The sequence below is a fragment of the Mytilus californianus genome, unplaced genomic scaffold (assembly GCF_021869535.1).
Source record: "Mytilus californianus isolate M0D057914Y unplaced genomic scaffold, xbMytCali1.0.p SCAF_6, whole genome shotgun sequence".
In the NCBI taxonomy this organism is placed as follows: Eukaryota; Metazoa; Mollusca; class Bivalvia; order Mytilida; family Mytilidae; genus Mytilus; species Mytilus californianus.
The window spans coordinates 41,766,604-42,054,961 of record NW_026262712.1 but is presented as its reverse complement, the minus strand read 5'-3'; the positions used below and the strand labels follow the sequence as shown (position 1 = coordinate 42,054,961).

The 288,358-nt window shown below is 32.1% G+C and overlaps 5 protein-coding genes and 2 long non-coding RNA genes across 7 annotated transcripts; 4 read left to right on the top strand and 3 right to left on the bottom strand.

The window, feature by feature from the left end:
- Window positions 1-2,357: 2,357 nt before the first annotated feature.
- On the bottom strand, window positions 2,358-4,827 carry LOC127704493 (uncharacterized). Its single transcript, XR_007983304.1, has 3 exons — window positions 4,718-4,827; window positions 3,061-3,363; window positions 2,358-2,415 (listed from the first exon to the last, which is right to left on the bottom strand). It is a non-coding gene; the product is annotated as an uncharacterized LOC127704493 (long non-coding RNA).
- Window positions 4,828-34,077: 29,250 nt separating this feature from the next.
- LOC127704480 (uncharacterized) lies at window positions 34,078-40,843 on the bottom strand. The gene is made up of 5 exons (XM_052208584.1): window positions 40,711-40,843; window positions 39,718-39,858; window positions 37,457-37,603; window positions 36,457-36,588; window positions 34,078-34,890 (listed from the first exon to the last, which is right to left on the bottom strand). Exons 1-5 carry the CDS (start codon window positions 40,823-40,825, stop codon window positions 34,421-34,423), a joined length of 1,005 nt encoding a protein of 334 aa, XP_052064544.1. The 5' UTR covers window positions 40,826-40,843; the 3' UTR covers window positions 34,078-34,420.
- Window positions 40,844-89,935: 49,092 nt separating this feature from the next.
- On the top strand, window positions 89,936-138,080 carry LOC127704474 (glucose dehydrogenase [FAD, quinone]-like). Its single transcript, XM_052208577.1, has 13 exons — window positions 89,936-89,963; window positions 113,157-113,218; window positions 118,504-118,644; window positions 119,724-119,929; window positions 121,140-121,329; window positions 122,185-122,313; window positions 125,031-125,152; window positions 126,338-126,505; window positions 127,576-127,726; window positions 130,113-130,267; window positions 135,209-135,383; window positions 135,626-135,854; window positions 136,427-138,080. Exons 3-13 carry the CDS (start codon window positions 118,506-118,508, stop codon window positions 136,596-136,598), a joined length of 1,836 nt encoding a protein of 611 aa, XP_052064537.1. The 5' UTR covers window positions 89,936-89,963; window positions 113,157-113,218; window positions 118,504-118,505; the 3' UTR covers window positions 136,599-138,080.
- A 17,610-nt stretch (window positions 138,081-155,690) lies between these two features.
- LOC127705659 (glucose dehydrogenase [FAD, quinone]-like) lies at window positions 155,691-191,079 on the bottom strand. The gene is made up of 10 exons (XM_052209989.1): window positions 190,941-191,079; window positions 189,185-189,390; window positions 187,017-187,206; window positions 186,200-186,328; window positions 184,728-184,849; window positions 182,658-182,825; window positions 180,706-180,856; window positions 156,859-157,050; window positions 156,399-156,627; window positions 155,691-155,844 (listed from the first exon to the last, which is right to left on the bottom strand). The coding sequence occupies exons 1-10, from the start codon at window positions 191,077-191,079 to the stop codon at window positions 155,691-155,693; spliced, it is 1,680 nt and encodes a 559-aa protein (XP_052065949.1).
- Window positions 191,080-200,293: 9,214 nt separating this feature from the next.
- LOC127704488 (uncharacterized) lies at window positions 200,294-202,171 on the top strand. The gene is made up of 2 exons (XR_007983300.1): window positions 200,294-201,867; window positions 201,910-202,171. It is a non-coding gene; the product is annotated as an uncharacterized LOC127704488 (long non-coding RNA).
- A 15,076-nt stretch (window positions 202,172-217,247) lies between these two features.
- On the top strand, window positions 217,248-225,157 carry LOC127705658 (uncharacterized). Its single transcript, XM_052209987.1, has 6 exons — window positions 217,248-217,691; window positions 223,157-223,327; window positions 223,761-223,846; window positions 224,287-224,378; window positions 224,657-224,766; window positions 225,125-225,157. The coding sequence occupies exons 1-6, from the start codon at window positions 217,248-217,250 to the stop codon at window positions 225,155-225,157; spliced, it is 936 nt and encodes a 311-aa protein (XP_052065947.1).
- An 18,918-nt stretch (window positions 225,158-244,075) lies between these two features.
- Window positions 244,076-280,679, top strand: LOC127705656 (glucose dehydrogenase [FAD, quinone]-like). The gene is made up of 14 exons (XM_052209985.1): window positions 244,076-244,109; window positions 245,281-245,342; window positions 248,128-248,142; window positions 258,958-259,098; window positions 259,922-260,025; window positions 262,621-262,810; window positions 263,660-263,788; window positions 264,545-264,666; window positions 266,307-266,474; window positions 268,958-269,108; window positions 271,667-271,821; window positions 279,190-279,364; window positions 279,622-279,850; window positions 280,469-280,679. Exons 4-14 carry the CDS (start codon window positions 258,960-258,962, stop codon window positions 280,602-280,604), a joined length of 1,698 nt encoding a protein of 565 aa, XP_052065945.1. The 5' UTR covers window positions 244,076-244,109; window positions 245,281-245,342; window positions 248,128-248,142; window positions 258,958-258,959; the 3' UTR covers window positions 280,605-280,679.
- Window positions 280,680-288,358: the final 7,679 nt, after the last annotated feature.

Here is a 288,358-nt window from a genome sequence, read left to right as displayed (position 1 = left end):
TTGACCTATTGTATGGACACCGGTGTCTCGTTGACTACTTTATGTTGCCTTCTATATTTGTTTTGATTGTGTTAGATCTATGGCTTTGCAATAATGAATCCTTTCATATGTGTAACAGTCGTTGGTAACTGATAATTATTCAAATTACCAGTCCCTAGCTCTTTCCAAAAGTTGTTCTTTTCCTTGATGGTAAAACTGTCAGTCGGTAACCTCAATGGAAATATGCATGGTTTATTGTGTAATCATAATATATCATTTCAGAACAAAAGTTATCTGAAATTCGTCATCGGCAGCAAAATTGTTGCGTTCGTATACCGAGACTTGCTACAAACAATCGACTTGTAAATGGAACGCATACGTGCTCTTTTTTGTTGACTTGTTTCTTTCTTCGCCTTAATCATATATGAGTTTTCCAAAAAGAATGAAATGAAGATAGCATTATTCTTAAACATCAGTTTCCTCTATTACATACTATAAAGTAAAATTTTATTTTTCACCCACATTGTTTGAACATGCTGGGATAGATTGTTTTGTATATAAGACAGGTAAAAACTTTTTAATAACATTTTTTCTACAAAATATTACGAAAAAAAAATGAATTCAGTTTCCAATTGTGAATTTTTCAATTCTATGAAGCAACATTTTAGCAGCGCCTGCATACGGTTTATATATCCGAGTTTATACGATGTTCCAGGGCTTGTATATTCTATCATGATTTCCTTGATAGAGGGTTGCTGCTCAAAAGGAAGCTATTAAAGCAAGAGTTCCAAGTGATGAAATAGAAATCATCCCTTCGTTATTTTACGGACGCCATCACAAGTTAATTGACTGTTATGGAATATCTGCTTCACAGCTGACGACGGATATGTTCCAATTGTCGTACTACAATCCCGTCTCCTTTTCTCCGAATTTGATCTAACGAATCAGACTTATCAACGGATGTGTATTTGCATTAGCAACACGAAGTGTGTCACATGTAGAAACAGGATCTGCTCATCCTTCCGGAGCACCTGAAATCACTCCCAGTTTTTGTGGGTTTTGTGTTTCTCTTTCTTAAGTTTTCTGTTTTATGCATAGCGTTGTCAGTTTATTTTCGAGTTGTGAATTTGAATGTCTCTTTGGTATCTTTCGCTTCTCTTTTTCTAATATAACTAATTTTGATACAGAACCAGCCATTTGAAAACTAAAAACATCCGTCGTCGCAAATATTAACCAAAACTTAAAATGAAAGAAAGTTACAACACAATTGTGTCTGCTTTTTTTTTTCGCAAGTCAGATCATGTGATTATCTTGAGCATATCTTATGATAACAAAAAAAGCATATCCATATTTTGACTATTTTATTTATAATGTCTGTTTTGTTCACGCATCGTTGTAAATATAACGGAATTTGATAAGACTGTCGTACAAGTGAGAGGTTTAGCGCTATAAAACCAGGTTCAATCCACCATTTTCTACATTTGAAAATGCCTGTACCAAGTCAGGAATATGACAGTTGTTGTCCATTCGTTTGATGTGTTTTGTCATTTGATTTTGCCATGTGATTAGGGACTTTCCGATTGAATTTTCCTCGGAGTTCAGTATTTTTGTGATTTTACTTTTTTTTTAAACGTACAATTGCGCTTCCCTAGAGTGTATCTAATAAAACAAACCGTTTTTTTTAAATGAATATGATTACACTCTTAATGTGCATTTAAATTTTGACATAAACATACCACGTTATTATTAAACGGCTGGATGTGTGCTACAATATCGCCAGTGAAAAGCGAATGTAGTATTACATGTCAAGTAAAAAGATTTTCGTTTTCACATTATGTTGTGTACAAGACTATAGGTGTAATGCCACCAAATCATAGTACGTCACATCCGGTTGCATACGAAAAAGGGTCGAAAAAAAATATTTCCTTGAATTTGACAGTTGTAGGAAATTAATCCCACATTTCATTGCAGTAAAAAATTTCTGAGTCATAAACATATGTCTTGGGTGTTTCAAAGCACCATTATCTTTTTATTTGGTGTTTCTATAGAGTATTTTGGAAACTTGAGGTCACATGGTTACTAACATTGACTAAAGCTTGTACACAAGAAAAAAAGAGGTGAAAATTTGATTGGTTAACTTCCAGTGATGGTTATTTTCTTATATGCAATGAAATGTTTTGTGAAAATTTGTCTATAGTACTGGACAGGATTAAACTTTACTCATGCCAAGTATTTCTTTATTTAAAAACAAAGATAAATTCTGCACAATTTTTTGAAAAGTGCAAATTTAACAAAGACTAATAGGGGAAAATCAATGGTGGTATTACACCTATAACAAGACAAAATGCAGTATAAAATTATACCTGTTATATACAATAATTGGACAAAAATAAGTGTTTTGTCCTGGTTTATCTTTTTCTGTTGCACAATTATAATCTGAAAACATAATATAATATTCTTTTGTTAATCAAAATGCATTCAAAGTCTTAAGTATATTTGAATTTTGATTACTTCTTCTTGCAATTTATTAATGTTTATGTTTCGGTATAAAAATATTTAAGGTGCTTCTACATCGAATTCATCAAATGAGTCGAATGTAAAAACCAGTTTTATAATTTTTATTGTCAGATTTAAAATATTTGCAAACGAGCGTATTCTTTTGAGACCTGAGTTGTTTACAATACCTTTGTGCTGTTATATATAATATGACTGATTTTTTAATTTCATCATTAAGAAATATCTTTTCATCTGGGATGCTAGCCAAATGAAACAAATTCGGAATTATAAAGTTATGTTTTAAGTTTATACACTTCTTCCATTCATGCATCCTTTGTTAAAACTGTGCTAAAACATGTTTCCATATTATTGCTGATGACTGTCAAATCATATATAAAACGTTATACCTATTAAAATTGATAAGTTGAATTCTAGTTTGTTAAAATACAGTGTTTTTCACCGAAGTTGTTTTTTTTGCCAAAAAAATGGAAAGGACTTACATGTACATAGGCAGGTGCACAAATGATTGTTTCCCCCATTATTCCATGTTATATCGTATCATATAATTAAACATAAATATCTTACCTGGTGTCAGAAGTCCTTTATGTGGACAGTACTTTTTGTAGCAATTGCAATCTTCCTCTGAAGGAATACAAAAGCATTGATTTTTCGGTTTTGTGATGAAAGCATACCCTCTTGTATAATCACATCTGCAGGACCTGTCCGTTTCAGTTGTACCATTTTTAAACAGAAACTGACCATTTTGAATACATTTAGATTTCTGAAAGATACACTGGTTGCTGACATTGGACCACAAACGGATTGGCTGGTATCGCTCAATTTCACATTGCGTAAAATCTGGCTGACCTCTCAACACATATTTGTAACCTGAAATATGTATACTTTAAGGAGATTTTTATACGATTACCAAGAAATACATTGTATATTAAAAGACTTAAAGTAAAAGTTTAAACAGAAAAGCAGTATGGGAGCACTAAATTTAATTTTAAGTTCTAGCTGCCTGTCGAAACAGATGTGTGTTGACTTCTTATTCAGTATGATGTCATCACCTCAATAGGCGGCAGCTGCTCAGTTGTCAGTGCGTTTACACTGGCTTTTGTTTTTTTTGTTTTTTTTTTAAATTTCCCCGTTAATAGACATGGAAATAGATTAATGCAGCTTTCATACCTACGTCACAAATGAAAAAAAAATCGGATTACTACTGTGGACTCATTATTATTCGTTGGATACACATTTCGTGGATTTCGTTGGTACAGGTGAACCACGAATTCAAAAGTTCAACGAATTACACATTTTCTCTAGACTGTGTATACAGAGATTCGCAAAACCACGAAATCAAATATACACGAAGATGCAAGTTTTATTCCATCCACGAAAATTGATACCCACGAAATAAATGAATCCACAGTATCCTAAATTATCTGGAAGGTTCTAATTTAGTCTTAACACAGTCGTGAATGTTTGTAACATAGTCATACGGATCGGGAATGGTCTAGCAAGTTCGGTAAACCACTTTTGACAGTTAGGTAGATCACGTAACATTCGGGAATCTCAGCCGATCTTGTCAAATCGGATTACAATCGTGGATATATGATGATAAATTCTGCTGTATCAGATACAAAAAAAATTCTGTGTTGTCTTGACGGTGTTTTGACGTTGTCCTGTGAAATGAGCATTCTTTTGAGAAATTGGTCATTGCTGTTTATTTTCGAATGAGTCGAGATTGCGTACAGATCTTGCCTAAAGTCTTTCGTATGGTCAATGTCTGATCTCTGTCGAAAATGCATTCAGGGGAATAGGGATACTGCAACATCTGATGCTTATCGTGACTGAATAAAAGTTTTACAATTTTTTTATAATTTCAAGCCACGAATGACAGGATCCTGATCAGACTTTTGACATATTTTAGTTGGGCATAGTCCTACAAGGGACGGAAGCAAAAATCCTGTATGTGTGACTGAGGTTTCAATAAAAAAAAAGATCCGCCATTGATTTGGTTATCCTTTTTTGTCTAATATCTTGTCATATTTGAGTATTTATTAGCGTTCAAGTTTCGGAGCTTGGAAAGCATTTCGGATAGGCATATGTGAAATTACAATTTCTTGAAATAGAAAGAAATAACATGGCACTGTAACGCTTTTTTTCTGTAATTTGTCTTGCTTGTTGCTGCTGAAAGGTATCCAATGGGGGTACAATATACAGACATACGCATACACCATACCTGGCGGGGCAAAATCTGTCTTTGTTATGCATGATTCCACATTGAATCCTCTATTTTCGTCAAAGAGACACGAATAGTTCAATGCTGAAGATGTATTACACAATGATGTTGCTCTAAAATTTCTCTCTGAGGAACTGGGACATTTATTCTGGAAGCCTATGCACGATGGTAAATAGAACGCTATCTGCAAGTAAACTTTCATTCATTGGCAATGTTGTAAATTCGGATACAAGTTGGTCTGATCAGCTGCTATTAGAGTACCATGATTAAACAAGCTTTAATTTATTCATGAATTTATCACTTGCTATTGAAAAGTTTTATGCGGTTGATTAAAATATTTTCAAATATTATGTGGCATAAAAATCTATTCAATTTATTTGAGGATTTATCGCTTACTACTGAAAAGTTTAAAAGACCTTTCAAATATAAGATAGCAGGACTTATATGATGATATATCAATACTTGTCATTGTTTTTCATTTCCATGTTTATTCTGTGGTATTCATCTTTATTTGTTTATCATCTGATTGTTGGTGGCAAATCGATTCAACTTAAAATGCTTACAGTGACGTGTTCCTTATGGTGAGAATATTTCTTCCACCGTGAATATAAGAGCAAAGTTCTAATTTCAGTTTCCGATGTCTTATCATTTCTATAACCATGTTAATGAGGATAGTATCTATGAGCTTTATTCTGTTGTATCAAATTAGCAGTTTGACACTTTTCATTGTTTTTATATGGAGGTTTATATACAATATGATTAACAATGCGACAACTGTCAGTACATCAAAAACAGAATAAGATTTGTTCAGATTCAAATTTCATCTAATAAATAAACCATTTATTTTACAGCATAAAACATCATTCAAGCCACCTCCTACAAATTCGATATAAATCAAGGCGTATGAGAAAAGCATGATTATTTGCAATGCAAAATATAGCTATGGTATCGACAAGATATAGGATCATACATAGAGATAATGTATAATATACATATTTATAACAGCAAAAAAAAAAAACAAAAACAAAAACAAAGAAAAACGTTAATTCCGATATAGACAAAATTTAAAATCTGTACTACCTTGCTTCCACAATAAACATTATAAGCATTAATGAACGAGTTTATTCATAAGAAGGATCATTTCTCAATTAAGAAGCTCTAAGAACAACAACAACGTTAACATTATGATAGATTATCAAGTTTAACTCAGATCGAATATCATTGCTGGTGGAAGTTTCGTCCTCGAGTGTATCAACAGCCCAGCAGAAGTATTTTTAACACATTTGATGATACATTCATTTGATTGTTAATTTGCTGTTGATTAAATTCGAAACATTAAGGTTCTGTCCAATAGGCATATTGTCGTTTGTCAATTTTCTTTAAGTATGGTTATTCTTTTACCTTTCAACTGTTTTAATTCGGAAGCAACTAATGAGTGTTAAGTAGATAAAACATGATTTTGGCTTACCAAATTATTAAATTGGTATGGTTTATGAGTATTAACAATCAAGAGGTCGGTGCCGCTGCAGGTGGATATTTCATTCTCGATAGTTTCGCTTTTATAGTAGTCAGTATATTTGTGGTGTCATCTAATGCAAAATGGTGATTTATTCATAACACGAAGATTTTCACCCACGTGTATCGAAAGCCTATCTAGAATTTGCACAATTGTTTCGAATTTTCGATTCTTGAGTAGACGAAGCACATGTTTAGCGTACATAATTATAAGCATGAGAATGACAGAGCGAAAGATTTCGAGAATGTACAACCACATAGGGCCAAAGGAACATAGCCGTATACACAAGGAAACAATAACACAAAAGGAAGTATAGGATTTCCAATGTTTAACTGGAATATCCAAGTCTAGAAAAAATGGAAAAGCATTGATGTTTCAATAAGGTGTATTTTACATTAAAAGATTGAATTTGATTTGAAGCCTAATAAATAAAAAAAATATTGACTATTTGAAGCAAAATAGCATTACGGTAACGCGTAAAAAAACTTTGTAAATTTAGTGCGCTCGAAATCTTGTCTGAATTAATCTTAATCAGGAAATATCGAACCAAAATGTTGAGAGCCAGAGGTGTATACATACCTGTAAACTTAAGGTGCTAAATGAACAACATGAAACTCAGTACATAATTCAAATTATACGTAAACTGTCCTGGAGGATGTTGGAACCTTACTTTTTCACTTCTTTCTAAGTGCACACTTTTAATAAGAACATCTAGCATATTTATATTGTTCATTACATAATAAGGGTATATATGAATTATAGTGCACTAATTTTCATTGATATTTACCAAAACAAATATTTCTGTTTGAGAAGTTTGTGTGAAAGTGTAGTATATAAAGTCTAACTGCCAAACATTTCAAAAGTAAAAACAAATAACTAATTTGACATTTATTTTCTAGAAGATCAATCCCCTATAAATTCTATTTGATAACAGAAATATTACAAAGTCCTATCAGATACATGCCTCACTAATCTGAATTTCTGCTCCTGACGAGAATATCTTGAAATATATATAGAAATATGCTTAACAAATGAAGTGAGAAGTGTACAATTTTTTTAATTCCGTCGTGATTGAAACTCCTGTCAACTTGTTTATCAAATATGAGATTTGCATTCCACATCAGCTTTCATTGTTTTTATGTTTTTAAAATTTAATTTTGATTCAGCCGTTTTAAGAATTCACCTTTTGAGAAATTACTATATGATTTTAGAAAAAGTGAAAAAGTTATGATTGGTGCAATTGATTAACTGTAACCTGATAAATTACTCCCTCTAAAGGGTATTGTTAATAACATCATCCAAAATTTAAAAACAACATATGATATGTACAGATTCAAAATAGCAGATTAGGTCAATCTTTAAGTAATATATATTCTAACAAAACTGTGCATTCAACGAGCCGTCATCGCTCAATGCAATAGGCCGAGATACGTCCAAATAGCTTGCTTAAATCGAGTAATGTCATTTCAGTGAACAAATATTTAATAAAATTAACGGATATTCATTTACTTGTATCATATTACCTAACATTGTTTCGTACGTAGTTATTATATAATCAAATATTTTTCAACCTTTACTCTCTTTGATGTGAGGAGACATGGTACATATATGTAGAACTTTGAACCGCAATGGTACGCTGAAATGCGATGGTCCGCGCTGAAGTGCGATGGTTAACACGCTGAAGTGCGATGGTGACATTGTGACGCTAACTTGTTGATGACTACGCTGAAGTGCGTTGGTGGTAATACAGAAGTGGAATGGCCTAACTGTGACGTTGCATGGATTGTTACGATGAAGTGCGATGGTGTATATTAGATAAAATGCAAAGGTTTGAAATTTAATGTGGTGGTTAGCGTACTAGCCTCGCATTTGGAAGGTAGATTTTGATTTCTGACCAGGTGATAACAAAGACTTTAAAACTTAAAATTTCTAAGTCTACGCCTAGCATGCAGCCGTATGGAGCCAGAAACTAGAGTGCATGGCTCCGATTAAGTCTAATGGATTCGAGTGGGAGGACATATCTTTATATGGAGTGTTCAAGGACGAAAACAAATTAAAGCGTGTTGGTCTATAGTATTAAGCAGGGTCAATCTCATTTATCAAATGTAACTTGTTCTCGTCATGTCATAGCTGAGAAATTACCCACAAGAATCATTCATTCATTTGTCTGATTTCGTAATAGTTTTCAAGAGAAAAAAAAAAAAAAAAAAACTGCCAAGTACATTTATGCTGTACTTATGTCAAGATGTGTAAAGTGTTCCACCATTTTTTTTTTAATTTGGTGCTTCTACGATGAGCAGAAAAAAAATTGGAAGTACACGTAGGGACCATGTCGGGTTTATTATGGCCTACTTTACGGTAGAAGATTAACACTGTAACCACAATACAACTATGTTAGTGTGCCGGTTTTTACAAAGCAGGATTTATTTCAGGAATAAAACAGCATTATATCAAATTGATATAACAAAAACATTGCTAATAATTAATTTAATTATTTGATTGTCTACATAAAATCACGTGAAGAATACCTGAAGAAAAGTCAAAATTAATAGTAATATCCGAACACTGAGTAGCCAATATGCAGACCAAATTCATCTTTCAGTCGCTTTGCTCCCCACAATTTGACTTTGTTTTACAAATTTTTGTATTGTTACACTGCTCAAAACTGTTCGGGACTTGTATCTTTCGTTACAATCTTCTTCCTTTCCTTTCCTTTCCTTTGTTAGCAAAACCTTAATTTACAAAATATTTTCCTCCAATTCCTGTTGTATTTTAAGTAACGTAGTATTTGAAAACGTAACAATATTCAAAATTCATGCAAAACCATCGCACTTCAGTGAATAGGATCATCGTACCTCGGCGCAGACCATAGTACTTCAGCATGACAATCGCACTTCAGATTCCCCATCGCACCTCCGAGTCCTACATATTTAATAAGATTAACAGATATGCATTTCATTGTATCATGTTACCTTTACTCTCATTTGATGTGAGGAGACATGGTATATATTAATATACTATAACATTTGAAAAATTAAATGGCAGGGGAATGTAACCAACAACCCGTTACTAAGCAATCTACCATCACAAATTAAAAAAAAAGCAACACAAAGAAAATTGTGTATTAACATAAACGTGTAAGATTATAAGTGTTTTTCATTCGTTATTTTGGTTTGTTTGCATAATGTTTGAATAATGTTTAGCTCTAGGGAAAAATTAATTGCGAGCTTTATTCGTTCACTTTCCATACTTTCAATTTTCCTTGACACAATTTTGAAATTTGTGTTAAAGTATTGTTTACGTACATTGTACATGTTTATTTGTATCTTTCCCTGCATTTCATTTGATAATTTACTCCATAGTTGTAACAATAAATAGTAAAAGTTTTTTTGTCATTCCAAATTGATTTTAAAAGAAGAAATTATCATACCAGAAATATTACAGACCATATTTTCACTACAAATTCAACACCTTGTCATCAAACATGTATAGCTTCTAAAATTGGTTCATCTGCAATATAAATAAGGAATAATAGTATCATGATTATCAATATGGCAGACAATTTATAAGAAAGATGGCACTGCTTGACCTAAAGCAAAACCTTCGATGAATTAAAAGAAGGGCGAAAGTTACCAAAGATATAATCAAATCTATACGTCGAAAACAAACTGACAATGACATGGCAAAATGTCGTCAGCTTGGTTGGGGTTGAAGTCTCATTGTCGTATTATTCATACGTATATAACTGTTAAAATGTCTTTGGTTGCATATTTGACATCTCAACGGTTTCAGGTATTTTCGACAATTGATATAAGAGCTTGGCACATAGGATAAATTCTTGATTTTTTTGTTTGTTTATTCGACCCCCCGAGCTACATGTTGGTATCAGGGCTATCATCAACTCAGTAGATAGCTGTGCTTCACTACAGTCAGGATGTATAACATCCACTTTGGGAATTTTCACTTGATTAATATAGAAATTATTTAGGAACTATGGATCCAACTCCCGCAGGAAAATGCGTTCTTAAATGGTTTCAGTTATTCTTTAGAGTTCACTTAAGGCCTTATAACGCCTTAAGTTTTATACATCTTTGGGTGTATAGTTTTTGTTTTGAGAGTTTCTGATGATGATTTTCCCGGCAATTCTTTGCCTACACCAAATGTATATATTTTTATATGTATTTCAGATCACATGAAAGGATATGAGCTAAAGCAAAGAGGAATATATAGTAACGAAAATGTACATTAAAATAAATTAAAAAAAAAGACCTTGTGACGATTAAAAAGTATGTATATAAACATTATTCTCGTCCTTCTGTTAGTTACAATTATTATAGAATTCATTTCTTAATGTTTGTTTAAATGAAACGTATAACTGATACCATGAGAATACAAATTATGGGAACACAAACACTAATAATGATGCATTAACAATAGATAAAGGTAAATTAATATATTTAATCAGTTAATGAAAATAATAAAAGGACAATAAATCTTAAAACACAAAATATTTACTACGTTGTTCTTATTATTGGAATTGACTTCAATCGGGATGGTGATGCGTAAAGATTTGTATCTGTTGAACCTAAAGGCAACATACAATTAATTTGCATGAAAACATATTCTAACAAGCATTTGTTGATATCAGAACACAGAAGTGCAACAAAAAACAAACAACATTCATAGAAACGAACTATTAGATAACAACTGCTATATTCCTGACTTGGTACAGGACATTTTAAGGAAAAATGGTGGGTTGAACCTGGTTGTGTGGCTAGCCAAACCTCCGCGCTTTATGGCAATGTTAAATATACCGCTAAAATGACAACATTACATGACGGTAACAGAGTACAAATAAATGCAAAAACACCAAAGACAGAGAAATACATAAATAAATAATATAATTGTACATTTCGACATGTTAACCACAGAATAACTAAAATAATTTAGGACAGTACACAAAAACAGCTTAATAGAATTACAAAGTGTGTCTGTAACACGAATTGATCAACGCCACAAAAAGTAACGTCACAGGTAAATTTCTAAAAATTGGATATAAATCAATATTGGGTTTCTAATTATGTTATTTGATGTATTCTATAACAATTACAAGAATATTAATACAAGAATATTAATATAGAATTGTGTTAGTAATAGTCCAACTAACTATGTCGGCCTTTCTTCCAATCAAACTGTGTAAAACAAATAGATCTGTGCAAATAGTTGCTTTAAACTAAAATCATACAAATGAACTGGGTGATTAATTATCTTTACTTTTACATACGAACAGAAAATAAAAGAGAGAATCACAACTACAAACGATAAGACACAAAACAATATCCGATCAGTTTACAAATAAAACTTCGTAACTAAATACATAAACGCTGGATAAACAAATACCGAGACACGTCTTATAGCAATGTGAATTGACACTCAGTAAATCAGTCATATTCTGGAATAGGTGACGTTCGGTACTTAAAAAACCAGACGACGTGAATGGTAAACCATAATCTAAGAAGTGGAAAACATGTCCTTAGTTAGTTTAGACACAGACACATCGTATGGATCAACCAATTCGTGATGGTGTCCATAAAATTTACGGAGTGTCATTATTTATCTTTCCTCCTCATAACTTTGTTTCTGCGTAAGGAGTACACTCCTGTATATGAAGTCCTTATATTGTGAACATGCACGAGCATAACGTATCAACTGAGATATGTAAACACCATACGAGGGGGCAGAGGGTACGTTACTGCTGAGAAATGGGAAATTGATAATTGGGAAGTTGAAATCGTCCCGTTTGTCATAGATTTTAGTGTGAAGTCGTCCATCTGTGTCAATATTGAGGACGACATCAAGGAATGAAGCAGTCCTTCTAGTATCAGTAATATCCTTAATTTCAAGTTCACTGGGATAATTGAGATGTAATTACTGGTTGAAATATGGGTTATTCAGTGAAAGTAAAATTAAAGGATTTCGCAAGGGGCTTTTTTCTTTTTGTCTTTTAGAAGGCTCTGAATTAATTCTGCTTCATACGAGTACAAAAACAAATCGGCCAGTAGGGGTGCACAATTAGTACCCATTGGAATACCGACTGTCTGTTGAAATATCAATCCTCCAAACTCAACAAATACATTGTCGATCACAAAGTCCATCATTTTGATAATATCATCTTCCGTATATTTTCTGGACGAATCAGTGTGGTTCTTCACAAAATAAGAATTATTATAACCCAAAACAAGAAACCCAATTTTATAGAAAAAGCTGTTTAATGAGATGGTGAAGTCGATCTTTCAATTGAGCATGGGGAATAGTAGTGTAAAGCGTAAAAAAATCAAAAGTCTTTATCATGTTAATGTTGCTGCAAAATTGTAAAGATTGTGATATAAGATTAAGCAGTAGCTCTTTAGAGTTTTTGAGAATCCACATCTGATTAACACCACTGGTAGAATATATTTCATCACAATATTTTTTAAAGTCCATCTTTTACTGTAGAAAGAATAGTAGTCAGTACTTTAGAAAGATGTTTAGTGGAACATCTTGATGATCCAACTATGTATCGTTCTTTATACGGGTTTTGTGAAGTTTTGGTGTCCAGTATAATGACGGTAAATTTTCTTCGTTTTCTTTGATGTTGATACCAAAAGATAGAAGGACAGATTTATGATTTTGTAAAATTTCATCCTTTGTAAATGATGTTAAAGAATATGTTTCATTACCAGTTGTGCTGTTTATTCAAAGCTCTTTAGTGAGACATTGCAAATAATGGTTTTTACATATGAAGACAATATTATTGGAGGCTTTATCTGCTGGAACAACGATATATTTGTCATGTGAAGAGGCTAAAGCATCCACAACCTCCAGGTTCTTGAATAAGTTAGAAACCCTTGTGCTCGTAGTACTTCGTAGTTTCTGAATGCATGATCGAATAGCTTTCATCCATTCAGACAAAGTGTCTAGTTCTGGTTCGTCTGGTTCGCCCTTTACCCATTTTCTAGCATAGTCCTCAACTGCATCCATCGGTAGCTTGAAGTTCGTTTTCCAGTTGATGGGCTGGGAAATTCTATATTTTTGTCCCTTGGCTAACAACTCTCTTAGTTGTTCATTGGTAACGATGCCAAGGTCGCCAGTAATAACATGCCCAGCTGGACTATAATCATATTGTGACGATGCACATGAGCAATCCAGAGGTTTAGTTTTTACATCTTTGAGGTAAAAGGCCTCTAAAACCCTCTTGTGGTTGAAAATTTTGATGCAATAGACTTGGTGTAAGTATAAGAAATTACAGGTGTAGTTTTAATTTTGAAGTAATCAGGTATAGTTTTTTTGCTAAGATTGCTGGTGAAAAATATTGCTAATATTGATAGCATCTAAACCATTATTGGCGAATTTTACTTCAAGAAAATTACGTTTTTCCTCATTTTTGGATGTAGTTGATACGGGTTTGAATAGTCTATGGCTAGCAATGACCATGATTATTGCAACTAATCTATACAAAACAGAATTAGAATCAATAACGGAAGTATTTTGGGCCTCTTGAAATATTAAATAAAGTTAAGGTAATGGAATGGAGTATAATTTAGTTCTGATATGGTGAATTCCTAAAGGTTTTTGACGTGAACAAACTATCAATTGTCACGATGTGCACAGCAGGTGGTGTATATTTTCTGTGACCATGACTTCTATTTCGTCGAGCAGAAGTATTAAATAGTTTTAATGTGTTGACAGTACTACACCTGGGACTAGACAAAATACCTACACCATTAATTTTGCCATTGCATCCATAGGGAATGGCTGTTCCCAACTCTCTTATCCAAAAATCTTTTCTTTGTAAACGATATGGTGTACTCAATATGGGGTCATTTGTTGAATGATATATTTTCTCTATAATTCGGACTTTCATTGAAACAATATAATGGTCAGGCTGATTGAAATGCATATAGAAAAAATCTAGGATCATTCACATTAGACCGATGGTCATTCCTTCTAAAATTGGGTCTTTGTCGAGTTTCTCCGACGTAGATCAATCCACAAAGAGTACATTCAATACTGTATACAATATTGGAAGCAGTGCGATCTAAATCCTCATGACTGTGTGTATTGTAACTTTTGGTGGTCAAGTTACTTTAAAAGCGGGTATCAGATATTAGTATAGCACAGATTTTACACTTTTTACGGTTACATTTGGAAATAGAGCAATATTGAAAGATGTCAAAGTAAAAAAGGGGCAAAAAATAACGGGCCCTTTTCAACGGATTTTTTTTTAGTTTGTTCTTATGTTGTAATGTTACACCACTCTCCCAGTTAAGGGAGTGTTTAGCGTCAACAGATAGTTTAACCCCACCACATTATGGATGTGCCTGTCCCAAGTCATGATCCTATATTTCGGTGGTTGTCGTTTGCTGCTGTTTATCATATTTGTTTTTCGTTCATTATTTTGTACATAAATCAAGCCGTTAGTTTTCTCGTTTGAATTGTTTTACATTTGTCAGTTCGGGCCTTTTATTCATAGATGACTATGCAGTATGAGTTTTACTCATTTTGAAGGCTGTACGGTGACCTATATATGTAAACTTTGATGTCATTTGGTCTTTGGTTGAAAGTTGTCTCATTGGCAATCATACCACATCTTCTTATTTTTATAACAATCGTTTTGAAATTTGTGAAAAGTTAATCAGAAATTACATTTATTAGTAAGTAATAATATCGGCCATTGTGAAGAAAGAAAATGTCAGGCGACAGATAACACAGGGACACTCAAACTCAAATGTCGAAATAGAACTGTCATTGCAAGGACAAAGAAAAACACGAAAAACGAAAAAAAAAAAAAAAAAAAAAAAAAAAAGTTTACTTTTATCAATCCGTTATTGTGTGATTACTAATGACTTCATATAACTTATCACCATATGGTATAGAAATAAGACGACGAATGTCACATGTGGACCAGGATCTGCTCACCCTTCCGAAGGACATGAAATCACCCTGGTGTTTCAAAGGGGTTCGTGTGTCTCAGTCTTTAGTTTTCTATGTTGTGTTTTGTGTACTGGTGTTTGTCTTTTGGAGTTTGTCTTTTTTTTTGCCATGACGTTGTCAGTTTATTTTCGACTAATGAGTTAGTATGTCCCTTTGGTAGTTTTCGCCTCTCTGTAACTAAACAAAACACAGAAACATAAAGACTGAGTAACACAAATGAAATTTTAATACACCAACTGTCCTTGTCGTAATTCATATAATTGTTATTATTTGTCACAACAAATTTGTATACACTTTTGTTACGATTGGTATATTTTGATACATTTAATTTTACAGTAACTTCACGGCATCTTAATATCTTTTTCGTCTGGAACACCACAGAAACACAGAGCGTTTCATCTGTTTGAAATTGATGGAACGTTAATCAGAAAATTACATATATTTGTAAATAATAATACCAGCACACGTTGAATAAATAAAAGGATACTCAAACTCATAAGTCGAAAACGAACTGACAATGCCATGACAAAAAAAAAAAAAAAACAAAATCAGAAAAAACGACCAAAACCAAATAACGTTTTCCAAAAGACAACACAGTAAACTAAAGACTGAGTTACACAAATGAAATTCCAATACATCAAAATGAAAGAATAATTTGAAAGAGAAAGATTTGTTACTGGCACTAGACATAAATTTTATTTTTGAAAAAAATTGAATGTCGCGTGTTGCTAACATATATATACAACAATACCCAATTATGTTCATACCCATAGCAATTGCTATCTGTAGATAGTATTTGAAATTGAGATTTTCAAAACATCATCATTTTGTTTCAGCACGTTAAATTTTATATAGGTTTTATTAAACAAAAATGTTTCGGGACATCGAATGTTATTTAAATTAAATTTAATCAACTGTGCATACATCATCCATATCTACTGCATTTGTATTTTTAAATCGCATTTAAAAAGAATGTCAATCTATAGTCTATTTTAAAGGATACACAAAGTTTGAATATTGATAAATACGTCACTTATTCTATATAGAATGACTAAATGAGATGGTAAAAATGATTGATTATAATTGAGATAAAAAATTGTGAAGGTTTATCTCGTTTTAGCGAATTTAGAGAAAGTCACGTCAGAATATTATTTTGTCTGACTATCTTTATTTGTATGTTGAAAGAGGACAATTATGTGCTAGTTTTATTTTGAATGCATATAAATGTTGCAAAAACGTTAATGACGGAATGCTTTTTTCGTATACCCTTGTTTATCTTTTGATAACATTTTCATTTATTGCTATGATATTGTCAGTTTATTTTCGAATTTTGTGTTCGAATTTACCCTTTGTATCTTCTCTTCTCTTTATATAATTAAGTTGATTTTTGGTATTTGTTATTCACGCTTAGTAATGTTAGACACGTTTACTGTCGGGGTATGTATTTACAATTGTGAATGCTTATTTAAGGCATCAGAAGTTTACCGACGTTCAAATCTCATATCCAAACAAAACTACAAATATACAATCAAGAAAAAAAAAACATATGCTTCTGCATAAAACGTCAATTGAAGCACATGAAATTTATTGAAGACTTGGTGAACTGTTTCATGCTTTTGTTGTATCTTCTCATTTTTTGTTATTGCTATACAGCTTGATAAGTATGCATATTCTTATTTTGTTATAATTTCCCTTCGAGTGATCACCTTTCCAAATGTCTCTCCTTTCTCCAATTCTTTTTCGGAATTATTGTTAGTTCAGCTTTGTTCTGCTACTATGATAAAACTTTTAGCTGTTTCATCAAGCTATAAGTTTTCGCGAGGTTTCAAAAACAAGGATTATTACAAGCTTGGTGGCATAAACATTTCATTGAGATAGCGTTCAGAGCAGGAAACGAACTATACTTTAGCAAAGTTGACAAAATCAATCACGGGCCAGTTTTTCTATGAAACAATTTCAAAGTTATTTAATAATAAACAATATAAAATCTTATATAAATTTTTAATACTAGAAAACACTATTTTTTTATAATAAATTTGTCATAAAAAGACACTGCAGATGTAGGTAATTTTAAAATTACTTATAAAAGTGTTGGATATCATGACTTTTCAATGCTATTTCTACCTGTCGCATTGACAACTTCATTGTGTATTATATCAGGTGTTTTAACTTATTTAAACAAAAAACGATATATGATATTAAATCAATAATATTCAGAGAGCAACTAATTCATAGGTTGCCATTTTGTAAATATAGACAATGCGATTTCCCATAGGAGCTTATTTTACGGCTAATATAATGTCAATTTTACTATTAAGGTTCTTAAAAAATTATATCTAGAATGGAAAATTGATATGCACTAATACTTTTTTCACATGTCAAAATGGGGGTGTGCAGCATATTATCATTATATATATATACCTCGACTTCTTAGAGTTTAAATTTATACTAAAATTCTGTAATACTCCTCCCTTCACTTTAAGTCTTTCTCAGAATTTAATTTGACCGCTTTCTATGTGTATGTATACCGGTAAAATTCCCAAGTTGTGTCTCTATAAGATGCATTAAAGAGATCATATCTGGGAACCAGTAGCTAAACAAAACAAAATATCTATGAATATTATATATCTCCCCAAAAGAGGCGTGGTTTGTGAAACAGCTGTATTGATAATATGCAACCTATAATAACATTTATTCAAATAGAAAAATCATGAAACACACCTTTTCACACAACAATACGTATTTATCAGAATCATAGCTGAACAAAATCACTGCATGTACTTTAACTTTTCGTTTACATTACAGTCAATATTCCCCATCCCTATTTCAATTTTTAAGGAATTTATAAAAAAGCTTTAATAAATTATGGTCCGCTTACTCTGTGTGAATGTTTTCTGAGATTAAATGCCTAGAACCTGTATGAAACTACTCTGATAACACATTGGAAGCATTTCAGAATGCTACAAATGTAAAGTGTAATAGCTAATCATTCCAACATTCAAAATTATATTAAGTATCCTATCCTGCCTCTGTCTCCAGTCCACATCTAACTAACTGTGTGACCATTTATTTATAAGATTTCACAGTTTCTGCCTCAAATTGACAGTTAGAAATCTTGCCACAATAAAATTATATCTTACGATATATCTAACATAATTTGGCTAATATATGAACAAGAAGTGTTTAAATCAGGCCATATTTGCAAAAGTTGTATGTATGAAGTTATACCTGTTTGATTTATAAATTCCTTAAAGGTTTTATAGAACTGACTGTTTAAATCTGTATTTTGCATAACTTTAAAGAAAGGCTATTGTTTTCTTCACAATCGACCTTTATAATAATAAGATTATAGCCTTTACAGGTTGAAATATATGTTTAATGACCCAGGGTTAAGATATTTTTCTCCGTTTTATTTTACTCTGGGGCCTAAAATGTGCTAAATTATTCTGCTGTTTCAGTGAAAATGAAATATTTAGTATATTTTTAGGATAGAACACACTATTGTTAGTTCAATAGAGCTTTGTTTTTGTATCTCTAGGTCATATTTTCTATGCTGTGGTCATAGGACAAAAACACCCCAACAGAAATGTCAATCAAGGACCTATAAGTTACAATGACGGCGAAGTGTAAATATAAGCACTTCTTAACAATTCAAATTACATATATGAATATGTAATTAATTTACTCTGCATACAGGGCCAAGGTAAACTATGGATACTGTAAACTGTTAATGTATGCTGAGTCATAATATTTAAGGCCCAGGAATTTCTCAATCTTCATGAACTATTTACAAAACTTTATATTTAAGTTAATTTCCTTAAAATCACAGGTGATAAACCAGATTTTGTTCTATTATACATACAGTTCTCCTTTTGTACCCAATATAGATATTTCTCAATGTACAGTTAGTGGAAAAGAATTAAAAGAAAGTGTAAGACATAAATATAGATTGAAATGACCGTATATTACATATGATAATCCCCTTCTTTTTGTCCTATTGTTTTATAATAACGATTACAAACATGCATTTTTGACAGGGTATACATTTTTTCAAACGTTTAACAAATCATAAGAGTAATTTCATTATAAGCAAACTATGATTTTATTTACATCATGCCTATATGACATAGTGTAATATATCTGAGTTTTAATATGATGATATCAATTACAAGATACAATGTGCAAATACGACAGAACATATGTTTTGTTCACATCCATAACACTCGCATCGAATGACAAATAGAGCAAAAAACATTAGAAGTTATCAAATCTTTCAAAGTGTTTCGACCCCTTGACGTTCATTTCTTCAATTGTTTGAAATATAGATGTATAACATTTAAAGAAAAATGAAAGAAAGATATGATGTACTTATCTGCCGTGTCCTCTGTCATAATAATAAGCATTTTACCAATCTGGCTAGAAACCATTGATGACAAACTTGTAATATTTTTTTTTCAAGCTACAGCTTATTACACACTAAAAACATTTTTTTTTGGAAACCAAAATATAGTCCATACTGTAATATTGAGACAAACAATCTTATCCTGTCTACATGTTTTTTATATACTTGTTGCGATGAGTAAGAATCATTTATATACGAAACGAGTAACAAGCATTTATAAATAAAATATATGCAAACCTTTGTAATTATGAATAATTTAAAATCTTACCAACATTTCTATTCTAGCAACACACACTTCGCCAATGCAAAAAAAATTGTATGCATTTATGAATGATGAATATGCATATTTACTATTGCATTAGATCTATAAATACAAAAAAGAACAACAATCAATTTATATCCGTGACAATCACCGTTACAAGTGTTTTGTTTATTACAATAGGCAGGTCATTGAAACTGAAACAAAAAATAACTTAGATTGAATGATATATCTTCCTCTTGTATAGCTCGGATTTCTTGTCCGGGTGTAGCTTTACTTTTTGTCCTTTTTATGTTGCATCATGTTGCATAAACTTTGGCCTGAGGCATTAATTGAGGGACATTAATTGTTGAATTGTCTAATAAAGTAAAATTGGAAACGTTTGTTTTTTTGCAGTCACTATTTTGTTTGTATTAACTGAAGCAACAGTAACGGTGATGGCTATTAACGATAGTGTTGGAAGAAATTTGATTTTATCCATTTGGTGATAGTAATGAATTAGGAAAACTTTAGAAGGACATATGTGGAAGTTGATATCTGAATTACGCCCACGAAACGTTATCCGAACAACAACCCATAAAAAAACCCGTTGTTCTAAAATATTTTAAAATCGGTCTGATGAAATAAATCTTCACATTTTTGAATAATGTAATAATTGATCTATACATACAGAGTTTACCTGCATACCTTCAACATGTTCAATTAGAGACGAAAGAAAAACAGTTTATCTTGTTATCAGCCTTCTATTGTACAAATCATTTTTTGCTTTATTTGTATAGTATGCAAATTATACATAAGGCCTCGCCCGCACGGTACTTGAACTATTTTTCATCACCAACTATGTTAACAAAACACCGCTTTCGTTGACTGGTACGGAACATTTTTTATAATGCAAAACTTTTTGACTCAGGAACCAGCCTAATAATGTCGTAAACAATAAATGAAGAAAACAAACATTTATTATAATTGTATTATTTATATCCCATTAAGAAAAAAACATGTGGTTGAACATTTGCATTTTGTAAACAAGAGACTCTCAAGAGCCTGAATCGCTCACCTGTATTTCAGAGGATAAGATTTTTAAATGTTAGCAAAATTGATGAACAAATTGTGTAAAATTGTCTTTAAAGGGCAATAACTCCTTAAGGGGTCAATTGACAATTATGGTCATATTAACATTTTTGTAGATCTTACTTTTACTGAACATTATTGCTGCTTACAGTTTATATATATTTATAATAATATTCAAAACAATAACAAAAAACTGCAAAATTTTGTTAAAACTACTTATTCGGTGGCAGCAACCCAACAATGGGTTGTTCGATTTGTCTGATAATTTCAGGGCCGATAGATCTTGACTAATTAAACAATTTTACCCCATGTCACATTTGCTCTAAAAGATTTAGTTTTTGAGATATAAGCCAAAAACTGCATTTGACTCTTATGTTCTATTTTTAGCCATGGCGACCATGTTTGTCGATGGATACAAACTTCGGATACAATTTATAAACAAGATACCTTAAGGAACATTTAGTTAAAGTTTGAAGGTAATTGGCCCAGTAGTTTCAGAAAAGAAGATTTTTAAATGTTAGCAAACTTGATGAACAAATTGTGTAAAATTGTCTTTAAAGGGCAATAACTCCTTAAGGGGTCAATTGACAATTATGGTCATATTAACTTCTTTGTAGATCTTACTTTGCTGAACATTATTGCTGCTTACATAATAATATTCAAAATAATAACAAAAAAAATGCAAAATTTTGTTAAATCTACCAATTCGGTGGCAGCAACCCAACAATGGGTTGTTCGATCCGTCTGAAAATTTCAGAGCTGATAGATCGTGACCAATTGAACAATTTTACCCAATGTATGATTTGCTCTAAAAGCTTTAGTTTTTGAGATATAAGCAAAAACTGCATTTGACCCCTATGTTCTATTTTTAGCCATGGTGGCCATGTTTGTCGATGGATCAAAACTTCGGATACAATTTATAAACTAGATACCCTAAGGAACATTTAGTAAAAAATTTAAGGTATTTGGCCCAGTAGTTTCAGAGGAGAAGATTTTTGAAATAGTTTACGACGACAGACGACGACAGACGACAACAGACGACGACGACAGACGACGGACGACGACGGACGCCAAGTGATGGCATAAGCTCACATGGGGTCCTTCGGGCCCCGGTGAGCTAAAGAAGGGGGTCTCATTGCTTGCTGCAAAAAATATTTCGTCTGCAATTATATTTGTCTGCTAAAACCAAACATGTCATCTGATTCTGATGAAAATAATTTGAAAATGCCTCAATTTAAACTAATTTGGTCACTTTTTGCTGAATTGACTGATGATGATTTGATGGATGCAGACCTTCAGGACACCCTTATCCAGTAAGATAGGTCAAACCAACAAGAGTTTACAGAAAATTCTAACCACACTGCAAATCAAGATCAGTTGCAAAGTCATTCTGAAAATCCAGAACATGAATAAATCCACATTTTCATCCCCAATATATGGACATGACACAACATGATATTGAACAATTTATTGAAGGCCAACAAAATAAAAACACTTTAACAAAAACAGTACTATATTGCAATTCTAAGTAAAGTTTTGAAAGTCAAAAATAAAAACAGAGAATTACCGACTATTCCACCAGTTGAATTATACCCTTTTCTGGCCACTTACCTTTCGACTCTTCGTAAGAACCTTGAGATCAATAGTCAGTAGTATTGACAGGAAACTGAAAAGACACAAATACTGCCATTCAATTGCTGGATCAGCTACACAACAATATGAGGCTTTAAGACTAACCAGGGAATCAAAGCAAAGCAGAGGATACTGAAACAGAAAGGCAAAGGCAAAAAGCCCATACGAGCACAGCCATTAACTGATGATGATATCAGCATTCTCTATGTGACTTATATTTTCCTATCTATTTTCTGTAATGTATAATGTAAATAAAAACAATCAATATATTGAATATTTGATTTAATACTTGATAAAAAAAAAATATTAACAGCAACAACACTGTGCAATAAAAACTTTCATCTGATTATTTTTCAGTGACTTTAAAAAATCTTTAAACATTCTGCATACTTTAAAGAATCCCTTGTTTATGTATTATTTCACTATAAATCATCTGATCATTATTATCTTACCTATATTTAACATTTACATGTTTATCATGTGTATAAATGTTAGCTCCCAAATGGCATATACATTTGCCCTTTGAATTTTTTCAGTATTGTTCATTGATTTTTTTCTGAATCGCTGTCCTTGCAATATATGAAATGAAAACACACAATCTATTCATCATTCAGGAAATAGATAAATAAAAAAAACCACATATTGATAATAGTGGATAAATAAATCAAGTGATTTTCCTATAATCTTCTCTTCTACACTAGAATTCCTAATCCTGCTTGTTGATCATAAAATGGTTATCTTCCTACGCATTTAGTACACTCTAAAATGTATCATCCAAGTGATATTATTTGCACTGCCATCGTCACACCAAATCCGAAAACAATGAATGTTTGTTAATAAATTGAATATGAAAAACATTATACATTGTACATTCTCCATACGCATTGTAACACAAAGCAAACAAAAGACACTTATATATAAATGATTTTAAAATTGCAAAAAAACGGAAGATATTTATATGTAATAGCAGTACATCAAGTTGTCCGAAAAAATATTATTTATTTTGTATGAGTTATAGAAACACTGAGGAAGAAATGTATGGCTTGTGGACAATTTATACTGTCATGACTGACAAAAAAAACAACATATATATATCGTTTTTTACCATGCAATAATTTAACCTCGAAGCTTCATATTTAGTACAAGAACAAATACGTGTAAGGCAAAATCATCTGTTGTTGGCTGATTGCAGGATAAAAAGTCAAGCAAAACAACTTCGCACACAAAATTCGATTACGGCTATCTCATTGTACCAAGATGCACAGTCATCCCCTAAACATTTTAACAAATAAATATAATCAGTGTTTTAATATTTTTCAGATGGGGTGATGTAACCATGAATACGTCCACATGATGATTCACAACATTTAGAGCTAAACGAGAGACAGTAAAATAAAGGACTTGAGAAAACATATTAGATGTACGAGAGATCTTATCAATGCTCAGGAGACCGTAACCCACTGCATTTCTATACTTTGCATGCCTCAAAGAGACCACTTGGGTTTAGTACACCAGAATCACCCTTTTATTTGGCCACACGCACCATTCCCCTGGAAGATCAAGACAAACGTGTAGTTAAAGAAAACTATGATTAATGATGAAAACAATGAAACAAAAGGGGGGGGGGGGGGGGGGGGGGTAGGAGTGAAGGTGTGGATCTAGACAAAAATAAACGGCTCACAAATCACAGTTCTAGAAAATATCTTATGCTCAGGTAAAAAATTATCCAGGGAACAGATATCATGCAAATTTTAGGACACAAGATTGTTGCCTCTGTTAACAATTATAGCACTATTTCTGAAAAGCAGAAAATGAATATATCAAGCATGGTGGTTGTACAATACACACCACACACTCAGTCTATGATGAGTTTATTTCTTACATGCCTAGAAGGACATAAACAGTAACTGGACCCGTGGCAACGTTAATTTTTCTCCGCTCCCGCTGTCTGTCAATCTGATAATGATAATGTGTCGACTTCGTTCTGTTCTCAGACAAATATGTCCAACCAAAATCAATCCATGTTTTACGTTGCAACGCTCCCTGTTGGCACACTAAATGTGTACACATATCCACACAATGAATAGGTGAACTGTGAGATTTTTGAAGGTTTCGATAAAAAAATGTGCTAATGTTTCAATTGTTACAAGTACGTTTATCTTACGTAAAACCCTACATTTACCGACTCATATTGAACATAAATACTTGTTCTCCATCAATTGCATTCATTTCGCACTGTATAAAAATTATTTGCAACGTAGAGCGTCATTATTGCACAGGTAAACATTTTAAAAGGAAAGATTTCTACATAAAAGAGGCCCCAATGGTGGAGCAACTATTTACAAATTTAAAAATAGTTGAATTGTTTAAAAATCCCTAAGTAAACAAAATTACAGGATAAAAACAATATAAGTATAGTGTAGAACATGATAGAAAACATTTGTATTCGGCCCGAAACAGGGGAAAATACAGCCTCATACATATATTTTCTATATTTTTCTACCCTATACTAATATTGTATATATATGCGTGTATGTTTTCCTTCGTCCTCATCCTGCTACTGATCTTGAACCATCATCGACAGATTTACGATATCTTGTCAAACTTTATTTAAAATCTTACAATTTATAACCAATAAGGAGCAGTTAAAAAATTTTCAAATCCTACGTTAAAAATATTAAAACATATAGTGTTCTATTTACTATTAATTTCCATTTGTTTGTATTGAGGAGAAATACAAGAAAATGTATAGAAAAATAAATTGTTAGAAAAGGTTCAACGATTGAAATGTGACTTTTAAATATGTATATTTAACTATTCAAATACACTGAAACGAAATACCACGGCTCATAAACATCTTTTACAACTACTATACTATAAGTTTGATTGAGCAAATTGAAATAGTATGTACAGTTACTAACATATCTTTAAAAGTTTCCCAATTATTTTATGTTTTCCTTCATTTGTTTGTAAGAGAATACCTGTCTTGCAATTGTTTTATTTGAGGTCTCGTAGACAAATGTAAAGAAAGACAGACAGAAAGATATGTATACAAGAATTTAAAACACCGTGAATACAAATATTTAATAACCCAAATAATGAAGAGAGATCTTAATTGAATATTTACAACCATTAGAAGTGATCCATCAACAGTTAAAACAAAAGTGACTGGAATGCAGTACAAACGAACGCAAGAAGCACAGATAAATACATAAATAAATAAAATAATAGTATAAGTTATCAAGTACGTTCACGTCAAGGTGTCAATCACGCCCTATATCATATCGGCCAGAAGTTGATCCGTCCCCGTAAAAAATAGTTCAAAACTACTCCGCTCCATGTTACCTGTTGATATATTGTTTAAACTCCACACTCTATCTTTAGTATGGCAGTTAAAATCGGCGAAGGTCAAATCCGCCCAATAAAAAAAGTATGATTTCAAGAATAGCAGATAAAGTGATAAAGACAAGTTAAAAAAACATACCTGTGTAAGTTATTCGACTTCCGAATATAAATAAATCATATGTATTTTTTTTTAAATAATTTGATACAACTTTCACGAAATGATAAACCAACGCAAATTTAAACGAATAGAGATGTACGTTTGACATTTACTTTCATCATATAGGAACCAAAACAACAACAAAACCAAAGATACCTATACATTTAAAGTTAAAGCTTGATACCAATTATTGTCCCATTAACTTGTTACACTACTGTAACGTCAACCAATTACATTTCCATTAAAATCCTGTTAAAATCCCATTAGCCAATTAAAAGCCCTATCAAAATTTGTAATGAATGTTTTAATGGGTTCTAAAAAAACCATTTTAATCCTACTTAATTACCATCAAATCACGCCATTCTAGTTAATGATGACATTAAATAGCCATTATTACAACTTTACCAAAACCTGTTCTTATATTATGGCCATTATTTTTTGGTATGAAAAAAAATTAATGGTAATTTAATGCCAATTAATAACTTACACATATACTTTGATGGCCGATAAAGGAATGTCCATCCTGTTGGTCTCTAGCGAAAACATTTACTGGTCATTAATTGTACATATGATTAGTTTTTAAAAAACAAAATGTATAGTTATGGCCATTACAAGTGTCCAATTCAATAAAATGTCAAACTTAAACATTTGATGGCCATTAAATAATTTCCTGTTAACACAATTATTAATTAATGATCATCATAAATATTCCAAACCATGAATTCTAATATGACGACCTATATTTCGTCAGCCAATATAATCACAGTATATCTACTTTTAGCGCAGACGCATAGGTACACAAAATTGGCTGTTCCGCGTTACCCCCATCTTATTTATACAACCAGGTAAACTTAATTTTTACGCAAGCCAAGCTTCGAATACAGTACGGTTATCTCTATTCTGATGCAAAATAAACAAATTGGTTCATTTCAGTTATTATTTCATTGTAAAATGTCATAAAACGAAAATTCCACGAAATGATGTTATCGTCTTTGGCAACTAAACAAAATGACGTCATATGTATTCTTCCGGTGTCAAATGTAAACACCGGGCGTTTTAAGGCTTCTTGTACACAACTTAATGTAATAGAATAACACAAAAAGAACAAATTTAGGTGAAGAATGAGAGTTTTTTCTTTTATTATTTAATAATATTATATCATTAATACATGTAATATTATTATATGTAGGGTAAAACAGAACAGACAAAACAGCATCGTGTGTATAGGGTTTTCACGTTTGCCAAAATTAAAGAATTTGTCCAATTATAATCGAAATAATTCGCTGTCGCTCGGGATAAAATAATTGAATATAATTGACCAACCCATGGTTAAATGAAAACAAACCTACGGCTGCCATGAATTATTTCTTAATTTTAACACAACTATATGTAGTCAGTCCTAGGTTTAACCAACAATTAGGACAGCTGACTGCTGTTTATTGCCGTTTATTGTTTGATGGTGGGGCCACTGTCTTGAATATGCCATTTTGTGCTGGTTTTATAAATTTTAGATTTTGTAGTTTTGTACTCTAGTCAATTTGGTACCAAATATTTGGACATTTTGTGCATTGGATTTTATAGTTTACTAATTGGCAATCCAACCGCATTTTTTTATTTTTAATATTTATTAGCACAGCTCTCGTGTCAGGTGTGGCATCAATTATCACAGAAGAGGCACGTACCATGCTTATATATATTTCAAACATCTACGATGCTGTTGATTAAGAATCTTTGAATCTTATGACAGAGACAAGCTTTAAATAATAATTAATTTAGGAATTTGCGATGGTATTTCCGTACGTGGTGACTTTTCGCTTTCTTTTCTCACTATTTATGACGTTAATTCTGAATATTTCTCCAAATTCGTAAATATGCCATACTTATCGTATTCCGGCATACAAGAGAACTTGAGAAAAATATCAGATAAACAAATTAATGATTGTAACGAATCAGGTGAGTGTGGGAGTTCGTATGTTCTATTTCATTGCATTGTATAATGTTTTGGAGAAGGTTACCTTTATAGTAGTTTGATCTGTCTGGGTGGGGAACTGGGTAGTCAAATGCCCTGGGTCAAATGCTCACACCAGTGACTAAACAGACTGCAAAATGTCCTTCTTTAGGCCATAACTCGTTGTGGTGTTCCCTATAAGGAGGTTAATACGCATACAAGAAGTTTTATGCTGTTGTCTGTACATCGTTGTCTAATGATCAATTATTATCAAGTTAATTGTTAGCATGTATAAATATGTGCTGATTTTAAATAAAATTTACTCTTCTATATACTTACTGCTCTAACTAATTAAATCTTACTCGTTTTTTATGTGGTACACTTGTACGCTGCAAAAAGTCTCTCTCTTCCTTTTCCCAAAGATGTACATTCTGATTTCCCCCAAGTCCACATATTTGCATTGCTTTAATTTGTCGTCCGGCATATAGAACTTTGAAAAATCTCAGATAAACGACAAATAGTCCGTCGTAAAAGTATGTAAAATATAAACAAGTCCACATGGTATTTTGTGATGGTACTAAACAGTAATAGGTATTTCCGACCCAAGGAAATACCGTTCTAGATAATGCGGCCACTAGTTCGTTCGGATGAACCCTGTGCCGATGGACACAATTTTTTTTTTTTTTTGAAAACGTTTTCAAAATTCTCCAGTTGAAAAATGTTTTATAATGCGACACCCCTGATATATTTCTTATAATACCGTTACGGGGACGGATCAACTTCGGGCCGATATGATATAGGGCGTGATTGACACCTTGACGTGAACGTACGTGATAAATTACGTCATTAAAATAAAATTACGCTGACGGAGATTCAAAAGGGAAAATCCGATGTGAAGATGTCCTCAGAGAAGTATATTTGAAATTTGATTTAGCATATAATGATTATAAAATATAATTTGTTGCGGCACTATGTTTAATTTGAGCAAATCAACATCAGAAAGCATGAGAGCATAAACTGAAAATAGATATTTATTATTATACACAACAATGAATAATTGTTCTCACATTCTTAACAGGCATAACTGATAGATATGTAAAAATAAAACTTAATGTGTGAATGATTCATTTAAAGGAATTTAATTTGTAATCAAACATGTGTGATAAAATGTATCAGAGTGAATTTTGTTTATTGAATGGCATAAATTTCAAAGAAGAAAAACAATATTACTTACACATGTATTTAGTACGATACTATAGTATATAAATTCACTATTATGGAAGTTCTGGGTCAGGTTGTATCCGACTACCACATAGTCACTACGAAACCACCCGAGAAAAGATATTTCATAATACTAACACATGATACCTTGTTCGTTCAAAACTATTCTTTTACACGATACCTATCGAAAGGCTGGTAAACTATTGTTTAAATACCGCATTTCATTTATCTTAAGTATAAAATTTGAAACCATGGAAGAGAAAATGCACAGAGTAAAAAGTACAATATGTTCTGTTAAATACAATATTAAGACATTGCAATGAAATCAAAGTTAAGAACACATAACTGTTTGACCTCTGACTATAAACAAAACATATGATATCTTTCGTTTTACAATTATTTAGTACAACTGTGTTGAAATGATAAACCAACTCAAATTAAAATGAACAGAGATGTAAGTTTGATATTTACGTCAACCAGAAAACATCCCCAAAACAATTAAAAGAACACATCAATTCATTCAAAGTTTATATCTTATACTAAATACAATGTACAAAGATCTTTTGGCAAATTACTTGATTGATTATCAGCTGTATCGGGTTAGCCTGAAATAACCTTTAAAAGAAAAATGAGAACAATATATGATAGTCGGTTCGCTTGTATTCCCATATCTCTCCACCTTTTCTGTATTCTTTAATTGATCTGACAAAAGGGTTAACATGACAGCCCAATCTAATGATTATCGACGATGAAATCAATTTTGAAATTCTGTTAAATATTTCACCCGTCTGATTTTATCTATTACGTGTTTAACACCATGAAATTAATATGTGTTATCTTTGTAAGATTACATTTTTTCGCAATTAAGGAAATACTATAAAATACGTGACAAAAAACATTATCTTCTCGATAATTGTTTTAATCGTTTGTGAAGAGGCAATGGATCATGTGGATTACAGGATACTGTGTAATACACATTGCGTATTACATACCAATACAATTGCATATGTTAATGTCCAGACAAATGTAAAGAAAAACACACATTATTGGCAACTTTGAACATGTTGAAACTAAAATACAAAAATCATAAACTTAAACATGCTGTTCTTTAAGCGTATATTAAAAAAGTAATTACTAGTTCACATGTGAATTCTAGAACTGTCAATAATTGTTTAACGGAAATAAAAAGGTTTTAATTTTTCATTTTGTTTTAACGAAACGAGTTCTGTATTCGTTTATCTTTTTTTAATGTCCTTTCCGTATTGAATTATGAGCAAACTTTAGTAATTAATTACAAAATTTAGAAATCAGTGTTAACATGTTTATTTTATCCCTGTAAAAAGTTTGTTTTAAGTTCAAGATTTGAAGGCCGTACGGTGACCTATAGTTGTTAATTTCTGTGACATTTGGTCTCTTGTGGAGAGTTGTTTCATTGGCAATCATACAACATCTTCTTATTTTGATATTGATAGATGGCCTGAATTACAGATGAAGATAAGGGTTTTTTTTCATTGTCACCTATCTTAAGGATGTTTGCTCCTTTTGTTTTTGAATTTCTGCCAGATTTTCGGAATCCTCTGGTTTTATCCTTGTATTGCCATTAAAAAATTTTGCCCACTAACCCCTACTTTTCTTTTCATAATTTTATTACATATAGTTTAAAAAGCCATAGTTTTAAATCTTATAAAATCCTTGTTATTTTTTCATAGTTTATGAAACAAAAAAGCGGCCAATATTAAAGGTATGAAAAATCTAGAGAGAATCAATTCCCGCCAAATTTTCAATGGCTTTTATCTTGAAAACAAGCACACGGACCCTTCATTTTTTTCTGCTTTTTTAGGTCCTTTATTTATATTCTATCAATTTAGAACAGTCTTTTAAAAATCTTGTTATTTTGAAACAGAGTAGCGAACATCCTTAAGCGGTAAAGTCGTTCCTTTTTATGGTATTACATAGATAAAATATTCAAACATGTGTGACAAATACATCAAAGTGAAAACATGTATTCATTAAATAAATTAATATCCAAAGAAACAACTTACTCACACACTTAACTAGTACGATACCATAGTGTATACAATTACTAATTGAAGTTGAAATACTTAGTCGGGTTTAACTAGAAAACCACATGATCACAATAAAGCGGTCTGCGAAATGATATATTTCAATATACTGACAAATTATTCCAATTTGATAAAAACTCTTTACATATACTATTAGCTCATTATTATTCATTGAATACAAATTTTTGTAAATTACGTGGGTATAGGTTTATAGCGAATTAAGTTGTCCCAAGAAGTACAAAGGAGCAGGTTCTATAAGGCCCCATTATGGCCCCTGTTTCTGTCTTAATGAGTAATGCTACGAGACCTTATTATGGCCCTGTAAATTGAACTCTGTTATATAATATGCAAAAACATATATCTATGTATTTTTGTTTAAACTTTACGTATTACTGTTCCGTTCATGACGTAACAAATAAGATACATTTGTTTTCCACAAAATTAAATGAATTCAGATAATTTTCATTTATGTTTTTGGATAGGAAACACAGAGCGCATACGTCAAGAAACAAATCTATTAACGTACAGATTGTTATAGTCTTTTAAATCGGATTTGAATATTTAGTTTGTCGAAGCCCGAGCTCTATGTTTCTTAGGCCTAAATTTGGTTGAAATCCAGACTTTTGAGCTAATTTTCCAAAAATATATACCATGGGTCTGTTGAGGTTGTAAATGTCAGTTCTTTTTAAGAATTGCTGTACAAAAATAGTTATAATTCAATAACTCACGTGTCGTTTTATCAACTGGAAGCATATTTTGACTTGAATAAATGGTCTTAATTGTAGAGGCAAAATATGACCTTAAACGAACTTACTTCTTACTAAAGGCTGATAAGTTGACTATGACAAAATCATGAAAATATATATCTATGAAATTTAAATTTCATTAACCATTGAAAATTTTCTATTCATTACATTAAAAGATACACAGTATTTTATTTATATAAAGTCGACTAAGACTTTCAAATATCTGTTCTCGACACAAACTTGTATATAAAACAAAACGTCAAGACATAGATAAGAGAATGATAATTAAAATCAAGTCATTACCAGTACTAATGATGACACATTTCATCAATCTCCTTCAAAATTGCGTAATTCCGATATTTCTTCGTTATTATACTACAAGTATTTGTACACATAAGAAATTTAGACACCTTCCGGGTTTGTACTTACACGAGCAACACGACGGGTGTCATATGTGAGCAGAACTTGCATACCCTTCCGAAGCACGTGATATCATCCCCGGTTTTTGATAAGGTTCTTGTTTTCGTATTTTGCCATGGCGCTGTCAATTTTATTTTCTATGAATTTTAATGTTCCTTTGATATCTTTTACGTCTCGGTTATGTAAATGGACATCAATGAAGTTCATAATTCAAATTCAGGTTTATCAAATTCAGACTTTGTTTTCAACAACATCATGAACATTCTAAGGTCTTGGTAACGTGCATTTCACATTTCCATTTTAATTGTATCCATCCTCCCTTGTATGCATTGGTTAGTTCTATATTTTCCGTGTTCAATACCATACCATTGTCCACACTATGTTGAATTAGTCTAATTGTCTAAAAGTGATGAAACTTTATGTTTATGCCCATTAGTACTTGCATCTTTTAGAGCCCATATTTTACAGTCATTTCTTGATGATTCCTACTCTTTTGTTTCATATAAATAATCATTATTGCCGGCCTGACTACAGATGAATGAAGCAGCTTGATAAAAAATAAACTTTCGTCAAACGTGTTCTTGCTTTGTGATAAACACGCACAGCTGTCTATTTATTATCCGACACACTATCCATATTGGAAATTTTAGTACCTTATATGATAGGTATCCTTGATGAAATAAATAATCGCTTCCGTTATTTTGTTTTCGAAATAAAAATCCTTAACAGAACGGTAAAGTCTTTGACATTTCTATAGAAAAACTTAACAAAATGGACATGAGCTCTACATAACATTTAAAATTCTAATGAGAAAAATACCGAACTCCAAGGAAATTTCCAAACGGAAAGTCCCTTATCAAATGGCATAATAAAAAGCTCATACACATCAAACATGGTATAATAAATGAGAACATTATATTATGTCCAGTTATTGTAGTAATGACTTTGTCTTTAGACATACTTGCATTTCAAAATATCAATTTTCCGCTTTCAGCCTGTTTCTTAACGAAAAAGTCACAGAACACATGCAAACTCATAAGTAGATAACTAACTGACAATGTTATAGGAAAAGGCGAAACACGATAAAAAGACACAAGTCTGCAAGACGCAACGCAGAACAAACATAAGACTGAACAACACGAACCAAATCCCTAACTCGGGTGATATTTATGTCCGCAAGGTTTGGCAGAACTGCTTACAATGAGCACACGTTGAGCAATGTCTATGAAATACGTTGTTTATATATCATATAAAATCATGAGGCGTCCAACATTAGCAGACTGGAAAGAGACTCTTATCCTAAGACACAAAATCCTAATACAATCGGTCAGGTAAATTTTCAAATCCTTAAATTTAACCGATTGTAAAATTTTGTATTTGAAACATATTTTCCGAAGCAAAGACTAGACAAAACCGTTACCGGTAGAGACCACACAGACATTGAAAATTAACAAGTACAAAACTGAAAACTAAAGCAAGAGCAACACGAACCCCTTACACAAAACTAGCAATCCGAAATTCAAGAATTATCATGTTCTTCAACAAATTACACAAATATCTGCTTCTTAAGTAATCGTTTCAAATTTCGTTACTTTGTATTTATTCATTTACCGCAACAACATCTTGCATACATTTTAACACGATTATTTCAACATTTAACAGTTAAAAAGAAACAAGAAATTTTTGTGTGTGCGAAAGAAGTAAAAGCAGAAGTTTAACATCTTGGATCATCGATATTATCAATTGATCGTAGTATTTTGATACATAATCATTAGACAATTTTCGTACGCTGGTATAACTTGATTGTTTTCACAATTATTTTGAACTTTATTTGCTACCAACTAAACTTTACGTTCATTATAAAGTCATCGACATGTACAATCGCAATCGAATAACTGTCATACTCATTTCACACAAACAAGTCGTCCAATTGTTTTTCTTGATGCATTTTCAAATTTCAGTGGACAATAGTTTAATGTGGTTACTAAAGAATAATTCACTGTTATGAAAATTCATGTTCCAGAACACACCAGGAGTAAAAGATATCAAGATTTTCGTTTTTCTCTCTTGTAACATGTATCTGAAAAGTGTGTCATTGTCTATCAAATCTTTAACTGACTGTTGTAAGGGAAATTCGCAACCACAGGCATCTTCCAAAATAAACATGTGATGCCTACATGTATCAAGTTCATAGTGTTGTACTATTTCAACAGGAGTTTGACATGGTATGATCACAAAGTGTTCATTTTTCCTTACAAATTCTAGTGCAATGTGATGTAAAATACCATTTACTTTTTCTGTGCCTACTAGTGCCACACATGATGAGTCTTGAATCTGTTTTAGAACGTCGCAAATCACAGCTTTGCTTCCAAAACTTGCGTTATGTTGTTTCCAAGCTCTGACTTGAAGTTTATGCAAATCTGTAATAGATAACTTCATATAACATTTCACAATAAACTGTATGAATATAAATACAGTTGGGTGCAGACCAAGCATTACATGTTAAAACGGGCGGCATAAGTTAATGCAACGTTCACTAACGTGCACGTGAAAAGGCAATGTCAACGCTGCATTCACTCTAAACATTTTGTAATCAGAAAAAGTAACTGGGCGTTTATTTTCACGTTCACCTTCATGTTAACGCGAAAAAGGCGCGTCTTCCGTAATTTTAAATGTAAACGCACGTTTTACAAATTACGAACCGTACATAATTAACAAAATGGATTAATAACTACCTTTTAAGATGAATAAACAATGTGCTACGAATTGAGTTAAATGATCACATGGTCCGAAAACTGATATTTCTTGAATCATAAACCAGTTTAATCCGCCGTTAAAAATGTTGATCGCATAATCCTGATGATGTATACAACATTTTGTGTTCATGTACACGTACAGTTTTGAGGTGAGGTTCGTGTTGCTCAGTCTTTAGTTTTCTATATTGTGTTTTGTATATTGTTGTTTGTCGTTTTGTCGTTTTTTTTGCCACGGTGTTGTAAGTTTGTTTTCGACTTATGAGTTTGAATGTCCCTTTGGTATCTTTCGTCTCTCTTTGGAGAACATCTTTTGAACTGTAATTGGTTAATACGCTAGTATCTAAGTTAAGTTTCACTTTAACAAAATACAGAAATTAACAAATTTAGTTAATTTATAATTTACACAAATAGTTAACTCAAAAAGTAAACATGCATTTGCTTTCAAGTGCACACAAACAAAAAAAATGCGAATTTTTTGTAGTTTACGCCTGTTAACTATTGACCTAACAGACACAAAGTAAACATGCGTAGACATTATAGATTTCCGTTTTAACCGCGTTAACCTGATACTAGAAAACACGCGTTTACTATTAAATGCAAACAAAATTCAAGTAAACAATAGAAATGTGCATTTGGTGTTAACGTCCGTTTAGTTTATCTAATGCATGGTCTGCACCCAACAGTATGTTTGATTGCATGAATATATGTATATATGCTTGATGCTATGTATGTACTGTAAAACCCACATGCCAAAGTATCAAGAGTTTTGGAGTCGGAAATAGAAATATGGTCATTATGGTATTCTTCCAACCGGCAGTAAAGCTCATGCCAAAGCTATGCGTTTGTTTGACTGTGCGGGATGTATAAGTACGAAGCCACATGTTGTCAGAAGGGTAAAGAGAGGGTGCATTTCAACAACTCTTATGGATCCGTAGGTGGCCCTTTGAAGGCAATATATGTGTCCCTACCCAATATGTTCTCATTTTTCTAATGACAATCAAATATCCCCAACTTTCCTCCCAGACACCGTCTATAACAGGACCTACCTATTGTATATCTTGTTGATTATTTGTTCTTGTCCTGAACATGCATAAAATACTTGTCTTTTGTAAACACAAGAAATAAATCGAATCCAATGCATACAAAAACTGGAAATAATCAGCAATAGCATGTAAAAAATCTACACAAATAATAATTTTTGGATTTCATTTTTAAAAATAATTTTAATACCTTGACATGCACAACTGTACTTCTGCGTTTCCATTAAGTCATCAAATTTTAGAACATTTTCCATAGTTGAAGCTAGCTTAGCATTCATGTCATCTCTCGTTTCTGATATATCGGATCGGATCTGTGATAAACCTTGTTTAAACACAAAAAAAGCGAATCTTGTTTTGTTGTCATTAAGATAATTTTGATTCCTTGATATCCTTATGTATAATTTGGAAATATCTATCATTTTGATGACAGTGTTAGCTTTAATATTTTAAAGGTATGTATGCATGACGGTATAACTGTTATAATACTCTATCTTCGTTGTTATAGACAATCATTTTTGAGGCAAAGTTATTTTAACTGATTTACAAATAACAAAATTTCATTGACATTTTTTGTGAAATATTTCAGCGTTTTAAAATACAACAAATGCATATTGCAAACACCCTTGAATAAGATTCAGTATATTTTGAATCATTATTCAGAGAAATTAATGATTTGAAGTGATTTTGGTTTTCAATGCTTGTTAGCATCGTATTTGATTGCAATTCCAGCTTTACTGGTGAGTCGTATAATGAAGAAACACGGGTCTATCGTACACATGTATACGGTAGTTGTCTTAGCCTCGTTTTAAATATCTTGATATATCAACGGGTCCTAAATAATGTTCAGATATTTTGCTTGCAGTCACTACTGAACTGTTCCCCCGCATTTCGAACACTTTGGAGCATGTACTTCAATGGTTGATATTTGAATTGTTTTACATTAAAAATTTTGTCATATCGTAGCCGTTTATAGCTTGCTATGCGGTCTGTTGTTCTTATCATTGTTAAAGGTCGTACGGTGAACAACAGTTGCTTACTTCTATATTATTTAGTCTGACCAAGAGTTGTCTCATTGGCTATCATACCACATCCAATTTGATATAAGACAGGAATATTATCAACGTATGTCTTAATATACAGTCATGTTAATGGTTTTAGATTACAGACTGTCCCCAACTTATAACGATTACTTTGATCATCTTGGCATGAAGAACTGAACAATTTTTCTTCCTTCAAATCTTCTACTTCTGGGACAGTCTCCATAATTTGATTACATTGAGTATTGGTGAAATATATCGTTTCTGAGGTTTCTTCTTTGCTCTGTAGTAATCTTTGTTCTAACAAAAGCATATCGAATAAATAATTTTTACAATATTTTGTTATTCGTTAGTCATGTTAGTGTAAAAGCGAAGTAAATTACTTTTTATATATAACACTTTGTATTACATAAATTGGGATATTCGCAAGAAGTATACCTTAACCTTTCTATAATTTGAAATTTTTATAGTTATATGATACCAATCATGCAAGGAATTATCGCTAAAGTATGTGAGTCTTTGTATTAATAACACTAAGGTAGCGGTCAACAAGTATGTAACAATCGTTTTAAATGCGGACAAGGAATTATTGAATGTTACAAAAATATTTGCTTTTTCTTAATTATAAGAAAATTAATTTACTTTGTCTATGTATGTATTAACTTATTTCAACAATGCATGAATGAGGCATTGTTTCTATGTTCGCATACAATTATATATCTCTTCATGTTTCTATTTATTCATTTCACACATTAAACTTTACAGCCACTCAACATTTGGTTAACAACATTTAAGCCTGCCTCATATCTTGACTCACATCTGGAAATTGACAATTAGGGTCGGTTTAAAAAAAAAGCTTTACAACAAAGAGATGATTTCAGCTTCCCAATTGTGAACTTTCCATTTTTATTCAGCAACATACCAGTAGCGCCTGCATATGGAGTATAAATCTCCTAGTTTATACGATTATACAAGGCTTGTATTTCCTATCATGATTTTTTTACAGAAGGTTGCTGCTCACAGGGAAGCTATTAAACAAAGAGTTCCAAATGGTGAAGTTAAAATCATCCCTTCTTAAATTTTACGGACGCTATCACAATTTCCTTGAAGGTTATGGAATATATATTTCACAGATGACGACGAATATGTTCCAATGGTCATAACCACAATCCCGTCCTCTTCTTCCCAATATGACCTAAGTGATTAGACTTATCGCAAAATTTATAATTACATGAGCAACACGACGGGTGCAACATGTTGAGCAGAATATTCTTTCGGAGCACATGGGGGTCGTGATGCTAAGTCTTTAGTTTCTTTGCTATATTTTGTGTACTGTTGTTTATATTTTTCGGCTTTGTTTTTCGTGCCATGGCGTTGCTAGTTTATTTTCGATACATTTTGTATTTTTCTACTTTGAAGAATTATATACCAATCATCACATAACTTATTCAAATAGTAAACAAATAGACTGAATGAACTTCAAAAATAAATTCTGTTGTATATTTTGTCATAATTGATTAAAACTTTTACGGAAATTGAATATCAACATTTTTGAAAATGTGAATAATTCCTATCAAAAAGTAAAATAACAAAAATACCTAACTCCGAGGAAAATTCTAAACGGAAAGTCCCTAAGAAAATGGCAAAATCAAAAGCTTAAACACATCAAACGAATGGATAACAACTGTCATATTCCTGACTTGGTACAGGCATTTTTTATGTAGAAAATGGTGGATTAAACCTGGTTTTATAGCTAGCTACTAGAGCTAAACCTCTCACTTGTATGACAGTCGCATAACATTCCATTATATTGACAACGATGTGTGAACAAAACAAACAGACATAATAGGTAAAAATGTCAAAAATAGGGGTACAGCAGTCAACATTGTGTTTTAATCTTAATGACTACAAAAACAAGCAAATATGCAAACAAAGACAAACAAAAAGACATATGGACAAAGCACATTAGCAAAAACGAAAGACAATGTCGTTTATCAGAAACACTTTCGTAAACATTAGATATGCTTAAAACCCAACAATTAAATCACATGATGTATTAGCACTTGGATATGTCAAATCTATTTGCTAAATCAACTTTGCTTGAACGAATTTGAACCGTTGTTTATTCGAAAATTCCTAAACTATTAACAAAAAAATTAAGAAAATTGAGTTATCAGTCTTGTCAGAACCGAAGCATTGTTTACTTAGCTCATGATAGCGTTTGCGACAAGCAGCAGCGGAATCATCCCGTGCTCGTTAATGAAAATAACACTTTACAAATTTGATGGATACGTAGCGCTTTTCTGGATTTACTTTCAACAGGAACACTAACAACCAAAAGTTTGAAATTCAAGTATAAATGCAAAGTCTAAATTGCTTGTTTCAAATAGGAGTGCAATTAGATGTTGCATTACCATATTCTGCCTCCTTTTCTATTCCAAGTTGCACCACGCGTAAAGTGTCCTGTACTTCTTTTTGTAGGTCACCAATCACATATTCAGTACTAAAGTTGTCTCCACATATTTTGCAGTTCCTAGCATCATCTTTGTACAAATCTGAACAATAATATGTTGATGTAATATTATGTATGTATGTATGTATGTATGTATGTATGGATGTATGGATGTATGGATGTAGGTATGTATGTATGTCATGTATGTATGGATGTATGTATGTATGTATGTATGTATGTATGTATGTATGTATGTATGTATGTATGTATAAGACGATGTGGTATGAGTGCCAATGAGACAACTCTCCATCCAAGTCAAAATTTATGTATGTATGGATGGATGGATGGATGTATGGATGTATGTATGTATGTGTATGGATGGATGGATGGATGGAATAATGTAATTGGTTTTGAACTAATTTCCAGTAACTACGAGTAATCTTATATCGATGCTTCGTGTCTATTGTTTTTATATTAGATGGTTTATTTGTTTTTCGAATCGATTTATTGAGTTAAGCCACTTGCAGCTGTAACACCACTGTTCCAGGATAGATCAAAGTTTCGAACACACAAATTATTCATATGCCAGTCCTAAGTCAGGAGCTTGTAAATCTTTGGTTGTCTTTGGTTCATGTCTGTTGTATTTGTTTTCCGAAAATTGTATTGTTAAAAATAAGCCGTTAGTTTTCTCATTTGAATTTTGTCACTTTTTCTATCCAAGAGCTTTTTACTGTTGACTATACGGTATGACTTTTTCGGAAGGGTGAAGGCCTTACGGTGACCTTTTTTTGCTTTTCTATTCGTCATTTAAATTCTAGTTGAAAATTGTCTAATTGGCAATCATACCACATCTCCTTATTCTTATATGTTATTGACTTTTCACATACACAAGTTATTTTATAGAATGTCTAATAAAATCTAGTCAATAAATACATATCTTAATAAATTCAATTACCTTCACAGGAACCACTGTACGGCTCACTTTTCATTATATCGTTCAACTCACTAACAAACTCCATATTTTGATGATTGTCAGTGTTTATACAATATCCAGTGTCTGAGAGTTCCATCTGAATCTCTGGGAATCTTTGTTCTAATAAGAAAGTGAATATGAATACGAAATTCTAATAAGAACAAAGCAAATTATATAATAAGTGTATCACTAGTATCGAGGAAAGTAAGAATCTTTTATGCATCTGTCAGGCAACGGCAAATCTATTTATTTTCCCTATGAATAATACTAATCCACCTGAGATAACATTTCATACATATAAACGCAAAAGTAAAAACAAAAGGAGATTTCTGAGGGGTGTAATACAAATGTTTATCACCAAAACAAATACTGTAGGCTACTATGGTTTTATAGTATTGTGTTTAAGCTGTATTTTATTCAAATACATTGAATTGGATTGGGCAACAGACAAGCCTATGTAAACCTGTTGTGTATTGTTTTTAATGATGCACATTTAAGAAATGACGACGAGTGTCAGTCGATCATACTCAGTTATGACAGGTTAGCTTTCAAATCTTCCTTTTCTTGGAGAATTCTAAAGTACATTACAAATTTAGCTTTTATTTTTCCATCACAAAATTTGTTTTCAAAAGTTTCTTACATATTGTTACAAGAGCCTTTTATAAAAATAAATTAATACAAAACCTCATTGTGGATTCCAAACCAATTTCAAAATGAAAACTCTGATCAATGTATGGCATGACGAGACGAACTTCAGAGAAAAATACGTCTGTTATCATATGTGATGAAAATATTTACATGAGGTCATTTTAAAAACGGGTATGAGATCATGTTTAATCTGACAAAGTTATCGTTCAAGTGTTTGCTAATTCGCATGAAACATAACCTAATAAACTATTTTTTTTTTTATTTCTCAGCTTACCATTTCCTTTATAGCAAAGTAATACTAGAAATCCTGAAAAAAAATTAAAAGTGTGTTAATACTGAATATGAAATAAACTTTTATTAATGGGCCAACGTTATGTCAAAGAAAGTCTTGTCCTCTTCTAAAAAAAACCAGTTTATTGGAATATACCAAGACCTTGTTGATAAATATTCCGTATCAACTTCACAAATAATACATGATGGTCTTGAAATATAAATTCTAGGTACTGATGTTGTTTATCATCGAAAGGTAGATTCACTGTATACCGCCATCTTGGATTGTACAATTACAGTACACAATCGGTCTAGTTCTTTGCCTAAATCTGCAAATTTTGCGACAGATTTACAATTTATTTGAAAGAATGTTTATTTGTATAAAGAACAGTAAGTGATTTAATGCATAATCCTAAATGTTTAATAAAATACCAAATATTTGTGTTTTTATAATAAATTTTTCAACTCAGCCATTTAAGGTAAGTTAACTTTGATAGACACATTTTATACTGGAATGATAGTGAAATTTTCATTTTCTTCTTGTAGCAAGAAAACAAGTTCGGTGACACTATTTTTTCTTTTTATTTTCTTAAAGCATATTATAAAACCTATCTTCTCATATTTTATTTTAAAATTTTATCTTATAGATTTATTTTTATTCACAAAAATGCGTTTTTTTCATGAAAAATCTATGCAAATTGTGGCAATTTAGCACGACTTGTAGCTTGGAAAATAGCACGGTGACCCATACTTTTTATTATATTTTTGAAAAAAAGCATTGTAAAATCTTCATTTTGGCAAAGTATAAGAAAATTCTCTCTGAGGAAATATATACCGATGATCCACCTTAATTACGTGTTGAAGTTTCTCTTTTTTGTCCATGTATATTTTTAACCTTTACTGTTTAGTCATTTTATTTTATTATACTCGTGACGTGGCTCGGTACTTATACATCCCACCATTTTGTTATTGTGCTATGGTCAATTTTGCATTCTTGTCTTTCATTTTCGCTAATGTACTTTGTCTATATACCATTTTGTGCTTCTTTGTTGAAACAGTTATTAGTTTTTATATTGATTAAGATTATATAACAATTTTGACTGCTGTACCCCTATTTTTGACGTTCTTACCTATTATGACTGTTTGTTTTGCTCACACATTGTTGTCAATATAATGGAATTCAATGCGACTGTCATACAAGTGAGTGGTTGAGCTAGTTATAAAACAAGGTTTTATCCTCCATTTTCTACATAAGGAAATGCATGTACTATGTCAGGAATATGACAGTTGTTTTTCATTCGTTAGATGTGTTTGAGCTTTTGATTTTGCCATTTTATAAAGGACTTTCCGTTTTGAATTTCCTTTGGAGTTTTTGTTATTTTACTTTTTATTCATATGTTAAACTACAATTTTCATGGTACACAGAGAAATTTTAAAATCAAACAGATATTGATTTAAAAAGAAAAAAAAATTATCAAAACTATCTTTATTATGTATATAAAACAAAAACCATAAGTTATGTTCGTAAGCAACAGCCTTGAAATACTTTTTTTTAGATTGCAAATAATTAAAACCAGCTTACAAACAATAGTCATAATAGTCATAGGTACATTTTGAATGAGGGATCTTTTGTCTTTAGTACCGTTAGAATTTGATAAAAGGTAAATTTACAACCACAAGTACAAGAAGTATTAAAATTATTCTATTAATTTAGATTGTTGACAATTCCTTTAAATACATGATCTACATTTAAACATCAATGGACTGTGATATTTGGTTTGTACATTGGACATACCTTGAACTATTAATACTGTACCTATTGCTGTCAGCACAAAAGAAATCAACCTGAACGAGTATTCCATGTATTCTAAATAAATATAGAATATATATTGTCATGACAATTGACATTACATTGACCGTTAAACATGAAACAGTTATCTTACAACAAATTCTTAAACGAACTATTCCAAAGTTACATTTACACTGATAAACTTTGCAATAGAGGTAAACATACGGTTCAAAGGTCACTCCGTTCTTACTGATCAAGTTACATGTCTGAAGACTTATTAGCATACATTTTACGATTCGGTGCGTCCGAAGCGCCATTTTGGATTTGCCTTAATAAGAATGCTATAACCTCCAAACTTAAAAATACAAATATATTATCATTTATAAAACTTGAAGAACTATATGACCAAACGGGACCACAAATTTTTAGTTACCGTGACTTGACTGTTAGTGTTGCTTTCCACCTATTGCGTTTAATTTTCTCAAAATTATGACCAAATTGCAATTGATTTTTTCAAACCAAACTGTTTTTACACACATTATACAATTCACGTAAACGTTTAGTTAATAAATATCGTATTCTAGTTTTTTGTTACAAATTATAAGTAGGAACATGTATGTATCATATATTTTGAGTCGGTTTATCAAAATTCAAAAAATAATTTAAAAAATTAAAAAATTAAAAAAACAATAGATTTACTGAATTATGTATAATAAGCATTTACAAAATGACCAAGGAATATCTTTATTTGATTTAAATTTTGGAACATTCATTTATTTTTTCTGCAACTAATTCAGTGATGTTGTCACATTTTTAGTTGTTTATATTCCGTTATTTCCTAAAGCTGACAAAATTCTTTTTTAAACATGTCAAATACATCAATTTGTTTTGTTTTCTGTTAAGAAATATAAAATAGGTTTATCCACTGTCAAAAGTAAAATATTCAGAGAATTATTAATATCATAACATTTTTGATAAAAAGAATTACTATTATTTCTACAATCCAAAATCCAAATGCTGGTACATAAAAGTAGAATATCGGCTCAAGAAAGTGGTGATTAAAATCTTCAAAATAGTATAAAACAAGATCTGCAGACTTATCTAAAAAATATCAAAATAGAAAAACCAAAAACCAAAAAAAAATGGCAAAAAAAAAAAAAATGGCAAAAAAAAAAAATAAAAAAAAAAATACAAACAATTGACAAGAACGATGATGGATAAATGCTATATATGAAAAAGCATTAATACTTTGTAAACGTGTGTTCAACATATATAATAAATATATTTCTAAAACTTACCGGTCGTCAGCTCTTTAACAATTAAGCGGTTTCCATTAATCGTAATACTTTCGGTATATAATCTAAAAGAAAAGACGCAACACTTCAATAAATAAACACGTTTGAGCATGAACGCGTGATTCGATCGTAGGGCCAGGCAAATCAAAAATATTAACGCCTAACAAAAAAGACAACTCCTGCTTGGCAGTCGTTTTTTTTTTTTGTAACTCTTTAAATGCATTGCAATTTGAATTATGTTTGAAATGGAGCACAACAGGTCATGTTATACTCTTTTCATTAGAAAGAATAAACAGAGGTTAATTTCTCACCTCTTCAGCTCTTTATCAATAGGGGGAAATTGTTATATTTGAGTGTTCATGACTAGCTAAAACTATATTTTAGCTTTACCATCTGGTGTTTAGAAGATATTCAAACAACAACTAAACTTTGGGGACTGTAATTCACGACTATATTACTGACTACAAACAAATAATACAAAACTCAATCTGCTTCACATATGGACTTACATCTAGAAATTTACAGTAAGTGACGATAGATTACTAAACTTTACGACAACAATAACAATTTCAAATTATAAACTTCCTTTCCGTGTGAAATATTCAACCAGAGTCTATATATTGAGTATATATTTACAAGTTGTGTTAGTCTCCCCTATTGTGATTTCCTTATACTCATTGGATTCTTACAAGAAAACCATTAAATAAAAATGAATCCAAATGACGTGATGTGTTCTTGGTAATTGCATCGTTTGTTTGTTCACAAATATCGCCAATTAATGATTATATATTCTATACTACAATTCATGCAATGTCTACCTGTAATGTACAATGATTGGACATGAATATACTTCTTTCCTCTTTAACTCATCTTCTGATGCACAATTATAATCTGAAAGCAACAGCTGCATATATTATAACATTTACACTATTGATGTGCTATAAAATATATCTGGCTGTGAAAATAAAACATTAAAAAAAAAGAAACGTAAATTCAAAATTCAAACCCAAACCTGAATGATTTTAATTATGCTTTGATTCGTGGTATAAGGAACCATAACACGATTTCTAGCATAAAGTATCACGGCCTCGTTTTTGTATTTGTTTGTTTGTTTCTTTAATTACTCATCAATACCTTTATTGTTATTTAACGTATTTTGTAATATGGTAGAACAAATGTTTTTCTAATTCAGGTTTTTGTCCAATGACATGTAAATTATGCGATAATCTAATGTTATAGTATTTATTTAATATATTTTAAGTTATAAATCGTATCTTTTGAATCAGGATAAAGCAAGTATTTCAAGAAAACGACAAAAATGTAGAATTAAAGTCTAAGATTTATGTATTTCAAATATTTTTGAGGCTGCTTGAATATTACAACTGACAATTATAATATCATGGTATCGTCATATGTAAAGGGCCCATCATATACTTGAAATTATATTTGAGATTATGTATCATACTAGAGGTCCAACAAATTACTAGAGACATACTGGAATTTTTACAACGTCTTACCTGGTGTCAAAATTGTATTCTTCGGACAGTATTTTTTGTAGCAACTGCATTCTTCCTCGGAAGGAATGCAAAAACATGGCTGTTTTGGTTTGGTAATGAAAGCATATCCATTGGTATAATCACATCGACAGGACCTGTCGAATTCAGTTGTATCGTTCTTATACAGAAATGCTCCTTCTCCAACACATTGTGACTTCTTAAAAATACACTGACTGCTAACATTTGACCACAAGTGGATTGGCTGGAATCGACTGGTTGAACATGCTGTATAATCCAACAGTCCTCTCAAAACAAATTTATTACCTGAAATATTTTACCAAGTAAGACGATTATAGTGCAAATACCATGCCAAGGATCAAATATACAGAAACAGGACGATACAGATTACATTCGCTCATCGACCAGTCGATGAGAGCAAAACATGCATCACCAAAACTAAGCTGCACATAATGCAGCGTCTTAAGACTATAAAGTCAACAACATATGCAAATAAAAAATCAGCCCTTCTATTGCTACGTTGAACTTATATGATAAATAGACCATTCAAAAATATCCGTCAATCAAGCAAATTTATTAAAATACGCGTTCATAGAAAAAATCATGAAAGATACCAGGCTTATCGTTTGGTTTTGCATGCGATTCGGTATATTTTGTTATAAATGAATACGAAGATAAATAATCTTTACCACTGAACACCAAATCATATGGTTGAGTTTCCATCGACAAAATAGTTTGATAAATTTGTAGGTAAGATGTTCTTGTCGGTTGTTTGTACTTCAATATAAAATCAACTTTGGTAACATGTTTGTTAGCGCCGTACACTCCTCCTCCCCAGTAGAGTGTTGAAAAGAACATAAGAACAACAAACTGTACATATCAGTTGAAAATGGCTTGATATGAGATCAATATTACGTATGGGACTTTGTATACTTAAAATCAATGCAATGTTGTTGTTAACCTTTTATTTTCGTTTAATGAGTGAGGAGGCGTTAATTAAATTCTTGGATTGTTTTAGTTTGTTCGAATTATTCCTGCAATCGGTTCTGTTTTAAAAAAAATAAAGTACACCTGTTTTTCAAGGGTAAATTGTCAGTATAACCTTCTAGACACAACTTGAAATTAATAAACAATAACTCAAAGGAACTATTAGTTTTTATATTCTAATCTTAAAAGTCAAATTTATTTTTATGATGGTCAATTGCTCTAAAAATATTATTGATTATTAATATTATATGTTGTAAGATATCAAATACAGTTTCAAAGTTTACATCTTACATTTATTTCGATATTGTTTTGTGCTTGATATTAAAGTAAACAAATCACTAACATATCAAAACTGAGGTTGTGAGTTCGAATCCCGCACATGGAAGGTGTGCTCGACTCCAATTTTAATTGACTATGAATGTAAGTTTTCTTACCGAAGGTTGGTCGTTCTCTTTAAGCACTCCGACTTCCTCCACCAAGAAAAACAGACCGCCACGAAATATCACAATTGTGCTGAAAGCGGCGTTAAACACCAACAAATCAAACAATTAAAGTAAGAAATATAGAATCCACCACTGCATCAAGTGCGTTACGATATTTATCCACTCGAGACAGTTGAATTTTAATATTTAAAGAGCTTGCCGAGCTTTTTTGATAATTAAAATTTAACTGTTGCGAGTAGAGAGATATCATTATTGACGAGTTATAGTGATGAAATCTGTTTCTCTAATGATTTCTAGACAAAATAGAAACAAAGTTTATCCATTCTTTTCAAAAATTTGCAGAAAGTTGTGTCCTTTATATGTGACGTCATCAGGCATGGTCGCCTTATTTCATGACGTCACAATAGGAAATTCAGAAGAAATCAACAAAATTTGACGTCATAATTAAATTTCGACCAATCATTTGCTGAGAAGAAAGTTTTCTCTAGAGATGAGAACTATTTTTCTCACACTGATCGAGACACTTTAACATGTAGATTATAAGCAAGGGAAACTTTATTAATAATTTTGGAACCGGCGACTACAATTACTTAGTTTCGGAAGAATACATTCCTTGGTACGTCTGGTTATTACACATATACAATGCATATCGAAATGAAAACTAACAGCTTACCGTATTTCAAAGTTTTAAAAAGGGACCAATTCATCTTTTATCATTTACTTTCTAATTCAAATATAACGCTAATTAGAAACATAAGAAATGTGAATAGGAAAAGAAGAGCCTCATACCTGGCGGGGCAATATCTGCTTTTCTCGTGCACGTTTCCACTATTTCCCGTTTATTTTCGTCATACAGACATGAATATGTTGATATTGAAGACTTATTGCAAAATGCACTTGCTCTCAGATATCTCTCTGCTGGCTCCGGACAATTTTTCTCAAAAGTTATACAAACTGGTAAATAGAGGACTATCTGCAAGTATTTTGTCATTCATCAATACTGTTAATCTTGCTATTATAAGTTAAAATAAGCAGTTTAGAATGATCCACCATCAAGCAATCAACTCAATTGGTTTTACTTTATATCCTTCATATAAACGTATGTAATATTTAATTGGTTGATTAATCATGTAAATCTAAACAAAGGCAACAGTAGTATACCGCTGTTCAAAAGTCATTTATACCTCAAAGCAGGAGAATTAAAAACATTGTTTCTCTTATCCATTATACTGCTATTTTCAAATAATATTATGCCAATGAACTGATTTATGTGGTTTGTATCATTTTTACAATGCAAAATTTGGTAAATCAAATCTGTTCAGCTGAATAATAAAAATAAGTAAAAGGTAAAATACCAATACAACATAGTTGAAGGCAATCATGTGCACTGTGATGGGTCATTACGAACGAACACACTTGTATCATAAGCTTGCTATAATTGGATTCTGATTCAATACGAATATGCCATTACAGATATACCTCATCCTTATAAATAGGGTTAATTTCACTTGGAAAATATTGTCTTTTTATTGCGTTACCGAACAATTGAATGATTGTGTTTACATCGCGAACTTCGATCTGTAACAGCATAAACAGCATTTAATTAATTCTGTGAAAAAAATATATTTGTGTTTGTTAAAAGTTGATAAAGTAAAGTTGTAATAATAACTAAAGTGTCAGTTCACTATTATAAAAAGTACATTTGTTTCTATGGGACATATTCAAAATTGTCCCTACATATATATATATTTAAAGTTGAGATTTGTTTTATGACTATTCCACAGTATACATTCAAATGTTAAGGTACAGCAATACAAAAACCCACAATTGATCTTTTAGATAAAAAAAATCAATATACCAGAAACTGCAAAGACTGCATTGTCACGTTGTTTCAATGAAATTAGTCCTAAAACTTTGCAATCTACTACAAATAGAAACTATCTTAAATGTATTTTAGGCCGATATATACTTTATAATATTATATGTATCAAACACACACTCTCGGGTATATAACTGAAATAAACCTTGTTATCCAATTGCGTGGATTTTAAAAACTATGTAATCATAACCCCAAAATAACACTTGCGTACATGAGAATGTATTAGATAAGTCAATACATATAGGTAGATGGATACACGAAACCAACCGCCCATAGTTATTGTTCTATCAGGAGAATCTATCTTAAAAAACAATCACCATATGTTTTGACAATTGTTGTGATATTTAAGATTTAAACTAAATATAAGTAAGTAGTTAGTAAACATAAATACGATTTAATAAAATCTAAGTTTGTAACGTACATGTGTTTACAAAGATTAGTGTAACTATTAGTTCAAGTATTCTTGGGTTTTGACCGAGAGAAAAAAAATAATATAGTTATATATATAAAAGAAAGGAGATAAGATATGATTGCCAATGAGACAACTATCCACCAAAGTTCAAATAAAATGGATGAAAGCAATTATAGCAAAACGTACAGCCTTCAAAAATGAGAAAAATCCATACCATATAGTAGTCAATAAGGCCCCGACATGAAACATATGAAAGAAATTAACTGAGAAAACCAGCGGCCGTATTCATAACAGAATAATTTACGAACAGCAAATATGGCAGACATGAACCAACGCAACCACTCAACTGCAGGCTCCTGTCTTGGGATAGGCACTTAAAGAATATACATAGTTTAAAATTCAGATCTGTGAATTCACATTTTTACTGCAACTGTGATATTTGCGCAGTCAAATAACATTGACCGTGTAATTCTCTTTCATATGAATGTTAAAGGAATAAGACGATCGAGTAGAGAAACGTTTTTCACGCAGAATATAAAAGCCAATATAACATGTATAATCTGTTGTTGGTGGTTGTTTTGGTTATTCACCCATTTTCGTTCATTACTTACTTAGGCGATTCGTTGGAACTTGATTTCAAAACGTGACGTCAGAACTTGAGGAACCGCCGTTGATAAGAGACCGGACTAACATACATACCTGTGTAGGATTTCTAGACCATGTAGACTCATGTGATCATCTATCAAATATTATTGTTTGTAACGTGTTTACTATTTCTAACATATACATGAAATGTGTATGATTTGATGTTGTTGCAACTATAAATAGCATTTGGTCATTTCTAACAAATCATTCTGACTGTTGTTATGAATATCTCTATGAGAACTTTATTTTTGTTATCTTTTCTCTTTGAAAATGTACACAAGACAACATATAAGTGATGACACCTTTCTTTTTATAAGCTATGAGAATGTGAAAATCATTTCTTTCGTTGTCGATATCAACTAACCACACATTGCAAACTTCGAAAAAGAAACGACAATAAACAATTGTTTAGAATAATATATTTGTATTAATATTTAATCGTACGTAATACAATAGTAAACAAGTAAAGTCTATCTAAAAATAAACCTTGAATTTTAAATTACTCAGTCGACTACAGAACAGGCGTAATATTGACCTCTTGTTGCACTACGTTTTGCATTATGTGGAAATATGTAAATATGTCTTTGTTCATTTTGAAATATTCATCTTATGGTGATATCTTGTATTCATGATGTCTGTGTGAATTTTCGGACAATTTAAATAGTTGAAAACAAGGCTAAAATTGAGAACGTTTTTCGAACTTCGATAAAAGAAGTTCTGTGGAAAATAAAATACCTTTGAAAAAGGTTACAGAGAAAATATTTGAAAATATCTGACACACATCGTAAAAGCTTAACATACAGAATATTAGCTGACTTTAGCCTATACCAAGTACAGCAGAAATATGATAGTGGTTTTCTGTTCGTTCCTTTGGTTGATATAGTCGAGCGTCTATTTTTTTTTGTCAGGTTTTGTGGACCTCTCACAGGGCTTAGTGAACATTTCTCACCATTTGTCGTCCGTCGTCGTCCGTCGTCAGTCGTCCGACGTAGTCTTCCGTCGTCCATTTAATTTTACAAAACTCTTCTCTGAAACTGCTGGGCGAAGTGTAACTAAACTAGTATCGAGTTTACAAAATGTGTCCTATAACTCGGCCTGTTTAACAACATGGCCGATACGGCTAAGAATAGAACATAAGGGGAAAACGCATGTTTTGTCCATTATCTTGGAAACAGCCATGCAAAGAGAAATCTGACTAAGTCAGAATCGTTGAGAATGTTACGATCTACTTGATATCTTTTTTAATCGAAACTGTCAGACGACTTCTTATAGGAGTTTATTACCGTGAAAAGTATGAAAAATAGATTAAAACTGTACTTAGAAAATATCATCAGCAAGACAAGTTTTACAAATAAGGAAAATACTCGAAATCATCAGACGACCATTTATTGAAGTTATTGCCCTTTAATGTTGATGTTTCGCATTTTTTTTTTTCATTTTTGTCTTTTATCATGAAAGTATGATAGATACAAATATAGCTATTTTTCTTTAAATGTAGTGTTTTAACTAGAAGTATCAACCTACAATTTAAATAGCATATCAAAGATCTTTGATTGAGTTCTAATATGTATTTTATATAGTTCCCTATCTTGTGTTAACTTCGATTTGACCAGAGTTTTTAAAAAGTACGTAAAACGAAAGACTCAAAACCAAAATAAAAGTATATCGTTGCGGGTATGAAAAAATAAATTGTTAATAGTAAATAAGTAAAAAACGAGCATATTCTAAAATAAGATTAGAATTTTAAAATATGTTAACCTTACCAATATTTCCTTTTTAAAAGAAAACATCACAAATGAAACAAAGTCCGCACGTATGAATGCTACCTAAATATCATCATTGCAATAATTTTTAAATAGACATATTACAAATCTGGATTTCCAATTTATTTGTGAGAAAATTTGAAACAATTGAAAACTAAAGTAATTTAAACATTTTAACAAGAACAGTTAAACCCAGTCAAATATATATTTAATAAAACCACTGGCGAGTTTCCTGTCTTAGGAAAGACGCGTGGTCACATGCAACGCAGAATGTTTAGATCAATATGTTCAAAGCTACAATTGATGAATTGTTTTAACTTTGTTTTAATGCATCTTACTTTATGAAACAATTTACGAGTGTTAGTTGGATACATTAAATACTGGTACCTTAATCCGGCCTCGTTGAACAGTATTTAATAAATACAACTAGTTAATACTTCTTAGTAATCTAATTTCTGAATATACCTTGCTACATTATTATATATCTTTTGTTTATATAATATCGGTAAATAAAAGATATTCTTTATTTTGGAGAAGACAAAGACGAGAGAAAACAGAATTCTGTTAAAGACGAGAATTTATTTAATAGTGATATGCCCTTAGCGGCGGCGATGTTGCGTTTGTTTTGAAATAGAAGAGGAAGATACCAAATGTCGAAGATAAACTCAAAACGCCAAAGCAAAAAATTGAAAAGTAACGGAAAGACAAACAACAGTCTACAAAACACAACATAGAAAATTAAAGAATGAGCAACACAAAATCTGACAAATACAAAGGTAACCTCTGATGAACCAAACTGTAAGATGACACTGCTCCACATGTGGCACCCGTTATGTAGCTCATGTAAGTATAATTTCGGTGATCAGTCTAATAGGATGATGTCAAATTTGAGGACGGGATTGTTGTTACGACAAAAAGAACTTATCCTTCGTTCTCTGTTGAACAGTTATTATTTAATTGCTTGAAAGGTAGAGCTGTTTTGTTTATTTTTTGTAGATTAAACCATTATTTTAGTGCCTAAGATCAAAGTTACTCGTTTTAGAATGTCAATTTTATCTCAAATAAAACATACACATACTATCTATAAAGACAGCTAAAAGTCTCAAAAGTACTCACAATATAAATAACAATGAATAACTCTAGTTGTATGACAGTTTTCTTTTTTTTAAAACCACTGGTTCGATTCTGGTGGATTTTTTCTCTTCTCGAGGGTATCACCAGCCTAGTTGTCAGCACTTCTGGCTCCAGACCACAATTAATGATACTGCTTTTCGTTGTCCACAAATATAGTTCCCTTTAATTAAAGTGTATTTTTTCTTTATTTTGTTTCTTTCCTTTTCTCATACATTTCTTAGATTTTATAAGGTTGATATGAAAGAAGAGAGCTGAAATAAATTTTTGGATGTTTTATTTTAACTGATTTGGGTATGGAAAGAGTCATTAGGCCAGGTGCAAAAAGGTAATATTTACAGTTTTCGGAACATCTCTTGACTTGTCCATAAGGGTATGAATGTGTATTGGCTAAATTTGTAAGATGTGAACGTTCAATTTTTCTGAAACTTGGATATAGTTTTGGACTTGTACTGTACATTAAACACACAAAAGATTTGACAAAAAAAAAACAGGTTAATTTTTTGTAATGCGACAAAACGTTATAAAGAACTAATAGGGGGAATTAATTGTGGTCTGTGGCCTTCTGTGTTGACATGAATTGTCATTGATATGGTCATAATTATAAATTAACTATTTACAAAACTTTCAATTTTTCGAAATACTAGGATGATCTTCCCCAGGAATAGAGTACCTTGGCTGTATTTGGCAAAACTTTAAGGAATTTTGGGTACACAATGCTCTTCAACTTCGTACTGTAGTTGTCCTTTTTAACTTTTTTGATACGAGCGTCAATGATGAGTTTTTTGTAGACGAAACACTCGTCTGGCGTACAAAATTTCAATGATGAGTTTTTTTGTAGTTTGGTAGACAAATGTAACATATTTGTTGTTGCCAAAGGTATGGTGTAAAAGACCAATTCCATTTGCTATTTTGATATTAATACCTCCACTGTCTATATGTAGTATATTTATTTCTCAACGAATAAGTCAATTTGTCATTTTTCCTTCAAAATTACTACAGTAAGTACTGTAGTTTTTGAAGAGTGTATAAGTAAGGTTTTCCTTCTATCGCTTTTAATTATAATTCATTACCCAACGGGTACCATTTGTAGAACAGGAACCTCTTACCCGTCTGGAATAAAAAAAAAACCAAAAAAAAACCTGAAACATAATTTTACACAATTCTATTTCGATTTATCAGTCTAACAATGGCTTTTTTGCTCGGCCTCCTCCGTTTTGAGGTTCATGCGAATCCCTCAATCTGTGCTTGCCACCTAGACTTGCCTCTTCCGAGATTATAATATGTCTGATCAGTGATTTAACCTATTCCCGGTAATGAACATTTGACTTAGTGTGAATTGGTATGGCGGCTGATGCATACATAGCAGGAGACTTTACCTTGTCGACGCACCTGGTTTTGCTCCTTTTGGAATCCATGAAATTTCTTGGGTTTTTGCTTGATGCCTTGATTAAGCTCTTCCTAATTGATTAACGAGATTTGATATGAAAACTACTGTAGCTTTAATTCAAATCATTGTGGTGTGTTATGTAGATTGATATTTTTCTGTTCGTCGTTTGTAGGGCTGTTGTCTGTTTTAACTGGACCTTCAAAAAAGATAAACTATTGAAGAGCAAATACAACGAGTCAGTTTAGGAGTTTGTTTTAGTGAGGAATATTAGTGTTCTCGGTAATGGCAAGCAAGAAGAAGACATAACTTGTTAGGTGTTTTGTTCCGCGTACACAAATTAACAAATTATATGAAATATTCTTTATCAACATAATTAAGCAATTTTTTGAAATGCCTTTGATGGAATGATTTACCCAAATAAAATTTCATTGAACATATATCAAAATGCGATTTACGTTCATAATCAATCGAGCAAAGGACAAACAGTAACCACTGAACGTTAATAATATATTATACTAATAGACATTTATTAAGGTGTCTCGACGTTGAATATATACTTCATTCAACTGAATAGTGGTTATCTGTAATAACCTTTAAATGACAGATGAGAACATGATGTATTATTATGTTCTCGTTATCTTCTTTATGTTTACACCATTTATTGATCTAAAATCGGGGTTAAAAATAAATCACCTATGAAAAGTGATAACATTTGAAATAATTCTGAAATAAGTTTAATATAACATTTAACCCCTATTGTATTATCGTTATCTTTGCAACATTAATGTGGGTTATCTTGTAACACGACATTTTGTTGCAATACTATGCCATGTATAGATCGTCCGTTAGGATATTCAACAAAAAGTATTATTTTTTTATAACTTTTTATCATTGAAATGATGTGGGGTGGTATGCTATAATATCTGTTCAAGGATAGAACGTATTATACTGTGCTCGTTCAATACTAATACACCTACATAGCTAAATAAGTCGTTTAAGAAAAGAAAAAGACTAAAAATGAAGACAAAGTAAACATGAATTTGTAACCGTGAAACTGAGTAACATATAAAGTAGAAAGAACGTTACTTGTTGCAGGTATTAGTTATGAACGAGTTCAATATGCTGATACAAGTGTATGTAAAAATGTAAACAGAAATAACAAATTCACTACTGCCTTAAACATTGTAATACAAGGTTTTAATAACGAAATTGAAGGATTTTATTTTTGTTTCTTACCAACAGACAAAACTGAATAACTTTTTGTTTGCTTATCGATCTTAAAAAAAAAAAATTAGTTTTACTTTATTGTCATTTGTGTAGCCAATCTATTAGATGAAGACAAAAGAGAGGCGAAAAACACTTATTTATAAGTCATACAAACTCATGAGTAGAAGACAAACTGACAACGTCATAGCAAAAAAAAAAAAAAAAAAAAACAACGAAAAGCCAATCAACAGTACCAAAACACAACTGTTAAAGAAAACTACTGTCTGACCCACCACGAAACGGGGTAATTTCAAGTATCAAGAAGATTAATCAGATCTTTTAAGGCATTGTTTGAAAAATATTATTGAATACATATATTTTTTACAGATACAATTTACAAATATCAATACTAACAGAAACAAAAACGATAATGATAATTCCGTAAATGCTGTTTACGTAATTTGATTTTTTATAAGAATTGACAATCATTTAGCGTCCGTCGCGATTCTCATGTAAGAACAAATTTTGTGATAATTCTCTTTCAGTGATGTCTCATTCAGCGACAAGCGGATATAATTGTGATAATGACAATTGAAACATTCGTCTTGGTCTGTACAACACATATCTATATACAGACAAGGTTTTTTTCTAACTTTTCACGTATCTTTAGGAATAAGATGATACATGTAAGTACAGCATAGATAACACAATAAAGAAAGTATAGAAAAATACCAAAAAGGGGAAGTCCATTATAGAACCGACAAAATCAAACGTGATCAACTATTGGAACGAGCGAAAAACCAACTTGTATGACGAAAACATTTTTAAGCATGAGCCGGTCTATTCATCTGATAATTATTTTACGGTCTCTTAGTTTTAAAAATATCAATAATAAATTAAGATGATATCAAAAACATTCTTACAAATATCATTAAAATATTAATATTATTTACAGATGCGTAGTGATATCTAACTCTTAACAGTCGCACATAACAGAGTTATTAGCACCCAAATGCTGTGTATAGCCTTCAAAAGTTTGAGTGTATATCTCAATTTAATCTTTTCATCTTCATCATCTATCTTATTTTTTTATTCTATAATTCTATAAGAAATTAATTAAAGACGTTGGTTTCAGGTATAATAAGATAAAAAGCTAAGCGTAGAAAAAAAAAATTATCTGTGTAGAATATCAAAAACAAATTGTGACCTTGTTAACATACATCTGGTAATATTTTGACATCTTATACGAAAGGCGTGGCCATGACTTATAAGTCTTTCACAATAGTTTATGTTTACATTTTCGACTTGACCATCTTGCTGTTTTAACTCATTTGACTACCTTACCACGCTTACTACACCACAGATCTGTATTTTACAAATATAAGCAGGATTTAATGAATTTTATATAAAAGTTTTTCGACAAAAAAATCTAAATGTAGCTTTCTCTCTGTAATTGAAAGCATGTTACTCTCTCCAAGGGGAATTGAACGCCCATTTCTAAACAGATGTTTTGTGCACTAGTCTAAATGTCACTGCATCGTACCGTTTTTATTGAACATCTTGTTCAAACTACCTTCGCTTTCATTTCACGCTACGATGGCCGTCAGCTTAAAGAATACAGTCGCTGAATTAAAATTACCAAAATGATCCAAGATATATTTAAGGTCCATGTGCATTAAGGTACAAGAGTATTCAGTTAAACAAGAAAATATTTTGTAAACTATAAACAAAGAAAAGATGTATATTTTTAATATCGAAGATCGATAATTGCCAATGAATATCAATTGTTCGTTACATTAAGCGCAAAGTTGCTTTTGATCACTTTATTTTTTTTAACTGACGTAATCAGTTTATCTTTGACTTATAAGTTTGAATGCCCTTTTGTATCTTTCTCAGTATTTCACCATATACTTAAATTTTGCAGACAAAAACTAAATATACATACCTTTCAATTAAATTACAAATGTTAACGTGGTTAAAGCGGAACGTAATAAAAAAAGTAAATGTTTTCGGTAATAAAATAAAAATAAGCTATGAATAGAACAAGTATACAATAATATAACTAATGGTCAAATTGCTTACTTATCTTCCCTTCCCAAATGGCTTTCTTCCTAAAAAAATTCACTCGATTTTATTGTTATCTAAAATTATTTATCTCGGAAATTGACTAACATGTATCTGACAAGTACTTATTATATATAAATAAGAAGATGTGGTATGAGTGCCTATGATACAACTCTCCATCCAAGTCACAATATGTTAAACGTAAACAGTTATAGGTCAAAGTAAGGCTTTTAATACGGAGACTTGGCTCAAACCGAACAGCAAGCTATTAAGGGCTCCAAAATGACTAGTGTAAAACAATTCAAACAGGAAAACCAACGGTCTAATCTATATAAAAAAACGAGAAACGAGAAACACTTATGAACCACAGCAACAAACGACAACCACTGAACAACAGGCTCCTGACTTACGACAGGTGCATACATGTTTACTTTTAAAATCAAGACATAGTAAATGTATCTGAAGGTGTTTTAACTAGCAAATGCGTTATGCAGTATGTATACTCGTCAGTAAGTATTTATTTTATTATTGTAGAATGCATAAAAAAAAATCATTAAAGATTCCAAGCTTATAATTTTGAACGCAAGACAACCGTTTAGTCTACGACACCCAACTCGTCATTTACGCTCGAAAAAAAAAAAGTAAAGGTAAAATAAAGTATAAGTATGAAGTTGAAGACGGTTGGGGACCATAATTTCGAAAGGTCTAGTGAAATACAGTCATTGTAATCTATTCCTCGGGTAATAGTCCTTATTATTTAGATCAATTCAAAGTTTTGTTTACAGTTAATTAAATAGTATTACCATATCGAAATAATTTATCAAACTTTTGCATTGTATGATGAAGCTTATACGCCATTACGTTCTCTTTTTTTTTAAATTATGCACATGTAAAGAAAAATTGTAAAATTGTATGTTTTTTTCAGTAAAAGTGAAGTGCAATTTTTTAGCAAGATTGCAGATATTTCAACATCTCAAGATGAATTCACAGTTTAATATTAGTACAATAGAACGCTGAAATGTGAATAGTTCGGTAAGTCTTTACTTAACAGTATATTGTTTTTGAAAAGTAATATAACAAAGACCGAACTTTTTTAAGGTAGATTTAAAAGAGTGTAAGTCCATAAAATCTGACAAAATCACACGTTATACTATACAAACAAACGGAACGAACGAAAAACAATTAAAGCGTGTCTTCCTCGTTTTCTTATTTTTGTAAAGCGTTTAAATCAATGAAATATTGTCTCGAAAAAGTCATGCAGTATTTTGTTTTTCAATTCGTTGTGTAAATCTTTATCGAGAAATTAGGTTTAGGATTGTTAAAAACAAAAACCCAACAGATTTCGAAAGTCATTTCAGATAAACGTCAAAATTGACAAAAAATCCTAAACTTTGAATTTATTTTTCCCTTCTTTTAGTTCTCCTGTCAATTTTGTAGTTTTTGTATGCAAACATTATCATGTTTTCCCGAATTGTAATGAAAGACGATAAAAAAAAGGAAAGATTGAATTCAATACAAGCTCAAACGATCTTTGTAAAAACATTTCATCATGACTTCAAATTTTGTCTTTGGTTTTTGTTGGCACCAATTAAACATGTTCTGTTTATATTTTTAGTATGGAGATACTCGTGTTACTTTTAAGAAAAAATCCAGATCCAAATGTTGACCATTTGTAGTGTTCAATTAATGACAACATTCTACCCGGTGATTTGGATTATGTGAATAGAATGTTTTCCAATGAAACAGTATTTCTTTTGATAAGACGTTCGTCCACTTTTTAACAGCTGTAATCCTATGCACCAATGTAGCGTTACGCATTGGGCAATGATAAGTGGTTTAGTGCGGGATCAGTTAGATAATAAAAAAAAAAATGAATTCTACTAATAAATAATTTAAAACACCACATATTCAGTAAGTACGTTTTTTTCTTTCTTTCTAATGATTTTCAATGACACATTATTGTGTGTTTTTTGTTTTGGTAAGAAGTGACCGTGCTTTTCATAATAATATACTAGATAATAAGTAGCTGGAACACAATACTAAAAAATTTATCATTGAATGACATTAATGTGTATTCGTACATTTTGTCGTACGACACGATAGTGCATTGATACTATCTATATTGTGTGTTTAAAACTACTTGCCTTATGTTGTTCTTGTATTTGGTTTTCATAGTATTTTGGTGCGCAATAAATTCTTAATATGCTCTCAAGATAAAATACAGTACACGATTAACAAAATAAGTCTAATTTAAGTTCAGCTGCTTGCTGGATACCAAATAACTCATAATAAAAAATGTTGATGGGTATCAGCCGATGTTCTTAAATTGATTTGCAAGTAAAACGACTGAAGACAATAAAGACTTTCCTAATCATATGTTTGCTAATATGCTAAGATTATAACACAATGTTGACTACTGTACCCCTATTTTTGACATTTTTACCTATTATGTGTGTTTGTTTTGTTCACACATTATTGGCAATATAATGGAATTTTATACGACTGTCATACAAGTGAGAGTTTTAGCTAGCTGTAAAACCAGGTTTAATTCACCATTTTAATATAAGGAAATGTCTGTACCAAGTCAGGAATATGACAGTTGTTTTCCATTCGTTTGATGTGTTTGAGCTTTTGATTTTGCCATTTGAAAATGGACTTTCCGTTTTGAATTTTCCTTTGAGTTTGGTATTTTTGTTATTTTACGTTTTGCTAGAAACGATTTCTTTTCGCAAATGTCTTTCATATTATTCCTTTGTTAATTGCTGTCAAGCAGTGTTGTATTCCTATGATATGAAATTTAATATAAAAATATTAAATATTAACCAATTTCTTTAATATGGTCTGTTGTATTCATAAAACCTTTTTTTTTCTAATTCATGTATTTACAAAAAGGAGAAAAGAGGAGGAAAACATAGGACATTACATTAAATAACCCCAATATCCACCGTTTAACATAATTCTCAGTCATTGACATTATAATTTTTCATCGTGGTCTGAAATACATGAAAATCAAATACAACAAAACCCCGTAATGCATATAGTTTTAAACACACAATATTGATAGTTAAAACATTATTTTGTCGTACGAATACACATTACATCGCTATATTGTCGCACAAGTTAATGTCATTCAATAATAAGTATTTTGCTATTGTATTCCGGCAGATTATTATATAATCATCCCTTCGAAGATTTTACGAACCCCACCACGAGTTGGTTGACCGTTATGGAATATATGTTTCACTGATGACGATGGATCTGCTCCATTTATGGTAACCACCATATCGTGCTCATTTCCTCGAACGTGACATCACCAAATGGAGTAATCACCAAATTTACATTTACATGAGAAACTCGACGGGTGTTACATATTCCTTCTGGAGCAGCTGATAATGCTGAGATCACCTTCTTTGAGTTCTTGTTACTAAGTCTTTTGTTTTCTATGTTGTGTTTTGTGGAGTTCTTGTCTTTACGTCGTTTGTTGTTTTTTGCACAGGTGTTGTTAGTTTGTGTTCAACTTGGTGTCCCTTTGGTATCTTCCTCTTTTCTTTTTTTAACTGCAACGAAGAAAGTAGTAGTCGCCATACAAAAATGGACAAAATCAGGTATAACACAAGGATCAGGCCTCGCTAAATGATATACCATACTTCCTATCTCCGATCATTGCTGAAAATAGTTGTGCTTTTCCTGTCTTTATTTAATGCTATGTTTTATTATACAAAGTCTACTTACGTAAAACATTTAGGCAGAAATCGTCAAAAACATATCCGTATAAATTAAAAGAACATTTCTTTCCATTATGAGCAAATTGGAATTATACACCTTATAAAGATAAGGAATTCTGAACTCTCCAAATCTCACATCAGGATGTCGTGCCACAGCAAGGACATTTCAAAGTGTTAATGTTGTTTTTTTTCTCTGCACAATGAATTGATATTTATAAGCAACCAAATAATTCATATTATCATTTATCTAGCCGTTATCATGTTTATTGCGTAATATAACTGGATGTTTACATGCAAAGAGAAACAAGACGGATTTCATTATTTGAGGTGATTTGCATACCTCCCATAACACATTTGTTCATTTCCGACAATATGTGGTGCTCAATAATAAGCCTTCGATACACAGTTGACTGTTGTGTATTTTGTTGTGGTTTTGATTTGTTTTTTCTGATGGTTTTGGACTTATATTTGTTTCCTTTCACCCGTGATATGTTCCTCCTGTTTTAGTACAATACTGACACCTTTTTGTATTCTATGATCATCATGGTTTTTTCGTACTTTCAATGTTTCTCAATTAATGAACCATTCAACATTTAGGCTGGCTGAATCGGATACATTGCAAATCAAAAGAAATGGAGTCACCGCCTTTAGCATTTATGCTTGTTGGTTTTCTAACAGTAGACCAGTGAGGCTGAACTATTTAGAAAAAAAAGAACATCGGCTATTCGTAGTCATTATGTATACATGGAACCGGTTTACTTTTTGCTATTCTTCTTTAATCAAGTGTGAATAGAAGCTAGAAAATCGCTTCGGACGCATTAAATTTATAACATGTTGTTTGCATTTATTCAGAAGCTGTATTCACATGAGAACCCCAAAAAGCTGTTTGAAACGGGTTTTCTTTTTTTTTTGGGGGGGGGGGGGGGGGGAATTGTATGTTGAACACTAGATCATTGTTGTTTTTTTTTTTAAGGTGTTGTTTTATAACATATTTCATTCAATATAAATTGTATCGACTAGTAACCTTATTTCTATGTACACTTACGTATCATGTTAAAATTGTTTTTTTAAGTCGAATTTATTTAGTGTAGGTTGCTAAAAATTACTCCGCAGCTTTCTATGGGAACTAACGTGACAAAGTATTACAAATTGAGTAAAGTATACATCCAATACAAACAAGGTAAGTCATCGGACGTGTTGCTCAATGGAATATTTAATGAGGTCATGTAAGACTTATGTTCTGCTAAGATTTCATCCTCATAACAAGTAAAGTTGTTGTACGTGAAATAAACCGAACGTTTGTTTCTACCTTGTTCTATGACAAGACACTCTTAGTTATAAGCTTTACAGAAAAAAAAACAATACTGTTTGAAGCTTTGTCCACAGGAACAACAACATATGTATCGTGAAGAAAGAAAAAGCATTTCACAGCGTCGTTGTAACTGAATACGAACTAAAGGCGAACATTTACACAATTTTTCAAATTTACGTTGTAATAAGTACTGACGGTGGGTTATGGTTCCATAAGGTTATATGTAGTGGCGCAATAATTTTATTCTTTTGACAATGAATTTATATGTTTTAATGCGTTTGGAGACAAGGTACAGGAACAAAATGAAGAAATTTTAAAATGGAAAGACCTCCCCACCGTTGTTATTTACCAAATTATAGAAGTGAACGAAGTAGATGGCAAGTTTAGTGAGAGTAGTATACTTACCATGAAAACTAGGGAAAAGGACACGACAAGGGTGTGGGCTTGCAGTGGTTTAAACAGAGAGAAGGTGCCTTTGTAAGAAGTAAAGAGATTACAATCCGTAAAAAGACTAAACGACAGTATTTTTCATACGACTTGGTTAGAATGTAATTAATGACTACATTAAACAACTGAGTGAATACCAGTTCATTTTTTATTCTAGGTAACACTAGATTAGATTAAAAAAATAGTGGTGAAAATTGAAAAAAAAACATCATACAGAAGTAAGTTAGTAATAGTAAATAAAGAAATGAATACAGACAACATGCCTGGTCCATCTGGATTAACATCTACAACACACATACCAAGAGAAAGTGGTTGTGCTAGATTTGTAAAAACAGATGTATATAATGAAAAGTTGCAGGTAAACATGACTATAGAGCAACTTCGACAATTGCCTAAGGATAAGGTGTTAAGTGGATACAGTGGAAAATCCAAAGATATGTTAATTAAATTCATTGAAGAAAATACAAACCATAAGTTTATTCGTGAAGAAGTGTTTACTAAAGAGGAATTATTAAAACACTTGCAAAACACCAAGGTAAAAATAAGTATTCTCGTTTAAGAAAGGATGATTTATAAGATTTAGTAAAACCCTCCTTTAAAGTATATGATAGAAAAAACAAGCATTAAAACGTACGTTTCGCACAGTTATGATTAAACCTTTAAAACCTTTTTATTTAAATATGTTTTTGAAAACAAGTTAAAGCAGAATGAACACTTAAATTACAGAGTCACTTTTAAAAATGAATGCTTTAAAAGTGCAACTAGTACTTCGAGTAGAATTTGTAAAATCTAACCCAGCCACAAATGGCAGCACTTATGTGACTCCTTATTTTAGATCAACAGTAGTGACTATTACAAAGACAACAGACCTTGATTTAGACATTGCATTTATGATGGAAAAAGCAAAATAAAGCATGGTAGGATACATGCATGAAGGTAGTGGTTGGACATTTAAACACATTGAGGAATTAGAAATGCATATAAATAAATTGATACCACTTAAGGGGAATTCATACATACCTCTTTCATCTAAACTAGTTAAAAAGAAGGCCATTATTAACATACGAAATTAAGACAACAAATGTTTTCAATGGGCAGTATTATCAGCGTTACGTTATGAAGAAGTAGATCAAAAACAAACTAATCGAGTAAGACAATACATCGAATGGGAAAACGACCTTAAATTTGACAGCATTGATTTCCCAGTATCATTAGAATCCATTTACACATTTGAAAGACAAAATACAGACCTTAACACTAATGTGTTTGTTTGTGGTGGTGCAGAAATAGATGAGTATGGAGAAGAAAAATTACAAGAGGCACAACACATGTAGATCTTTTATTGTTAACGAGTGCTACTTAAGAACATTACTGTTGTATTAAAAGTATGTAACGTCTTTTAAGTGCTCAGGTAAACAAACATTGTCATGAACTGTTTTTTTTTGTCGAAGATGTTTAAACTACGTTTTAAGACAAGACATTTTAAATGAACACATGGAGTATTGTAATTCAAAGAATGCAGTGAAAATCGAGATGCCAGATGAAGGTCAGCGTATTTATTGTCAAAACTTTAAATGTAAAATGCGTGTTCCTGCAGTTATTAATGCTGATTTCAAATGTAATTTAAACAACATAGACTCCTGTCAACCTGATGCATCAAAACATTACACCAACGCTTATAAACGACATACACCTTCTGGTTTTTATTACGGTGTTAAGTATATACATAAGAAGACTAAAAAAGGACAACCATCGAAGGGGAGGAGGTTGCTAAAAAGTTTGTGGAATGTATGGAAGAAGAAATGAAGGACATTGCAGACATGTACCAAGACAAAACAATATATGGTGATGACAAAAGAAGATGATGCATGTTTTAAAGCGAGTACACGATGTCACATTTGTGATGATGAATTGGGACAGACAAAGTGTGTGACCACGATCACTTAACAGGGAAGTATCGTGGTGCAGCACATAAGAAGTGTAATTTAGACTTTCAACTTCCCACCTTTGTTCCTATTGTGTTTCACAATTTAACAGATTATGACGCCCACTTGTCTGTTAAGGAATTGTGGTTTACCGAGGGTAAGATTGACTGCATTCCCAAAACAGTTGAGAAGTATATTGGTTTTTCCAAAAAATTAGAGGGTACTCACTTGAAAATGCGATTCATTGATTCGTGTAGGTTTATGCCTGAACGCTCGCTAGACACCTTAGCAAAGAATTTAACCAAAGACAAATTTAAAGCAGTAAAGGAGTGTTTGGTGACCATTATTAACTGATGATTAGAAAAGGAATGTATCCTTATGATTACATGGATGGTCCTACAAAAATGGAAGAAGCAGAATAACCACCCCCTCAAGCGTTTTACAACAGACTGATCGGTGAAGACATTAGTGATGATGACTATGCACATGCACAACATGTTTTTTACACATTTACCTGTAAAACTATGCAAGACTACCACAATTTATATTTGGAAGGGGATGTTACACATATTAGAGGACATTTGTGAAGATTTTACAGACATTTGTTTACAATATTACGGACTTGACCCTTTACATTATTACACATCAGTAGGATTAGCGTATGATGCAGCTTTAAAAATTAGTAAAGTTAAACTGGAATTATTTCACGATGTAAATATGTTAGTGATGTTTGAAATGGCCACTCGAGGAGGTGTGCCTCAAATAAGTCATCGACATTGGAAGGCGAACCATAGATACATGAGTCAGCACGATACTACACAACCTTCTACATACTTAACGTATGTAGATGCCAATAATTTATATGGGTGGGCTATGTCAGAACCCTTACCTACAGGTGACTTTGAATGGGGAGATCCAAAAGAAGTTGAAGACATTTTACATTAGGAAGATGATAGTGAGGTGGGGTTAATGATTGAATGTGATTTAGAGTATCCATCAAAGCTTCATGATAGGCATAACGATTACCCCGTTCGGCCTGAAAGTATAAACATAAATGGCGTTGATAATTTAATTCCCATTTAAATTCCCGTCAGAAATATGTACTTCATTATAGAAATTTGAAACAGTGTTTTCAGAATTGTATCCTTTTAACCAAAATATATCGTGTCATTACACTTAAACAATCACGTTGGCTTAAGCCTTAAATTAACAAAAATACTAAACTTAGATCGGTATCCAAAACAGAGTTCGAAAATAATTTCTTTTAATTGATGAACAATTCCGTGTTTGGAAAAACGATGAAAAACATTTGTTAACGTGTAGATGTAAAATTAGTGACGACAGAGAAATAAGCATTCAAACTAGTAGCCAAACCCAACTTTGACCGTCGAGTCGTATTTACTGAAAACATTTTAATGTATAACTTTCATTAAGGGTTTATACAAAACATGTATGTGGATAAGGCACGACCTTTGTTAACTGATACCGATAGTTTAACCTCAAATCAAACCGAAGATTTTTACAAAGACATGATATCCCACATACAAGTCATGTTTGACACATCCGAGTACGAGGCTAAGAATCCTTTTGAATTCCAACAGGTGTGAACCAAAAAAATATTGGTAAATTTAAGGATGAATGTAAAGGTAAGTGTATGGCAAAGTTTGTGGGGCTTCGAGCTAAAATGTTCTTGTATCGAATGAATGATGGTGAAGACAAAAAGACAGCCAAAGGTATGAAAAAGGCAGTCATCAAACGTAACAATACATTTGACGATTACAAAGCTTGTTTAACCACCCAACAAGCATGTTATAGAACAATAAATGTCATTCGTACTCATCTTCATAACATGTAAAGTGAAGAAATTAGCAATGAAGCCTTTCAGCGAACGATGACAAACGGTACATTTTACCCGATGGCATTAGTACCCTAGCACATGGACATTACAAAATTGAAAAAAAAAATACCTTAAAGACGTGTGTTGGTAGTAATAACAATGCCCGGATCACACAAACCTTATAAGATGTAGTAGTCAAACACTGGGTTTAGAACGAAAATAGTTTAACACATGTAGACAAAAAAGGCTCGTTAAATAAATAATACAAATACACAACATCCAACTCCACAACAAACCCCTGTCTAACAGTGAGTTGATTAAAGCAGTTAAGTCTCTTAAAATTTCGCATTTTAGAGGTGTGTTTATGCGAGTTACGTTACCCAGTCAACCTCAACATGAAGAGTGTGTTATTTTAAACCACGATACCTTAAGGGCACTGGGGACCCATTGGACATTTTGGTATAAGACGACACCTAAAAAAGTGTATTTCGACTCTTACGGACTTCCAACCCCCGACGAAATGGTAAACTACTCAAAATTTAAGATCTACTACAACACCGATGAACTTCAGATAAGAGGAACAGTGGTCTGTGGACGCTTTTGTTTGTTTGTGTTGAAATTGTTGAAAGGGGGGGGGGGGGGGGGGGGGTCAACCTTTCGATGACGTCGTGTTTTCCATTGGATGCTATAAATAAATGACGGACAAATTTGGATTTTATGGAAAGAGAGACATCAATAGGAGTCAATTGCTGGAAGACTTAAACATGAACGACAATCGTATTACTAACTTGAAACATCCGAGTCACGGTGGGGATGCTACAACTAAATGATGGGTCATGCAACAAGTAAAAGACGTGAATAATAAAACCGAAGCATTACAGTCCAAGTGTAAATGGATAGAAATAGGATATGATTCAGCAATTAAAGAACTCGAGAAAAAATGGTTAGAGTCTAATATCACTAAGCAACTAGAACTCGAGAAAAAATTGGATAAGATTAAAACCTCAACACAACAAAAAATCGATGATTTGGTGGATCGCATGTTGGCGATGGAAGAGCAAACCAAAGAAGACTTGGATGGTATAAGGATGTTCATGCAATTGAAACATCCTACTGGGAAAACTGTGAGTGGTTCGGTATCTGGTAAAGACCTAAGTTGTTTAAACCTTCACCACCATGATATAAATAAAATGACAGACAAATTTAAAATGTATGGACATGACGACATCAATAGGAATAGTTTGCTGGAAGATCTGAACATGAACGGCAATCGTATCACCAACTTTTAATCTGCGATTCTCGGTATGGATGCTGCAACGAAACAAAAGGTCATGCAGTAAGTGAAATAAAATACGAGGCAATCAGAACTACAATCCGAGTGTGAGCAAATTAAAACGGATATCAAACAAATGGAAAAAGAATATGATGTAACCATAAAAAAAACTTAAGAAGAAAGTGGATACGTTTGAAACCAGACTGCAACAAGAATTCAATGGAAAAGTAAATGAGTTTAAAAACTATCTTACAACAAAAAAACAATGCATTGAAAAAACGTTTGTTAATCGTGCACAGTATTACCCTGTCAAGAAGCGATATATTGGTGGAACGTTCGTTAGCGATGGGAGAGAAACACAAGAAAAATATAAACGATTTAAGGATATACCTGCGATTTGAGAAACATTCTTAAAGGGGAAAGTTAACCTTTTTGTTCTTGAGTCCCAAGAACAAAAAGATTACACATTCTTATTGCATGTCTGATTGTTTGATCCAAGAATTAAAGGACTTGAACAAAGACTTCTTTTACACCACCCTTGGTTCGTATTCGCAAGACCTTTAGGATGCGGTACATGTCTTGATCCGTCTTTTGAAGTTCGGGCTTGTAAAAGAAACCTTCTATTTCCTCATCATTTAATTCCTTGATACGATACGTATGAGGTTGAGTGTTTAAAACCATTAAGACTTCTTCAGTCCACCTAGGAGTGTATGCCTTTTCAAACACATATTTCTCTTTAGTGATTCAAACTGTATCCCCTATTTTAAATTTACCCTCTTTTAATGGAAAAAGGCTACCATACAAATTCCAGTACACTTTGTTTTCGTGTTCTTTTTGACTTGCAGCGATAGGAGTCATTTTAATAGATCTATGTTTAGACGTATTGTACTGATGCACAAGATCGTCCAACACATCGATGTAGGTGCGCGTAGAGTTAGCCTAAAAGTATTTAAACATTTTTTCTTTCATGGTACGGATCCAACGTTCAACGACACTTGATTGTTCTTCATTCTCGGTAGAGTACAGTTCAATGTCGTGCTTTCGAAGTAACTCCTTCGTCTTTTTGTTGTAAAATTCGGTACCTTTATCTGTCTATAGCTTTTTAGGAAGTCGTGGTAAAGATGTGAAGACCGCTTGAAAGGCATCTTTGACCGTCAACCCTTTCTTGTTTTTGAGAGGTGTGAGCCATCCGTATTTACAAAGCACATCGATGATGCTTAGTATGAATTTAAATCCTTTGTTATCTCGAGACACACCTCCACACCTCTAGCTATCACACGTCTTTTCTTGAATCTACCTTGAACGGGTTTATGTAATTTTTCTGCTAATCAATCTGTCCAAAGAACTTTTTTTATCTCCCAAACAAAATCGTGTTTTAGTACCGATGAAAGGTTTAACGATACCACGATCCATTTTCTCTCTCATGGTTGGATGGTGGATGTAGTCTAATTGTAAGAGCATATTTTTATCACACACGGAATTACGTGTCGGTGTATCTTTGTGTCGAGCATAACAGAGGTTATGACGATAGGCAGCTTCATCGACTCGATTGATAGGTTTCAACCAAGATTTAGGTGTTTCATCTGCATGCATTGAGTCGTTGATGTAACTTTGTTCCAGGTCCCGTAAACTGATGTCCCGGAAGATGCATTTCTACGGGTAGATGGTTAATGAGTTTGTTCATAAAACACTTACCGGTAGACCTTAAAAACTGGGATATCTTTGATCCACACACGGCGCAGATTCCACCTTTTCGTCGTCGTCCGTTGCTAGTCGTCTCTTCGAAGAGACTTTACGTTTCTGTAGTCCTTTTACATTTCAAACAATAGAGTGTCATTTATTTAAATAAATGGACGTTTTTGCATTGGAAATACACACATTTATTCTAAAACCAGTTGTTGGCATGATACGGGTTATGTTCTTCACATATATTTTATGATGGTATGATACTAAACCCAAAACGGGAGGGATTTTACTTGATTTTCATATGATGAAGACATAATCTTTCAATCAGTTTAATTGAGGTCTGTAGCTGGCATGTCAGTAACTGCTAGTAGTCCTTTGTTAATTTATGTATCATTGTCATTTTGCTTAGTTTCTTTTGTTACCTATTCTGACATCGGACTCGGACTTCTTTAAAACTGAGTTTTACTGTGCGTATTGCTATGTGTTCCTTTATTCTACATTGGCTAGAGGTATAGGGGGAGGATTGAGACCTCATAAAAAAGACATTTTACCCCGCCGCATTTTTGCGCCTGTCCCAAGTCAGGAGCCTCTGGCCTTTGTTAGTCTTGTTAGTTTTTTTAATTTTAGTTCATTTATATATTTTGGAGTTTAGTGTGACGTCCATTTTCACTAAACTAGTACACAATTTTATTTTGGGGCCAGCTGAGGACCACCCCCGGGTGCGGGATTTTCTCGCTGCGTTGAAGACCCATTGGTGGCCTTCGGCTGTTGTCTAATCTTTGGTTGGGTTGTTGTCTCTTTGACATATTCCCCATTTCCATTCTTAATTTTATGTTGAAGACATATCATACAATGAAAAGACTGTGAACAGAAATAATCACTTCCTTCTTACACAGCGTTCGATTTGAGTGTTGATTATTAGCAAGTCAGACTGTGGTAAGACCATATTACTCAACAATTTTCTCCTTAAAGAGGACTGGTTAGATTACGATTGCTTGTACATGTTTGGAAAATGACTTCATCAACCCATCTATCAACTGTTGCAACACGCACTGGAAAAGGGATACACCTAATAAAGACATACGATCTTTGTTATCCGTGAAAAGAAAATGCCCTCACTCTTTAATCGATGTTGTAAAAGACTTACCCCCACCTCAACATCCTAGTGGTATCGACGCCTTCTTTTATGAACAAGGATACAACGTACCAGACCCACGACAAGTGGATTCCCATCGTAAAAACGTAATGATGTTTGATGATTTGATGTTAAGTAAATAAACAAGTTTGAAGATTACTACATTCGAGGTCGCCATAACAACGTGGATTGTTTCTATCTATGTCAAAATCACTTTGAACACCACGTCAAACAATTCGTGAAAATAGTAACTTCATCTGCTTATTTTCACAAGACGCCGAAAATCATCAACACATTCATCGTGATCATTGCTTAGACCTCACATTGCAAACATTCTGTAATCAGTGTTGGAAAGAGCCTTACGGATTTGTGAACCTCGACCAAACTAGCCCTAAGGAAAATGATAAATACAGATCCAAATTAAAAGACTTCTATGTCGTTAAGTAAAATGGACTCTATTAAGGATTTTGAACCTTATTTTGAACTGTTTAGTCACAGTAGTAGTAGTAGTAGTAGTAGTAGTAGTAAAAATGATGATGTGTGTGACCATAACTTTGTATTGTTTGACGACAGGGTGAAACAATGTTTAACATATGGTGTTGAACACATCTACAATCGATTTAGTAATGATGATGACGTTGAGTGTTGGAATTTAAGTAAAACCTTCCACAAGTCAAAACAACAACAACCGTAATGCACTTCAACGACGACCAGAGTACATCAGTGCACTCGTCCATGTCAATCTAATGAAAAACTATGTCTTACACACTTAAATTTTAAGAAAAAGAATGCTCTTAACTATGCATTACCTTCGTTGTTTCTATTTAAACGCTAGAGGACGTTCGAAGTTCAACGCTTAAGAGCGTTCAACTTTCAACGCTCAAAGCTAAACAACGTTCAACGCTAAAGAGCGTTTAACTCTCAACACTTTAAATAAATGACGTTTATTAGCATTACCGATCCTAAACAACGTGAAGCTATTGCTTAGGATTTGCATGATGTCAAGCGTAACATTCAACCAAACAACTTACAACAACGACTAGACAAACAAGGACCTTAACAAGTTTTTTTAAACCCGTCGTAGAAGCACAAGAGAAAAAGGCTTCTAAAATCACCAAGACGATTGAAGATCTCCCAGCGATTCTACCACTACCTGCATTGCCTTCACCACCTCCTGAGTTTACCGATTCATTACCTATCGAACCACCTACAAACATTATTAACGTTGGTCCTCTAGCCGAATATTATTTACACCTTATGACTACTCGTAACGCTGACAAAACCTTTGGTTTGCGTTCGGAACACAAACAATTCTTCATTGGGAATTCAGAGGTTATGATCGATGGAGATGATCTCTTTGTAGATGGAGTAAGGTATAAAGGAATCCCTGGTTTATTGGAACTCATGGTGATGAAGCAACCCATGGATTATGAACCTGGTGATTTGGAGCACTATCGTGAGATCTTGAAAAACACCGCTGCCATGTACCGTGTTAACCTCTTCTACTGCAAAGACTCTAGGAAGTAAAGCCATGACTGCTGCCACCAATGCAGCATTAAAAGGTGTGGAAAAAGGAGCTACCAAATCTGTGGATCATGTGGTTCGTAGAAAACCAAAAACAAAGACTCCTCATCATTGTTTGAATAACATAATCTCATCCTCTAAAAGCAAAAAAAAAAACAACTCACCAAGCCTGTTTAAACAACATCATTTCAGGTAGTGGTATTGCAACCATTCACGACTTCGTCAAACGTTATTAATAAATGAATGATATACTTAGTATCACAGAAAGTTTGTCTTGTGATGAAAGTATTCAGTAATATCAGGTCAATGAATACGAACCTCAAACTGGAGCATCCTTAAACACTTCAGGTTCTGAAATAAGAGTCAACATTGAAACCCAAGATTTGTTTGTTCATCCAGCTGAAAGTTATCTTTTGGTGGAAGGACGACTTCTGAAATACGACGACACAGCGTATGCTGATGCAGATCTGATCCCCCTTGTCAATTATGATAATCCTTGGGGATTACAGGTATTGTTTCATGCTTAGACTCTTACTACACTGAAAAAAAAAACACTTACGACTCCCTAAGAAAAGCACAAACTAGAAACACACATTAATATTTTTTTAATCTAGTGTTTGCTAGATTAAAAATGAATTGAACTTCACTAGGAGTGTCCTTCATTAAAAACTCTTTATACGTTATAATCAAGTTAATGGTGTCGTCGTTAATAAAGTTGTCTTAGCAAGTAAAGCATGGTAATTACGAATCACTAACCAATGGTGTTGTTTTTGTTTTAAAGAACAATTAAACCGTGGTAAAATTCTAGTGTACAATACTAACATGTATTAGTAGACACAAAGTAATATGACGGGGTAATTACGTTTAAACGGGTATTGCATAAATACTTCTACCCTTTGAAAGGGGTGATGTAAAAAAAATTAAACCATCAAGCACTTGAAACACAGACTGTGGTATTGTTGTACATGGCATAGTGTAATCTACCTCATAGTTATCAAATTCATGGTGTAATATGGTTAGGTCAATTGTCCATTTTACAGACATTCTATTTCGTAAGTAAGGCATCGTAATAAAACTATTACTAACTCATTTCTTTATGATGTTTTTTTTTCAATTTTCACAACTACTTTTTTAATCAAGTGTTACCTAGATTTAAAAATGAACTGGTATTCACTTAGTTGTTTAATGTAGACACTACTTACATGATAACCAAGTCATATGAAAAATACTCTTGTTTAGTCTTTTTACTGATTTTAGTCCCTGTACTTTTTACAAAAGCACCTTCCAAGGGTTCCTTCTCTCTGTTTAACCCACTACAAGCCCATATCCTTGTAGTGTCCTTTTCCCTAGTTTTTATGGTAAGTATACTACTCTTACCAAACTTGCCATCTACTTCGTTCAATTCTATAATTTGCTAAATAACCCCGGTGGAGAGGTCTTTCCCTTTTCAAATTTCGTCATTTTGTTTCTATACCTTGTCTTCAAATTCATTGTCAGAAGAAGCCATCATAATATAATACTATATTATTCAACTCTGTATAGTTATTTTTTCAATTTTGTATTTCTACTTTCAAAATTCAACTCTTATTCCTATTCAAATTTTTACCCAACATGTTTAAAAATTTATCTCTTACTCTCATTCAAATTTTTACACAACATGTTAAAAAATATTAAACATTTTAAAATTTGGAGTTGAGGCAGAATCGGCGTTTTGACACTACTATTGAGCACAACAGTCAAGACATGTGCATTTTCAATTTTCCGTAACATGTAAAAATGTTTGTAATCATGTTATTTTGATTACGAATGATTAAACAATTTCAAGAACAAAAATAAAAACACAACCCACACCCTTTTGAACAGTACATAATATTCCTTACATGCATGAGTAATCCTTATGTTTGCTGGTTGTTATTTATTTAATAATAATACTTTGTTGTCATTTCTATAGAAAAAGAATCAATTCGTGATGCTGTCCGTAAAATTTACGAAGTGTCATTTTTAATCTATCCTCCTCATAACTCTGTTTGAGCAGTTTCTGTGTAAGGAGAACACTCCTGTATATGAAGTCTTTATAGTGTGAACATGCACGAGCATAACATATCAACTGAGATATGTAAACACCACACGATGGGGCAGAAGGTAAATTACTGCTGAGAAATGGGGTGTTGATAATTGGGAAGTTAAAATCATCCCGTATGTCATATATTTTAGTGTGGAGCCGTCCATCTGTGTCAGTATTCAGGAAAAGATCAAGGTATGAAGCAGTCCTTCTAGTATTAGTAGTATCCTTAATTTCAAGTTCACTGGGATATATGAGATGTAAGTACTGACTGACATACGGGTTATTCAGTGATAGGACATATATCTGAAAGTAAAATGAAAGAATTTCGCTAGGTGCTTTTTCTTTTTGTCTTTTAGAAGATTCTTTATGAATTCTGCTTTATACGAGTACAAAAACAAATCGACCAGCAGGGGTGTACAATTACTACCCATTGGAATACCGACTGTCTGTTGAAATATCAATCCTCCAAACACAACCAATGTATTGTCAATCAAAAAGTCCAGCATTTTGATAATATCATCTTCATTTTATTTTCTGATAGAATCAGTGTGGTTCTTCACAAAATAGAAATTTTATAACCCAAAACAAATCATTTATATCTACGATTCCCATTTTTATAGAAAAAAAAGCTCTGTTTGAGGAGATGATGAAGTCGATCTTTCAATTGAGCACGAGGAATAGTAGTGTAAAGCGTAGAACAATCAAAAGTTTTAATTTTGCTGCAAAATTGCAGAGATTGTGATCTAAGATTTAGCAGTAGATCTTTAGAATTTTTAAGAATCCACATCTGATTGACACCACTGGTTGAATATATTTCAGCACAATATTTGTGAAGGCCATTTTTTACTGTAGAAGGAATAGTAGTCAGAACTTTAGAAAGATGTTTAGTTGAACATCTTGATGATCCAGCTATGTATCGTTCTTTATAAGGAGTTTTGTGAAGTTTTAGTACCCAGTATAATGACGGTAGATTTTCTTCGTTTTCTTTGATGTTAATACCAAATTAAAAGAAAGAGGGATAGGTTTGTGATTTTGTAAAAGTTCATCCTGTGTAAATGATGTCAAAGAATATGTAGGATTATCAGTTTTGCTGTTCATTCCAAGCTCTTTTGTGAGACATTCCAAGTAATAATTGTTTACATATGAAGACAATATTATTGGAGGCTTTATCTACTGGAACAAAAACATATTCTTTATGGAAAGAGGATAAAGCATCCAGAACCTCCGGGTTCTTGTATGGGTTAGAAACCCTTGTGCTCATAGTACATCGTAGTTTCTGAAAACGTTTCTGAATGATAGCCAATGAAACAACTATTCATCAAAGACCAAAGTACAGTGATGCTGTTGGTCAACGTACGGCCTTCAGCGAGGATAAAACCCCATACCGTATTGTGCGCTGTAAAAGGCCTCGGATGCAATAAAAAAATCCTCAACATGTTATATTAAAGTTTACAAGCACTGAAGTTTTCATTTACATATGTTACGATTGTTATCCCACGAATTAAAACAACAAGTTTTACATAATCCGTTTACCTGCATATACTGGTTAATTTACTTAACCAAAATGTTAAACCAATTGCATATAAAATACATTTATCTTTTACAGGTGAACATTATATATGGCAACCTCACAACATTGTTGACTGCTAAATTGAGTTCTAAGATCAGGTAAATTCTTTTATTTGTCTTTAATTTAAACCTGTTAAAATAATTGTTTGTGCAAATATCTATTATTTGTGTCTATTGTCTGTTTCATCATGTCTAATTATTCCTCGACAGTTTAATTTATTGATTACTCCCGTATTTCAAATTCAAACGTAAATTATCGTGCATTGCTTACATTGACAAATACTATAGTATAATTACTGTGCCTGTTTGTTTGCTCTTCCGTCTTTTCACCCGTTTCACAATGGTTTCACACCAATTAATCAAATACATTTATGGAATGCAATATACTATAGATACTTATATTACGAATAAGTTATATTTCATCAAATAGTGCTTCCCTGAACTATTATGTAACTAACATGAAGGATACTAAGTTAAAAGCTGTGATCTTAATCAATCGTTACAGCAAATATGCAATAAAGTTATTGTTACGTTGAAAAAAGGGGTTTCATAATTTTGGAACTGCTTCATCAATTTGTGTTATGTTACTCATGCACTCAAAGTTGTGTATTATGTATTTCATCTCAACTACCAATAGATACCAACGACTGCAAAGTTGGTATGGTGTTCAAAAGTTACCTTTAAATTTCAAGAGGACAGGACAATAGTGGTCTATATTTGTCTCCCTCAATAAATAACTTTATTTTCATAGTATTGATAAACTTAAAACACTAATTTCAGTAACACTAGTAGCAAGATTTCAGTCTGAAACGGTCATTTTTGTCTGATCAGGTCTGAATCGACCGAATTTACCGCTAGGGAAAAACGTTAAGACTTTTTAAGACTTTCAGAAGCTGTTCCGATATGTCGTGTTCAGTCCATTCATTCATGTCAAGATAAACAAGACAGAAGGCTCTTGCTGTTAAACAAAATATATTAAGACGGTTTTAGACGAATTCAGACCAAACATAAAAAGTAATGTTCAAAATTTTCAGATTGGGTTAAGATCCGTTTAGTGTGTCAGAATGATATTAGGAGTTACGCCCCTTTATGTGGATGATACATTTTAATTACAAAAAAAATACAATATAAATGCTAGAATGAAAAACGTATTTTTTTAATAATTAAACATAAAATCATTGGTTGAATTTTTATTTCTGTTGGTCTTCTGGGGGTGGGGGGATGGGCAATCAATATAAAGAATAGAGAAAATGGATAAAAAAATAAGAATAGAGAATAATAAGGTGCTTGAATATAAAGAATTGATAATAATAGACAAAAAGTTAAAAGAATAGAGAAAAACGGCATAAAAAATTAAAGAATACAGTGAAAAAGGACCCCCTCCAGATCTTCATAGAACTTTTCGTTAAAGCAATATAACCTTATTTAAGTTCAGCATCGAGTATATTTCCTTGTAAATGCGTTAATCCTTTCTTTCATTTTAATAACAATCTTATTTAATATAAAATATGTATTTATTTGTTGCACTATAACAAATAATTCTTCTTCGTCTTCTTCTTCATCTAAGTAATACATGTATTCGCTAATTAATATTTTCTGTATATATATCTTTATTTCTCAATAAACCATTTACATTGGAATTGTACAGAGAACATAATATTAATAACAAATCAACAAATCAACATGTATGAGAGAGATGTCAGCCCGGATCACACAACCCTTTATTAACAATTTTAATAAATTTGCAGAGTTTCGAAAGTATCGATTTTCTTTTGCAGGTCATAAGATTACTAAATTTAAGTGTATTTGGACGTTTTGAAAATTTTTCTTGAATAAATAAATTTCGGATGTTGGCAAATTTCCTGCATGACATAATGTAATGAAATTCGTCACCAATTTCATTCAAGTCGCATAATGTGCAGATTCTTTTTTCACCTTGGATATTTTGCCATCTTCCTTGTTCAATAGGTACATGTAGCTTATGATTTGTTGTTCTTAACTTGCAGAGTTCTACTATTTCGTTGGTTTCTAAAATATCAAAATAACTTTCGAATTCGAGTTTTTGTTTAAATAGCCGGTAACAAAGTGATTTTGACGAGTTTTCCATTTCACTATGCAAATTTTGTTCATATTGATCTTTCATACTTTGAACAACTGTGTTTACCAACCATCCCTTGTTAATAAAGCTTGTGTGTTTCATACATATGCCAATCCACAATCATTGAGTATACTCATTATACTCGATAACCATGGAGACCCTACATTATTTACAATATTCAATTGACACACTTCTTGTTTGTATATGTATTTCGAGAGGAATCCTTCCAAATTCGCCATATACCACAAAAGATGTTGTTGACAATTTAAGTTGTAAAAGCATCTTACAAAACTTTAAGTGAACCCTTTCAATGATATCGTTGTTACCTGTTCCCCATATTTCGCAACCGTACAACATGTACAAAAGAGCGGGCACGACCATTTTATCAAATATGTCTAACTGTATTTTAATAGACAAATTGTGTAATCTTCCTAGCTTTAAAACCTCATACATGGCTTTTAGGTTTTTACGAGAGGCTTCTTCTTTTGCTTTTTTAAAGTTTCCATTACGGTTAAGTAAAACTCCCAGAAAGTTAAAATCTTTAACCGTCTCTATAATATTTCCCCTATATCGAAATTCTATTCCTCTCGGAATTCTTCCTATCGAAAATATTACTTTTTTTGTTTTGTCTACATTTACCTTTAGTTTCCATTTTTTTTGCAATAGCTTGAGAACACATTTAACTGAAATTGCAGGTCAGAGGGGGTTTCAGCCATATTAACAGTATCGTCCGCGTATAGAATAGCAAATAATTGAATATAGATTTTTAATTTTTCATTAAACTCTGCACTTATTGATGTTAGGCCGTTAACGTTACAGCTTTTTATAAAACTATCATGATCGTTTAGGTAAATAGCAATATGAAAAGGCGATAGATTTTCCCCTTGTCGTACTCCATTTAAACAGGGAAATTATTCTGATACTTCGTTGTTATAAACGATTCGGGTATTTGTATCTTTGTACATGTTTACTTTGACGTTGTACATGTTCCCATTCATGTTATTTACTAAAAGTTTGTACCATAACCCGTCTCGCCAAATAAATAAAGATTGAATTCGATGGCGCATGCCAATAATCAAAAGGTAATAAAATCAATGATCCTTAAAATACTAAAAACTTGGCAATTACAATGGCTATTTCACAATTTCATAATATGTACACCTGTCATGGTATCATAGATAGCTCCGTACATGTATGTGTAGTTTAAGGTTCTAACACATTTTATAATAGCTTCTTTCTAAACACTATTGACGACATTGTTAAAACTGCACGAATATATCACAAAACCGCAAATTTAGTGGTTAAAAAAAATATACGCGATAATGACAAAAAAATAATTAAAAACTAAAAACCAAAACAAAATTCTGTAGGAAGTAGCATATATTTAAATGTATAAATTGTATAGTACTTTTATTACAGCGGTATACTTGTTTTATACACATACCATATTCTGATCATATTCTATGCTAAGATAATGACAAGACAGAAATAAATATGTTTACAGTCGTTTTAAATCAATTCATTTCACAGCTGAGGCAAATTTTCCTTCCAATTGTTGAATGGAGGTTAAATAAATGTGAACAATGAAAAAGATGTATTTTTCTTAGGCATGGAGCCAGGCATTTCTGAAGTATCTTTGATAGCATGTTTGTTTTCTATCAAAAATGTATGCTGGTATATTTGTAACTCTAGGTGTTTACCTACAATGTATTGTATATGTAAAAGTTTTAGATTTTTGTTTTAATATTTGCCAAAAAAACATTATCCGAGAAACCATATAATGGCGTTTTGTCCTTTAATTTTTTTTTTTTGTGAATTTCTAACCTACATTCTAATTGATACGTTAATCCAAACAGTGCAAATGTGTAATGCAAACATACAAAATTCGGCATTGGTGTATCATGTTAAAAAAATAATCATAAGTTATGATAATTTTCAATAATTTTAGATAAGATTATGCAAGGAAATGTGTTTTTGTGTTCTATTTATCTAGCAAAATTGTATCTTTTTTTACACAAAGATGCCGATAAATAAATTGGATACCCTGCATTTATCATGCATTTCAATAGAAAGTCATTGTCCTAAATTATTGAATTTGTCATTCTGCATTGACAATATTCAATTTATCTTGGTGTAAGTAATGCACACTCATTCGGGCTAACGCCCTTAATGTGAATCTAATACATATTATTTTCTCCCTCGTTTCATCCCTCCGATAATAAAGTTTTTCTTAACTAGATATCGTAGAAAAAAAACAAACACAGTATAGAGTTGTGCGTTCGCCTTGAATTTAACGGGTGTTTCTAAAAGGCGGAAAAGGACGGAATATGAGGGAAAAAAATGGCGAGAACTACGAACATCAATAAAGACTGAAATAACTAGGTCACACAACAAGTATATTGAAAATAGGATAGGATATATCAAGGAAAATAGCAAACAGTTTTGGAAATCTGATTACAGTAGTTGTCGTCTGTTTATGTAGTTCATACCTGTTTCTCGTTTCTCGTTTTTATATAGATTAGACCGTTGGTTTTTCCGTTTGAATGGTTTTACACTAGTAATTTTTTGGGGCCCTTTATAGCTTGCTGTTCGGTGTGAGCCAATGCTCCGTGTTGAAGGCCGTACCTTTACCTATAATGGTTTACTTTTATAAATTGTAACTTGGATGGAGAGTTGTCTCATTGGCACTCATACCACATCTTCCTATATCTATTTGAAATACACAACAGCTTAAAAAAACCAGAGGCTATAAAGAGCATGTGTCGCTCATCTAGGCCTATGTGCATCTTCAACAATGGGAACTCTCCAAAAATGTAGACTTGAATAGATTCACGACAAAAATCACTTTTTTGTTGATCTTGAATTTCTCTCTATCTTCTTTGGTTTTTACCCAAAACACAAAAGAGGGTAAAAAAAGGTCGTCATTTAAAGGCAATCACTCCTATGAATAGTCTACTTACTATTACGGCAAAATTTATAGATCTGGTCTTGCTAATCATTTTTGTTATATAAAGTTTCTATCTATCTTTTATAGTTTTCAAGATAATAGGCAAAAACACCAAAAATTGGTAAAAATCATTAAAGAGCAAAACCTCCAATAACGAATCGACTATAACTATTTCGACCATTTTTACCCCTTTGTGGATCTTGTCTTGCTGGTAATTTTTGCTATTAAAAGTTTTCTATCTATCTATTATTATATATTTCAATATAATAGGCAAATATGAAAAAAAATATACGGTAAAATTAGTCATTTAAGGGCGATAACTCCTATAAAAATATCGTCTGACAGTTTTGACGTGAATAAACATTAGGTAGAGCTTAACATTCTGAATATTTCTGTCGTCTTATTTTCTCTATTAATAGCTGTTTTCAAATAATAAACAACACTTGCAGTTCATCCCTACAAATGTATGTTCTATTTTTAACCAAAGCTGCCATCTTTATTGGCAGGCAGGGTTATCGAACACATTTTGAAACTAGATACACCAATGATACACCAAAGACTTCTTATATGACTTGTGTTCGGTAAATCTTGGCTCAATAGTTTCTGAGAAGATTTTGGTAAAAGTTAACGACGAAGAAGACGGACGACGGACGCCAAATGATGAGAAAAGCTAACTTGGCCCGTTGGGCCAGATGAACTAAAAAAGAACTCTCAAAGTATACCACCACTAAAGACTAAGGCAGGTCTTCCAGCAGAAAACAACCTTAATGGAGCATAATCAATGAATGAACAATTCACTATAATTGTATCTACTAAGAAGTCGTCAACTGAATATTTATCACTAAAGAAACTATTATACCTAAACTAGAAAGACATAGAAATAAATTAAGAAGGGGCGAGAGAAAAAATTAGAACATGGACTCTATATATCAAAAGCATGAGGGCAAGACGAAATAAACCCAACACATTTTAAAAGTATTAAATGAATTATCACCTATCATTAGTCACGTTTTTCAACAATCCATCAATACCAGCTCAATACCTAATGAATGGACAACAGGAAACATTTGTCCACTTTTAAGAAGGCTGACCATTCGATACCGCCAAGTATCCTTAACATGCATTCTCTGCAAGATGCTCAAAGATCAACATAATGCGTCACCTAGATCATTATAATGTTATCAATGAAAAATTAAACAACATGTTTTTCGTAAATATCACAGTTGCGACTATGTACTGTCATCAATGATTGGACCAAAACATCTATAAAGGACACCAAACAGATATATTTATATTATATTTTAAAAAAACTTCAACACAGCCCCACGAGAACTACTTAGATCGAAAGAAAACAGTAACGGGGTATCAGGTAAAACACTATGTTGGATTGACTCATTCCTATACTACTGACGGGATATCAGGTAAAACACTATGTTGGATTGACTCATTCCTATACTAACGACGGGATATCAGGTAAAACACTGTGTTGGATTGACTCATTCCTATACTACTGACGGGATATCAGGTAAAACACTATGTTGGATTGACTCATTCCTATACATACTACTGACGGGATATCAGGTACAACACTATGTTGAATTGACTCATTCCTATGCTACGACGGGATATCAGGTAAAAACTATGTTGGATTGACTCATTCCTATGCTACCGACGGGATATCAGGTAAAACACTATGTTGGATTGACTCATTCCTATGCTACCGACGGGGTATCAGGTAAAACACTATGTTGGATTGACTCATTCCTATACTAACGACGGGATATCAGGTAAAACACTGTGTTGGATTGACTCATTCCTATACTACTGACGGGATATCAGGTAAAACACTATGTTGGATTGACTCATTCCTATACATACTACTGACGGGATATCAGGTACAACACTATGTTGAATTGACTCATTCCTATGCTACGACGGGATATCAGGTAAAAACTATGTTGGATTGACTCATTCCTATGCTACCGACGGGATATCAGGTAAAACACTATGTTGGATTGACTCATTCCTATGCTACCGACGGGGTATCAGGTAAAACACTATGTTGGATTGACTCATTCCTATACTAACGACGGGATATCAGGTAAAACACTGTGTTGGATTGACTCATTCCTATACTACTGACGGGATATCAGGTAAAACACTATGTTGGATTGACTCATTCCTATACTACTGACGGGATATCAGGTAAAACACTATGTTGGATTGACTCATTCCTATACTACTGACGGGATATCAGGTAAAACACTATGTTGGATTGACTCAATATACTACTGACGGGGTATCAGGTAAAACACTATGCTGGATTGACTCATTCCTATGCTACTGCAAGCAAATTGTCGTGGTAAATTGGACAAAATCAAACTGGTCCACCAGGCGCTGATTCTGGGGTACCTTAAGGCACTGTCCTAGGTCAGGTGTTATCTAGTCTATATATTAATGATATATATATCTGGGATAATCGGGTGTTTGACCAGTAGAAACATCCAAACGATCAGATGCGTAGTGTTATCTTGACATAGCACTAAAATCTTTAAAATCCTTCAATATAAACATTAGTAACTTTCAAATTTCAACATTCCTTTAGTGTGAATAAATATAAATTCATGTCTTTTATGGCACGTCAATACTAAAAAAAAATATTGATTAAAAAAATTATGTTCAAAACTTACAAATATACATGCAATATTTTTCTATTCATATTTAAAAAAATAATAATTCATGTTTAAAACTAACAAATATATATGCAATATTTTTCTATATATGTTAAACAAAATAATTTATGTTCAAAATTTACAAATATATTTGCAATATTTTCTATTTATATTCAAAACTTACAAATATATAAGCAACATTTTTCTATATATATCAAAATAAATAAAAAGTTATGTTGAAAACTTTCAAATATATTTGTAAGATTTCTAAATATTTATTCAAACAAAAAAGTGTCATTGGCTGTTGCAATTTAACGAATGCGGCACAAATCGGGCCGGAGATAAATAGAACCGAGTCAAATTGGAACGACTAATAAGTCAACTCGGACCGTCTATAAAGTCAACTCAGACAAAAAATAATCAAAAGAGGATTTGAACTATTCAAAGGATTATAAGTCATTAAATGTTATATTTTACATGACAATATCATTTGCATATTGCTGAATTTGCTAAAAATGATAAAACAAGTGAAACTGCGAGCTACTGCTCACTGATGATACCCCCAGCCCAAATATTTGACGGTAAACAGGAAGTTGTTAAGTGATTAATCTGAAAACGCATCACAGGGTATAGCTGACTTATATAAACCATGAAACCAAATTTTAGAAATCCTTGTCAAGTAGTTCCTGAGAAAAATGTGACGAAAATTTTCAACTTGGCTATCATGTGTAAAATAATACAAGTGTTCGGTAAAAAGGAAGTTGTTGAGTGATGAATCTGAAAACGCATCACACGGTGTAACTTACTTATATAAACCCTGAAACAAAATTTCAGAAATCCTTGTCAAGTAGTTCCTGAGAAAAATGCGACGAAAATATTCATGGGACGGACGGACTGACGGACTGACGGACTGACAGAAAGGACAGACAGAGGTAAAACAGTATACCCCCCTTTTTTAAAGCGGGGGTATACTAAAGAGCTGTGTCATAAGCGTATGATACGCCCGTAACGAATAAAGTTCCATAACTACTCAATGTCGTATCAGAAATTAAAAAACAAAAAAATAAAAAAAGGAGCTTATTTAAAAAATATAAACCAGCCACCAAAGTTTCAAGAAAACTGCTCAAAGTATTTTTGAGTTATTGTCCGAAAACTTGGGAATTGCCCCTTTTTCATGAATAAAATCCCATAACTTGGAAACGGAAAATCTAAAATTTATAAAAATTGAAAGGGAACTTACGTCAATAGATATAAAAACAATTCACCAAATTACATGTAAAAAGCATTTTTGAGTTATTGTTCGACATGTTTACGACAGACAGACAGACAGACAGACAGACAGACACAAACAGACAGACAGACAGACAGACAGACAGACAGACAGACAGACAGACAGACAGACAGACAGACAGACAGACAGACAGACAGACAGACAGACAGACAGACAGACGGGCGGACGGACGGACGGACGGACGACAGTAAACCATAGTACGTCCCGTAAACGGGCGTATAAAAAATATTGTATAATGTATATTCAAATTTTTACAAATCTTTATAAATCTATTAGTCCTAAGGGATGCTGTTTAACGCATGGATTGAGTATGTACTTTTGAAATTCAAATATGAACTTTATGAGATAACGTTTCTTTAGATATTTTATGTCTTAAGTAATACGCAGTGCTCTAATCATATGTATCTTATGTAATGTCTTTTATTTGTTTGTTTGATAAATGTTATATAAACATACATATCTTTATTTCATCAAAGAATAAAATAATTTCAAGTCAAAGAACAAGTATGTCATTTAAACACGTGGGGCATCAAACATATAAAAAGGATTTGTTATCTCATAAAATTCATATTTCAAAAGCACTATAAAGTTTAACAGTACAAATCATCTCATAAGCTAGAAATTGATAATCTATGAATATTTTTATTCTGTGTTGTTGGGTTGTTTCAATACTTTATGCTATAAAATCTTTTTTCTTAAATTTATTCCTGGTTTCTTTCTTGTAAAAATGTGATGATATACTGTATAAAACATGTCTATGTAAATAAATAACCAAAAAGAAAAGATGTATGTGTTTCTGATTCAGTTTTCCGTTTCCGTTCCGTGTTCTGTATTCTGTTCCGTATTCCGTTTCCGCCGTTTAGCAACACCCGAATATATACAATCAGCCATACCAAAAGGCATACTTTTTTACCATACACAAGTCAAAAAGAAACGATAATGTTACATACATGAGATGGGTAAATGGGGTGGGATCGGAATAGTATACCAAACTAACCTAGTCCCTACTATCTTGTAACGAACGTCGCATTGGTCAAACACACCTCAAATTTTCCTTATATACTGACTGCCAAAATCGCCCTTGCAGAATGAAATTCAATGGGTATTACCCTATCTCATTTAAATGTAGAAAAACCTTTATAGATAAAACATAGGACCGTAAAGAAATGTAAATATTGTATTTTCATATAACTACAAGTAATAGCGTTTCTAAAAAGCTAGCCGTCTCATAGCTGATGAAAGTGGAAAATGTTTTCTCTTTGTAGTTAATTCGTTCAGAATTGTATGTAAATTGTATACGTAGTAGATAACAAAAATTATAAAAGGCTTATACCATTTTTAATATTGACCAATTTCTTTTGAGGAAAGTATTAACACTGGAAATTAGAGGTAATGTCTTTTTATCGATAATTTTTTTTCAAACAGATATCGGAGTTGTTCGTTGACTTTTTCTTTGGTTGTTTGCTTGTTTATTTGTGTTAGAAAAGTATGGCCGCTTCCACCTGCAAGTTTTTCGTTCATAATAGGCATCGAAAAGTGTAGAGTGAAACGTAGTAAAATTTAAACATATAAGAACACGACTAATATATTTCCAACGGTATCTCACATCTTTTCAAAAATGATCCTTAAAATGTAAAGCTTCACATATTTGTATGGTTATTTTTGTTGTCGATGAAGATTTTGTCTATTCATTGTGGTTGGACTGCAATGTTGAATGCTCCACGCCTCTTTTTCTATATTTGAATAATGAGTATCCTTTACAATTACATGTTTCTTTTTTCAGATTATTTGGTTTTATTGGACTTCTTGATTTTATTTTTGGATGAAAAACACTCAGAGTCACGAGACGGGTAAATTGTTATATAAGACCTATTGTAAGAGCCTGAAAACATAGTAGTTTCGCCGCCATTCTTTTTCAAATCATAATGGACGTTGGTTATAAAGAAGGTGATAAGTTCTGCAAAGCTACTTTAAATTCACTATGAAGCCATCAACATAAGAGAATCAACAAATTTGACCAAAACTTTATCAAGCATACAGTTTGATACTGTATCTTTTGTTATTGTTTTACTTGTACATATCTTCATATTTATTTACTATACCATTTAATGTTGGATGACGAATAAGGCCTTTATCATACTTGCCGTTAAAAGCTTGAAATACTGGATTGACATAATCTTTTGTGGGAGACCGTTCGTATGTTGACATATAAATGCCTTTTTGTTTTATGATCATAGTTAATGTATGTTTATACTTGTTTTACAATTCTTGTAAAAAACATACAATTAAGAATAATCTTTTAAAATGCCAACAGTATTTTCGTCTTTTAAATTTATAATTGTCTTTTATTTCTCTTTCTCGCATATAGCATGTCTAGTATATATATTCAATAAACCTCAAAACAAACATAAGAAGTTCGTTCCTGACCCTGCTCAAAGTTTCAAGTAATATCTGAATTATTTTTTGTTATTAAGATTATTTTTTGTAACGAAATATTTTTCCGGCGTAACATTTGTTCCGCCGGAACTTATTTCATAGGAAATATGTTCCACCGGAATTTATATTACAGAAAATTTATACCCGGAATATATGTTATAAGGAAATATGTTCCAGCACTGTAAAATTTGTTCCGGGACTAATTTTTTTACTAAATGTTAAATTAGTTCCGGGTGTTATAGGTTATTCCCCATTTCCATTCTCATTTTTATTTTAACATGATGCATTAACTGGATAGCAAGCAAAACGTTCTATAGTTGTACCTTACAAATTTAATACTCAACATTCAAGTCTTATAACAACACGACAACATTCAAAATAAGGTAAATCTTTTAGAAATTCAAATTAAGTCAGCATTTATATTGTACGTAGATAATATGATTAAATAACAAATGCACAACTATGATTAACAACTGCGATAAATATTTAAAACACACTTTTCATTTTTTGTCTCGCCCTGATGGAGTCAAAAAGCGAGACATAGGTATACTGTTTCCGGTGTCGGCGGCGGCAGCGGCGTCATCAACAATGTATTAGTTTGTGATTCGGTCTAGTTTATGATGAACCACAAGTGGTAGATCAATTACATTTGGTATGCAGTTGTATCAGCATTGGCACATCTCATTGCCATCGAGATTATTTGGCCCTTCCCCCCTCAGTCATGTTCTATTGACTTTGAAACTTTTGCTTATTTTACATGTACTAGTTTGTGATTATGTCAATTTATGGGGAACCACTAGTGGTAGGTCAATGATATTTGGTATGCAGTTGTATAAGCATTGGTATATCTCATTTCCATGGAGATTATTTGGCTCCCTTAGTCATGGTCTATTGACTTTGAGAATTTTGCTAAGTTAACATGTATTAGTTTGTGATTAGGTCAGTTCAAGGGGAACCATTTAGGGTAGGCAAATGTTAATTGGTCTTCAGTTGTATAAGCATTAGCACATCTCATTACCATGGATAATATTTGGCTCCGCCCCCTCAGTCATAGTCTATCGACTTAGAAACTTTTGCTTAGTTTAAATGTATTAGTTTGTGATTAGATCAGTTTAAGATGAACTGCTAATGTTTAGTCAACGATATTTGGTATGCAAATTTATCGGCATTTGCAAATATCGTTTCCATGGATATTATATAGCCTCACTCCCTCTTCATGGTTCATTGACTTTGAAACTTTTTAATAGTTTATAAGTTAATATTTGTGTTTTTGTTTGTTTGAAGGGAACGACTTATAATAAGTCAATGGTATTTGGTATGCAGTTGTATTAGCTTTGGCACATCTCATTTACATGGAGATTGTTTAGCCATGTACCTTAGTCACGGTTCATTGACTTTGAATATTTTCATAACTTATGAAACATGTTAAAGTATTGCTATTTTAATTTCAATATTTGCATAATCAAAATTACTAAAGGGCGAGACATATTTCTGTGATAACAGTTTACCTACAAATTCTTATATGAAGTAACATATGTTGAATTGCAATGTTCATAAATAAATGATTGATCTATAAAAAAGTTCTGACGGATTTTTCTTATTCTTCGCTTATCTGCCTCATTAAATAATTGTCATTTGGATAATTTTTATGGATAATGTAATTAAACATTTTGCTATACTCCAAAGAATCCATATTGGATGCTTACAACTTTTATTTATTACATTATCAATATAACACATGTTTTTATAATGTACTTGAATTATAACTTTAAACTTACTGATAACAATGCTCAGTATAAAAGATAACTTGTATAACCAGTGGAACATATTTCACAGACAAGGAACTTATTTCACCAGGTAAGGAACAAATCTCACAGACCCGGAACTTATTTCACTAGGTAAGGAACAAATTTCACAAACCCAGAACTTTTTTCACCAGGTAAATTTTGGAACTTGTTTTATAGAGATGGAACAAATCATATAGAAATTATCTGTGAAAAAAAGTTCTCCCAGAATATATTTCCTGTGATTCCACTGGAACTTGTTTCACAGGAACACATTTTGGCTCACATATTCACAACTATTCTATATATTATAGTTAGACTTGGGAGGATAAAAAACTTTAAAATAATGTAATGACATGTCCGTTGAAGAAGACCGTAGATTGAACTTTAGAAGTAAATTGTCACGTTTTGTTTGTTGCTTAATTGGGTTGCTGTCTAAATTAATTATGTATACTTCACATCTCCTTTAAAATCATTCATAGAAATTAAACATTGCTTAAAATATGTTAGCATACATGTACAATTGCTTTAATCGTCTGAGAGTAGTTTTTTGTTCTTCTTATATTCCCTTTTAGATATATTTTAAGTCTTCTGTTCTTCAACCTCTGCTATATCTTGCTTGGAAGAGCTAGCTAGGTAGATCTAGACAACATCCAACTCAGCCCAACGATCTTGGGGTTTGTGTGGGGGCACTTATTATGTAATGAGTGGAAGGGATGAGTCGCTGGGATAGTTCACTATTTGAAGCTTCATGATATTGCATGAGGTCGAGAAATTTAGGTGAAATATAAGACAAGATTGATGATTGAAACTGAAACTAATCAGATGTCGATTTTTTTTTTACAGATGCAATAAAAATCACCAGAGAGTGTGTATATATGTTTTTACTGCACTCGTTCTATTTGAGCTGTCAAAATGCGTTGACTGTATATTTCTATGTCATATACAGTCAATGACCCGATATCACTTTTCCGCATGAATATTTAAATAGTAGAGCCGGAACTTTTTTTAAATATACATGACGACCGCTTTCACATGTAGCGTGGAACGACTCAAACTTATTTCTTTAACAATTGTTGGAAAAACATAGTTCACTTGTTAATATTTTTTGTTTAAAACCTATAAATCATCATGTTTTATGCTTATTGCTGATATTTTAGTCCATACTCAAACGAATTCTTTCACCATCGATTGTTTTCAACAGGTAATGTACATTTCATTGTGTCGTATATTTCTCCGCCATATGTGAGGCCTTTTTAAAGGGGGATTTTTCCCAATATTTAAATCAATAAATAACAATAACACAATAAACAACAATTGAAAATGTTTTTTTTTCTAGATTGCAATATACAGACAATAATAGTGTATTGACTTGACATATCAACGATATAAGGATTCTACCCGAACCGGGGAAAAAGTTCGGCAGAGCCTCGCATTTCCCCGTTTCTAAGCCTCATTCTTATATCGTTGACATGTCAAGTGAGTACACTATTATTGATTATCTCTAAAATCACTTTGATTTCGTAAATGTTTTAGATATTTGTCAAATCTATTTACTAGTATCTCCCCATGAAATAGCGTAACAATGATAAGCCATGTGCAGGTATATACATGTATGTACTTATTGTAAAAAATATATGATAGCTAGGGTAACTACATGAATGTTCTTTTATCATTCAATATATATATATATATATATATATATATAAAGGGTGGGGTATTGGATGTCTCAGCTGCTCACCCCTGCCATAGAAAGGTCGAAGTGCCGCCCCTTGCCCCCTGAGATAAAAATTCTCGTGTAAATTAATATTAATCGAACAGAAATTATTTGATATCTCCGTTTTAAAATGTTTGCGTTGCCTTTAGATTATCTTACTAAGTATATATAAATATGACATAAGAAAAAAGTATTTTCCTAAAAGTTTTCTTATGTTTTCACGTATAAAATGTATGTTACTTGAAATAATCACTTGTGTGTTTACAAATCTTCAGGAGATTCGGCTATTTATAGATAAATAAACTCATCATAGATAAGTGTTACCAGGGGCGTGTTTTTTTGTTCTTCGGTAGTGAGCCAGAAGAGGTCCATTTCTAATTTTTTGCATTGGGAAGATCTTCTGTTCCTCTCCTATCTCTTCTTTTCAAATGGGTAGTTTAGACGGCAGAGACATATAACAAACATGGCGTCGTTTAGTCTAAATGACATTAATAAATTTATGAATTCAGATATAATAGAATGTGTGCTGTGTGATTAACGTTTTTATGGTATTGCAGCCTTAGGAGAACATCCATGTAGGGACGATAACCTGGATAAATATAAAAACTACATGAACAATCAAAGTAAGGGGACAGCTTTTTGATATTCTAGGGAGTGGGAGGGAGCAGGATAATTTTTTTTTTTCAGGATTTATTATACATTTTAATATGTCCCTAAGCATGCCATGCCTATTTTCAGCTCTCACTAGGTCTCCATATTCCTTTTCAAAATCCTCATGTCCCCCACCCCTACAAAAAAAGAAAATAGCAAATGTTTTTTCTCCTTATTCAACACGAGTTTAAAATGATTGGTAGTTTGTTGCTTAATTTTAACGCCCAGGGACAGATATTTCATGCATTTTCTGGAAAAACACGAGTCTAAAAGTCAGGTATATAATATAAAAATAAGGAGATATGGTATGATTTCCAATGAGAAAACTATCCATTGGAGTTCAAATTAAGGGGATATAAGGAATTATAGGTAACGTATGGCCTTCAACCATGACAAAACTCCATACCGTATAGTCAGCTATTAAAGGCCCCGACATTAAAAATGTAAAACAATTGAATCGAAAAAAAACTAACGGCCTTATTATATATAACAAAAACAATTTACAAATATCAAATATGAGGCAACACTGAGGGCAACACATAAACCAACGACAACCACTGAACTACATGCACCTGACTTGGCACAGGCACATTAAGATGGCAGGGTTAAACATGTTTATGATCGATCAATTCTTCCCTAAACTGGGACAGTGGTGTAACTGTACAACATAAAAACAAACTGTAAAAATCAGTTGCAATAGTAAAAAATCAAAAGATAAGAGACACAAAAAAAATAAAACCCAACTAACATTATGACAATAGACACAAAACACCGAAATAAGAGTATTTTTAGTTACTAAAAGTTTGTTCAAAGCCAATCACAACTAACAAATAAATCGTGTTCCCCAAACTGAAGTATCAATCATTACACAATCAACGGATTTAGTAATAAACAGTCTGAGAAACGCCATGACCATGTATACCTTGTATACATATACAATCAAAAAGTCGTGGTCCGAAGGTTTTGACCATCGAAATTTTGCAATAGAAATAATAGTTAGGACCAGCAGATTTTCTTCAAGGGCCACCAGGGAAAAAGATTTTGAGAACTCTGCAATATCTTTTATATATGCAAAAATAATCCAGTTCTTTACTTTAAAAATCTTAATAGACAAGATGTCCAAACAAACATTGAAAAATTCTTTTACAGTTTAAGATTATTCCTTAAAATCACATGGTCGGCGCTTCAAGTCAGTTTTAGTTAGTAAAGTATAAAGAAAAAATTTCACGAACACAGCGATTTCTTCCAACCAATTTTATTTGTTTTTACACTTATTGTATAATTACACCAATGCTGAAACATAGCACACTATTACAATCATGTCTTCCGAATAAATTGAAGTATCTTCATTTTCTAATAAATCATCGTAAACTTCATTTATGTCATCCAACAAAAAAAAAAAATCTGATATATTCGACGGCAAATAGATTTTTTGTTTTATTGCTTCTCCTACAGAATATCTCCAGAAGAGGTCCAGATTCATTTTTTTGGACTCTTCACCAGAAGACGTTCTGGAGATGTACAGAAGAGACCAATGAAACACTCCCCAGGGGCGTATTTTTTTGTTCTTCGGTAGTGAGCCAGAAGAGGTCCATTTCTGTTTTTTTGAATAGGGAGGATCTTCTGGCTCTCTTCCACCTCTTCTTTTTTGATAGGTAGTTTAGACGGCAGAGGCACATAACAAACATGGCGTCGTTTAGTCTAAATGACATTAATAAATTTATGAATGCAGATATATTAGAATGTGAGCTGTGTTATAAACGTTTTTATGATATGACAGTCTTAGTAGGACATCCCTGTAGGACGATAAGCTGGATAAATATAAGAACAACACGGACAATAACAGTTAAGGGACGACTATTTGATATTCCAGGGAAGGGATTTTGATTGATTGGTGTTTAACGCTACTTTCAACACTAAGTTCGGCTATTCCGTGGTGGTCAGTTTAAATTTATAGATAAAGGATGGGGAAGGGAAGAGGGCATTATTAACTTTTTTTAATCTGTCTGCCATATATTCATATATGAAATCCTCCTGTCCCCCACCCCAATAAAAGGAAAAATATCAAATGATTTTTTTTTAACACCAAGTGACAAATATGTCATGCATGTTCAGGACTCGGTTCAGGAAAACACAAGTTTAAAAGTCAGGTATATAATATAAAAACGAAGAGATGTATGATTGCTAATGAGACAACTATCCACCGAAGTTCAAATATGAAGTGGATGTAAGCAATTATAGGCAACCGTAATTAAGGCCTTCAACAATGACAAAACCCGATACTGTATTAAAAGTCGTCTATAACAGGCCCGACGTGAAAAGTGTGAGAAACAATTCAAACGAAAAAACTAACGGCCTAATTATACATAACAAAATAAATTACAAAATATCAAATATGAGTCGAGACATGAACCAACGACAACCACTAAACTATAGGCTCCTGTCTTGGGACAGGCACACAAAGAATGTAGCAGGGTTGATATAAAAACTAAGATTACCAAATGAGACAACCCTCTACAAGAGACCAAATGACACAGCAATTAACAGCTATTGTAATAAATCACCGTACGGCCTTCAGCAATAAGCAAAGCCCATACCGCATAGTCAGATATAAAAGGTCCCGAAATCACAAATGTAAAACAATTCAAACGAGAAAACTAACGATTTAAATAATGTACAAAAAAAAACGAAAAACAATTATGTAACACAGCAACAAACGACAACCACTAAATTACAGGCTCCTGACTTGGGACAGGCACATACATACAGAATAGTAACCTAGTACTACATAATCTTTTTCTGAAAAGTTTTCTCATCCTGAATATGCATGAAATGTTTGCCACTGGACGTTAAGCAACCAACAATCAATTAATCTTTTGCTCTAAAAATTAATTAAACAATATAAGCCACAATTGTATCTATCACTTGTTGTCTGTTTAGGGGCCAGCGGAAGCACGCCTCCGGGTGCGGGATTTTCTCGCTGTGTTGGAGACCCATTGGTGACCTTCGGCTGTTTTCTGCTCTGCAGTCGGGTTGATGTCACTTTGACACATTCCCCATTTATAAACAGTTGTTTTATTCAAAAGAGACTTTGAGTTATAACTTTAAAACACAGTTCTGTTATAATTTAACGAGTTCATAAAAACTAAAAATAAAGGACTATATACTGGAATAAAACCAAAAGTTCGTTCCGACACTAGACTTGTAGGCAACGGCTCGGATGTACTTATTTATACTGGATAACCTATATGTGTGGTCATAAAAATTACAGACTAATTTCCTTTATGTAAACACAAGGAGATGTGGTATAATCATTGCTTATCAAACAAGTATCCGTAAAGTTCAAATGACGTGGACGAAAGCCACCAGAGACAAGCCTTTTAAAAACCATTCCGTTAAGTTGGCTAAAAACGGTCCGAACATGAAAAATATGAATTAATCAAACTCTGAGAAAACTAACGGATTTTACTCAGATTCATCCATCTTGACCCCTCAAACATGCGAACACTATATAATTTTAAACCTAACTGACTCGCAGTTTTATATTAAACAATAAGTATGAACTTTTTAAAATTAGTTATCCATGGGGAATACTTAGAAAATCATCTTATTCACGATGTAACAATGAATATTTAAAACTTTTCCGTTATCAGGTTGTATGTTACCTGTGAAATGGCGCCAATGTAGTTTTTATTTTTTTTGCGCAATTAAAAGATTGGGTTTTGTAAAGTTACTGAAGGACGTTAAATGTCAAATTCATATCCCCGGGCTAAAACATTATTATTTACCGGTTTGTCAAAACGTCGTTTGTACACTTACAAAAGTGTATTGATCTTTCACGCTGTATAGTCTGAGATTAAAAGTTTAGGCAATTTTTGTAGGTTTTTAAAGTGAACGGAAAAGGAGCTTTGCAACAGTTTCTCTAACGATAAAAAAAAATTATGTGGTTCGTCAATATGACATTTTACAGAGGCAGGTGTAAATATTTGTAAAATTGGTTTAAATATTTCATTTAACAGCAATTTGAAGTACTGATTATTTTGATCCCTCGAATATGTGTAAAATAATAGTATTTATATTATTTAGATTCTTTTATATAATTGTTTTTGTTTATTGTATTCACGAATTTATATAAACTCATGACGTTAAGACCGTGACATTTCGTGTAGACACCTGTTTTTTGTTGAAGACTGATTTACCCGGTACGTCTAAACACCACCTATGCCGCCTTGGTGCACTAAGCTCTGGAAACGGCACTAAGCCCATGATGGAACAGTCATATAAGCACCAAGGTCATTCAGTACGATAATGTTGTAAATAAAGAGCATTTATTTAAATTTTGGTGTAAATATATTTAGAAATGAAAGAGTTATTAACATTTTACATGGCACGCGCCAACTTTTGTGTAATGTGTCCAGTTATCATAGTGTTGATTGAATCCACTGAAGCTTGACGAATTCATATTGAGAGTCTGTAGTTTGTGGTTCTATATCTACATAAAATAATACTTTCGTGCATATCCAAGATATCGAAATATGTTTCAAAATTCAATTCTAACTTAAAAATTCTATAATTTACTGATTTTGTAGACTCTTGAAATTGTGTATTCCGCAACTGTTTGTTTTGGTCTTGTAATCGCAACTTTAGTGCATTTTTTAACCATTATCTATATATCATTACCAAAAGATTGAGAAATCCAAATATTTGAAAAACTCATTCATCCAATATATTTTTAACTTTACTCACAAAAAATGTACATACATTATTAACAGTAAATAGTGTTTTAATAGTGTATATGCGATAAAAGATAACTTAGTCTCTTTAGCAGATACTAATTTACACCAATAAGATACTATTTTTCATTTAAAGGATATCTACCAAGTTCTCCGTATACCATATAGCTAGGTGTGGAATTTTTCAGTTTCAAAAGATGTTTACAGAATTTCAGAGGGATTTTTTCTATAATTTCAACATTACCATGCCCCCAAATTTCACATCCATACAAAAGTATGGGTTTCACAACTTTATAGAAAAGATCTAAGTGACACTGAATCGAAAGATTATGTATGCGGCCTGATTTCAACACATTAAACATAGCTTTTGTGGATTTTTCTGCTAGGTGTTTCTGTGCTATTTTAGTATTACCAGTTCTAGATAATAATATGCCAAAAATAGTTAAATTCTTTAACAATTTCAATGTCAGTGCCGTCTATAGCTATATAAGAATGTAAATTTGACGGCATTCTGCCTCTAGAAAACAATCATCACTTTAGTTAACTTTAAGCTTCCAAACATTACAGTATTCACTGAAAGAATCCAGCTGTTTCTGTAAATTATCCGCAGTTTCTGCCAATAGCACTGTGTCGTCTGAATTAAGGATATGAATGGAAAGGTTAAATATGCACCAAGATCATAAATTAAGATTGATTATTATGTAAAAAATATGTTCAAAGTTGGTTCGAAAATCTTTATATTTGTAAAATTGGTTTAAATATTTCATTTAACAGCAATTTGTAGTACTGATTATTTTGATCCCTCGAATATGTGTAAAATAATAGTATTTATATTATTTAGATTCTTTTATATAATTGTTTTTGTTTATTGTATTCACGAATTTATATAAACTCATGACGTGTAGACTGTGACATTTCGTGTAGACACCTGTTTCTTGTTGAAGACTGATTTACCCGGTACGTCTAAACACCACCTATGCCGCCTTGGTGCACTAAGCTCTGGAAACGGCACTAAGCCCATGATGGAACAGTCATATAAGCACCAAGGTCATTCAGTACGATAATGTTGTAAATAAAGAGCATATATTTAAATTTTGGTGTAAATATATTTAGAAATGAAAGAGTTATTAACATTTTACATGGCACGCGCCAACTTTTGTGTAATGTGTCCAGTTATCATAGTGTTGATTGAATCCACTGAAGCTTGACGAATTCATATTGAGAGTCTGTAGTTTGTGGTTCTATATCTACATAAAATAAAACTTTCGTACATATCCAAGATATCGAAATATTTTTCAAAATTCAATTCTAACTTAAAAATTCTATAATTTACTGATTTTGTAGACTCTTGAAATCGTGTATTCCGCAACTTTTTGTATTGGTCTTGTAATCGCAACTTTAGTGCATTTTTTAGCCATATATCATTACCAAAACATTGAGAAATCCAAATATTTGAAAAACCACATTCATCCAATATATTTTTAACTTTACTCACAAAAAATGTACATACATTATTAACAGTAAATAGTGTTTTAATAGTGTATATGCGATAGAAAATAACTTAGTCTCTTTAGCAGATACTAATTTACACCAATAAGATACTATTTTTAATTTAAAGGATATCTACCAAGTTCTCCGTATACCATATAGCTAGGTGTGGAAATTTTCAGTTTCAAAAGATGTTTACAGAATTTCAGAGGGATTTTTTCTATAATTTCAACATTACCATGCCCCCAAATTTCACATCCATACAAAAGTATGGGTTTCACAACTTTATAGAAAAGATCTAAGTGACACTGAATCGAAAGATTATATATGCGGCCTGATTTCAACACATTAAACATAGCTTTTGTGGATTTTTCTGCTAGGTGTTTCTGTGCTATTTTAGTATTACCAGTTCTAGATAATAATATGCCAAAAATAGTTAAATAGAAATTGGCTTTTACTCAAAGACATATCTGATATACCTATGGCGTTTTTTGTCGTTTGGTTACTGTCAAATTGAAGTATATCCCACATCTTTTATAGTTTGAATTCCGTTTGATTACATTTAATTCGGTATATAAGAATTCATAAATGAAAGGGTTATGTGCATGAATATAGATCAATTGCTTTTCTTTCTCCCAAGCTATGCATATACTCAGAGGAAGATTAATCGTAGAGAGATGTACCTAAATTTATGGTACATAGTTAACAGAAAAAAGTTTCATTCTCAGTCTTTAATTTTATCCCTCCTCCCACAATATTTCAATTGTATTAATTTTAAAGACATATCACATCCAAACGAAGTCTACATATATGTACATGTATACGTCTTGGCTTGTCTATAGTCGGGAAATTTTCCATTCAATTTATTTCATTTGAAAACGTTAAAAATAATATAGATCTTATTCATTGCAAAAACGTGGCGTCCTTTTTGGATAAAACCCCTGTTTTATCTGCGAGGAAAGTCCTATAATATAAGTATGCATAGGTGTGGTTGAACATTGTAAATAAAAAAAAGGAAAATACATCAATAGAGCGCATAATAAATTAAAAAATAATTCCCGAAATGAATGTATACAAAATATGTGTGTGTCTATTGAAAGTGTATCCACATATTTACAAGACACTGTCACCTTTGTCACTCGTTCTTGTCCAGTAATAGATTCCTCAAACGAGTTTGAATATGGAAATAAAATCTAAAGAAGGAATTTATCATCAACATTTTAATAAGGCAATACTTGGTTTTGAATGAAGCCCGTTCTTATCTGTATTTGTTGCCGAACTTATCAAAATACGATTTTCAAATAATCAAACTCAAACAGTAAAGTTTTGTTTCTCCTTAAAATCGTTATTCTCCAGTATTACCATGATTACAAGCCTGAACGAATGTCAATGAGAAAATAAATTCTGAATAATGAATTTGACTCCTTTTTTCTGTCAGTTTTCTGTCCCGATCAAGATCGACCCCCTTTCACAAACGGGCTAAAATAATACGTACATTGACCTCCCGTCATGTATCATATTTGTTTTTTTTCCTTAACAATTTCAGGTAGTAAGATTTGTTTTAAAATCGAGCTCATGAGAAATTATGAACTTTTTGGTCTTACAGAAAACATGTTATTTCATATCAATTAAATATTGTTTTTTCAAGAACAGCGAGAACGACTATTTCGCAGACTGTTGAAAGATACTCAGTCCGTTCTTACAACGACTAAGTCCTTATGCACAGATGTTATATAAAAATAAAACAAAAAACTTGCCCAATAGCCAAACCAAAGAAAGAAACCAATGAAAGCACGTACTCTACCAAGATATTAGACTTAGCAAAACAAAACAAAAACAAAAAACCAAAAAACCACTTTGTATGTTTATATTAAATAAAATATGATATTCGTTTATTCAATTGATGTTGGAAAGGAGAAAACATTCACGAAGAAAAACAAAAACGAACTGGTAATAGACTAACTATAAAACAATATCATTTGTTATTTCTTTTACTTTAGAACTGCAGAACGTACAATAACAAAATTAATTTAGCTGACTCATTACACATAAACTGTATAAAAATACATTGAATGGGACTTTTGAGTTTTTTTTTCCATTATCGTTAAAGTCAATACACATAAAGTATTTAATTACATATATCAATTCCGAAAAAATCTTTAAAATTTCGCATTATTAAATTTTATTAAAGCACTGTTTTAATAACATGATATTCATAAGATAGATTAATAAGATATTGAATCTGAATATTCAAAAGCAATAAGGATAATCCAATCAATTTTGTTGATTGGATTATTCACGACTGAGTAGTTGTGAAATCAGTGACACGTGCCCTCATTATTTTATAAAAATATTGAATTTCTATTTAAGTAAGTTTTCAAAATCTTCCAAAAGTTACCACTGAAATATTTTGATCCCTCGAATATGTGTAAAATAATAGTATTTATATTATTTAGATTCTTTTATATAATTGTTTTTGTTTATTGTATTCACGAATTTATATAAACTCATGACGTTTAGACTGTGACATTTCGTGTAGACACCTGTTTCTTGTTGAAGACTGATTTACCCGGTACGTCTAAACACCACCTATGCCGCCTTGGTGCACTAAGCTCTGGAAACGGCACTAAGGCCATGATGGAACAGTCATTTAAGCACCAAGGTCATTCAGTACGATAATGTTGTAAATAAAGAGCATTTATTTAAATTTTGGTGTAAATATATTTAGAAATGAAAGAGTTATTAACATTTTACATGGCACGCGCCAACTTTTGTGTAATGTGTCCAGTTATCATAGTGTTGATTGAATCCACTGAAGCTTGACGAATTCATATTGAGAGTCTGTAGTTTGTGGTTCTATATCTACATAAAATAAAACTTTCGTACATATCCAAGATATCGAAATATTTTTCAAAATTCAATTCTAACTTAAAAATTCTATAATTTACTGATTTTGTAGACTCTTGAAATCGTGTATTCCGCAACTTTTTGTATTGGTCTTGTAATCGCAACTTTAGTGCATTTTTTAACCATATATCATTACCAAAACATTGAGAAATCCAAATATTTGAAAAACCACATTCATCCAATATATTTTTAACTTTACTCACAAAAAATGTACATACATTATTAACAGTAAATAGTGTTTTAATAGTGTATATGCGATAGAAAATAACTTAGTCTCTTTAGCAGATACTAATTTACACCAATAAGATACTATTTTTAATTTAAAGGATATCTACCAAGTTCTCCGTATACCATATAGCTAGGTGTGGAATTTTTCAGTTTCAAAAGATGTTTACAGAATTTCAGAGGGATTTTTTCTATAATTTCAACATTTCCATGCCCCCAAATTTCACATCCATACAAAAGTATGGGTTTCACAACTTTATAGAAAAGATCTAAGTGACACTGAATCGAAAGATTATATATGCGGCCTGATTTCAACACATTAAACATAGCTTTTGTGGATTTTTCTGCTAGGTGTTTCTGTGCTATTTTAGTATTACCAGTTCTAGATAAAAATATGCCAAAAATAGTTAAATTCTTTAACAATTTCAATTTCAGTGCCGTCTATAGCTATATAAGAATGTAAATTTGACGACATTCTGCCTCTAGAAAACAATCATCAATTTAGTTAACTTTAAGCTTCCAAACATTACAGTATTCACTGAAAGAATCCAGCTGTTTCTGTAAATTATCCGCAGTTTCTGCCAATAGCACTGTGTCGTCTGAACTAAGGATATGAATGGAAAGGTTAAATATGCACCAAGATCATAAATTAAGATTGATTATTATGATGTAAAAAATATGTTCAAAGTTGGTTTGAAAATCTTAAGAGATTTAAAAGTTATTATATTTTTAGGGGGCACGCGCTCTTCTTGTGAAATGTCTGATCACCTTGTTAATTGATCCAACCAATCTTTATCTGGTAAATTATGTTTCCTTGTTGCTAAGTAGTAATGATAAAAGGGCTGTTGATATTTTCCTTGATGCTTTGTTAGAAAAAATATATTTGGAAAAAGTGTTTGTTTGCGCTATTTGAATTAAAGACAGTGAAACAATAGAAATTGGCTTTTACTCAAAGACATATCTGATATACCTATGGCGTTTTTTGTCGTTTGGTTACTGTCAAATTGAAGTATATCCCACATCTTTTATAGTTTGAATTCCGTTTGATTACATTTAATTCGGTATATAAGAATTCATAAATGAAAGGGTTATGTGCATGAATATAGATCAATTGCTTTTCTTTCTCCCAAGCTATGCATATACTCAGAGGAAGATTAATCGTAGAGAGATGTACCTAAATTTATGGTACATAGTTAACAGAAAACAGTTTCATTCTCAGTCTTTAATTTTATCCCTCCTCCCACAATATTTCAATTGTATTAATTTTAAAGACATGTCACATCCAAACGAAGTCTACATATATGTACATGTATACGTCTTGGCTTGTCTATAGTCGGGAAATTTTCCATTCAATTTATTTCATTTGAAAACGTTAAAAATAATATAGATCTTATTCATTGCAAAAACGTGGCGTCCTTTTTGGATAAAACCACTGTTTTATCTGCGAGGAAAGTCCTATAATATAAGTATGCATAGGTGTGGTTGAACATTGTAAATAAAAAAAAGGAAAATACATCAATAGAGCGCATAATAAATTAAAAAATAATTCCCGAAATGAATGTATACAAAATATGTGTGTGTCTATTGAAAGTGTATCCACATATTTACAAGACACTGTCACCTTTGTCACTCGTTCTTGTCCAGTAATAGATTCCTCAAACGAGTTTGAATATGGAAATAAAATCTAAAGAAGGAATTTATCATCAACATTTAAATAAGGCAATACTTGGTTTTGAATGAAGCCCGTTCTTATCTGTATTTGTTGCCGTACTTATCAAAATACGATTTTCAAATAATCAAACTCAAACAGTAAAGTTTTGTTTCTCCTTAAAATCGTTATTCTCCAGTATTACCATGATTACAAGCCTGAACGAATGTCAATGAGAAAATAAATTCTGAATAATGAATTTGACTCCTTTTTTCTGTCAGTTTTCTGTCCCGATCAAGATCGACCCCCTTTCACAAACGGGCTAAAATAATGCGTACATTGACCTCCCGTCATTTATCATATTTGTTTTTTTTCCTTAACAATTTCAGGTAGTAAGATTTGTTTTAAAATCGAGCTCATGAGAAATTATGAACTTTTTGGTCTTACAGAAAACATGTTATTTCATATCAATTAAATATTGTTTTTTCAAGAACAGCGAGAACGACTATTTCGCAGACTGTTGAAAGATACTCAGTCCGTTCTTACAACGACTAAGTCCTTATGCACAGATGTTATATAAAAATAAAACAAAAACTTGCCCAATAGCCAAACCAAAGAAAGAAACCAATGAAAGCACGTACTCTACCAAGATATTAGACTTAGCAAAACAAAACAAAAACAAAAAACCACTTTGTATGTTTATATTAAATAAAATATGATATTCGTTTATTCAATTGATGTTGGAAAGGAGAAAACATTCACGAAGAAAAACAAAAACGAACTGGTAATAGACTAACTATAAAACAATATCAATTGTTATTTCTTTTACTTTAGAACTGCAGAACGTACAATAACAAAATTAATTTAGCTGACTCATTACACATAAACTGTATAAAAATACATTGAATGGGACTTTTGAGTTTTTTTTTTCCATTATCGTTAAAGTCAATACACATAAAGTATTTAATTACATATATCAATTCCGAAAAAATCTTTAAAATTTCGCATTATTAAATTTTATTAAAGCACTGTTTTAATAACATGATATTCATAAGATAGATTAATAAGATATTGAATCTGAATATTCAAAAGCAATAAGGATAATCCAATCAATTTTGTTGATTGGATTATTCACGACTGAGTAGTTGTGAAATCAGTGACACGTGCCCTCATTATTTTATAAAAATATTGAATTTCTATTTAAGTAAGTTTTCAAAATCTTCCAAAAGTTACCACTGAAATAAAAAACGTGAAAGGATATAAACATTTTTCCTGTGTGCATATACGATGACTTTAAAGAGTCTTGGATGCACTTTGTATGTCCTGAGTGCACTCAGGAGGTCCTGGACAGTGTTTAGACGTACGCGTTGATTTGCAACTGTATTTTCTCTGTTTTGGCACATACTTATATATGGACCTCAATAAATTCGATCTCAAAATAGGGACTATAAACATTATAAAGAAATATATGTTTTTTTTGGCAGAAATTACAATTATTTTTTTTTATCTGATATGACTTTGAAACACTGATTTAAGATTTATATTGTCCACATAATATCATAAAATATAAGGGATAAAACAAACGCTTTTCTATTATTTTTTTTTACAAAGTTGTTAATTGTTTTAATATGTCGTGATTTGCTAGGTCAGTGGTGGATTCAGGGGCCGACATATCGTACGCTTTCCCTTTGATTGGATAATATATCATTTTTAGCATAATTAAAATCATCAATTTTTTTTATCCTCGCTTTACGTGGCGTTATTTCTTCGTATGTATAACACAGCTAGTGAATTAGTCTTAATGTCCATCCAATGTATAGTAATATTTCTTTTTCATCACTTTTTTATTCTTAAATATAAGCGTTGTCTTTTTCTATCTGACAAGCACACACATGGACTTTTTCATTAGTATAGAAAGTCCCTGGCCAACAATAGCAACAACGTCCTTTTGATGACCAATTCATTATAAAAAAAAAACCAACTAAACTATGTGGACAGTGGGTCATCGCACACAGGTTTGTTTAACAAGACAGCTGATTGGATAAATGTGATAAATTGTGACGCCTACATTAAAGTGCTGTCCAATCAAATGCCAGCAGAAACCTGTCAATAATAAAGTTATTGCAAGCGTGGATAAGTTAGAGATTTGATTGTGTATTCGATATTTTAACAAAAAGTTAGATAGTCACTATTCGTTTAGCATTAAATTGCGAAGAACGTGTTCGTGTTACAACCCTCCCCCTTTTCCCCTTTTCGCCTTCTTATTTTTACACTTTCTTTTTTAACAGAAACGTATATTAAATATGAGCGTACTGCAAGTTTCTGAATTTTACAAGCATTCTATATAGCGACTTGTGATTTCCGGGAACGTCATTTTTTCAAGATTTCACAGACCTCTGAAAAAGTAAGAACATACAAGTTTCATCTACCATTTGCAGAAAAAAACAATACCAAATTATATTTGTAAATTGGAAGAGACTAAGAATAGTTTAATATCCGTACTAAAAATAGTCCGAAATATAACAAAACATATTTCTCTCTGCCTGAATGCAATCAAAAGCAAATTTTCATTTTATTCTTTATCTATTTTCAAAAGACGAAGAATTCTCCTGAAAACCGTAAATTATTAAACAGACAGACTAACTTTAAAGGATAAAATACAAATTTGTACTACCATCCAAGGAAATAAGTGTTCCATAAAGTAACGAATCTTTAATTCACAACCGTCAAAACTCTGGACTCATTTTTGATATTTACCTGAGAGATCATAAAGGACATACATCTATCAAGAACTTAACCAAAATGGCAAACATGAAACAATATCTTTTGTTTTGGTAGACGAGTAGCAAATTGAATAAGGAAATGTTATTGAAAGAGAATTAAGATATATGATATTTTTCTAAGCAAAGTGGCAAAAACACGCATATATAGAGTTACGTAGGTGCAAAACAAATTATATATTAATAGTCAATTTCGACTATTTAATAAAGGATTATAGGTCGAACACGACACACGATTCTTGATTTCCAATGTACATGATTTAAAACCGTGTTTTCTTCTTCTACAGATTGCATTTTGAAGAACACATGCTTGGCAATGATCGTTGAATGTTCAGCGTACAATATTACATGATATTCAGGATGATTTCAACGAAAAGCAAAAGAAAAAGATTTAATTTTTTAAATCCGATCATTCCTTAAATTCAACATTTAAAACCGTTTTGTTTTATGCAATACACATAAAATTTAGAATGACTGATGTACTTTTTATTCTCTCCAACAATTAGCATTGGTAATCCCGACAGCTTTCTTTCCACATTAGTAAGGGAGGTCCTGGGTAAGGGAGGTCCTATTCTTAACAGTAAGCGGACACTGAAAAGTCACAGGACAAAAAGTCACAGGACAGGAAGTGACAATTGTTTAAGTATGTAAGAGAAATCTCTTGAAAAATTACTTTTTATTACATATATTCATTTTACAGTTATGAAATTGTTCATTAGCCTTGGTAAACGAAGATTTATTAAACTTCAATCATGCAAATGATATAATTTTTCTAGCACCATGAAGCTGTTTAGGTACCAAGCCACTTTGATAGTTTGTTTACTAAACAATTATTTGTTCGTTTAAAACATTTGTTTACAGAGTTGGTTTATATATACAATAGTTCAAGATAAATACATATGTACAAAATATTTTTGTTTAAAATAAGACATCTTATACGTTCAGGTATTTCACATCCAATATTTTATTGTAATATTCTTTACAAAGCACAAAAATGTCGGCATTCACCTCAAAAGCTAACCAAACCTTTACACAAACTTATTCGGAAAGGATATAGTTACGATACTGTTGTCAAGTCAATAAGGATTGCATCTTTTGGTATTTTTATTGATTCACTTATAGGGTCTTTGCATCGCAAATAAACACATTTATTCTAAAACCAGTTGTTGGCATGATACGCGGGTTATGTTCTTCTCATATATTTTATGATGGTATGATACTTAACCCCTAACGGGAGGGATTGTACTTGATTTTCATATGATGAAGACATAATCTTTTAATCTGTTTAATTGAGGTCTGCAGCTGGCATATCAGTAACTGCTAGTAGTCCTTTGTTCATTTATGTTTCATTATCATTTTTGCTTAGTTTCTTTTGTTACCTATTCTGACATCGGACTCGGACTTCTTATAAACTGAGTTTTACTGTGCGTATTGCTATGTGTTTCTTTATTCTACATTGGCTAGAGGTATAGGGGGAGGGTTGAGATCTCACAAAACATGTTTAACCCGCCGCATTTTTGCGCCTGTCCCAAGTCATGAGCCTCTGGCATTTGTTAGTCTAGTATGTTTTTTGTAGTTTTAGTTCATTTATATGTTTTGGAGTTTAGTGTGACGTCCATTTGCACTGAACTAGCACACAGTTTTATTTAGGGGCCAGCTGAGGACCACCTGCGGGTGCGGGATTTCATCGCTGCATTGAAGACACATTGGTGGCATTCGGCTGTTGTCTGCTCTTTGTTCGGGTTGTTGTCTCTTTGACATATTCCCCATTTCCATACTCAATTTTATTTTCTTATTCAAAGAAAATAGTCTCAGAAATTGAATGGTGACCTTTCGTTTGTGACCTTTTGTCCACAAGCACGCATTATTTATGAGTAAAGTTGGAACAAAGGTCAATTTGGCTCTGATTCACAATAATTGTTCTCTTGTTAACATGACCCTTTTCTTTGTCGACACGAGCTCGCTGTATCAGGCTAGAACAAATCAATGCATATCAATGTCACCTGTGTCTTTTCCTCGACTGAATGTTACTAGCAGTATAAATATTGGATACAACTGTAACGTAATGAATTGCATTTGATCTAAGTCCTAAGTTTAATTTCTGTTGAATCAGTTGAACATCTTAATGATCATCGATGTGTAATATTTGACGCTGGACATTATTTTAGAAGCGATGCAATACAAATAATGTATTTTTATCAATCATTTACTTCAGTTAAAGACTTATGAATGTAACAATATGGTACATCGATTTGATTTACTGAATTGCATATTTCTTTTTATCGAAATAAAAATATTATAAACTGCTCCCTGTAAATATAAATAAGAAATTGTGGTATGTGTGCCAAATAATCAGCTCTCCATCAAAGTCACAAAGTATGAAACAATTATAGATAAAAAGTACGGCCTCAACACGGAGCTTTGGCTCACACTGAACAGCAAGCTATTAAGGTTCCTAAAATGACTATTGTAAAACAATTCAAAATGGAAAAACAAAGGTCTAATCTACAAGTAAGGTCATTTCGCTACGTTATTTTATAGCTTTTTGGTCAATTCAGAAAAAGCAAGTACGCGTCTCACTGTTTTTAAAATGAGAAATAACGCTGGTGTTATAAAAACAAATCTGATACGAAACAGAAATATAAACCGTACACTAGATTTTATCAATCGTTTCTTAACTTATGTTGTTTGATACTTGCTAAAAAAAAACTTGATGATAAAAAAAAAATCAAGAGAGGTATCGAATCGGTCTTTATAGGTACCTAATGGTAAATATAAACTGTCAACTGAATTCTTAAAATATTCTTTATTCTTGTTGCATTTTGAAAAAAAATAATGTTTTATTTGTCAATGTAATAATTTTACCCGGTAAATCTTTATATAAGATAAAACATGGAACTTTATTCATTCTACGTCCATGGATAAAACATCATAAGCGTTGCATGGGTAATTATTTAGATAGTTTATGACAACCCATTTCGGTTGACTGCTTAGATAATCCGTTTATTGAAATGTAATTAACTTTCACCAAGCAACTGTATATTATTTAGAAATATAAAATAAATTAAAAACCAATTGTTCAGAGAACAAATGAATGTCTTTCCACTTCAGTTTTCTAAATTATTGATGAGAAGCTACTTCCGGTTTACTAAAAGTTACTATAGGCTTCCAAGCTTAGGTTTCTTCATACTGATTCAATTGATATATGGTTTTTATATATTTTTGCCTGAAATAAGGGAAATAATTGCCAACTTCCGGTTTAGAAAATATCACTTCCGGTCTCATATGATAACTTCATTTACACTGATTCCAAAAATATATAGTTTATATATACTTCTGCATGTAAAAAGGGAGATAATTGGCTACTTCCGGTCTCAAATGAAAGATTAATGTATGTCCATTCAAAAAATATATGGTTTCTAGGTACTTTTCAATGAAATCAGAACAAAATTACTACTTCCGGTTCACTCAAGGTCACTTCCGGTTGACATTTTTCAAGGTCAGATGTCGCTCAATATTTTGCAAAAGGTCTTATGGATTTATCATGTACCAATTTGAAGTAATAATCAATTTACCATAAAATAAAACATTTCATCTTCATCACAATAAAGCAAACATTTTGCACTAGTTTTTTCATATATATCTTAAAAAGTGTCAGGAATATGCAAAAACAAGCAAATGTCAAAATTGAGAACATGACTTTGACCTTTGACCTTGACCTCATTTTCTTAGTAAGGATCCAATGACCTCAAATAAAAAGACTCTAGATTTATACGGCTTACGGTTTATGAGTTACAAAAACATAACGACAAATTTATTTTGTAAAGGTAGATAACTCCTTTAAAATTTCACAGGATCGCTTCAATCCAAATCAGCCAAAAATTGCTGAGGATGTAACGAGCAAATATGAAAAAGAATTTTGTCGTTATCTTTTTTGGTTACGGATAAGATACACTCACAAGAAATACAGTGTTTGGGGAGATAACTCTTACAATAGAAAAGTCTTCGGCTTAACAAGATAAGTTTTAAAAGCGCAATAACTGTTCGATATAATATCCAAAATATCTAAGTGACATCTCGCGAAACAACTTTATACCGCAAGAAAAGGGTTTGTCGGAAGAAGAAAAAAAAAATAAATATAAATCAATTGTTTTAAAAACAATTGTTAAACGGTCTTTCCCCTCCGAAACATGATTAATTGTTTTTTTTTGGTTGGTTGGTTGGTTGGTCGATTGATTGATTGATTGATTGATTGATTGATTGATTGATTGCATGGCACTTTCTCGGTGCGACGCAGCTAACTTAAATAACGCCTATATTCTGACCGAACGTGACTGCGTCCTTATACATCCCGCACAGCCAAACGGACGCCTGAGATGTCCTCATAAAAATTGATCCTAGCATCATTCGTTTTTTAAATTTTCTCTAGTTTCTATGTTACCTCGGATTTCCATTTTTCATCTATTTGTTGTGTATGCATTTTGATTTAATTTGTAGGAAAACGGAGTAAGTTTTATGTTGGAAGTTTTGTTTTCCTTATTTGGATATGGAATGTTTTATTCTAAATTTAGGTCCGCGCGCGAGATGGTGTTGTGAAGTCACGTGACCCTCGAATATATATGTCTGGTTTTTTTGCAGGGATGGATTTCTATTTCAGAAAGAAATTTGTACATAAGAAGGATTAGCATTTTACTGTATAATGTACGGGACTAAAAGCGATTATCTTTTCATAGAAATAGGATAACTTAAAAAAAACAAACAGTTCACCAGACCCATAAGGACATGGATGATATAGGTCGCCGTGCAATAATAATAAAAAAAGAAAAAACAACTGAAAAGCTATAAAAGGCATCGAAAATGATTAAATAAACCCAATATAGGTTGCAATTATGTAAATATAGACAATGCAATTTCCCATATGAACTCCTTTTACGGCTAAAACTGTACCACTTTTACTAGGAAGTTTCGTAAAAAATTACATCCTAGAATGGAAAGCTCATATGCGCTTCAATGTTTGTCAAAGGTCAAACTATAGGGCTGTACGGCATATTTTCAAAATGTATATGCCCCGAACTTCTAAGAGTTTAAACTTATACTGAAAGTCTGTACTACATTTTCCTTCACTTTGGGTCTTCCACATATTTCAATTTGGCCGCGCTATTCATGTGTATTTATACTGGTAATATGTCCAAGTTATGTCTCTACGAGATGAAACATAGAGATCATATCTGGGAACCATAAGTTACCAAAACGAAATATCTATGAATATTATATATCTCCCCAAAAGAGGCGTGTATTTACAAAGTGCAACCTATACTAACATTTATTTAAATAGAAAAAATCTTGAAAAACACTTTTTCTCACAACAATAGTTATTTATCAGAATCATAGCCTAACAGAAATCACTGCATATGCTCTAACTTTTCTTTTACAGTACATTTTATACCTCCACCCCTGTTTCAATTTTTAACGAATTTGAAAAGAAGACTTTAATTAATGTCAGCTTACCCTATGATCATGTTTTCTGACATAAAATGCCTATAACCTGTATGAAACTATTCTGATAACAAGTTGATAACATTTCAGAATACTATAAATGTAAAGTTTAGTAGTTAATCATTACAAGATTCAAGATTATATAAAGTATCCAATCCTGCCTCTGTCTCCAGCCCATATCTTACTGTATGCCTATTTATCTATAAAAGTTCACAATTTCTGCCTCAAATGGTCAGTTTAGAAATCTTGTCACAATAATACTATCTCTAACTAAATACCTAACACAATTTGGTTAATATATGACTAGAAGTGTTTAAACAAAGCAATATTTGCCAAAATTGTATATATGAATTAACCAGTCTTATATATGAATTCACTAAACGTTTTATAGAACTGAGTGATGGAATCTGTTTTTTGCATAAATTCAAAGCACAGTTATTGTTTTCTTTACAAAAAACCTTTATAATAATAAAATCATAGCCTTCAAAGGCTAAATCTGTTTTATGACCCAGGAGCTAGGGATTTTTCTCTGTTTTTTGCCCCTGGGGCCTCAAATTTGCAAAATAATTCTTCTGTTTCTGTGAATATGGAATATTTAGTACATTTTTAGGATAGAACACACTATTGTTAGTTTTATTGAGATATTTTTGTATCTCTAGCTTGTAGTTTGTTATGCCGCGGTCACAAGAAAGCACATCTCGGTGTTACCGCTTACTTTTGGGTTTTCGACAGGACAAAAACACCCTAACACTCATATTTATCAATGATCTATGAGTTTCAATGACTGCGAAGAGTAAATAAAAGCACTGCTTAACAATTTAAATTACAAATGTGCATATATAATGAATTTACTTTACATACAGGGCTTTAGGTAAACTATGCATATTGTAAACTGTGAATTTATGCTGAGTCATCATAGTAAAGGCCCAGGATTTTCTCAATCTTCATGAAATATTTATAACACTTTATATTTGAGTTAATTTTATTAAGACTTTGAAGATAAACCAGATTTGGTGAAATTCTACATGTTCTCTTTTTTCACCAAATATAGGTTGCAATTCTGTAAATATAAACAATGCAATTTCCCACAGGAACTCCTTTTACGGCTAAAATTGTACCACTTTTACTAGGAAGTTTCGTAAAAAATTACATCCTAGAATGGAAAGCTCATATGCGCTACTGTTTTTTTCAAAGGTCAAAATATAGGGCTGTGCGGCATATTTTTAACCTTTATATGCCCCGAACTTCTAAGAGTTAAAACTTATATTAAAATTCTGTACTACCCCTCCCTTCAAGTTGGGTCTTCCACAAATTTCAATTTGGCCGCTATTCATGTGTATTTATACTGGTAATATGTCCAAGTTATGTTTTTATGAGAAAAAGCATAGAGATGATATCTTGGAACCAGTAGGTTAACAAAACGAAATATCTATGAATATTATTTATCTCCCAAAAAGAGGCGTGGTTTGTGAAACAGCTGTAAGCACTGAAGTTTTATTTACATATGTTACAATTGTTATCCTATGAATAAAAAAACCCAAGTTTTACATAATCTGTTTACCTGAACTCACTGGTTCATTTGTTAAACAAATTAAATATAAAATACATTTATCTTCTACAGGTGAACGTTATGTGTGACAACTTCACAACAGTGTCGAATGCTAAATTGAGTTCTTAGATAAGGTAAATTCTTTTATCTTTGTATTTTTGTCTTAAACATGTTAAAATATTTGTTGGTGCAAATATCTATTGTCTATCTTTATTGTAAGTCAAATGTTTAATTAACGGTTAACTGCCATATTTCAAATTCAAACGTAAATTACCATGCATTGCATTTATCTTTATGAATGTGAAATTGCAATAAATGTGTCTTTTGATTTGCTCTTCCGTCTATCAAACCCTTTCTAAATGATTTCATAATTATGGAACTGATTAATTAAATTTGTTGTTCAAAAACTTTTCAAAACACAATACAAGTGCATTAAACGAGTTTGATAATTCTGTGTTTACACATTTCATTAAAAAGCATCGTTCATTTGTATTGTGTTGTTTGTCACAACAATGAAATTCATGGACACCGGAATACGTGTGTGTGTGGATAGATAAAACATGTCTGCACCCATTCATAGACCGTTCACATCATGCAGATTCACTGTATGCATTCAACACCGGCTTACGTTTGTTTAGATCAATTTAACATGTCCACACCCATGTAAACGTGTTGTATCGATTCAAACATACGTATTCCGATGTGGATTTCATTCGGTAAATTATCTGAATTCGAACATTTTTGTTTTCTCATTTCAAAGTAATCATATAAAAGCTGATAGCTACATTATTGCATTGTTTATTATGCATTCCATTCAATTCAAATGTTATTGTAATCAAAGATTAAGTTTGTTGTTGCAAAAAATACAGGGGCGGATTAAATGTGTTTTGGAGGAGGAGGCTCTCATGGTAGACAATTCGTGTTTATATTTATTATTTTTTTTATTTTGTACTGCTGTCCACTTTTTCGAGCCCCTCTTCCAAGGTCTACCTCTGTTATATATAACAAACATAAAATATTATAACTGTAAAAGCAAAGGAGGCATAATATAATATGAAAAACATTATGAATCCTCTGTATATTCGGTTCTAATGACCATGATGACCGTTTTATAAATGATCCAGTGATTTCTACTATGTCTTAACACTGCGAGGTTATGGTAATTGTAATCAGAAAAGAAAATTAGCATTAAATTGAAATGGGTTAAATCTAATCAACATAATAATATTTTTTTTGTGACTTTTTGTGATTATATCTTATAGTCCTTCACAAAATTACAGTTATAAAATCAATAAAGTCAGTTTTAAAGGCCCAGAATACGTTTTTCCTTATTTATAATTCTTTACAAAACCCGGACCGCTTTTGAAAAACCCGAACGTTTTAAATGTTGTACTCGAAAAAACCTGGACACTGTAAAAAGCTAAATTTTAAGTGAAAAACATGGTAATCATGCATCTTTTGAGTTGAAAACACGCATAGTATTAATAAGATGAAAGATCATGAATAAAACTAGTATACTTGCGAAATAACAGTTAATCGATTTGATCACATGTAATGCACTCGAAAAAACATGGCATACAGTCGAATAAACCTGGTCTTTACTCGAAAAAAACTGGAACGATCTCAACTAGAAACTATACCCACCGTGATTGCTATATTTCTAAAATCTTCCATGTATGAAGATTATTGTCTTTTCCAGAAATTAGTTTAAAATGATGTATCTCATTAATTTTATGAATAAGTAAAATCGCAATCTAATTTTGTCTTATTATAATACTTTACATAGTAGCATTGGTTCGTTTCATTATTCTTTCTACTGCAATAATAATCGGTTGTATTTTGACAAAGAATTCATGATCAGATTTATCTGTATCATACATTTGAGGAAAACCGTAAGGAATTCAGCTAGCTTATTCGTATACACTTTTACAAATTAATTTGCACTATTGTAAGTATCTATCTATCTTTTTTCTTTTAATTTAAGTCAAACGAGGAGGATATCTGATGATCAGTTGTCTAGAACTTCACGTTAATAGGACAGTTCACTCTCTTTTTCTAATCTATACTGATGATATTTTTAAAGCGTATTAATTTAATAAATACCGTGTACCTATCTTTTGTAGGGAAATGACACATGTTGAATATGTTGTAAGTGATTGCTATCTATAAAAGTATAATTTAAAAGTAAAGAGAAAATCTGTTATTAAAGTGAAGTTTTATACCATTGATCAAAAGATATCTTCTCGTTTTAAGATGATTCACTCATATTTAAATAATAGTTGTAAAGTAAATCAAAATGCAAAAAATAAATACATACAGTGTAAACAAAAAAAAATAAAATTAAAGCAGCTTTGCAACTGAACTTCGCACCTATTTCACTTTATGCTTGTTTTCATATTTACATTTACGATATTATTTATTACTTACGTCAATTTATATCACAAACTTATTACAGTAATGATAGTTCTTCGTTCCATTGGGAAACAAAGTGTTTATAACATTATCATAAGGTAAACAATATAGCGATTTATTTATGACTTGGTTATTGTTTAAGGATGTTCACCATTTAATCTCTTTTTGGATAAGTAAATAACTGACATCTGTATGCATTGAAGTTTTTGAGTATTTCGAAAGTCAATTTATTACTCGAATTATGGTAAAAAAAGGATATGTATATGTCTATGCCGAACGTCAATGCTTCTGTAATATGTCAATGATATGATACCTAAACTACATAAGTGTCCTTACAAACAACGGTTTATTGCTGGGTCTTCCAAGAGCTCCACGAAACCTCTTTCTAAATTATTAACATCTGTTTTATCAGCAATCAAAGCCGGGCTTCAAAGTTATTGTGAAACTGCCTATTCTAGAGGTGGCGTGAATCAGATGTGGATACTACAAAATTTCAAAGATCTTTTAGAGTACATACAATCTAAGACTCTCTCATCTTGCAATAGTATTAAAACATTTGACTTTTCTACACTTTACACAAGTATTCCCCATTCCAAACTAAAAGACAAATTGAAAGAGTTGGTATTACTTTGTTTCATTAAAAAGAATGACGAACGTAGATACAAGTATCTTGTCTTGGGGAGGGATAAATCCTACTTTGTAAAGAATCACTCTGATTAAAACAAAAAATTCTCTGAAACTAACATTATCAAGATGCTTGATTTCTTGATAGACAACATATTTGTTACGTTTGAAGGACGTGATTTTCACCAGACTGTCGGAATTCTAATGGGAACCAATTGTGCCCCTCTTCTTGCCGACTTGTTTCTTTATTATCATGGGGCTGACTTCATACAGGAACTTCTTAGGAAGAGAGATAAGAAGTTAGCAATATCCTTTAACTTTACGTTCCGCTATATAGATGATGTTCTCTCACTAAATAATACAAAATTTGGTGGCTGTGTTGAACGACCCCATCGAACTAGAGATAAAGGATATTACAGATACAGTTAAGTCTGCCTGATATCTTGACTTACATCTAGAAATTGACAATGACGGTCGGTTGAAAACAAAACTTTACGACAAAAGAGATGATTTCAGCTTCCCAATTGTGAACTTTCCATTTCTATGTAGCAACATTCCAGCAGCGCCTGCATACGGAGTATATATCTCCCAATTAATACGATATTCCCGGGCTTGTATTTCCTATCATGATTTCCTTGATAGAGGATTGCTGCTCACAAGGAAGCAATTAATCCAAGAGTTCCAAATGGTGAAGTTGAAATCATCCCTTCGTAAATTTTACGGACGCCATCACGAGTTGGTTGGCCGTTATGGTATAACCGTTTCACAGATGATATCGGATATGTTCCTTATATCGTAACTACAATACCCTTCCCTTTTCACAAATGTGACCTACCGAATTAGACTATTTACCGGATTTGTAATAACATAAGCAACACGACGGATACCACATGTGGAGCAAGATCTGCTTACCCTTCCGGAGCATCTGAGATCACCCCCAGTTTTTAGTGGGGTTCATGTTGCTTAAGCTTTAGTTTTCTATGTTGTGTCATCTGTTTGTCTTTTTATTTTTGGCCATGGCGTTGTCAGTTTGTTTTCGATCTATAGAACATTTAGTAAGCTCTCTTTTTAAAATCGCTAGATTTTAATCATGGGTTGATGTTTCATAAACAATATGGAGGATTGTAGTAAAAACAGATATAAAAAAAACTAACCTTAATATTAAATTAAAGAGTTTGAATAGTTTGAGATGATTGACAATTGAATCTCATTTTGGGTTTCAGTCATTGTTTTCTATTTTTACTGGCATATCTAAAACAGGCACTCTTTATTTGAAAATACGCCAGGTACATGTAATATTTAACAGTACATCTGATAAGGACTGTTAATCTCTTTTATCAAATGTTTCTTCATTTCTTGGCATTATACAGAAGACAGAGTATGTGCTTTGTAACTTCTTGAAACAAAACCAGAAATTGTCGTCTTTGGCCACTTGCAATGACCTGACGGTAGTTTACTGTTCACGTATTTACCGACCGACCAAAAACGTGCAGATGATATGTGTTCAAATGCTGTATGATACAGCCGTGAAAAAGTGGATGCATTTACATGTTCATATAAGTCATAACCAGACAATAGTCGTGAGTAGAAATATAAAAACTACATATGTAGTATACTCAAATGTCTTCAAAATGTGATTTATTGAGACGGTTAGCTCCAAGTCTCAATGGTCACACAATATTATAAAATGCTGGAATTATATTCGGTCATTTTTGAACACGCAAATAGCTATTTTTCTAAGTATTTAAAAAAAAAAAAAACGGTTTGTATGTATCTCAAAATATTATTAAATGCAAATAATATAATTGTCCCATAGGTTTTACTGGCATATAACATCTATTTCATTTCCCTCGATTTACATTGAGAGAAAATAATGAATTTTTAAATGACTTTTATAATCCGATTCAAAGTGGACAGTTTAAAGTACCATAACTTTCAAAGGGTTTTAGTCATCGCCTTAAGCAGAATAGTTGATTACCTTGCACATCTTAAACAATCATATTTTGGGGTAAATATTATAATTATGTGTATCGGATTCATAAATTTATAGCTATTGCCACAGGTTATTCGAAAAACTGGTTATAAGAATGTGTTATTGCACTATGCGTATCACCATGTAACTTGTTATACATACTGCAGCTTAACGTTTAAAAAAAAGGAAGATACTGGTGTTCGGACAGAGTTAAAATAGATTGGTAAATACTTTTGTTATAAAAACGGTTCCATCTTTATAAACTCTTTGATACTTTACTAGCATAACTACCTGTAGGCAATAAATATAACTTTTTATTACTGTGATATGACCAAAGCTATTTAGTGCATATTAAAAAGATGGAGCAACAAAACTTAAGTATACTTCCCACAAACCATATTTTATTTTAAGCAATGTTCTTGGGAACCTCCATGGTAGCACTCTTTGCCAATGCAACACTGCTTAACTTCCTATCAACACAACTGCCTGCGCAAAAAGATCCAGATGGAATCTTTGATCAGCCTTTCAAGAAGTACTACAATTACATCGTAGGTATGTGTTTTCATTATGAGTATAGTTTTAACTATATTACTGCTGAACGTACTTTCCGCTTTGTAAAACAAAATCTGAGAAGAAGTTGACGTCGAAAATAGTAAAATTATTATCGATTGGCAATGAAACAACAAAGACAAAAGCATGATAAATATGGTTTGATTTTTAAGGTCAATATAGTCGTGTCGTTATTTATTTATAATGATTTTGAACTCCATTTAATAACATTCGGACGATTTATCCCAGTAACCTTTTTTTTAGAATTTCATTAGCATACAAATAGGGTGACGTGGTTAGATTGCTTATGGGACAAGAGACAGGCGGAAGATACCAAAAGGATATTCAAACTCATAAGTCGAAAACGAACTGTCAATGCCATGGTAAAAAACGAAAAACTAGAAAAAAAAAAACAACAGACTACAAAACACAACATAGAAAACTAAAGACTGAGCAACACGAACGCAACCTAAATACGAGGTGAACTATCCGTCAACACCTAATCGGACGAAGATGTACACAACTGAAAATCACCGTATGCCCTTTTGCAATGAGGAAAACCAATACAGTTTAGTAAGCAATAAAATGCCCCGTCATGAAAAAATTCAAAAGATAAAACATATGGTCGAATTTTCGCTGAACATGATCATTGCAGACAAGAACCAACGACAACCACTTAATTACAAGCTAGATTAGGACATGCACACACACACACAATATAGCGGGATTGAACATGTTTGAGAGGGCTCAATCCTACCATTATGTCAGGACAGTAGTGAAACAGTCCAATCTAAGAACAAACTTTAAAAATCAGTTGGAAATGACTAGAATCATCAGATCAACACGAAAAACAACAAAAACTGCCATGGTGATATCCTCGGGAATCCTCGGGGACTAGTAGTCTTCAACAGAGGTACCGACCCAATATGTTGATGATTGATGTCAATAAAATATGAACATAAATGGAAAAGGCTACCCCAAAAAATCATTTGATATGTGACTGCTTCATGTACTGATGTGCAATGGTAAAAAAAAATTAATTTTCAGCTTTCTGTAAATGTTTCACTACTATTTGTTTACAGTTGGTGCTGGATCAGCGGGTAGTATTATTGCAACTAGGTTGTCCGAAGACCGAACAAATGTGTTATTACTGGAAGCTGGAGGATCTGATTTGGAAAACGAATTTACCCGAATACCATCACAATGGCTACGAACATTATGGACAAAGGAAAATTGGAGTTTTGACACAGTACCACAAAAGTATTCTTTTATGTCAGAGGCTAGCCGGGTGAGAATACCTTATAATGTTGTATTTGAAATATGATTGACTATTGTATGTTCCTAACGGGGATTGGTGTTCCGATATTTCTTAAATTTCAGAGTTGAATAGACTGTCTGATCATTAATGTTCATTACATTTACCATTAAATATCACATTTTAAACATTCACTAGATAGTAAATCTTTTTAATTAACGTATCGGCGTTCTTTTAATATTCAGACAATTCTCTTGCAGTCAATTAAGTACGGTCCAGTACGTTGTAGCTTTTCAATCATATCGGTATGTTTCAGATGTGTACAGGTAAATAACAACTACTGAACAGTCTGAACATAGACTGTACATATCTTAATTGCCTGCAAGCGAATTGTCTGAACTGTACTGAATTTACCGCAGTAGATAAATTTAAAAATTAACGAAAAGACTCAAAATGACTTAATGATTTATTGTGCAGTCTTTTAAGAGCTGTTCAGATCCGAATGACAGTTTCAGATCAAAATTGCCTTACTAGTGATAACCAGTTTACAAAAGGCCTTCGATGTATTCCTGATTTTTTTGTCTGTAAATTAGTACAAGTGTTATAAGTCCGAGTAAATATAAATAAAAGTTAACATATACTTGAAATAAGTAGGAACCACAAAGGGTAAAAAACAAAGAGATACCGAAAGGAGGACAATACATATTGTATGTATCACCTATCAATGATTGCAAACATCAAGAAAACACATTGTTTATAAAGAACCTACTAAAAATTGTTGACTATGTGGATAAAAAGCAGACAATAGTATAAACGCATCCTGCCTAACTGGTCGTTGTATCATTGACTTGTTGTCTCGTGTTGTATTTTATTCTGAAACCCACTTCGTAGCGATTGTACTGTTTAATCAAAATTTACCCAGGCTTCGCTTTGAAAACTTATTCATATTTCTTTACTCTCATGATTCACACCAGACATCTGTTTCGGATTTTAGTCTACAATTTATTTGAAGTGTTTGCTGACTGATGTTTGCCTTTCAGTCGTATTTTGGTTTTTTGTTTGCCATGGCGTTCCCTGTTTATCTTCGACGTATTAAATTTAAATGTGTCTTTGGTGTCTAACGCCTCTCAAAATTCAAGTTCAATTAGATAGATAATGTTTTACACTGACTAAATATTTAACTGTACGGTGACCTTAAAAAACATATGATCAAACAATTAAAACATCGTTGTTTTGTCATTAGAAGACCAAAGGCCATTGCGGTAAAGTCTTGGGCGGTACTGGCAGTATCAATGGAATGTATTACATTAGAGGAAGTCGTTATGATTATGACAAGTGGAAAAAAGAAGGTTGTACTGGATGGGGTTATGATGATGTTTTACCATACTTCAAAAAGTCAGAAGATATTCAAATTCCAGAGCTTATTAATTCCTGTAAGTTAAACAAAATGTAATTTGCAATATATAGATGAAGTAAAGAAAATAGTGAAAACCCTCATACTATATTGTAAACAGTGCAACAATTGGAAATTATGTAAATTATGAATTTATTTTGTGAAACTGTTCCAAAGTTGCAATGTGTGCAATACACGTACAAGATGTACACTGAAACCTTGTGGTAGCTATGTTTTTCTTGTTGTAGCCATGTTTTTACATCTATTAAGTTAGAAAAAAGAAGCAATACAAAACATTAAATGGTACATTAGCATCGTTTTTCCCTTTTCAACATACCCTCCCTTTCCCTGTGTTTTTTTACATTTCCCGTCATTTATTCGGGGTTGATCAAATGTACTGAGCCCATCTACATTCTGGTTTGTTGAAATTGTTTTCATCCCTAATATGCATGAAATATTTAGACGCGAAACAAAGAAAATCAATCAATGATTTATTTGAAACCATTATCAAAGAATTTCTGAACATTTAAACGTTCATACATATACTTGTTGAGATTTTCAACGAAAAACCTCGTCATAGAAAATAATTTAGAGGATATGACATGTCGGGGTAATCAAAGAGTGATTTAGAGGGTATCATAAGTATGATGACATATTCTTATTATGTCAGCATTGGATGTTCTAGCAGGAACACTTTCTATTACCTCAAGGGAATTGATGTGCTTTTCCTTAAAATGAAAATATTTTGACCTCATACTGTTTGCATATAAATGTTATAGGAACATTTGAGCAGAATATGTACGATTTAAACTCAATGAACATTTGTATTTGACATGTACATCTATGGTCAGAAACTATCTTTGAGTTAAATATTTATCAAATTTCTATATCGTAGCGTATCATGGACATGGAGGTCCCTTGGTTATTACAGAAGGACACACCGCTCCACTAGAGTTCCTTCATAGGTTAGCAGCTAAGGAAAAAGGCTTGCCAGTCACTGACTGTAATGGTTTTAATCAACTTGGTAATTATTTTCCAATCTACTGATATAATGATTGTTAATCTTGTTTTACTCTGAATGTATGGTGTATATTGAATATCTAAGGGAAGAAGGATATATGATAAGAGTCATTATATGTCCCCTGACATTCAAGGACAGTTAACCATTTTCATAATTTCAAAAGTATGTTGATGGCTCTATTTAGAATTGATCAAGAATATACAATAAGGGCATTATAGAACAGAAATGTCAGTTGTGAAGTCAACATGTTGAAATTGCTATTTGATAGCTGATTTTTATACGGTATGGATATTGCTTATTGTTGAGGGCCGTGTGGTGACATACAGGAGCTCACTTTTGAACTCTTGTAGATAGTTACCTTATTGTAAACAGCACACAATCTTTCTGTTTTCATGTTTGACCGAAACGGTCATTTCACTCATAGTTTTTAGCTAAATAAGATATCAGCTTAAAAAAAAAAGTATTTACCCCCATCAACATTTATAATAAGACTATTCATCGCTAAATATATAGTTGAGGAGGGGGCCTCGGTGGCCGAGTGGTCTAAGTAGTTACTACTGTAATCACTAGTCAGTCAACACTGAGGTTGTGAGATCGAACCCCGCTGGTGCGGGTGCACTTGACTCCAATCTTAAATGACTAGGATTGTCAGTTTTCCTATCGAAGGTTGATGGTTTTCTCCTGGCACTCCTGCTTCCTCCACCAATAAAAAATGTCCAGCACAAAATAGCCTAAAAAGCGGTGCTTAAACGTGGCGTTAAAACATCAAAACATCAAATCAAATCATATACTTGGGGAAGGACTTGGCTCAAACCTAAATATATTATTGTCATGATCTCAAAACTAGATTGTTTTGTGCTTTGTGCAGTGTATCATTCAATCATTTTATTATGAGGCTGACTTCATACAGGAGCTTCTTAGGAAGAGAGATAAGAAGTTAGCAATATCCTTAACTCTACGTTCCGCTATATAGATGATGTTCTCTCACTAAATAATACAAAATTTGGTGACTATGTTGAACGAATCTATCCCATCGAACTAGAGATAAAGGATACTACAGATACAGTTAGTCTGCCTCATATCTTGACTTACATCTAGAAATTGACAATGAGGGTCGGTTGAAAACAAAACTTTACGACAAAAGAGATGATTTCAGCTTCCCAATTGTGAACTTTCCATTTCTATGTAGCAACATTCCAGCAGCGCCTGCATACGGAGTATATATCTCCCAATTGATACGATATTCCCGGGCTTGTGTTTCCTATCATGATTTCCTTGATAGAGGATTGCTGCTCACAAGGAAGCTATTAAACCAAGAGTTCCAAATGGTGAAGTTGAAGTCATCCCTTCGTAAATTTTACGGACGCCATCACGAGTTGGTTGACCGTTATGGAATAACCGTTTCACAGATGATATCGGATATATTCCTTATGTCGTAACTACAATACCCTTCCCTTTTCACGAATGTGACTTACCGAATTAGACTATTTACCGGATTTGTAATAACATAAGCAACTCGGCGGGTGCCACATGTGGAGCAGGATCTGCTTACCCTTCGTGAGCACCTGAGATCACCCCCAGTTTTGGTGGGGTTCGTGTTGCTTAGTCTTTAGTTTTCTATGTTGTGTCATCTGTACTATTATTTGTCTGTTTGTCTTTTTATTTTTGGCCATGACGTTGTCAGTTTGTTTTCGATCTATGAGTTTGACTGTCCCTATGGTATCTTTCGTCCCTCTCTTTTAATGCAAAAAGTTTGTAGACCAAACGGAATTAAGAACGAAATATAATCAAAAGATAAATAAGGAAATTTGAATGAATTATTCCTTGAATAACACTACTTGTTATTTTCAAACTTATAGTATAATATGTGATTTTATCACACCGTCTCCTTTTACACCAATTCTTTGTCGAATTCTCTCGCTACTAAAAAGTCCTATAAAATCAAGACAACACCACACAAAATACCACACAGGATGCAAAATATTGATCAGAAAGAGCCAAACCAAAAACCTCAGATGTTTAAGAAAGCAATTTTTGCTCTTCAATTGTTACTCGTCGAGTTACTCATTGGAAGTAAAAACAACCGATGTTGGGTTGTTTCAAGGGTTGCATAGCAAAAGTTGCGAACTGTATTCAATGTGATCATTCCTTTGTCTTTTTATTAGTTTTTTGTTCTTCTTATTAAGTGTCGTCGTCGTTTGTTTTTTGGCTGATTTGTTCTAGCTTCTATCGTTTGAAGGATTATCCGTTTGCGCTGAAACTTAAACACAAACGGATATATATGAATGAACTTTTCAAAACACTTTATTTCAGAGCGCGTTTTTTTTTCTTTGTTTTTATTAATTGACCTGAAGGACATGTAGGAATTCCATTTGCAACATTTCAATTCTGTATTGTTAATGGTGCTGCATATTTTATGTATTCTTCTATATTTTTGTTTTTTTTCCTATCCTTTTAAAGTTTGTGTACGATCTGTTTACCATCTTATTGAATTCTAGTTCTTGAATAATTCAGGTTTGACTACGGTGCGAATGATAAAACTTCGGGTAATGACTCCAAAATTACTATCAATCTTACTAAATAGAATTAAAAGGTTGTTCAAGTTGGATTTGGACATATTCTATTAGTTTCACTTAATCTAATATTTGCATGAAACAGATACATTTTCTGTTTACCTTAATATGATAGCTGACCAGTATGTGATTTTGTTTTTCTCTAAGGATATTGTGCCATACAGGCAAACGTAAAAAACGGCGAACGTTGTTCTTCAGCAAGTTGTTTTCTAAGACCAAAATTGCACAGACGGAATTTACAGGTTGCTACCAACAGCCACGTTACAAAGGTAAATGTTTTAAATATTGATTGTATATAAAATTTTGGATCAGTAACTTTAATTTTGTGTCTTGTTTGATATGATTTTGAGAACAAAAAGCAGTATGGCATAACACATATATATCTATTTAAGTTAATTTGTCTTGAACATTTTATTACTTTTAGAATAATATACAAAACACCAGGCAGTCACTTCTCGATATTATATATGGTTGCAGCTATTATCATTCAAATATATATTATGATGTCTTTCTTTTTAACGTAATCAGGCGTTAAGTATATAATTAAAGTACCATGAGCAATTTGACGGATGTCACATATAGAGCACAATCTGTTTATTCTTCCGGGGCACCTGCAATTACCTCGGTTTTAGGTTGCGTATTTGCAGATTAGTCTTTAGTTTTATATGTAGATTTCTTTTGACTTGTTCGTCTTTTATTGTTTTTCGTTTTTCTTTTTTTTTTTGCCATGTCATTATCATTTCCTCTTCGACTGATGAGTTTGGATATTTCCTTTTGCCTCATTAATAACAAAGAGTAAAACATTCAAAAAATATTTAAAAACACAAATTCAATAACAGTTATTGTGAACAAAAACATGAAAACTTAACTTCTTTTGTTTGTGTGTATTGATTTCCCTGTGCCTGAATCACTCTGATCAGCTCATAATGAAATTGCCAATCAGGGTGTCGTGACATCAAATATTCTTAATCCGACTATCATAAGTTTGACCCCTATTTATGACCGAAGTCATATTGTTTGACTTTGATATATTGTGTTTTGTAAACTGTTGTTTTTCTTTTGACTTTTTTTGTTTTTTGCCATGACGTTGTCAGTTTAATTTCGACTTATGAGTTCGAATGTCCCTTTGGTATCTTTCGCCTCTCCTTTGACCATAACTTTTCATGTACTTTTCTGGTTATTTCCCGAATAGCAATCTCAACTTGTCACACCTTTACCCATTAATTTACTTATACAGTTTGAAGAAAAATGTTCTTATATTTCTAAAAATAATCCATGTTTATAACAACGGAAGGACTAAGTTTTAAACCGAGGAAAGTTGAATATATATATAAACATATAACTACTTGAGAAAATTATAGAGCTGCTTTTTTTTTAAACAAAATTATTTTATTTTTAGTTTGCAAACATAAATTTACGTGTATAGTAGGTTAATTCAGGTCATTACCATGTAGATTATTATACAAAATGGCGAAGCCAAAGGTGTTGTTGTGATGAAAAATGGAAAGAAGACACGAATCTATGCCAGGGAAGAAGTTATCATTTCTGCAGGAGTGTTTGGGTCACCAAAACTCCTGTTATTGTCTGGCGTAGGACCAAGACATCATCTGGAAAAGTTAAGGGTAATTATAAACTGTAATTGTCATTTTGAAATACAACATAATACAACATATTACGCCTGTAATCAAGACGATCTTGGTAAAATATAAGTCTTTGTCTTTATGGACAAGTATGCAATAATAAAAAATATCAGCCATATAATTCAGTATGCAAAACGTGCATTTCCTCTATATAAAGCCAAATCAATTAAAACATTCTTTCGATCTTTATAACCATTTACAGTAAAACAACGCCAAGTGCATATGTTAAGCTTGCAACAACGATACATTATATTTTCGAACATGCAACCAAATTATACGAATGATAAAGATGGCACAAACGTTTATTTATACAGATTCCTACATCTGTGAATATGAAAGTATTTAAAGAAAACAATTACCAGGCACATTCTAAACAAAACGATTATCAGCCACTAACGATTACAAATGCCCAGTAACCACTGCTGAAGTGCTCGCATGACCTAAATACTACATTATATGTGGAAATAATTGGTTCATTACCTACTTATACCATACATAGTTACATATTTGAAATCCAATATAGCATGAGACAAAGTGAATAAATACTCGAATACTTGATGAACTTTGTGAACAGGGACCCCAAAAGAATAACCAAATCAAATTAAGGTTAACTTTGCCTGATGATTCCAACGTTTTTTTACTATTTTTTTATTTTTATCACGAGATAATTTAAGAACAGTTTGCTATAAATCCTGTCAGCGTCGAAGCCCTGACTACTGACCTTATGATACATGTGTACTTCGGACCACCATTAGCGGTATCGACCCGGTGCTTGTATGACATTTTAATTTCATACACTTTTCTGGCTTTAACTTTAAAAGAAAATTTAAACAATGCCTTTCAATATCTAATAAGAGTATACAGTTCTACATCTGCAATATCAGTTCCAAACCAAAACAATGAATATTGTAGGTTTGCGCAAGATACAAAACATTTAGATTGGAAGTTCAGTATTTCTTTGATTATGAACTACTTTATCTTTACACTGATGCAGTTTCTATGGCAGTGTTCCCTTTAAATTCTAATTTCAATCAGATGTTTTGTAATGGCAGGTACCACTGAAAGCTGATCTTCCAGTCGGTGAAGGAATGCAATATCACATGCAATACTTTTTCCAGTACTCAATTACTACTCCTATGAATATGAACCAAGAGAAGGCTTTAGACCAGCAATCCATTATGGACTATATATTTTACAAAACAGGTATACAACTGTGTAATACAAATAATACATAAATAAAATAACATGAATAATAAAAAAAAAAACATTACACAGTACGGCAGATCACACAAAACACAAAGCCTGACTCCATGGAAAAATAGAAGGACAAACAAAGACAATCAATTACAGACAGATAGTCTGATTTGGCATATGGAAAACATTAGCTGCGTAAAAAAAATTTTTGCCTACGCAGAAACCATCCCATTTGCCTGCCTACACAATTATTCGTTGAAGGAAAAATAACCACAGTAAAAACCTTTCACATTCAAGGTACCAACTGATGACCATTAACGTACACAAGAAAGTGAAATACGGCACATAATGAAGAAAGTAGTCACAATGCAATCGCTACTATGGAAAGCTAGATACTACACCTCAAGGAAAAAACGGATACAACACCCCTAAAAGTGTTATTATAATATTGGTTGTCATTGAATACCATTTGAACAGTTTGTGTACATACTAAGTAACGTTATAGAAGGCATCAGTATTTTGCAAATTTTCAAGTTTCATGAATCCATTTTAAACATGCAAACCAAGATCAAATATGAAGGAATTGCATCAATTTCAAAAAAAGAACAACAACGGATGTGAAGACCAGATACCGGTATCCTGCAATTGATGCAACCCCGACCCCCCAACCACCAATGTATATCCAGACTCACTTCTTATGTCACGGTACGGAATGGGCCAAAATCGGTATATTTATAGATCAGACGACTTTTATGGTAGCTTCACACCTAATGCATCTCGTTAGTTAGTACATCATATGGGTCAATCAATTCATGGTGGTGACTGTGAAACTTGCGACATGTCGGTTTCAGTTATTTTTCCACATAACCCTGTTAGAATAGCTTTAAGGAGCACATCCCAGTTGATGAAGTCATTACATATAAGCCAACATGAAAAAACAAAATTCCATGAAATCCAAAACGAAGCGAGACCGGTTGTGAAGACCAGATAAGCTCATCCTGCAATGGATGGATCTACCACAAATATTCACTCCTAATGTCACAGTATTGAGTACAATATTAAATAGGACACAATAGGGAAATCTAATAGCCAGACGACTTTTCTTGTATCTTAACACCTAAGTCTGCAACCCATTTATCTTCTTACTTTAGACGCGGTCAATCAATCCATGATGATGACCTTGGAACTTGTGAAGTATCGGTTCAGTCGTTTTTTCTCATAACCCTGTTAGTGTTCTTTTGCGTTAAGAGTACATCCATGTTCATGAAGTCCTTGAAATGTGGAAATTCACGTATGTAAAAAAAGAGTGAAGACACCAAGGGAGCATTAAAAAGTATGAAATCGAATAAAGGCAGACCAGACCATACCCAGAAAGAAAAACAACGAAAAAGAAAGCAGTCGACACAATGTTGTCAATAATTTGCCTGAAAACAAACAAAGTTTGAGCAATAATAAACACCGACAAGCAACGGTTGAACTAAGATTCACCAGAAGCGTATGTTTCACTTTAGTTTGTAAACGGCATGAAATGCGACAGATTGATACTACTGCGATATGGGAAAGTTTGAATAGTCACTAGGTTTTAGATTGAAGTCGTTCATGTGTGTAAATGTAAAGAAAAATATTCAGATAAGAAGCAGATCTGATAGCTTTAATATAATCCTTTAAGAAAAAATCACTATGATATGCTCGAAAAATTGTTTATTGAAAAACTGGACATGGTCCATATAAATGACCGAGACATTACAGAACTTGGAAAATCTCGTTTTTAGTTCTTTGAGAAGATTTGAAACAACATCGAGATTGTAGGCAATATAACAAGAATAGCAAGTGTGCCTAAACTGTAAGATTCCATTGTTTAATTATTTAGTCTGTGATTATTTTGTTTTTTGCTTCATTAATTTTGCTTTTTGTAGTTTTAGAGGGTTGCTCTTCTAGGGAGAGTTTTGTCTTTTTTATTTAGCGCAGGCACTTTCGATAAAATTATGCATTATACAAGCATGTAATGAAACAGTTTGTTATAAACTATTTGTCAAAAAGTGCAAATAGAATTAATATTGAACGATGTTTTTTATGTTATAAAATACATGTAAAATCGTATTATACTGCCCGCATTTCGAAGAAATTATGTTTGTCATCTTGAATATTTCCAAACAAATTGCAAAAATCAAGTCTCTTTCTACTTCATACAAATACACAAATGTTTTTATGTCTTCCATCACAGTTAACAAATCATAAGCGCAGACACCTAATTGTATCCAAAGTAGTTAAAACTTTAGTAGACAAAGCATTTTGTATCGAAACAACCTTAACTTCAAAATTAATAGGGTTTTTGTTGGGAACGAATACGATTCAACGAACAATTTTTAAACATTTCATGTGTTATATTATACAGGTGTTCAGACACGATCTGGTATTGATGGGGCAATTTTTGCACGTCTACCAACAAATCATGATCTTGATTTTTTGCCGGACATGCAACTGACTTTTATAGCAAATGCATTTGAAGGTGAAAACATCAAATGTGCAATTCAAAGGATGAATCATATGGTATATATATTTGTTTATTTACACTTTAAAGTTTGCAAATAGCATATTACTAGTATACTATATTCCTGTATGCTGGTTCGTATTTAGGACGCCAGTTTTATCTCCTTTCAACATGTTCAATTGAAATACGAATAACAAAATGAAGCTCAGAAACGGAAAAATATTTATTAACAATCTTGTTCAAAGGGTATCTACAGGTCTCAATCTTCAAATATCTAAAAAGACTACAATTGCTAACATTTTCAACAATAGCAGTCGTAGGTACCCTTCTATCGATAAGTGTCCTGCCATAAATGATAAACATATAATCGTCTTTCCACCAACAATACGATGAGGTCCACTTTTAATGGTCAAACATTTTCCTTAAATTTTGAAACTGATATAAATTAAAAAACTAAAAATATTATCTATTTACTTACCTGAAACAGACCGTATTGTGGTATTGAGTACGTAGAATATACCGGACGGTATTTATCTAAACGCACCCAATAAGACCTTTATCGTTGTAGATGACCCTTTTAATTTCAAAGTATCATTTATCATCACCGTAAGCAGCACAATCACCATATTAAATATTTAACGGTTCAACCTTTAGAAGTAGTAAATAAGCAACATGGGGAATCTCATTCAAAACTTGTACGATCAAGAAAAAAATACAAACAGTTTATCCTCTCGGTCTTACTGATAATATATTGGGAATTGGTAATATGTCAAGAACCGATTCTTCTTATCATTAGAAAAACGCAATTATAAAAATAAATGTATAAACAAATTAGTTGTAAACGACATTGAAATTGTGTCACAAGAAAAAATTCTAAACGAAGAGAGAAATTTCTATGAAAATCTGTACTCATCAAAAGAAGACCCTGATAAATATTCAGGTGATTCTAATTTTTTTGATTTAAATTTTATTCCTAAGCTTACAGATCTGGAAAAGGATATATGCGATGCAGATATTTCAGAATCTGAGTGCGTTAAAGTTTTGAAAACATTTAAAAATAATAAAAGCCCTGGTACAGACGGGCTAACTGCTGAGTTTTACAAATTTTTCTGGATTGATATAAAAAAATATGTTTTAGAAAGCTATGAATATTCCTTCGAAACCGGAACCCTCTCAATAGACCAAAGACGGGGTATTCTGACTCTTATTCCAAAGAAAGATAAAGATAGAACACTCTTGTCGAACTGGCGTCCTCTTTCTCTCTTAAATTTTGATTACAAACTATTAGCCAAAGTTATTGCAGAAAGAATGAAATTATTTCTTCCAAAACTTATAGATCCGGACCAGACGGGATATGTGGCTGGTAGATTCATTGGTGAAAATCTACGACTCATTGCTGATATTATATTGTTTACTACTTTAAAGAATTATCCAGGGCTTATATTACTAGTCGATTTCGAAAAGGCGTTTGATACGCTAGAATGGAAATTCATTCAAAAAGCATTGGTTTGTTTTAATTTTGGTAGCAAGTTCCGGAAATGGGTCTTAACTTTATACTCAAATATATCTAGTCTTGTCGTTAATAATGGATTTAGTTCTAGTCCATTCAAAATTGAGAGAGGTGTTCGACAAGGGTGTCCTTTGTCTCCTTTTTTATTTATTTTGGCAGTTGAACTGCTGGCAATAAGTATTCGTAAGAACAATCAGATATCTGGTATAAAAATTGGGGATACCGAAATAAAAATTTCACAGTTGGCTGATGATACCACTTGTTTTTTGAAAGATGTATTTTCCGCGCAAATTTTATTAGATTCCTTTAACGATTTTGAGAAGTGTTCAGGGTTAAAAGTCAATTTTTCGAAAACCGAAGCAACATGGATTGGAAGAAATAAATTTAACAAAGAAGGTTCCCTTCCTATTAAATGGACAGATGGTTTTAAAACCTTAGGTTTAAAATTTAATGCTTTTGAAGAAATGGTTTGTTCTAATTTAGATACATGCATAGAAAAAATGGAATCAATAATTAAACTGTGGAGGATCAGAAACCTTTCCTTGATCGGTAAAATTGTAATTCTTAAATCACTTGCAATATCGAAGCTTATTTATGTCATTTCATCTACACATGTACCAAAATCTTATGTAATTAAAATACAACGTGACATTAATAGTTTTTTATGGAATGGTAGTACTCCGAAAGTTAAATCGGAAGTTATTCAAAAGTCTCTTAGCGAGGGGGGACTAAAAGCCCCAAATTTTGAAGTACATCTGTTATCCTTTCGTATTATGTGGGTAAAAAGATTTCTGTCAGAACATGACTCCAAATGGAAACATGTTTCCAAAGCATTCTTCCCCCTTTTTGATTTAGAGGATTTATTTATGAGCAGATGTGAATTTGAGTTTTTAAATTTAAAAGCACCTCTTTTTTATATAGAAGTGTTATCTGCTTGGAAACGTTTCAAGGGTATTTTCATCTCGTTAAATGCATTTCATGTTAGAAAAGAATTTATTTGGTTCAATCCGTTTATCAAAATTGACAGAACGAGTATTTTTTACAGATCTTGGTACATGAAAGGCATAAGGTTCATCAATGATATTGTAGATGATAAAGGCGAATTTTTGTCTCAAGACGCTATTAACCAAAAATATAAACTGAATGTTACTTTTGTAGACATTCTATCTATTAAACTTGCTATACCACGTGACTGGAAAAATTTGTTATTACAACAACACATGTCACCTAACAGCAACTCATTTGGATTCGTTTTTGAGAATGAGAATAAAAAAAAGCCTATCAGTAAATTATTTGCTAAGGATGTATATTCACTTTTTATCGATCGGGGAAGTATTTCTCCTATTTCACAACAAAGGTGGGAAGAAAGTTTTAATATAGAAATTAGTGACGAAAAATGGAAAAATATTTATTCACTAGCTTTTAAATGTACTATAGAAAGCAAACTACAAGCTTTCCAATATAAAATGTTACACAGAATAGTCTCACATAATTATCTTCTTGAAAAATATAAACTTTCCTTAACTAATGAATGTGCCAGTTGTAAAGAAATAGAAACTATAGAGCATAAATTTTTTGAATGTATAGTAACAAAACAGTTTTGGAGAGAATTTTCTAATTGGTGGTATTTAGTTTTTGGAGTAAAAATATTTTTGAATAAAGATAGTGTCATTTTTGGTATATTGAATTCTGATAACGTAGTTTTGAATTATTGTATTCTACAGGCAAAGTATTACATTAATTATGTAAAGAACACACAATTAGACGGACTGTTAATATCTGTGCAAGCTTTTCTTAAATTTTTGAAAAGACGTCTAGAGATATTAGAATATTTATATCTTTCTAAAGACAAACACGAGTCATTTGTCGACAGATGGGGGGGATTTATGGAAGTTATTTAATTAAATTTATTTTTAATCTGATTATATATTTAATGTATTCCAAAGTATTTTTTTAAGATGTATCATATACTGAGTATTCACATCATCAACTTGTAAATTTTTTTACTATGTCTTATTCGCATAATATCAATAGTATAACAATGCCATAAATGTCATGTCATTCACTTATGTCTTGTAAAAATGTATGTATGCACTGTAGTTTGAACACCAAAAAGATCAATAAAAAATAAAAAAAAAAAAAGATAAAAAAAAAAAAAAAAAAGAACCGATTCTGTTAACATTTTTGATATAGTTTCTAAAACTGTACGTAAAACCCGTTCACAAGGATGTAGAAACAATCGCAGTAAGAAAAAACTAACAATACAAATATTTCGGACCTAATTACTATAATTTCTAAAAACAACGGCAGACATCATCTATTAACCAAGCTCTGTTTTGGTTCATTTGTATGTTTCAAAGTTTAGTGTGGCGTCAATTTCGCTGTACTAGTATATATTATTGTCTAGGGGCCTACTGAAATCCGCCATCAGGTGCGGGATTTTCTTGCTGAGTTGAAGACCTACTAGTGGCCTTGTGCTCTTTTCTGCCATTTGGTCGGTTTTTTGTTTCTTTTACACATTCCCCGTTTCAATTCTCTATTCTATACCAATATTGTCTCCTGGTGTTCTGCTTCAATATTGATTGAACGGTAATTTTGCGATATGTGACCTTGCAATGTAGATTATTTCTTTAATCAAAAGCAATAGCAAAGTTTTAAAACAAAATTAATATTAACGCACCAATATAAGGTTGTATTCCAGAATAAAAAAAGCCAAGACGTACATTGTCGAGAAATAATTATAAAAAAACATATATAATGAGGACTTCTTTTATTACCCGCTACAATCAAATGGAACCTCAGAAACCAGGTGTTTCCTCAGCTCTCTGAATTTTGAATTTCATTTTAAGAACCTATTGGTAATATAGCTCATCAAGTATTTGAACCTTCTTGGCTTTCAAATGATAGGGTTTCAGCATTCTAAATGAGTGAAATAAAAATAAAAAAAACCGCTTCAGACGCACTAAATAATTGAAGTGTTATTTTCAGTTTCTGGCACAGAATTGATCCCTGCTGGTGGTCTACTTGTCCACGAGGGTATCATCATCTCAGTAGTCAGTGCTTTGGACATGACAATATTTGTTACATAAATTTGTAAAATTTACCGTTGATAAAATTAGAAATTATAAAGAAATAAGGGTTCCAACTCAGGCAAAGTTGACATTGTATAGATTTGCCCATTCTTTTATGTTCCTTTTTGTTAATAGCTTAAATATTTATACAAAATAGGCTTTCTATTTTTCGGGTTTGAGCGTTCATAAAGTAAGTAAATCCAGTAAAACGTTACTGACGCACCAAATTCATGAAGTATTATTTCCATTCTTACAGACATTCTATTTTGTTTTCTTACAAAGTACTATTATATTACTTTACATTGTAGTAATGTTTACTTTAATGACTTATATAGAAATGTTTCACGTCTCCATCCGTTAATTACAAACATGCATTTGGGTGAATGTGTTGAATATTTAGTGTTTTATTTTTTTCACAGAGAGTTTTTGACGAAACGTCTCGATCAGCTGATGTTGGATTTGCAGTAAATATATGTAAACTTCACCATAAAAGCAGAGGAACAGTTCGACTGAAAAGCAAGAATCCAATGAAGCCTCCTCTTATAGATCCGCAATATTTAGCTAATCAGGATGACGTTGATTCATACGTAAAAGGTATACATGGGATATCGGTATAACTTTTCGACATGTTCCAGAGTTTAAAAAAATCTTCACATCTAATCCACACAATCAAAGTTTTTTTTAATCAGAACGTTGGGATAGTCAAGGCTTATACAATAAAAGGTACAATAACTATCAGTTAACACCCTCCCTCCCCCCACCCCCCCCCCCCCCCAAAAAAAAAAGATAAATATTTTGGAAATCATTAATATCCTGCAATTTTTATATTTTTCTAGTTATAAGGTATATGCAAGAATTTGCAAACAACTCAGCATGGAACAGCATAGGAACTAAATTTATCAGGCAAGAAGAATGTACATCTTTCTGCAAAGCATTTACTTTTGACACAGATGACTATTGGAAATGTATGATTCGCCATTATGCAAGAAATTCTAATCATCAAGTTGGTACCTGTAGAATGGGAGCTCTTCATGATAAAACTGCTGTTGTTGACCCACATTTGAGGTGAGAGCAATTTATATTTTCTTATTTAATTTCAATAAAAGGTATTGCATGCAATATCCGAACGTTAATCAGCAAAGTGTGTTCCACGGGAAAGAAGGAGCTAAAAACATTAACGTACCAATTTTACTGAACCAGATGCGCAATTTGACAATACATGTCTCTTCAGTGATGCTCGAAGCCAAAAAAAAAAATGTGAAAGTCCAAAAACCAATACAGAAGTTGAAGAGCTGGGACAACCAAAACAGACCAAAAAGGAAAGCTAAACCCTGACAAGAAATCAGAGCTATACATTAGGGAGATACATTCTCTAAAATTGTTTCAAAATTTTTTAACAGAAAATTTATTTTCATCATTATTCGTATTTCAATGCCAGTACCAAAGTACCGACTATTAGGCTAGTGATTCTCATGGCGACTTAGAGGCAATCAGCAAATTAATAACGTTACCGAAAGGATAATGTGGTAGAATCTTTGTTTATATCATGTACGTGCCATTGTTATAACTACGGTTAATTTTTGAATTTCGCAATAAAAAAGAATGATTGAATGTACATTATGTTTTATTGCTTTCAGAGTGATAGGAATTAGAAATCTAAGAGTTGCAGATTCGTCAGTAATGAGAAATGTTCCATCCGGCAACACGAACGCTCCAACAATGATGATTGGAGAAAAAGCTGCTGACATGATAAAAAAGAGTAGATATAAACGACTCTTAAGTGTTGTTCTATTATTAGGAAATGATTAAATAAGAAGCAAACCATCTTTTTCATAGATATTAAATGATTACTAAATAAGAATTCAAGACATCCTTCAATATCGAGTATTTGCTTATGATTTAATTAAATGTTTGTAACCATTTGCAGCCAAACTGTTCATGCTTGTCGACTACTCATCTCCTGATCTATGATATTTGAACCTTTTGTCTGGGTATTATCAAATGAAAAAATAAAAGCTACATCATTGTATATCAGATCTTACGAAAGAAATAAAACACGGATTTCTTTGACCACTTTCCTATACCAGCACTACCGACTTTCAATAATTGTGTAATATGTGTAAAGGATGAATATTAATAATCAGAAATTGAAGTAACTGAACATTATATTATATAAGTGATCAATCGGATAGACACCAATTTTCAAATAGTAGAATAGGAACCTCTAACCATTTCGAAGCAAGTGAGTTCACCCCAGTTTTAGGTTAAATTCATATTGTCAAAACTTGTTCATACTTTTATTACCCTAGATCTGATTCTAAGAAGACAGAGCTTTTAATTTTAACTGATTGCATTTTAATTCGTCCATTGCCCCCTTGACATATTTTCCCCTTTTTTCTCAACTGGGTACATTATGTGCATTACTTTATTTGTACCTTCATTAAAAGCGTATTGATCACACTTACATTGTTTGAACCACTTGATACCTTTTTTTTTTATTTACAGTCATTTATTATGACACGACAAGTCTTAAAACCAATCTGAAAAAGACAATAGTGTTATCCCTTTGGAGGAATTATTCATTTCTTTGTGTTGAATGATACTTACATTACCAGTAACAATTAGACCTCATGGATTACAGGTATCAAGAAATCTTCAACAGTAACATGTTTTTGCGATTATTATAATCAATGTTTCTCTATGATTTTAAAGACTTCTTATCGAAGATTTGATCTCTGATAGTCTATCATATTACGGAATTACCTATAGTTCTACCAATTGTAAAACACCATTTTTCATACACATGGAAAAGATCTGAATAATTCTGTTATGAAAATTGCAAATACAATTGTTTGATTACACTCAATAATTAGCGTAAGAAGAATAATTTTATATGAATAAAATGAGATGATGAAGTGATGATATTTGCAAATATCTTTAAATTGGAAAGAGGCTTTCTCATCGTCCTTCCATCTTTTGATTTTAAGGAACATATATAATAATTTGATACCAAGATGTATTTTTAACATTTTGAATGAAACATATCTTTCTCGATAATCATCGATGCGTTCAATAACTCAAAAAACGTCCATATTTTCTTAATTTTTTAACGGTAGAGACACTTTGTTTACAAATTCTTAATATCCTCATTATATCACATTGTATATACGGAATCTTGCAGTTGACTTGTCATAAACTGTTAAATATGTAGTATATTATGTTTTAACACTCTCTCATGAACTGTATTTTTTTTTTTAGATATTGTAATATTAAATCAAACATGACATTACAGTGGATTTGTTTGTCTTCTTAATTTGTCTGTAGGTTGCACGTTGTAAATACAGCTGGTTCTCAAACCAAACCTCTTTTGGGGAGATATAGAATATTCATAGAAAATTAATTCTGTTTACGTAATGGTTCCCATACATGATCTCTATGTTTTATCTCGTAGAGACATAACTTGGGAATGTTACCAGTAAATATACATATGCATTTTGGTCAAATTGAAATCTGTGGGAACCCTTAAGTCAAGGTAAGGGTAGGACATAATTTTAGTGTAAGTTTAAACTCTTAGAAGTTCGGGGCGTATAAACGTTGAAAATATGCCACACAGCCCTATATTTTGACCTTGGAAAAAAAGTAGTGCATATGAACTTTCCATTCTAGGATATATTTTTTTTCAAAACTTCATAGTAAAAGTGGTACAGTTTTAGCCGTTAAAGGAGTAACTATGGGAAATTGCATTGTCGATATTTACAGAAATGCAACCTATATTGGGTAAAAAAAGTGAAAATACAGAAGTTCACCATTTCTGGTTTATATCAGAGATTTTAATAAAATTAACTCAAATATAAGGTTTTATAAATATTTCATGAAGATTGAGATCATCCTGGGCCTTAAGTATGATAACTCATACATAAATTCACAGTTTACAGAATGCATAGTTTACTTAAAGCAAATTAAATTCATAATATATGCGTATTTGTAATTTCAATTGTTTAGAAGTGCTTACATTTACTCTTCGCAGTCATTAAACATCATAGATCCTTCCTGAGTATTTTTGGTTGGGTGTTTTTGTCCTGTTTGCAACCCAAAATTTAGCCGTAACACCTAAATGTGCTTTTTTGTGACTGCGGCATAAAAAAATACAAGCCAGAAATACAAAAATACCTCAATAAAACTTACTATAGTGTGTTCTATCCTAAATATATTCTAAATATTCCATATGACAAGAAACAGCAGAATAATTTAGGAAATTTGATGCCCCAGGGACACAAAAAGAGAAAAATGCCCACCCTCTGGGACAAAAAAAAACAAATAATTTAACTAGTAAATGCTATGATTTTATTATTTTTAAGGTCTTTTGTATTGAAAACAGTAACTATGCTTGGAAGTTATACAAAAAACAGATGTCAGCAGTTATTTCTATAACACTTTTTGTAAATTCATGCATTAGACTGGTTTCTTCATACATAGAACTTTTGCAAATATGGCTTTGTTTAAACACTTATAGTTCATATATTAGCTTATTATGTTAGATATATGGTTAGAAATGATACTGTTGTGACAAGATTTCTAAACTGACCATTTGAGGTAGAAATTGTGAACTTTCATTGAAAAAAAGGCATACAGTATGATATGGACTGGAGACAGAGGCAGGAATGAATACTTTATATAATCTTGAATGTTGGAATTGTTAACTGCTAAACATTACATTTATAGATTTCTGAAATACTTTCAGTTTGATATCAGAATAGTTTCAAACAGGTTCTAGACATTTCATGTCAGAAAACATGCACATAGGGTCAGCTGGCAATAATTAAAGCCTTGTTTTAAAATTCTTTAAAAAAATTGAAACAGGGGTGAGGGTATAAAATGTACTGTAAAAAATATTTATAGTATATACAGTAATTTCTTTAAGGCTATAATTCTGATAAATAAGTATTAATGTGAGAAAAAGTGTTTTTAGAGAGTTGTCTATTTGAAAAAATGATCACTACATGTTTAATTCTGGTGGTTTTTGGTAGTTGGGTTGCAGATGCATTTACTTGTACCGAATTTCTTTTATCTGTACAACTGTTTTGTCTTTCATTCACCTTTTCAGTTTTAGTTTTCTAATAGAATAAATAAATACTGGACTTCAGTAAAAGACATGAATGCTGGTTATTCTATTCGAATGACTACAATAAAACGCTAGTGTAGTTATTACATTTTATACAATAAATGTAGGTTTTGTCAAAATATTTTTTTTTTTTATTTTGCAACGTTCGACTTTAACCGTTTGAATAGATTTATCCTTTTGTGTTTATTACAGAAATAGTGGACGGGTAAACACTATACTTATTTACTTAAGAGTAAAATGTTATATATTTTTGGCAGAGACATTTATTACAAAATGCTGAAAAGTCAAGGCGTGTGAGAGTAATTACTGTTAATGCACAAAGACCAAGCAATATAATTGTAATATTTTACTTTTTTAACTACAGTTATGTTCGCTACTAATCTATTTTGACCATTTGTAATAGCAGATTTTGATTTGGTTTAAAATATATAGGAAAAACATGTAACGCCAACGTAAAGTCATGCACTTATCTTTATATTCAGTCAAAGATTGTGTACATACATCATTGTTCCATTCCAGAATATTCAGAAAACTAAATCCTTCTATGACTCAACACGAATAATCATTTTTTTCTTTATTATCATTTCCATAAATCGCCGTCATTTAGCTTTCGTGCTTGTTGTCTGTCATAGCAAGATATTTTAATCTCACTGAAGTCTTGATGGGGATTACAGATTAGAGAATAATGGGCAAATATTTTGACGTTATGCACATTGCGTCAATGCGGCGAAATCATACACAACACAATGATAAGCATGTTTGGTTAGACATCACAACTGTTAAAGATAAACTTTCAATCTTTATATCTATAGACTCAGTAGGTATTACCGTTTCAAAAAATCTGTAAAGCTTGATCTAAATTCTATTGATAGGGAATAACAGGGTGTAAAAATATTAAGAATAGATAATAATGGTCAAAAATATAACATGTATAAAGAATAGAGAAAAATGGCATCAAAATTAAAGAATACAGAAATGAAGAACACCAACTAGATCCTTCTCCGTTGTATTTCGTGCTTAGTCACGGTTACGTTTGATTGAAAGCTTTTCCGATTGGAATGATCTTTTTCAAGTAGGATTGGGAAAGCAAATGATACACACTTATAGTGTTCATCACGCAAGGGTAGACCTTCAATGTCACCCATTGGTAAACCTACAATGTCACGAAAGGATGAGTCTTCGATATCTTATGTCTATGATCGAATAGTAATCAACCGAAAATTTCTGTAGGAAAATATATCAAACGCTTATTACAGGTTTTTTTTTACAGTTTAACGAAAGATTCGAACGAACGTAAAAGAAGCATGTATTACATGTCCACAATTACACTGCGATTCTATGATTTATCCGGTAAAACGGTATACTTATCTGATTGAAATATATTTTAAACAATTTAAGCATATCGCAAAGAAATCGCGCATATCTGAAAATAGAAAGAAAATAGTTTAAAATACTCTTACATCCAATACGTTGTGCATGTTAAGCACTATTACACACATTTGCTTGGGAATTGTTCAAGCATGCATGTCTTTAATTGTTTAAACTATTACAGATTATGTACCATTTCGTTGATTCAATGCTAAACATATGGAAATGTTATAGAAAATCCACAGATTTTCCACTTTTACTAAAAAAAAATGTAATTTCTGGGCTTGATATAAAGAGGAGTATTGCATGCAGTGCCAGCAATGATTTCCCTAAAATAATTGAATAGATAAAAATATTGGTTAAAAAGTCTAAATTTGGACCTTCTAAATTGGCCGTATTATTTGTGACTGTTTTGTGTATACAATAATATTTCCCAACAAAAATGTAAGTAATAGGTTTGCATCTGAAGAGAACTTTTTGTATTTAAAAGCGGAATCAAATTATGGAGTTTACATAGTCCTGTAAGTTCAATATGGGGCGTGTTTATGCAGTAAAGTTGCGGAATTCTAAAAGATTTTTTTTCGAAATGTCGTATAGACGATGGGCTATTCTGAAGTATATCATTCGGAACTAAGATCTGCAAGACGTTTTAAATTGCTATAAAAACTAAAGAAATGGAGAATAGCAATGGAAATGATAAAGAATAGAGAGTAAATAGATAAAACAACAGAGAATACATAAATGATGTGTCCATCATCAAGACCCTTCTCTGTGTGTCTTAAACATTGTTTGTAAAAATATCTACAAAATAAAAAAATATTATCTCGAAGAAAAACCACAAAGCTTATATTTGGATTAGCTGACCATAATCAGAATTGTTTCGTTAAATATTATTCAATGTTATAGACTACTTACCAAGTAAATTTCACAGTCAAAAGATTTATATGTTGTGGGTTGCAATCCCCTAACGTATTTTCCTTAGCTTATTTCACAATACACGTGGCTAAAGAGTTGGACAATAAAATACATATAACAAATTATAAAATGTTTGATAATATATCTTCAAAACTAAGGCTTGATTCTCACTTTTACAACTAGGGCCCCTCGAAAAAGAGAGACGACAGATACCAGAGTGACAGTCAAACTCATAGATCGAAAACAAACTGACAACGCCATAGCCAAAAATAAACAGACAAACAGACAAATAATAGTACAGATGACACAACATAGAAAACTAAAGACTAAGCAACACGAACCCCACCAATAACTGGGGGTGATCTCAGGTGCTCCGGAAGGGTAAGCAGATCCTGCTCCACCTGTGGCACCCGTCGTGTTGTTTATGTTATTACAAATCCGGTACATAGTCTAATTCGGTAAGTCACATTCGTGAAAAGGGAAGGGTATTGTAGTTACGACATAAGGAACATATCCGATATCTTCTGTGAAACGGTTATTCCATAACGGTCAACCAACTCGTGATGGCGTCCGTAAAATTAACGAAGGGATGATTTCAACTCTTGACTTTAACATGAACGAAAATTGACCCAAGATGTTTAGGGCAGGATTTACATGTTTATTGATTAATTACTATATCCGTTTATATAACAATGCTTCGGTACAGACATGACAGCTTGATTTATTGTGCTTTAACGCTTCTTTAAGCATAATTGGTTATGTCGTGGCGGCCAGTTTTTATTGGTGGAAGAAGACACAGTTCCCGGAGAGAACCATCGATCTCCGACAGGAAAACTAGCAATCCTGTTAATTTAGGGGTTCCGGTTGATTTACTACAAATTTTCCTAAATCTCTTCGTTGTTTGATATGCAAAATTACTAAAAACAAGGGTCATGTAGGTGTAGTTCCATCAGATAAAGTTGACCGCTATGTTTATAGGTGCATTTTTTGTCGTATAGCTACTAATGTTTCTACGTGTTTATATCTCTAGATTTCAAATATTTGCGTGTCTGATGTAAAACTAGAATAGATTTTAAAGTTTGATTTGCATTTACTTGTTCTTTTGAAATCTCATTAAGCATGATTAAGAATAACACCAGTAGATACATTACAAACATACATACCAGCTCAATTGTGCACGTCACGTGAATCTAAAGCAATACATACCAGAAACACTCGAGTAGAAAGTTTAGAAAGCCAGTTGCCACTGTGTCGGATTCATAAATCATTTAACATAAACATAATTGGATTAAACTGTATGATATTTAAAAATGTCTAGAGTCTGCTTTGTCTTGGAAAATTAAAAACCTAGTTAAAGTAATTTATAAACTGAAAATAATCCCTGAACTCCTTCGGACTGCAGTCCACCTGCTATGACTACTCCCTTATGGGAGTTATAAAACCGCATGATGTCTGTTAAATAATTGCGCATGACACATGTTAATTCAAAACACTTTGTTACGTACGGTCGAGACAAAAATAGTAGTTTACTACTGGAGTTCTTAATATTATCTTTCTGAAATGATATTGAATGTTTTACAAGTAAGATCTTTTGTTCATTACTGAATCATACATTCATTCGATCAATGCCGCATGCTAATCATTCCGAAACACCTGATACAAATATTGTATTTTAGGTTTATGCCGAGGGACCAGAAAAAAAAAATCAGAGTTTACTCTGTGATTACTTTTCAGCAAACACTTTATTCGCATTCAGCACATCTCAACAGATCTATCAATATCACCTCGTCTTGATGACGTAATCCCAAACAGCGTGGTGTAGGGTAGCGGATTCTGGCGATGTTTAATGATTGGCTGTATTCACAGAAAACTAAAAGACGACAAATTGAATAATTTTAAATTCTAATTGATATAGAAAAAAAATACAATTATAGCTAAAGAATTGGTCAATAAAATAAATATAACAAGTTAAAAAAATGTTTGATAACAAATCTTCAAACTTAGGCCGGATTTGTCCCTTTACAAGTAGAAGCTCTAAAACCCCACTCTTGAAAACTTTTTGATCCCCGCCTGTATCTTAATGCATTTCTCTGACAAAGAGAAATGATTGTATTTCAATTTGATGTTTACAGGTTGCCGTTTATGCGTCAACATTATGCTTGAAGGATTGAAACAAAATATACACATCAATCTTAAAGGATGTCGAATGGTTCAAATCCAAAACTTTATATGAAAAGACACAGTCAGATTTCAAAGAAACACAGCTAGAAATAATATATTAATAAAGCTTTGATGTCTAGAGTTCGCTTTTTTTAGTTTTTCCATTTTGTTATTATCTAAAAACGCTATTTTTAAAACATTGAACAAAAAATTTACCTAGATGTTAAAGGATGTAGTTGGGTTTAAGAATACTTAACTAGATATAAATATGTACAACACATACATTTTTTTTTATTTGATATAAAATATAAACAGAGTAATTTAACTTTACGCATCTCTGTATCAGTGGGCGTTTAATGATGACCCCTTTTTACCCCCGCATTTTTTCTGACATTTGCGACTCATCAAATGTTCTAGATGAAAAAAATGACAGGATGGTCTAAAACGCAAAAGTGAGAAAAGGGGGCAAAATAACTTACTATCAGCCAATTCGCTGGAAAGACTTACATGTAACACAGGGTAAAAAATTAAAAACGGATTTGTTCAATTGGATAGAATAATAGAGAATTCAAACTTCTTTCAACCATAAAATAAGTGATTTTTCAAAAAAATCAACGAACCTGATCAAACTATCATAACTTCTTAAACCATTTTATTATTCACAATAATGTTTCAACATTTAATTGCGCCGATACTTTTAACCAAGTAAAAGTTACAGGGTCAGCAGAACAAGAAGCAAGTGTCGTTTCCTAAGGCAATGAATAAAATGAACGCTTAATCTCAACAAAGAGTTCTGTTCTGTATGATCATTTATAGGGACGCCTTGACATTGTTGTGCAAAAATATGAATTAAGTAAACGTCATAGTTCATTATATATTGTTTTCATTTATCAAAATTTGTTATATTTAGGCGTGTTTTGTTAGATCTATCTGTACAATTCAAAATTAAACTGCATTATTTTGACATACATCGTGTTATCTTTTTCAATTAAGCTATGTTCTTTAAAAAAAATTCTGTGTACTTTTAAAAACTCATCTGTGCACTTTTAAAACCAATATGGTACATATTATATGTAACTTCCACAATCAAGTTATGTACTTTGAAAATCCATCTGTGTTTATTTCATTCACTGTTTTAAACATATCTTTTTACAACAATGGGGTTCTAAAATGTGCATCCTATTGTTTGCATTAGAGCTTTACTGCATTTGAAAGTCATTTTCAAAGCTTCTCTCAGTTTTTCACTCATGTCTATATAGATAAGAAAGTTCGCAGCACATCCAATTATCATTAAAAGTTTTAAAACTTCAATAAAAAGTTTTAAATGTTTCAATGTAAACTCAATATATCCCCATACAATGTTCATCATATAGTTCATTGGTTTGCTGTACGGTGACGATCCAAGTATTACATAAGATGCGTCTCTGTCATCTATGGTATATATACAGCTTTTAACTATGCCAAAGTAAACATTTGCCATAATGTTTTTTAAGTAATTTTCTGTTCCGTTGCAATATGTTTTTGCTACGATATCAGAAGGGTTTGTTTGACGTAATCTTTTAATTCATTTGCATAACGAATGCGTTCATCAGCAAGAACGTCAACTAGATAATCAAAATAGTTTTGTTTCAACTGACGTTTATACAACCAATCCATTCAGGTTAGAATTACAGGACTCATCTGAGATTGTAAGGTTTAGAATATCATCTAAACATCCTGCAAATAGCTGAGACAGCTCCGTTTTTGTCTTACGTAAAGCAACATTTTGCGTGTCCAGATTGGATCTATAAGTACTGAATAGAGTGGAGCTGACGTAAATTCTTGGGAATTCTGCTAAAAAAATACTATTATCACGCACACAATCAATATGCAAGATTTCTTCTCGGCTTTTGAAACCGTGGCATATCCGCGGCCAGGTTTCCGACGACATAGTGTAAAAATGATATAACATGATGATAACAGCATTATTACAACTGAACATACCAATATAATGGCGTGAATGATTGGGTAGTATGCTAGAATATACTTTTGAATTGCCTTGTGTGGTTCGGAGACTAAACATGTATGTGCCTTCGTCCCACTTCTAAAACTTATCTCAAATAATCGGGGTATATTAACGACCAGAGTTAACAAATACACGTACCGCAAAATATGAACGATTTTCTTTCATTCATTTGAGTTTTGCTCCATATTGGACATACCACAGCTAGAAGTTTCTGTAACCTAAGAAACGCTGTAAACAGTATGGAAACAAGGTGGAATGCGTCTGCTAGGTTTGTTATACCGTAATGCATCAAGCAGTATGTAAACCTCAGTCCTACTAGCCTTTACTTTCATCCGTTACTAACCGTGATGAGCGTACGGTATAATGTTCAATCTCGTCATAATGCAAGCTTAAGAAAGGTTCAAATACATAGGTACACAACGCAGGGAGTCCATTAGCAAGAGCCAACCCTTGCATTAATACTGTTGAGGGCTTCCGTATCTCTTTGTTAAATACAAATTCCAAACTGAGGTGCGTAAAAACTGACAAAATCAAATTCTATCAATCACGGAAAAAGTGCCATATTACTAACTTGGTACACGCATTTTCCGAATAAAATGGTGAATTACACCTAGTTTTATATATAGCTAAACCTCCCACTTGTATGGATCTGTGTGCCTCTTCAATAATGGTCTTTCTCCAATATTGTAGACTAGATTATAATTCATGACTAAAATCTCTACTATTTTATTGATCATGTGTTTCTGATATTTTGTCTACTTAGCTTCATTAGCTCTATATTATATATTTTTGTCAAAAATACAAAAATGAGTATAAATCATTATTTTAGGGCAATAACTACTATACGAAGTGGACTGACAATTTCGGCTTTTTTCCCTATAAGTTGGTCGGTCTTTCTGATCATTTTTCTGGCTTACAGTTTTCTCTATCTTCTATAGTGTTTGTCCAAACCCCAAAACAGCGCAAAAACGCGTTTCCATTGTCATTTCAGGGCAATAACTCTTAAACGGAGTCAAGTAACAAATTCAACTGCATTGGCCTATTTGTAGATCTTGTCTGGCTTATCATGTTTGCTATTTGAGGTTATTTTTCTATTTATTATTGTTTGAAGATGAAAGGTATTTGTAGAGCTTTTGCTTTCTGTTCACGTTTGCTTTTTAACAATTTCTGTGTAGTTTTCAAGATAATAGATACCAACAAAAACAATTTGTGAAATTCGTCATTGAACAGCAATGACTTCCATAAGAAGTTGTCTGAAAGTTGTCATGTAAACAGGCAGTAGGAAGATCTCAATATTTAGAATATTTTTGCTCCGTCAGATTTTCTCTATCTATAGCCGTTTGCAAGATAATAGATAAAACTTGTAATTTCTTTTACGGATCATCGAACACATTTCAAAACTAGATATCCCAATCATGATTGTGACCAAGTTTAATTCCAATTAGCCTTGTAGTGTCAGTAGAGAAGATGTTTGTTTGTAAAAATTTACGGACGACATACGACGACGTGAAAGACGAACGCAAAGGGTCAGGTAAGATACAGAGCGGCGTATCGTTCGTCATGTGCTCGCATTGAATGAAAGAGGCGCTGTTTGATCCCGGTCAATTAAATACAAAGACGTACAAAATCAATATGTGCTGGTTCCTTGTGCGTTCCAATAAGATCAATCGTAACCAATCGGCCATTCTCGTTATGTTTACAATGGCGTAGCGAGAATGGCCTAGTGGTTGCAACTGGCAATAAGGTATAAACGTAGAACAGAAATTACGTAAAATTGAAGTCAATTTAGTGTGACCAGGCATGGATAACAGGTCTTCTAAATGACTGTTATTTTTTGAGCTATATTAAGTATAGCTCTGTCAGCTACATTTTATCATCAAGATAAAAAAAAAATATATATATATATTTTAACATGTTTAAAGAATGTCGCTTGAAGTTAATTACTAACCTGCCCATTAATCCATGTATTTTATTTGTAGTAAATAATGAACAAAACAAAAAGGATTTTAAAGTATACCATTATACTGCAAATCGGTATAAAGAGAGACATACACAACTTAGAAGGAAACCATTCAAAAAGGTGTATTTTGCTGGTGACAATTTAGAGCCCTTAAAATATACACCTGTCTTCGGTAAGTTATAGAATTATGCATGACCTGAAGACTTCCTAAAGTTACTTTTTAAGTCATTTAATTGTTGATTCATTAACTATACCCTGCATCTGCTTTTAATTGATATATATAAGTTATAAGACTGTGCGGTCGATGTTAACCATACTTTATTCATATCTTTTATTTCTTTCATGATATAAAAAAAACCATTGAAGCTGTTATAGTATACCCCAATACTATAAATCAATTAAGAGAGATAAATATGTAACATTATTGAAAAATGGTCGCTTATTTCCTGTTAACTGAAGATGAACACATTTCAAAGTTGAAGTCATTTCGCGTTGTTCTTCAAAATTCACCATTACACACGAACAGAAGATTGTTCAGAAACAAGGTTTTCCAGAAAATCAGGTGTTCATATGGGTGATGCATGCATGGCAGAGACGCTTACCATGACGACGCTACCGATCAACCTCGTTTTGGAGTCAATGCGATTCCCTCAGTTTTTCTTTGTTACCTTGATTTGTCACCTATCAATCAATTAGATGTTTATCACGTTAGAAATGTTATCCACTATCATTGACATATCATTTTTTAGTTCCAATAGTTATCATGGGGCCCCGGTGGACGAGTGGTATGAGTATACCAACTACTGTATTCCTAGCATGTCAACAATAAGGTTGTGATCTAAAATCCCGCACGTGGCAGGTCCGCTCGATTTCAATCTTAATTGCATAGGATTGTGAGTTTTCCTTCCGAAGGTCGGTGGTTCTCTCTGGGCACTCCAGCTTCCTCCATCAAAAACACCGACCGACACGAAATAGCACAATTGTGCTGAAAATGGCGTTAAACAACAATCGATCAATCAATCGGAGGTAGTAATACATCTCAAGTATATGCCTTTCAATAATGTATTCATATAATGGGATTTATACTTAAATTTTTAATCATATAGTAAATATATTAGTAAAATCTCTAAATAGAAAAAAAACAAAAACAAATCAACAAACATTGTTGACGTTAAGGACGACGCACTGACATTGTAGACGTAAAGGACCACGCACTGACATTGTAAACGTAAAGGACCACGCACTGACATGATAGACGTAAAGGACGATGCACTGACAGTGTAGACGTAAAGGACGACACACTGACATTGTAGACGTAAAGGACGATGCACTGACATTGTAGACATAAAGGATCACGCACTGACATTGTAGACGTAAAGGACGATGTACTGACAGTGTAGTCGTAAAGGACGATGCACTGACATTGTAGACGTAAAGGACGATGCACTGACATTGTAGACGTAAAGGACGACGCTCTGACATTGAACTTGGGAAACAAAATATCATTATAGTTTTCCTAATGAAATACAAATCAAATTCATACTGTATATAATATGTCTTAATGAAAACACGTTATTCATTAGGAATGTATCTTATACTCTGATACAATGCTGTCATTGATTTGTGTGTTCTTTTTATTTAATAAACAGAACGTTGTAACATTTAACATGTACTGACTTGTATACATGACTCTATGAAAGCAGTTTGTTGTGATGCGTTTTACCTTTGGGGGCTTTAGAGTGTCTAAAACAAAAATGTCTTACAAAAAATGCATTCTTTTCAACTCTTCTTACTTTCAAAATATGTATATATATATATCCAGAAAATTTACTTGACTCAAGCAAAACTTGAAGCATTTAAAAACGAACAAATAAGCGAATTCATGTGTAATACCACCAAATCAAATTATGTCATTTCCGGTTTCTTACGAAAAAGGGTCGAAAAAAATATTCCGTTGAATTTGATAGTTGTAGGAAGTTAACCCTGCATTTCATTGCAGAATACAATGCATGAATCATAAACATTAAGCGTTGGTGCTTCAAAGTACCATTATTTTTTTATTTGGTGTTTTATAAAATATTTTGGAAACTTGAGGTTACATGGTTACTAAAGCTTGTACACAGGAAAAAAAGGGGTGAAATTTGATTGTGTAACTTCCAGTGATGGTTATTATCTTATATTCAATGAAATATTATGTGAAATTGTGTCTGTAGTACTGGACAGGATAAAACTTTACTTATGCCAAGTATTTCTTTATTTGAAATAAAGAGAAATTCTGCACAATTTTTGAATATTGCCAATTTGACAACGAGTAGTATGGGAAAAATAATGGTGGTATTATTCCTAAATATTGAAGCTGCACATGCACCAATGACCTTGTATGTACTCTCATTTTTCAAAATTGCATACTATTTCACTGGTATGTTGCAAACATGGATATTCTGAGTGAATTGAATCTCATAAACATATTTGAGGGAAAATTGCCTTGAAATAGGGCTCTTCCATGAATATTAGTAGATAGACCAAGCCACACTTAGTGTTTTTTGGAGCTTTTTCTGACTTTTTCTCCTCATTTCCTATGTTGGGCTATAAAAGAAAAATTCTTCATCAGTAATTCTTCAAGAAATATACAATAATAAGTAAATGAAATGTTTTTTAAAGCAATAACAAGAAATTATTCACCAAAAAGAAACCATTATATGTCCCTCTTTGGAACGCGGCGTAAACTCAAGTTTTATGTAAGGACTTCTTGAAACCTCAATTAAGTCAGTAAACTTTTATGTGGATAGTTCATTCAGCTTGAACACTTCAATTACTCATCTAATATCACATTTCTTACATAAATGTGTGATAATTGCTGCACGATTTCATGTATAAGCTTAAGTAGTAAAAATTTTGAAGTAATGAGAGGTATAAATGGAAAAAGAGGGACATTATAATGAAGACAAAGAGGTACATTTGTGGTGCGTATCATCTTAAAGTCATATTTTGTATCATATCCAACTGTATTTTTGCAGATGAGATGAATATTTGATCATTTATTGATGAATTTATTGGTCCACACTATATTCAACCATAATGCGCGTGATTTTGATTTTTCGAAGAAATTTTCCTTAAATTGCTGAACATGCTTAAGATGCCGTCTTACATTATACTAAATTTCTCTCAAACGTTTGAACTGATTACAACAAAACTAGACAAAAATGCTTGATATAACCAGTATTTCTCAGAAAAATAATCACAATCAGTTTATTCAATGAAAATATCTTTTTTATCATAGTATGTCACATCCGGTTTCATACGAAAAAAGGGTCGAATAGAATATTCTCTTGAATTTAACTGTTGTAGGAAGTTAACCCTGCATTTCGTTGCAGAAAGAAAAATTATGAGTCATAAACGTATAGCTTGGGTGCTACAAAGAACCATTCTTCTTTTATTTGGAGGTTTTATAAAATATTTTGGAAACTTGAGGTGACATGGTTACTAAAACTTGTACACATGAAACAAGGGGTGAAAATTTGATTGGTTAACTTCCAGTGATGGTTTTTATCTTATAAGCAATGAAATGTTATGTGACATTTTGTCTGTAGTACTGGACAGGATAAACTTTTACTAATGCCAAGTATTTCTTTATATGGAACAAAGCGAAATTTTGCACAATTTTTTGAAAAGTGCTAATTTATCAAAGACTAATAGGGGAAAATCAATGGTGGTATTACTCATCTATTTGAAGAAATGCTTAACAAAAAAAACTCATATCACATAACTTAAGGGTTGTTGCATGAATTGTGCTAAATATTGTCCCGAGTTAGACAATTTATAACAAGAGCTTCCGAGTTAAAATTTATATTCTTCGAGGAATAATTTTAGCTAATAGTCATGCAATAGTACCCTACCTACTGGATGTACCAGTACGTACTCTATACAACACTTTTTACAACAGTTTGACATGCTTACAAGAGGATCGTTCATTTAGTTTTCCGGGACTTATAAATACACAGCCACGTCCAGTAGGAATGTGGACGTTCAATCAAATCTAGTGTAGGTGCGTACATTACATTGTAGCTCTACATGGTACAGAACCAGGGATCCATATGGTGCTTGTTGCAAGACAAAAAGTATGCCCCTATGTAACATTCTCTCTTTTTCCAATAACGATTGAAAACTGTGTTGTTATCTTGGTCGACCCAGTCTACATATCTATTTGATTATTTTGTTTTACTAGTCCTGACTATGCATGCAGTTTTCGTCTCTTAATGTGCGGCAACAACAATCAATCAATCAATTAATCAAACCTAATTAAAACTAAGAATTTTGTTGCATTTGTAATTGCTGAAAACTATTTTGCGATTAAGATTTTCAATTAAACGTCCACCACTATTGGCATTGACATCTTTTAACCAAGTTGAGACTTTGACTGCCAAGCTTTCGCCTCACTAGAAATAAATTCAAAGTTACGCGACTGTCAATTGATTTGTAGTTAGTTGCTTAACGTCCGGTGGCAAATATTTTATGCTTATTTATCGTGCAGAGAGCGTGGAATTTTCTCTACAAGAGGCATCGGATTTATGCTACCACAAGACAAAAAAAGTTGTTATGAATATGGAAGATACGTTTACATGAACATGAATAATCAAACATTTGCAACAATAATTTGGGGCCTTAAGACACCGTTCCCCTTCACATGATCACATTTCCATGTTCAGTACACCACTTAATCCGGGTCAAATTCTAGTTTGTTATATAATTTATACTTTATATATTTTGAACGAATTGAAATAGCAGATTGTGCTAATTTTTAAATAGCATCTATTCCAACAAAGTATGTGTTTTCAACAAGCCGAAAATCCAATGCAATAGGCCGAGATACGGTCAGATAGGTTGGTTATGTCGAGTAATGTCATTTTATTGGAAGTTTCTAATATAATGTATAAATGTTGTCTTAACTGTTTGTTTTATACCTACAATGTATTTAAGGAAAATATCCAATCATTATATATTATATTTAATATTAACAAAGTAGTAAAAATACAGTTATATTCCAAACTTCACACTCCTTCACATATAAGCAAAAGTCTAGCATGTTTTAGTGTCTTTTTTAGGCAAGTACCTTATTTAAAGACATCCTGTTGAAACCCAAACATGGATTCGGTGGTGAAATATTTCGTTGATGAAATGTTTATTATGTAATGGGGACATCATCCATGATCTCTCTGCAAAACAATATTTAGACGTTGCTTTATTTACTATTCATTACGAGAATGACTATTATTTTGAAAATATTGAACAATTGTATTATGTTTGGAATTAAAAGGGTAACACACTTGCTCTTTTCATAAAACTTGAAATGCTATTTGCTTTTTTTTTCAAATATTTTATAAACGTCCGTCCTTAAAACATTAAAACCATAATTACGTCAAATAGTAATAATAATGTTATTAATAATAATAATAATATGAGTATTGAACTTTATATGAAAATCATACAGAAGAAACAGTAAAAAAAAAAGAAAAAACAAAAACACAAAGATACATAATCCAAAGTAAAAGTATTTTCATCAATATTTTTCAGAATTTGAAAATTAGCGTGACAAAAATCGACAAATCAGCACTTCTGCAAAGTACAAAAGTTATAAAGATTGGTACTACGCTTGGTATTTAAATAAGACAATATTTTCGACTACCAAACTTTGAGCATTCTTTGATAAAGTATTGTTTATCGGGTTATTGGGTTTTTGTTATCAATTATTACGAACGTATGTTGTCAAGTGCTTTTTTTCCGTTTACATGTGTTATAAATAACAAAGAATTCGGGAGTATATACCAATAACATTACAAATCAACGCCCCAAGGAAGGTTACAAAGAAGGCATCTAGAAGTCATGTACGATATACCTAAGACAAATGCATATACAATTTATAAAGTTCCCAATTTATTGCAGGTTCTTTTGTCTTTTTGTTGTGGTGATATAACATGTTAAAAAGGAAGATTATATATCAAAACAACACTAGTTTTGTCATCACCACATGTTGGTATGCCTGTCATGAACCTTGCAAGTAGTTTTCCGTTGTTTTCTCTAAATGCTTTGATGTCTATATGTTTGTTTAGGAAGTATTTGTTGGAGGCAGAATCTTAACTTCCCTGTTTATTAAATGTATGCACCTTATTAGACTGGATGCGATATACAGCTTTGTATATGTGTTTTATTTTAAGTTATCTGTAAAACAAAAATTTGGGATGTCGTAATCAGTGAAATATACCATACATCTCATTTTATTCATATACAGTTATTCTTCTAACGATAATTATTGATTGTAATCAAACAATTGTGTTGCAATTTTTATAACAGATCTTTTCCATGTTCAGGAAAAATGGTGTTTGACCATTGGTAGAACTACAGGTAATTCCGTAATATGATAGACTATCAGAGATCTTAAATTCGATAAGAAGTCTTTAAAATCAGAGAGAAACATGGATAACAATAATCCCAAAAACATGTAACTGTTGAAAGTTTCATGGTACCTGTAATCCATGAGGTCGAATTGTTACTGGTAATGTAAATGTGTAAGTATCATTTAACACAAAGAAATGAACAATTCCTCGATAGGGATAACAGAATCGTCTTTTTAAAATTGATTGGAAGGCTTGTCGTGTCAAAATATATGACTGTAAATAAAAAAAAGGTATCAAGTGGTTCAAACAGGGTAAGGGCGATACATACGCTTTTATTGAAGGTACAAATAAAGTAATGCACATAATGCACCCAGTTGAGAAAAAGGGGAAACTATGTCAAAGGGGGGGAATGGACAAATTAAGATGCAAACACTTAAAATCAAAAGCTCTGTCTTCTTAGAATCAGAATTAGGATAATAAAAGTATGAACAAGTTTTGACGATATGAATTTAACCTAAAACCGATGTGAACTCAGTTGCTTCGAAATGGTTAGAGGTTCCTATTCTACTATTTGGAAAAAAGTGTCTATCCGTTTGATCACTTATATAAAATAATGTCCAGTTACTTCAATTTATGACTAATAATATTCATCCTTTACATGGACATATTACAAAATTATTGAAAGTCTTTAGTGCTGGTACAAGGAAAGTGGTAAAAAAAAAATCCGTGTTTTATTCCTTTCGTATGAACTGATATACAATGCTGTAGCTTTTATTTTTTCATTTGATAATAACCAGAAAAAATGTTCAAATATTATAGTACAGGAGAGGAATAATCGATAAGCTTGAACGGTTTGGCCGTCAATGGTTACAAACATTTATTAAAATTATAAGCAAATATCCGTTAATGAAGGATGTCTTTAATTCTTATTTATTCATCATTTCTTATCTAAGAATAAGATGGTTTGCTACTTATTTAATCATTTGTGATAATAGAATTTTGTATGTCTGCTCTTTTTAATAATGTCAGCAGCTTTTTCTCCAATCATCATTGTTGCAGCGTTCGTGTTGCCGGACGGAACATTTCTCATTACTGACGAATCTGCAACTCTTAGATTTTTAATTCCTATCACCCTGAAAACAAATAAATAAATATTGTATATTCAATCATTCTTTTTATTGCGAAATAACAATGGCACGTACGTGATATAATCAAAGATTCTACCACACCATCCTTACGGTAACGTTATTTATCTGCTGGTTGTCTCTAAGTCGCCATGAAAATCATCAGCCTAGTAGTCAGTACTTTAGTACTGGCATTAAAATACGGATAATACTTAATTTAAATTTGCTGTGATAAAATTTGGAAACAATTTTAGATTAAGAATGTATCTCCCTAATACACAGCTCTGATTCCTTGTCCGGGTTTGGCTTTCATTTTTGGTCTTTTTTGGTTTTACCAGCTTTTCAACTTCTGTGTTAGGTTTTGAACTTTCACATTGTTTTGGCTTTGAGCATCACTGAAGAGACATGTATTGTCAAATTGCGCATTTGGTTCAGTAAAACTGGTACCGTTAATGTTTTTAGGTCCTTCTTTCCTGTGTAACAAACTTTTCTGATTAACGTCCGGATATTGCATGCGATACCTTTTATTGAATTTAAAATAAGAAGATATAAATTACTCTCACCTCAAATGTGGGTCTACAACAGCCGTTTTATCACGAAGAGCTCCCATTCTACAAGTACCAACTTGATGATTAGAATGGGTTGCATAATGGCGAATCATACATTTCCAATAGTCATCTGTGTCAAAAGTAAATGCTTTGCAGAAAGATGTACATTCTTCTTGCCTGATAAATGTAGTTCCTATGCTGTTCCATGCCGAGTTGTTTGCAAATTCTTGCATATATCTTATAACTAGAAAAATATAAAAATTGCAGGATACAAATTATATCCAAAACATTTACCTATTTTTTTAAATATTTTTGGGGGGAGGGAGTTAACTAACAGTTATTGTACCTTTTATTGTATTAGCCTTGATTTTTCAAACGTTCTGATTAAAAAAAAATTTGATTGTGTGGATTAGATGTGAAAATTTATTTAAACTCTAGAACATGTCGAAAAGTGATACCGATATCAAATGTATACCTTTTACGTAAGAATCAACGTCATCCTGATTTGCTAAATATTGCGGATCTATAAGAGGAGGCGCCATTGGATTCTTGCTTCTCAGTCGAACTGTTCCTCTGCTTTTATGGTGAAGTTTACATATATTTACTGCAAATCCAACATCAGTTGATCGAAACGTTTCACCAAAAACTCCCTGTGAAAAATAAAACCCTAAAAATTCAACACATTCACCCAAATGCATGTTTGTAATTGTTGTATATATACGTGAAACATTTCTTTATAAGTCATTAAAGTAAACATTACTATCTGTTAAGAATTAAAATTACGCTTCATGAATTTGGTGCGTTAGCAACATTTTAATGGATTTACCTACTTTAGGAACGGTAAACCGCAAAAAAAGAAAGCCTATTTTGTATAAATATTTGAGCTATTAACAAAAAAGGAACATAAAAGAATGGGCAAATCTATACAATGTCAACTTTGCATGAGCTGGAAACCTAATTTCTTTATAATTTCTAATTTTATCAACGGTAAATGTTATAAATTTATGTAACAAATCTTGTCATGTCCAAAGCACTGACTACTGAGCTGATGATACCCTCGTGGACAAGCAGAACAACAGCAGGGATCAATTCAGTGCTAGAAACTGAAAATAACACTTGAATTATTTAGTGCTTCTGAAGCGCTTTATTTATTTCACTCATTTAGAATGCTGAAACCCTATCATTTGAAAGCTAAAAAGGTTCAAATACTTGATGAGCTATATTACCAATAGTGTCTGAAAATGAAATACAAAATTCATAGAGCTGTGGAAACACCTGGTTTCTGAGGTTCCATTTGATTTGTAGCGGTCAGGGGCGTTAGTTAAACAAGTAACTTTTTTTAGTTACTTATATAGGTAATTTTTGTTTTTAGAAAAATATAAAATTCAATAGAGTTATTTTAAATTTCAATAGAAGCATTGACTAAATGTAGTTTTCATGAATTTTTACATCATTTTATATCATAAAATTAAGAATTTATTAGATTTGAGAGGAGTATAGACATTAAGGGTTACTTTAAAAATGATGACAAAAATGTTACTTGAATAAGTTATTTTATACATCTTTGAAAGAATTAATGAAACATATTTAAGGAACATATGTAATTGTTTTGGGTTACAAATTATAAATAACTTCAAGTCTTAATTAATTCACAAGTTTCTATCTATTTATACCTTTCTAACTTCAAGATTTTCAAGGAAAACGATATTTTAATAGTCCCAAGAGACCAATCTTTGACCCAGAAGTCTCTATATGAAAGATAAGTGCGCCAGAAAGGCAATTAGTGTTTCAGAAGGATTAGATTTTATATTTCATGGAAAAAATAACCAGATGACTGTAAACATTTGTTAAAACTAGTACAATCTGTCTTAATATTTAGAAAAGTTACTTATATAAGTAATTTTTAAAATAGCCTCGTTTTCAACATTACTTGTATAAGTAATTTTAAAAGTTACTTGTTTAAGTAATGCCCCTGGCTGTAATAAAAGAAGTCCTTATTTTATATGTCTTTTATGAATTTTTCTCGACAATGTACGTCTTGGTTTTTTTTACCCTGCAATACAACCTTATATTGGCGCGTAAATGTTAATTGTGTTTTTAAACTTTGCTGTTGCTTTTAATTAATAAAATACTCTACATTGCAAGGTCGCATATCGCAAATTTACCGTTCAATCAATATTGAAGCAGAACACCAGGGGATAATATTGGTATAGAATAGATAATTGAAACGAGGAATGTGTCAAAGAAACAAGATCCCGACCAAAGAGCAGAAAACAGCACAAGGCCACCAGTGGGTCTTCAACGCAGCAAGAAAATCCCGCACCCGGAGGCGGATTTCAGCAGGCCCTTAACAATATATACTAGTACAGCAACATTGACGCCACACTTAACTTCGAAACATACAAATGAACCAAAATTACAAAAACACACAAGACTAACAAAGGCTAGAGGTTCCTGACTTTGGACAGGCGCAAAAATGCGTCAGGGTAAAACATGTTTTCTGAGATCTCAACCCTCCCCCTATACATCTAGTCAATGTGGAATAAACAAACACACAGCAATACGCACAGTAAACTCAGTTTAAAAGAAGTCTGAGTCCGATGTTAGAATAGGTAACAGAAGAAAATAAGCAAAATGACAATGATCAACATAAATTAACAAAGGACTAGTAGCAGTTACTGACATGCCAGCTGCAGACCTCAATTGAACTGATCGAAAGATAATGTCTTAATCATATTCAAATCAACCAAAATCCCTCTTGTTAGGGGTTTAGTATCATGCAATCATAAATTATACGAGAAGAACATAACCTGTATCATGCCAACAACTGGTTTTAGAATAAGTTTGTCTATGTCCGAGGCAAAGACCCTATGAGTGAAACAATATTATTTGAAAAAATGCAATCTTTAATGACTTGACAACAGTATCGTTACTATATCCCTTGGTGAATAAGTCTGTTTCAAGGTTTGGTTAGCTTTTGAGGTGAATGAAGACGTTTTTGTGCTTTGTATATAATAATACCATACAAGATTGGATGTGAAATACCTGAATGTATAAGATCTCTGCACGTTGATTTATATTTACGAATGATATCCTTGCACCGCTGACAAAATCTAATATGTTTATTATTAATGATTTTGTCAATTGTTAAGGGACTTTTCTTTTTGAATATCCTTTGGAGTGCGTTTTTTATTTGTTGTTTTACTTTTTACAAACACGAGCGAATCGAACAAGTTGAGATAAATAAACACCATTCGATGGTGCCAAGGGAACGTCAACATCTAAAACGGATAATTAACAAAAGGAAATGAAAAATCATCTCTTGTATCGTAAATGTTAGAATTAAGCTTCCCGCTAGAGATATAGATATAAAGAACCAGGAAAGGGCAGTGTGCATTGTTAGTATTAGCTTTATCTAAAGTGAGTTCAACAGGATAAATCTCTTTAGTGTACATACTGAACTCGTCATTATTGAGAGCCAAAGTATCATCCAACTATCTAAAATTGTTATATTTTTTTTTTGTATCAGATGCTGTTTCGATGGGTCTTTGCTGATTTTAGACATAAATGATGTCTCGTAACAATACAGAAACGGGTCCACAATTAGTGGTGAACAGAATCTCCTCCATAGCGAACACAAATGTTATCTAGTAAAAATTCAAGTGCAGTTATCATATCAAAGCAGGCCCAACTGACATAGTTCTTTTGGTTGCTGTTACTAGAAATGACCTAAAAAAGTTTGAACATGTATATTCACATTCTGACTTTTTAAATGTTCATTTAATTTGGTATGTGCATTTTTTTCGTAATGAGATTATGAGGAAAGAGGTATATAGGGTAGACAAATCAAATCATTGAACAAATTCGAAAGCACCAACATGAACATGCAATTTATCAAGTACTTTTAACGAATTTTTGACACATCAAAAGTAAATAATTCCACTATTTTCGTAGACCTTATTTGAAACATTGATTACCAGGTTTTTGATTTTACCAAGTGTACTGGTAAGTAGAATAGACATTTTAGTAGTGGAACAATGGCTTGAAGACGAAATAAATCTATATTTGTAAGGTGTTTTGTGCAGCCTCGGAAGCCAGTATATAGTTGGAACTGTTATGTTATTCGGTCCTGTTTGTAAAGAGGAAGCAGAAAGATGTGTTGATGATGTCATTTTTTGAAAATTGAGTCAGTTAGAATGTTGGTGAATTTGGAATTTCCTTTTGCAGAACCTCAATAAAAAATGTATGTCAAAAATAATAATATTATTGGCATCCTTATCAGCCGGGACAAACACACATTCCTTACCGAGTTCTGTTAACTTATGTTTGATACAAGAAATAGGGCTATTATGGTTGTTGTTAGGAGTAAAATGTTTTTGAAATGTTTAATACGAATATTAAATATTTGCATTACCAAATTGAAAAAGAATCTGAGGATTTTTTGTCTGGTTTTTAGCGTTTTATCCATTTTATGCAGTAAGTATGGAGTGATTTGTGGATGATCTTACGACACTCATTTCACTTAATAATTGACGGGGGCGATATTTAGGTCCTTTTCTAAGGAATGATTTCAGCTCTCGGTCCTGGACGATGTTAAGGTCTCCTGTTATAACATGGGAACTGGGGCCGTACATGTATTTGGAATTACTACAATTTCATGACGTAGGTGTATTGTCGCTGATATTAACATCTTTGCACACCTCGCTATAATTAAAAACATATTTCCGGGTAGATTTTGTGTAAACATGATAGATAAGAGGGAGCTCAGTATTATCAACATAGCCAGGAATTTGTTCTTTTACAGCATGATCATTAGGAATACCTACAATATTTATAAAATCAAAACCTTTATTGACATATTTCATTTTAAAGAAATGTTTTTATGATCTTCAGGGCGATCAATTTTGGGAAACAGTTTAAAATAACATTGTGCAATTTGGACGATTTCATACTTAGGACTGCACTATGGAATTTTGTTGCCATTCTCCAAAATTTGATGTAATTTATTGTCAGATAAAGAACAGAGCTTGGTTAACAGATTACGTCTGCCATTGTTTTCTCTTATTGCGATTTATTCTACGTCCTTGTGAACAGTTTTTACGAACAGTTTTTACGTACAGTTTTAGAAACTTTATTCCAAATGTTAACAGAATCGGTGTTTGATATATTACCATTCTATTATAATAAATACCGAAAGGATAAACTGTTTGTAATTTGTTACTCCAATTAAATCAATTATTTTCCGTGATCGTACATGTTTTGAATGAGATTCCCGCAGGTTTCTTATTTAATACTTCTAAAGGTTGAAGAGTTAAATATTTAAAATGATGATTGTAATTCTTACGGTGTTGGTAAATGTACTTTTAAATTTATTGGGTCTTCTAAAACGATAAAGGTGTTCTTGGTTGCGTTCAGATAAATAGCGTTTGGTATCACCTACGTACTCAATACCACAATACGGCCTGTTTCAGGTAAGTAAATAGATAATATTGTTATTTTTTTTTAATTTATATCAGTTTCAAAAATTAAGGAAAATGTGCGACCTTTAAAAAAGGACCTCATCGTATTGTTGGTGGAAAGACGGGGATATGTTAATCATTTATGACAGGACACTTATCGATAGAAAGGTACCCACAATTGCTATTAACGAAATGCGATTTTGAAGATTGAGACGTGTAGATACCCTTTTAACAAGATTGGTAATGAGTATTTTTCCGTTTATGAGCTTCATTTTGTTATCCGTATTTTAACTGAAAGGAGATTAGACTGGCGTTCTAAATACGAACCAGCATACAGGAATATAGTATATAGTTGGGTGCAGACCAAGCATAACAGAAAGTAAACGCACGTTAACGTCGCGTGCAGATATTTCATTTGTTATGTTCAATATTCGCGTTTGCTACTAATGCGTTAACGCGGTAAAAATGATATATCGCTAAAAAATATTTTCCAAAATTATTGGATAAGTAAATACTGCAAAACTTTAAAAAAAGAAAGTTTTATATGTTTTCAACAATATTCATTACGGTAGATACAGTTTTGATTCCACTGTGACTTTTTGACAAAAGTTTTTATACAAGCTATTTTTCATGTTTTTGCCTTGTCAATTTAAATATGCAATAAAAAATATACCTTTGAGGTGCTACTTTTAGAAATACATGGGGTCGAAATTTTAGACATTTACTGAAAATTTCGGTTTTTGACATTTCTATCCTTTTGAAAGACATAATTAACATGTTTGTTTCAAAAGATAAACACAATCGGATATTTGTAAAAGCACTCTACATAAGTGTGCTTTGAATTTGTGTAAAAATTGTTTGATAATTATTCATTTTTATCACATGTTCATGATTTTAGTCAAAGAACGGCAATTTTTACTGTATATTTATCTAGTTTAGAAAAAATTTATCGGTGATTTGTTCTTAAAAATCGGCACAAATAATCTTCATACATAATCAAGCCAAATGTCATTTTTAAAAAAAGAGGGGTCCATGAACTCGTGTTCAAGTTAAACCAGTCTGAATGATAAAATTCATCTTTTCACGACATGCCACATTTTGACGTCGCGAAAATAACATTTGACGTTAGCAGCGGCATTACCTCCCCTGTAACTGTATCGTATGCCTCTAACTATGTAATGTTTCAAGACTTGAAATAAAGCAGATGACATAAAATGATCTATGAAACGTTTTGTTTTGTTTTTAGACAATAAGCTAATTTCAAAATATTTGCCGAAGTTCATGGTTTACTGAATTTAAAAATGATTTAGTTGATCGACATTTACAGTCCGTGTAACGTAAAAGTTAACAATACGAACGATGCCCGAACCATGTACGGACGATGCCCGAACGATGTACGTACGCTTCCCGAACGGTGTACGAATGCAAACGAAACGCTGACCGAACGTTGTACGGACGCTGAACGAATGATGTACGAACGAAACCATGTACCATAAACCATACCATTAACGATAACATAAGCGCCCTTGTATCGTAAATCGTATGGTTTTGCGTACATCGTTTCATTTAGCGTATACCGTATCGTTTAGCGTACATCGTTTCGTTTAGCGTATATCGTATCGTTAAGCGTACATCGTTTCTTGGCGTGCATAGTTTCGTTTCGCGTATATGTTTTTTTTAATATAAAACATGAATTGTGTTCTGTTAAATCTTTTTATATAGGTGATAATATGCGTAAAATTTAGATTGGATGCATGTTTTAGTTTTTAATTAATAATTAAATAAATTATAATTAATTTTAATCTGACTCGATGTTGATCCAACATTATTAACATAAAAAGTTTGAAAAATAAACACTGAAATAAATTTAAACAAATTAAAAGATACAATTATGATTTTTTTTTTAACCGTAGAAATGCGGACTTGGTGAATGTTCGAGTAAACTACTGTCTGCTGAGTATTAAACGATTTTGTTTAGATTATAGATTTTTTTTATTCATTTTCAAATCAGACGAAAAAAAAACAAATATTCGAGAAATTTCAAATAAAAACAATTACTCATTATGTGCCTCATCAACCTCAAACATAAATCCCTACCAATGTACAAACGATTGTGTATTATTTTACCTATAAATGCACTTGACTTCAAACAATCATCAACGATTGTCCGGCAAAAAACTAGACCATTTCCCTCTATTCTTTAATTTTCTTAAACCATTTTCCTCTGTTCTTTATTTAAAATTTGCCTGTTATACTCTATTCTAATTTTATAAAATGTTTTTCTTTATTTTCCTGTATCTATACCTCCTTTATTCAGAGCAACCCACCCTAAATATACATATGATACACACGGTCTATAGGTCATCGCTTGTACCGTGATACACATGTTTGCATAACAAAGGATACCTTGACCTTGTTCATATTTATAACATTGTAAATGTCCTCCTAATGATACATCTAATAGTTACCACTGGACATTAAACAACTAACTATAAATTCATCCGTCATATTCTTAGTTTTGTTATAATGTGAAAATCAAACAACATGATGAAACATTAATTATTGCAGATTTTCACTACGGAAATCATGGGAAATAATTGTAAACAAAACCACTCAATCACATTCCTACACCACAAATTAAAGTCTAGCCTTTTCGCATTAAAATACATTATTTTCATAAATCTATTTCTAAATAATTTTAAACAATTTTGAATCGAACGGTCATTTTTCTTATTTGCCATAAAAAAAACAAAAAAAAAACAAACAATTATTTTCATTTCTCATTTTAAACAGATCGATGGTTTTTCAATGGTCGGTGCCTGTCAGCATTTATAAAATCTAACACCGTGTTTGCCAGAAAGAAAGCTACATAGAACAGGAAAACAACAATGTCTTAGAAATACTTCCAGGCCCTATTTTCTAATTTCTGTTGTAATGTGGTGTAATGCAAAAAGGGTAACTCCTGAATACTGATTTGTACCCCTTAAGCATTTGTGGTTAATAACAAATCTATGGTAGTCTCTTTTTTTTACTCGCAAAGTATTCTACTAAATCATGTTTTATTTATGAAAATTGCTCATGGCTGACGAATGTTAAACATTGATCCCTAGATTTTCAATTGTTTAGTTGTTAGGTTACTGTCTGATCTCGCAAACCTGACATTTTATGGTCATTATTTTTTGCATCAAATTGCACTAATGTTTTAAAAAGATATAAACGCGACACCGTACGAGAGTCGTTATTTTACATAAACTATTAGTATTTTTTTCTATAACGAAATACGAAACCACTTCTCGCAATTCGCTTTGGGGTTATTGTGCTTGTCTTTTGACAAATTATGCATGGCCTTGTCTCAAAAACAAAAAAAGTATAATATAATATTGAGTAATATATAAAACTGGACCAGAGTAAAGAGTTGGGAAGTACGAATTCCGAATTTTGATTGAATGTTCTAAATCTTAGTGTATTTCTGATATATGATTGTACAGACTCAAAAATTTCTTTGTTTTGGTGAAATGAAAGGTCACCGTCACCAGCCACTAATAAAAGCAAAATGGATATAGTAGATCTTTCTAATTTTGAAATCAATCATTTCTCTTGCTTCGTTGATAAAAGGGCACTTAAAAAATAGTGAATACTATTCTCCACAGCTGCATGCGGGATTGGGTTTAATATTAATAAGGTTTAAATCTGCATTTGAATAATTGCACCATATTTCTCAACTGTGTATCAATGACATTAAGATTTCTATCACCACAACTAAAATAGGAAGTGCGTACTGTGAATAAATACTCAGTTTACTATTATTTACAGCAATTTATCACATATAATACCACGTTAACAATACGGTAGACGGTGTTTGGCATCAAGGATTTAATAAGGCAAAGCCTTTGTTGTACTCAATTTTACTAAAGTTTTCTTTATTATATTTAATAGATATATATCCGAGATACGATAATGTAGTTTTCTTTTTTATAACACATCATTCTGATCATCTATGATGGGATAATGTCTAATGAGAGAATTTAACCAGAAACTGAATAACGTAGAAATGACCAATCAAAGGTCACTGTACGGCCTTCAACAATGAGCAAAATCCATACAGCATAGTAAGATATTAAAGGCTCCGAAATGACAAATGTAAAATACACTCAACACTGTTCAAACATCACCGCACGTCAAACTTTGAACAACAGAAAAACCTGATTAGACATTCGTGACAATTTGGCACGCCCTCATGAATTGGCGAAAGACCTATTATTATTAGTTATAACTTATAAGTTACTAGTTTCCTGTCTATTCTGTCATTTATTGCATTTGATTTGTAATTTGTCTTCATGTAACACATATTTGTGTTTGAGTGTAAATAAAGAATTGAAAAATGTATTTTGCGTTAAATGTGCAATGAAACCACGGATTCGTCATCTTCAAAAATAGTTCTGAAACGGTTGATAAAATGTGGAATGTCTGAATAGAAATATAACAATTATGTCCACTGCGCGATTATAAAACGGGCTGTATTTTGACATTTTGAGATACTATAAGTAATTGTTTTCTGTGATAGAATTTTAGAGGTCAATACGACTTTTAATCAGTTTGATTTTCAATTTTAATTAAAAAAAATGTGTTTGGTTTTCTTCTTTTCTTTAAATTCATATCATGATTCTTTAGTTTGAACGTATTTTATTGTTCCAAAATGACAAATGGATTAGACACAAGTTTTTCCACTTAGTAACGTCTTCTCCAATACATACATAAATATACACATGAATGAACATTACATATATCTGACTTCAACAATTTTTATTTTAGCATGAAGATATAAAAATAAATTACATATAAATTTAAAGAATCTAATCATTGGATATGTTCCACTTAATATAACTAATCAAGTGCGCCTATTTTCAGAAGAAATAAATACAAACACACCGAGCTGTGTAAAATAAAACATGTTAGTGTACATGACAAGTCATGTGTGTGAATTTGTTTAAATGTAAATTATACACTCATAGTTTATGATGTGATACATATTAAGTCGCTTTTCTAGTTACGGATTAATAGGAAAACGGAATAAATCTACACATAATTGTAAGTATCAATTTTGTTTTTTAATCAAATCCATTGAAACGTTTCAGAATACAATAGTCAATCATAAAGATCATTCGATTACCGTATCCTTAAGAGCATAAATTGATCATGTTCTAGTAAGATCTGTTACAGAATAAGGTTGTCAAAGTTGAGAAAAACGCTTGGTACTTTTAATATACTTTTGTACAGATAGAAAAACACTGTAATTTTCGTCAGAACTCAAAGACTCATCACCAGAGAGCAATACATAAATTGTAATATTGGCAGCAAAAACATTGATTTCATTTATCATTATAAGCCTTTGTGAAGAAAAATTGTTACAATACAATAAATAAATAATAATTCTTCGATATTTCCTATTGTCTTCTGAATATTTTTTAAGTTGATTAGTTTAAAATTTGTATACCAAACATTTAAAATTTTACTCTGCGTTTATAAATAGCATTGACGGTACAACATCTTATAAACGATAAACATTGATAGAGGTTAATGAGCCACTCTTTCTCATGTTGAGATGGAATATTTTCGTTATTTGATTTAACGAGTTTAACAATCGAAACCCCTGAAATATCGTGCTTGTCAAAAATGGCGAAACTGGACTTCCAACAGCGGACAATGATTTCTAATTATACAATATTCTTTCAATGGATTTTTAAATGCAATGTAGAACTTATCAATTAAGACATTTCTTATTCCTTTTGAAATATGAAGTCACATGCACACAGAAGTTTGTCTGACGTATGAAAATTGAAAAAAAGGCATGACCGGAGTTTAGAGAAAAAAAGGCAGTATGGGCATCTTGCCAAAAAGAAAAGGCATGATGACTTTTTGTAAAACAACTCAGGAAAAATTAATAACTAAGAAAGGCAGAACAGAATAGAGTGTAAAATAAAAAAGCAGGACTACATTTACATTGAGAGTCCTATCAGTTTTAATATAGGCGTGGCAATCCATCACTTTTATCCAATCAACTGTCCTTAATAATAAAGATTAGCGTGCAATTGTGTCTGTGTCAAGTTAGATGAATATATTCAAATTTCTGGACGTACATATTATGTCGGGGTTTAGGCTATTTCATTCGATAGTAGTAGATGAAAAAAAGGATTTTCTGATATTCTATCTATAACTGATAAAAGTGGCATTAAATCGTAGAGGTTGTCCCACTTTATGTGAAGAATAGAACATATTGAGCTTTTTGGATTTTCTTCTGTTCACTACCAAATGTCGGCCTGTACCACTGAAAATATATAACTTCCGGACTAGCAAACACGGGCAACCCAGTTACTAATATTCCTGCTTCCAACTAAACGTCATGTTCTAGATTGTCGGAATCTTGTTGAGTACAACCATCCCATGACTGACGTGCATATTACAGTAACATAATGGTCTTATAAGTGTCAGTGGCGCAGGTAGACTTATAATGATGTGCACTCAGAAATTGCCGAGTCAAAAATTTTCGCCGAGCGGAGCGAGGCGAAAATATTTTTAACCCTTTTTTGCAGAAAATGAATCTTTTTTCGATCTAAGATGGTTAAGAAGAAGTGCCTCAAAGGTCTTATAACCAATTCATAAATGCAAAACTATTCAATGATGGTTGGACTGTCGGTCGACTCGTTCGTACGTGCGGGTCCATCGGACACAAACAAATAACTATGCCTATCAATCAATATTCGTGGTAAGATTGTTGTTCCAATTCCATATACTAGTGAGCACCTTGATCTCTTTTGATTAGGGTAAATCATGGTTAATTGAATGCATAATTAAGAAACATATTTTTGTGAGACAGAATTTACTAAAAAAAGTTCGCTAAATGGTCCGTTAAAATGTCGTTGTCCTGACTGTGCCTTCGAGTCTAAAGTTACTAAGCTCTGGTATAAGGGATCCGAGGGCCACTTATGGCCCCCAGCAGGTCCAGGGCAGCGCCCGGGGAAGTCTGGGGGTGAAGCCCCAGATATTTAACAAACAGAGAGGGTAATTTAGAAGTTGAAGTATGCACAGTTAAGTGTTTTGCTATATATCAAATCAAAGACCTAAAACTGACTAAAAAAATCTAAAAACTTTGCAATGCTCGCCAATTTATTATGCTTCAGAGAAAGAAAGGGTTAGAGAACTGGATCATATCATGACATATATATGTTAACATACGAAAACAAAGCAATTCAAACAATCAATTTTTAATTTGGTGATATATGAATGTGACGTTCGTATGTAAGACTGAAGTTAACAACCGAGGTCCTTTTGGCGAGTAACATTTTCCTTTGCCTAGCATTGTTAAACGTGTCAACAACTTATTTAGTGTCAATGTCAAAATCAGAATGAACGTGCAACAGTGCAAGCGAAGAAAGTCTTTCTTGTCCCATGGTCGATCTCAGATACGTTTTTACGCGTTTCAGAGCGCTGAAAGAGCGTTCAGCAGTACCGGTTGAGGGTGGTATTGTGAGAAGTATTTGCAGAATACAGAATATATTTGGGTAAAGTTCTTTCGGCGTCATCTCCAATGTTGCACAGAGATGGTCTGGTTTCTTAGATGATAAATATCCCATCGCGCAACCCACCTTTTTATTTCAAGAAGAAACTGATCTTCTGATTGAAGATCGGACTCGTAGACGCGAAATATGCGAATTTGATGGTCCCGATTCTCACTTTTCAGATTGTTTGGAAGAAGCATCTGGGCAAGAAAACGTTCTTCCGAATTGACAAGACGATCTCGTAGTTCGTTTAGACGATGGTCTGAAAACTGTATATATATACAGTGTGACGCGCCAATAATCATGGATACCGACAACAGCGGGATTCGCCCGATTACGTTGACGATCGGTAGTTCTTGGTTTCGAAGGAACGATTTCAAAATGTTCGGCTAACTCAACGGCTTTGTCGTACAGACAATTGAATACCGCTATGTCGTTTCTCTCATTTTCAAAAACACGGATGAGAGTTTGACATTCATTTACCGCTTCCACCAAATCACAAGAGACGCCCTGAAGCATGAATGTTAGCGGAACAATAGCTTCTACAATGTGATTGACAATTACGAGAGGAAGTATAAAGTCAAATCTCAGAATAGCCGAAAGTTGGACGCCAGATTTTCTCACCCTTACTTTGCAAATACTCAAGCGAACTTACGATCACGGGAAAAGCGACTTTAAAAGTGGATAGAGCAGAGGCACGACTAAACAAGCGTGTTTCACAAAGTGTTTGGATTTTTGTTTTTCCGTCAAGTTATCTTTCATTCTGGTTCTGTTCTAGTTCGTCTTGAAGTTTTCCCAACTTTTTATAAAATTAGCAGAATAGTGAAAGAAAAACGCTATTTCCTATACTGTAGCCATCATCCTTCTGACGGAGGGGTCTTGGGAAGCATGTACAATGGCAAGGTTCAACACGTGTGCTTTACAGTGCACATAATTTGCCGTCGGGACGATTTCTTTAATCCTGGCTTGGACTCCTTTGTGTATGCCGGACATATTGGCCGCGCCGTCATACCTTGTGCCCTCATATTTCCAATTTGTATGCCATATTGTTCGAGCGTGGAAATAAACAAATCAGCTAGAACCTCGCCTGTAGTTGTTGATGCCCTAACAAACCCTAAAAACTCCTCTCTCATCAAAATTTTGCCATCAATATTATCGACAAACATTACGCAAATAGACACTTGTTCTTGGGTGGAAACATCGGTTGCTTCATCCCCAATCAAAGCATTTGAAGTGCAATCGTCTTGCATTTTCGACTATATATGATGGACGGTATGCAGGTTCTGATATATATAATTACCGAAAATTCATTATTGTGGGAGGGGGGGGGGGTAGTTTGATCCACTTAGAGCTGACCGTCAATGTGTGTGCATGAGCCTGTGGGATTTTTTTTTTTTGGGGGGGGGGGGGGGGGGGGTCGGCGCCACTTTATCACATATCATTATGTGATGATCTCTGCATGTCTCGATCTTTTGTGTATTGCATTAGGGATGAGTCCTAGCAGGAAAGGAAAAGTCGTCTACAGTTTCCCATTTCTTCTTCATCATTTGGAGCTTCACATTGTCGTCTCTGTTAAAATCTTCTTTCGAAAGTTTCCCTATGTCTAGATAGTTTGGGAGGTAATCCGATTTCACCGAACTAGATTCAAAACTAGGAGTTTCGGGCGCCTTTGGCACAGACTCCGTGCTCTGGCTGTCAGATGGGCCAGCTTCTGCTTCCACAACGTCAATTTGTCTCTTTTGGAAAAAGGAATCAATTTCTTTACTCGAAGCAACTGCTTTCTTTAGGCTCATTTTTGATTTTCAAAATTTAGCGGAAGTAAAACTTTTGATGACAACAAAATTGTAATTATAAACCGATATACGCACAACAAGACTGAACTGATAGGAAACACGGAAATCTTTCTTTTTTTATGATTTTTTTTTTGCCATTTCGTTTGTGCACGCAAGTGCGTCGTTGCGTCAATGGTAGCTACGCCACTGAGTGTAAAGTTTATGCGAATAAGATAATACCTAGTCAATACATATTTCAATTTTTTTAGAAATTTAATCTTGTGCTTGCACACTTTAAAACGTTTTCTATATTGTATAGAATTTACCATTGGAATCAAAAGTAATACCTAAGTGTTTATGACAGGAGACAATTCAACTACTTGATATTGAAGTTCTATTTTTATTTCATCTGGAGAAGAATTACAGGAGAATAGCATAGTAATTGTCTTGTTAGGATTAAAATCAATAAACCAATCCTTAGACCATGCTGAAATTTGCTCTAAATCGCTATTTAAGACATCCTCTATTGTGTAAGGACTTTTACTTGAATAAGAAAGGAATGTTTCATCAGCACACACTCGAGTTAGACTATTCAAATTACCAGCTACGTCATATACATGAATAAGGAATAGTAGGGAACCTAATACAGAGCCTTGTGGAACTCCTGCATTATTATTCTCAAAAGGCGAATATGAACTTGAAACAAAAACGCCTTTGTATATTTGATATATAACTAATTAAGTGATAAAATACATTTTTAAATACATTTTTTTTTTCAAATACTTTGCCCACTGCTGATAATAATGAGATTGGTTTATAATTGGAAATTAGTGATTTGTCTCCGGTTTTGAAAAAAAATATATGTTCAAAGTCAACTCATTTTAAAGAAGTTTTGAAAATAAAATGGTTAAATGCTTTTTTTTTTAACATAAAGCACAAATAAATTTACATACATTATCAGATCAAAATATCTTAAATACCCCAGTCCTGAGATATCGTGTATATTCGACTGAATATACCATATCGATAATTTTACATTCGTACTTGTTACGTAACAAGATCTGTGTCCAGGTAAAAAGATCCAGCAGGTGTTGTATATTCTAAAGTGTTTATCGCCTTCCATTATACACCTGACGATGACATTTAGCTTTAGGGCCATTTTGTTTTCGCAAAGAAAAAAAAATTTAAAAAAATTATATATATATATAATATTCTGTTGAAAAATCTTTTTAAAGGTAAACTGATAAGCATAACGTCTTCGCAATTTCTTGTCCAGATCCAGGGACACAGATGTCAGAATGAATAAGAAAACACTAAATTCTTAAACAATATATTGTAAAATGGACACCAAGCACATTTTGATAGACTAGTGTAGTACTGATAGATTTTCTTGTGTATTTTCTATGTTCTGGAAACTTCAACATCCCATCAACAATACTTAAATTAAAGTCCTAAGTTTTATAAATTCAATATATTTTTTTAAATATCATTTGCAAGGCTGCATGCACATTGCACCTATCGTTTTCGTATATTTCTTTTCCGCCATGTATAAGTTTAATGTTTACTTTGACTTCTATATATATATAATGTGTTTCAGAGATCGATTTATAAACTTTATGCTTCAAATAATTAACCCACACAGAGCGATAGCAGACAGAAAAATGCTCTGGAAAGAGGACTGTTTGCAAATCATTTTGAAATAAAAACTGAATTATTTTGATATCCTAATGATAATGTTTCTTTTTGACAGCACTATATTTTATTGATTATTCAATATATGTATATGGTATCCAGCATTTATATACATGTACATGCATAATGAAAATCCCTTGGATATACTTTAGTTAATTGATTGTAAGGTTTTTAATGTCCAGTGTAAACTATTTCAAACATTTCTATGAAGAAAAGAGTTTCTCATTCCTAGGAAGATTTAAGGATTTTTTTTGCACAATGTAATTTAAAGTATTAACTCCGTCTTTCAAAGAAAAAAAAATATTATTTTTCTTCATTAAAAAAAAAATGGATTTGTTTTGTGCTCAATATAATTTACTACGACCAATTAAATTGTATTTACAATGTGGTTTATATGTAGGTGTGTGCCAAATAGGGAAACAATAAACTGGTAAGTTGGTGACCATTTAGACTTCGTTTAGATGAAACACGTCTTCAAAATTAATAGTTTAAAATTGTGGGGAGTTAAAAATTGAAAAGTGAAACTTTTTCTTGTATTGTTAACTTTGCACTAAAATGTATATACAAACCTATTCTATTACTTTCCTCTGAGCAAAGTCTTAAGGGAAATATATATTGAATAACCCTATCAAATATGGTTTGTTTTAAACCGAATTAAACGTACATCAAACGGAACTGAAACTGTAGGAGATCATAGTGGGTTTAACGACAACGAGACAGCAATCAAACAACAAAAAGCACACAAGGACATCTAGTGGGCAACATATATAGTATTCACCAATAGAAAGGTGTATACACAACATGCCAATTTCTTAATCATCCCTAATTTCTTTATCATTGTGAATAAAGTTATCCCGGAAAATAGAATATATGTACTACATGTCTTTGATTTAACAGAACAAATAATAAAAGATCTGGCATTAAAACTTGATTCTCCATATAATTTAAAAATTGAGGAGAAAGCAAGAAAATGAAAGTTATACAATTTAAAGAATACCAATCTTAAAGTTTAACTACTTGGAGGTATATTTCCCCCCTTCTTTTAACCTACAAGAAAACTTCCTGAGAACCGATGAGTAAATATCCGCCTAATTTTTCCGAAATGTTCATATATAATATTAATATGGCGTCAAGTGTTTAAACAGTTATTTGCCAACCAAATCGGTACGCACGTTAAATAAATATTAAAATGTCATATAAATAATGCTTAAAAAATGATGCAATTATATTATCAATCTTAATTTATTAATTATGAACAATATATATATATATATATATATATTAAATGACTAAAGCAATTTGAAATTCTAAAGGATATTGTTACAATATTTCCGAAAACTGAGACTACTATAACTGTTATACATGTACATGTAGTAGTCTCAGCCGAAAACAATACGTAATTGATAATATAAGCAAGTATGACAAACCTGAGACTACTATGTGTTATAGTAGTCTCAGGACAAACCAATAAAAAAATTGTTGTTTGGGATTATTCATGGTTGACTAGTTCTATATTAACCAGTGACACGTGTCCTAATTATTAAGAAAAGGGACAGAAAAGTATTAAACAGAAATAACCGGTTTTGCAAAACTATATTTTCAAAATTCACTGCATGATTTAAACAACTCAGGAACATATATATTAGATATACTGTTCCCAGAACAGCTTAAAAGTGTTTCATTTATTTTATCTTTGTGCGTATACGAACAATTGATAGCAAGTTGAACTTCAATGTTCATGACTTACGAGTATAAGATTTCTTTTGAAATTGATCGATGAGTGGCTTTTCACAAATATCGAAAAAAAGAATATGGCGTATACGTCAATTAATGGACAAGGAACCCAACGAGAAAAATAAAATTAAGAAGCATCTATAATTAATTTTGAGTTAGAGAAATCATTCAATGCCATATGATTCTATTTAGGTTTGTGCGTTTTTCGATTTACGAATAAGTCAATAAGATAACCATTAAAAAAAAGGTAATTTAAACCAAAAAAAAAAGAATACAAAAAAGATACATGAAATAAAGTAATAACATAAGTTTACAAATACGTACTTAGGTGCATTTAATGATTTAATAAAGCAACATTTGAACTTATTATTACCATTTTTTTTTAATTGTAATTTTATGTTTATGTATATTTAATGTTACCCGATATGGAGTTCTTCTAAAAGATAAAATTCACTTGAATGGGTATTTCTGGTGTATATACATGTATCACACGTGCTATCTACATGTACAATATACAGAAATGACACGACTGGGTATTGTAAAGTTACTGAAGGAAGATTAACGTCAAATGCATATCCCCGGGCGAAGAATTTACTAGGTTGTCAGAACGATTAGGTGTAATTTTGTGCCAACTACCATCATATTGAAAAGGTTTGAATCGCGGCTATCTGTTCTTTTCTTATAATATGAATTGCGCCAATAAATGGAACTTAATTGTGCCATATTTACCTCGAAACGATTAACCTATTTACACGTACATGTAACATTAGAATACTGACTTCAATTGTTAAATAACTTTATACTTACTAAAGATATGATTATAAAATTTGAAATTATGTACTTTTAGAAAGTCTCATTCTATATGCCATGTTTTTTGTGTCAATTCTATCATTCCATCAGGTCCTTGGTTCAATATTTTGTTCTTAGTGCACTACGGAGGCCCTTTGCGGTATTTCTACTTGTACCTGTAAATACCGGAAAGGACCTCCTCAGTGCACTAAGAACAAACATTTGCAAACAAGTCTATAACAATTGGGCAATTAAATGATTGTTTTATTGGCGGAAATGAATGATGCAAAAAAAGAATTGGCGTAATTAAGTTGTGGCGCAAATTAATTCTTTTTCAGCGAAACTGGATATCGGGCTTCAAAACACCGTGTGTACACAAACAAAACAATATTCATCTTTTACGCAGTCTAGCCTGAGAATAAAAGTTTTGGCAACTTGTGTAGGATTTTAATTTTAGAATGTAATGAACAAGTAAGAAGATCGATAGAAACCTTAAGTGAATCGGAAAATGAACTATGCACGATGAAAGGAAAATGTTTGGTGCGTCGATAAGAAATTCCATAGAGGCATGTGATATTTGTAAAATTTCAAGTCTTTCAATAACAACCATTTGTAGAACTGATTATTTCGATCCTTCAAATATGTGTAAAATAATTAAAATTTAAATTATTTAGTCTCTTTCATATATACAATTGCAGTATGTTTATAAATACTGTAGATTTGTATTTGATCATCGATTGCATGCATAACGTCAAGTGACAAATATTTCATGTATTCGCACAAAGAACAAATCAACAACTTTTAGAATACAATTGATTGGTTATTTAAGGTAAATGATTTGCGTTAAAGTTGGTGAAACTTGGCCAGAAGCTTACCTCTAAAATTAAGAAATATAAAAAAGGCAGAGTTATTTTTTTATTCGGTATTTTACTCATACATGGACTTAAGCACTTTTTCCTGTCAAAATAATAGTTTTAACACCGACAACAGGAATCACAAGCGACACTGGTTCCATAGATGTCGTCAACGAATTTTTATATATCCCTGGCAATTTTCGGTTTATATCAGACTGACATTGAGGGGAGCAAATACCATGGATGTCTTGTCTTTTTTTTTTTAATACATTTAGATATAAAACATGTATCTCATATAAAGCCTCATTTATAGAACATTATATATAATTTATTGTGTCAAGGAAATATTTGGATCAGAGAAATATTTGGTGGAGGAGAGAGAGAGAGAGAAAGAAAGAGACTTATATCGCGGTATTTGGTCTCATGTTATTCATGTCAAAATGATATGGGAGGAAACGTTTCCCCTTCGTTTTATATATATTCCATAATAAATAAATAAATAAATATATATTTTATTTGAGTGTCAAATAATGATATTAGTAGAAGATTTAATCCAATCCAAACTAATAATTGTTTTTTTTATCCCGCATCTTTTTATATTAAATTATTTTGAGTAATTGAAATAACTTTCTGAAATAAAACCCTAACATATATCAGACGCTTAACAAAACGATATACCATACGATTGATGAAACGCTAAACGATATCACATACCATACGATAAACGAAACGCTAAACGCTAAACCATACCATGTACCATACGACAAATAAAACGGTTAACGATACCATGAACCATACGATATATAAAACCCTAAACGGTGACATTTACCATACGATGAACGAACGATGAACGAATGCTGACCGAACGTTGTACGGACGCTATACGAATGATGTACGTACGATGACCGAACTCTATACGAACGATTCCCGAACGCTGTACGTACGATTCCCGAATGAAAAAAGTGTTAACTTTTACGTTACAGGGACTGTATATATACGATGTATAATGTCAATTTTATTAAACCCGTTCATCCCTGCCGACTTAAAGAATTCTTATTTTATAAATGAAAGCGTCGAAATAATTCCTTCTCTTTGATGTCAAACAATCCATCCTAAGGTATAAAAAGAGAATTCATCCCGCCAGTACTATTGTAAAAGCTTTAATTATATAAAAAGAAATATTGGCAATTTTGTTCATTACATATATAATCAACCGTAGACTTGAAGAGCTCTCAATGTGTGTAAAAATGTCCCTAATTATGTACTAAAACAAACAGAATTTTAATTGCTGTAACATAATATTTTTACAAAAGTTAAAATACTGACACCTTATATTGATGCGACAACAAAGGTTGCAATTGGAAACTTTAATTTCTTCACTTTTATGTCTAAAAACCCATTCGGAGGTAGAAAAAGTACTCAATTATCAGGCCAGCACAAGAATAAGAAAAAAAAAGAAATATTGTCACTTTTTATTGTTATCGACATAGAACCATAGACTAATAGAGCTCTCAATTTGTGTAAAACTATCTATCCTATGAGAAAAAAAGAACAGAATGTTAATGCCGTTGTATTATAATCTAACAAAATGGAAAATATTGACACTTTTTTTGATGCGACTACAAATTATGCAACTATAAACTTAAATTTTTTCACTTTTATGTCTAACAATCCATCCTGAGGTAAAAAATAGTACTCAATTATATGGCCAGTACAAGAATATTAATAAAAAAACAAAATATTGTAACTTTTTATTGTTATTGACATAAATATTAGTAACCATAGACTTATAGAGCTCTCAACGTATGTAAAACTATCTATTCTTAAAGACAAAAACAAAACAGAATTTTATGCCGTTTTAATATGTTTATTTTGAAATTTTTAGGTGCAAATAAACAAATATACATACCATATCATTCATCCTTTGAATTGCACATTTGATATTTTCACCTTCAAATGCATTTGCTATAAAAGTCAGTTGCAGGTCTGGCAAAAAATCAAGATCATGATTTGTTGGTAGACGTGCAAAAATGGCCCCATCAATACTAGGTCGTGTCTGAACACCTGTATATTATAACACATGAAATGTTTAAAAATTGTACGTTAAATCCTATTCGTTCTCAACAAAAACCCTATTAATTTTGCAGTTAATGTTGTTTCGATACAAAATGCTTTTTCTACAAAAGTTTAAACTACTTTGGATACAATTAAGTGTCTGCGCATTTGATTTGTTTACTATGATGGAAGATGTAATACCATTTGTGTATTTGTATGAAGTAGAAAGAGACTCGATTTATGCAATTTGTTTGTAAATATTCTAGATGACAAAAATGGTTTCTTCGAGATGCGGGCAATATAAAACGATTTTTACATTTATTTCATAACAAAAAAAAAATATTACATGTAATTCTATTTGCCATTTTGACAAATAGTTTAAAACAAACTGTTTCGTTAAATACATGTATGATTGTATAATGCATAATTTCATCGAAAGTGCCTGCGCTAAAAAAAAAAAAGACAAAACTCTCCCTAGAAGAGCAACCCTCTATAACTATAAAAAGCAAAATTAATGCAGCAAAAAACAAAATAAGCACAGACCAAATAATCAAACAATGGAATTTTACAGGTTAGGCAAACTTGTTATTCATGTTATATTGCCTACAATCTCGATGTTGTTACAAACCTTCTCAAAGAAGAAAAAACAGATTTTCCAAGTTTTGTAATGTCTCGGTCATATAAATTGACCATCTCCTGTCATTCAATAACCTATTTTTTGAGCATATCATAGTGATTTTGTCTTAAAAGATTCAATTTAAGCTATCATATTTGCTTCTTATCTGGAATGTGTTCTTCCCATTTACACACATGAACGACTTTAATCTAAAAACTAGTAACTATTTAAGCTTTCCCATTTCGCAGAAGTATCAATCTGTCCCATTTCATGCCGTTTACAAACTCATGTGAAACATATGCTTTTGGAGCATCTCAGTTCAGCCGGTGCTTGTCGGGGTTCGTATTGCTTAAACTTTGTTTGTTTCAGGCAAATATTTGACAACATCGTGTCGACTGCTTTCCTGTTCGTTGTATTTCTTTCTGGGTATGGTCTGGTCTGCCTTTATTCGACTTCAGGCTTTTTACTGCTCCCTTGGTGTCTTCTCTCTTCTTTTACATGCGTGAATTTCAACCTTTCAAGGACTTCATGAACATGGATGTACTCTTAACGCAAAAGTACACTAACAGGGTTATGAGGGAAAACGACTGAACCGATACTTCACAAGTTCCAAGGTCATCATCAATTGATTGACCGATACGATGTACCTGTGTCTAAACTAAGGAAATAAATGGTTTACAGACTTAGGTGTTAAGATACAAGAAAATTCGTCTGGCTATTAGATTCACATATTGTGTCCTATTCAATATTGTGCTCAATACTGTGACATTAAGAGTGAATCTGGTTTCGCATTGTGCTGGATCCATTCATTGCAGGATGAGCTTATCTGGTCTTCACAACCGGTCTCGTTTCTTTTTTGGATTTCATGGATTTTTGTTTATGTTGGCTTATATGTAATGACTCTATTAACTGAGATGTGCGCCTAAAAGCTATTATAACATGGTTATGTGGAAAAAGGACTGAAACTTAAACGTCGCAAGTTTAACAGTCACCACCATGAATTGATTGACTCATATGTATTGTGTTTAAACTAACGAGATGCATTAGGTGTGAAGCTACCATAAAAGTCGTCTGATCTATAAATATACCGATTTTGTCCTATTCTGTATCGTGACATTAGGAGTGAGTCTGGATATACATTGAGGAGAATGCATCAATTGCAGGATACGCTTATCTAGCTTTCATATCCGGTGTCGTTCTGTTTGGGAATTAATGCAATTCCGTCAGATTTTTATCTTGACTTGCATGTTTAAAATGGATTCGTGAAACTTGAAAATTGGCAAAATACTGATGTCTTTAATAACGTTACTTAGTATGAACAGTTTAAATGGCATTCAATGAAAACCAATATTATGATTACACTTTTAGGGGTGTTATATCTGTTTTTTCCTTGAGTTGTAGTATCTAGCTTCCTATAGTAGTGATTTCATTATGACTACTTTCTTCATTATGTGCACTATTTCACTTTCTTGTGTACGTTAATGGTCATTAGTTGGTACCTTGAATGTGCAAGGTTTTTAATGTTGTTTTTTCCCTTGAACAAATGATTGTCTAGACAGGCAAATAGGATGGTTTGTGCGTAGACAAACATTTTTTAACGCAGCTCATTTTTTTTCCATATGCCAAATCAGACTATATAAATCATGCGCTGTTTTAAATTGATTGTCTTTGTTTGTCCTTCTATTTTTCCAAGGAGTCAGGGTTTATGTTTCGTGTGATCTACTGTACTGTGCAATGTTTTTCTGATTTTCATGTTATCCTATTTGTGTTTTATATGTATTACACATTCGTATACCTGTCCTGTAAAATATATAGTCCATAATGGATTGTTGGTCTAAAGCCTTTTCTTGGTTCATATTCATAGATGTAGTAATTGAGTACTGGAAAAAGTATTGCATATGATATTGCATTCCTTCACCGACTGGTAGATCAGCTTTCAGTGGTACCTGCCATTACAAAACATCTGAATTTAAATTAAAATGTAAATGGAACACTACCATAGAAACTGCATCAGTGTAATGATAAAGAAATACTGTACTTCTAATCTAAATGTATTGAATCTTGTGCAAACCTACATTATGCATTGTTTTGGTTAGGAACTGATATTGCAGATGTAGAACTGTATATCTTTAGTTAGATATTGAAAGGCATTGTACACATTTTCTTTTGAAGGTAAAGCCAAAAGGGCGCACGAAATTAAAAATACATTCTAGCACCAAGTCGATACCGCTGCTGGAGGCCAAAGTACATATGTATCATCAGGACAGTAGTCAGTGCTTCCACACTGACAGGATTTATAGCGAACTGTTCTTAAATTCTCTCTTCTAAAATAAGAAGATAATAAAAAAAACTAACGTTGAAATCCATATGGCAAACTTAACCTTAACTTGATTTGGCTATTCTGTTAAGGTCCCTGGTCACAAAATTCATCAAGTATTCGAATATTTATCGTTTTGGTTTAGAATGTGTCTGGTAATTGTTTTCTTTGAATACCTAAAGTGTAATGGAATCTGTATAAATAAAAGTTTGTGCCATCTTTATTATTCGTATAATTTGGTTGCATGTTCAAAAATATAATGTATCGTTATTGCAAGCTTAACATATTCATATGGCGTTGTTATACACTCTATGGTTATAAAGATCGATAGAATTTTGATAATGGGTGAAATAAACCTTGGAGAAGTTGTCCCTATCTCCTTAAAAAAGTTTGAAGATTGAATTTCTTCCAATCATGTTGCTTGCCCTACCCACATAGGGTTTTGAATGCAAAAAAAAAAAAAACACAGTGCAACTGTTAAAAGTCATACTAAATGTATTTGAATGGCGCATACATTATATATATGTATCCCGAGTAGTTATCAGGGATATAACATGATACTGTAATCCATATCTTTGGAATCGGTCTTTTTTAATGGGGTATAATTCTCTACATATATAATCATCATTTTATTTCACTGATATCTGTTAATTTTCATGAATAAATAAAACTTTCGGTAATTTTCATTAATCTGACAAAGTTGTTAGAATGTTAACGTCCTACTTTACGAGGACAACTATATTCTGCATAGACGATGTTTGTGTTTTTTCCGTCATATATGTTCAATTACAAGTACTAAGACAGAGAATGTTCAAATTCCTCTGTATTTGTGCCAAATCAAAAGGCTATGTTTTGATAATTACGTAAAAAATTTCAAAATCTGTAAAAACCTGTTTTGGATTTTAGATGTACTTCGTTGGTATGTCTTAAGACCTTTGTAATAAAACAATATGAATCATATGTTTCTAAATCTGGTGAAGATATATGTGTGTTTTAATTTTTGATTGTTTTTGTATCTTGCTTAACAAATAATACATCGAAGTAACGTTTACAATCTTGGCTGTCATATTGGGAAACCGGTATAAATCAATATCTGGTTTCGATTTGGATCTGCACAGTTTATATTCTCCATAAGTGGCACTATTAACTTCTTCAACGTCCGTTGAAAACCATAAAAAGTAATATGCATGATTTTTTATGCAGTTAGCAAAAGATGTTCTCCACTTTTGTAATTGATTTGGCTTTATCATGTTTATTTAGAGGAAATGCACATCACGTCTTGCATACTGAATTATATGGCTGATATCTTTCATTATTGCATACTTGTCCATAAAGACAAAGACTTATATTTTACCAAGATCTTCTTGATTAGAGGCGTAATATGTTGTATTATGTTGTATTTCAAAATGACAGTTACAGTTTATAATTACCCTTAACTTTTTCAGATGATGTCTTGGTCCTATGCCAGACAATAACAGGAGTTTTGGTGATCCAAACACTCCTGCAGAAATGATAACTTCTTTCCTGGCATAGATTCGTGTCTTCTTTCCATTTTTCAGTACAACAACACCTTTGGCTTTGCCATTTCGTATAATAATCTACATGGTAATGATCTAAATTAACCTACTAAACACGTAAATTTATGTTTGCAATTAAAGAAAAAATGATATTCTTTAACAGAAAAAGCATCTCTATAATTTTCTCAAGTAGTTATATGTATATATATAAATATATATATTTATGTGTAACTTTTCTTGGTTTAAAACTTAGTTATTCCGTTGTTATAAACATGGATTATTTTTAGAAGAAATAACATCAGGTGAAATTTCTAGGTATAAGAACATTTTCCTCAAAATTTATGGGTAAAGTAATGGGTAAATGTGTGTCAAGTTGAGATTGCAATTGGTGAAAAAACCAGAAGAGTACTTGACAAGTTAGGGTCAGAGGAGAGGCGAAAGATACCAAAGGGGCATTTAAACTCATAATTTCGAGAAACAAAAACTGACAACGCCATGGCTAAAAAACGAAATAGATCAAAAGACAGTTTACAAAACACAACATATGAACGTCAAACAATATGACGTCGGTAATAAGTAGGGATCAAACTTATGATAGCCGGATCAAGAATATTTCATGTCACGACACCCTAATTTGCAATTTCATTCTGGGCTGAGCAAAGTGATGCAGGCACAGGGAAAACCAATACACACAAAGAAAAGTATTTCATTACATATTAAGTCTTTGTTCGCGTATTTAAATATTTTTTGAATGATTTACTCTTTTTTTTATTAATTAGGCAGAAGGAAACATCCAAACTCATCTGTTGAAGAGGAAATGAAAATGACATGGCAAAAATACGAAAAACGAAAAACGACAAAAACATACTCAATTTCAGGTGCTCCGGAAGTAAAAAAAAAAAATGTGCTCTATATGTGACATTCATCACATTGCTCATGGTACTCTACTTATATACAAATGCAACCATATAGCATAACGATATGGCTGCCTGATGTTTTGCATTATATTCTAAAAGTAATAAAATTTTCAAGACATATTCACTATGATATATATGCGTTTTGTTAAAATATACTTTTTCACTTTTTTGGTCTTTTGGAAAATATTGTTTGTGCTGTATTTAGACCCCTCTAAAAAGAAATTTGTTTTGCATGCACACGTATAAAAATCGCGCTTTTTATCCAACGCAATCATAGGTTTGAACGTTGTTTTCAATTTAGACTTGTTTATTTTTTTTCGTTTGGGCTTGTATTATATTTGCCTTCGGATTTATATGATCTGTTCATCCTATTTCGACTCTTCAAAATTCAAGAGTCTATCCTAAATGGTGGTAAATTATATAGCCTTCCCAATACCGTTTCGATTCCCAACATCACTGAAGAGACATTAGTTGTCGAAATCCGGATATGGTGTACTACTTTTGCACCTTTTGTTTGCGGTATACCATCTTTTCCGCAAGTTTATTGTTTTCTGTTTGGTATTAAATTTATAATTAGGATCCATTTTGGTACATCTGGTGATCCGTTTATTTAGCAATCGACAGTCAGCAGGGTTAAAGAACATCCGTTGTTCGACCTGCTAGTCAAATGCGTTTTGTTAAAATATGCTTTTTCACTTTTTTGGTCTTTTGGAAAATGTTGTTTGTGCTGTATATAGACCCCTCTACCAAGAAATTTGTTTTGCATGCACACGTATAAAAATTGCGGTTTTTATCCAACGCAATCATAGGTTTGAACGTTGTATTCAATTTAGACTTGTATATATATATATATATAGCAGGGTTTAAGAACATCCGTTGTTCGACCTGCTAGTCAAATGCGTTTTGTTAAAATATACTTTTTCACTTTTTTGGTCTTTTGGAAAATATATATATATATATGTTATGCCATACTGATTTTTGTTCTCATGAACATATCAAACAAGATAAAAAATTAAAGTTATTGATTCAAAAATGTATATACAATCAATATTTAAAAAATATTTACCTTTGTAACGTGGCTGTTGGTAGCAACCTGTAGATTTCGTCTGTGCAATTTAGGTCTTAGAAAACAACTTGCTGAAGAACAACGTTCGCCGTTTTTTATGTTTGCCTGTATCGCACAATATCCTAAGAGAAAAACAAACTCACATACTGGTCGGCTATCATATTAAGGTAAACATAAAAGATATCTATTTCATTCAAATATTAGATTTAGTGAAACTAATAGAATATGTCCAAATCAAACTTGACCAACGTTTTGATTCTATTAAGTAAGAATGATAGTCATTACCCGAAGTTTCGTAATTCGCAGCGTAGTCAAACTTGAATTATTCCAAAACTATAATTCAATAAGATGGTAACCAGATCGTACACACACTATAAAAGGATGGGAAAGGCAACAGCAAAACATGGAAGAATACATAAAATATGCAACACCATTAAAAATACAGACTTGAAATGTTGCAAATGAAGTTCCCACATGTCCTTCGGATCAATAAATAAAAACAAAGACAAAAAAAAAAAAAAATCGTCTTGACGAGTAACAGTTGAAGACCGAAAATTGCTTTCTAAAACATCTGGGATTTATCCCGGTTTCTGCCTTGGCTCTGGCTTATCAATATTTTGCTTTCTGTGTGGTGTTTTGTGGAATGTTGTTTGTCTTGGGTATTTTGGGTGGTGTTGTCTTGATTTTTTGGTAGGAAGATAAGTAGACAAAGAATTAGAGTAAAAGGAAAAGGTGTGATAAGGCCACATGTTATACCTTGAATTTGAAAATAAAAAGTGTTCCTCAAAGCTTTTAAGGAATAGTTCATTCAAATTTCATTTTTTATCTTTTGATTATATGTCGTTAGTAATTCCGTTTGGTCTACAACCTTTTTGCATTAAATGTTACACTGCTAAAATCACAAAACAGTCTTATTTTGAGATCATGTCAATGATGTATTCAGATTTGAGCCAAGTCTTTTCCCAAGAATATATTTAGCTATTAGTAGCTTATTTAGCTAAACGCTATGAGTGAAAAGACCTTTTCCGTCAAACATGAAAACAGGGAGATATGGTATGGTGTACAATAAGATAACTATCTACAAGAGTTCAAAAGTGAGCACCTATATGTAACCACACGGCCTTCAACAAGGAGCAAAATTAATACATTACAAAAGTCAGCTATCAAATAGTAATTTCAATATGTTGACTTCACAACTGACATTTCTGTTCTATAATGCCCTTATTGTATACTCCTGTTCATTTCTCAATAGAACCATCAACAAACTTTTGAAATAATTGAAAATGGTTAACTGTCCTCTGAATGTGAGTGGCAAGATAATGACTTTTATCATATATCCTTTTTTCCTTAGATATTCAATATCCGCCATAAATTCAGAGTAACACAAGACTAACAATCATTATATCAGTAGATTGAAAAATAATTGTAAAAAAAAAAACAATCATTATATCAGTAGATTGAAAAATAATTACCAGTTTGATTAAAACCATTACAGTCAGTGACTGGCAAGCCTTTTTCCTTAGCTGCTAACCTATGAAGGAACTCTAGTGGAGCCGTATGTCCTTCTGTAACAACCAAGGGACCTCCATGTCCATGATACGCTACGATATAGAAATGTGATAGATGTTTAACTTAAAGATAGTTTCTGACCATAGATGTACATGTCAAATACAAATGTTCTTTGAGTTTAAATCGTACATAAATCACTCTTTGATTACCCCGAATTGTGATATCCTCTTAATTCTTTTCTATGACGAGGTTTTTTCGTTGAAAATTCAACGAGTATATTTTATGAACGTTTAAATGTTCACAAATTCTGTGATAATGGTTTCTAACAAATGATTGATTGATTGTTCTTTGTTTAGCGTCTAAATATCTCAGGCAAATTAAGGATGAAAAACAATTTCAAGAAAACTAAAATTTAAATAGGCTCAAGCCATTTCATCAACCCGAATTAATGGCGGGAAATGTAAAAAGTCATGGGAAAAGGAGAGTATGTTTAATAGGGAAAAAGAATGCTAATGTACCATTTAATGCTTTTGTATTGCTTCTTTTTTCAACTTAATAGATGTAAAAACATGGCTAGAAGAAAAAACATAGCTACCACAATGTTACAGTGTACATCTTGTACGTGTATAGCAGGCATTGAAACTTTGAAACAGATTCACAGAATGAATTCATAAGTTACATGCATAATTTGCAATTGTTGCACTGTTTACATTATAGTATTATGATATTCATTACTTTCATTACTTCATCTATATATTTCAAATTACTGTTTTTACTTACAGGAATTAATAAGTTCTGGAATTTGAATATCTTCTGACTTTTTGAAGTATGGTAAAACATCGTCATAACCCCATCCAGTACAACCTTCTTTTTCCCACTTGTCATAATCATAACGACTTCCTCTAATGTAATACATTGCATTGATACTGCTAGTACCGCCCAACACTTTACCGCAATTGCCTTTGGTCTTCTAATGACAAAACAACGATGTTTTAATTGTTTGTTCATTTGTTATTTAAGGTCGCCGTATAGTTAAATATTTAGTCAGTTTAGAACATTATTTATTTAATTGAGCTCGAATTTTGAGAGGCGACAGACACCAAAAATTTAAATTTAATAAGTAGAAGATAAACTGGAAACGCCATGGCAAAAAAAAACAAACGAAATACGACGGAAAGGCAAACATCAGTCAGCAAAAACTACAAAGAAATTGTAGACTGAACAACACGATATCCACTGAAGTCTGAAAAAGATGTCGAATGTGAATCATGAGAGTATAGAAATATGAATAAGTTTTCAAAGCAAAGCCTTGGTAATTTGTGATTAACATTAGAATCGCTACGAAGTGGGTTTCAGAATAAAATATGACACGAGACAACAGGTCAATGCTAAAACCACTAGTTAGGCAGGATGCGTTTATTCTATTGTCAGTTTATTATATCTACTGAAAAACACCTTTGTTGGAAATTGAACAACTATTTTTATCAGTTTCCTTATCCTTTTATTTGTTAATATTTTTGTAGTTGCTGCTAAAGGATGTTCGCTACTCTGTTTCAAAATAACAAGCTTTTTAAAAGACTGTTATATATTGATAGTATTTAAATAAAGGAACTAAAAAAGCAGAAAAAAAAGAAGTGTCCGTGTGTTTGTTTTCGGGATAAAAGCCATTGAAAATTTATCACTAGTAAAGCAATTTTGATCTGAACAGCTATTAAAAGACTGAACAATAAATCATTAAGTAATTTTGAGTCTTTCCGTTAATTTTCAGGCTTATCTACTGCGACAAAAATTCAGTACTGTTCAGACAATTCGCTTGCAGGCAATTAAGATATGTACAGTCTATGTTCAGACTGTTCAGTAGTTGTTATTTACCTATACACATTAACCCTTACCATGCGGGGTCCGTAATATTACGGCCGTACCCAGACCACCGTTATTAGGCACCAATGGCGCTCCATACATTTGGAGGTCAACTTAATGCCATTTAATTCGAAGTGTATGCATGTTTCCTCAATATTACACCATTAATTGTCATCTTTCTCACTTTTAATGTTCATTTTGAGCTCAAATACGAACTGTTTTGGAGGGGTGGGCTTACCTTCGAGGTCTGAAACACGAAGTTTTGAGGCCTGAAACTTGGACAAATAGTGTAAACCCCAAGGCATATAACTACTGATCGTGTTTATTATCAAAATACGCCTAGGCAACGACTACTTCCGGTTGCAGGTCAAGTTAAAGTAAAAAATCGGAAAAAATCGGAAATTTTTAAAATTTTGGTGCAAATGACCTTTTTTAGACTGGTGTACCCAGATCAGTTTCACTCCGACCTAACAACTGTTGTGATTAATGTGTTCACTGGGGTCCATTCTACATGCAAACTACAGTTGGATGCATCTATTAACATCCCTCAGACTTCCAGGTTGAGAAAAAGAACGTAAAAACGTCAAAATTGACGCGTTTTGCACATTAGGACCAAATTTGGGGCAAATTCCCGCCCACCCTCCCCCGCCTCCTAACCCCGACCACCCCACCCCGTGATCCCTCATCTTAGATTTGATGCAATCAATATGCATCAGCATCAGGGTACGGCTCATTTGCATAAAATTTGTATATTGTTGCAAATAATCGAAAATTAGACAATTTCTGAAAACAATTCAGCATGGTAAGGGTTAAAAAACATACCGATATTATTGAAAAGCTACAACGTACTGAACCGTACTTAATTGACTGCAAGATAATTGTCTGAACATAAAAGGAACGCTGAAACGTTAATTAAAAAGATTAACTATCTAGTGAATGTTAAAAATGTGATATTTTGATGTAATGATAATGAATGACCAGACAATCTATTCAACTCAGAAATTTAAGAAATATCGGAACACCAATCCCCGTTAGGAATATACAATAGTCAATCATATTTCAAATACAACATTATAAGGTAATCTCACCCGGCTAGCCTCTGACATAAAAGAATACTTTTGTGGTACTGTGTCAAAACTCCAATTTTCCTTTGAATCTAATGTTCGTAGCCATTGTAATGGTATTCGGGTAAATTCGTTTTCCAGATCAGATCCTCCAGCTTCCAGTAATAATACATTCGTTCGGTCTTCGGACAACCTAGTTGCAATAATACTACCCGCTGATCCAGCACCAACTGTAAACAAATAGTAGTAAAACATTTACAGAAAGCTGAAAAATAAATCGTTTTTCTTGACCAATGCACATCAGTACATGTCACTTATCAAATGATTTTTTTTGCGTAGCCTTTTCCATTTATTTTCATATTTTATTGACATCAATCATCAACATATTGGGTTGATACCTCTGCTGTAGACTATAAGTCCCCGAGGATTCCCGAGGATATCATCATGTCAGTTTTTGTTGTTTTTCGTGTCGATCTGATGAGTCTATTTATATCCATTTGACTTTTAAAGTTTGTTCTAAGATTGGACTGTTAAACTACTGTCCCGAGTTAATGGTAGGATTGAGTCTTCTCAATCCCGCCACATTATGTATGTGCTTGTCCCAATCTAGCTTGTAATTAAGTGGTTGTCGTTGGCCATGATTATGTTAAGCGAAAATTTGATCATATGTTTTATCTTTTGAATTTTATCATGACGGGGCATTTTATAGCTTACTATACTGTATTGGTTTTCCTCATTGCAGAAGGACATACGGTGATTTTCAGTTGTTTACATCCTCGTCCAGTTAGGTGTTGAAAAATAGTACACCCCGGTTTTTGGTTGGGTTAGTGTTGCTCAGTCTTTGGTCTTCTATGTTGTGTTTTGTAGACTACTGTTGTCGTTTTATAGTTTTTCATTTTGTTTTTGCCATGGTATTGTCAGTTCGTTTTCTACTTATGAGTTTGAATATCACTTTCGTATCTACCGCCTCTCTCTTGTCCCATTAGCAATCTCACCATATCTCCCTATTTGTATGCTTATGAAATTATAGAAAGTAAAGGTTAATGGGATAAATCGTTTGACCGCTATTAAATCCTTATAGATAAATAACGACACAACTTTATTGACCTTAAAAATCAAACCATGTTTATCATGATTTTGTCTGTGTTGTGAAAATAATTGTATGAATTTCAAGATTATATATTCGTTACAAAAATACGTCACTGTTTGTGATGTCCTGTGCTGTCTGTCGTTAATGGAACATGTTCGTTGTTATTCTGCGGTTAACATGTTGTATCGACTATTATATTATTTATTTGTGCGTTTCTCTGTGATGAGTGTTCTTGCGTGTGTTTGTGCTTAATTTCTGTCACGTAGTGTTGTCATTTTAGCGATGTTTTGTAACATTGACATTTAAGCGGGGGTTTGGCTAGCCATTATACCAGGTTCGACCCACCATTTTTTTCTTAAAATTTCCTGTACCATGTAAGAAATATGGCAGTTGTTTTCAAAAAGTTCGTTTCTATGTATGTTGGCGTTTGTTTTTGTTGCACTTCAGTGTTTCTGTTGTTTTTTTGTTTTCCCCTTTAAGTTGATGTGTTTCCCTCAGTTTTAGTTTGTAACCCGGATTTGTTTTCTCTCAATCGATTTATGAGTTTTGAACAGCGGTTACCTTTTTTTGTCTCATTGTCATAATTTTACTATTTTTGACGTCAACTTTTACTAAGAATTAGTTTTATAAAGCAGAAAGTACGTTCACCAGTTAGAGAGTTAAAACTAAACTTATAATGAAAACACATACCTACGATGTAATTGTAGTACTTCTTGAAAGGCTGATCAAAGATTCCATCTGGATCTTTTTGCACAGGCAGTTGTGTTGATAGGTAGTTGAGCAGTGTTGCATTGGCAAAGACTGCTACCATGGAGCTTCCCAAGAACATTGCTTAAAATAAAATATGGTTTGCGGGAAGTATACTTAAGTTTTGTTGCTCCATGTTATGCACTAAATAGCTTTCGTCATATAACAGCAAAAATAAAGTTGTATTTATTGCTTACATGTAGTTATGCTCGTGAAGTGTCAAAGAGTTAATAAAGATACTTAAAAATGGAACCGTTTTTATAACAAAAGTATTTACCAATTTACGTTTACTCTGTCGGAACACCAGAATTTTCCTCTTTTAAAATGTTAAGCTGCAGTATATATACCAAGTTACGTGGTGATACGCATAGTGTAATAACACATTCTTATAACCAGTTTTTCAAATTACCTGTGGCAATTGCTATAGATGCATGAATCCGATACACATACTTATAATATTTAACCCAAAATATGATTGTTTAAGATGTGCAAGGTAATCAACTATTCTAATCATTTTTTTTCTCTCTCAATGTCAATCGATGGAAATGAAATAGATGTTATATGCGAGTAAAACCTAAGGGACAATTATATTATTTGCATAATATTATTTTGAGATACATACAAACCGCGTTTTAAAAAAATACTAAAAAAAATAGCTATTTGCGTGTTCAAAATGAACGAATATAATTTCAGCATTTTATAATATTGTGTGACCATTGCGTCTTGGAGCTAACCGTTGCAATAAATCACACTTTGAAGACATTCTAGTATACTACATATGCAGTTCTCATATTTCTACTCACGAATATTATCTGGTTATGAATTATATGAACATGTAAATGCACCCACTTTTTTACGGCTGTATCATACAGCATTCGAAGACATATCATCTAGATTGTTTTGGTCGGTCGTTAGATACGTGAACAGTAAACTACCGTCAGATCATTGCAAGAGGCCTAAGACGACAGTTTCTGTTTTTATTTATTTTTTTTTTTTTTTTTCAAGAAGTTACAAATTACTTACTCTGTCTTCTGTATAACGCCTAGAAATGAAGAAACATTTGATAACAGAGATTAACAATCCATATCAAATGTACTTTTTATTATTACATGTACCTGGCGTATTTTCAAATAAAAAGTTCCTTTTTTTAGATATGCCAGTAAAAATAGTAAACAATGACTGAAAACCAAAATGTGATTCAATTGTCAATCATCTCAAACTATTTAAACTCTATAATTTAATATTAAGTAAGTTTTTGACATCGTTGTTTTACCACAATCCTCCATATTATTTATGAAACACCAACCCATGTATAAAGTCTAGCGATTTTGAAAAAGAGAGTTTGCTAAATGTTCTACGTTTTTAAAAATGTATATAGTCGTATTAAGGTGATCAATACATTCCGGCAAAACACTCAAAGCATAATGATAAAAGCGGGATTCTTTTATTCTTAAGGACGACTAATGGTAGAATTATTGCATTTCAATTTGCTATATTCAATGATGGTACTGTCAGGATGAACATTTTTTCCCGACGTTTCCTTCATTTAGATTTGGAATTTAATTATTGATATTAAAAAATAAAGATTTCTTTATTAATAATGTGAGCAAACAAACAATAAAAAAACGGAAAAAAACAAATAGATTAAAAAAATGTAAACTGTTGTTGAATTCTTTAAATAAACGAAGTGAGCAACTTTTAACATTCAAAAGATGACATCTTTATTCTGATATTTCCTGCGAAATATTAGGAGACAGTGATTCTGTCATTACATATACAATTGCTCCAAAGTCTTAGCGCATCACTTTAGCTAACATCAGTGTTACTATTGACAAAAGCAATTGTAAGCTTAGTTTGTCTCTGAAGGACTGTATTACAAATTTTCATCAGATGAGGTAAAATCGAAGTCAGTGTACTGATAGTACTAAAAGTTACTTTATGCTGATTTGCCTCTGATCTGTAGAGGTTACTGGATTTCATTTAGATTAGACATTCCAGGGCTACAACGTCAAAATATGTATTTGATTGGCACGTGAATCTATTTAAATTGTTTTTGGAAGGTTTAATTTATTCACTTTTTTTTATTTGCCCGTTTACAGGACGTATTATATTGTATACCTTTTTCGGTCTTTCCGTTGCCGTCATCAAAATGTTGAACAATAACTCAAAAACTCTTCAACCAATTTTCATGAAACGTTGGTTAATAATTGTTTATATCTATTGACGTAAACTACCGTTCAGTTTTTTTTAAATTTTAGATTTTACTTTTCTGAGTTAAGGTATTTTATTCATATAAACCGCACATTTGAATGCATTTTTAAGTATTTAAGTAACATCCACCTGATACTTGTTATTATAAGGAAAATCCAAGATGATCATGTATTAGGTCTTTCCTGGGTGTTACATGGAACAGTACTTAATTACCAAAATATCATTGTTCTATTTAAGCACATACATTCAATATTTAATTATGAAAATGTAAGACAATATGCAACAAATATGACTTGCAATTTTGCAGCAAAACCTTGACTTAAATTTTTTCAAAGTGACAGTGTTTTTCATATTCATTACATAGATATATTTTTTTTCAATTTTACCGATAAATGTATTCAAGAGACTTTTTATAAGTTAACATAACACTTGTATTCTGACAAATTCAGTCTTAAGCAAGAACCAGTTACAATCTCTTTTCGTATTTCTGAAAAAAGGGGTACATCTTTAATCTTCAATCCCTCTACACCCACGTAAAGCATTACTTGCTCGGAATTTTCATGAAGAATCACAGATCACACTGCATGAACGCATGCGTTTACTAACATTTATTTTTTCAATAAATTCCTTTTTACTTAAGTTTAGAAATATACTTGAAATTTAAGGTAAATTCTACTACAAGTTTGTCAGAAATTACTGAATTGCTTGGATTTGAAAATTAATTCACATTAAAGTAAATTTACAATACAATATATTTCAAGTTTATCAGAATTTATTGAAAGTTTTGCAGTTGGAGTTTAATAACGAATAACGCGAATTTAAAATATTTTCTACTTCTTATTTATGAGAATTTATTCTGCTATGTTTATTTGCAATTTAAAGTCTAGTTAAATCACATTTAACTCTATCTTTAATGAGATTTATTTTTATAGTATACATATAGTTAGGAGTAGTTCAAAGCAAATTAGTTTCAGATAATACTTAATTTCATATAAAACATGTTTCTAATTACGTTTGAAAAAATATATGTTTGAGAAAGTATAATATTTCTACTCAAGTTTTTAAAAAAAATATAGCATTAGTTTTTTATATTCAAGTTATTCTAATTTTTTTTTTCTTTGTTCACTGAATTATCGGATTACGAGGAAAGTTACTGTGACATTACTTTTTGTATAGACCTTTGAGTAGTATGATCAGAGACAACAGTACTAGTGTTGTACAGTAGATTAATCTCAGGTTGGATATATCGGCTAATGAATCATTTATTAAAGAAAACTATTTTTTGGGGGGTCAGATTTCAAGTAATTGATCATAATTCTTTACTCCCTTTTCCATCATAATATATATAACTTCTTTTACATTGCAAATTCCTATATTCCTCGTACATAATTTAACATTTTCGAGGGTTATTAAGAAATAAGGCTTTTAGTTTTCTCAATTTAATTGTTTCATAGTTTTCATGTCGGGGCTTTTTGTAGCCGACTATACGGTATAGGGTTTTTCTCATCGTTGAAGGACGTTCTGTACGGTTGCATATAATTTAAATCCACTTCATCTGAACATTGGTGGATAGTTTAAACTTAGTTGTCTCATCGGCAAATATACCACATCTCCTTATTTTTATATACATCAAATATGCTGTATTATGCTAGTAAACTGTTTAATCAGGTATTTATCATTCGTATATTCGTTATTATCTATATTCATTTGCATTATCAGTATAGTCAGGGTTTTTAAATTTTGCAATAAATTTATTTTATATTGTAATTGTTTAGCATACATCTACAACTAGACATATATAGTACTGGTTTTGCACAGTAAGAATAAGAATACGAATTTTATTAGTTTAAAATCCAAACAATAGGATTCTTACTAAATAAACAAACCAATACAAAACCAAAACAAAACAAACAAACAGACAGACAGACAGGCATATTAATGACAAAACGATAGACATTAAACAATATAAACATGTAGCATTATGAATCCTAAATTGTATTCTTATGTTCGTACAGTTTACCTCCCTTTGATTGCAAAAGATGTGTTCAGGGGGAACTAACTGCGCTGCATTTACAGCAACTTTTTATTTGGTTATTCATAAATACAAGTTACATGTATTATCTAATTGGTTAATGTACCGTTTACCTCTTTCTATTTACTAGCACAACAACGCCAGCACATACAAGATTTTGTAATATATGATCAAGGTTAAAAAAATAAAAAGATGTAAAATACTGAAAAATATTAAGGGCATGGCTATTTTCTAAACAAATTATATATCTAGTATTTATTTATGTAAATAATACAATTGGAACAGTCTGGCCAATCTTTGTGTTAAGAAGCAGAAGAGAAATGAAAATATGAAGCAACCACTACGGAATGAAAAAATGCATTCTTTTTTCCTTTTTTCTTTTTTTATTTTCGATATATTATTTTATTTATGTCGTATCTGCTAATACATTTACTGTAGTTGCAAACAGATTTTCTTATACAAGTTTTAGTGACAATCTGTCCATGATATCAATACAAATATGACCATGATTATAGGGAAATCTCAGTGTAATGGTTATGTTGACAAGATGATATGTTAAACATTATATTGTCTTCTATAGATTTTTATTTTCTCACAATTAAAATAAAACCGATTTGTATAAGAATTAGGATGATACATAAATCCACCTGAGACCAACAGACATGGGTTCACCGCATGACCGTCACCAATGAGCTAATCTCATACATTGTATATATTGAAAGTAAGCCATCAATTAAAAGTAATTAAATAAAAACAATTACAATTAAGCGAAACTACTGAATTACTGGCTAATGACTTGGGACAGGAACTTACAAGCCTTAGAACCGGTTTAAACATGTCAACAATCCGCTTAACTTGGACAGTGGTGTTACAATCGCCGATGTCGGATTTAGGACAATGACTGCTCAAAACTTATCTGACATAAAACATACGTTATGTGCTTGTTTCTAATTGTTCTTACTATAAATAATATCTGAATCAATGTTCGTGATTAATGATTGTAATCATACTTGTAATATAAAATGTGTTTATGTCATAATATTATTTGGACTGTCCATAAAAAGAAGATATGTTGGATAGATGTTTCTCCTTACAAAAAGCCTCATTCTGAAAACTCACTTATTTTTGCTAGAACGGTTCTAAAGCGCGAAAAAGCGTATACCATCTTTTCCGCAAGATTATTGTTTTCTGTTTGGTAATAAATTATAATAAGATCCATTTTGTTACATCTGGTGATCCGTTTATTTGGCAATCGCCAATGGCAGTCAGCAGGGTTTAAGAACATCAGTTGTTCGACCTGCTAGTCAAATGCGTTTTGTTAAAATATACCTTTTCACTTTTTTGGTCTTTTGGAAAATGTTGTTTGTGCTGTATTAAGACCCCTCTACCAAGAAATTTGTTTTGCATGCACACGTATAAAAATTGCGGTTTTTATCAAACGCAATCATAGGTTTGAACGTTGTTTTCAATTTAGACTTGGTTATTTTTTTTCGTTTTGGCTAGTATTATATTTGCCTTCGGGTTTATATGATCCGTTCATCCTATTTCGACTCTTTCAAAATTCAAGAGTCTATCCTAAATTGAGGTAAATTATATGGCCTTCCAAATACCGTTTCGATTCCTAACATCACTGAAGAGACATTAATTGTCGAAATCCGGATATGGTGTACACATTTATGCACCTCATGTTTGCGGTATACCATCTTTTCCGCAAGATTATGGTTTTCTGTTTGGTAATAAATTATTATAAGATCCATTTTGTTATATCTGGTGATCCGTTTATTTGGCAATCGCCAATGGCAGTCAGCAGGATTTAAGAACATCAGTTGTTCGACCTGTTAGTCAAATGCGTTTTGTTGAAATATACTTTTTCACTTTTTGGTCTTTTGGAAAATGTTGTTTGTGCTGTATTTAGACCCCTCTAACAAGAAATTTGTTTTGCATGCACACGTATAAAAATTGCGGTTTTTATCCAACGCAATCATAGGTTTGAACATTGTTTTCAATTTAGACTTGTATATATATATATATATATATATATACATAGACCGCTTACTTCTCTCATAAAGCCAAGAATAAAATCAAGAAAAAAAATCGCCCCCTAGAATTTTACAACAGAAGAGTAACATATCAGATTGATATGATTTTACTGTTGATGTTTAATATTTTTTCAAGCTTCAATCTTTGACGCGATCAACCAGAATATTTTTTTTTCAAATCTAACACTATAAATATAAGGCATGGGGTGAATTTTCATTCAGAATAATTTTTTAACCCCCCCCCCCCCCACCCCCCCCGGACCCCCTTGGAAGTTCAATGGTCGTTCCTTTACGCACCTAGTTTCGATTGTTTTCTAAATGAAAGAAGAATAAGTGGGAAATTATAAAACAAAATATAGGCCTTTTTTTAAAACATTGATCCTTTGGGATTTTCTTGCTATAAAATCAATAAAAAAGCTATAGTGTTGTCGAGTATGCTAGACGTGTATCTATTTTACCCATCAACGAATCTTTGAAGCCTGCTTGAATCTGTATGTTTGTGTCATGTAAGATTAAGTTTGTGCGAAAAGTGTTTCAGGGATAATTATTTTGAATTGAGCATGCGAAGCATCCGCTCCTTTTTTAATATCATACGAGAAAGTCGAGCTGTGAATGTTTTTGTTTCGTAATAGAAAACTAGACAAACTTGCACAACTATTTGAAAGTTTTAGTAGTCAGTTTATAACAACCGATGACGAAAACACAATTTCAATTTCCCTCCCATTATTACATTTTGACGTTGTGCATTTCTCCGTATATTCTCTACACCCAGGTTGTCAAATACCACAGAATTTAATAGTCTGGCTAAAATTAGTTCAAGTTGTTATTGTATGAAAATTTTCTAACCTTCAAACCTGAAATCTTTTTCTTTTTTTATTTAATGTCACACGAACACACAGTTCGAAACCGAGAACTTTTTTTAGAGAACCAATATCATGAATAAGTAAGATTGACAAAAAATTACACCAACTCATTTAACATCAAGTCACAAAGGTTAAGTCAAAGGACTTTATTCGGATAGGTAACATCAATACGAATAATGCGACATTGATATTTTGACATTGTGACCGAACTTAAAGGTAATATACATTTTGTACCAGTCATGATGACAATTAAGCCGAACATCATCGTATGTCGTAGGTCTTCTTCAAAAGAAAAGTTGTTTTTTACAATAGCACTTCCACACAGGTAGAATGGCACACACAATAGGCCTACCTTCTTTGAAAGGGCGGTTATAAATGAAAGTATTTTTACATGGAATATCCTATACAACTGTTGTTGCTTTTGATTTAAGTTCTATTTAACTCTAGATTTTTTTCTTGTATTACCACATCGGTAGTTTCACGGTAAGGGAGCTACCCTTTGATTTTTATGGGGGGCTAGGATAAAATTTGAAAAAAATAGGCAGGACAGAATTTTTGAGTAAAAAAAGCAGGATGAGATTATTTGCAAAAAAAAAAGGCAGGATGACAATTTATGTAAAAACAAAAGTCAGGATAAACTGAAAAAAAAGGCAGGACCGAATAGAGTGAAAAATAAAAAGGCAGGACCGAATAGAGTGAAAAATAAAAAGGCAGGACCGAATAGAGTGAAAAATAAAAAGGCAGGACCGAAAAGAGGGAAAAATAAATAGGCAGGACAAAAATTTTTCATCCTGGCCCCCCCCCCCCCCCCCCATAAAAATCAAATGGTAGCTCCCCAAGAGCGTGTATTTGTCCCAGGTACAGGCGTTGAGGTTGTGGGTTTGTCCAAGTCGGAAAAAAACCAAAGACTTTACAAATGGTATTTGTAGTTATAAGAGCAAAGACTAAGTCTTGACAAAATATTAAACATTGAGTTCTTTTTTGGACTAATAACGGAGTCATCATTTTAAAATATCAACTCAGTGTGTCGGTCTACATAAATCAGAGTATCTTCTAAAACATTTCGCATTAACATTAGAGTATACTGTTTGTTGTTTGTTGATGTTACGCATGCAGCTATCTAAAAATCTCTTAATCAATTTTCTCTATCAATATGTATAAAAAATAATAAAGATTTTCCGGCTTTGTTTATATGTGAACGACCATTTGATATTCTTGGAGGGGGATTATTTCATGAGTCTTCTGGCCTTGTTATACATGTCTCTGAAAAAAGACCATTTTAGATAAAAAAAAATAAAATAGCCGGCTTCGCAAAAGGGGAAAATTTATATTCTCTTCCCGAAAATCATATACTGCCCCCTCTCCTCCAACAATAACATGGTCATCCCCTTAACAGTACGTAGGAAATGATATTGATAATCAAAATTCAATAAACAATTAGTCTTACTCCCAGTTGAAAGAGTACAATTTCGCAATTCCTATAAATGGTTAATAGATCATTTCGTCGTTCAGTGGCAAGTATTACAGATATATCCAGGACGAACCAATTCAACAAACCCTATCCATTTCAAAGAGTATGATATAGAATATTCATTTATCATAAGAAAACTGGAACTGTCGATATGTGAAGGGAACTTGATCATCGAGTTGTATACGTAGTACTTTAATGGGCACTAGCGTGTCAAAACTTTGTTTTTTTTTCTTCGGCAAAGCGTGTTCGGCTTAGATCTTTAAAAATAGACAGACGGTTCTTTATTTTCCTGTCGAAGGCCAGTGGTTCTCTCTGGCTTTCTCTACAAATTAGTCTTGATTGACATGGAAAGCCAAGCGTAATGAAAGTGGCATTAAAGCCAGCAAACAACTAATTGTTCATCGATATTTTGATCTTGCTGATGTGCGTTAACTCATCTATAGACTTTGATAATCGATTTATAATTTGACAGCTTGCAGTTTTTAAGTTTTTAATTCACATAAGTTTAATTTCAATACAACTTTATTAACAATAACTCATCATACATTTACGATTCTTTTCGCTTACGGGTAAAATGATTTTATCTCAGTTTGAACCATTTTCAAGACATGATTGCGCAAACATTTTTCTTCACTTTTTTGATACTGCACTTCTGAGAACCCTGATTGTGCGCCTATTCCTGAAAACAGATATACTGTATTTGTTGCCCAAAATATTGAATAAACCATTTTAATTTCGGTGATCTGAAATAATATCGTTAATACAAGAGAAGGTATGCCATTGTATCATTCAGGTTTGTTTATAATGAAGACACAGAAGACTTCGTCAACACCGACTCCAATGAAGTGAAATTTCGATTACGACAGTGGGCAGATGAGGAAGTGGAGGGGGCAGGGGGACGGTCCCCCTTATTGAATTGCATATTTGTTAAGTGCATAGACTTTTTAAAAGTAACAGTCCAAATGTTGGCTAACTAGCCCTTCCCCCTTTTTTAAGTGGTTTATCATTTTCAGACAAAATGGGTGACGGATCTATGAAATGTCGTAACATATGGGCATTCGCAGCTCAATCCAATCTGTAGAAATCGAGAAATCGTTATTATGTGTCTTTGTATGTTCATGTATATTTCCTCTTTTAGTATCATAGAAAGGAAGATGCAAATGTGGTTCAATGGAATCTTTTGTGTAATCATAACAGCTATGTTTGTTTACCAATCACAGTTTCTATGATATAGACAGATGTGGCATATACGATTTGGTATACATTGGCCTTATGTATTAAAGCAGAGTTCAAGATTAAGATAAAGCAAAAGTTAAAGGATATGAAATTTTACAGAGGTACGGCCAATTTCCCCTGTATTTGTTGTACTACATGTAACGTGTCCAAATCCTAATTATTCATTGGATAAGGCACATATGATTTATATAACAATGCACAATACAAGTGTACAACATATACAACATAAGTGAAAATTAAGTATAGGCTTTAACCACAAGTCTATTTTATTGGAAGGCAAAATATACTTAGTCCATAACCTCAAGCTGTGTACTTAATGCTAGCCTAACGAATGGATACCAAGAATATTTTTTCAAATTCAAACAACTCTGAACCTTTCCAAATGCAGTGTCTATGTATGGAAGTAATATATAAATATAATACTTCCATGGTCTAGGTATCTATTCAAATCTGAGATCCAAATTTCCAAAAGTTTCTAAAATATAAAGGTCTGTATATAAAGGTCATAACTTAAGTTTATCAATTATTATCAAATAAGGAGTTTAAAACTCTCCTGCGATTTAAATTGCTTATGGGTGTCCAACAGATCAATTTTTAATAAATACTAAAAATTTGCAAATATCTGTAAAAATTGAAGTCTTGTGCCATGTTAAGAAATTTCAATAATAAGATAATCACGTGTGCGAAAATATGTAAAAAAATTACATGTTTAAATCTAAAAGTATTCATTTGACACTACATGTATGACTTTTCAAATAACGGAGAACTTTTTATAATGGTCTTAGTAGAAAGAAATTTAGAGGAAATTAGCTCCACCGCTTTCCATGTTAAAATTAATTTTTATTTTTGCCCTATTAAAGTTAAACATGATGAATTTCACTCCTTCTTTCATTGCGAAACAAATAAACATGTAAGAAATGATTACTTCTCTGAAATTGCTTCTCAAAATACTGACTTTATGAGTTGCACTAACAAACAAAAACTACAATACATACTCAATCAATAAAATTTTCAACAGGTACAAAGTTTAGACTTGTTTTTAAAACAGTCAATGGAACAGGTACAAAGTTTAGGCTCGTTTTTAAAACAGTCAATGGAACTGAGGACAGGGGACTCTTGATTTACCGATGGTTAAAATTTTTGTGGTATATTAATATGTTGTAATTTGTATTTTGATTTTTCACTATATTATATACTTGCAACAATTGATATATACATATATATTATATGTATGAGTGTATGTTAGTTTTTTTTTCAGTTTGTCACAAACATGTTTAATTTGTTTATATGACAATAAAGATTATTATTATTTATTTTATCAACGCTTGACTTTTTAGTTTTTTTAGTTTTTTACCCTAACCATGGAAGTAAAATAACTAAACTGGTTATATGAGCTCCTTGCCCTAATTTAAACTCTAATGTAAAATCTGGCAGATATTTTCACATCCGCAAGAACAAATGTTTCGTAGTAGGGTGCATTTTCTGATAAAGGATCAAAGGACGCCCATAGTACTCTATTATCAAACTTTCATCACATTAAGATCGTGGCGTTCCTTATCAATTAGCTTAATGGGACGTGTTAAATTATTACATAATAATTTGAACTCTTGACAGTCGTTTATCTTCAAATTCAGAAAATCGACATATAATCTAAACAATGTAAAGTTTTTTTTAATATATTTACCAATGTAGACGGCTGTTTAGATAATAAATAATATAAATGTATATTCTATACATTTTTTCTCTTTCTTTTATTGATTTTTGCACCATGTATGAATAAACTAAAAGGAAATATGTCTACTAGGCTGAGAAAGTCGATGTAAAAACAAATAAATTATATTCTAAAATACATTTTATAATATCATAACGTATTCTACAGTATACAGGTTTAGACAAGGAATCTACATTTTTTGTATTGATCCTTTATAAAATTTTGGTCTCTTGTGGAGAGTTGTCTCATTGGCAATCATACCACATCTTCTTTTTGTCGAGCCTTCGACTTTTGTCGAAAAAGCGAGACATAGCGATCCTACATTCCGTCGGCTTCGTCGTCGTCGGCGGCGTCCACAAATATTCACTCTGTGGTTAAAGTTTTTGAAATATTAATAACTTTCTTAAACTATCCTGGATGTCTACCAAACTTGGACAGAAGCTTGTTTATGATCATAAGATAATATTCAAAAGTAAATTTTGTAAAAATAATATTCCATTTTTTCCGTATTTTACTTATAAATGGACTTAGTTTTTCTGCCAGGAAACATTACATTCACTCTGTGGTTAAAGTTTTTGAAATTTTAATATCTTTCTTAAACTATCCTGGATTTCTACCAAACTTGGAAAGAAGCTTGTTTATGATCATATTAAGATAGTATCCAGAAGTAAAGTTTGTAAAAAAAAAAATTCCATTTTTTCCGTATTTTACTTATAAATGGACTTAGTTTTTCTGCCAGTTAACATTACATTCACTCTGTGGTTAAAGTTTTTAAAATTTTAACAACTTTCTTAAACTATCCTGGATTTGTACCAAACTTGGACAGAAGCTTGTTTATGATTAAAAGCTAGTATCTAGAAGGCAATTTTGTTAAAATTTTGTTCCATTTTTTCCGTGTTTTACTTATAAATGGACTTAGTTTTTCTTCCAGTTAACATTACATACAGTCTGCAGTTTAAGTTTTTAAAACATTTATTAGATTCATAAACTATCCTGGACTTTTACCAAACTTGGACAGAAGCTACTTACAATCAAAAGATAGTATAGAGAGGAATATTTTTATTAGTTTTTTTCCTCATTTTTGTTGAGCCTGTGATTAACAGCAAAAGTAGGCGAGACACTGGGTTCCGCGGAACCCTTACGAATTTTTTATAGATACAGATATCTGGTTTCAGGGAGGAATAAATCATACTTGGTAAAAGACCCCAAGGGTTGACCGGGATTTATATATATATTGTCCTCTTTGGTACTACTCGTTCCGGTAGTAAAAACCTTGCGGTAGTGCGGAATGAGGACAGGAACTTGATGTTGAGTGGTTGTCGTTTGTTGGTGTGGTTTTTTAAAAAGATTAGACAGTTGGTTTTCCCGTTTGAATGGTTTTACACTACTTATTTTTGGGGCCCTTTATAGCTTGCTGTCCGATGTGAACCAAGGCTCCGTGTTGAAGACCGTACTTTGACCTATAATGGTTTACTTTTACAAATTGTGACTTGGATGGAGAGTTGTCTCATTGGCAGTCATACTACATCTTCTTATATCTATGTAATCCGATGCTTTGTGTAAACGAGTGCTGCTGTTTGCACGTTAAAGAAGGGGTTCGTACGTAACATACCATTATTTTCCAATGACAGTCCAAAATTCCCGTCCGCCATCCCTGTCGACCAGAACCTTGCATATCCTACCATTGCTCATGGTCATCGTCCTAAATACACATGAACTATTTGCCACTGAACATTTAGCAATGAACAATTAATCAACGTATTTAAAAAAAAACTACTCTATATATTCATACAGAAATTCTCTGAAGCTGCTTTTTTCAAGATGCTTGATTATTTTCATTGACAACATATTTGTTACTTTGGGGGACATCTTTTCGACAAGCAATAGGCATTATATGGGAATCAACTGCGTTTCTGCTTGTCGACTATTTTTCTATTCATACGAGTTAAATTTCATTCAGAATTTTCGAATTATATTTACATTCCGCTATGTAGATGATGGTGACTTCGTCGAACGCATCGATCTGATCTATCGCATCGAACTTGAAACAAAGGATAGCACTGTACAGTTAAGTTTGTCTCTCATCTTGACTTAAACATCTAGAAATTGACCATGATGGTCGATTTCAAACAAAAACTTGACATAACAGAGATGATGGCATCTACCAAACTTTTCATTTCTTTGCAAAAATATTTTAGCAGCTCTTGTATATAGCTTGTATAGCTTCCATTTTATACGATATTTCAGAGCTTGTATGTCCTCACACAATTTCTGGGATAACTTTATTGCTGTTTGATTAACGTCCAGAACAAATGTTTCATGCATTATCAGGATGAGACAAATTAAAAGTAAATACAATAGTTAGGTCCTGCAATAGGGGATAGACCGGGATGATCGCTGGAAATTTGGAATGCAAATTGAAAATGTAGGTATATGGAAAAGGGACAGAATTTAGGCCTTGTAACTGACCAACGCCCGTCCTCTCACAGAGTTGTTGCAAGGGTTCATACCATGATAAAGCACCGGCATGGCGGGAGTAACGTTCTCTTTCTGACCGGACGTGGCTGTGAATTCATACATCCAAAACAGCCCAACGGCCTTTTTTTGGGATACGATTTTACTGCCGTCGAGAGAAGACCAAGAAATGATCATGTTTCTAGATAGACTCCTGTCAACTAATGGGATCTCCTTGATAATTAAAAGCAAGCTATTAACCCATGGGTTCCACGTAATATAATTAAAGTTATCCTTTCAAAAAGAGGGGCGAAAGATACCAAAGGGACAGTCAAACTCATAGATCGAAAATAATCTGACAACGCCAAGAGCTACTAAGAGAAAATCACGCGTTGGTTACAATTCAGTAATAGTTATGTCACAGATAACCACCTATATGTTCCTTAGAGTATTGCATGTCTTGATCGTCCTGTTTCCCTTGAATGCTACATCACGGAATGAGATTTTTTATCGAATTTGTTCATAAATAATCAACATGACGGGTGCCATATATGAAGCATGATCTGCATATCCTTTAGGAGCCGGAACAATTTTAGTTCATTTTTTGGAAGCACAACGATAATTTTTATATACGTATTGTTATTTGAAGTTTATGTTAATTAATGGTACAAAATCGTTTCTGTCGATAAAAATTGTAAAACTGTTGATGGGCAATGATAATGTTGGCTTGTCGGGGCCTTTTATTGCCGACTATTTATACGGTATGGGTTTTTTGTCATCGTTGAAGGTCGTACGGTTGCTTATAATTGCTTAAAATCACTTCATATGAACTTTGGTGGATAGTTGTCTCATTGATAAGCATACCACATCTCCTTTTTTTATATTGTGTTCTCCATCCGAATACTTCTCTAAGCAACATAAAAAGTAGGACCGTCATAAGATAACAAAAACAAGAATGTGTCCATAGTACACGGATGTCCCATTCGCACTATCATTTTCCATGTTCAGTGGACCGTGAAATTGGGGTCAAAACTTTAATTTGGCATTCAAATAAGAAAGATCATATCATAGGGAACATGAGTACTAAGTTTCAAGTTGATTGGTTATCAACTTCATCAAAAACTACCTTGACCAAAAACTTTAACCAAAAACTTTAACCAAAAACTTTAACCTGAACTTCGCACTATCAAAACTTAATTTTGCATTAAAATTAGAAAGATTATATCATGGGGAACATGTGTACTAAGTTTCAAATTGATTGGACTTCAACTTCAACATCAAAAACTACCTTGACCAAAAACTTTAACCTGAAGCGGTACAGACGGACGGACGGACGAACGAACGAACGAACGTACGGACGCACAGACCAGAAAACATAATGCCCCTCTACTATCGTAGGTGGGGCATAAAAAGGTAGGAAAAAAACTATTTCAATGTACGGCAGAGAGGTCATGTTTACATTGCTGGTATCTTTTCCTGAATAAGTTAAACAATACTAATGTCTTCATATTTCAAGCTTATACATATTTTAACAATTCAAAATTATAAGATTGTGTTTCTTGATTGCCTATGAAATTGACTTTAATATACATGTATATATATATATATTATTTTCTGTAATTGTTTTGGCCTGTTATCTCTATCTCGCATGAAAAGATATTTTCTGAATAAAACTGATATTGAGACATTTCCATTGAGTATTTTCAGTTCATTGATAACTTTCAAAAGGTATAAAATCAATCATTTTGTGAGTTTCTTTAATGGAAATCATCAATGGTTATATGCAATTTCTTCAATTTGATACAAAACACTCACACCTTTCACATGAAATAAAATTGAGAATGGCAATGGGGAATGTGTCAAAGGGACAACAACCCAACCATAGAGCATATATATAAGAAGATGTGGTATGATTTCCAATGAGACATCTCTCCATCCAAGTCACAATTAGTAAAATCAAACCATTATAGGTCAAAGTACGGTCTTCAACACGGGGCCTTGGCTCACACCGAACAGCAAGCTATAAAAATGACTAGTGTAAAACCATTCAAACGGGAAAACCAACGGTCTAATCTATTTAAAAAACGAGAAACGAGAAACACTTATAAACCGTTTCAACAAACGACATCAGATTCCTGACTTAGGTCAGTAGGTCAGGTGCAAACAAATGCAGGGGGTTTAAACGTTTTGATAGGTACAAACCTTCGAACCTATTCTGAAACAATAGTGTAACATCACAACACAGAAAGACACGTGACAGACATAGAAAGACATATATAGCTTGTCTTACGTTTTGTGAGCCGTTGTCAATCGTAGTTGAGGGGCCTCGGTGGCCGAGTGGTCTAAGTAGTTACTACTGTGATCACTAGCCAGTCAACACTGATGTTGTGAGTTCGAACCCCGCTCGTACGGGTGCACTCGACTCCAAATCTTAATTGACTAGGATTGTCAGTTTTCCTATCGAAGGTCGGTGGTTTTCACCGGGCACTCCGGCTTCCTCCACCAATAAAAACTGGCCGCCACGAAATAGCCCAAAAGCGGTGCTTTAAAGTGGCGTTAAAACACCAAAAATCAAAATCAAATCAAATCAATCGTCGTTGTTATCTTTAGATATTTATCTTTGGTCGCATGTATTTATAGCATGCTTTTTCGTTTAATGCTTCTTTCATTTATACATTTGAGTTTCCTGATATGGGACAAACTTAGGATGTTCGGAAGGGGCGATTTTTTTCAAATTAATCTAGAATCCTTGTATACTCAACTCAAAGGGACAATTGAGACGGAATTGGAGAAGGAGGATTTTTGAAAATGAATATTAAGATTATATGTAAAACCCATCAAAGTAAACGTCCTTTTATTCAGTAAAAATAATGTGTTTAAAAGATTGGAAAACAATTGATAAATAAAAATTCCGCTTCATTCATAAAACTAATTCACAAAGAGTTAACAAAGATATATACTAGAAAAATCATTCAAGAGGTCTAGATGAATAAATAATGATTTGAATTTAAACAATACACCACAACACTGTGCATAACACAATCGTAAACTAGTTAAAAGCGTTTTAAAATCTGTAAGAGTGTCTAAACACATTTATTTACCAGACGCTTCATTAAAACGACCCCTGTCAAACTTCATAGGAAACACCTAAACCTCGTTTCTAGAAAAGCGGGAAATTAGATATTTTTAACAGTAAATATTTATCGAATATACCCAAAATATATGAATGATAGTAATTATAATTCGGCTATCTGACTGTAAATAAAATCAACGTGCAGACATCTTAAACGATCAGGGTTAAACTGCTCGAGTTTTGTTCCGAACGGACGGATTTTTCTACACGTCCTACGATAAATTAGTACTACGCATGGATATCTTAACTTGAGTGTTTTTTGCATATCGGCCCATGTATTTAGAGAGTAATTTTATTTTAATACATGATACACGCGTGGAATTTTGTTTACATAAAGTGTTTGCCAATTATAAACTATAAAGTAATTAAAAATAGCATCTGCAAAATCTTGTTACTCGCGTAAAAATTTATGACATCAAAGGTTATCAAACATTTAGTCCATTATTAAGAGGACAAACAAAGGAAACTGTCTTATTAGATATAAACCCGTCTGCCTGAACAAATCTACAGTAAAATCTCTGTACGGGTATGAAAGCTGATGGACCAAACGTGTCAATAAGTTCACTATTCCAAGCTTCGATAGGTTCTCCACAGTGATATCGTAATGGAGCTGGTAGAGGCGTAAACCAGTTTACTTTGGCTAACAAGTGGATCTGATTATTGCCTTCGACGATCAAGTTGTGGAGGATATACTTTTGTACAATTCCTGGAGTCAGAACAACACTTTCAGCGTCTTGCATTATTCTCCCATCGAAATCATTCCAGTATGCCATAATATATGATGATCTCCTCTGCCTAGAATCCCACGAACCTAATACCTCATTCCCAAGAAAGAGTGAGTTGCATCTTCTGCTGGACATCGGGATAACCATATCTTCTCTTCCCGGATACAACATCTTGTACATTTGTTTTAATACAGCATGTTCGCCTGATGAAAGACTGTCAACCATTGATTTTTGTATTCTATATGGTTTGATGTTGGTCCATTGTTGATCACCAATTGGGGCATTTTTCTTTCCCATATACATAATCCATGAAACGTCTTCATCGGTTTGCACATCTACCGAAACTGCAGTTGGTTCTTTTAGAAAGAGCGCTTTGTCCAATGTTTCTTTGTATTCAGATGGTACTTGTAGGCAATTAACGAATGAATCTCGAAGAAAACGTCGCATGATTTGAAGTTCAATTGATCTGCTATTGTTAGGTAACGATCCAAGATGACCATTGTATCTTTCAAAGCTGAATAGCCAAAAAGAGTAAACAGGTCCGTAATCTCGAATACAATCTGCCATGTGGTAATGAAGATGCATGTTTGGAGTTACTTTTGTATCCCCATAGATCCGCTCAAATCCGGAGCAAAACTCCAAAATTAGTTTTTCGTACTTCAGTATATCTACATTGGTTATTGTTTTTGTTGTGATGCACCGACTGGCAAGAACAAATTTCCGCCACACTTCAAAGTCTTCAGATGGTATGACACCTTTTAATGCAAATATAGAAAAGACATTTGTCCAGTTTTTCCATTGATCAGCTGTGAAACCTCCAAATGATGTAGCTATTTTTCTGGGAAGGCTGCCGATATTAGCTGCAACAGAAACAGAGTCAACACGCTTTTCAATAATTTTTAATTTGTCACTTTCTAAAATTTTAAGTTCTGACCAAAGTTTAATCATCTTTTTTGCGGTTCCTTGGTATAAATTGTGCATTGGATCAATGACAGACATACGAATTGGATCAAAGTAATCAAGTTCGCATAAAGGTGAATATCTAATGCCGAATTGACTCTCCATGTTTTCTTTATCTGTTTTTGTTGTAGCTTCTTTAATTCTCTCGAGGTTATGAAGATGATCAGGTAAAGAGCGAGATCTCCAATTGAGTACCTCAAAGCCTCCATAATTTTTTTCCCGACTTCTCCAGGGAACTTCTTCGTGCATTTGGAGCACCCAAGTGTTGCACCGTGCCCTAAAAAACCACATAATTTTCTCGTACCAGGTATATCACATCCAACACAAAGGCATGCTAATTTAAAAGTTGCATCTTTCTTCGGATTGTTGTGTGATCGCATAGAAAACCCGGTACTCCAAGCAATTTTCATTTCTTCGACAAATGGTTTAATAAATGTTTGGACTGATGGTTCGCCAGACATGTCGGGAATAATGCCAACTAGAAACACATTTTTCAGTTTGAATCGTTCTTCTCGTGGCAGATTCAACACAACAGCATAGATGACGCCAACAGAATATCGAACATGCTCGAATGGTTGAAACCAGTCAAGATTTAACATCAGACCGTAATTTCTCTCGGTTTTCAAAAAGTGTTGTTTTTTGTCTTCCCCAAACTCTTTCCAAATTTTTCCGTCATACACGTCTGTCATAACTCCTGGTTCCTGTCGTCTTTGTCTCCATTCTTCACACTTATCTTCGAAGTTTTTTTGTTTCACCATTGTAGAGAGTGATTCTTTCACAGATTTGTAACAGTAGGTCTTATACGGATATAGTTTTATGTCTCCGCTCTTTAGTTTCACTGATTTCAGTAATGGTTCACCACATTGATTTCGTCTAGCAATTTGTCGATGGTTTGGAAACATTATCTTCGAACATTTCTTTGAAGACGTTTCTCCTTCAATCAGTATAATACAGTCTTCATAGTTGTACAAAGTGAAACATTTCTTACATATAACGTATTTCGAAAAATTGTCCTTTTTCATGCCGAGATTCTTGTACAACATATAAACTGAACAGGGAAATATTGATGCAACACCTGTAAGTGCAATATTTTCAGCAGAAAGATGTTGAAATGCTGTGGATAAAAACGACAAAATGCTACTTAAGGCAGTATCTGGAATTATATAAAATGATTGCCAACAGCAAAGAAAAATGCAAATTGACTGAAATATTGCAACCGTTGACTTGATCATCTCTGTTTTTGCTGTATCAAAGTCCGTCTGCTGTTTTTTCTCTTGGCTTTCGTGAATGTTTTCATTTTCAATATCCATATCAATATCGTTTAAAGTTACATTTGACCAAAATTCTTCATCCTCATTGTCAGATTCTGGATAGGTTTCATTTCCACTGAGGCTTCGTAAGTGATCTTTGAACTTGCGTTTCACTTCCATCATTGATTGCGTATGAGCCCAAGGTTGCTGAATGCCAGAGGTGCTTGGTTCTTCACAATGGTCCCTTTGGTGCATTCCAGGTATAGTGTGTTCTGGCGGCACTTCTTGGTTGCTGTTTTCTTCTCGTTTTGATTTTTTTGACTTGCCACACTCCCATTTGTTGTCCCAGAAATATTCAACTTTATGGTTTTCAAAATGCCTATCGACAAATTCTCCTCCACACCCTGGACACATTTTCCTTCTTTTCTTTTTCTTGAAATACTCATGACCGATAGATAGTTTGTGCTTTGGTGGCATGTCTTGTCTGTAAAAAGAAAAAAAAACTACATTTAATTACTAGTACATAAGTGCCTATAAATAGCAACACATGATATACAAATCTATAATTACTAGTATATAAATATATATATTTTATCTAAACATTGGCGATATTTCGGACTGTCTATCTTTCTAAGCATTGCATTTTATACTTATTATAAAGTAGATACACTTAAGTTGGACTGAAAGTATAATATAAACACTGGCTAAATGACTGCTGTCCTATTGTGTCGATTTTTTTTTTTTGCATTTGCGCATAATTTTATCTTCAAAATATATCATTTTCGCAGGAACAGGTATCTTAATTTCTTAATTATGCTAGAAGTCTTATTTCACTTTTGCAAAAATACTTGTATGCATATCTTATATAAAACTATCTACGTTAATCTGTTTTACGTTTCAGTCATTATTTGATTTTCGTTTATAATTTGCAACAAAGAATATGAAGGGAAAAAAAACATATTCCTTTAGTTTTAATATCAAATTATAAATCTTACAATTAGGTATGTACATAAAATTATATATGAAAAAACAATTATAAAACAATGGCATTTATTGCGGTCAGATGAAGATGCATAAAGGAGAAGAAGACATTTCAACTAGATCAAGGTTAAACTGTCTTAAGCTGGGACGGTCACCATGGAAGTCAAATGATAATATGATGCTTCCATGCTGGGATAAACCTTAGATTTCATCCTTAAATTTAGACGATATCAGATCACACAATCTATTCTTGTTAATTAATTCATTTAATATATTACAACCTGCTGTTAGAGATAAGTAAGTTTTATGACTGAGAATGAAACTTTTATCTGTTACCGTGGTAATTGGACTATTGACGATAGATAAAAGTAAATTAAAGCAGACACGTGAATCATTCAAATTTGTATTAGAGCACTACTTCGGAGATCTGTATTGAGTGAAATTTGTGCCAGGAAACCAACATGTGTGTTTGGAATGTAATATTAGGATTCAGATATCTGATTTTAAGAACTTATTTCAAATAATTAGTTAGAGAAATGAATAATTGAAAGTGACATAAAAATATGATTCTGTGAACTTTTAGATATAAGATTTAATTCCTTATATATCTTTGTTATAAAACTATAAAACAAGTTTAAGCAGTGTACTATGTCATGTCTGGGTAATTACTACCCACAACCTTTTTCTTTCTGTTTTTTTTTTCGAAATTTGTAGAAACTTCTTGAAATAAGGATTCTTTTAAAAATTAGTGGTGTGTTTTGAAAAAGCTTGAACTGCCAATTGATCAAATATTATTTGATTTGTTGTAGAATCAGAAAGGATCCCCGGAAAACCATATTATTATAAAAAATATAGCATTAAAATACTGAGTATATGAATCCCCAAAGATCTCCCGTCTCAAAACTAACCAACGTGTTACTTTAGAAATTCCGGAAAACAATGAAAAATAATGTGTAATGCATTTTAGAATGGAGAAATGAAGCCAGTATTATAAATTCCAAATAAAAAAGACAATATTCTACGCTTTCAATAATATTTTTTTCGACTAGTATCAAATATCGATGCATTGCAAGGTTGTCTACCTAAATGTCACAATGTTAGTGTCCTCAATTTTTCGATACTAATTTACTAGTATTGCCAGTGTCAGTTTCCTGACGAACGTCTGTTGCTTTCTCTGTGCATTCCGGTGTCTAGAATAATGTCTTATTTCGTAATATGCTCTTTGTAAGCCATTTTATGGAAATAGACGTCTTCTTCTCCTTCCATAACAAAGATTGCTGAAAGTGGCGTTAAACATCAACAATCAACCAATCAGTTTTCAAAGAATTTCGTTTAAGCGTGTGTCACAGCACAAGATAAATATACTTATATATTGTTCCAATTAATGATATCAGAAGTCCATTACTAGGGCTCGAGTAATGGACTTCTGATAATATTTATAAGTTTAACACGAGATTTTTTCATCCTTTTACACAAAGTCTAATCGGTATAAAAGCATATAACGCTAAATCTGTTCTATAGTAAAAAAAAATAAAAAATGTATTGACTGAAAAGAATAGAAAAATTCCAAAAAAGTATATAATTCGCAAAAGTTTGAGCTCAAAACTTCATACTAGTCTTCTATTCATCTTTTTATAAATTCTAAATAAGTATAGAAAAAAAATAGAAAGAAAGTAAATTTACTATACATGCAATACCGTGAACTTTGATGTGAGTACAGTTAAACAATGGCTATATGGTAGTTCAACAATTGCTGGTGTCCGGGGAGGAAGAACGTTAAAATTCCTATTGCATTTATCCCATACCTCATTCTCTCCAATGCTTTTATATTTTTATTAGTTCTGGCTTTCTCAAACACAAATACATTGGTCAGTGAATATAAATATTATAAGTATTTTATTTAAAACAACGTTTTGACGGCTTTACAGTTGTATTTTCACAAACCATGTGTTGAAAAGCGCAGGATTGTCTGAAGTGTATTTGTTTATTTGGTCATAATTTTTTCTTCAGATATTTTTGTTTTCTATTGACGCGAATAAGTGTGTTTTTTTAATTTAATTTGGTAAGAATATACAGCAAATTATATATCAGCAGAAGTTGATAGTTAACGCTTCACAACAAATTCACCAAATACCAAAAAAAAAACAGTTTTGCGTCTATTGTTACCAAGTTGATTACAATCAAACCAGAAATAGTCCCTCATTATTTGTATGAAGAAAAAAAAACCGTATACATATATATGAAATATATATAGCAACAAATTGTAGGTGACGAATCCTTATGGCCATGTACTGTATATTTCACATCTTCTTTCATTCATGGAAAACAATACGTTTTCTTCACATTTCCCTTTTTTCTACACAGAACATACCCGTGTCTCCTTTTATTCCAAGAAAACGATGTGTTATGGAAAATATAGGTTATAGGTTTTGTTTATTTTCTCCGATTGTATACAATTTAGCATAGCAAATATCAGAGTTGGCCACAGTTGTCAACAGAATAAATTTCCAAAATACGCTTGCGACACAGGCACCTATCTACTAGTATATACCTTTAAATATTTAATATAAATATATACTAGAACACACCATCGAAATCGCGGGCATTTAGAACGTGGTTGAAAGTACGTTAACTGTTGGAGGATGAATTTTTTGTAAAAGATTTTATGACTGGATAATTTCAGGAAAGGTATCAAAAGTAATGGGTACTTGGAGACATGACATTTTTTTTTAACCCTCCCCTGTTTTTCTTAAGTCTATGAACTATGAACATACATATATAAATAAAGTGTATTTGCTATTTACTATCAATTCCAAGTTTAGTATCATAGGCGATATAGTCATTATAGAGACTCTATATAATATATCAGTGACAGCCACGGATAATAAACTTGGAATTGATAGTAATAGCAAAGACACTTTATTTATAGAATATGTATGATCATAGTATACAGAAAAACGCGAAAATAATTGTCCTGGTCCCAAGTACTTTTGAAAATTATGTGTACTTTTAAAAGACAGTCCTAAACGGAAGTCTTGTCCATGACTAAAAGTCCGTCCGATGACGGAAACAATATTCGGACGCCTTTATTTTCGTTTTTCTCCCAAAATAACCCTTACTAAATAATCATTAGCGAGGATGACAAATGCTACTATGCATGGTACCTATAGGACACAGAGGCATATTGATTAATTTATCGTGGAAGGAAGAGAAGCGACACACAAAATGAGGACTTCTCATTTAATAGTATAAAATTTGTAAACATATTATTCAGAGACAAGTGCCTACGGCTTGCTGTACGTAAACATTGATTCACTGATATCTACTTTATTTTTTAATAATAAAAAAAATCAATTTGTAAAAATCAGTCACATTCCTTATTTCTTTAAAGTTAAAATAAGATACTCAACAAAAAAATTTGCAAACAAAAACTTGTATATTCTGTGTTTGTAAATTCAAAAGTCAGAAGCTGGTCATTTTCTTATCAGTAATAAGACAACTCCTGCTGTGAAGACACATAAACAAGTGAATGTTGACAAAATGATATATCAATAAGTTGTTAATTGGGTAATGATCTTGCTATTTGACTAATGAAGCCTAGAAACTAGCCGTTGTGCTAAAACTTTTATACAATTTTACCCATGATGCTAGCAGATCTGCATAATACAAATTGATGAAGAATTTTAATCTAAATATATCAATACATTTATACATAATTTTTATATTTGATAATATAAAAGTAATGCATCTTAGGATGACTATCAATAGCAGGAACACTAAAAAAGTGTCGCGTCATAGCAGGCTATTTGGGATGTGTGGTTTATAGGCGTTTTATATTAAAGCTTAAAAAAGGGGCAGTACGAATTAATTAAAATGAGCGAAATAACATGACATCGTCAAACACACTGTTGAGAGAGATGCGATGGATGCCCATTTCATACTATTTTGTATTTATTTTATTATTTTAGTTCGAAAAGTACTTCACCAAATGACTCCGGAATATCTCAATGTATTTAGAACCGATGTATTTATAGATTATGTGTATCAGATTAGTTCTTTAGCTAAAGGGAAATTTCTTAAACATACTTTGTGTTCCAAAAACTAACACAGAATACTATACATGCACCTAAATTGTTGATAGATTTGGAAGTATTTTATTAAAGCAATTTGTCAACAAATTTTAAACAATGTAAGACATTTGAATCTTTAAAAAACATAAACTATTATATTGAAGAATAGTTTGTTTATTCTAATAGCAGTATATGATAGTTTAATATTTGTATTGGTATTTTTATTATTCAAGTTTATACTTTATGTTTGTAATATATATTTGTATATGGTGATGAGCTTATTATAAACTAGTATTTTATCCTGTTGAAATAAAAGGAAATTATTATTGGCGATATAAATAGACCCAGGGGAACTTTGTTCAGCAAACAGCAACCTATCAAGTATAACGAAGAATGATATTAAGGAGAAGACATGGAATAGTAATTACAGAAAGATTATTTCTCTAAGTACTGACTGAAGGGGGCGATGTGTGTGTTGTTTTATTTCGTCTTAGGACATCTCAAATTTTAGGTTTATCCCAAGACCATCCTAAGACACCTATTGATATATCCAAACTTTAGGAGCAAATTTGTAATATTTTATCTTAGGAGACTCTCGTTAAACTGACTTAGTACTAAGACGTGCCCTACGAACACCCTAAGACACGTCAAAGTCCTATGAAAGCTTCGTTGACACGGCCCCAGTATCCCAATTTTCACGATCTATAGCTATAATATTTAGGGGTTTTCGTGGTTTATTTTTTTAATGTATCAATCTATGACGATCCGTTTCTTATCGTATCCCGTTATCAATGCACATAATTGCATGGTCATTTGTGGACAAATGTTCTTCTATAACCTCACCTTTAACGTCTGGGTATGGAAGTACTCTACATGCCAATATAGTGCTTCCTTTGTCATGACAACTTCTGGGCACGGAAGTTCAGAATTAACTAACAGTTATTTACTTTGTTTATGCAACCTTGTCAAGATGATCATGTATATATATAAAAACACACACCCTAAATAATATTACTTGGGTATAGAAAGTCTGTCCTTCATTTATAGATAGCCAGTTTAATAGTCTAGATCCTTGTATTTCTTAAAAAAAGTTGTATTGTAGTTATAAATCGTGATGGATTATTCATCTTTACTATCTAGTGATGATGAACTTGATATGATCGAAAATGTGTCTATTGAAGATGAAAGCCTTCATCTACGATACTATTCATCTGGTGAAGATGAAAACAGCAGCAAAAGACAAAGAGTGGAAACAACAACCAGTGATAATATGACAGGAGTATGTGGCGGACCAGAGGATATGCCCGATGAGTCCATGTCATCGGTAAATGACAGTGTTTTGGAATGCAGTAGAGTATCAGTCAGTCGTTCTAGTACTCCGTCCGTTCGAATGAATTCTCGTACCTCAACCAATTTGGCAAGTACACCATGTTCCAGCAGGACAATCATTCCGACTTTCCTAAGAACACCTTTATCTGGAGAAGTTCGTTCTAGCAGGTCACCTACACCTGTCACAGACATATCAAGAAAAGATCAGACTACAGGATCAGAAAACAAGGTAATTAAAAACTTTAAATATCGATGAAAATTCCCACAATGAAGTGTTTACTGATTGTAATATGTTATGGTTTAATTATGTCTATCTGTCTGCTAACAACGGACACGATTTTGTCAAAGATACTTGGGGACAGGACCCTTTTTTTTTAGCCCGCCCATTTTTTCCTGAAATTTGTTTAAAAAAAATCTGTTAACTTCAATTATTTTCGCATTTTTTAGTGTGTTATATCAAGGAGTTTATATGAGACATAAAAATACTAGAAATATCTATCAATTCCAAGTTTACTATCCACAGAAGTCACTGATAATAGGATAGTATACATGCATATCAGTGACAGAGTTGATAGTAAACTTGGAATGATAGAAAATTGCAAATACAAGTTATTTCTAGTATATTTATTTTCGTATAAAACAGAAAAACGCAAGAAAGATAAATGAAATTATAAGAAAACAAAAACAATAAGAAATTACAGGAACAAAAGGGGGAGGGCTAAAACAAAAGTACCCTGCCCTAATTTCCAACGATTTTTGTTAGAACAGTGTAAGACACGTGACCATCATAACACACATTGAAAAAAATATCTTTAAATTCAAGATTTTTTTGTGGGTAACAAACTTTTTCCTTTAAAGGTTCAAATATGGTTTTTTTCACACCTACTTCAAAATTTCACATTTCCGGGACAAATGTTCTTTCGTGTATCTTTTGTTTTAAAAATACGCTATTTTTAATGTCGTTTTCTTTAATTAACAGTGATGCCGCATTTACCATGAAAGCCCTTCATTACTAAAGCTGTATATTGGTCATTTTCAAAAGAATTTTCAGTACACCCATGCTAAATTTTTTTATTTCTAATGGAAAATGCAGTTGTAAGTGTTTAGATGAAAGTTTGTAGGACTTATGAGTAAGAACATTAATAATAAACACGATTTAGATCTATTTTGATAAGATCAAAATATATTTAAGTCCGATGTTTGCGTAATTTATGTACGTACAGTGTCCGAGTAACACATTTCAAATGATTTTTTTCCTATTTTCTGATCTTCTTGATACATGTCAAAGGGACTTTTTTAGAACGTAAATAATAAATCTAACGAAAAATCGTAACGTCATTATTATTATATGTAACATTTTTTTATACAAACTATATTCAATCAGCGTACATGAAGTTCATGTCCATCCTGTGACCACTACTTAAATCAGCCGTTAAAGTTTTCTCCCTATGAATATTGAACTAGTCAGTGTTGATTTCAAAAGCGCAAAGTAACCTAAACATTTAACACAGCACGTTTCTTGTATAACAATGTAGAGAAAAGAAATTTCGAAACATTTAGTGAAAAAAAAAAAAGTGGGTACTTTTTGTCATGTCTAAGCTGTTACCAACATATTGATTAATTACACCAATATTATACTTGCAAAAAGTGCAATAACGTGTCGGAAACCAAAATCACAACATAAAAACATTATCACTTCATCAAAGGGAGTAGTTTTTTTCACAACAGCATTCAAAAATGAAGGCTGTTACTATGGTTGCTATGGTTACAGTAACAGGATAGACAATAGTAAACAGAAACGTCTTTAAAAAGTTTATAACAACATATAGTTGCACACTTAATGAAACGTTTCGTTGTTTGAACACATCTAAAGGTTATAGCGTCTTAATCTTCGCAATTTAGCATTTGCAGGTGCAATACTGCTATCGGTAACAGGATAGACAAAAAAGTAACAGGATAGGATATTTCATTAACGTACGTTCCTGTTACCAATAAAATAAAGACAAAAGTAAACCAACGTGCGAGGGATTTACTTGATGTTGGGTTTATTTGAAAGAGAGAACAAATGCTGAACATTATGAATTGCTATCTTAGACTTGCATTACTGGTGGTTATTTTTATAACCTTTGAAAACCAATTTTAGAGGCATTTTTCAGTACAACATAGAAAATTGGCAAATAATCTATTATTTCACAGAATGAATATAGTTAGAAGTTTTTCCTCTTGAAAACCATCTTATTGGCTACGAAAAATGTTTATTTAAGTTAAATTTAAAAATAGCCGAATCAAAATAAAACTTTCGTAATCGTATAAATTTGTATATCATATGTCATCTTTAGTTTGCAAATGTAACTAATATATGTTTGATGGCAGTTACCTCAGCTATCGGCTAGATGATGTGTCTATTAATTGTTTGCATAAAACGGCCAACAGAAAACCAAAGACGAATGTTTTGAAAATGAAATTGCACACAGCAAGACATCATTATTAACCAAATTGGATTTATTCGACGTACCCTAAAGATACATATCTTAACTGCCAACATAATTTTGTTTTTAGGTTAACGATGTTCCTTTATATTTTTTTCTCAAATTTTCATATCTTCAACGGTTTTAATCACTGCCTGATATCTAAACCAACGGTGTGAAAAAATACAGGATGAAATGGTCATTAATACGTTTTGCGGCTAAATTCAAATTAACAATACTGATATTTGAAATCTGGACAAATCAAGTATATAGTGAATGAAAGTATATATTTATCTACTTTATTGATTTAAGATGGTGTGGCGCCATCCTGGTAATTGAATCTGCTCAGAAAATAATTCCACGAAGATAAAAAGAAACGAAATTTCTTTTTCAACTTGCCCTGTACGCTTAGAAATAGGTTATCAAAAAGAAGATGTGGTAGGATTGTCAATGAGATAACTCTCCACAAGAGACCAAAGGACACAGACATTAACAAACAGTCGAAGAATTCTTATAAAACTATATTGAAAAGCCCGACAGATAAATACACTATCAGATTTAAGAAAAAAAATGAAAGCATCTGTCGGACAATTGACAAATAGATATAATTTCTGAGAATCTCTTATATTATGATTCTATCGATTAATGAATAAATAAAAAAGCATTAAAGATTAAACATCTTAAAACAATTTATTTCTTTATTATCTTTGAAAAGTAAATGATAACTTATGCAGGGGCGGATCCAGCCATTTTTAAAAGGGGGGGGGGGGGGGGGGTCCCAACCCAGGATAAAGGGAGTCTTCCAACTGCATGTCCCCATTCAAATGCATTGACCGTAAAAAAGGGGGGTTCCAACCCCCGGAACTCCCTCCCTGGATCCGCCACTGGTATGTTTAGGTGTTAAATATCCTTATTCTTTTATGATCTAAATTTTGTCGGTTAGCTGTTCTTTTTTCCGTTTTAATAATTATGAACTTTCAATTTTTGGTTGATAAAAAATAAATGAAATTAATTAATGATTTTTGAAACAATGTTTTACCCCATCAAGAATGTCCTTTAATTTAAAAATACTAACCAAAAAAAAAGAGGCATATCATATAAATGAATAAATAAAAAGCAATAGCGTACACTTCAATCCGATTTTTTTACCGTAGTTTTCTATTTTCAGTAAAACTACTTGTATTTCTTTGTTAACACGCTTCTTGGTCCTTTCTATCATCGTCTCTGATTATTATTGTACACACATGTTCATTATTTTCAAAATAAGATAAATATTTAAATGAAAATAAAGACCAATCATTCGCACTATTACCATGTTGTCTAAATGAACTGTTGCAAAATCAATAGTTATACAATATCAATCCGTTAATTGGGTTTTCAATGCGTAGCTACATGTACATGTAGCTATAACTAAAGTTGTTTGGTCAATTTCAAACCAAAACGGAGGCAAAAGCCGCTAATCGGAAATACTTATTCGTATTCTTTATCTATTAATATTGTAAAATTAAAACTGCGGCAACAACTGAAAATGTTCTACAATTTTACCATATATTTCAATTAAAATATGTGATGTTTACTATAGAACCCTATGGATTTTTTTTTTAATTTTCAAATGACTTTAACTTGAAAACAGTAAGTGATAGACACACGCATTCTCCAGTAATGATCACAGGACAATGAAACAAATATGGTGAGTCCCTGTGGGTCACCCCACCCCCTTCAATATCAGAATGTGCTTTTATCATGTAAACGGTCGAGATCCCCACCCATAAACCATATATATTCTTGTATGGGACAATAAAACAAACCAAATGAAATATTGGGGGAGTCCCCGGGGTCACCCCCAACCCCTTCTGTTTGAGAACTTGTGAACGGTCGAGATCCCCACCCCTAAACCATATATATTCTTGTATGGGACAATAAAACAAATCAAATGAAATAAAAGGCGCGTCCCCTGGGGTCACTCTCAGCCCCCCTCCTGTTTGAGAACAAGTAAACGGCCGAGATCCCCATCCCGAAACCATATGAATTTTATGTATGGGACAATTAAACAAATCAAATAAAATAAAAGGCGCGTCCCCTGGGGGTCACTACCTCCCCCTCCTGATTGAGAACTTGTAAACGGTCAAGATCCCCATCTTTTAACCATATATATTCTTGTATGGAACAAAAACCAAATCAAATGAAATAAAGGGCGAGTCTCCTGGGGATCACCCCCTTTTGAGAACTTGTTAACGGTCGAGATCCCCACCCCTGAACCATATATATTCCTGTTCCTGTTGAAATAACTATACTTACTAAAATAGAATCTTCTGAATGAAACGGTAATTCAACTTGGATCTGTAACAGGTATCAACTCGGTTTTCTTCTTTCTGGTTTTCTGATTTCTTGAGGATCAATTTTGAAGCTGTGGTAGCACTTATATCTTTGTCCGAATCCGAATAATGAATGCTGTCATATATTCACGTCATTATATATACTGTATTATATAACATTCATAAGTGGTTATATGTTGAGAATCAATAGGAGCCTGTTTATAGAGGATGGGTATCGTGACTATATGGAATCAAGGAGGTTATATGAGAACCTTAAGTAACTTCCTTGATGGAATCAAAAGACTATCATTTTCAAGGACTGCACGGATTTGTCCTTTTATTCAGATTTTTGAACACGGATTATTTGTATACGACAGTTATACATATTCATATCTCTTTATCTCATGTAAATCATCTAGATTTCATTCTAGACAGGACAAAAAATCTTCAAACCAGTTATAATAATTTTTCAAATTTTACATAAATATAAAAATATACCAAAGAGAGGCAGAAAATACCAAAAGAATATTTCCATGGGAAATTAAAATTCAAACATTAATGAAAATGCTTGAAGTGTAATATCGCCCAAGTTATTTGTTACAATTATTCAATGTTGTTCAATTATAAAAGAGAGTAAACACCTGCGTATATATAAATGTTTATTCACACAATTAATCTTAAAACTGTTGATTAATTTAGATAAATAGATAATAATGTATATGTTATGCTTTTAATCTGTTATAAACACAACTTGTAAAAAGTCAGTGACTCTCATACATTTAGTGTTTTTTTTTAGGTACATACAGTATATATTCTGGATGACGTATCTATTTAGTTTTCTAAATGATAAACTTCATTGAGTTTTGTAATTCATGTTTTTCAAATGATTTAGTTATTTTTATTTCGTTTAGATTGACACTTTAACAAATGAAGTCATCCAAATGAAAAGACAACTGGTAAAAGTGCAAGAAAACCAAAGTAATGTTGAAAAGAAAGTGGATATTTTGATTCAATTGCTACACTCAAAAACAAATGAACCAAAAAAAGGAAGCCAAAAGATTAACGTCCCTGCACAAATTGCAGTAAGTAATTATTCATTGTGCATGTAGGAGGGGATAGCTTATACAATCTTCATTTTTATGTAGTGCAACATAACAATATGCACTAAGTTTGCGAACTTAAAATTCAATGTCATTTATTTTTATTTGTTAACGGATTACAAAGCTAAGTGTTGACCATGATTGTTGTCGGCAAAAGATTTGCATACATATTGAACACTTACAATTTGTGTATTAATTGTACAAAAACTGGGACATTTTCCAAACTTTGAATACATGTTGTCGTGTTTATTAGAACGTAATATTAATGAAGTCGTGAAGTTAACAATATATATATTACATTTTGTATAATTTGCGACTTTCTACACATATGCATTACTTCAGTTCTCAGTTTTTTATTTGAGCATGCAATTTAAATTCATTTCAAATGCCTAAGAGCGTATCTTTTCCCTTTCAGCAATCAATAAGGGATGGTTACCAGCAGGGTATTACTGAAAAGGATTTCATCTGGAAAACAAAGAACGAAGCTGGCAGTATTCTTAAGTATGTATATGAAATTAAATGATTTTGAAATTTCGTTGGAAATTAAAAAATCGCATGGCTTATCTACATTCAATTAATTGATGTTATTTAATTCGTTATGTATGTCCACATTCATCATTAAACAATACGGTTTTCGGAAATATGTTCGATTACTTGTGATTTACGACATTGAAACAGATTTAATTTTGATCATACGACTACTTTTAATCTTTTATCATAATTCTAATTCGAGTATAAATCTTAACTTTTAAGTCATTTCAAGTGAAAAGTTTGCAAGAGATATAAGTGTATTTAGTAATCATATTTCTATTCAGATTCAAACAACATTTTAGCACACATTGATAATTTTACCGACATTTGTTACACTCTTGTTTAAGGAATGATCTCCTTTGGTCAGCTATGATTTACAGTAAGATTATTTTTCAAATTATTTTTTTCAGATATAATTCAGCAGAGAACAAAGAGATGTCCGGATTCATCATTGAATTCGTAAAAGGCCAATATCCTGACGAAGTGGAGGGTGTTGTTAGAGGTTTGTAGTACAAAAATTTAATAAGCAGACACTTTCAGTAATATTTTGAAACGCTATATAATTTCCATATTATAAATAAGTTTTATGTTAACGAATCACTTACTAGCAAATGCATAATATCATGTAACTTTAATAGATCCATTTTGATTTCGATCATATCACATCAAAACATTCTACCATGGACTACCAAATGACACGGTTTGGTCTCAATTCGAGAAAAGCAATTGCATGTTTAATTATTATTTTAAATTGCATTAAGTAGATGTTTTGTTTTGTAGAAGGAATAAAGACAAATTTTGAATCGTTCAAAGCAAAGAAACGAAGAGAAGAGACTGGTAAACAAGAAGAACATAACAAGAAAATGGCTGTGTACAGCAAAATGAGAAGAGTAAGAACTGTTTTCTTTTTTATTATGGTAAACAATTTGGAAAAAAAAACCTGTTTCTTGAATCTGTATTAGTTCCAAAAAAAAAGCAGTGGTATAAAGATTTCTGATACCTCAGTTGTAATTTTCAGTAAACTACATACAGTCCATAAATTACAGAAGCGGATTTAGACAGGAGCTTTATTTGTTATTATATAGTTATATCACTCTAAAATAGGGACCCCTTTTAACTTAATTAATTCATTTTCTTTTTGCTTTTTGCTTTTTGCTGATTTCCTATTGTGACGCTACAATAAAATGGTGACTATTTCTAACGACGTCAGATATATGATCACATACTAGTACTTACATCATTTTGCAGATTAGTGAAAAAGAATGTCTACGTAACATCTAAAAATCAAAATAGAAAATACGGCGCTTTTTCACAAAAAAAAAACTTTAGATTGCTTTTTGCTGGACGTTATTGTTTATAAAAATAATGATAATAATAATATCTATATTGAAAGAGAGTTATTACGGCATATATAGAATCTATCTGTATGTATTCAAAATGAAATTAAAGGAATTTTCATTTGAGCTTTATTTTATTTTGTTAGAAATTAAACAACAGAAAAAAGGCATTAAAAGAAAAATCCAGTATTCCAAAGGAACAAAAAGAAACAGTCATGCAAAGTATGGAGATGCAGTATATGTCTTTTGAACAAACAGATTCAGAAGACGAAGGATCGTTTATCGTCAGACCTCTGCCTTGGAGGTCTGACGATTTTGACAAATTAGTCAAAAAACTAGACCAAAAACATGATGGAAAACTAACCAAGAGAAGCAGACGGCAGCATAATAGGCGAAAGGTTGGGGCAGTTTCCTCAAGGAAAAAACCAGAAGTCGTGCCAGGACATGAATGGGTGTTTAGATAGTAAAAGTCATTGATTAAACTTTTCAGTCATCACGAAATCAAATAGATGCGAACAGAAAGACAAAAAATGCACCTTCATGTCGGATGTCAGCATACCGTCTTCAACAACAACAAGCGGTTCGTAGGAGGATGTTTTGATAAAAAATAGTAAATATTAAGTGCTTCTTGAAACAACAGTACTGTCGCAATAGGCAAAACTATCTACAAATAACAAGAACAATACACATGTCATTTGCAAAACAAAATTATTACCTTTTTGATTTGAAACCTAACATCACGGAAAATAAATGTAAACAATTATCATTTTATAGAATTGTCATGTCTAGATGGAAAACCTTGTTGTTTTTATTTAATATATAAGTGATACCGCGGAAACAAGCAGTGTATTTTATTTGCACACAGTAGTAAATTTTTTAAGACAAAATGGAAATTCTTCGAAATAGTAAGAAACTTCGTATATATCAAGTTTCAATATTTTAAATATTTCTTTTTTGCGTAATTATACAATATTAACATGAAAAAGCTATATAGCAGTAAATTGTATCTGGTATCCTGATGTAAGCAATCATACAATGCATGTATACAACAGCTGGTTTTACATTAAAAATCCTTGTCTTAGTGGTGAAACTCTTCATTGTGTATGTTGCTCATTTGTGTCCACGCGAGCATAATCAAATATATATTTTAAACACTAGGATCTAATTTATTATGTGATTTTTTTTACAATTGATTTAAAACAGTAAGCAATGAAAGGGAAACAACTCTTGTTAAAATAAGAATATTTTTCGTATCTTTAAAAAATTGAAGAAATTTTTAAAGTTTAATATGAAGGGAAATAAAGGTATGTTCAAAGAGCAGACATAGAATGTTGCTTTAATTCAAACCTTATTCAAACGTTACAAAAATAATATAAACGAATGTATTACACTTATTACAAGTTATGTCAGTTGAAAAGTGATTAGATGGATATTTTGAATATATAAATGTTTAAGAGAGAAAAAATAGCAATTACAAAAAATAAAAATAAAACAAAGAAGAGAATAAACAACATGAAAAAATCGAGGCTTTTTTCACTATGGGATAACGGGCGTTATAATGAAAAAAAAATATCTACGGTACAGCAGCGGGATATTCAGAAGGTTTTTGTTTTAACTTAAAGGTTTATACGTTCATAATTATTAAGATTATTATAAAAAATAAGTACGAAGATCTTGATTTTTTTTTACTTTTATAAGAAGGGGGTTGCATATAATTAGGTGCGCGTGTTAAACCCTCCAAATTATTTCATTATTCAGCTCGAACTTTTGTATTCAAAGGGAAATAAATCTTTCTATTAAAACAGTTGTTAGTTGCAATTAGAATCAATTAGGTCATACAATGGAAACAACCACAACAAAAGGATTCTTCAAAAATCGTAATGTTTATTATATTTAAATGCTCAGTCCTTTTACATCATGAAGATGATAAAATTAAATGTTACGTTTTATGTATGTTTAATTGTTCCTTAAAACAGCAATAACAAAAACAATCAAAAATACACAAAATTAGAGTTTTATGATTCGATATGTATGCAGATGGTTTTTTTTCAAATTATTGTAGAAAGAAATGTTAGTTCTTTCATATGTCATGTATTTGTAAATTGAAAATAATAAATAAATTTAGTTAAGACTCTAGACAATTGTTTTTTTTTTATTCGGGATTTCGCCTTAGTTAAGCTAATTCTCCATTATAGACAGCTTTTTAATGACATTTCCAGTTGCTCCTCTCACTGTAATTATCTCATATTTTGAGGCAATCATGAGTCTTTGATTCGAATTATTGGTTGAGGCAACATAGGGTGCACAATTTTGCTTTTGTTTGTAATAATGAAGAACTTTTGCATAAACAAATATGTCATGCATTATAATAGAGTTTGTAAGAACTGTAACTGGTGATATATGGATGAAAACTGCAAATATATACTGTTTACTGTGGTGAATATGCAGATCAATTGACATATATTTGGTGCAACAAACACGGATATTACACAGATTTGATTATAGTATATGGAGTCAAAATGAGTTTAAATTTGAAGTAAATCAAGTTATATCACACATTAAATCTTTAAACTTGGAGTTGAATCTGATTTCAATTTGCATTAAATGAAAGTTTATTGTTGTATTAAATTTTGCAACTCGAGGTTAAATCAGATTTAAAACCACAGTAAACAGCTTTCTGTTTGGAATATCTTTGACTTTAATTTTTAGTAAATCATGTTATACAGGTTTGCTCTACATTAAATTTGAAGTTGTATGTCTATTAAACTTTGTTAAATTTGAAAATTACTGGACAGTAAATCAGGTGTCAATTCATGAACTTACTGCATCCAGTAAACTATTTGTAAACTACTCTTAAACATTGCGTTTACTTGACCTATAAACTTCCAGAAAAAAAATAAACTCGGAAATTAAGACTGATTTTCAAGTAGTTTATTGTTTCCTTAAACTAATACTTTCATGCAGTGTCAATATCACCTATTCATTTTCCAGCAATTTTTTAACATACTGTATTGTATGTAATATTTAGCCACCATTTGTCTTTAAAATTCCGCACCAGTCGAAATATTTATGCGTTCCCGACGTTGAAATTCCGTTAATAATATTCGCTTGACTTGTATATAATAAACAATGTCATTGTTGTCCGTTACGTGGAACATTTTAGACCTGTCAAAAATCTCCACCGAGATAAAATGTCTTTACCACGTTAATAATTGACAACTTAATCGGATAATCAAAAGGTTTGTTTATATACATAGTAACTTTTTATTAGATGATAAGTCAATGTGATTATCGGCAATTGGTACATGTTTTCTTTGATCTCACTGCCAAATATTTTCCAGATCATGGACAGGACCTGTTGCTCGAAAATATAAGGCAATTACATCATGTGGCAGTGCAGCAACGTCGTGTTTTCATGTCCATCAGAGTCAATTTATCAATAGAATTCATGCAATCATCACAACGTTTTTGAACGCATACAAATAGTTTAATGTTGCACTTCTGTAAATATAGAAAAAACACTTTCCCATAGGAACTCCCTTTACGGCTAAAACTGTGACTATGAAGTTCCGTAAAAAAAATATATCCTAAAAAGTTCATATGCACTACTATTGTTTTAAAGGTTAAAATATAGGGCTGTGCAGCATTTTTTCAACATGTATATGCCACGAACTTCTAAGAGTTTAAACTTATACTAAAATTCTGTACTACCCTTCTTTTCACTTTGGGTTTTCCTCAGAATTCAATTTAGCAGCTTTCCATGTGTATTTATACTGATAACATTTCCAAGTTATGTCTCTACGAGATGAAACATAGAGACAATATCCGAAAACCAGTAGGTAGAAAAACCAAAATATCTATGAATATTGTATATCTCCCCAAAAGAGGCGTGGTTTGTGAAACAGCTGTATTTACAAAGTGCAGTCTATACTTACATTTATTCAAATAGAAAACTCTTGATGAACACTTTTTGAATTTGAAATCAAGACTTTAATTATTGTCAGATTACCCTACGTGCATTTTTCGGACATGCAATGCCTAGAACCTGTATGAAACTACTTTGATACCATATTGAAAGCATTTCAGAATACTATCATTTATATATCAATAGTTAACCATTCCAACATTTACGATCATATAATGTATGCAATCCTGCCTCTGTCTCCAGTCCACATCTTACTGTATGCCCATATATCTATAAAAGTTCACATTTTTCCCTCAAATGGTCAGTTTAGAAATCTTGTCACAATAATATCATCTCCTACCATATATCTAACACAATTTTGTCAATGAAGGAACTAGAAATGTTTAAACAAAGCGATATTTGCAAAAGTTATAGAACTGACTGCTAAAATCTGTTTTGTGCATAACTTCAAAACAAGCTTATTGTTTTCTGTAAAAAGACCTTTTTATAACAAAATCATAGCCTTTACAGGTTAGATTATCTGTTTTATCACAATGAGATTGGAGATTTTTCTCTGATTTTTGCCACTGGGACCTCAAATTTGCAAAAATAACTCTGCTGTTTCTGTGAATACGGAATATTTAGTATTTTTCTAGTATAGAACACACAACTGTTAGTTTTATAGAGAAATTTTTTGTATATGTAGCTTGTTTTTTTTATACCACGGTCACAAAAAAATCACATTCAGGTGTTATGGCCTACTTATGGGTTTTCCACAGGACCAAAAACATCCCATCAACAATGTTCATCAAGGATCTATGAGTTTCAACGACTACAACGAGTAAATATAAGCACTTCTTAACAATTTAAATTACATATATGCATGTATTATGAATTCAGGGCTTAAGGTGAACTATGCACACTGTAAACTGTGAATATATGCTGAGTGGTTATATTAAAGGCCCAGGATTTGCTCAATCTTCATGAAATATTTAAACTATTTGAGTTAATTTCATTAAAACCTCTGAAGATAAACCAGACTTGTTGAAATTCTTCATATTATCTTTTCAACCAATATGACATTGCAATTTCCCATAGGAACTCTTTTTACGGCTAAAACTGCCACGTTTACTATGAAGTTTCGTAAACAATTATATTGTAGAATGGAAAGTGCATATGCACTACATAGTCCTCCTTTCACTTTGGGTCTTCCTCATAATTCAATTTAGCCGCTATTTATGTGTATTTATACTGGATACATTTCCAAGTTATGTCTCTACGAGATGAAACATAGAGATCATATCCGTGAACCAGTAGGTAAACAAAACAGAATATCTATGAATATTATATATCTCCTTAAAAGAGGCAGGGTTTGTGTAACAGATGTACAAAGTGCAACCTTTACTTACTATTTCATTTTATTTCATATTCACAATAAAAAGAAAAAAAAAACACATACAGTTAAGATATTGGTGATAAAGAGAATAATGGCATTTTATTTTTGTATACCAACTTCATCCGCTCGAATATCAACCCGCCCTAGTGGGCTCGCTCGATATTGTTGCTGATAACGTCGGTACCAAAAACAAAAATACCATTATTCTATATTTATCTACCAAGTATAGGCTCGTTTAAATATAATCTGATTAATAGCCTTAAAATTATTGACCTAATTATTATGACATGAGAGGTGAAGAAAGCAAACGTAAATAATGATGCGCGTTGGTTGGTTCAAAGAATGGAGTTTACATTATATTTACGTTATATTTTAAACTACAAAGCCGACCTAATTTAATATTTATTACTTTAGTAGATACAAGTTTAATTTAACATTAAATTTCATTAACAAACGAAACGTTATATGAAACATTACTGGGGTTTAATCACAACGACCTTTCGGACAAAGAAAAAAAGTTTTTAAACAACGAAAGAAACGAAAAAACCTTGTACATGTAAAATGTGATTTGGAATGGTGTCCTCTTGTATACAATGAATGATCATATCAACAGGATACGTAATACCCTCACCTCAAAAATACGTGTTACTATAACATGTATAAAGACGAAAAAATCAATTGTTTTTTTTTTTAATTCACAAAGTACTAGTTGGTTGCTATATTGTAACATTCAGGATTCCAAATTTAAATTTTATTCAACTTCTTTTATATCAGCAAAGATTCATCCGTTCCCATATGTTTATAACTCTTACAAACATGACCAATTACCCAACAATAAATAGTTTTCTTAATGAACATAAAACAATAGTGCAATCACCCATTGAAAAGAGAGGCAAATGATACCAAAGGGACATTCAAACTCATAAGTCATTTTTTTTTTAATATTCTTATTAGTGGTGAGCAGGTTAATTAAAAAATATACACGTCATATCATTACAATTAAATGATGTATCAGAAGTACAGATGACTAAAGCATGATAAATGTTGTTATGTAATGCTGTTTCAATGGCAAAATCCATTTCCAATAATGCATAATTTGTAAAGTCATTTGTATTTTAACTAAAACCAATAAAACTGTTCAGTCTCAGAACCTATTTGCGTGCATCAAAATGGCTGCTTTCGAACGTTTCTTTTTTTATAGATCTGCCTCGAACGAACAAATCTAAATATGTTACTATTATAGAGGCCAGGCTTAACAGTTGGGGATAATTCAACTGCTACTGGAAAATGGGGGTTATTGGATAGGAACAGGCCACCTACGGACCCCTCAAAGACAGCGATGCGAAAGATACCAAAGAGACATTTAACGTCATAAGTAGAAAATAAACTGACAACGTCAAGGCAAAAACAGAGAAAAAACCAAAAGACAAACAACAGTACACAAAACACAAATGGAAAACTAAAGACTGAGCAACACGAATCCCAACAAAAACCGGGAATTTAATAATAAAATGCAAATAATGTTTACTTTAATATTAAAAATTTTGCAATGAAAGTAGACATATTATATTCGCCGAGGTACAATTGTGAACCTTTCAACATGGAGAAAGCAGATTATCAATTAAATACACATTTTAAAATTAAAGGCATACTTGAGTGTAAATAAATGAATTCGCAAATTATGGTGGTGGTTAAATTAATATATGTTAAGCAAATGATTGTATTAATACCTGTACTTACGTGTAAACAGTTTCTGTGTCAGATGATGCAACGTTAAACAATCTTCCAACATACAGAAGAAAACAGTTAGTTTAACATTATTACAGCAAAATACTAATTATCTGCAAACACGGAAGAAGGTTTTTTAACATTGTTACAGCAAAATAATAATTATCTGCAAATACGGAAGAAGGTAACAATAGTTATAGAAATTTCATTGGCCTTTTAGAAATCCATATTCATTCCTGGGAAGAGCATAACGTACATTTGATTAAAACAACACGAAAATAGAAATATGTATGCAACACATTGCAAATCAGCATGTTGTTTATTGATATTTTACTTACCGGGAAAATCATAAAGTATTTTTGATCAATGCAACACGTAAATGAATTAGATATGGAACGCATTGTAAATCGTATTGTTATTAAAAGGTACATTTCAACTTTAATTATCAAATATCATACATCTTTGCAAGACGACAACACAATACGTAGTAGCTCTTAATTTTAACATTTTGCATACGCCAAAACAGTTTATGAATATTGTGGAAAATAACAGAAACAATTTGGCTCTACATAATGGATGTATCGGGATGATAGGCGGATATAATCATGGATAAGGTTTGATTTTTTGCCTTATAACAGGCAACCTACGAATCCCTTACTATTATTTGCAATAAGAATCTTAAAGATGCTGGAGATTTGTACCCCCCAATTCACACCTGACATGGTCACGTATCTACAGTTGTTACATCAACGTCATGCACACTCTGGTGGATAGTTGTCACATTCGCATTCAAAACCACATCTCCTTATTCTTATATCAAACATTTCTGTACATTCTTTATGTTCTGATCTTTTTCTTTCATATTTACATATTTGTTCTTCCTTAATATTTACATATTTGTTCTTCCTTAATATTTACATATTTCTTCATGTTTCTAATTTTAGATTGCACCATCGGATAGGATTATGACATGCAGACAACACATGTATGAAGTTTAATTCAGATTATTGGAAATGAGAAACGTCATCTGACGGTCAAAATGGCGAGAAGAACGGGTCGATTCAATTTTCATGTTGACATGTATGTAAATTTGTTACGAGTCACAATTCATGACTCAAAACAGCAAAGACCCATCGAAACTACATCTGATACACTTTTAGATATTTTGATGAAATATTGGCTCTCAATAATGACGACCTTAGTATATACACTACAAAGAGATTGATCTTGCTGGAATGACTTTAAATAAAGCTTATACTAACAATGAACACTGTCCTTTCTTGGATCTTGATTTCTATTTCTTTTACGGGAAGCTTAATACTAAAAATTACGATAAAAGAGATGATTTTTCATTTGATAATGTTAATAATCCATTTTGAGATAGTGACGTTCCTTTGGAACCATCTTATGGTGTTTATATATCTCAACTTGTTTGATTCGCTCGAGTATAAAACAATGTATTTGATTTGAACAAACGAAATATCTGTATTACTGACAAATCATTACACTAGGGTTTAGATATCACAAACTGGTCAAAACATTTACTAAATTTTATCATCAGTACAAGGACATCATTCGTCAATATAAATCAACGTGCAGACATCGTATTCGTTCAGGTATTTTAATTCCCATCTTTTATAATAATATTCTATACAAAGCACAACAATGTCGTCACTGACCTCAAAAGCTAACCAGACCCTTGAACAGATTTATTCAGATGGGATAAAGTTACGATACTGTTGTCAGGTCATTAAAGATGGCATTTTTCGTAATTAATATTGATTTACTGAAAGGGTTTTTGCATCGGAAATACACACATTTATTTTAAACCTAATTGTCGGCTATGTTCTTCTCATACATTTTATGATGGTATGATACTGAACCCCTAACGGGAGGCATCGTGCTTGATTTTCATATCAATCAGTTAAATTGAGGTCTGAAGCTGGCATGTCAGTAACTGCTATAGTCCTTTGTTAATTTATGTTGATCATTGTTATTTTGCTGAGTTTCTTCTGTTACCTATTGTAACATCGCACTCTGACTCCTTTTAAACTGAGTTTTACTGCGCGTATTGCTGTGTGTGGTTTTTTTTATTCCACTTTGCCTAGAGTTATAGGGGGCGGGTTGAGATCTTTCAAAACATGCCGCATTTTTACACCTGTACCAAGTCAGGAACCTCTGGCCTTTGTTAGTCTTGTATATATTTTTTTTTATTTTGGTTCATTTATATGTTTCGGAGTTTAGTGTGACGTCCATTTTCGCTGAGCTAGTATACATTATTGTTTAGGGGCCAGCTGAAGCCCGCCTCCGAATGCGGGATTTTCTTGCTGTGTTGACGGCCCATTGGTGGCCTTGGGCTGTTTTCTGTTCTTTGGTCGGGTTGTTGTATCTTTGAAAAATTACCCTTTCCATTCTCAATTTTACTACACTGGGAAAATGGCGTTTTGTTGTTGATAATCGTAAAGAAAGTGTGTTTTATTTTATATACTATGATTATCGTTGTTATATTCATCAAAACAGCATTTTGTGACATGATAGTATATATTAAGCTTCATTCAAAGTGACGTCAATAAACGGAATGTTACATAGGAATGGATAAGTAAAACGTGTTGAGGAGACAGCAACCTTACTACAAGATTGAATTGTGATGTCGTTTATCATTGAACAAGCATCTACAATAAATTAGAATATAAATTAACAAGCTTTTACATGTTTGAGCCGCTCTTACAATAGTCAAGTTGCAAGAAGTATTCCAAAAGCAAACTAATTTACATCTATTAGTTATGAACGTTGAACGCTCAAATTCTACCCAAGACTATTCAAACTAAATTATGAAAAATGAGGATAGTAAACTTCACTTTTCCAGCTAGCTTTAGGTCACAATGATTAATTCAATTTAGTAGCAAAAAAGCGCCATACATACACAGGTCTTCTCAATTAAGTTTTGTAACTATAATAAACGCATCTATTCAATGAACTTAAAACAAACAATAAACTTTTGGCATTTAGCTGAATGTTGTCTCTGAATGACCTTAGATCTGCTCCGAATAACCTTCTGACGTCAAGCAGCAATCACTTTTTAATTGTGACGTAAATTTGTTTAATTGTTATGTCAAATTTTACGGGACCTTGTGTGATTTAACGTAATGGTTGACAAATTTGAATACAAGTGTAATCACATCAATAGATGCCACATGTACATTTAAGATTGCCTCATATATTGACTTACATTTAAAAATTGATAATGAGGGTTGGTTGAGACCAAAACTTTGCGACAACAAATATTTCCTTGTAGTACCATTCTAGGAGCGTCTTTAAAACTTGAAGTTAAAAACATCATCAAGGACGTGGAATGGAATTATCAATGTTGAAATTGCAAGTTAGATCAGATCGATTACACCACAATTAAACAGGATTTGTTTCCTTTTTTTTACTTTAAAATCAAAATATAAATTGTAATATGAACAGTTGAATTGGTCAGGATGAGACGGTCAGTTTACTGGAGGTATAATTGAGTCTATCTTGTCATCTTGACGATTGAGATCTTGATTTATTACAAAAAGTGGACTTTCAAGTATCTTGGCTAAATACTTATTTGTTTTTCATTGTTTCTGTCTTATCTGCTCATGGGTATTATCCTTATCTTTTTTATTTTTATTATTAGAAGTGTTGACACCCTACGTTTTATTATAGTTGTTTTGTCATTGATAAGACCATACATATTTGTCACTTTATGTTTCGCGTTGGTAACTATCTTAGCTATAGGGCCAATTGTTTACTTCAACGCTGCATTTATACACGAGGTTATTTAAAACTGCACTCCATGAGAAAAAAAAATTATAAACATACAGAGAACAAGCAAAAAATTATTGTACTGGAATAAAATGTTAACTTAATGGGAATTTGTAATATTTCCTATATTATCTCCTGGTGCAAATATTGAACATTAAACCTATTAATACTCATATACTATCGATGGTTTTTCAAACTTGAGGTTATTTCTCAGCTACAATCTCATCGAAGGGCGACAGATGTGGCCGAAAAACATCCTCCAGTTTGAAATTCCATTGATAATTTGTTTATCGCTATTGTGCCTATGAAGTCGTTGATGTTTACATTGACAACGTCACATGCGCCCTTAGTTTCGAACGATAATTTTCTATCTTCAGCGAGTAGCGTGGTATAAAAAATGATCACAAAAAGTTCAAAGGAAAAATACGCAAAATAGCGATAATAGAATTGTTGAAATGTTTTTCTTGTGAATAATGTTTTACTATAAACATGATAAAGGAATTGTATAAACACGTTTAATAGCCAAATCCGCAGAAAATCGTCTGAACGGAACAAAATTCGAATTTGATCAATAAATTGTCATTGATAAACTTTATATCAAATATCAAATCAAATCTTCACACATGAATTGAAAAGCGTGGAAAACTGATTATTTTATTTTATTATCTCTGTAATTCTTCTTCTGGAGTCTAAAACAATCAGCCATCAGGCGACCACTTTTCTTACAATAAGCACAAGTCAGTGACTTCTTCTCAAAAGGATCAAATTTTGGATAAGACATAATATTACTGGATTGACTCTTATTCTGTGCATCAGGCTTACTATCAGTATGCTCAGTACCTTGATTTTTGTAATTTCCGCTCGAAGTATTAAATGTTTACCTTTGAAACTTCTTTTATGAGAAGGGGTATAAGTATCGGAAATAAAAGCTGCATCTTGTGATGTCTCAATAGTTTTGTCATGTAAATGTGTTTTTAAGTCTAAATGAACACACTGATTGAACTCGTCTAATAACATCAATTCTCTTTTATTATCAAAATTGTTATATATTTTCTTTGAAGTAAGCCATTTATCAAATTGATCTTCTTTTTCACTAGCAAATTCAACATAGGTTTGTGAATCAAACTTTTTATAAGACCTAAATTATTGTCTATATGCTTCTGGCACTAGCTCATAAGCTTTCAAAACTTCCTGTTTTACAGTGTCATAATCAGAACTTTTTTTTATGAAAGTGCTGAGTAAATTTCAGAGGCCTTACCCTCAAAAACACTTTGCAGCATTGTAGCCCAATAAGGCTTTGGTCATTTTAAATTTTCTCAAATTGTGGAAAACATTTATGAACTGTTTTTTTGCACAAAATCTGGGAACTAGACTTATATTGTTTTCTGCATCAAAATGTTCTGATTTTGACTGTACATTAGTGTTGCTTTCTTTTTTTATCATTTCAAAATTTATTTTCTCCATCTCTAACCTTTCCTTCATTTCAAGTTCTGCCTGTCTAAATTTAAATTCATCTTCTCTTTCCTTTATTTGCTCCATCTCTAACCTTTCCTTCATTTCAAGTTGTGCCTGTCTTTCTTCTTTTTCAAATTGTTTTATCTTAACTTCGTTTTCTATTTGTTTTTCCAATTGGTTTAATTTTCAATTCCTGTTCTAATTCAAGCTGTTTTAACTTGATAGCATCAACATTTTCGAGAGCCTCTTCACCAAAAATGTCTGAGTCAACTGAATTGTCTATTACCAATTTTTTTATTATTTGCTTTCTCCTAGATACTCCAAAATCAATGTTTAGATGTTTAGCAAGCAACAATAATTCCTCTTTCTTTAAGGTATCAAACCCTTCCAAGTCTGGCATTTTCAAAAATTTACCGGCATTAAAAGTCGTTTTGTAGAATTTTCTTGGCTAACTCCAGTTCTATAAATACAGAAAATGTGAATCTGATAGTAACGTCATCCCGGACGAGGGCCCGATTTCTGTTACGGCCAGAAATCACCTTTATTTGTAGCCAACAAAAGACACACATCAATAATAAGATTTAACAAGATTTATTAAACACAAGTTTACAAGAAATATTATACAAATTGAAATGTAAAGTTGACTGTTAAAATATATGTCCGATCCTTTGTCTTTTCTTTATCCGGAATTCTCCTATTAACTGTAATTGAATATGTACAATCTAGTATGATACAGTTAACGTAAATAAAAGTGTTAATCCAACAACTCGAGATAACCTCTGGGAATCCAAGTGTATTAATATCTGATCTGTCCAATTTCGGTTTCGGTATATATAGCTGTCACGGAAACCTCTAGAACACCGTAGAAGGGAAACTCCTAGAAAATTATGGAACGAAAACTTCTAGAATACGGTACAAATTAAAATTGCACATCGTAGATTATGATCATTCTGGAATTATTATATAAGTCAAACAGAAAGTTCTATTCATTACATCAGTATCTATGTTTTTTCCAGTGATTTCAAAACTGCACAGTTATAACATTATTATAACAACTATAAGGCTACACAAAGCAAATTAGGCCAAGCCAAATAAACATTATAATTACAATATCATAACAAAGGCATTCGGTATAAACCCTTACTTCTAAATTTTAACATCGTCGACAGATGTTGTTCATAAGAAAAAAAAAGCATTAAGTCTCTGCTAGATAGTTATCTCATTGACAATCATACGACATCTTCTTATACTTATATCCAAAATTCCAAGTAACATTTCTGTCAAGTTTAGATTTATATCCTTTAGTGTTTAGAAGAAAAGGTTCAAAATGTTTACCACTGACAGACAGGCGGACAACAAATAGACGACGACAGACACAAGGTAATGCTGGTAGACCAAGAGATAATAAAATAATATAAGATTAATTGATTAAACGATCGTAAATAAACCATCAGATAAAACAAATCGAAAATATAAGACAAAGTAGATATTTGTAACCTAATGTCAAACTCTTCCTATAGATATACCAGGAAATATTGCCATATACTGTAAATTGACAAAAACGTCTTATTTATGGATATAATACACGCCTGGGAATCTTACTAATCCCAACCAAAGGTTGGGCATAAGAAAAACCTGAGATAGTTCCTGGTTGCTGTTATCGAAGGTTGTTGATACGGAGTAACAGAGGGGTATTTGTTAAAAGCTTTAAACCCTTTATTAAAAAAAGAAAATGTCACATGATGTAAATTTTATCTAACACGCTGGAATGAAAGTATCCACGGAAAGTATTCGCATACTTATATGCGTACTATCACATGGTATTGAAGGATCGAACTAATTAATATAATTTTTTTTATTATGTTCAGACTAGTTTGTTTTTCATCAACATAAAAAGAGGAACAAATATGTTTATATGAATGACTGTACAGGTTTAGATAAGTGATATACTTAATTATATAGCGCCAATTATGGCGTCCTGTGGTGTACAGTATTTTAAATTGAATGTCCACTAGTTTAGACATAATAATAAGCTACTATTGTTCTGGTTATACTTATGTTTTGTAATCTACAGTGTATTATAGGTGTTATACCACCAATTAAAAAAAAATATGATATATTTGATAATTTTTGTTTAATTTTTTAAACTTATCTTCCTTAACGTACATGTATCAACTTTTTATATGACAATATTAAAACAATGTCTTAAATCTAATATTGACAGATAACGTTATTGAAATAGCACTATAGTTTTTAAATACCTTTAAGAGGTATACTATGTTGCATATCTACCATAACATTGTCATACAAATTCATGAACAAACTAGTAAATTTGGGGTAAAAAAGGTCCAAAATATGGTTCTCATTCACGAAAAGTTTCTTTATGTAAATTTCTTGCTAGTTTTAATAAAGAAACAACTTCAAGAGCGCTATGTTTTATCATAATAGAGCTTGCTTTAATAGGTTCTCGAATCTAAGTGGTTGAATTTGTTGTGTTATACTTATACCGATATTATTGAGTGAAGTGCTTTTCATTTACCAATGTTTGTTGTTTTTTTAGACACCTTTGATCATTTCACTGGTCGAGATTTGAAGGTGTGTGTTGAAATCTGAAATAACTAATTAAACCCAAGTGTCGCCACATGCTCATGTGTCTGTTCCAAGTCAATAACCTAAGTCAGTAGTTGTTTAATTAAGGAAATTTGGTTTTTGTGGCATAATATCTTTATCTGTCTCTATTCAAGCTAGTCACAACTTGTTTTAAATTCGTGACGATTAGGGCCTTGCATATTGTATACTTTTATACAATAAACAAACCAATTTAAGAATTGTTCCGAAAAGGAAGTTGTTTCTTAATCACATACAATGATCTAGTATAATGCATTTCTGCGTGCTCTGTTGATTAAACTGTTAGGTAAAACGCTACATATGCGTTCTGTAGATTCATAGCAACGTTTGATTCGAAATTATTGTATATGATATCGAATAAACAAAACAGAAACCGTACGTTAAATGTTAAACACAAGAAAGTTATACTTATGACGTACTGTACACTTAGTTTCTATGTCTCGATTCAATTCCATAAATGTCTGATCACTTCGAACTTGTCATGGCTTAATTTTTATTTCAGCAATAAAGATTTTAAAGAATAAAAAATAAATTATTCAATTTCAATATTATCATGTTCTGAACTTGATTCAGTGCAGGACAAACATCAATGAAAAGAGGTGGTAACTGGGCACCAATCACCTAAAGCAGATCAATTCCGCCATTAACATTGATTGTGGAACACAGCAACACTATTAATACTTAGCATCAAAATTTTGAGTCTTCAAAGCCATCACTGTTTCTATAAAGTCTGCATACTCAACCTGATTTTATAAAGAATAAGAGCAGCAAACAAACTTATTTTTGGGTTGGTTGAGGTTGGTTTTTGTTTAGAGCAATACGTTCAAACTCGTTAAACAATGAATCAACGTGTGCGAAATAACTGATTTTATATAAGATTAAATTCCATCGTTTGATGCACGAGCTCATTGTGTAACGCTTGTATACAGAAACAGATGTGATTCAAAACAGGATATATAAGTCGCTTATATATATTTGTACATATAAACAAGTCTAACTTGAAAACAACGTTCAAACCTATGATTGCGTTGGATAAAAACCGCAATTTTAATACGTGTGCATACAAAACAAATTTCTTGTTAGAGGAGTCTAAATACAGCACAAACAACATTTTCCAAAAGACCAAAAAAGTGAAAAAGTATATTGTAACAAAACGCATTTCACTAACAGGTCGAACAACAAATGTTCTTTAGCCTTGCTGACTGCCATTGTCGATTGCCAAAAAAACGGATCACCGATGTAATAAATCGATCTTAATTATAAATTTAATACTAAACAGAAAACAATAAACTTGCGGAAAAGATAATATACCGCAAACAAAAGGTGCAAAGGTTTTTGTACACCATATCCGGATTTCGACAATTAATGTCTCTTCAGTGATGTTAGGAATCGAAACGATATTTTGAAAGCCCTACAATGTACCTCAATTTAAGATAGACTCTTGAATTTTGAGGAGTCAAAGTAGGATGAACTGATCATATAAACCCGAAGTCAAATATAAAACAAGCCCAAACGAAAAAATATAAATAAGTCTAAATTGAAAACAACGTTCAAACCTATGATTGCGTTGGATAAAAACCGCAATTTTTATACGTGTGCATGCAAAACAAATTTCTTGTTAGAGGGGTCTAAATACAGCACAAACAACATTTTCCAAAAGACCCAAAAAGTGAAAAAGTATATTTTAGCAAAACGCATTTGACTAACAGGTCGAACAACACATGTTCTTTAACCCTGCTGACTGCCATTTGGCGATTGCCAAATAAACAGAACACCGATGTAATACATGGATCTTAATTATAAATTTAATACTAAACAGAAAACAATTAACTTGCGGAAAAGATGGTATACCGCAAACAAAAGGTGCAAAGGTTTTTTTTCAACATATCCAAATTTCGACAATTAATGTATCTTCAGTGATGTTAAGAATCGAAATGGTATTTGGAAAGCCATACAATTTACCTTAATTTAGGATATATATATATATATATGTGTGTACTTTCATTTTGCACTTACATGTACAAATATCTAGTAATAGTATGTGTCAAATACAGGTTTCTATTGGTTTTAAAATCAAATTTGTAAAATTTGATATATATTACATGCATTAATAATATATAGACTCCTTGATACATACGAAACATTCATTATCTGAGAATAAATTAGTATAATGTAACTTGCGGAAAAGACAAAAAATCATTCGCCTTCCATTCAGACATTCGAATAAAACGTATTAGAGGATATATTGACAGTGTAACATCAAATCGACAATAGTGTTTTGATAGTAATTTTCAATACTATTAAACTGTATAGAAATAAATAGTGTATAAAAAAGAACGTGAAGCCCTTATGTAAATGATTTATTTTCATGCTATATACAGCTTTGGAGGATCAAGGTCGTCAGCAAAAATTTAAAGGGGTAATTTAACAACGTCATACTTAGGAAATGTTATAGATCACTAATCTTATTGATACTGAGATACAAATGAACTAAACAAGAAATTGGAACATATCTTATCTTATTTGAGGCGTTCATACCAACGACATGATTTAAACCTCACCTATTTTTCCGATACTTTTAATATATATAGATTATATGATGGAACATAGTTTACATTTTAGTATTTTTTTTTTGCTGAAATTTGTCTGCTTAAAGGGATATAATCCAATTTGAAATATATAGTAGCGCCCATAACACATGCATTATACGTCCGATACTTAATGGTATGTACAAAATAACGAATATATCCCGTTCGAATCCACCGGAGGAACACAACGTGTTCAATATAGCATAATGCAATGGACTTAGGTGAATAATAAAATCGGAAAGTTATGTTTTGTCGTATGATATATTTGGTTATCTCCCTTAATCTAAAAGTACTTACGATAAAGGTACGAAAATTAAAATCGTTGGCTTTAACATAACGTTGTATGTGTTACAGACAGCATTTTTGATTAATTAATTCATTTTTATTAATGCAGCTACCTTGACGTCTTTGTTGAATTTGAATATCATAAATATATTCTAGCTTCTATGAAAAACATATTATTGTAATCCAATTGCAATTGAATGCTCAAACAGTATAGCTAAAACTGACTATTGCACTCATGCCACATCTTCTTATATCTATTACAAAAGCGCTTTGATAAATATTCAGGGTTAGAAGAAATTAATAGTAAATTCAGTTGGTACTTTCACATTCATGTTTTGTATTTTATTTAGTTATTGTTATCGAAAAAAACATTATATGTATTTGCACATATTCTTGATAGGTAGCATATGAAGATGAGGGGAGAAAGTGACTGCAATCTTATTGCAACGATTGAATGGCACTTTCTTGATCTGGACATGTGTTTAAAGTCTTTCCAATCATGGAAAATGAAAAACGGACTAAGGAAGAACGTAAAGATTATGTAAAACCATAACTTTAAAAATGTTTTATAAAAAAAAAGTTGTTTTTATTTTGGTGGAGGGGGGAGATTTAGATGATGTCACACTTTTCACTGATAATCTGCCTACCTAGCTGTGATATGAAAACGGAAACTCACAGAACTTCAAAAATGCATGAAATACTGACTTTTACAATTGGCACTCTGAAATTTATAAACTGTTACCAACGCCATTAAAGTAAACCAGATACAATCAATTGGTATTGTCCATTTGGTGATCACATCTACCCTATATTTATAAAACTAAAGAAGATTATGATTAAAGCAGTTGCCAGACTTTTGAAATTATTAAAATAAGTATAAAAGGCCTCGAAAACCAACGCATGTTATATTAAATTTTACAAGCCCTGAGATTGTTATTTGCATATTAATTGCATATTATACGATTGTTATCCCAAACAGTATTGCATAATATGTTTACCTGAATTCACTAGTTCGTTTGTTGAACAAATTGAATATTAAATACATTGATCTATTACAGGTGAAAATTATACGTGGCAACCTCACAACAGTGTCGACTGCTAAATTGAGTCTATAGATAAGGTAATTGGTTTTATCATTGTCTTTGCGCTTTAAACATGTTACAACATTTATTTTTTGCAAATATCTATTTTTGTCTTAATTGTTCCTCGAATGTTTAATTTGCGGATAACTACATTATTTCAAATTCAAACGTAAATTACCGTACATTACGTTTCTCTTTATGAATGTAATGCATGTGTCTTTTGGTTTGCTCTTCCGTCTGTTCACCCGTTTCACAATGGTTTCATAATTATGGAGCTACTCCATCATTTTTTGTTATGTTACTCACGCACTCAAAGTTGTGTATTATGTAGCTCTATTATTGTGCACAACATTCAAGACATGTGCACTTTCAATTTTCCGTAATATGTAAAAATGTTTGAAATCATGTTTGAATGATTAAGAATATGACGGTGATAATCATTCATTAATAAATAAAATCATTTATTATTTTTCTTTCAAATTGCAGAAAAATTGATCCAAATTTGCCAAATTGTAAAAAACAAATTTAAATCACCCCGACTGACTATACCTATACATTAAACATTTCATTATATGCTGTTTCTAACAAAAAAGAAAACACAATCATGTATGAGTAATCCTTATGTTTGCTGGTTGTTATGTATCTAATAATAATACTCTGTCATCATTTCTATAGAAATATAAACCTTGATTCGTAATTTCAATTAAGTAAAGGATGTTCCGTCGTTTTACCTTGAAAACACTTCTTATTTTTCGAATTGTATACGTCAGGCATGGCTTGTTTGTCCAATTACTAAAATGTTTGTAAGCCTCAAAGACAGAATGTTTACCAACACTTTTATAGTTTTTCTTTGATGCTATATCGAATGTGCATTTATAGTATCAACATAAGGAGATCTGGTATGATAGCCAATGAAACAACTATTCACCAAAGACCAAAGGATACTGATGGTCAACGTACGGCCTTCAGCAAGGATAAAACCCCATACCGTATTGTGCGCTGTAAAAGGCCTCGGAAGCAACCAAGAAATCCTCAAAATGTTATATTAAAGTTTACAAGCACACTGAAGTTTTATTTACATATGTTACGATTGTTATCCCACGAATTAAAACACAAGTTTTACATAATCCGTTTACCTGCATATGTTTGTTGATTTATTTAACCATAATGTTAAACCAATTGCATATATAATACAATTATCTTCTACAGGTGAAAATTATCTGTGGCAACTTCACAACAGCATCGACTGCTAAATTGAATTCTTAGATAAGGTAAATTCTTTTATCTTTGTGTTTGCTTTAAACATGTTAAAATATTTGTTGGTGCAAATATTTATTGTCTATCTTTAATTTCGTCAAATGTTCAATTACAGTACTTGCAACCATAGGCGTTACTATTTTAGCAATCAATCAGCGGTCATCGATCAGTCACCGATCAGTCAAGTTCGCGTCAAACTCGCGTCACCAATCCGTCAGACTTATAGTAAAAATATTTGACTGATCGGACGGATCAGACGGATCGGACGGATTGACCTTTCTGGCAGATTGAACTCTACTACGTCGCATGATGAACTCATACAAATTACGGAATCTTAGTTTCGTTTTATTTAATCAAAATGGTGCCATAGAAAAAATACGAAATGTTCAAGTACACAAGCTCATCATTTTTTTATTAAATTTTCAGCAAAGTTTTGAGAATTTAATAAGAACAGAATACGCGGATAAAACTAAATTTAAATATTATTATAAAAAAAATGGTGTTTTTTAATTTTATTTAGGTTATATATTTTTTTTAAACCCGAAGAGTGCTAAAACGGTGTTAATCGCGATTGTTAATTCTTTATTTTCGGAAAATGCTCTGACAAATGAAATGAAATGATCATTTATTGCAAATTTCTGTGTATTATTTTCAATATTTCAAAGTATTTTTATCCTAATTATATCAAAATTCTTATAAAGAATAATATCTGGAGGCATTTAAAATAACTTATTACAAATAACATTGCTGAACTTTGTATAAAAAGAAGAAATATTGGTAATTTTAAACAATTCGAACAACATTTTAGTATATTTCCTCTGATATTCATTTAAGTTTGTAAAAAACAACCCATTATGCTGTAAAAAAAGTAAAAAATCCAATAGCGCGCAATAAGTTCCATTAAATTGAAGAAATGATTGCATTCTTATTGAAGAAAAACAAAAGTTTATGCAGGTTTATCCTTAAATTATTCACATTTTATACAAAATTACTTACCTTAAGACATTTTTACTGACTGATTGCAATTGACGTTGCATTATTTCTGATATAAAAGAAAAAAATATTTGCATTTTAAAACAACGCCAACAACAATTTAGTATCTTTTCCCTGAAATTCAGCATGTTTTATTAAAAACAACCAATCCTGATGTACAAAAAGTACTGAAATCAAATGACGGTTCATAATTTTTATCAAAATAAAGAACTTATTGCATTCGTATCCATCGCAAACAAAAATTTAAGTATTAATCTTATATTTGAAAATTCTTATAAAAAAAATCTTATCTTGAGGCCTTTTGAATAACTAGTTACAAATAACATTGCATTATTTTTATCAAAAGAAGAAAAACTAGTAATTTTAAACAATGCGAACAACATTTTAGTATATTTGTCCTGATATTCTTTTAATTGTATGAAAAACAACCAGTCCTGAACTACAAAAAGTAAAAAATCCAATGGCGCGCAATAAATTACATTAAAATGAAGAAATGATTGCATTCTTATTGAACAAAAACAAAAGTTCATGCATATTTATCTTTAAATTATTCACATTTTATACAAAATTACTAATCTAAAGGCATTTGTAATGACTGATTGCAATTGACGTTGCATTATTTCTGATATAAAAGAAAAAATATTTGCATTTTTAAGCAACGTCAACAAAAATTTAGTATCTTTTCCCTGAAATTCAGCATATTTTATGAAAAACAACCAATCCTGATGTACAAATGTACTTAAATCAAATGGAGGTTCATAATATTTAATTAAATATAAAAATTATTGCATTCTTTTTCAACGCAAACAAGTTTAAGTATTTTTATCCTAATTATATTAAAATTCTTATGAAAAAAAACTTATCTTGAGGCCTTTAGAATAACTAATTACAAATAACATTGCTGAATTTTTTTTATAAAAAGAAGAAATATTGGTAATTTTAAACAATGCGAACAATATTTAAGTATCTTTCCTCTAATATTCATTTAATTTTGTGAAAAAACAACACTTTATGATATAAGAAAGTAAAAAAATCCAATGGCGCGCAATAAGTTCCATTAAAATGAAGAAATGTTTGCATCCTTATTGAACAAAAACAAAAGTTCATGCATATTTATCCTTAAATTATTCACATTTTATACAAAATTACTTATCTAAAGGCATTTGTAATGACTGATTGCAATTGACGTTGCATTTTTTTTGATATAAAAAGAGAAAATATATTTGCATTTTTAAGCAACGCCAACAACAATTTAGTATCTTTTCCCTGAAATTCAGCATATTTTATTAAAACAGCCATATTTCAAATTCAAACGTAAATAACAATGCATTGCGTTTTTGTTTTATGAATGTGATATTGTAATACATGTGTATTTTGGATTGCACTTCCGTCTGTCCACCCGTTACACAATAGTTTCATTATTATGGAATTACTCAGTTAAATGTTTTGTTGTTTACTCATGCACTCAAAGTTGTATTCGATGTATTTTATCTAAGGTACCGATAGAAACCAACAACTGAAAAGTGTGGGTGCTGTAAAGTTACTTTAAATTTCGAGAGTAAGAGGCAATATTGGAACATGTTTGGCTCCCTCTTCAAATAACGAAATATTAAAAGTATCGATAAACTTTAAATATGAACTTCCGAAAATAAAACAAAGACTGTGTTGGTTGTTGTGTCATATATACATTGTGCTTTATCTTACAAATTAACATGAACACAGCTTGGTTATTTGATTAAATACTTGTTAAATTTGAATGATGAAATAATACAAATAAAACAAAAATTGCTTTGTGCTCACCAACAGCCTAGCAACAAAATGGTAGGTGATTAACCATTAATGCATGTGTTTTTTTTTTAAATTTCAAGTACTTTAGCAATATATTTATACAATAGCTGAATGCATTTATGATGATGTGCTGTCACCCGCTAATACTTTTGCTACAATGTATTATGCTTCTTATTACCTAGCTTATATATTTAACTTAGGAAATCGTGTAATGCTTCGTTGGCTCGATGACAAACCTCTATACTAGATTTGTTTTTACAATGACTACGCAGGTTCAACATATCCATATCTTTTATATTTCACTATATTGGCAAGTCGCATTATTCTAAAAAGTCCCTTAACAATTGGCAAAATCAAAAGCTCGAACACATCAAACGATTGGTAAACAACTGTCATATTCCTGACCTGGTACAGGCATTTCCATCATGTAAAAGTTGTGGATTAAACCCGGGTCTAAAGCTAACTTAACCTCTTACTTGTATGATAGTTGCATAAAATTCGATTATATTGACAACAATGTGTGAACAAAACAGACCGACATAATAGGTAAAAATGTCAAAAATATGGGTACAGCAGTCAACATTAATCTCAATCACTATAAAAACAAACAAATATGTCAACAAAGAAAAAAATATGACACATAGACCAAGCATATACGCAAAAATGAAACACAGTAATACAAAAAAGGACCACAGCACAAAAACACAATAGCGGGATGTACAAGTACCGAGACACGCCTAAAGGACAATACCAAAAATGAACCAAACAGTAAACGTTAATAATTTACAAGTAAAAGAACACTATAACACGTAATTAAGATGATAAACAACATCAATTCCTAGAATCTATTCATCAAGACCATCATGTATTATTTGTGAAGATAATACGGAAAATGTATCAACCAGATCTTGGTATCAATTTATTATTTATCATTGGTATCTATTATATTAAGAAAAATAGAAAAACAATTGTATAATACATGCTATATTCTCAAAGGAGTTCATGAATCATATTGAAAATGAAATATATCTAAATATGTCACAAAATATTTCTTAGTGATTAAAGAATTCTCATAATATGTTAACGATATTCGAAGTTGCATAGTTAACGGATAATCTGCCTATCAAGCTGTAGTAGCAAAACGGAAACTTAAAGGGCTAGAAGAAATGAATTTCACAATTGACACTCTGAACTTCACGAACTGTACAACACCGCTAAAGAAATCAAAATCACATTACAATGTTTTCTTTTAATTTGATAAGCACATTTATCTTCTCTTTATTAAACAAAAGTACATTTTCAATAACACAGTAGGAAGCATTTCGAAATTATTGAAAAATGTTAACTGGACCAAGGTGTATGATAAGTAGGAAACCAAACTTTGTATATATTGCATTGTTTACACAATAGCATATGGCTTGAAGCAATAAGAAAAAAAAACATGTACATATACATCCTCTTTGTGTCACCCTTTTCATTAACCGAAAGACCCCCAAGTCGATCGCTACCCTTGTCGTGGTCGGGGGGCTTGCGTGTCTGAGTGACTTCAAGAGCTATGCCAGCTGGAGCTTTTTCTCTTGGTAGGGCCTTCCATGCTTGACAGTTCGAATGGTAGAGGCCAGACTAAAGCGATCCGAACATCAAATGAGTTGCCCGATGTATCGAATAAATAATGGCTTTCCGACCCATTTACCGTGAGTTGCAACTCGTGTCGGTGGGCCGGGGTTCTGACGGGTTTCTTTTGTGTTTTGTAGTTTACTTCATCTTTTCCTGCTTTGGGCCTTACTTTACTCTAGACGGGAGGTCGGTAGACCCAGTTCGATGAATCAGCTTATCACGCCTTAACCTACAGATTCAACCATATCATCTCCATCTTATATTTTAAGAATTTAGTTTACAGCTTATCATTACCATTAGGTACCTTTAAAATTTGATTTTGAAACTTCTCTGACATTTTTTACCTTCAAGTCTTTTTAACAAAAACTAATAAAAGAATAAATTATATTATAGAAAAATATAAAATGGCACAAGTTAAGAACCGATTGATAAACAGAAAATGTACATACTTATAAATCTAGTGTACGGTTTATATTTCTGTTTTGTAGCAGATTTGTTTTTTATAGCACTATTGTTAACTTTTCATTTTAAAAACAGTACGAGACGCTTACTTGATTTTTAGTAATTGACCAAAAAGCTATGAAATAACGTACGTAACGAACAGACGTGTACTAATTACTGGTAGCAGTTTATAACATTTTCACTTCGATAAAAAAAATATGTAAATTAAGTAAATTAAATGTATTTGTACCATATTCATGATATTGTTACATTCAAAAGTCTTTGACTAAAGTGAATGACTGATAGAAATGCATTGATTGTATGGTATCGATCGTAAAATGAATATCCAGTGTCAAGTATAAAACATCGATGACCACTTAGATGTTCAACTGATTCTACAGAAATTAAGTTAGATTAGGTTCAAATGCAGTTCATTACGCTACAATTGTGACCATTATTCATATTTTTAAACATTTATGTCGAGGAAAAGACACAGGTGACATTGATACGCATTGATTTGTTCTAGCCCGATACGGCCAGCGTGTGTCGACAAAAGGTCATGTTTACCAGAGGACAATTGTTGTGAATCCGAGCCAAATTGACCTATGTTCCAACTTCACTCATGAATAAAGCGTGCTTCTGGAAAATAATCTCAAAAAATGAATTGTGCCTTGTTGTCCTGTGACTTTTTGTCCGTGACTTTTTGTCTGTAACTTTTTGTCCATGGACTTTCTGTCCTACATTTTGTTCAATAACCCAACATACTCATTCGAGATTGATATTTACTTCTTTTTCACATGTACGCATTAGTTATGAGTAAAGTTAGAACGAATGTAGAAAACAAGTTCACAGGACAAAAAGTCAAAGACAAAAAATCACGGACAAAATGGCATAGGACAAAAAGTCACAATTCAGTTTTTGAGATTATTTTCTATGAATACGAAAACACTTATTTAAAACAAAAACATTTTTGTATTTTTCTTGAACTATTGTATATATAAACCAACTTTGAAAACAAAATTAATTAAAGATAATCAATAATGATCAAATAATTGTTTAGAAAACAAAATGTCAAAGTAGCTTGGTACCCAAACGGCGTCATGGTCCTCAGAAATATATGGCACGTCATATTGTTTGTTCAATAGATTTTTTTATTTTTTTTTTGGGGAGACGGATTTATAATAGTTTTTCCAAACTTGTTTCCGAATCCCATATTTGAATTTCATGTAACATTGTACTACTGTATTGTTGTAATTTTTTATTAATAAATACTGTTTAAACTAAGAAATATATCATTTGCATGATTAAAGTTTAATGAATCTTCACTTATCAAGGCTATTGAACAACTGTAAAAAATATAAGTGTGATAAAAAGTAATTATTTCAAGATCTTTATCTAATATATTCAAACATCTGTCAACAATTAATTTGCGACTTTGTGTCCTGTGACTTTTTGTTCTATCAAATTTGTGACTTTTTGTCCTGTGACGTTCGTCCGCTTGTCGTTTAAAAGGGACCTCCTAAAAATTTGGACTGCCACAGGATAATGAGGGTATATTGGATAGGGACAGTAATGTAGCCTTGCAGCAGGCCACCTACGGACCCCTCAAAGAATTGTTACAAGGGTTCTTATCGTTCAGAGAGCATAACACTCTCTCTACACGAGGCATCGGATGTAACGTTCCCATTTTGACCGGACGTGACTGCGTACTTAATACATCCCGCACAGCCAAACAGAAATCAAAATATGCATGCTGTTGCTTAAACAAAACTGTTTTAAATGTTGAATTTAAGGAATTCTCTGATTTCAAAAAATACTTCTTTGTTTTTGCTTTCCATTGATATCATCCTGCATATCATGTACTATTGTTCGCTGAACATTCAACGATCATAAACCAGCATATGCACTTTAAAATGCAATCCATAGAAAAAGATAAATAAACCTGTTTTAAATTATGTACATTGGAAATCATGAATCGGTGTCGTGTTCGACTGATTATTCTTTAACCTATAAAATAGTCGTAATTGACTATTAATATTATTATTCTTTTGCATCTACGTAACTCTATATGCGTGTTTTTGCTTTACTTAGAAAGATGTGCATTATATTTTAATTCTATTTCAACAACATTTCCTTTTTCAATTTGCTACTCGTCTACAAAAAAAAAAAAAAAAAAAAATTATTCATTGTTTCATTTTTGCCATCGAAGTTCTTGTTAGATATGCATTTTATGATCTCTCAGGTAAAATATTAAAAAATTAATCCAGAGTTTTGCATATTTGCATGTATATGGACGGTTGTGAATTAAGGATTAGTTACTTTAAGGAAAACTCATTTCCCTGGATGGTAGTACAAACTTGTAGTTTATCTTTTGTTTGTCTTTTAATAAATTACAGTTTTAAGGAGCATTCTTCATCTTTTGCAAATGGATAAAGAATACGGATATAAAACTTTTCTTAATCTTATTTCAATTTGTAAATATAATTTGGTGTTTTTTTTTGTGCACACCGTAGATGAAAATTGTTTGATCTAATTTTTTTCAGAGGTCTGTCAAATCTTGGAAATATGATGTTCCCGGGAATCGCACGTTGCTATATAAAATTCTTGTAAAATTCAGAAACCTGCAGTACGGTCATATTTTATATTTCTCCATTTAAAAAGAAAGTGTAAAAATTAGAAGGCGAAAACGGGAAAAGGGAGAGGGTTGTTACACGACACGGTCTTCGCAATTTAATGTTGAACAAATAGAAACTATCTAACATTTTTTTTTCAAATATCGAATACACAACCAGGTCTCTAACGTTTCCATGTTTGCAGTAATATTTTTATTGATAGGTTTCTGAAGGCATTTGATTGGACATCATTTTAATGTAGGCGTGGTAATCTATCACTTTTATCTAATAAGCTGTCTTATAAAACAAACCTGTGTGCGATGATGCTTGAACACTGTCGACATAGTTAATTTTTTATAATGAATTGATCATCAAAAGGTCATTTCTACTGTGGGCTTGTCATATAAAAAATAGTCAACGCTTATATATTTCATCATTTTTTTCATTTTTGATAAATATATATATTATATATATCTTAAAAATAACAAAAAGTGATGAAAAAGGAATATTACTGTACATTTGATGGAAATTTAGACTAATTCACTAGCATGTAAATACAGATGAAGAAATAACGCCGAGTGTAGCGAGGATACAAAAAAAAAAATGATGAATTTATGCTTGAAATGATATATATTTCAATCAAAGGGGAAGCGTACGCTCTGTTCGCCCCCTAAATCCGCCACTGATATAGCAATTACGACAAAGTTAATTATCAATTAACAACTTTGTAAACCAAAATATAAATAAAAAGAGCGTTTTGTATTTCTTAAACTGGAACATTTTATAATATTTTGTGGGACATTGTAAATCTTAAATCAGTGTTTTTAAGTCATTTAAGATAAAAATAAATAAATAAATAATTGTGATTTCTGCCAAAAAAAAATACCTATTTTAGAATCACAAAATAATTGAAATCGGATTTGGATTAGTTTTGTGCTCAATGGAATTTGTTTAGACTTTTTAAGATATTTAATCCTTTATAGTGACGTCACTATTTTGAGATCGAATTTAATGGGGTTCATATTTAATTATGTGCCAAAAACAGGAAAAAGCATATAAGTTGCAAATTAACCAGACTTCGTTTTGATTTGAAATGTCTTTAAATTTGAAATAACAAGTAGTTGAAATATTGCTGGACGCGGGGAGAAGTTAAAGACTTAAAAGTGAATTTTTTTTTCTGTTAACTAATATGTACTATCAATTTAGTTACATCTCTCAACGATTAATCTTCCTCTGAGTGTACATGGTGTATTCATGGCTTGAGGGAAAGAAAAGCAATTAATCAATACACAATAACCCTTTCAGTTATGAAACTGATTTAAAAGTAATCAAACGGAACTCAAACTTTAGGAGATGTTGGTTGTACGTCAATATGACAGCAATCAAACGACAAAATCAACATAAGAACATCTAGTGGGGAACATATAGTCTTCAACAAGAAACAGGTGTCTAGACAATATGTCAATTTCTAAATCGTCACGTTTTTATATAAGAATTTTGAATACATTTAACAAAAACAATTACAAATCTGCCGTTTAAACGCAATTCTTCAAATAATATAACAATTTAGAAAATAGCCTGAACATAAAAAAAATAATAATTTAAAAGGTACCAACCTTTTAGTACTTAAGTGCACAATTTTCCATTCCTTTAACCTACAAAAGAACTTTACCAGAGTCCATGGATTGAATATCGTCTGCATATTTTCCAAACGGTCATGTAAATTGAAGGTGTCATGTGTTAAAACAGACGTAGGGTCACCCGAGCCATGCAGATTAAATGACATACACCGATTTGCTTGTTCAATAACTATAACATTTAAACAAAAATCCTGCGGACAGAGTATTGAACACCGAAATTTAAAGTGAAACTCTCTCTCTCTCTCTCTCTATATATATATATATCTCTCTCTCTCATAATAAGTTTCGATGCCTAAAATGTGTCATGTTTTACTTGCAAATAAAAACAATTTACATTTACTGAAACAGTTTAAATTGTCAGACATTAAACTCTTATTAATACAAAACATTTATTATTAATAATAGATTGCATGAAATTTTATAAGTATGTCATTATTTATATATCTTTTTTAAGGATGCTAGCGTATTTACCTGTTAAATGATTTTTTTGACAAAATATACAATTAAGTCTTTCTAATGCCTTAAAATCTAATACTCTCTTATCTTGCAATAGTATTAAATCATTTGACTTTTCTACACTTTACACAAGTATTCCCCATTCCAAACTAAAAGACAAATTGAAAGTGTTGGTATAACTTTGTTTCATTAAAAAGAAAGGCGAACGTAGATACAAGTATCTTGTCTTGGGGAGGGATAAATCCTACTTTGTAAAGAATCACTCTGATTCAAACAAAAAATTCTCTGAAACTGACATTATCAAGATGCTTGATTTCTTGATTGACAACATATTTGTTACGTTTCGAGAACGTGTTTTTCAACATACTGTCGGAATTCCAATGGGAACCAATTGTGCCCCTCTTCTTGCCGACTTGTTTTTTTATTATTATGAGGCTGACTTCATACAGGAACTTCTTAGGAAGTAAGATAAGAAGTTAGCAGTATCCTTTAACTTTACATTCCGCTATATAGATGATGTTCTCTCACTAAATAATGTAAAATTTGGTGACTATGTTGAACGAATCTATCCCATCGAACTAGAGATAAAGGATACTACAGATACAGTTAAGTTTGCATCATATCTTGACTATATCTAGAAATTGACAATGAGGGTCGGTTGAAAACAAAAATTTACGACAAAAGAGATGATTTTAAGCTTTCCAATTGTGAACTTTCCATTTCTATGTAGCAACATTCTAGCAGCGCCTGCATACGGAGTATATATCTCCCAATTGATAAGATGTTCCCGTGTTTGTATTTCCTATCATGATTTCCTTGATAGAGGATTGCTGCTCACAAGCTATTAAACCAAGAGTTCCAAATGGTGAAGTTGAAATCACCCCTTCGTAAATTTTACGGACGCCATCACGAGTTGGTTGACCATTATGGAATAACCGTTTCACAGATGATATCGGATATGTTTCTTATGTCGTAACTACAATACCCTTCCCTTTTCACGAATGTGACTTACCGAATTAGACTATTTATCTCGATGATGGATGTCTGCTTAACGTCCAGCGGCTAATTAAATGCATATTCAGCACGAGAACACGTTAAAATAATATAAAAAAAACCCTGCTGTGTACTAGACCGACGCGCTTAGCCAAAGTTTTAACGTGCTGTTTAACTATGTAACAGTCTGGAGGAGGACATGTAACCTTACCCGGACACATTATTTTGATTTAAAATAACCCCTTAACAAAAAATATAAAACCAAAAAACAACGAGTATCAAAAATGTCAAGTGATCAATATGTTATATTTGTCAGCAATAAACAATTGTCATTACAATATGGCAAGGTAATTATCGCCTCTATTCGAAATAAATTACATATAATATATTCCAGATGAGTTACATTATTGCATAAAACAGCCGTTTTTAAAAGAATATTCCATTCACCAAATATAGAACACCGATTACTTATATCATCTGATTATTATACAAAACCATGAAACGTAACATTTACCAATGAACCATGAAATCGGTCTGAACCCTGTCTGACGGACACGTTAACTTTGCATGGATCCCATATGCCAAACATAGTTATACTATTACTCATAACAAGTGAGTATTTCACATGATAAAAGAAAGTAGATAAAATTTTCAAGCAGTCGCTGAACCATGAAAAATGAGATCAAAGACAATGAACAGATATGACAGACGGAAACTTAGCAGGTGTGGACCCTGGATTTTGAAAGGGGAGGCGGGGGTATTAGCTGTCAATGTTTGAAGTGTTACTTGTAAAAGGTTTATGCATTTATCTATCATATGTAAAGCTCCATAAAGATGGGGCGGGCCACTTACCTATCATAAATCCGCCTCTACCTACATGTAGTAACATAAGGCTTCTGGATACAAATGAAGCATCTACCCTCTGAAATATAAAGCTTCATATAACTATGTCTCGCATTCAGTGTCTTTCGTAGCAGGCGACACAAAATCTGATTAAAAGGAAAACCAGAGCGCCTCAACTCATATTTTTATAAATTTGAATCAGTTAAGGCTATGATCCAATAATTCGTTGATAGTTATGTTACCACATTTTTCATTTATTTCTTTTATGGCAGCAGCAAATTTTATTTTTCATGTTGTGCCAATATTTTGTAAAGTCTCTATAGCAAAAGAAAGAAAATAGCCAAATATTTAAAAAAAAAATGATCTAAAAAAGTCGATTTTGATTTTTTTAAATGATCCTACAAAAAGTAAACTTCTTGATATCCTTGGTAAATACAGTGTTACGATAACAACTTCATCATAGACTGAGGTTAATTCTGACAATAAACACAACGGATATAAACATGTCTATTAACATGATAATATAAAAATTTGTAGAGTATACTTCTATGATGAGACATCAACCCAACAACTAAAAACAAATAAACGTCATCTAAGAAGATCTGAGTGGGGTTTACAGAATAGAGAATAATGTGTCAGAAAAATAGGGAAAAAAAAACAATACGGAAAAATGGGACAAAAATATAGAGGATATAGATAAATAAACTCATCATAGATACCAGGATTGAAATTTTGTATTTGCGCCAGACGCGCATTTCGTCTAGAAAAGACTCATAAGTGACGCTCGAATAAAAAAAAAACTTAAAAAGGCCAAATAAAGTACAAAGTTGAAGAGGCTTGAGGACCAAACATTCCTAAAAGTTTTGTCAAATACAGCTAAGGTAATCTATTCCTGAGGTAGAAAAGACTTAATATTTCAAAAATTCAGAGTTTTGTAAACAGATCATTTATAATTATGACCATATCAATGATAATTCATGTCAACACAGAGGTGCTGACTACTGGGCTGGTGAGACCCTCGGGGAATAAAAACTCTTCCAGCAGTGGCATCGACCAATGACCAAAAAATTTAAAGAATACAGAAATAAAGAACCTCGTATCAATACCATCATATACATGTAGTTTTCAACAACACAAAGCATAGTCTTTATAACATGTTTACAAGAAGACAGTCTTAGAAATTTTGACATTTAATGTCATAAAATATAAGTAGACGTGGGGCCTGTTTATCGAAGAGCTTTTAGGACTAGGACATGTCCTAAGATCATCTTAGGACGTATTGTAGTCCTAAGTGGGTTTATCAAACATATCTTAACTAAGGAAAAGTCATACGAATCATCCTAACTTTAGGACGCCTATTTAGGTGTCTTAAGATGGTCTTAGGATGGTCCTAACTTTAGAATATATGTTATCAGGGTTAATTTGTAAGACCGCGGCTAATATATGTTTAATTATTGGGAGCAGTATCAATATTTTTTGAAGCCAAGGTGAAGCCATAGACCACATAGGGACTATAATAACCAACTGAAATATTTGGGTGACATTGTTATCATACGCAAGCATAGATTATCATGTCTGTAACACAGGCGCTTAGGAAATAGCCCCCCCCCTTTTTTTTTTGGTGAATTTTAATTTTACTAAGTAAATATTCCTTAATATTTTAACTTGTATTCAAAGGTTTTACTAGCATTGAGAGATAAAAATGAATTTTCAAATGACGTTAAAATTCCGATTCAAAGTGGACAGTATAAAGTACCATAACATTTAAAAAGTTTTAATAATCGCCTTAAACAGAACAGTTGATTACCTCGCACATCCTTAACAATCATAAGTTTAGGTATAAATTATAATTATGTGTATCGGATTCATGTATTTATAACAATTGCCATATGTAATTCCCAAAGCTGGTAATAAGAATGTTTAATTATACCATACGTATCACGACGTAACTTGGTATACATACCGCAGCTTAACGTTTTAAAAAAGGAAGATTCTGGTGTTCGGACAGAGTTGACGTAAATTGGTAAATCCTTGTTTGTTATAAAAAAGGTTCCATTTTTAAGTATCTTTATAAACTCTTTGACACTTCACGAGCATAACTACCTGTAAGCAATAAATACAACTTTCTTTTTTACTGTTATATGACGAAAGCTGTTTATTGTATATTAATTAGATGGAGCAACAAACTTAAGTATACTTCACACAAACCAAATTTTCTTTTAACAATTGAAGTTTAATATTTCAAGCAATGTTCTTAGGAGCCTCCATGGTAGCACTCTTTTCCAATGCAACACTGCTTAACTTCCTGTCAACACAACTGCCAGCACAAAAAGATCCAGATGGAATCTTTGATCAGCCTTTCAAGAAGTACTATAATTACATCGTAGGTATGTGTTTTCATTATACGTATAGTTTTAACTGTCTTACTGTTTAACGTATTTTCCGCTGTGCAAAACAAAATCTTATAATAAGAAGTAGACGTTGAAAATAGAAAAAAAATATTATCGATTGGCAATGAGATAACAAGGACAAAATATACAAAAAGACAAACAACAGTCTACAAAACACAAAACACAACATAGAAAACTAAAAACTGAGCAACACGAACCGAACCAAAAACAGATTGAAATATCCATCCATCAAATCTAAAAGGACGGGGATGTGAACAAATGAAAATCACCGTATGCCCCACTGCAATGAAGAAACCAATACCGTATAGTAAGCTCTAAAATGCCTCGTCATGATCAAATTTGTCATGGCAGACAAAAATCAACGATAACCACTAGCTAGATTGAGACAAGCACATAAACAATGTGGCGGGATTGAACATGTTTGAAAGGGCCCTATCCTTCCATTATATCGGGACAGTAGCGTTACAGTCCAATCTAAGAACAAACTTTGAAAATCAGTTGGAAATGACTAGACTCATCTAATCGACACGAAAAACAGCATAAACTAACATGGTTATATTCTCGGGGATCCTCCGGGACTTATGGTCTACAACAGAGGTATCGACCCAATATTTTGATAATTGATGTCAATAGAATATGAAAATAAATGGAAAAGGCTACGCCAATCATTTGATAAGATACTGCTGATTTGAACAGCGGTATACTACAGTAGCCTTCATTCATGTACGGATGCGCAATGGTCAATAACACAATATCATTTTCAGCTTTCTGTAAATGTCTCACTACTATTTATTTGCAGTTGGTGCTGGATCAGCGGGTAGTATTATTGCAACAAGGTTGTCCGAAGACCGAACAAATGTGTTATTACTGGAAGCTGGAGGATCTGATTTGGAAAACGAATTTACCTGAATACCATTACAGTGGCAACGAATATTAAGGGCAAAGGAAAATTGGAGTTTCGACACGGTACCACAAAAATATTCTTTTTTGTCTGAGAGTAGCCGGGTGAGAATACCTTATAATGTTGTGTTTGAAATATAATTATATATAACGGGGATGGGTGTTCCGATATTTCTTAGATTTCAGAGTTGAATAGACTGTCTGGTCAATAAATTGTATTACCTCAAAATATCACATTTTAGACATTCACTAAATAGTTAATCTTGTTGATTAACGTATCAGCGTTCCTTTTATGTTTAGACAATTCTCTTGCAGTCAATGCAGTACTGTTCAGTAGCTTTTCAATAATATGGGTATGTTTGATGTGTACAGGTAAATAACAACTACTGAACAGTCTGAACATAGACTTTACATATCGTAATTGCCTGCAACCGAATTGTCTGACCAGTACTGAATTTACCGCAGTAGATAAGCCTGAAAATTAACGGAAACACTCAAAATTACTTAATTATTTATTGTTCAGTCTTTTAAGAGCTGTTCAGATCAAAATTACCGTTTCAGATCAAAATTGCTTTACTAGTGATAACCTGTTTACAAAAGGCCTTCGATGAATTCCTGATTTTTTGTCTATAAATTAGTACAAGTGTTTTAAGTCCGAGTAAATATAAATAAAGGTTAACATATATTTGAATTAAGAAGAAATCACAAAGGGTAAAAAAAAAAAACAAAGAGAAACCGAAAGGAGGACAATGCATATTGTATGTATCACCTATCAATTATTGCAAACATAAAAAAAAAACACATTGTTTATAAAAAAGCCTACTAAAAGTTGTTGACAATGTGTTTCCGTCAAATTAAGAGTCGCTAGTTCTATGGTTGTCACTGTCTTTTTGTAATGATTATATTTTTGCTTTCTGATTTTAACTTAATCAATTGCAAGCCCTTTATTTGTCTCTTTCATATTGTCAAAGCTGTAATCCCATTGGTCTACCTAAGTCGTCTTACGGTATTGGTCGTTTGCTATTGTTGAAATCTTGGACTGAACTGTTTACGATATGAAATCTGTCTGCGGTTTTTTTTAGAGTTTAATAATTTTCATTTAATATATTCTTGCGACACGTCATTTTGGTATTAAAGGAGATACAGAACATACGTAAATCAGATAGCATCATAACAACCAGAAAATCAGAAAAACTAAACTAAATATACTGTAAACACGTCATAGACATTTACAGGTCACCCATATCCCAACTGTATTTATTGAAAATATATAACACTTATTTGTCAATACAGATCGATCATATATCAAAGGTTTAGCTGATTAGCTTAGTTTTCATTAAGTGTCATGTCCACAACTTTCATTGATTATACATGTTATAATTGGAAATCACTTTGATTTGTTTGATCCGGTTGAGTTTGGAATATTTCTGATTTACATTCTTTATTTATGCTCTGTGCACGTTAGTCACCATTTCAGATTTTGCATTATCGTTAACTCAGAAGTATACAATTGCAACAACTAGAAATTTGTTGCAATCGCCCTACACTTTTTCTGAAAATGTAACTGCGTGTATATATATTTTTGTATTAGGGGCCAGCTGAAGCCCGCCTCCGGGTGCGGGATTTCCTCACTGTGTTAAAGACCCATTGGTGGCCTTTGGCTGTTTTTCCTCTTTGGTCGGGTTGTTGTCTTACTTCAAAAAGAAAAATATAACCTCCCATCCCCCCGAACAAATAAGTAATCAGAAAAAAATATGAAAACCGTCAAATTCAATTAGTTTGTCCTCATTCTCTGACTTTTGACTTAATTTTGCCTAGTAAATCTTTATGTTTTTCACTGAGGTCATAATCTGCTTCTGTCGAATACATGTATATTTTACTGATGACGTTGTGTGACTACACGGTTTACACGTAAATGAAAAGAGTTGACTGTGCAGAAAATGTCCGGTTTTGTCGAATATATTTTACTCAAAATAATGCCTGAAGACTCGTAAATGATTTTGTATAAAACAAAATAAACCAGATTGATAAAAAAAACATAACAAATAAAATACTACAATAACTTGGCATATATTAAACAGCAACTACAAAAAAAAAAAACCAATTAAAGGATAAGAAAACAGAAAAAAATAGTTGTTTAATTTCGAACAAAGGTGTTTTTCAGTGGATATAGTAAACAGACAATAGAATAAACGCATCTAGTGGTTGTATCATTGACTTGTAGTCTCGTGTTGTATTTTATTCTTAAACCCACTTCGTCGCGATTGCTTTGAAAACTTATTCATATTTCTATACTCTCATGATTCACGACATCTTTTTCGGATTTTAGTGGACATTGTGTTGCTAAGTCTACAATTTCTATGTACTGTTTGCTGACTTTTGTTTGCCTTTCCGTTGTATTTTTTTTTTTTTTGCCATTACGTTCCAAGTTTACGACTTATTCAATTTTTATGTGTCTTTGGTGTCTGCCGCCTCTCAAAATTCAAGTTCAATTAGATAGATAATGTTCTACACTGACTAAATATTTAACTGTACGGCGACCTTAAAAAAACAAATGAATAAACAAAAACAATTTACACATCGTTGTTTTGTCATTAGAAGACCAAAGGCCATTGCGGTAAGGTGTTGGGCGGTACTAGCAGTATCAATGCAATGTTTTACATTAGAGGAAGTCGTCATGATTATGACAAGTGGGAAAAAGAAGGTTGTACTGGATGGGGTTATGACGATGTTTTACCATACTTCAAAAAGTCAGAAGATATTCAAATTCCAGGTTTTATCAATTCCTGTAAGTAAAAACAGTAATTTGAAATATATAGATGATGTAATGAAAATAATGAAACTCGCTTACTATATTGTAAACAAATTGCAAATTATGTAAATAATGAATTCGTTCTGTGAAACTGTTTTTAAGTTTCAATGCGTGCAATACACGTACAAGATGTACACTGAAACTTTGTGGTAGCTATGGTTTTTGTTCTAGTCGTGTTTTTGAATCTATTTAGTTGAAAAAATAAGCAATACAAACACATTAACGGATACATTACCATCCTTTTTCCCTATTCAACATACTCTCTTTTTGCCATGACTTTTTTACATTTCCCGCAATTAATTTGGGTAAATCAAATGTACTGAGCCTATTTAAATCCTTGTTTTGTTAAAATTGGTTTTCATCCTGAATACGCATGAGATATATAAACGCTAAACAAAGAACAATCAATCCATTATTTGTTTGAAACCATTATCACAGAATTTCTAAACCTTAAAAAGTTCATAGAATATACTTGTTGACATTTTCAACGAAAAATCTCGTCATTGAAAATTATTTAGAGGATAACTCGTGGTAATCAAAGAGGTATTGAGAAGTCCAGTGAAATAGAGAGGGATTTATTTTCTTATCATGTAAGCATTGCATGTTCTAGCAGGGACAATTTTCTTTTAGTCAAGAGAATTGATGTTTTTTTCCTTAAAATGAAAATATTTTGACCTCGAACTTTTTGCATATAAATGTTATAGGAACATTTGAGCAAAATATATACGCTTTAAACTCAATGAACATTTAATTTGTATTTGACATGTACATCAATGGTCAGAAACTATCTTTAAGTTAAATATCTATCCCATTTCTATATCGTAGCGTATCATGGACATGGAGGTCCCTTGGTTATTACAGAAGGACACACTGCTCCATTAGAGTTCCTTCATAGGTTAGCAGCTAAGGAAAAAGGCTTGCCAGTCACTGACTGTAATGGTTTTAATCAAATTGGTAATTATTGTTCAATCTACTGGTAGAATGATTGTTAATCTTGTGTTAATCTTAATGTATAATGTATATTCAATATATAAGGGAAGAAAGATATATGATAAGAGTCATAATCTGGCCCCTGACATTCATAGGACAGTTAACTATTTTCAGCAATTTCAAAAGTATGTTGATGGCTCTTTTATGAAATGAACAGGAATATATTAGTTTTTGTTCGTCTTAGCAAGTGTGTTCGTCGTTCGTTGTTTGGTTGATTTGTTCTGGTTTCTATCGTCAGAAGGATTATCCGTTTGCGCTGTGCATCTGAAACTTTAACAAAAACGGATATACATGAATGAACTTTTTAGAACACTTTATTTCATAGCGCGTTTTTCTTTGTTTTATATTTATTGATCCGGAGGACATGTGGGAATTCCATTGGCAACATTTCAATTCTGTATCATTAATAGTATTGCATATCTTTTGTATTCTATGTTTTTCTGTTGTCTTTCCCTTGCTTTTATACTTTTTTTTCGATCTGTTTACCATCTTATTGAATTCTAGTTCCGGAATAATTCAGACTTGACTACGCTGCGAATGACGAAATAACTTCAAAATAACTATCATCCTTACTTAATAGAATCAAAACGTTGGTCAAGTTTGATTTGGACATATTCTATTAGTTTCACTTAATCTTATATTTGCATGAAACAGATACATTTTATATTTACCTTAATATGATAGTATTATATGTTGTATGTGAGTTTGGTTTTCTCTTAGGATATTGTGGCATACAGGCAAACGTAAAAAACGGCGAACGTTGTTCTTCAGCAAGTTGTTTTCTAAGACCTAAATTGCACAGACGAAATTTACAGGTTGCTACCAACAGCTACGTTACAAAGGTACGTGTTTTTAAATATTGATTGTATATTTATTTTTGGATCAAAAATTTTAATTCTTTATCTTGTTTGATATGTTTGTGAAAACAAAAAGCAGTATGGCATAACACATATACATATTATACATGTTACAGTTAATTTGTCTTGAACATTTTATTACTTTTAGAATAATATGCAAAACACCAGGATGTCACATCTCGATATTTTATATGGTTGTATCTATTACTCTTTAAATAGATATTCTGATGTCTTTCTTTTTTTAACGTAATCAGACGTTAAGTATATAATTAAAGTACCATAAGCAATTTGACGGATGTCACATATAGAGCACAATCTGTTTATTCTTCCGCAGCACCTTAAACTAACCCGGTTTAAGGTTGTGTATTTGCAGCTTAGTCTTTAGTTTAATGTGTAGTATTTTTTGGACTTGCTTGTCTTTTTGTCGTTTTTCGTTTTTCGTTTTTTTTTGCTATGTCATTATTATTTCGACTGAAGAGTTTGGATTTTTCCTTCTGCCTCATTAATAACAAAGAGTAAAGCATTCAAAATATTTAAGTACACATTATCAATAACAGTAATTGTAAACGGTGACATGAAAACTTAACTACTTGTCTTTGTGTGTATTGCTTTTCCCTGTGCCTGCATCACTATGCTCAGCTCATAAGGAAATTGCCAATCAAGGTGTCGTGACATCAAATATGCTTGATTCGGCCATCATAAGTTTAACCCCTACTTATCACCGACCTTATATTGTTTGACGTTCATATGTTGTGTTTTGTGTACTGTTGTTTGTCTTTTGGCCTTTTTTTCGCGTTTTCCCATGGCGTTGTCAGTTTATTTTCGACTTATGAGTTTGGATGTCCCTTTTGTATCTCTCACCTCTCCTTTGACCCTAACTTGTCAAGTACTCTTCTGGTTATTTCACGAATAGCAATCTCAACTTGTCACACATTTACCCATGTATTTACCCATAAATTTTGAAGAAAAATGTTCTTACACCTAGATTTTTCACCTGATTTTAATTCTTCTTGAAATAATCCATAGACTACTCGACCACCCAGGCTACATTAAATTATAGCTTTCGGTGGTCGATGTAATGCATGTCCTCGTGGGCTTTATCTAGGGTTGTAACACAGTACACGATGTATAGTGGCAAGTAGATGGTGTACCTTTCAGATCAGCTTTTTTGCCTGTCGTAAAGGATGATAATGTTAATTACCATGCCACTACATCAGATTTTAATTTTATTATACACGTCTAAACATGTGACAACTTTATGACAGACATTCTCCATCGGATAACACGTGGTTATACAGGGATAACACCATAATATATATATAATTCGTCTCAAATTTAGCCCAACAATGTTAGATCTTCAAATTTGCGTTATCAAATTTTTAATCTTTCCGCAGCATGATTCGAACTTTTGCTTCTGTGACATCGTGGCAACACCGACTGGACCGTGTCCAGTGCCCTAGACCACTCGACCACCAAGGATACATTAAAATATATGTATATATATATACATATGACTACTAGAGAAAATTATAGAGATGTTCTTTTTGTAAAGAATACCATCTATATTTATTTTGCAAACATAATTTTACGTGTATAGTAGGTTAATTCAGGTCATTACCATGTAGATTATTATACGAAATGGCGAAGCCAAAGGTGTTGTTGTAATGAAAAATGGAAAGAAGACACGAATCTATGCTAGGAAAGAAGTTATCATTTCCGCAGGAGTGTTCGGATCACCAAAACTCCTGTTATTGTCTGGCATAGGACCAAGACATCATCTGGAAAAGTTAAGGGTAATTATAACTGTAACTGTCATTTTGAATAACAACATAATACAACATATTACGCCTGTAATCAAGACGATCTTGATAAAATATAAGTCTTTGCTTTTATGGACAAGTATGCAATAATAAAAGATATCAGCCATATAATTCAGTATGCAAGACGTGCATTTCATAAAGCCAAATCAATTACAAAAGTGGCGAAGATTGAAGTTATCATTTACAAACTGCATAACAAATTATGCATATTACCTTTTATGGTTTTCAACGGACGTTATAGTAGTTAATTTGTGTCATTTTTTTGAAATATAAACTTTGCAGATCCAAATCGAAACCAGGTATTGATTTAAATCGGTTTTCCAATATGTCAGCCCAGATTGTAAACGTTACTTCAATGTATTATTTGTTAAGCAAGATACAAAAACACTTAAAATCAATAATTAAAACACACATATATCTTCCCCAGAATTAAAAAACATATGATTCACATTGTTCAATTACAAAGGTCTCAAGACATACCAACAAAATACATCTAAAATCTAAAACAGGTTTGTAGAAGAATAGACGAGGAAAAGAAGTGAGACCAATATCCTATACATGTATTTCACAACACGGTCATTTCTCCAAAAAATATTTCTACATGTATCTCAACAAGAATAAAAAAAATAAATAGATGCATGCACGTGGTCTAAGATACTAATAAAATTACGACGTAATTTAAAACATATGAGAAAATATAAACATGCATGAAGTAGCTCAGAACCTCTTTAACAGATTTTAAGAAATGTTACGTAATTATCAAAACACAGATGATAAAAACATCCAAAACAAACATTTCTTTTTGTGAAAAGCCATGTTCCAGGTTTCCGTACCCTTTTAATTTGACACAAATACAGAGGAATTTGAATATTCCCTGTTTTAGTACTTGTAATTGAAAAATATGACGCAAAAACACAAACATCGTCTATGCAGAATATAGTTGTCCTCATAAGGCATAATGTAGGACGTTAAAATTCTGGCAACTTTGTCAGATTAATGAAAATTATGGAAAGTTTTATTTATTCATGAAATTCAACGGACATCAGGGAAATAAAATGATTGATTATATATGTAGAGAACTATACCCCATTAAAAAAAAGACCGCTTCCAAAGATATGGATTGCAGTATCATACTATATTCCTTATAACTACTCGGGATACACATATTGTTTGTGCCATTCAAATACATTTAGTATCATTTTTAACAGTCACACTTTGTTTGTTTGCATTCAAAACCCTATTTGGGTAGGGCAAGTAACATCATTGGAAGAAATACAATCTTCAAACTTTTCAAGGAGGTAGGGAGAACTTCTCTAAGATTTATTTCACCCATTATGAAAATTCTTTCCATCTTTGTAACCATTTACAGTAAAACAACACCATATGCATATGTAAAGCTTGCAACAACGATTTAATATATTTTTGAACATGCAACAAAATTATAAGAAATGATGAAGATGGAACAGACTTGTATTTATACATATTCCATTACCCTTTAAGTATTTATAATAAAACAATTACCAAGCACATTCTAAACCAAAACGATTATTCCTTCAATGGAACATGTAAAGCATGGCAATAAGGCAGAATAATTGTCTTTCAAGTCTGTATGCCCATAACATGCACACACATGATATGTTTAATGTTGCCTTTCACACATACCATATGGTATCGAGCCTATATAGATCAACGTATTCAAGGAATTGGCCTCACAATCAAATCGGAATCGTACGTTTTTTTTTTTATATTCCTCTGGGTCGGTTATAATGGTCGAGAGTTATCAGCCACTGACGAATATAAATGCCCAGTTACCACTGCTGAAGTGCTCGCATGATCTAAATACTACATTATATGTGCCGGTTCATTACTTACTTTAACCATACATAGCTACATATATTTGAAATCCAATATAACAGGAGACGAAGTGAATAAATACTCGAATACTTGATGAACTTTGTGACCAGGGACATAAAAAGATTAGCCAAATCAAGTTAAGGTTAACTTTGCCTGATGGATTGCAACGTTTTTTTTTCTCACTATTTTTTCATTTCATTATGAGAGAATTTAAGAAAAGTTTGCTATAAATCATGTCAGTGTCGAAACACTGACTACTGACCTGATGATATACATGTATATATATGCACCTCGTACAAGCAGCAGCGGTATCGAATCGATGCTAGAAAGAAATGTTAATTGCATGCGCTTTTCTGACTTGACCTTCAAAAGAAAATTTGTACAATGCCTTTCAATATCTTATTTTAAAAAGATATACAGTTCTGCATATGCAATATCAGTTCCTAACTGATACATATTGTAGGTTTACACACGATATGATACATTTACATTGAGTGTACAGTATTTCTTTGATTATGAACTACTTTATCGTTACACTGATGCAGTTTCAATGGTAGCGTTCCTTTTATATTTATTTTCAATCAGATGTTTTGTAATGGCAGGTACCACTGAAAGCTGATCTTCCAGTCGGTGAAGGAATGCAATATCACATGCAATACTATTTCCAGTACTCTATTACTACACCTATAAACATGAACAAAGAGAAGGCTTCAGACCAGCAATCCATTATGGACTATATAATTTACAAGACAGGTATACAACTGTGTAATAGAAATAATACATAAATAGCATAACATGAATAACAAAAAAAAAAAAAAAACACACTCGAAACATTAACCCTGACTCCATGGAAAAATAGAACAACGAAAAACAATCAATTACAAACAGTGCATTATTTATACAGTCTGATTTGGTATATGGACATAATGACGTGCGTCAAAAAAAAAAATTGCCTACGCACAAAAGAGGGGAAACATATACCAGAGGGACATTAAAACTAATAAATCAAAAATAAACTGACAACGCCATGGCCACAAAAGAAAAAGACAAACAGACAAACAATAGTACACAAAACACAACATAAACAAATAAAAACTAAGCAACACGAACCCCACCAAAAAATTGAGGTGATTTCAGGTACTCTGGAAGGGTAAGCAGATCCTGCTCCACATGTGGCATCCGTCGTGTTGCTCATGTTCAAACAAATTTACCTGTCTAGACAATTATTCGTTAAAGGAAAAAAAAACACAGTAAAAACCGTGCACACTGATGACCATTAACGTACACAATACAGTAATTTACGGCAAATAATGAAGAAAGTAGTCATAATGGATCGCTACTATAGGAAGCTAGATACTACAACTCAAGGAAAAAAACAGATACAACACCCTTAAAAGTTTTCATGAAGTGTTATCAAAATATTGGTCGTCATTGAATACCATTGTTACAGTTTGTGTACATACTAAGTATCGTTGTTTCCCATTCGTCTGATGAGCTGGAGCTTTTAGTTTTGCAATTGTTCAGGAATTTTTCGTTTTGAATTTTCCTTGGAGTTCGGTATTTTTGTTGTTTTTATAAAAGGCAACAGTATTTTGCCAACTTTCAAGTTTCATGAAATCATTTTAAACATGCAAGGCAAGATAAAAATCTGGCGGAATTGCACTAATTCCCAAAAAAGAGCGACACTGGATGTGAAGACCAGATACGCCTATCCTGTAATTGATGTATCCCCCTCAATGTATATCCAGACTCACTTCTTATGTAAGGATAAGTAATAGGACAACATCGGTTATGTTTATGGATCAGATGACTTTTAAGGTAGCTTCACACCTTATGCATCTCGTTAGTTTAAATACTACATCATATTGATTAATCAATTCATTGTGGTGAATGTGAAACTTTCGACGTATCGGTTTCAGTCTCTTATCCATATAACCCTGTTAGAATAGCTTTTGCGTTTGGAGCACATCCCAGTTGATGAAATCAGTACATATACATGATATAAGCCAACATCAAAAAATTCCATGAAATCCAAAACGAAGCAAGACCGGTTGTGAAAACCAGATAAGCTCATCCTGCAATGGATGGATCCACCACAATGCGAATCTAGATTCACTCTTAATGTCACAGTATTGAGCACAATATTTAAAAGGACACAATAGGTACATCTAATAGCCAGACGAATTTTCTTGTATCTTAACACCTAAGTCCGTAACCCATTTATCTCCTTAGTTTAGACACAGGTTTATCGCATCGGTAATTCAATTCATCATGGTGACCTTGGAACTTGTGAAGTATCGGTTCAGTCGTTTTTCCTCATAACCATGTTAGTGTACTTTTGTGGTTAGAGTACTTTCATGCTCATGATGGCCTTAAAATGTGGAAATTCACGCATGTAAAAAAAGACAGAAGACACCAACATGACCAAGGGAGCATAAAAAAGACTGAAGTCGAATAAAGGCAGACTAGATTGATACTACTGCGAAACGGGAAAGCTTTAATAGTCACTAGTTTTTAGATTGAAGTCGTTCATGTGTGTAAATGTTAAGAAAAATAATCAGATAAGAAGCAGATCATGCAGATCTGATAGCTTAATAATATCCTTTCAGGTCGACAAAATCACTATGATATGCCGGACAAATAGGTTATTGAATGTCAATATATATGACATAGACATAACAGAACTTTGAAAATCTGTTTTTTTTTTCTTTGAGAAGGTTTGCAAAAGCATCGAAATTGTAGGCAATAAAACATGAATAACAAGTTTGCCCAAACTGTAAGATACCATTGTTTAATTCTTTGGTCTGTGATTATTTTATTTTTGCTTCATCAATTTTGCTTTTTGTATTTTAGAGGGTTGAGCAATTGTTGTTGTTTTTTTTTTTGCGCAGGCACTTTCGATAAAATTATGCATTATACAAGCATATAACGTAGCTGTTTGTTTTACAATATGTATCCAAAAGTGCAAATACAATAAATATTTTTGTTTTTTTATCGAATACATGTAAAAATCGTTTTAGATTTCCTTTATCTCGAAGAAATCATTGTTTTCATTTTCAATAATTCTAAACAAATTGCATACATCGAATCTCTTTCTACTTCATACAATTACACAAATGGTATAATATCTTCTATCACATTTGACAAATCAAAAGCGCAGACACCTAATTGTATCGAAAGTAGTTTAAACTTTAGTAGACAAATCATTTAGTATCGGAACATTTTTAAATGCAAAAGTAATTGGGATTTTGTTGGTTACGTTTACGATTCAACGGACAATTTATAAACATGTCATGTGTTATATTATACAGGTATTCAGACACGATCTGGTATTGATGGGACAATTTTTGCACGTCTACCTACAAATCATGATCTTGATTTTTTGCCAGACATGCAACTGACTTTTATAGCAAGAGCATTTGAAGCTGAAAATATCAAATGTGCAATTCAAAGGATGAATCATATGGTATGTATATTTGTTTATTTACCCATAAAAGTTTGCAAATAAACATATTACAAGTATACTGTATGCTGGTTCATCTTCTGGACGCCAGTCTTAGCTCCTTTCAATTAAAATACGTATAACAAAATGAAGTCAAAACGGACAATACATATTACCAATGTTGTTCAAACGGTATATTCACGTTTCAATCTGTTAAATCGCATATCTAAAAGTACTACAATTGCTAACATTTTCAATAAATGCAATCGTTGTTACCTTCTATCGATAAGTGTCCTGCCAAAAATAATATACATGTCCCCGTCTTTCCACCAGCAATACGGTGGGGTCCACCCTCAATAGTTGTACATTTTCCTTAAATTTCAAAACTGATATCAAGTAAAAAACTAACAATATTATTTATACACTTACCTGAAACAGACCGGGTTGTGTTATTCAGTACGTAAATGAAACCGGACAGTATTTATCTAAACGCACAAAAGAACACCTTTATCGTTTTCGAAGACCCTATAAATTTAAAAGTATCATTTATCAACACCATAAGAAGCACAATCCCCATATTAAATATTTAACAGTTCAACCTTTACAAATAGTAAATAAGCAACCTGGGAAATCTCATTCAAAACATGTACGATCACGAGAAATAAAAAATGAATTAAATTGGAGTTAAAAATTACAAACAGTTTATCCTCTCGGTCTTAATGATAATATCATGGGAATAGGTAAAATATCAAGAAACGAATCTGTTAACATTTTGGATAACGTTTATAAAACATAAAAACCGTTCACATGGACATAGAATAAATCGCAATAAGAGTAAAATCGTACTATCAATACAAATATTTCGGACATAATTACCATATCTAGAACAACGGCGGACATCATCTGTTAACTGAGTTCTGTTCTTTAACTGTTAATAAATTAAATCAAATTTTGAAGAATTGCAACAAAATTCCATATAACAGTCCTAAGTATTAAATCGTCCCATTGATAATTGCATACTCTTTTCCTAAACTGTTTCCCAAAATTGATCTGCCTGCAGATCATAAAAACATTTAAAATCAGATATGTCAATAAAGGTCTTGATTTTATAAATGTTGCAGGTATTCGTAATGATCATGTTGTAAAAGAACAAAGTCCTTGTTATTTTGATATTACTGAGCTCCCTCTTATTTATTATGTTTACAAAAAATTCTACCCGGAAATATTTTTTTACATATAGTGAGGTGTTAATATCAATGACAATACACCTACGTTATGAAATTGCAGTAATCCCAAATACATGTATGGCCCGAGATCTCATGTTATAACAGGAGACCTTAACATCGTACAGTACCAAGAGCTGAAATTATTCCTTAAAAAAGGACCTAAATATCGTCCCCTGTCAATTATTAAGTGGAATGAGTGTCGTAACATCATCTACGGCTCACTCCATACCTACCATATAAAATGGATAAAACGAGAAAAAACTGAAAACAAATCCTAAGTTTCTTTTCAATTCGGTAATGAAAATAGTTAATATTCGTATTAAACATTTAAATGATCATTTTACTCCTAACAACAACCATAATAGCCCTATTTCTCGTATCAAACATAATATAATAGAACTCGGTAAGGAAGGTGTGTTTGTCCCTGCTGATAAGGCTGCCAATAATTTTATTATTGTTTGACGTACATCTTATATTGATTTTCTGCAAAAGAAAGTCACAAATTCACCAAGATTCCAACTGACTCAATTTTCGGAAATGACATCATAAACAAACATAAGCGTTTTGCTACCTCTTTACACGCAGAACTGAATATCATAAAAGTTCCAACTATGTACTGGCTACTGAAGCTGCATAAAACACCTTACAAATATAGATCTGGTAATAAATTTTTCAAATAAGGTCTACAAAAATAGTGGAAAATATTACTTTTGGTGTGTCAAAAATTGGTTGGAAGTACTTGACAAATTGCAGCTCATATTGGTGCTTTCGAATTTGTTCAAAAATTTGATTTTTCTACCCTTTATACCACTTCTCCTCATAATCTCTCGAAAAACAATCACATTCCTAATTAAATAGGCATTTAAACAGTCAGAATGTAAATATACATGTTCAAACTTATGGTCAATTTTCAGGAACTACAACTATGTCAATTGGACCTACTTTGATATGTAAACTGCACTTGAATTTTTACTAGAAAACAAATTTGTTCGCTCTGGAGATTCCGTATATCGCAAATTTATTGGAATGTCAATGGAGACTAACTGTGCACCACTTATTGCGGACCTATTTCTGTATTGTTACGAATAAAAGTGTATGTCTAAATTAAGCAAAGATCCATCGAAACAATATCTGATACAAAAATTTTATAACACTTTTAGATATTTGGATGATATTTTGGCTCTCAATAATGACGACTTCAGTATGTACACTAACGAGATTTATCATGTTGAACTTACATTAGATAAAGCTAATACTTACAATGAACACTGTCCTTTCCTTGATCTAGTTATCAATATCTCTAACAGGAAGCTTAATACTAAAATTTACGAGGAAAAAGATGATTTTTCATTTCCTATTGTTAATTATCCGTTTTTAGATGGTGACGTTCCCTTGGCACCTTCGATCGTATGGTGTTTATATATCTGAACTTATTCGATTCGCTGGTGTACGTAACATTTGTAACAATGTATTTGATTTTAATAAAAGAAACATCTGTTTTACTGAAAAATTATAACAATATGGTTTTCGATATCAGAAACTTGTCAACATTTAAATTATATGATCGGTACAAGGACATCATTCGTAAATATAAATCAACGTGCAGACATCTTATACTTTCAGGTATATCACATCCATCTTGTATGGTAATATTCTATACAAAGCACACACATGTCTTCATTCACCTCATAAGCCAACCAAACCTTTGAACAGAATTATTCAAAGGGATATAGTTACGATACTGTTGTCAAGTCATTAAAGATTGCATTTCTTTTAATTAATATTGGTTCACTCATAGGGTTTTTGCATCGGAAATAAACACATTTATTCTAAAACAAGATATTGGCATGTTACGAGTTATGTTCTTCTCGTATAATTTATGATGACATGATACTAAACCCCTAACTGGAGGAATTGTGGTTGATTTTCATATGATGAAGACATTTACTTTCGATCAGTTTAATTAAAGTCTGGAGCTGGCATGTAAGTAACTACTAATAGTCCTTTGTTGATCATTGTCCTTTTGCTAAGTTTCTTGCAAACGACATTCTGTACCAGCATTTTAATCAGGCTGATCATTCCATCGTTTCTATGACAGTTCGTATAATCGAAAAAATATACCACAAGACTAACAATCCTCAACTTGCAACGCCTCTCCGTAGACAAAAAGAGGACTACTGGATTCGACAATTGGGAACTGCGACACCATATGGTTGCAATGACAAAATTGATGGTATAGGTATTCTATCTAGTCCTTCCTGTAGCTCGGTGAATGTGATGAATATTTTCAACTCTACTCCTCGACGTAGACACAGTCATGGTCATCGTCATTATACATCACCTACTTTGCATGATGTCTCTATTAATGACTTGCTGCCATTTATACAAAAGCCGTTAGGTATTCATCACATTCGCACGAAACTGTATTCATTACCCCTTTCAAAACTTCATTCTCTGTTCAATTCATGTTTGGAAACCACTGTTACAAACCCTCATTCAAACCAATACAAACTTACAGCTATCATTTCGGATATTGCAAGTCACAGACTTTTTAAACCAGTTCGCATTGGAAAAGATGAAAAAGAAAAAAGATCTTTTCTTAAACTTTCCTTTGCCAACAAAGGTCTCGATGGCATCAACTTAGGCAATATCCTTCATCATAAATTAGTTCAGTCAAAAATACCTCCTTATTTTAAAGATCAGTCTGTACCAATAATTTCTTATACCTATACCAAACCAATTGCAACTAAAATTTTCAATTACAAACACGTTTTGCAGGATCTCAACATTGACGACTTCAAGTCTAAACCTCCTGATTGCACCTGTGCTAGTTCCCAATTCACATATAATCCGGCTGGCCACGTTATTACCGGAGACCTCAACATTGTCAATAACACTTCCCTGCGAAATTTGTTATCCAAAGGTCCGAAATATCGTGAGCCTTAATCCATCAATTGGAAATACAACTTCAAAATACTGATGGATTCAGTTGAGGATTATGCCAGGCAATGGGCTAAACGCGAGAATGAAGACGTAGATACTCTTTCCGAATGGATTAAGGCTGTGAGGTCGTTGATACAAATCCGAACTAAAAAACTAAATGGGCATATCAATACCCACGCGACATCAATTTTTAAAGACCCAAATGTTGCAAAACACTTGTCCTACCTCAATGACAAATATGTTGTTGTCCCCGCAGATAAAGCCCCAAACAACATCGTTTTTGTGTGTAAATATCATTACATAAACTGCTTGATAAATGAATTAGGTATTGACAACTCACTTGGAAACTCAATATATACCTTCACGACACTTACCAAAGAGGAAATCCTGGATAATCATAGGTCTGTTCTATGTTCCTTTGGAATTTCAACCAAAGATGAAGAACTGGATCTTCCATCACTGTATTGGATACCTAAACTACATAAGTGTCCTTACAAACAACGGTATATTGCTGGGTCTTCCAAGTGCTCCACGAAACCTCTTTCTAAATTATTAACATCTATTTTATCAGCAATCAAAGCCGGGCTCCAAAGTTATTGTGAAACTGCCTATTCTTGAGGTGGCGTGAATCAGATGTGGATACTAAAAAATTCCAAAGATCTTTTAGAGTAGATACAATATAAGACTCTCTCATCTTGCAATAGTATTACAACATTTGACTTTTCTACACTTTACACAAGTATTCCCCATTCCAAACTAAGAGACAAATTGAAAGAGTTGGTATTACTTTGTTTCATTAAAAAGAATGGCGAACGTAGATACAAGTATCTTGTCTTGGGGAGGGATAAATCCTACTTTGTAAAGAATCACTCTGATTCAAACAAAAAATTCTCTGAAACTGACATTATCAAGATGTTTGATTTCTTGATTGACAACATATTTGTTACGTTTGGAGGACGTGTTTTTCAACAGACTGTCGGAATTCCAATGGGAACCAATTGTGCTCCTCTTCTTGCCGACTTGTTTCTTTATTATTATGAGGCTGACTTCATACAGGAACTTCTTAGGAAGAAAGATAAGAAGTTAGCAATATCCTTTAACTCTACGTTCCGCTATATAGATGATGTTCTCTCACTAAATAATACAAAATTTGGTGACTATGTTGAACGAATCTATCCCATCGAACTAGAGATAAAGGATACTACAGTTACAGTTAAGTCTGCCTCATATCTTGACTTACATCTAGAAATTGACAATGAGGGTCGGTTGCAAACAAAACTTTACGACAAAAGAGATGATTTCAGCTTCCCAATTGTGAACTTTCCATTTCTATGTAGCAACATTCCAGCAGCGACTGCATACGGAGTATATATCTCCCAATTGATACGATATTCCCGGGCTTGTGTTTCCTATCATGATTTCCTCGATAGAGAATTGCTGCTCACAAGGAAGCTATTAAGCCAAGAGTTCCAAATGGTGAAGTTGAAATCATCCCTTCGTAAATTTTACGGACGCCATCACAAGTTGGTTGACCGTTATGGAATAACCGTTTCACAGATGATATCGGATATGTTCCTTATGTCGTAACTACAATACCCTTCCCTTCTCACGAATGTGACTTACCGAATTAGACTATTTACCGGATTTGTAATAACATAAGCAACACGACGGGTGCCACATGTGGAGCAGGATCTGCTTACCCTTCCGGAGCACCTGATATCACCCCCAGTTTTTGGTGGGGTTCGTGTTGCTTAGTCTTTAGTTTTCTATGTTGTGTCATCTGTACTATTATTTGTCTGTTTGTCTTTTTATTTTTGGCCATGGCGTTGTCAGTTTGTTTTCGATCTATGAGTTTGACTGTCCCTCTGGTATCTTTCGTCCCTCTTTTTCTTCTGTTACGTATTCTAACATCGGACTCAGACTTCTTTTAAACTGAGTTTTACTGTGCGTATTGTTGTGTGTTTGTTTATTCCATATTGGCTAGAAGTATTGACGGAGGGTTGAGATCTTAAAAACATGGTTATCCCCGCCACATGTTGTGCCTGTCCAAAGTAAAGAGCCTCTAGCCTTTGTTAGTCTTGTGTGTTTTTTTTTTAAATTTTGGGTCATGTGTATGTTTCGAAGTTTAGTGTGGCATCCATTTCGTTAAACTGGTTTACATTATTATTTAGGGGCCAGCTGTAGCCCGCCTCCGGATGTGGGATTTTAACGCTTCTTTGAAGACCCAATGGTGTCCTTGTGTTGTGTTCTGCTCTTTGGTCGGGTTGTTGTCTCTTTGACACATCCCCCGTTTCCATTCTTTATTTTATACCAACATTGTCTCCTGGTGTCCTGCTTCAGTATTGAGTGTAATTTCGCGATCGGTGACCTCACAATGTAGATTATTTCTTTAATTAAAAGCAACAGCAAAGTTTTAAAACAAAATTAACATTTACGCGCCAATATCAGGTTGTATTATAGGGTAAAGAAACACAAGACGTACATTGTCGAAAACTATTAATAAAAGATATATACATGTAAAATACATGCATATTTCAGTATCCGCTACAAATCAAGTTGAACTTCAGAAATCCGGTGTTTATCTTTGTTTCCACAGCTCTTTGAATGTTGCATTTCATTTCAGGACCCAATCGGTAATATAACCTCACAAGTGTTTGAACCTTCTTGGCTTTCAAATGATAAGGTTTCAGCATTTTAAATGAGTGAAATTAAAAAAAGCTCCTCAGATGTTATTTTCAGTTTCTAGCACTGAATTGATCCTTGCTGATGGTTTGCTTGTCCACGAGGGTTTCATCAGCTCAGTAGTCAGTGCTTTGGCACTGACAAGATTTGTTACATGAATTTATAAATTTTTCCGTTGACAAAATTAAAAGTATAAAGAAATTAGGATTTCAACTCAGACAAAGTTGACATTGTATAGGTTTGCCCATTCTTGTTATTAGCACAAATATTTATACAAAATATGCTTTCTAAGGTTTGAGCGATCCTAAAATAGGTAAGTCTAGAAAAATGTTGCCGACGCACCAAATTCATGAAGCGTTATTTTCATTCTTGTATAGATATTCCATTTTTTTTTAATTTTCTGACAAAGTACTATTATAATACTTTATATTATAGTAATGTTTACTTGAATGACTTGTAAAGACATGTTTCATGTATACATACATCAATTACAAACACGCGTTTAGGTGAATATCTTGAATGTTTAGGTTTTTTTTCCCAGGGAGTTTTTGGCGAAACATCTCGATCAGCTGATGTTGGATTTGGAGTAAATATATGTAAACTTCACCATAAAAGCAGAGGAACAGTTCGACTGAGAAGCAAGAATCCGATGGCGCCTCCTCTTATAGATCCGCAATATTTAGCAAATCAAGATGACGTTGATTCTTACGTAAAAGGTATACATTTGATATCGGTATCACTTTTCGACATGTTCCAAAGTTTGAAAAAGTGTTCACATCTAGTCCACAAAAACAAATTGTTTTTTTAATCAGAACGTTGGGAAAGTCAAGGCTAAAACAATAAAAGGTACAATAACTGTCAGTTAGCCTCCTCCCATCCCCACCCCCCCCCCCCCAACCCCCAAAAAAAAATTAAACAAATAGATAAATGTTTTGGATATCATTTGTATCCTACAATTTTTATATTTTTTTAGTTATTAGGTATATGCAAGAATTTGCAAACAACTCAGCATGGAACAGCATAGGAACTACATTTATCAGGCAAGAAGAATGTACATCTTTCTGCAAAGCATTTACTTTTGACACAGATGACTATTGGAAATGTATGATTCGCCATTATGCAAGCAATTCTAGTCATCAAGTTAGTACATGTAGAATGGGAGCTCTTCATGATAAAACTGCTGTTGTTGACCCACATTTGAGGTTAGAGTAATTTATGTTTTCTGATCTAATTTCAAAAAAGGTATTGCATGCGATATCTGGACATAAATCAGTAAAGTGTATTCAACAGGAAAGAAGGAGCTAGTAACAGTTACGGTACCAATTTTACTGAACTAGATGCGCATATGGACAATATATATATATATCTATAGTGATGCTAAAAGCTAAAAACATGTTAAAGTCAAAAACCTCATTCAGACGTTGAAGGGCTGATAAAACCTGAAAAAACAAAAAAACAAAAAACAAAAAACAAAAACAAAAAGAAAGGAGAGAAAGCAAGCCTTGGACAAGAAATAGAACTTTGCACGAGGGAAATATATTCCTTAATTTAAAATCATTTGAAAATTGTATAACAGCAAATTCAAACAAAATATTGTCCGTTATTTCATGCCAGTACCAAAGTACTGACTACATGTACTAGACTAATGATAATCATTGCACTTTAGAGTCAACCACTAAATAAATAACGATTTCGAAAGGATTGTGTGTGAGAATATAGGTATATAGTATTCACGTACTATCGTTATAACTACAGTTGATGTTTATATTTCGACACTAAAAAGGAACGATTGAATGTACATTATTTATTATCGTTTTCAGAGTGAAAGGAATTAAAAATCTAAGAGTAGCAGATTCGTCAGTGATGCGAAATGTTCCGTCCGGCAACACAAACGCTCCAACAATGATGATTGGAGAAAAAGCTGCTGACATGATTAAAATAAGTAGACATACATAACTCTAATGTGTAGTTCTTATTGGGAAACGTCTTTATGAATAGTCAAACATCTTATTTGCAGATATTCAAATGAATAAAAATTAAATTGCTCCTTCATTAAAGAACATCTGCCTTCATTTGTTGAATGGTTGTAAACATAGACAGCCTTAATGTTCATGCTGATCCATTATTTAAGTAATGTATAATTAATATTTGATTATTTGTTTTGGTTATTATAAGATGAAAAAATGAAAGCTACATCATTGTTTATAGGTTCATACGAAACAGACACATATTTCGTTGACCACTTCCCTTGTACCAGCACTACCAAGAATTTCATTACGTGTGTAATATGTCCATGTAACTGCTGAATATTAACAATAACAAATTGAAGAACTACACTTTCCATTATATTATTTATAAAACGGATTTACACATTTCTTTTTAAAGTTGAACGAAACTTCTAACCATTTCGGTGCAACTGAGTCCCCCCTCCTACCCCCCGGCCTTAAGTTAAATTCATATTGACAAAATTTTTCCGATGTTATCACAAGTAAACGAGTTTAAGTCTAAAAACGGTCATTACATCACCCGAAAAGTCTGAACAATAACTTATTTAAACCTGTTATGTCTTTCAGTGAATTTTCATACTTATCCACTGCGGTCAATTCAGTACTGAAAATATGTGATTACAATACAAAAATATCGCGATATGAATAAATTTAAATGAATAACATGAGATGTTTGGTATATTGTACTGATATAGAAATTACGACAAAACACACACATATACCAAGATGTATATCACATCCAATGTAATCCGGTGCAAACATTTAATTTAAAAGGACATTTAAAAATCTGCCCGAAACAAATACTTTCTGAGGAGATAGGAATCACTACTTTTTAGATAAAAAAAAAAAAAAAATCCTGGCAAGGTTCCTGATAGACAATTCAATATGTGGTGATACAAAACTAGTGTGTTTAATGTAAACCTCCATTTTAACATGTAATATAACAAAAGGTTAACAAAAACCCTGCAATAACTAAGAAACTTGATATATTGTACATACACAAGAAATCGTGCTCATATGCGACTATGATAGCCGTACCATACTAAAAAGAGGAGGGTTCCATTGAAGTTCCTCATTTCTAGTATTAGAGTTCCCTTGACTTAACCCTAGATTATCCCGACAATATCTTTGTATGTTTTACTTGAATATAAACAAACAAGTAAAAAAAAATCTACCGTACTGTACCCAATGTAAACTATACAATCTAAGATACAAAATCATCACACTACTTACTATGAAACAGGATATCACGAAGCAGTGCTGATTTTTCCATCGCAGAGTTGCAACAAGGAAATCTAGCAATCTTTGGAAATGTGGAAAACAAAATTGTTATTTCGGATTGTACTGGATTAGTCAGTGTATTGTTATCCTTATCTGTCTACCAAACCTCATAATATAGGTTAATTTGTGATGCCTAGACCTTTTATAGCTTGCTTTGTGTTATGCGTTTTGTTCATTGTTGATAGCCGTAAAGTGACCTTTACTTTCTAATATCTACATCATGTTGTCTCTTGTGTTGGTCTTGAAAACACTATATTACAGAAAAAGGAATATCAGGTATTGCCAAAAATACTACACAGTACAAACGAACACAAAAACCATCAACATCTGTTCTGATTCCTCAAAAAAAAATGTAAATGGTTCTGCAGAACACTTTCTCGCGTCAACCATTGTTGCTATCAGTGTAAAATTGTACGTTAACTGTGAACATGTCCATTTATCAGTAAATACAAAATCTTTTTTTTTATTAATATCAAACTTTTAACTTTAGATGTTATTTTTTTATCTTGAAAATTAGCTTCTGGCAAAGTTTCATAACAATCAGTGAAGTTATATTTGAAATAGTATGTATGGACACAAGATATGATGGGTATAAAGCAATAATAGATGACACAAATAACGCAGAGAGCAACCTCAGTAGTTTCACGCCAAGAACGTTTTGAATTCTAAATAGCTGGCGAGGTCAAACAAAACACTTAAAATTCGTTTTTATTGCTTCTCTGGTAAAAAGTAAAATAACAAAAATACCGATCTCAAAGGAATTTTTAGAAACGGAAGGTCCCTTATCAAATGAAAAAAGCAAAAGCTCAAACACATAAAACGAATAGAAAACAACAGTCATATTCCTGGCTTGGTACAGGCATTTCCTTATGTAGAAAATGGTGGATTAAACCTGGTTTTATAGCAAGCTACACCTCTCACTTGTATGACAGTCGCATAAAATTCGAAGCTGGTAAGCAAATGTCATTTAGAAGAAAAAGCAGACAGGTTGATTGATAGTCAGAATAATGTGACTGATGTCTTGGTACGGAGACAATCCTTCTTGCGATTTATAGCTAGTGAACTGGCATGTTTAAAATTTGGCTCAACATATTGGTATAGTACAATTCAGGGTTCATTCTCATGTCGCATTAACATGTTTTCATTCTTATATGATTGTAGTATTTGCCAGTGGACATTTAACACAAACGTATGCAACAATCAAATAACCATTTTTAGATTTAGAGGGACATCCCATCTTCAATAAAAGACTGGTGTCGATACTTTATGTTTAAACTTTTCTTGATAAATACAAAAGCTCTTGTCCGCCTAGGTGCAAATTTGTTTACTAATTTAATACACAATATACATTTCTAAACAAAAGAACATGACGCATAAACTAGAAAAAGATTTATTACACCTAATAACAACCGAAATTCTAATAAAAATAAGTGCAAACACCACATCAATACAACATGGTAAACTATAAATAACCTGTAATAAACATATGTTCTAAAGATTCATCCAGAAATACATTGTCAAAAAGAGAACTGAAAATTGGCACCATAAAAAAAAGATGAGAAGATGGATAGAGATGTAAATTCTTTTGTGTATGGTTAGGTAAATGATGATTATGATGATATTCATTTCATTTATACAAGGTTTTCAAATTCTGGATAACAGATACTTAAACAGCTTATCAATTTGGGGTTGATTCTAAAGCAATAGATGCAGACTGGTACATACTGACTTTCTGACAGGTCTGAAGTTGGGAGGTATCAAGAAAATGTCACATACTGATTTATTCTTTTAACTGTTGCTATATTTGCGTTTAAAATGAGAAAACTATAAGAAGTAGCAGCAGACACATTTGTTGTAGAATAAGCAGATACTTGTTCAATCTGAATCATTACTCTGGTATAACATAAAGTGCTCATCTTCATCCCAAAAGTTTATACTGAATTTCTAAATTCACCTCAATTTAAATGTACTGGTATATAAATGTTTTTAAAGATAACATGAATAATTGAAATACACGATGAAATATACCAACAACCATTTTCTCTCAATCATAAATGCTTATAAAATTTATCATTTTTTAATAAACTGCCATGCCCAATAAGAACAAATAAGTATATTGTTCAAATATGTCCTTTAAATAGCACAACCTTGTTTAAATTACTAGTAGTAATGCCCTCTAGAGAGTACATTCAGATTTAATTCCCTTCAAACAGTTTAACAACCTTTAACCGAATCAATCTTTTGTTTAAAAAGTACAAATTTTAACCAATCAGCACGATCAGCAAAAACTTCTCAAAACATACACATTTAAATCAATTTAGTCTAACCTTTAAACTTATCAGTACATCATCTTAACGTACATATCAAGCCAATAATCATGATCATCCACTACAGACAGACATTCTAAACATACAGATTTAATTTGAATTAGCCATGAGATAATTGGTAGCCCTGTAACCTTTCAATCAATCATCTTAAAGTACAACTTCAAACCAATCAGCATGACCAGTCAGACATTCTAAACATACAGATTTTAATTACGTTAGTCTTGAGATATACGTTCAACCATATGCTTCATCATTCATGACTTCTAAAAAAGTTCTACCTTAAAATAATAACTTTTTAAATTTAATAGCGACACATCTTAAATTCAGATTGTTTTGCTTGTATATACATGATATAATCATAATTCTTTGCAAATTCTCACAATATAAAAGAGAGGATAGGGTATATCAACTCTGGACACACTATTCTCACAAAACTTATGTTTTCTAAAAAGATAAAGGTAAAAATCTATGTTAAAAATTTAACAATTACAAGGCTGCATATTCCGTATTACTTGTTATTTATAAACTAACCATAATCATGATAATTGAAAATGCCAATAATTAAAAAAATACAAGAAATCTCAAATGCTATTATTATATTTCTACAATACAGATGTCAATCAGTTTTTTTACATTCATACTCCAAATAGATATCCTTATGTTGTTTATGATTGCAGTAGTTACACAGCGGTCTAATTGTAATCAGTTTAGAAATAAATTGAACAGGTATTTTTACAATTACTGTGTCCTTCTCCTTGTATTGTCTAATGAAAAATCTTGAATAAATGATATATTTGATAATGAAACAGTATATGGGGCTTGTCTTCTATGTGCCATTCCTTGTTTATCAAATCTAGCTGCTATTCCCTCCAGAACTCGAGGGATATATCTGACTAGCAAATGGACTACTCCCTTCGCTTTTTAAATAAATTTACAGCTCTTTCATTTTTTTTTTCTTCCTGCACACTGATACAATTTACTGATTATAAATTGTCACCACGCTGAATTCACCCATGTCTGTCAGCAACGCTATATTGGATGATACGAGAAATGTATATAAGTGATTTATGTTCCTTACCCCCAATGAAAATTGAAACTCTATCCCTCCTCAGTCTGAGGAAGTTCAACAACCCTAGGGTGGGTATGTCCTTCACTGGCAGAAAAGGCAGCACCTGTTGCCTAGAATCAATCAATAAAAAACAATAACCCTTAGATGGGTGTTCCTGCTTTTGTAGCAACTGCTGTCTAAATCACATATAAATTCTTTCTGTCATGCTGATTTTATGAACAATGTGCATGGTAACATTCAAAGATGTTCAATGTCAAATTATTGCGTGTATGATATTTTTGTTGCGCATTAAGTTCTAAATATGCTTTTAAGATATTAAAGATTACACGACATAACAAAATAACGAAATATGTCTAATTTAAGTTATGCGGCTCGTCTGACTACTATTTAAATCATAATGCAACATGTTGATTGGTATCAGCCGATGTCCCTAAATTGATTTGCAAGTAAAAAGACTGAAGACAATAAAGACTTTCCCAATTATATATTAATTAGAAATATTTTTTGTTCATAAATGTCTTTCATATTATTCCTTTGTAAAATACTAGAAAGCAGTGTTGTATTCCTATGACATGACATTTGATATAAACATATTACATATTAATTAATTTTATAGTATGGTCTGTTGTATTCACAAAACGATCGTCTTATATACAAAAAGGAGAAAAGAGGAGAAAAAACATAGGACATAACATAGAATAATCATTATACCCTTCGTATAACATTAGTTGTAGTTGACATCATGATTTCTTTTCATGGTCTAAAATACATGGAAATCAAGTACAATAACAACATAATGCATATTGTTTTAAACACATAATATTGATAGTATTAATACATTATCCTGTCGTACGAATACATATGACGCTACTACATTGTCGTACAAGTTCGTGTAATTGACTTATAAGTGTTTTGGTATTATATTCTAGCTAATTATTACTAAAGGAGGGGCGAAAGATACCAGAGGGACAGTCAAACTCGTAGATCGAAAATAAACTGACAAGGCAATGGCTAAAAATAAAAAGACAAACAGACAAATAATAGTACACAAGACACAACATACTAAGTATATTGTTATAAAGGGAACTGTCACAATTTACCAAAACTAAGACATTCAAAACACATATTTTCGCATATAAGCTTATACACAACAAAACATAGGATATATATTTATTAAGATATAATTAAAACTAAGATACATACTACATGATATACACACAATAAAGTAAACATTGGGAAATTGAGTTGATAATAACTAAAATATGACAAATGCAGTTGATGACTAGTTGTTTTATATTAATGTCGACCCTTTTAAAGCTAATCAAACGGGTTGGTGTAGCTAATTGTTGAAGGCCGTATCATGACCTATATTTGTTTGTATCTTCACAATTTTGGCTCTGGTGATTAGTTGTCTCAATGTCAATCATGTCGTATTTTCATTTTGCTTATCTTTATGCAATAGTCAAATTTATGTAATACCATTTGCTTGCCCCTGAATCTTATTTATGTAATTTTTTTTTATGTTTTACAAAATTGTATGATGATTAATTTCAATAGATATTGTGTAACCTACACAAGTTTGTCTATTTACTTTAACCTACACAATTCGATTTTGCGATTATTTTGTAGCTTATTTTGCTTTTGATATCTTTGATAAATGTATTGAGCAACTTGTCCATGTTATCGTTGCAACGCAAATTGAACCTATACTCAAAAACAGAAAGCAAGGGCTATTATTTGCATACCATTGAAAGACTTTTCTTAATAACATTTATTGAATATTACATGTTTACTAGAGGTTTACAAATACATCATCGTACTTTTGCTACTATGGAATGCAAGCCATCGTTCCTGTTATGTAAATACAGTATACACATTATATCAGCAAATGTTCATATTTTTTAGTATGTTAGGGATAATGAACTGCAATTTGCTTTTAGTTTCACATTACTTTAGTTTGTATTCGGGTAAAAAAATGTTCATATTTCAAGAAGTCATAGCAAGCAATTGATACGATAAAGAGAACGATAATATAAATAAAAGACTTTTATGATGTATTTGATATTGTTTCCCAAAAGGATATATTATAAAAAATACCAGTTCAGTTCTTCTGAAAACTCATAGAAAGCAAGGGCTAGTATTTGCATACCATTGAAAGACTTTTCTTAATAACATTAATTGAATACTACATGTGTACTAGAGGTGTAGCAATACATTACCGTACTTTTGCTACTACGGAATGCAAGCCATCGTTCCTGTTATGAAAATACAGTATACACATTATATTAGCAAATGTTCATATTTTTTAGTTTGTTAGGGTTTATGATCTGCAATTTGCTTTTTGTTTCACATTACTTTATTTTTTATTCGTGTAACAAATGTTCATATTTCAAGAAGTCATAGCAAGCAATTGATACGGTGAAGAGAACGATAATATTAATAAAAGACTTTTATGATGTATTTGATATTGTTTCCCAAAAGGTTATATTATAAAAAATACCAGTTCAGTTCTGCTTAAAACTCATAGATTTCAAAAGTTAGATTAATGTTATTGAAATGTTGATTTTTTTAATGTAAGCAAACTTGTACTTAGATTGAAACGCATATTGTTTATCATCTATAGAAAAAAATAATAATATGAAATTGATATACCCTTTAGTTATCGTTCTTAGAGTTTCCAACAATAAAGTTGCATATAACTTACAGCTAAAATGCTTTGTTTCAGTAATGATAAAGGAGTCAATTGTAGTTTATCAGAGTTAGAAAATTATCAATCAATTAAGAAGATACAAATCAAGGGAAAAACAACAAATTATGGAAACGCATGAAGACAAAATGGAGAAAGACAGGATCCGTCGACAGATTTAGCGTCTCCTGCTACACACGCATTTATATCATTAACGGCGTTTAATATTTGGATGGATATTTCTTGCTAGATTTTTTTTTTTAACAAAGTAAACTTTCGATTTAATTTGTAATTTTATATTTAATTCAACATCAAAAAAATAACTTTTCGCCTAATCAATT

What these genes read in the sequence shown, in the direction of transcription:
- LOC127704474 (XM_052208577.1), top strand. Translation starts at nt 118,506, where the DNA reads ATGTTCTTGGGAACCTCCATGGTAGCACTCTTTGCCAATGCAACACTG. An exon ending in TTATGTCAGAGGCTAGCCGG is followed by an intron (nt 119,930 to 121,139) that starts GTGAGAATACCT and finishes TTTTGTCATTAG; the next exon opens with AAGACCAAAGGCCATTGCGG. An exon ending in TTCAAAGGATGAATCATATG is followed by an intron (nt 130,268 to 135,208) that starts GTATATATATTT and finishes TTTTTTTCACAG; the next exon opens with AGAGTTTTTGACGAAACGTC.
- LOC127705656 (XM_052209985.1), top strand. Translation starts at nt 258,960, where the DNA reads ATGTTCTTAGGAGCCTCCATGGTAGCACTCTTTTCCAATGCAACACTG. An exon ending in CCAACAGCTACGTTACAAAG is followed by an intron (nt 264,667 to 266,306) that starts GTACGTGTTTTT and finishes ATTACCATGTAG; the next exon opens with ATTATTATACGAAATGGCGA. An exon ending in TTCAAAGGATGAATCATATG is followed by an intron (nt 271,822 to 279,189) that starts GTATGTATATTT and finishes TTTTTTTCCCAG; the next exon opens with GGAGTTTTTGGCGAAACATC.
- LOC127705659 (XM_052209989.1), bottom strand. Translation starts at nt 191,079, where the DNA reads ATGTTCTTGGGAAGCTCCATGGTAGCAGTCTTTGCCAATGCAACACTG. An exon ending in TAATGGTTTTAATCAAACTG is followed by an intron (nt 184,850 to 186,199) that starts GTAATTATTTTT and finishes TTTTTCTCTTAG; the next exon opens with GATATTGTGCGATACAGGCA. An exon ending in CGTTGATTCTTACGTAAAAG is followed by an intron (nt 156,628 to 156,858) that starts GTATACATTTGA and finishes ATATTTTTCTAG; the next exon opens with TTATAAGATATATGCAAGAA.
- LOC127705658 (XM_052209987.1), top strand. Translation starts at nt 217,248, where the DNA reads ATGGATTATTCATCTTTACTATCTAGTGATGATGAACTTGATATGATC. An exon ending in GAAGCTGGCAGTATTCTTAA is followed by an intron (nt 223,847 to 224,286) that starts GTATGTATATGA and finishes TATTTTTTTCAG; the next exon opens with ATATAATTCAGCAGAGAACA. An exon ending in TGTACAGCAAAATGAGAAGA is followed by an intron (nt 224,767 to 225,124) that starts GTAAGAACTGTT and finishes ATCATTTTGCAG; the next exon opens with ATTAGTGAAAAAGAATGTCT.
- LOC127704480 (XM_052208584.1), bottom strand. Translation starts at nt 40,825, where the DNA reads ATGGAACTCTCAGACACTGGATATTGTATAAACACTGACAATCATCAA. An exon ending in GTACAGTGGTTCCTGTGAAG is followed by an intron (nt 39,859 to 40,710) that starts GTAATTGAATTT and finishes ATTATTGTTCAG; the next exon opens with ATTTGTACAAAGATGATGCT. An exon ending in GTACAGTTGTGCATGTCAAG is followed by an intron (nt 34,891 to 36,456) that starts GTATTAAAATTA and finishes TATCTATTACAG; the next exon opens with ATTTGCATAAACTTCAAGTC.